Here is a 286494-nt window from a genome sequence, read left to right on the forward strand (position 1 = left end):
TTCCATCCTGGTCTTCAGTAATCTGACCTAGGTTCAACTTTCTACACACTTCTGGTGTTTGAGGTCAGCGAGGAGTTCATGATTTAGCTAAGGTGGTTTCTTACAACACTTCTAATCATTTTGCTGCTTGGGGATAATTTGCACTTGTGCCCTTAATAGAACTATTTTAAGGAACTGTCAACTACTCGGAGCTTGTTCCTCATGAGATATTGCTTACCAGTTCTCTTGAGTTTGTTTAAGATGGGTTTCTTCAAGTCTGTTGTTTGTATTTTGCTGTTCTTTTCCTCTTCCAGAGGCAGCGAGTTTTCTCATTCTATGATAACTATCACCCAAACTGCCTTCTATTTTCATATTTCTAAACCTCCTGACTCTTAAAATCAAGAGTAAGGAGCCTTCCCTTCAGTTGATTCTCCAGCCTCAGTAGGAAGACACTGGCAGCATGGAGTCTGTGTCCTGTGGTACCCTGTGTCCCAGCAGGTATCTCCATTAGCCTCCCTGCATGTGCATCCACCGTCTCCAAGCCCAGTGCACTCTATGTATGATTCATCTTGCTGCCCTCCAAAAGAAGTAGCTCCGTCCATCTGTTCCTTGTGGCTTTACTCTAGGCACCCTACACACCCCCATTGTGAGAGCACCTGCGTTCATTCCTCCTGTTATCATCAGCTAGGGATTTTCAACTAGTTCATCTCTTTCTACAGTTTACACTGTGGAGTGAACGTGTCTATGGACAGCACTTCATCATCCTTCTTCTCCCTGAACAAACTGTGATATCTATGTTAATATTCTAGGCATGTGAATTATCCCAACAAGTTTCTCATGCCAATTAATTCATAATTTTGAGCACGTATTAAAACTTCCAAGTCCTCCCCTCCTGTTTATTCCCTCTATTTCTTGCATAAGTTCTTGTTATTACTTTTTGTGATTGCACCCAGCATATATCAGGAGTAACTCTGTGAAGGCAGCAGGTCGTGTTGCGCTGTCATTTACATGAACGTCAATCCAAATGATTCTACTGATCGGCAAGAAGTTATTTCAGATTTACTTTCATGAGTGTAAAGGAAGAATTTGGCCCATTGAAATGAATTCTATGTGAAATAGGTCTAGGCCAGGAGGATTAAGCATGTTTGCCTAATTGCTAGATGTGTTATATTGTATGTAATCAGTGTAGTGGCAATAAAATATGATTGCCACACCCAGCATATTTCATCAGAGAGCTTTTTGGATCCTATAATTGTCCTTCCCTTGCTACTGTGCTGACATTAATAAGGTGGTGTTTTACATAATTGGGAAAATAAATTTTAAAAAATTTAAAACTCTAGCTGAGGTGTGCATGCGAGCAGACTATACCATGTAGTTTGTGCTACAGCAAAGCAGCAGAACGTGCGATAGAAAAAGTCGGCTTTTGAGGTTTTATTACTTTTTGCTTTGTGATGACTGGCTTCGAGCCCACACATTTCTTGAATACACAATAGGGAGTTGGGCAAGACTGCAGAAATAAATTTTATTAACACACAATCACTGCAGCACCAGACAGAATAATCTCCTTTAGTCTCCTCTAGCTGGCAGAGTCCTCTTTGTACCAGGTCAAGTCAATTAGCAGTATAATGTACGACAGGTTTTATTTAAAAAGGGTTTAATTAAAGTTTTGTTACAAAGCTCATACAAACTAACAATCTGTCTTTTAGGGATATGTATTATCTAGAAATTGATTTTAACTTAAACACTAATTTATTGACTGTCCCCTTTAATAAGTATAATTCCTTGGAAGATATTAAGGTCCTCCTGCCCCAAATAAATTCCGGTCCTGATTCAGCAAAACACATAATTACTAAGGACTTCAATGCGGCCACTCATGCACTAAAAGCTGAAGGTGTGCTTCAGCACTTCCCTGAATTGGGGCCTTACTGTACAACCACTGCCCTGATTACACACATTGTTCAATTCAGCCATGTCTTTACTGAGAAAGGGATTTGAAAGAATTAGTGATGTCTTTAAAATATCTCATACAGGCCATTAAAGATGGGAACGTGCTCTTCTGCTAGATACAGTTGGTTTTTCACTAGTCCTGGCATCTTCTCAGTTCTTACATCTAAATACAATGATTTACCTGTGTATATATTTTTCCCAAAAAATATTGACCCCACTAATGCTTTTTTCTTCTCTCTGCAAGAGAGCAAAGGCTGCCTCCCCAGCAGACGTAGGTAAGTATAGCTGCATTAACTTAAATGGAACTACGTCAGTTTACGCCAATTGAGGATTGCACCCCAAAAGTTTAAGTAGACTTTCTTAATGAAAACTGGCTATGTGATTCTACTGATTGCTTACTACAAACTTTCACCTTATTCTAATCCCTTAGAATAATAATACCCCCAAAAGCTGAAGAATGTATCACATTTCAGGGTACCTTATAATTCATCATTGTATATGGGGGTTTTTTTATTTATTCACAAGCTATATAATCTAGAATAAGAAATGGGTCGATAGAAAGGATTTCTGTGTAGAAAAGATCTCAGGTGTTTTCCTGGCTCTCTCCTGGGCAGTGTGGATATATTACATCAAAACCTCTGGATAATTAATTTGCTCAACGGCCAGCAAGAGAGGCAAACTGGGTTCTGTAATCAGCCTCGGAGACACCACAGAACTTGCTACACATTCGTAGCATGTGCAGGAGCCGGGAACGCTGGACCCTGCTGGGGCAGCCGAAATGGGTAGGTCAGATGCCCTCCCCGTGCTGTGAGCAGCGCTGGGAAAGACCCAGCAGCACCCGGTGTGTCAGCTTACAGCCGTGAATGCACAGCAGTGGCCGGAGACACCAAGAAACCTTAGAAGGCGTCTGTCTTCTCTTCACAGCATAACTGGGGAAGTTGTGCCTTTTTGTTGTAATGTTTATTACCAAAGCAAAGCCCCCTCATTTTTTATTTTTACTTTTTAAATCTTTGAGACACATGGAACAGTGGGCCAGAATTTGCTTTGATTAATCTCCAATCTGGTTCTACTGTGTTCTTCCCCATGGTATAAATCTAGACCGCAGCTGGTAAGGGGTTGTATGCTTCAAAAAAAAAAAGCCACAGCGCCAAAACATTCAAAGTAGCAAGCTTATGTTGGCTGCTTCTAAGTCTGAATAGTCTGAAAACCAAAATATAATTCAAATACTACTTTTTCTGCTGCCTTCTGCCTGAGCCCAACGAAGATGAGGCAGGGAAGGCAGGTATGTATTTGACATGTGTGACAAAAGAATAAAATGGTGGGCAAGCAGAGGGAGGGGGAAACAAGTGAATTCAGAAAACCTGGAGAAAGAACCAGAGAAAAACTTGAATACAGAAATAAATTCTGTGAGACAAGTCCTGCACTGATGGCTACTGTCACAGATCCCCTGATTTCAATGAGGCCTCTGACAGTACAAGCTGCTCAGGCTATTTTGTCTTGATGGCCTTACTTGTTTCAGCATAGATGTTGGGTGGGGATGCCTGGCCCTAATATACATCATAGGCTGCCTGCTAGCTAGAAGAACAGGCTTGCTCATTTAAAATTGAATCAGGCTTTGAGCTTATGCATGCAGCGAAGAAGCATAAGAAATTAAATAGTTTGCAAAAAAAAATCTTAAGCAATCTGATAGGTTCTCAAATGAAAATCTTCAATATTTGTCCAGGATTAATAGCCCAGTCATCTTGCAAGTTAAATGCATGCTGGCCATAGCATATTTTACAAAAACTGAAAACACCTATGAATTGTTCTGCGAGCCCTAGCGCACAACAGGGTGTGGGGCTCTGCTGGAATAGCCATCAGGCTCAGGTGTGCTGGGAGGCACAAGGCATAGCCTGTGCTCCGAACAGAGGTTATGAGGCTGAGGGAGGTCTGACCCATGCAATTAAAGAGAAATATTTTCACTGATTGGATTTCTTGTTGGCCAGTCAAGAAGCATGGGGTATTTTTACTTGCCATTTTACAAGTGTAAGTCTATGTATGACCACGTTGTTCACAGTATATGGGATTAAGGGAGAGACAAGTATTTAAGGACTCGAGTACTATTTTCCTGGCTCTGTGTACATACACACACAGGTGTGTGCTAGATGTGGTGGATTGGCTGTGTTTGAACGTGTGCACACCCTTACAAGTGTGAGCGCTGACGAAAGGCCGCGGCCGATGGTATGTGGCAGCGAGAGAGGCAGGGTGTCAGGGCTTAGCTGCTGTGTAAGCTACTGTCTGATGTTGCAAGATGCTGAACACTAGCCAGTGCCAGGTGACTAAGCTCTCAGGTACATGGTTAACTTTTAACGTCCTGCAGCAGGTTTAAAGTTAAGTGTGTTTTTAAAAGTGCAATTGGGTTTGGGGCCAAACTGATCAGCATTTTAAGAGTTCAAGCCCAAAACTGTAAAGCAGAATAAACGCAGGCCTCCATATGCAGGAGCCTAATGAGTTAGCCCACTCTTTCATCCACCCTTTCCTTCCCTCCCCTCCAGAAACAGTCTCACCCAATTTTACTGTACTGTAATGGAAAATAGGAACCAGAATGCAGCTGGGCCTCCTTTACCAATTTTTTTAATGTCCAAATAGGTCCCACAGAGCTTCTCTCCAAGGGATTTTGCCTCTCTTAGTCAAAGTACCCATGTGGGAGAAAATACGAACAGCATTAATCCTAACAGACACGGTACAGCAGAAGAAAGAGTTGCGATGAGAAATAAAATATCTGCAAATGACTTTAGCTACCACCCGCTGTCCTTTTAACGTTTAGAGTGATCTTCCTCTGAAGAAAAAATAAATTAAAGTCAACACACAAACTTCCTCTGCTTCCTGGAATTCTTACATATTTTCACTATGATAACATGATTTGTGTGTGTGTAAATGCAAGGAGAGAGGCAGCCGAAAGCTGGCGGAGAGCCCCCCTCCCCCTCCAGTCCTGGGAGAATGCCTGAAGCATGAGCTCAGCTGTTCAGGCTCCGTGCATGGTGTCATACACTTCCACAAGCAAATTCACAGTGACATTAAGAAAAGAAGATCTGGGGCCCTAGTCTCAAAAGTGTTCAGAGTGTCCATGAGACAGCTTCTACATAAAGGGCTGTTTATTTGTTGAATTATCAAATTGGTACCCGTGGAGGGGGTTGAAAATATCTGAGCAGTCCTGGGGTTTTCTTTGGTACGTTCACAAAAATGTGTTTTCTTCTATGTTAGTTTTCTCTGACAGAAACCCAGGTCTTTGTATTTTTGCTTCTCCCCCCTCCTTGCTCATATATAAATACCCTTGAAAAAAAAGGTAGCCCACAATTAGCCATTAATTAAGTCCTTCACAGGTTTAAAATAAATAGTTGATGAAAGCTTAGGAAGAGGATCTGAGCACAAAGCATATCTGTACGACATGGTGTGCTTCTGAGAGACAGAATTTAAATGATTTGCATATGGCCACCTAAATATTTAATGGTTTTGCCGTTTAGGAAAACAGGCTTAAAACTATGCTGTGCAGTCTATGATCTTATCTGGCTCTGCTGGCTATGTTGGGTCAAACGGGGTGTTGTTTTGGGGGCCTGATCCTGGAATTTCAGAAGCTGTCGGAGCACTTCCCACCATTTTAAACTGAGGCTCCTCTTTGGTGTTTTATCTGCACGCAGCTGAGGCTAGTACACGTTCAAGTTTCTAAAGCTGCTGGAGTGTTTGAGACCCTTTAAGCAAAAACCTGACAATGTTGTTCCCTTCACAAAGAAGTTTCACACCAGCATCGTATCAGTTCTCAAGCTGCCTTACAGCCCCTTCTTTCTTTCCCCTGTCCCCATCCCCCAGCCGTGGCCCACTATGTACATGCTCCCAAACTCAGCTAAGCATTTCATGAGTGTGCAGGGCTGAATGCACATTCACAGGAAACAAAACCGTGAGATACTTTCAAAAATGCAGACACACAAAACACTTCTAGACAGCTACGGGCAGGTGCGGAGTTCACACTTCAGATGACTGTCCAGTTTTAAAGCGCAGGACAGAGGTGTTCTGATGAGACTGCTCTTGAAGGCCACAGTAAAATATTAACCGAACAGAAAAGTTAAATAAAAAGAAACAGCTCTTCCCAGTGGAATTGTAGCATTCTCTCCTCTTCACATTCTTTTGAGCTCATTCATTCCTTTGAGCTGCAATAACAAGTCAGCTATTTGTATATGGTGAGACTTGTAATGGAGAAGAGAGAGAAATTCGCTCAGAAGCAAAATCCTGTCTTGCTGCACTTTTTGCAGTGATCACTACGCTTCTTCCCCAGCCACAGATAGACTTCTTCCCATTTACACTTCTAGGCAGCCTAACTCTTTGGCACAGTCCCCTGGTCCCTGTGATTTAGAGACCAGGTCTCCCGTCACAAACACACATCCAAATAACCAGTGTTTTTAAAGCCCTCACTTCAAGTACTCGATCAACTAAACACTGGGGCTGAGGAGGCCGATAGCCCTGGGGATTCTTAATATCATGCAGAGTCAGGTTTTACTGGCCCAAAATTTTCCTAGTTACCCAAAATTCCTGTTAAGACCGACGGGAGCTGCAGGTGCTTGGAAACCTCTCAGACACTTGAATCGCTTCATCATTCAGCTGCAGCCTCGTCTGGACAGGAAGACAGTAACCTTTAAAGAGCAACACTTCACAACCATTAAGCAACTAATATTTTATGCATTTGTATCAGTTGGCTCCAAAGCCAACCTTGGCAAGTGTCTGGGGCTTTCTCTTGAGAGTCATTTTTTCTGTTTATACTGCTGTTCTGTTTAAGGTGTTTAAGGGTTGTTTCCCTGATCCTTCTTCATTAGAGGTAATTGAATAGTTTAGAAGCCCGATCATTGTTTGGCTGAGTCTTCCAGTCAACAACCCACTGATTGAATAATCGCTCACAAGATACAGAGGCACAGAAAGATAAGTTTGTCACAATTTTCTAGCACTCAGAACATCTTCAAAGTGCTTGGCAGACCACTAATTATGTTTTTATAAACAGCTGCAGATTCAGATCTTGCTAAAATGCAGAAAGATTCCTGTAGCCCGTCATTTCAATTTCCCTACAACTTCACTGGTGACTTGGGCAACAACATCCTTCGCACAGGCTCCTCATCTGGGGAAAAAAAATTCCCTCCAGTTGCTTTGCAAGCAGGTTCTGTGCAACCCCAGGTGCCAGCCCTTCCTGCAAGCTTCTGAGCCGCTCCACGCTCTTTCTGTGCTAAGAAATTTCCTTTCACCACCCCCAGCGAGACAGAGTTTACCTTCTGCCTGAGGCAGAGCTGCAGCTCAGCCATGCCAATTATAAAAGATGCCTCCCAAACGTGTATTCCTGGTTTCCAGAGTGACTCTGAGGTGCTACCACACCTATCTTTAGAGTGGCTAAAAGTTACCAAGAGGCAATGTGGTCACAGGGAGTCACATACCATGGTGATGAGCATAACATGAATTGCTAACTAGACGGTCACAGACACTTGGATTCTCAACCCAGAATCCCTAACTGACAAAGTCAAATCTCTTTTTTTCCTCCATACTAAAAATATGTGAGTGAATTGCCGTTTGGCTGTCCTTGCACTGCTGGGACACACCGTGCCTTGCTTCCCTCGTATGCATTATGCCCAAAGTTGTGCTTGCCTGTTTCCCTCCCTCTTCAGACTGCATGGGCAGTCCCAACCTGGGGTGGAGGTAGTCAGAGGATCAGCTGGCCAAGTTGTACGGACAGGTTCAAAACGGCTGTCGTAACAGGGATCATTAACACTGACGATGTGAACCATCATATTCAAAGACAGAGCTTTCTGGAAAGAAATGTGATAATTGAACATTGTACCCACTGTGTTTGTATCACAGTTTAGCTGGCATCATTTCCGTATCAGAGGTGAGCCCCAGCTGAGAAAACTGCTCTTAGCTCCATGCTGCTCCATTTCGATGTCACTGACTTCAATTCAGCTGTCTTGAAAATGCTTTCCCATAGCCCCTACAGAAACCGTGATACGTGTTCATACTAGCATCTTACAAAAAGCCTTCAAAATAGTGTGAATCCTGGTGAATTCTGAATGCATGACTGCTTTCATCCTAGGACTGCTGACTCCCCAAAAGCCTCTGAATCATTGCACCAGAAATTGTGTCAAGATCTGTGATAAGTGTCCAGAGGGCAATGCAGCTAGAGCAGAGTGGTGTGACTGCTCCATACAGGGAAGGGAGTACAATAATTTGGCTAGCAGGCTAGGGTTAGGGTCACCTGTGCTATAGGTATTTCAAGTCCATCCAATTAAACAATGTTAATTAGTGGTGGTGCTTTTTTCTAGAATAGTCATAGCTGTTCTTCCCTGTCTAACAAGGGAAGAATGCCACCAACTTCAAATGTGATTTCTAAGGACTGATTAAGGAATATTTGTTCAAGTTGGAGGAGAATGAAGTCCTACATATATGTTAATACATCCCCACTAACACAGAATGGCTTTTTGTTGTTCTCCTCTGTCTGGAACGTGAGCAATTTATAGTCTGCTGCTGCATCTAATTAGTGGTTCTGATCCCTAAATTGAAGCGGTAGAGGCTTGTGATTTTTAAGTCCAACACTTCCAGGCATTATTATTGGAAAAAAAAAGGCTTAATCAAAGACTCAAGACATGGAGTATTATGATATTTAAATACCAAAGTCAGATACAGCCAGAAAATAAAAGCGTGATCTTAAGCAGTTGCATGGCTGTCTGTTAGTTCAGATTCACAACACAGAGAGAAGGTAAACTGCATTCAACATAGATAATGTGGGAAGAACTTGGCCTTCTATAGCTCCCTCCTTGGTACTAGCCAAGATAAAAATACATCAGGATTACCAGCATCTAGGAAACTAGCATATGGTGCTACCGCAGAGTGTAATACTAATATGTTTTAGAAAACCATTATTTTTCTCTTTTTGTGCAGTTCCTCATTAATCTAGGTGCTATTCATTCTCTGCCTGGATTTTTCCCGCATTTTTCCCATGAAAAGAGAGGATATGCTTGAATTAATTTAATTGCCAAATGTTTTGTTCAAATAGCTGTGGCAGAAATAACTTTTAGTGGCCAGGTTAAATAGCCCCCTTCACTGCAGCAGTTAACGCTTATTGTTGCTGTCAGCCCCTCTGCATTGATTCAGGATCATACCGCTATTAGGGCTGAAGTGGCTTGGGAAGTTGCAGTGCTTCCTTTTCTCTCTCTCTCTCTCTCCCCCCCCTTTCTTTTTCCTGCAAGAGCAAGAAGATCTCACCGTAATCTGGGAATAAATTGTTTTCAAATACTTTAGGAAGAGCCAGAGTGCTTAAAAGGAATTTAGAGGCTCATTTCCAAGCCGGCTGAAAATTGTCTTTGAATGAGCAGGCCTGATCCTTCACTGGTGTAAATCACCACGCTTCCGTGGGGCTGTACTGTTTACATGAAGTAGGCGTCAGCCAGGAGGCATCCACCCACCTTTTCCATCCTCCCATGGCAAAACACAACTTTCCTCGATTTAGTGCATAAGGTGCAGTTGATGCTGCTCCAAAAAGCAACGGGTGCCCAAGAGCTGCAGAGCAGAGCAGGGTGATCACCGGCACCTTTCTGACAGGGGAAATGCCTTCCTCGTCCCATCCCCAGCTGCACTAGCCATGGCGGAAGGTGGGGAGGGAAGCGGGTTCCTGTACCTCTCACAGTCTTTACCTGCAGAGGTTTGGCTGGTCGCATGAGGGCTGCGCCTTTTTCTGCTGCTCCCGAAGTTAATCTATTCTGCACTGCACAAAAACAAGCGAGGGTGAAGTGACAAGACAAAAGAAAATGCAATCCTGTTGATTCTGTTGTTTCTGCCACTGCTGTCAGCCCTGAAGGTTTTGTATTTTAGTAAACAGAGAACTCATTATGACATATAGGTGACTTGAGGAAAGCGATGGTAAAACAGAGATTTCTTTTTTGGAGAAAAACATAAAAACAAAAACATGCACTGAACACTGAGATGGGTATGCACCGGGGAGAGCACGCAGCAGAGTTGTCAGTATCTTTCACCAAATCCCACAAATGCCACTGAACTTTCATAAGCAGCGAATGACTGGACTATAAAGGTCCAAAACCTCATGGACTCTTTTGTTGGTCTGTAAAGTCCACCGTCAGCGGGCAGGTAGCCTGCTGCTGAGTCCACAGTGCGGTAGGGCACGTCCTGGCGGCAGCGGCGTTTAGCGAGCAGTAAGTCAGAGACAGACCCGTCTCCACCCAGGAGCGTTTCCCTTGGGGAAGGGAAGGCAGCGGAGTGGGTAGCTGCGATTAAAGGCGTGAGCGCAGCAGGAGGACCGAGAGAAAGTCTATAGGAGTAGTAGGGGCACATGAAAAAACCACTGTGCAGGAATGTGTCAGGTGACCAGGAGCAGAAGGTGGGCAGGAGAACAGCAGGACCCGGGGGGACAGCCTGAGCAATGCGTGTGCCCAAATTCCAACGGCTCATGGTCGTATTCCCCTTTCTTCTAATCTGTACGGCGCTGGCAAGTCAGCTATCACTCTTGGCCCTAATGAACAGTGGGTTGACATCCCCACCGTCCTTCTGCACTTGCATAACTTGCTTGTGACAGATCTGTACCTAAAATCAGTTAAATTCAAGCTGTTTCTTGAGCTATATGAGAAGTCTGAGGCTGTACCTGCCTCGTAACTTAAAGATGTTCTGTGAAACCTTTTGAGTCATTTCCTTGGGGAGGTGGGGGGAGAGAGTGGTGCAATTTCTCAGGACAGTGCCTTCTTATTATTAATTTTAATAGCAAAATGTATAATTCTGGATGGATGCCGTAGTTGTGCAAGTCGTTGCTGATGTTGTATTGAACATAGAAATGTATCGTAATAGCTGGTATTCATTCCTGCACTGAAGGGAAGTAGAGCGTTACTTTTTGGCTCAAGAAATCTGACACTAGTTGAGACAACACACATTTTTATACAAGGCTGCAGCCGCTAGCAAATGGATGCATATTTATATGACAGGATATGCTCAGTAGCCCTGGGAAACCAAGATTTGAAATCAATAATTTCTAGTAAATCACAAACTGACATTGGCAACATCCTAGTCTGGCTGAATATCTGTATCATCACAGACACTCTTCTTTAATAAACAGAACATACGATGTTTCACGCATCGGTTTTGCATTTTCTTGACAACTGCATAAAAGTATAATTTCTATGCTTGATCCAAGGGATCTCTGACAAAGGGAAGAGGGTAACATTTGTTTCTGTGGGCTTTATGGGTTTTAAATCTCAGGGCCAATTCTGCCATCAGGTAGTTTATGAATATTCATGCAAATTGTTTTGAGTTGAAGAATATGTAACTTTGCCATGTATCTGGCATGGAAAAAATAGTTTGACAGTCATGAAATAGAGAATGCTTTAAAAAATAGTGTCAGCTCTAGCAAGGACAGGACAACTCTAGGAACGAAAGGGAAAATTAAGGGAGAAAGGTGTATGTTTTCTGAGGGAAGCAAAATTATGTGACCCTGTCTTAAAAACGATGAATATAGAACTATTTTTGCAGACTTAGATATTTAAAGCAATTTGGAGTCTCTTGTATGAGGTATGGGCCAGAACCTGCCTTTCCATTGCCTTCTAGAGGAGTTGAGGCAGGTCCGTAAGTCCCTGATCACTGCATGTGTGCATGAACCGTCTGATCCAGCAGTGAGAAAACAGCAAAACTAGAATTATTACTAAGACTTTTTTTGCATTATTATATCTTCTGCATAGTGCCTTACTCGCAGCCAGGTACAGGAGACAAATAAGGGTGTCCTATTGCCCAGGCCTATTGTTAACTTGGAAATACGGCAAGTGACACCTGTCACTGTTTGCTCCTGATCCAATACCCTTCCATGGGCTGGAAGCTGCTTCTGTGCCCACTTGGCTGCGGGAGCTCTGCAGCGACTGACAAATGTGAGAACGCTACTGAATGTAACACTTGGAGAAAAGGCATCTCCTGGGTAGTGACAGGCACTGCAAACACAGGCTCATTTAAATGATGCCTGTGTATTTGCATGTACACTTTCGGTTGAGCATATGATGGCTTTTATTCTTCACCGAGGCTGCAGGTGAAATGCGCGGTGGCCTCAGCGCTGCCATCCCGCACCCCTACAGCCCAGCGCCTTCAGTGAGAAAGGCCAGCGGGCAGGCTGTGCTCACCGGGCAAAGCCAGCAGCAGCTGCGCGGGAGCACACGTCGTAAATCAAGGGGGAAAACGTTTTATGCACCAGTCAGAACTGGAGAAATGCCATTAATTAGCAAACTTTTTCAACGTATTGTTGCTAACAATACAGCTATTAAATGTGATATCATGTTCACTTGTATCATCTTCTGTATTTTTAATGGAAAATCTTATTAGCTGCAAGATGATCAGAATTTAAATGACCGTAAGTCCTGTACAAAGATAGTTAAACATGTTGGTCATAATTCAACCTTTCTACAGAATGTTTTGGCCTTGATGAAGGTGTATCAGGTACTCGATATTCTTCTGGCGCTGCTTCCTAGCCTCAGTCATGGTGGAGATCTGCACTCAGAGCGCTTTGCAGCTTTGTAAGGCCTGATTGCAAGTAGACATGAAGGGAGGTAAAATATTGCAGAGCTAAATCCTGCAGGCCAGAATTCACTCAAGTAAAAACGAAGTGCCTGGAGGAGGCGAACAGACTTTTGTTCACATGAAAAGATTCTGAGTAGTGGTCTTGAGTTCGGCATGTCAGTAGGGCAGGGATTTTGCCTCATGGAAGCAAGACTTGATCACACCAGTGCTGATGGTGCAGGTGTATATTTGTGCTTACAAAAGAGCTCAAGTAATCCCTTCAATTACTGAGAAAGTCACACATAATGTTAAGCATGTGCTGAAGTGTATCTCTGAGTTACGCAAATAATTGATTTCCGTATTTAAAATGTAAGTTCAAAGTAGATCAATTTGGAACAAGCATTTGGCAACCATGCAGCCATTAACATTTTAACCTATACATTAGTAGAAGCTACGTACTTTATGCTATGTACCTTTCTATAAAAATATGAAGAAATTACTAATAGCATTGTCATCTCTTAAATTCTGGTTAGATCTGTGTCTGGTTTTCTGTACAAAAGACAAAATCAACATTCACTTTGATTTATATAATTTCGTAAACTTGTTCATGTACCCACCACCTATACGCTCTTCCATGGAGCATAAATGTAATGACCTGCTGAAGGAAAAGTTGATCAACTGTGTTCTTCTTTCGTGTCCAAATCAATGAAGGCCATGCTGAAACCCTACAATTAACTGCTTACAAACAAAAGCTTTTTCCTTGAAGCTTCAGATTTTCCTAAAAGTAATGTTTCCTTGAAAAATTAGAATTGATACATTAACAATTATACATCTTTTTCTACATGACTTATAAAATTACTTGGTGTAGCAAGTATCTACTGAGGAAATTAAAAGTATTTATTGGAGCAATTTACCTATTTTCAGGTATTTCCCATGTACTTTTACTAGGGAAAAAAAGGACATCCAATTAAACGCATTCAGAATTACCTGAGATGCTGTTTTACTCAACACGTGATGTTACTGATGTTAATGGTACAATGGGTTTCAGAAACAAATTGAAATTTTGCATGCATTAGAAATCTCATTCCCAGTATATTATAGCATGCTATGGGGGAAGTACACAAAGGACATGAGTCCACCCCGGAGGAATAATCTCATCTTTTTGTATATTCTTCCTTATCACCCTGTTTACATTCGGCCTAATAATTACCTTTGCTGTGGGATGGAGTTACCAATATCCCAGTTTATACATCACTCCCCTGAATTTTGCACCTCATTCTCACATGATAAGGGTTTGTGCTTTGGGTAGAATTAGGACAAACTCTCCTGGTAGCTTATGAAGACTTGTGTATATCTGTAGCAGTTCACATGATTTTACTCCCCAGGAGCTTTTCTGTGCATTTTAGCTCCCAATAAACATACATTCAAAGTGTATTTCGGTCAAAGCCATTGATTTTACCTGATTTCAGGTCAAAAACATGCAAGCAGCAAGCATCGCATGAGTTCCATCCATCTGATTCTGGGTCACTGACAAATTTCTGAATCCTTCAGTGAATCTGTGGTGAATCCTTGCCCCGCTCAGTTGCTGCTTCCCTTCAGTGTATGATGTGCTGCGGAGCAGCCCTTGTCTGCTTGCACTTTTGTTGTCCTTACTGAAGTCAGGAACACCCAGAGGCCAGCCGGGAGTCGGGCACGGTTCTCCTGCGAGAACAGAGCCCCAGCATTAAGGTTACCTGGACGCTCAATTTTTAGCATGTTTAGTTCACACCAACCTGAAGGATGCAAATCTTTCCTCTGGCCCTTGGCTGCCTCGTATTGGCAGTGCTCGTGGCTCACACAACTCATCAAGATTGTCTCAAGTGCATGATCCTTTCACTTAGTGAACACAACACTGGGCAGTTATTTAGCACATAGCAGCTTTCCAACTAACAGTTCTCCTCAGATAGGTAAACAGATACCACTTTTTCAAAAACTGTGGAGTACAGGACAAGCATTAGTCCTGTTTGGGTTTTTTTTCTGAAAAGATACACTTCAGTGCACTCCTTTCATCAGTTTCTTCTTTTTTAGATACAGTTATAACTTCTCAGCTCTCAGACTCCATCTTTTGAACAAGACATCTCTATTTGGAAAGAAATTAAACTATTTTTATTAAGTGAACAAAGCAAATTATATTTTCTATGGGTGTTAAAGATGCTAAGTAAAATAAGGCAAACTACTGTGAAATGGATAAAGAACAGGAGTAATCCCAGCCAGTCAGGCCTGGGTTTGACACCCAGCCTTGAGGGAAGCATTTGAGCTACTAGGATACCTTCTGGCAAGCCTCAGCCATGGCCGTAACAACAGCCTTGATGCCCTTCGAATTCCTTCTCTTCTGCAGAATCCCCCAGCTCACCTTTTCAAAATAAGACAGAGGCATAAAAAGACAGCCTGCAATTTGCATAGGGTAGGCCTAACCTAGGAAGATAAAATGCTGCCCTGAAGAAGCCAGTGAAAGTTTTGTTATTGATTCCAGAGCAGCCAGGGATTCCCCCAGGTCAGCTATAGTAACTATGCCTAAAGAAAGGGCTCATAATTTAATCACCAAAGACCAAAGTTGCACCCCTGAAATCCCCTGCTTAGCTATTACCCATCACTGAAAATGAGTGATCTCTGCAAGGGTGTTACTTTTCTGCTAAATGCTCACGCTGCCTGCGCTTCTGCGCACACCCAAACCTGTCCTTGCTGTGACACTGTTGAGCATCCCAGCACTTACCTTACCGCTTCGCCTGATTAGTCCAGAGCATCACACTTGGCAGCATGGGGACACTTGGCAGCAGGCTGCCGGAGTGAAATCCAGACCTCCGGACCTGCTCCAGCCTGAGCCAGTAGGTTCAAAAAAAAGAAAATGTTGCCACAGTTCCGTTGCAGACTAACCAACCGATAGAAGTACTTGCTTCGATTTGATTTCCATCTGAGAGCGTATCCCACCTTACAGAGGAGAACACGAAGCACTCTCTGGCAAGCAGACCCCCTTGGCCACTAAAGACAACAGCATCGTTCCTGCTACACGAGCAGGTACAGGCAGGACTCCTATACACCCTACTCATGTTGTCTTCCATTTGGGGAAGTCTTTTGGTCTAGTTTTATGATGTGAAGAAAGCAAATGACAGTCCTTATGGCTTTCGCCATTTGTCATGAACTTTGGATGTCTGGCAAGAGTCATGAATGACATGATTTGTCCAAAACTTTGGGACGAATGACTAGTGTGCACTGTAGGTGCTGCACAGAAAAACTGACACGGACCTCCCATCATCTGCTGGTGGTGCTGGCAGGAGGTCCAGTGTATCCACAGAATGTGGGAATCCCTGTGTCCCCCACATGTTTCATACATGCATATTTTGGTCCAAAAGCTCAGGCAGATAGATGGGAGCCCTAACCTGCACACACATATACCTTCAGGGGAGGGTTCCAGACATTGCATACTGGGCAGACAGCAGCACCTCCTTGCAGGTGGAGCTTAATTCATGCATGATGAACGTGCGTCTCCACGGAGCTTGCTCATTTATGTGACTCCTGCTCAGCACAATGGCTCTTTTAGATCCTATGCTGATGCCCCAGTGCTGTGTTTGAGCCCTGGCACCTCAGGCAGGGTTGCAGTTTCGATCAGGGCAGCACAACAAACCCAAACCTGAGGTGTCAGTACGCCTCTTCTTAGACACCGAAACCTTTTGAGATCTGGCCCTCAGAGTCTGTAGAGTTCAGGGTGCTCACATCCACACTAGTTTATTATTTTGTGCTTCTTTTTTTTTAACAGGCAAAATACACTGATGTAATTTTGAATAATATAGAAGGAAATATCATTAGAAAAGCAAACCAACAAACTTCCAAACAACACAAACTGAAGAAACACAAGTGCTGCTCAGGGGAGCAGGCCCATTGTTGCAGCAGTCATGGGAAAGCTTGAGGCTTCAGTAAAGGCAAAACCCAATTTTTCTCTGTTGAACTGCTATTCATTATAATTATTAACTTGGTGTACACAGATGGCTTTGGTCTATAAGTTAACTGCAAGTTGAAGATGATTGCTGTATGGAAAACTTTCGGGAAAGTGAGGCCAGATTCTGTCTCTATTTGTATGTGTTTGGCCACCTTAATTGAGTTTTATTCAAATAACTTTCTTCTTAATTTTATAAAGCATAATTTACTAATATTACTATTTTAGGAACAATTAGGAAAAATTAGACATTTTATTGGAAATGGCACTATGTCCTCTGCATCTCATCCCCTGAGTCAGTGTACCGGGACAGGGCTTCTAGCATCTCCAATGTATGAGCCAGGAGTGACAGGCGTACTGATTTAGCAAGGTAATGAAATGAAATTATACCAGCAATTATTTGTGGACCCAGTGTGCTCTCGTAGCCGCCTGCCGCTTGCTCTTCCCAGTCCTTTCTGCACAATCCAAGAGGAGGTCTGAATAGGTTCTCAGCTTTCAGCCGATGGCCTGCCAGAATTAATATTCAGAGATTGCAGCTCGTAACAAGCACATTTATAGTCATATGAGAAGTGAGTGCTTTTATGGGAGCTCCCTATTCAGAATTGTACCTGTCTTCAAAAATACACGTACCTAGCACAAAGGGGGAAAACGAAACAACTCCACTGTTTCCTTCTTGGTAACCTGGGTTCACCTGTGTGAGATGAGTTTAACCCTTTTATGAGCGTTCTGAGTGCTGAATATCGGATCGTAATGGCATAAAGAGAGAGGAGACTACACTTTTTAAGAATAACTCAAACCTTTACACCTCATGCCTCAGGCTATCTTTTCAGTGCTCTGTACACTTTGATCGGGGGAAAAAGGAATCCGCTAATTGCCAGTATATTTCTGAGCTACCCTACTTCTGTACTAAACGAGCTTGAGGCTCTGCAAAGAAGGCGCTAAAGATGCTAAGCAGCTTTTTGCCCGTTCGAGTACTGTCCGTGGGCTGCGCGATTTTCGCCTTCATGCATAGAAGGAAAAAAAAAAAATAAAATCCTTGGATCCGTGAGGTTTCCAGTTTCTAAACGCAAGAAAGCGTGACTTCCCCTTTAAGCCTGGAGCCGTTCGTGTGTGTGCGAGCGTGTGTGTGTATGTGTGTGTGTGCGCGAGTGTGTGTGTCTCCTCCTCTTTGAGTGACACAGCACTTAGATATGCCTATCAGTAACTTAAACCCCACAAACTCCACCTTCTAAGTGAGGAAGCTGTGGGTTGATGGAAATGTAGTGAGCAGATTGAGACAGACAGTGAATCATTAGCAAACTGCAACGCCAGGATGAACTTGTCTGGAACCTAAAAGGAGAAAACAGTCTGAGAGTCCTTCGCGGTGCTGGGTTTTGCTAAATACAGCCGAAGTGGATCTAAAAGCCGGTTGATCCCCAGTCCAAGATGCTGCTGGTTTCCCAGCGGGTAGAAGCACCACGCATGGAGCCACATATTCCAGTAAGTAGCGTTTGAAATCGATATGGACTGGAAAAGTAGGAGTTGATTTGAAAGGACTTAAACGCCCGGCGAGCAGCTGCTCGCCCAGCCCCGGCGCGGCCGCAGCCGGGGCCGCTCTGGGAAAGTTTGCGGCGGCGGTTCGGGAGAGGCGGCCGCCGGGTGCCGGCGCCGGGCGGGCGGCTGCGCCCCGCAGGGCTGCGCCGGGCTCCGCGGGAGGAGCGACCCGAAACTCGGGGGGAAGGTTTCGCCCTCCTTTCTGGTGAGAGCTGGTGTCAGTCCAGGGGGAGGAGGGGGCGGTCGGTGGGCTTTAAAATGGTGGTGGACGAGGTGGTCTCCGGCGGGGCAGCCGGGGCGGGGGCGGCGGGGCCGGCCAGCCGCGGCCCGGCGGGACACGCTCCGTGGGTTTCCGTGTCATCGCTCCGTGTGGCGACGCGCGGGGGTCGGGGGAAGGGGGGGTGGGCGCTGCCGGTGGCGGCCCGGGGGCGAGCGGGCCGGGGGGCTGCCGGCGCGGCAAGCTCGGATATCCCCCTGTAAACACCGCCGTGCGGCCGGGCTCGCTCAGCCCGCGGGCTGCGGGATTTTCATTTAAACTTCGATCGAACAGGCAGGGCAGGCTAAACCCCCCCGCGCAAGGGGACTCCTCCGGGGAGGCGTCACGCGTGGAGAGCCTAGTGCTGGTCCGTAATATGATTTTTTTAATAACTCCCGGTACGTGCGTTGGCAGCGGCGTGCCCGGTTATTTTGGGAGTCTGAGGCGCACGTTATTTAGGCAGGATTTTGAACAAAAGGCTCCGCCGAGCCCAGGAGCCCCCGGGTATCCCTGCGAAGTGGGGAGCCCGGCGGCCAGCCTCCGTTTTGGGGAGCCTGGCTCTGGGGGCGGCGGGGCGTGTGTGCGCGGCTCGGCACGGGAGCAGCCCGAAAGTGAGGGAGACGGTGCGAGCGCGGCGTGTTCGCCGCTCTCTCCGAGGCTATCCGTGTATTCGAAATAAAATGCATGCTGACTCACGATTTAAACTGTTTTGGTTTCTCATCCTGTGATTAAGATCGGGGTTTAGACCAATTGCAGGGTAAACAAGGCGCTCGCTGACTCGGTCCCACGTCTCCCTCTGAGGCGGGGGCTGCCCCACTCCCCCGGTCAACGGGCGATCGCTCCTCCCGCTCCCTCCTCCGCCGCCTCCCGGCCTGTTGCTCGGCCCGGGGGAGCGCCGGGGCCGCGGGCACCGCGGCTTTTGTTCGGGGTTGGCTGGCGCGGGGTTGTCACCAGGGTGACTCGGAGGGATCCCGGGGAGGACGGCCGTTTCTTGGAAGAAAACGGGCTTCGGTTTCCGTTCACACCGCCGCCCCCCCGGAACAATAAATTAAAAGGCCGCTTTTGTTTTCCCCGGCGCTCCCGGCGGGGGGGGGCGGCGCTGGGCAGCGGGGCCGGGAGGGGCGCGATGGGCCGGGCAGCGTCCGCGGTGCGGGGCGCGATCGCCGCGCCCCTTCCCGCCGGGAGCGGAGGAGCCTCCGGGCAGCGGCCGCCTCCAGGGAGCCTCCCGGCACGGGCGCCGCACGAAGAGCCTGCCTCCTCCTCCTCCTCCTCCTCCTCCTCCTCCTCCTCCTCCTCCGGCACCGCGGGGGGGGGGACACCCCGCAGTCCCTCCCCCGACCCGCCAGCGGGGAGATTAACCGCGTCTGGCCCCTTCGCCGCGCCGGGGGCGGGGGCGCCGGGCTCCCCCCGCCGCCGTGCGGCCGCCCCGGCCTGGGTGGGAGGGGGGTGGGAGCGCCGGGAGGGGCGAAAGGCTCCCCCCCTCTTATATAATGTGAGTGTTCCCCTGCTTAGCCCTGTAATCCCCGAGTAATGCCTGATGTCCGTGCCCCGGGGGGCTGGGGCGGGGGGGGGCTCCCCCTCCCGGAGCTGCCCCTCCGGGCCGAGCCGATGGGGAAATAAAGCTGCCGCCGCCGCTGCTGTGCGAGCTGGACCGTAGGGTGCCTCCAGGAGAGAGGGAGCCCGAGCGGCCTTGAACCTGCCGGCCCCAGCAGCTGTGTGCTGCCCCCCACCCCGTAGGCGGCGCAAGGGTGTCCCCCCGGTAGCGGGGCCCCTGAGCCCCCTCCGGGCGGCCCCTCCCCGCCACCCCCAAACCGGGCTACCCGCCGGAGCGTGTTTTTGTGTATTGCCGTGCGAGAAGCCGACAGCAAGTCGAATCCGGGCGGGGGTGGGAGGCAGCAATCGTGCGGGGATGGGAGGGGGGCACACGCGTGCGTGAGGGGTGGGGGAGGCTCCCTCGCGCGGGGGCCGCCCGCCCACGGCCGCGCTTTCCAAGCGAAAGGCGGGCGAGAGCAGTTTGAGCAAGTTATACGCTAGCGCCTAAAAAAGCAGCGATCTGGTTCTGGCACTGACCATTTTCAGTTCTCTCTCCCTGCCATATGTTTGGGGGGGGGGGGGCACCAGCCAGGAAAAAAGCAATTTGTGAAAGATGCTCTCAGCTGAGGGGAGGAGGTGGGCTGAGGGAGCGAGATACAAGGAAATTCCATGTTAGGAAAGCATTAGCAAGGGGTGACTTCTAATGTTTTCCTGCCACTGACGTTGACAGTGACACACATGTGTGGGTTGAAATTGGAACGTCACTGAGTTTTTAAACTCAACCAGGAAATAGTCTGTTGCTCAGGGATAAAAAACAAATAGTATATGTACTGTAAGGCAGGTAACATGCAGTTAACAGCTCCTCTCGAGTGACTGAAAAGCTGTTTAATGTTTAGAATTGAGCAGCTCAAATTTAATTTAGCTTTTTATTTTCAGAGGTTGGTTTGTTTTTTTTTTAACTTGAGGTTTTTTCTCTCTATTTTTAATCCTTTTAACTAATACTTCAGAATCAGAAAAGCAAATATTGACAGGGCTTCACTTTTACTCCCTTGTAACCAAGTAGTTCAAACCTGCAAAATCAGGTTGGGGGGAATTAGTATTTTCAGGAGGCAGTTGTATTTTTTTGAATTCTTTTGTATGGCTTCCTGCTACACAGGTAAAAGTGTTTTATAAATACAGTGTGTTTGGTTTTGGCTTTTTACTGACCTTGTTTCAAATGTTACAATGTGGTAGCATTCAGAGATTTAGAGCGGGATTAGGGAGCTATTGTGCTAGATGCTTTCTGAACATACAGAAAGATTTACTGCGAGAGTTCGTGATCCAAGGTGTCAGGCTGACACTTGTCCCCTGACTTAAATGGTCGCTAACCTGCCTGGATGCGACTGTAGGACAAGGATCGACCTAGGAACCAGCTTTGTGAGAGAGACAAAAGTTAGGAGGGCAGAAGGTAACACAAGGGCAAGGACAGCAGTAAGGAAAATCACTGAGTCGTCCTGTGGGTTAAGTACAGTTCAACTCACTGGTTCCCAGTCACTTAATCAATAAATGTTCTATGTTACTTGCTACTCTGACGAAAGTCGTCTTAAAATAACTTTTATGAGTACGTAGCCATGGGAAAGTGAAGTAACTCTTGCAGAAGCTGTGACAAATGGATTTATCCAAAGTGGGGGACGGAGTAGGAGAAGGTTGTCTGAGCTCCTTAAGCTGGGGAAAAGGCAGGATCCCCACGTTTTCACTGTTCCCTCGTGCTGGCTGTTTCTGAGTGTCAGCGTTTTTCAACGTTTAGGCAAAGGTGACTATAAGTTATGATGCATTAGTAATTGGTACGGTCTCCAAATAAAGATAGCTATATCGGTTTAAATGATGCTGGCGCCTCTCCAAGGAACTCTCTTTATATCTGACACATTTGCCACTCACTTCTTTTAGGAACAATTAATATTGTACACTGCTATTTTTTCCGCTATGGGAAGAGCAGTAGTGTAACCGATTACGAAGGCGTTCTACCTGACGTTCCAGTTTGACTTGCCATGTTTAAAAAAAAAAAAAAAAAAGTATTTTGAAGGAAGCAGAAGAGACACCAAGGGTTTGCGTTGAACTGTTTTATATCAATATTGATTTTTTAAGGGGGTTTGTGTTATAAAGAGGGAGCTTTTATCCCCCTGAGCTCTTTGGCAATTATCTTCCTGCCATAAATGTTGATACGCACATAATGGATGTAACTAAAAAACCTCCTTATCCCAGCAGAAAAGGCTGACTGTTTGTTGGAGCAGAGAGAATGCTGAGAGTGTGAATAGACAAACCCATATGTCGCTGGTGAGAGAGATAAATGATGGACGAACAGGAGTTGGTTACTATGGATCAGCACAATAAACCAATTCCCATCATACACCTCTCTTAATAATATACCAGTTTCAATGCCATTGACGGGTAACCTAGGTAGCACCAGTCAACTGTAAGTTTTTCAACTGTTCTTTTATACATCTCAAAGAACAGTTGGGACTGTTCTAATTTTTTCAGATGTTGAGTGGTAAAATTATGCAGAACTTCCTTCCTTGCCAGTAATTTTGAAGGGGAACTTCAGAGCATTGCTGTAAAATGCCAAATGTGCATGATACCGTTGTGTACTCACAGGCAGTTTTGTTTTGTGCACCCGTGAAAGGGGTGCACTCAGAAAGGTGATTGCTTAACAAATATGTGGGGAAACTGTTTAGGTGTTCAGTACTGCCCTCATTAGTGTTGCTTCAGATTGGATCAGATATTGGAAGATATTGTTTTAATCAAAAATAGTGAAAGAACAATGCTGGTTTATTTAAAACCAAAACCAAAACAGCCCTGCAGAATAGGCAGTGATTGATAACAGTTTTAACTTTCTGTAACCCATTGCAGGGCAGCTGGCACCTGAAGGGAAACTTTGCAAAACAGTCTGTGCTTGCATCACGGTCTCCTTCCCATGTTCTCTATTATTGCTGCTTGCTCTTTGCACAGAAAACTGAAGTCTTTGTCAGTTAAAGGTTTCACTTTATGTCCTTGTCTTCTGGTAGACATTTTTTCATTGCAGTTGCTATGGACCGGCCTGATAGTCCTGTTCAAAATGAAAGTATATCTCAGGGTGACAGCGCAAGCAGGGCTGATGGCTCATGGGATATGACTCCATAATTTTCAGAGTCACTAGTTGCACTACCAGAGAGTGATGCAGTCAGAGAGGGATAACTAGCAAATGCAAATGAGCTATGAAGAGTCTTTATTCCTCTTGGGAAGCCTCCTCGTTGAGAATAATTTTTGTTTTTTAAATGGAAGAAAATGTATTACTAAGTCATTACTTTCCTGCAAGAGGAAAACACTTATTTTGCACAGCATTCACTTGCAAAGTTGCAGCAGCTTTTTAGAGCTGTTTACTTTGGTGTGCATCTCGGATGAACTGAAGGGCGTTTGTTAGGCTGGCGGTAGGAGCGTACACCAGTCTTTCTACAGTCAGGGCCCGGCCTAGCAGTTCTTTTTGATTTTATAGTAGACGAGACTCAGATTTGATCCTAGAGTTAAGGGCTCAAGGATCAGGCCCTTGAGTAGGGAACGGGGATCGTTACGTGCCCACCACCCAGCTCACTCTCGCCTGTTGGAGGAAGTGAAATGGAAACGAAGTAGGTTTAAGGATATTGTCTCTGCAGGCTGAATTTTAGCTGGCCCTTTGCTCCTGTGGGGGAACAGTTGTGCCCAAAGGGTAGAGCAGGGGAAAGAGCTATAGGTTTCCTTCCTCCCCCCCTACCATGCAGCCCAGCCAGCTGGACTGGCTGGGGGACGTAGGCTGTGCCCAGGTAGGGCACGGCCGGCGGCTGTTTCCGTGGGGCCGGTGAAGTGCCCGTGGGGCCCAGGCGTGGGAGATGCAGGGGGATGCAGGATTTCGCATGGCCCTTTACTCCGAGCGCAGCCTCATCGCTACAATGAGCCATTGGCGAGCGCTGACCTGATTAAAGGGCTGCTGCTCACGGGAGGCTGGGGTGCGCCCTGGGCTTCGAGCGGGGGCTGCCGGGCTGACCAGAACTGCTCTTTGGGAAGGGTGGCCGGGCTGAGGAGAGGGAAACCAGAATTCATTGTCGTACCCTGTCCAAAGGGAGGTGTTGTACTGTGACTTGTTGAGATCCGCTCTGCTTTTCCCTGCGAGGGACTTGGCAGTTTTATTGATAAAGAAGTGTTACATAAATACCCCATCAGGCATGTCCTAATTTGTTAATAATTAATGATCTGGGTAGTACAGAAGTACTGGTGATGTTAATGCACTCCCACACTGATCTGCAATCTCCGCAAGCCCCCTTTTGCTTTTACTTTAATTGTAATACAGGTTTTCCCTTTTTTTTCCTTCTTCTTTTGAATTTACCTGGGGATCCAACCACAGCTGCCTGTTGTGCTTTCCCGTTCAGGCGGGGACAGCTGGGGGCTCAGCCTGTCGCAGACATGATATAGATTACCTCTGCAGGGGAGGGTGTTAACTGCGTTATTTTTTCGCCCCATGTCAGGCAATCTACTGAGTGGCATCAGTGTTAGCCCAGGGGGAAGCCAGTTTTTTGCACCTTCCACCTTTGGAGGTAAGGTGTAAGTCGAGTGGGATGCACGCGGTGATGCGTCTGCAATTCCTGCGCCAGGATTTGTCCGCGCCGGGAAGCCAGGGCACTTTTTGCACAGCACAGAGCAAGCACCCTTCAGTTTCTGCCCTTCTGATAACAGGCTCTATTTTCCTGGATTTAAAAACCAGCTACTTTTGCCATGCCACAGCTAGAGAGATTGGAAAAAACATTTACTTCCGTTCACACACACAAACAAGAAATACTTAGTGGATATCATCAACGCGATGTGGCTGCCTCTTTTGTCTTACATTGTTCTTCTTTTGCATTTCTGCGGGAGTTTCTTTTTCTCTAGAATTAAGTGCCTCAGAACTCCAAGCAGGTTTGGGAGTTACACCTACTTGAGACACATCTATTTACTGTTTTCAGAGTAACACAGCACATTTATTCTGTTGTGGGCAATGAAATCCATTACCTGCATTGAAATCAGAAGCAGCAAGGTAACTTTCTAGTTATGTTGTGAAATATAATGCCATTGTTCGCTTTTATTAACGTCTCGAGGTTGATTATACAGTGGTTAGAAGCCTGTTCTGCTGTGCAAAAGGCTGTCTTTAATTCCAAGTGGTTGATCCTGATCAGGCAGTTAGAGCGGCTGCGGCAACAATTGCTTGGAGCCCTAAATCACATTTGTCACAAGATCTGCCTGGTAGTACTGGCTGCTCGAAGACTAGCTCCGACTTTTCAGCATTACCCTTCAGTTGGATTGCAGTGGTGAGGCACTTGCCAATCTTGCCTGTTCTTTGTGCCTAATTCTGAAAGACTGGCAAGCTTTATGCTATGTTTTCTGAAGAGGGCCCAGCTTTACTAAGCTGCCTGTCTGTCAGGGATTAATTTAACCTCTAATTACTACATTTTCTTCACAGTTTGCTGCACATGAGCGTGTTATAACAAAAGCACAAAGAAGTATGTCATTTTATTTAGCCACTACTCTGAAATTAATTTAGGGGGTATAGAGTCAGATCTGACACACTTGGTGTTAAAATAATTGTGCTGGCATTAGAATTAAAGTACATAATCTTGTTGTTTCTAATGATACAACAGTACTAGTGTAAATAGTGTTGTTAACTCGTTAGTCATAGCCACTGCAACAGAACTGATACCTAGTTACAGAGAAATACTCAATAAGCATGACAGCAAAAGTTTCCCCAAAATAATGCATGGTTTGTGCTTGATTCCCATCCACCATTTGGGTTTAGGATTACATGTCTAAGAGGAGTTCGTTGTTTTTTTCTAAAAAGGTCTTCCAAATTGCAATAAACAAACATTTACGATAGCTTGGCTTTCTTCCAGCCTGAATAATGATTTTTTAGTTTTGGTTTTGTTGTTTTGGGTTTTTTTAACATGCAGCATCTTGGGAACAGTACAAAAGGCCATATGTCCTCTTCTGCCTGCTCACACTGCCATCCGCGATGCCGCAGTTCACGTTGCACTGAGAGCAGCGTGTAGTCTTGAAGGAAGGGAGCAAGTCTGCTTCTTATGAAATAGAGGATGGATTTCTTCTTATCCAGTTCTCTGTTTTGTAATATTTACAACCCAGGGTTTGTTGTTGGGTTTTTTTTTTCCCCTTTGGGAAGGTTTGGGTTGGGAAATGCAGCCGATCTCCAGTTTAGGTGCATGTAGTTTACAGAACTGTTGCTGTTCCATAAGAAATTTGCAGTAGTTATCTCTTCGTCCTGCCCCGCGTTCACCACCTCTGAGCAGGCTTGTTGAAATGTCTTTGAGAATGTCATTTCTCACATAGGGTTGGATCTGCAACATCATTGGTTATGTACTGATGATTTTTCTAGTGGAAACAGACCATTGGTTGTATATTTTTGTGTCATGCATTCAAGTTATAAAGCATGGGGCCAACTCAGCAGTTCTCCTTCAGTAAAAACTGTAACTGCATTGGATGGGAAACTTCCCCCAAAGATTCCCCAAGGCCAGACAATACACAGTTACGGAGTCAAATCGTGTAGCCCCTTTCTCAAAAGGAGAATTAATGTGGCATCGTTTTCCAGGCTTGTGACAACAGTGACACAGGATTGCCAAAAATGGAAGGAGATGGGTGATTGATTCTCTTTACAGTAGTAGATCAGGTTATTTCTCTGAATTCTTTCTTCAATTCTCTCAATACCCAAACTGTAACCAGTTACTGTAATTATTTACTCTAATAACTTCCAATCTACAAGTAAATTGAACATAAATTAAGATCAACGGATGTAAGGGACAGGACGGCTGAGTGAGCAGACAGTAAGGTGTGGAGACGCTTTTGCTGATCAGAAGTTACAGGGGTTGGCTGTTCGATAGCTGTGTGGAGTGAGTGGTAAGTCCCTGCTCTAATTTTTGTGGATATGAGTTTTCATATAACAATTTGGAGATCACCTAAGGTAGAAACCAAGCCCAAATAATGCCTGCTCTAATTTCAAACTGTCAAGATTTTTTTTTTCAAAGGGTCTGAATATCCGCAGTAGCCCCACAGGCCTTGAGAGATGGAGGCAACTTTTGGAGTAAATAGTTCCCAGGTTCTTACTTGTCCAATGTAAAATGGGAATAATGTTGCTTTACCTTAACCTTCACCCTGAGCATCCCTAACTAGTTAAATATTTCGTAAATCGTAAGTGCTTGTTACTAGCCATGGTCTTTAGGGACTTTTCACATAGTTGGAATTTATATTAAAAATAAAGGCAGGTACATCTTACGCTAAGACCCCCTCAGCATGAATGATAGTTTTATTTCTTTGCTTTGGCTATAATGCCGACACAGGATGATTTTTTTTTCTTCCATGATATCACATCGCTGTATCTTCCTTTTTGCTGAACCTTCAGAATTTGATAAAGAGGGAAAGAAAATATTTAAATACAAAAATGGCATCTGCTCTTAGGCATGTGGTTTAATGTTTCGTTCTCCGTCACAAATCTTCATAGGTTAGGTTTTGGGCAACGGTAAGCAAATGAATATTTTACAAAGACGTTTGTCATACACAGTTCCACGCACACACAAGGAGCTTTTCCCCCATACATTATTATGTAACATTTAGTATGTAAACAATTTCATTAGTTTAAGAATAATTATGCAACCTCATTTCATGCGGTTATCAGAACTGGTACTGAGTTCAATTTCATTTTCCTTTGACTAGTTACTTTAAATCTTACTAGGATTTTCACAATTCCAAATTTCTATATGGAAATTATTTCTGAATTCATCTGAAATTTCAGTAATCCAATAGATCATGCTGATGGTCAGGTGCTTTTAAGGACTTCACTTTTCTTGTTCTTTTAACATACTTATTTTCTCAGTTAACTCTGTTGGTTTAAATAAAGTCACGCAGACTGAAAAAGCCCCAAGTATATACAATCTTGCAGTCAGAAATACAGGCAAAAGGTTTTGATCTCTGACTGCCAAATGGTGACTCATTAAAAAGGAATTTCTGTTCCTCCCTTTTCAAAGGGTTACTCACTACCAAGCAGTAAATATCTAGTTTTGATGCTGCTGCATTGAAATGCCTGACATTGTTGGTGTATTAAGTCCAAACTCTGTAAGATTTGATCACAGGCTCCATGAAGTTTTGTTTTGTTGTTTTTCTTGATTAAAAAAAAAAGATCTGTTGCGGGATTTTCTTCGAGCTTTACCCTGTCAGTTTGAGTACAGTCTGAAATGAAATATGTTTGGGTTTTAATAACAGAGGACCCTTTCCATACTTTAAGCAGTGGGTCATTCAAATTATTTTTAAACACACAGGACCATGCAAGCACTAATTTCTTTCTAGCATTAGACAAGGACATTGGAATTCATCTAAATAAAAAAAATTCTCTTTGTCTTCCACATCAAGGGTTGTGTGCTATGCATTTTCTAATATTGCACTGCATAGACCTGAAAATAAACTGTACTGAAGAGACACAGTCAAAATCCAACCAAAGACATGGCCTTTTTCTCAATTTCCATATTAATCTTGACACTCTGAGCCATCTCCTTTGTCTTCCTGTTCTTACCTATCCTACATATTTGATGGAAGGGCACAAAGGCATGCTTGAATCCTCCATCTCATCTCATCTTATTTATGGATTGGTTGGTTTGAACTCTGCATAGTGTTGGAAGGATGTTTTCTTGGTTGCAGCAACCCTTGTGTTTGACCTGAAGCAGCAGGAGAGTGCGTTTAGGCTTTTCAGTCTTCATGAGAAGTGAATCTTGGTCCCTGATACCAGAAGGTAGATCAGCCTTAATTTCAAGTGAAAGTCCTGCATCTTCAAATAAATTCCTATGTCAGTTAAAGTTCAATATTCTTGAATTCCAGAGATATAGATGAGTCAAATCTGAAGTTTAGGGCAAGTGTGAAGAATGTAAGAGAAAATGTAGATGTTTCTTCTGATGCCACTCTCCCCTCCCCTTCAGGGCTCCTACAGTCTGTCAGCTGTAACGGAGTGATTTGATTACTTTGTAGTGTTAAGCTAAAAGAATAAATCTAAGTGCCTTGGGAATGGGGAACCAATCCAACAGTCAAAACCAAACAAGTTAATAAATGTGAAGCATTTCTGCTCGGTGCTGCTGCAGAAATGCTACTTCCAGAAATGCTTGGGGCAGCCATGACTATTGGACCAGTCAATTAGTGTAAGTATGTTCACTGTACACACCACCATTAATTGAATGCTGGGGGGTGCGCTCTGTGTTTTGAAGAAGTGTGTGTCTTCTGTTGGATATAAATTATGAAAATCTTGAATGTTGCAGGCTGAATTGTTTATTGCTCACCCCCTTTCTTCCCTGCCACTCTAACATACCTGGAAAAAGCTTGACTGAGGCAGTCTTCATTGCCCTTTCTTTAAAATCATTCTGGCTCTACACATCATCCACAAATTATTCTTTTCCCCTTGACAGCTCTTCCGTCCCTCTACCCTGGCCCCCCAAAAATCTAGCCAGAAATAGAGCATTTGAGTGACTGTCCACAGAAGCAGTTTGAAATCCAAATTACCCACTCAGACTGGTTTCGGATACCCACGTGCCGGGCTGTGTAGGGCCTGGAGCAATTGGTAAGGACAGCGTGCGTGGAAATACTGTGAGCTACAGCAACAGTGTCAAGTGCTGTTGTGTAAGAAAACCCCTGCTACCTGCTTGCATGGAACTGCTTTTGGATGTCAGTACCGGTGCAGATAAGGCACAGATTAATTGCTGGAAGTCTTATGCCAGCCTGTAGCTTTAATTTTATCATGTCTAAGAATGGCAGTAATGGTGGACTAGTGGGTAAATGACCGATTCTGGCTGCCCACGTGTCCTCCCTTGGAGCATCTATATTGGTAACTATACATCTATTATTTCAGGATTTAAAATGGTCACCCACGTTGCAGCCTTCAGCTAGTCCAGTGAATGTCCCTTCGTTGGCATTCACACCCAGAACAGGAACAAGTATAGGCCTTTGTGTGAGGACTGCAGAGAATGTACCATTGAGTGCTTTGCCATCTGCTACCCAAAACGTAGTGAAGCAAACTGTTAAACTTCACGTGGAGCTTAGGGCTTGATTAATTTAAATTACCCTCCTGTTGTACATGTTTGCAATGCCGAGGGGATTAGGTGGCATATACTTTCAAGAAATACATGTTCATTATTAAGAAAGGTTAAGCAATAACATCCAGTGGTCATTTCCTTTTGGAGCATAGCTCTGTGTCTGTAGTGTAATTTGTTTGTTTTTGCATACTGCCGGATCCCGGCGAGGAGGTAGACCAGCACTACAGGAGTGAGCTGAGCTGCTCTGTGGCACTGGCTGGCCCGGCTGCACGGGCTGGTGGTGCCGAGCTGCTGATGGAGAGCCAGAGACCCCGGAGCGTAGAGGTGAAGAGGTCCAAAGTACGAGGAGGCAATGGTAGGGGAGAGAGAGCAGGGATGGGCTGGGACCGAAGGGAGGGAAAAGCCAAGGAGTCAGGAGAGCTGAGGAAGCCAGGCAGGTATTTGGGGGGAGGATGGAGGCACAGCAGGTCCAGGGCCACCTCAGGACTAGACTCGGGAGGGCTGTGATCCCTCATGTGCTTGGTCTGCCAGGTCCAGCATCTCCTGTTGCTTCTGCTCAAGCGGTCGGTGTTTCCTGTGTGCAAACTTGTTCTGTGCTCCTTCAACACTGACTTACAGACAGTGCTTTTCTTTATCTCCATTGTCTTTTTTAAGTTTGCGACTCTCATTTTTTCCTGGTACTCTTGCTTTCATACCTTTGTTGTGATTGCTGTGCCGGAGAAACTGGACTCTCTTAGCAGTGGTGAAGAGATGCTCCAGGGAGCTAACCCTGTGTCACCTCTTCAGAGGCTGGCAGAGCTGTAGCAGGGAGCAGTCACAGCGCCGGGGCTGCGCACCTTTGATTGCCCTGTGATCACAGGCATGTGTTGGTTTGGTTTATTTTGTTAGAAGGATTTTTCTTTGGATGAGAGCAGTGCTTAGGCAGCCCAGCTACTGAGCAGCTGACCAAAGCACGCAACTGCTCTACAGCGTGCAGCTGCGGTACGTGCCGGTTGGCTTTGGGCCGGTGCTAACACTGGGACAAAAGTCAAGGTATGTCTGCGCTGCTGTCCTTGTGTACATTCACTGGTTCACGCAGAAATAGCTTGAAGACCGCTTTCACCTGGCTAACCTGCTGGTTACTGCCGGCAGGACAGCTATGGTTGCATGAGCTAAGTTTGAGCTGTAGAAGTTTCTTAAGACATTAAGTAAATAATCTGGCACTTGACCCACATGGAACAGCAAAAGTGCCCAGAGCAGCGTCAGTAGCCTTCCCCGGGCCAGCCTCGCGGGCATGTCTGTGTGGGATCAGTGTGCCTCGCTGTGCCCGGGAAGCTGGTTCAGAAGATCAGCTGAGCTGCTAATGAACCATCTTCCCAAATCTGCTTCAGCAGAAATTTGGGATCTTAAGGTGGCCTTGGATTCTGTCAGCCTAAGATGGTAATGTTCTCTTTTACAGCTGGCTCTGAAGCATTGTAGCTTCTCTGAAGTAAGGAGACATAATTCAGTGTTTATAAAGGCAGATGGGAAAGTAAAAGATTCTTTGGTTCTCTCTGAGAGCTTTTTCACACGTAGAAAGAATGAGTCACTCGACATTTCATTATTGAATAGGAGCTGATTTACAAGTGTGTATGCTCTAAGATGAATGTCGGTGGATGAACTCCTATCGTTTCCTCCATGACCATGCTGTAAATGGGCTTCAGCCAGTTTGATGTAATCCATTCTGTGGCACTGTGCTGTCTTTTGAAATGAAAGCATCATCCTTCTTATGATCTTCTGAAGGCTAGAAGGCCGATTAACATGGGAATTCTTGATTAGCTTTAATTCAGCTCTACTACTCCAGGAAAGCATAGTTCCCGAATTGCACAAAGAAAGACTCTTCAAACACGGATCCAAATCAGCGTACTGGAGATCCTGTTGGTAGGTGTGGTGACTATGATTAATATTTACTTGATGCCTTTCATCTTCCAAGTACTTTACACAGAACAAGCATTTCATCTTCACAAAAGATGTATGAGTTAGGTGAAATAAGTTGTACTGTCTCTGCTTTATTAGTAAGGCAGGGAAACTGAAGCAGAGATTAAAGTAGTTTGTTCATGATTACAAAGGCCAGTGCTGAAACTGTGTAACTTCTGGTTTCTATTTCTGTGTCCGGACTATAGTCTCGTTTTTTGTAAGAAGAAGCAGCAGGACAAACTTTTGAGTAAGAACATCGTAAGAATTCAGTGAGGCAACTTAGCAGATGTTGCAGCTGCACCTGCGGCACTTGCGCTGGTGCCCTGCTGAGTGAGGCGCTGTTCTCCTGCCTCGGCGCTGCAGCCTCTCATCACCCTTGTGGAGGCATCACCACAGATTGCTGCTTGAGTTGCAAAGCATCCGTGGACGTTCTCTTAAGCTGATATAATGGCTCGGTTTAGTCACCAGTCCGGCTGGGCCATTGGAGGCCTAAGTATGTGTGGAGATTCCTGGGGTAAGGGTTTCTGCTGGAGTGAATATGGTGAGGTGCATACATGATTTTCTTCAACTCAGTGACTTCTTGAGATGTTCCTCTGGAGATGCACTAGGAAGTGCTTAAGATATATTGTTGGATTTTAAGCATACAAGCGGTCTCATTAATATGGAAAAAGTATTTGTTTGCCTTTAGCTTGGATAGGGCTACGCATAGAGCTCGATTTGAATATATGCTCAAGTGCATTGCTGAATCAGGCCCTAGTTAACAGCGAAGGCTGTGCCACCCTGAACTGCAGGCTGGCAGAGTTGTTGTTGAGGGCCCAAAGGTAGAAAACTACTACTGGTTTAAAGAGCTTCCTATCAAGATGAGTCAGTGGCCAAAGCTTAACATCTGAGAAACTTCTTATCTGAGAAGGCATCTGACCTTTTGAAAGAGAAACCTCCTTTGTAGATGCGTACGAGTGGTGTGCACCCTTTATCAAATTGTACAGCCGGTTGACTGTAATGGAAATCCTCACCTGGGGAGGCAGCGCTGGCCGAGCGGGGAGCCTCCCTCCCTCTGGGCGGGGAACAGCAGTTGCGTTTTAGTTCCTCCAGTCCCACCTTAATGAAGGAAGAGAAGATGCTCCTGCCTGCAACTGGAATCTGCTCAGAGATGGTAGCTGTAGAAGCCACTTCATTTAGTCTAGATTTGACTGTAAATTCAGTGTCCTGTTTCATGTGGAGTAACGATTTTTACGCTGCAGTGAGGAATCACTTGGTGAGAGGAGGGAGACAGGAGAGCAGAGCAATGCAGCCCTGCTCTCCTTGTAAGGCCATGGTTCAAAATGTTTAATTAGTTGTTTCGAAACGGTGGCTCTTCTCCTTTGAGGAAGGAATGATGTATCAGCAAAAGCTGACCAAATTGATGTAGCAAATCAATTCTATGGTAATCCGTTTATTTAAACTTTGGTACTTAATTTTATAAGCTCTTCTCAAGTGTTCCTGTGCTCCCGTTCATTAGCCGGTATTCTTTTATGCTATTGCTTGGAGGTTTGTGCTGCAGATAGCAAAACGGCCAGGACATGCCACTCAAAACTGCCTCTAAATGTAATTCAAGCAGGTCTGCAATAACAGTGCTAAAAGAAGAGCTATTTAGCGGCATTATTAATGGGCAAAGAGTTCAGGCAGGATTATGAAAAAGTAAATTTTTATTAAGAGTGGAGGAGCTAGAAGAATGGACTGATTGCCCTGAGTCCTCTGGGCCCTCAAGCAATCAATTTCCCTTTCTAGTATTCAGTTACTTGCTAATTGTATTGATTTTTATCAAATATGTGTACAAATCAATTTTATATTTTAGTGCTGTTAAAAGCTTCCTTCCTTCCTCGCAGGCAGTGCTGCTCTGATCATTCTCATTGTCTTCTTTTATTTTAATGCTTTTATCTTAATGCATATTTTCGTTAGGACACACATGTTTTTCTTTAGGACGTTTAACCGGGTAGGGACTTTACCTAGATGTCAGGGCTGGAGCAAATAGGCGTCACTCGGACCAAACCTCTGTGAGCTCAGTGGAACTGTCTGCCTAAGTAAAAATTGCAGGAAAGGGATGTGTTGTGTCGTAAAATGGGTGGGTGCAAGTGACCATATAGCGTGACCCCCTGAAGAGCAGGAAGCACTGCTAGTGCAGGAGGTGGATTGTGCTGCGGAAAGATTGTAACTAGAAACAAAGAAGGGGATAAATGCTGAACATGACGCACTCCTATTAAATAAACATGAAAATGAAGTCAGGGCGACAGAAATTAAACTCCTGAAATAACGTGAGCTGTTTTATCAGTACAGCCTCCATCGTTCTGAAAACCAAGTCACTCAGGCACTTCAAGTAAAGTGGATGCTGGAGACATCTCTAAGCAAAGTGAATGTATTGAGCTCTGAACAAAATAAAACAACATTCTCCATTTGTGTTTGTTTATGCCCATGGCGGTTTAAATTGTTCCTGTCAAACGTACCTATTTTCTGAGATAGCACAGGCTGGCGCTCTCTTTTTAATGTGAGCTACACATTTCGGAGTTGAGGTGAATCTCTGGCTGTGTGTGTAAGCCTGAGAAACTGACTCTCATAACTGAAATGATTGGGGTATGTACAGCGCTGCCGGAGATGGTGGGAGAGACTTTAACTTTTAATGGTGTGAGCAGTAGTCGTGAGCACAAGGAGAGTTAGAGCTCCGCTTTTCCACTTGCCTCTGACTTAATATTACACTGCAGAGTTTATGAGACTGTGTTTTCTGCTCTTACTGCCAAGGCACTTAAAAAAATAAATACTCATCCTTTTCTTCAGGAGGGAAGAGTTGCATTAGCAAGTGCCCAGGTATATACATGTATCCAGTAAAAATACACTTTACATTAAATAATCTAATACAGTGGTAGAAGCATAAAGCATTTTGTATTTTACATTGATGACTTCGCTCTTTCTGGTTTTTGTTCTCCTCCCTGGTTCCACTGATGTTTCTTCATTACACAGCGATCCCAGCTGCCAAAGCCAGCGGAAAGCACAGGGTTCTCGGCCTCTCTTGTCTGCCAGTAACTGCTCCCAAAGACAGTGGTGCTGTGGTACGAGAAGATACCCAGGCCCTCCTGCCACTTCCAACAGCACGTAGGAACCTGGGTGGTGGGTCACCAGGAGCCCCCAGCCAACAGCTCAGTAGGAAGCAGGTGTCTTTTGTGCCCCATAACACGCTTTTGCTGTGCTCCCCAGCTGCCACGGCGGCTTTTCTTGCTACGGTGCTTGGTATTTTCAGGTCCAGCGTAGGTACGTCAACCATAATCATGAGTATAATGTTTTAGAAGCTGGTTAGGAGAAACCAGTCTTATTCTCTTTTGATCTCTGCGTGCGGTGAGATTCCTCCCTGCATTCCCAGCTAGAGTGCGGGGGGACGTATTCTGCTTACGTGAATAGCTGCCTGCCCCTGGACGCTGGCAGGCTGCGTAACCCGAAGGGCAAGGGCTCAGCGGGAGGAGAGCCTCTGCTAGTGCTGCCTCTAGCTCGGCATCATCTCGCAAACCGTGAGTGTGTTTTTGTCGTTAGGTTTATGCAGCACCTCTTGTACGAGAAATCACAAACTGGATAAGCTGTATGAGGGGTCATTATAACACAGAGAAGATAAATGTACCGGTTCTGCTGGAGGCTGTCCTCAGGCTGTTTGTTATGTGTCTCTAACACTGTCACTACATCACACACTTCCTCGATCTCCGTATTACCCTACAAGCCTGTCTAATGGGATCCTCTGTTGCTGATTCCAGCTTACCCTGACCTACTTCTTTCTTGTGTCCCAGCAAGCTGTCAGGAGCTATCAGAGCACTGGGAGCTGAAATAAACACTCACTGAGGGGAAAAGCAAGGCTGTCTCTAGTGAATTTAATTAGCTTTGTTTAACTGGCTTGTTTGCTTTGTAAATCACATCATTTTTAGTCAAATTTAAGGGATAAAAAAATCTGTAATTAAAATCAAATGATGCACGACCTTATTAAAAGTCAAGGATTTTGGAAGTTCAGTACAAAAAGTCATTTAGTTTGTAACACATTTGCAGCACTCTGAGTATTTTAGGGGGAAGTGGGATGAATTTGAGATGCTTTTTGGCTTTGGGGTCTTTCTTCAGACAGGAGGGAGATTGTTGTTGTTGTTATAATTGAGTCGATACCTTTACCTTTCCTTGAATTTGAAAAAAAATCACAGTTGTTTTTTTTTTAATTCAGATTTGAGTCTTCTCATCAATATTGCAAGCCTGCTGGATAAAATTTTTGAATCCAAATAAAGATTCTTAGTGTTTCTTTCTGTCATGTGGCCTAAGCATTAGTTTATTATCCATAGTTTGGATCCCTGCTGTTGTGTGAAGCCATGGTTTAAATCACGGCTTCCCTTTGTACTTCTGTTGCATTTCTGAGCATTAGAACAGAAATCATTGTAATTTTGGCTCTGCCAGACAAATGAAGCATTGACTGGGCAAGTCATCACTGGGTTGAATTTGAAAGTGCTTAAAGTGTTTTTATCAGACAGTATGTTATGTCTTTCAGGTGCTTTACTGTATTTCAGTGTGGCACATATTTCTTTTAACAATTGATGTTCTTGCTCTTGTCAGCATAGGGTCTAATCCTCTTGCTGTTGAACATGATAAAAGCCCTATGAATTCCTAATATGTCTTATCAAAATCTGGCTAAAATATAAAGCGTCTGACCCCAACTTCTGATCCTTCTTCAGCAGAAATATGTTTCTTCCTTGCACCATGCATGCATATTGATAGAGCCTCCTGAGTACGTGGCTTATAGAAATATACCCGTCCTTGTGCTGAGCTGCAGCATGAACAGAAAAGGATTAAAGGACCACTGAGAAAGAAATGGGTATGGATGAACTTGCAGCGTGCAAAAACGTAAAATACAGGATCAAATGACTACCCGAGAGTATGAGAGGAATTCAAAATCTGTTTCACAAAGCTGCAGTACTTCTTCCAGTCCTTTGAAAGGGTTGCAAGGTAGGCCAACCTGTAGTACCGCACTGAGAATTACTCGTGGTAGTAATTTCATTGAGGAGTATAATGAGCAGCCCGATTGCTCAATGACTTCTGAGTAACTCGCTGACTTACTGATCGCCTGGAGATTTCAAGGGGAAAAAGAGGAACGTTCTTTCCTCAGCAGGAGTTTCGGAGGTGCCTTGGCTCCACCGGAGCGCGTGGGGCAGGAAGGTCTCTGCCGTGCCAGGGGTGGGGTCGTATGGAAGTCTTACTAAAAGAAACACACTGGGAGGCTTCAATGGTTTGACAAAATTGAATCAAAACGAGAATGGCCAGGCGAGTGGGGTAAACCAGCACTAAGCTGTTGAAGTCAAGTGAACGAAGTTTGCTGAGTTACGGCAGCAGGGAATGAGGCAAGGAAAGCTGAGACACCCCAGTTCGTATTGTCACATCCCACATATTGTCAATGACTCCACTGAATGGAGACCAGAAAATATGAAGTAATATAACTTCAGAAACTTTGCTTGCATTCTGCTGCTTTACCAGATCCTGTCTCTCCCTTGTGGATTTAGGTCTTAAGTATTTTTGGCATCTGTAGCTGCGATGTGTAGAGTGGGAGGAATACAAGTACTTTTCCTGGGTCATCGCTCCGCAGAAAGTGGGTGATGCTCTAATGTTACATGGCTTAGCAATCCTTCTGCTCCCCTTCTGTTTGTAATAAGTGACAAAAGTACGGCTTCTGGCTTGATAAATGGGTTCACAGTATTCACAAGTGGGTGAGGTGGATATCGTGGAGCTTTTATCATAGGCATGGAAGCAGACATGTTTTATAATCTGGTCCAGTGTGAATAGCGAGAAGAATTTTATGGTCTTAATACCCTAGCAGGAAGATGAGTGGTGGAGCAGTGACATAATGAGGGGGCTAAAGCTAAATGCCCTCTTGGACCCATTAGCTGCTGAGTGCAGCTCACTGCAGCTGAGAAACGGGCGTGAGGACAAGGAGGCTTCGGCACTGTGGGAAGTGGGAAGTTAGTGTGTTTAGCAACAAACGTGATTAATAGATGCGTGCCTGTCATCTCTGTGATAGCACCATAGACCCTCCATTCATCTCCTGGGCCACTGGGGGAGGGGAGTGGGAGACCAACTCCGGGCTCAGAGGGCATGTTTGCTCTTGGTGTAAATCAGGGGCTGAGAAAGGGATCTGTCCCGGCGCCTCCCTCTGCGCTTAAAAAAGTGCCTGGCATGTTTTGGGTACCGCTGTAATCTGAATAATAAACACTCAATTCCGAGCTCCTCATATTTGGCTGAGGTTGTTCTGTTAAATGATGCTTTGCTTAGAGGACACGGAAAGGGGCAAATGTTCAGTAAGACTTGAGTCGTTTAACTTAAATCAACCTCCTCCTACCCACTATTGACATATCAAGAGAACCAATGAGGCATGTTTAATTACACATGCACCGAGTTTACAATTAGTCTGCAGACAGTGATTTTTTTTTTTTCCTTCTGACGCAGCAAGGAAGGATTTGATCCTGCACGAGCTCTTATTAACTGTAATACGAGCAGCGCTGGTTTTTTTTTTTTCCATTTTAAATGTAAGTGGAATGTTTTTATCTTCTAGGTCAAATGATTTAATCTGATGCTCTAATGTTACATGGCTTAGCAATCCTTCTGCTCCCCTTCTGCTTGTAATAAGTGACAAAAGTATGGCTTCTTGCTTGATAAATGGGTTAACAGTATTCACAAGGCAGGTAATAGAAATCCATATTAATAGGTGGAAATTGGCTCTTGATGCCAGGCAGGAGAGTCTAATGAAAGTATTATTGTTTTAGCTTCCAGCTCCTTTGGAAGCTGAAAGCTAAATGCCTGTATTACATTCTTATTACCTATTTATCACACCATATAGCTGAGTGGATGTTTATTAAATTACATTCATGTTTAATGACTGTTTGTATACTTTTCACTGAACATGTTCTCAAAGGAAATTTTCTGGAAGCATTTCAGAAATGCACAACTATTTTCCCATTCTCTTTTTATAAAGTAAAACCATTGTTGCCAACTGTCAATATACAATTGGCTTGGAAATTAAATTGTTTCCTGCTAAGCTGTAAGAACCAGCTAAACCTGCTCTATTTAATTTAGGAAATAAATATTTAAAATTCTGAAAAACACATGGTGTTCTTGGGTAGTGTTAATTCTATTCTAGTCTTTGAAAATACTCAAGATCCCAAGAGTTGGGCTTACCTAGTTTCAGCTTTAATTTAGCATTAAATTGCTTCATCGGGGATTTTATATATGACCTGCTGTATGTTTGTGATTCTTTTGAGAATATTTAAAATAGTACTGAATACCATCAAAGATAAGAAATTAGGAGCCTGTTTTTTAATATACCTACTTATTGTGCTTCTCCAGTTTTGAATTCTTATTTTCTTATTAAGCAGCACTTTCAATTCATTCCACCTAGATTTTAAAAAAAAAAAAAAAAAAAGAAATGGGAAAAAAAACCCAACCCCAAAATCCAGCACAGCTCAAATATTCCCACGTAGCTTTGACCTGGAGAGTGCTGGGATCTCAAGGGCTTTCTGCAAGTTCTGGGAAGAAAAAAAGGGAAGGTGAACTTGCATTTTCTTCCACCTATATTAGCCACAGCTCATCCCCCTCGTCAGAGCACTGTGACCCAGCGGCATGGTGGGAGCGATGCAGCTTCGGTCACAGTGTGCGTCAGGTGAGGACCGTGGCTGGTAGCCAAGGGCTCCTGGCTGCGCCTCTACCTCGTCCGGCCGTGTCACAGCACATCCTTTCCTGACCCAGCGTCCTGCCGTTGTGCCTGTGTCCTGCGCTTACAAACCAGCCAAGGGGGACGCCCAGCTTTTCTGGAAGCTGCGTTTGCTAGTCCTGGGCTGCAGGCACCCATGGCTGCAAATCTGTGCCAGTTTATTTAAGCAATCCCAAACAGGAGGTTTGACTCCTGCTCTCACACTGAGAAATATCTGTAACATGTAGAAATCTGAAGTGTGTATTCTTTCACTTCACCAAGTTATTAGCAGATGCCTCAGAAATACCTAGGGCTTGGTGCAGGTGACTCTCTTGTGCTTGTAGAGAGCCTCAGTGGCTCTTGCAGGCACCCTGACCATGGGTGAAGGCAGCCTGAGTGCTGGTGAAATGCAGGGGCTCCTGCCTGTGACATCCTGCCTGGAGAATCAGGCTGTGAGATCTGGACTCAAGTGGCAAAGACCAAGGGGTTTTTAATCAAAGACTTTGATAGCTCTTGTCTGCTTGAAGTTTAAGTTTGGTGGAATATTGTATTGATCCAGCAATGCAATCTGTTAAATGCTGCAATCTGAACTGTGTTTATATTAAGAATAAATAAATCAGAGCTGCTACATGCATTTCAGCTCTCTGCTGTGCAGATAATAATGCACTCCCACTTCTGTAATGAGCAGGTTAATCACTTGATCACTTTGCCTAAAACTTTGCTGCCACTGCCCTTTGAAGAACTAATCTTTGCCACCAGTGGGTCCTAAAAATGGACAGTGAAGATACTTTCAAGTTGGAGAGACTGAAAAAGAATCTGTATAAAAGAATGTCATATTATGCTCCACTTAGTACTGATCCACGTTATTAATTTAACAGAACAATTCAAAACATAGTTGTAATCATGCTACCGAGTTTTTTAAATGGTGGGGAGAGAATAAATCAATCTCCTAGAGTATGTGCAGCATATGAGAAAATAATATTTTGAACAAATTTTAGTAGGTTTATTTGGTTTTCAAATTTCAGCTATCTCACAGCAGCAAATATTAACATTTTAACAGCCATTGCAAGTGCTCTTTAGATTTTGTATATATATATGTCAAAAATGTATATACACTAAGAAAAGTCAATATATATGTGTGTATGTATGTATATATAGAGAAACTCCATCTCTGTTAAGCATTTTAGATGTCATAGGAATAAGCTCTTTAAACTGTTATCCTTTCCATTTCAATAATCCTAAATTCCTTTTCAATACTTGCACCTCTGCTTTACCTTTGTGTTCACTCAGTTTGATAAAGGCTCTATGGACTAATTAGCTTCATTTCTGCTTATGGCTGGTCTCTAATAGTTTTCATTCTTCTGGCTTCTCAGATCTTGATCAATGCTTCAGTATGTTTGGTGTAAGCACTGCAGGGAATGATTGTTCTCTTTTCTGCACCTCAGTAAAACACATGGCAGCACTTTACTGGTTCCCCGATTTGTTACACCTTTAAAATATGGATCTGTTTGAGTCAAAATGCATACAGTGCTTTCTTAAATCATATTGATAGAAACATTGTGTAACAGTACAATAGAATTTGTAACATCGGAAGCCATCTGAAAGACATCCATAAAACCACTAATATTTTCTGACCTGCCTTAATTTCTTTTCTTTTTCCAGACATCTGTAATTGGCTGTGTTAATTTTTTTTGTTTAATGAAGTCGAGACTTCGCCAATTGGTGTTTGGGCAAGTCTTTTATAAGATTTCTTTTATTTTCTAAAGTTATTATCTTACTCTCCAACAGTCTGCGCATATTTGAGTTATGTGAGCTTGGATTCTGTCTTGGAAGTCAACATGAAGTGCTTAGGATGAGGTAGAGATCTCGTAGATCCTACACGTAACATGAAAGCAGTTTGTGGGACTGCAAACACCAGCAAAACCACTTACGGGTTTAGTGTGTTTGGATAGGGGATGCCCAAGGAAATGTACTTCCGGGCCCCGTGTCGTCTGCAAGCCACGCTGCCGCACGCCGAGGGCCTGCGGAAGAGTTCAGGAGCGGCAGAGCTTGGTGGTGTAGGGAGCAAGGGAGAAACTTGTCCGTGGAGCATTTCTGTTGAGATAGTTTGTTGGCTGCTTATTGACTGCGCAGGTCATTGGTGAAAGGTCAACAGCTCTGCTGTGTCGGCAGATAAAGATAGAGGAATGGCATGTTGGGGTCACATTGGAAAGGAATTCAGTCACGCTAAAGAAAGAACATTTTAAACCTTTATTTACTCAAAAAGGGTTGTGAGGTATTGAGCTCGCACATTTACAACCCTTCAGTGTAAGATTATGAAACCTTATTCTCAGCTTTCCCTACGAGTTTTCCCCTTTGCTTTACAATCTGTTTTTAGAGTTGAACAATTTTTAGCTTGTCACTGTAATTCCTTGTGCCTGCTTTTGTTTCTTGCAAACCATTAGAAGGATATTTTCTTATGCAAAGAAAGGCTGGTAATTTTTTCTGAACTACCATATTTTGAAGAGATGATGCTCTGAATTATTTAATTTTTTTCCTCAAAGTGCCTATAGAGCATGCAGCACTGTTTATGCAGTTTATTTCTATTTTGTTTTGCTTTCTTTTTTTTGCATGGCAGAGCTGAGATTTAACACATCTGAAAGGTAAACTGTTTATGTTCAGGAAAGAATTTAAATGAGGAGGACTTAGGTCTTTTTGGAACAAGGGGGTGACACAGATTATCAGCTGGTGTGTGCTGTGGTTTAGGCAGGCTGGGAAAACCCACTCCTTTTCACTTTATTTACCTCCATTACAAACCAATTTAAATGAAAGCTGATAGGCCATTATTATACTTTTAAAAAAGCGTTCTGATGCAAGCAACTTAAGTTCACACTTTTCACTAATCCAATGCAGATTTGTTGTGCAGGTAAGGTGTAAGTAGATGGCTAGCTATTTTCCAGAGCTGGGAGCCAAAACACCTTCCAATAAACATGGTACTTTCTCTAATGCAAAGTCCTGATCCAGACCTTCCCTGTCACCAAATTCCACTTAATCCCTAAAGTGGTGCGCAGTCCCTTCAGTAAGGGAGCTGCACCCAGACACAATGATAACCTTGTGGAGAGAAACCTCTGTCAGTCCCTTGGCGAAGTGGGTGGCAAAGAACATGCTTGTTTCCTATGTTGGGTTTGGCATAAAGGCAATATGAGAATAAGATTTGCCTTTATAGAAGATGTGAGAAAAGCTTTGTATGTTGGAGACAGTGTTGCTTTGACTGATGATTTCAATATTGCCACTTATTCGGGGCTTCTAAACTTAAAATTGCATTTTAAAAAAATCCATGTCTCTTTCTCCAGTGACTCGAAGCCCCTGAGTTTATGATCAGGGTAAATTTTTTAATATTTTAATATTAAAACTAATAAATTCTGCCTGTTAGATCTCAAGACTGCTCATGTAGTTTGCTTCCCCCTCCCCCAGCCTCTCTGCAAAGCACTGTGTAAAGACAAACACTTCTGCTTTCATGCAGTTCCATGAACACACTCAAAACTGCTCTAGAGAAGATGCTAAGGAGCACGTCCAGGCTCTGGGCGTGTCCCCGCCAGCATCCTTGTGCACCCTCTGCATCAGCGCTGCCAGCCGGGGCTTCTGCTTGCTCAACTTGATAGGTTGGTATTTTCAAGTGCAGCCAGTTACTTTCTGTACCAGGGAACACGGTAAAAAATAAATGTTTCACTTGTGTTTTGCAATCACCTTATCTCTGCTCTTCCCCAGCAGCCCATGTGTGTGGGTGGGAGATGATAGTATTCTTCCAAGCTCTGCCCATGGAGCAGGGTCCACTGGCCGGAGGCGGCTGATGCACCCTGCGCTGGCACGGTCGTAACAGGACAGAGCAACAGAGAGGCTGCTTCCAGCTATTGGTGTAAGACAGCTGTGGTGGGGGCTGCGTTTTTGGTGAAATTTTAATAGTATATAGAAGAAAGTCTTTCAGAGGCTAGGACTGATGTGATGCCAAGTGCAGGATTTATTTTGCGTTATTGATGTGTGGCAATGCTATGATTCCTCATAGGTCTTCTGAATACTGGAGGAGAGGGGTTAGAGGTGTGTATGATGTCAGATCAAGAGTGACTGTAATAAAAAAAAAGACCAAAGTAAAAATCACTAAACTAAATTTTAGTTTAATTTATTAAGAAAAAAGGAGTCTAGAGGGTGCAAGGGGTACACTGCTACTTGCCTGTAGTTGCTGAATCACATCCTGCTCCATCCAGAAGTAACTACATGTTGGCATCTAAATGCTGTTGAGTCACCTCTGCAATATGAACTGGTGATTTACATTCATACATCAGAAAAATATCTCTGTTTAACAGTAAAAAAAAAAAAAAATCATTAAAACCCCTCTTTTGCAAGGGGCCGCCCCAGAAGGAAAATCTCTGCAAGGGGTTAAGATTTCCATTGGCAACAGGCAGGGAAAACTTTGTGAGGAACCTGCCCCACGTAGCTGCTGGGAGAGGGTGCGGAGATCGCAGGTACCCAGCTGGAGTGTTGGCCAGAAACACATCCAGGCCGTCGGCGCTGAAAGCGCAGGAGCTTCAGCTCCCTCTTTTACTATTGCACGGTCCCGAAACCTGAAGCGGAGCCTGGGGAGCAGACTCCTACAACTACCAGCAGAGTAACTTGCCAGCACCATGCTCAAAACACCGTGACTGTGTTTTCTGGTGTACGTGCCCTCCTCTTGCAGAGAATCAGGCCTTTGTCTGAACAACTCCTTTCTCCTTTTCTTTCCAAAGTTTTCAGTTGGCGACTAGGAAGGCGGGGGGTTGGGGGCGCAGCCTGCAAAGATGAAGCAGCTCATGAAAAGAAAGCTGCTGAATAGGCAAATTGTTTTATCTGGATGGGTTTTGTGTTCCTGACTCTGCGTTGCAAGGGAAGGTACAGTAGGGACAGTGTTCTGGCTCCTGGGCTCCTGCTCCGGCCAGGAGATCGCTCTTCTCCTGCTGCTTCTGATGCTCAAAAGCTCTCAGCGTGTGTTATCTTTTTCCTCCTCCCCCTAAAGAAACCCACTCACTGCTGATGGCATTTCTATTTAGTAACGGCCATGTTTACACACTGTAAAAAATGTGAACTAGTCTCAAGGATTCTGCAGCTTTGTGCGCCCCCGCAAAGTGGTATTTCCTATGGCAGTTGACTCCAAAAAGGTCCTGTGTTTCCAACCTCGTTTGCTTAACAGTCTGGAAAGAAAACTGCAAAGTTAAGGATAAATCATCTGCTGAGCTTTAGGAGAGAATTTGAAAGCCCAGGCTCAGAGCGGGGATCCCAGCTTGCTCTGGCACTGGTTGAATCTTCTGCTTCTCTCTTCTTCCTTCAGAAAAACTTTAGGAACAGCTGATGCTCTGGTCAGCTGTTGGTCGCTTGGTAGCCTGTGTAATCCCGGGCTCCAGCATAAGATGTGTTGATAGTCTTTGAATCGGAGAGGCGGTGGCCTCTGTATTATTAAAGGTCATCAGGCATCTGGTACGAGCTGAAGGGATTTTGTGCTGTGAAGGCAGAAGAGCAAAAATGGTGTTTAAATTAAAAAAAAAAAAAGAAAAAAAAAAAGAAAAAAAGGCAAATTTAGTGCCTCAGCTTCAACACTGTGGGGAGGGACTCTAAGGTGGGATGCATGTGCCCAGGCAAAACAAAACCCTGATTAAGTAAATCCTGTTGATTCAGGGCCCTTGAAAAGAGAATCCCTCATCTGATGCAACTGGGTTTTTCTCCCATCCTGAACTGTGTCAGTGAGACACTGAGATCCTCATCAGCGGTGGGGAATGGAATGGAGCTGCTGGCTTCTTACATGCTGAAATTGTGATTTAAAAAGAAGGGGGGCTTTAGGGCTGCTGGAAGTTTTCTGGCTTTTCATCTGAGGATAAAGTGCTAAGGCATCCCCCCTGCTCAAAGGCAGAAAAACAGGGAGCAGGACTCTCCGCAAACACAATGGCTCTATCTTGCTCTATTATGCCACAAAGGAGTGGCTTGCTTAATCTCCGAAATTAATAGAGCAGAGAGGAAACGGCTCTTAAAGAGATGTGTGTCTGCTTCCTTCCTGTGCACAGCACGGGGAGCCTGGGGCTGTGAGGTAATGTCATTTCACATAACTAGAGGGCTCTTCTTATAAAGGACAATTACAGTAAGTGTAGCGAGTCTGGAATTTTTGACTTTTCAGTATTTTTTCTTGCTACGGTGGTGGGGATTTTTGTTTAAAATCTGACATATTATTTTGGTGAAAGCTGATGCTGTGAGAGTTTGTCCCACGTTTGATTTGTTTGATTTTCAAGAGGTTTGGGGGTTTTCTTGGTGGTTTTTTTTTTGTGTGTGTGTGTGTTTTTTTGTGTTGTTTTTTTTTTTTTTCTTTTTGGTCTGCCTCTTGTTTAGTGACACCAGAGAGAAACCAGCCTGCTGTTCCCTGCCACGCTTAGTACAATAGTCTAAACACGTTTTGAGCCGTTGTCCTAGGAGAATGTCAGTTCAACCAGAATTAACGGAGTGTATTCTAGTAGAACAGCTCCTTTTTCACACAGTGTTGGCCCTTTATAGCAGCGTGTTACTCTTGGTGGGAAGCCAAATCGACTGATAAGCAATGGACTAGATTTTCCTGCACGTGGTCAAGGCTGCTCACATCTATCCAAACGTTTTTAGCTTTAGGAAGAAGACCTAGTACTTAAAAAACTAAACCCCACCTAGCCATTGTCGCTTCGGAGGGAGTGAGAGAAGAGAAAAAAATGGCTTGCCAAGAAGCCTTCAGGATTTTTTAATTGCTTCAGGGAGAAGGATGGGAAGAGCAGGAAGAGATACCACAGGGACCAGGGCTCCTGGGTACCGTGCTGCCGCCAGCCCGTTTGACTTGGGAACAGGCGGATGATACTCAGCATGTTCCAGGAGCTGACTTTAGTTGGACAGATGAAGCTTTGCTCTGCTTTCATTCCTTAACTTTTGTTAATAATTGATGCGTGATACTGCACAGAAGAAATAGCCCTCCAACACTGCATTTTAAACCACTGTCTAGAGCAGCGTAACATAATCCAGCCATGTTGTGTATCCTGTGCATTTATTAAAAAGAAAGGATGCATGAAACGTTTGTTTTCTGAGTCACAATCAGGGGGAATCTGTAATAAAATGACTATCTATAAAATGCAGGACAGTTCATTCCCTACTAGCACCATGATGTATTTTGCATATGAACAGTAGGTTGCTTTGCAGAAAATGTGTTTTTGATATAAAGATTATCAGTGCTGCCACCCCTCTTCTCTTGTTTATTATTGGACTCACCACAGCAAAATTGCCAAGCTCCAAGTGCTTTTTCAGCTTTCATTCAGCTGCATGATTTGTAATGACTGTTGTGAGCTGGGGAAAGGAGGAAGTTTAAATTTGGGCAGTTGTGCATCTATCCACAGTTAACGAGGCATCTAATTTCTCTGCAAATTCAATACAGCTTTACCACAGTTCTGGCTGTAGCTGCAAGTATGCTGTAGTATTTTTCAATTTGATTGTGCACCTTTGCTGTTATCTGTGTGTGTTAAGCTCCATCTATTTTGGATTTTATTTATCTGAAAGATGAGATAAAGAACTGGCTTTGTATCAGTGCTGCTCACTAACGGCCATGGAGGCTCTGCAACCTTTCGGCTGCCTGCCTCCACACTGCCTATGGACGCTCCTAACCAGATACTGAAAAGGGCCAATGTTCCGTGGAGGTGGTATCGCTGCAGTGTCCTTTTCCTCTCAATGCGTTTTCGGGAGCACGGAGTAGCTACATCCATCTGCCTGAACCATCACTTTAACGCCCTGCACCAGATCTCACTTCCAAGTGTCAACAAAGCTTAGCTTCAGAGTTACTGCAAGCTCTTGGGTGCAGGGACCATCTTTTCTGGTTTTGGGCAGATGCGTAGTGCCGTACGGTTGTGACCCTGTCTGTCTTGCAAGGAATTACTGTGATTCACGTAATACTGACTAAGAACAGACAGCAGCACAGCACAAGGTGGGATGGCTACAGTTTAAAATAGAAGATGGCTTAATGAAGTTCTTAGGCTAAATGCCAACATAAAATTAGCATTTAGCCACCCCCGTAGTATTTGCCTATTAATTGGGTGTCACCATCTATATTGGCATAGGTTTTAGACATTGTTACAGCAATATTAACATGATTGAAGTGCATTGCATAAAATTATAATATCCATCAAAGTTTTGTCCTGGTGAGTGCTTGGATCATCCAGGCCACAGCTGGGAATGGTATTATTTTACTTGTTCTATTATAGACACCCAGACACATACGCAGCCCTCAGACTTACAAGAATGTGTCTGCAAGGTGAAATAATAAGCATATACTAGACAGTCCACAGGATTATCAGGCTATTTAAATGAGAAGAAAAAGTTGGGGGCAGAGATGAGAAAGGAGGGAATTATACCTCTTGTAATGACACCCTCTTTTACCTTCCAGCTGGGACTTCTGAAACCAGATCAAGGCACTGGGCTTTCTCTTCTTAAAGCCCGACCCATGCATCCTGGAGCAGGTTCAAGAGAGAGGATTTCCATCACATCCTCCTTTGGACTTTTTTTTTTTAAACTAAATCTTAAAGCAGTGCCTTTCATTAATTTTGATGTCAAGTTTTACCAACTTGCAAAAAGTTTCCCCTTCCGGCTGTCCTCCCAGAACAGGGGCCCTGAACTGCTGTTGTTGGGCTTCCCTCTGTGGCCAGGGCCTTTCTGAAATCCTGTGAAGCTCTGGGGTCCAGTGTGTGTGGGGCCACCTCTTCGTTATACATCGCAGTGCCTCCCGTTCCCATACAGTCACCATCTCTCTTTGGGGGTCCCCATGATGTGGGGGCCCACACGGCTGGCCTGTGATAGCTCTGCCCATTCGTTTTCCCCAGCTCCATTTTTCTCCCCACTCATAACCAGCATGGAGTTAGAAGGAGGCTGGGGCTAGATGCAGGCTCAGGGGTCCTGTGCCGTACACCACAGCAATACCAGAAGGCAGGCAATTTGCATTTTAATAACTCCCTCATTATGTATTTGTCTGATCTTGTCAATATTTTGCATTTTTAAAATTTTGCTGACTGCAGACGTTGTGGACGAGCAAGTCGATAATTAGATTGCCTGATTTTAAACACCTCAGTTATAAATCAGAGCAACCCATTTCTATAGCCCAGTGCTTTGGCTGGAAAGCAGCTGTCCTGTATGTGGAAGGCAAAAGATTTGAGGAAAGCATTGCATGGAGACGTTGTTAGGAATTCCTTGATGAGCATACTTCAAATATGGGGGGTTGATCCTTTTTCAGAAATAAAAAAGTTACAGGAATTAAGTCTTTATTACAGGATGTAGCATCACCTTGCCTGTCAAGTGAACGTGGTTCTTCCTGCACCGAGTAGGAGTGCCGCAGACTTCACCTTCAGTTTATTCCACCTGTCTAATGAGGTTTTTTTTTTGGTTTCACCTAAAGCTTGAGCTAACAGCAAAAAGATTAAATGCAAATTGCACCTTCAGGGCCCCCTTTGAATCGCACAGCACAGCTTGCACTGCAGCTGATGCTAGGTTTATCTCAATTGTTGTCTAAAGCTTTGGAATTATAAATGTTTGTGTTAGACGCATACTTTCTCTTCTGTGTAGTGCAGTTCTTTGTATTGCACACGGGGTTTGAAAACAGTCAAATATGGTGAGTGCAGAAGCGATAAAATCTCTTTATATGCACAGGTATGCAGAAGGTGAGAATAAGCGCTGGTATCATTATAAAAAATGTGGTGTGATCATTTCATTCTCAAAAGAGCTAACTGTAAGTAGATATACAGAGAAACACCCACTGGAACCAGCTGAAAAGTTTCCAGTTGTTTCAGCAGCCCAGGTCCAGTTATAAAACAGAATAGAGATTATTCTGCATATAGAATATCGCAAAGACACTTTTCCTCAGTGAGGAAAAGACCAAGTTTGGTTTTATTTAAAAAAATATTACTGGCAAGCACTGAGATGCCCAAACTGAAATGTGTTTGATGCATGAGGCAGTGGAGAGCCTGGACCCGATGAGACCTGCAGTTGGCAGAGGAATGTGGCAAGATGGGTCCTGGGAGGACATCTGCACAAGGGACATCCAGGAACAAGTGAGCATAGAAAAAGGCAACTTTTGGTTCTTTAAATTTGTGTCAGGAACCAAGGGAAAGTTGTGTTCAAATGTGTTGGAGAGGGAGGCAAAGACGCATTAGAGGTTGCATTATTTCTCTTACTGTAAATAGCTTTTTGTTCAGCATGGAAGGACAGCAGCTCTTCCTGGGGTTGTTTGCTGTTCTCACGTGACTATTTGATGGTTCAGCTCGTTAATGGACCAGGTTTCTGTTAAAAGTATTTTGTTGTTTGGCAGCAGTGTGCTTCAGAAGCCAGGACTGTATTACATGCTGGTGAAGGCGGCTGCTGCTTTCTCACATGGAGATAAACATAAATAGATTTTTAAGGGGTAACAAAAATTCCTCCTTGTTCTTGGATTACCCTTAGAGTTAAGCACAAACCATTCACAAGTGAAGCAAATGCACTTGAGGTTAATTCTCCTTCCCTCCCATTCAATCCAGGAGCTTCTACACATTTTAGGGGGGGAGGGGGGAAGCTTGACCTCTTTTAGAAACCCAAAATTAATATGTGGCAATGAGAGATCCAGGCCGTGGCAATGCGAGAGCTGTTTAGGAATCCCGTTGCAGCTCCATTTTGGCATAATTAAATGGACAGTCCCGATGAACCGGTGGTTTTCAGCGTTGTTGTGCAAGAGCTGCCAGAGGCGCCCTCCCGGCAGCGCCCCGTCCTGCCGGGCGCCGCGGCACCCACGCCGCCCTGGAAGCGGGAGGTACTTACTGACAAGCTAAATCTCATCTTGTGCAACCGCTTGGTGAACAACCGTGGTGACACCGTGTCTGATCAGCTCACACTGCCGTTCTTGCAGGGAATCGCAGTTTCTTCGCTGGGTTGAGGAATCGGGCCTTGCACTTTGCTGGTGCACCTCGCTTGCAGGCAGCCTGATAAGGTCCTTCCGTGCAGTTTGGTTTCATGTCACACATTAGAAACACTATATCGTAAATGAGCAAAGTTTATTTTCAGGGAGTTACTCATATTGACACTTCTGACAGTGTCTGTCTTGTTACAGAGCAGATTTGTCTTGCAAAAACCAGGAAACGCCGTGTAAGGGAGCACGCAGTGCGCTGCTGGAGAAGAAACTTGCTTAAATCAAAAGTCTACCCCAACATCACCCAATTTCTCCCATGCATTATTTTTGATGTCTTGTTATGTACTAACATCAAATACTTCAAATTGGGTTCAGTATTGTGAGTTAATTCTTAATTGGTCGTGACCAAATATAACACAGGCCTGATTTTTCAAAAATTATCAGGAATACAAATGGCACAATCCAGAAGATACTGGATGATGATCAGTTAGGGCCTGCAGATTCTCCAGCGATGTGATAAAGTGAATATAAAATGCTGCCAGGTTAGAAAAGTACTATTTTACATCCATTGTCCAAACGATTGTGCAAAGAAGCAAGGTGAAGGACTAGGTCTTCATTGGTTTTCTGCCTTGGATTTTTTAATGGAAGCAAAATTAAGATGACGGTAAAAGGTAGAGGGAGAAATATAACAGCTGAAACCTCCTAACTCATGTGCTTAATCATAGTACACCTTTTTGTGCATCAGCGCCTCTCACGTCTGTACAGAGCTCCAGGAATATCAGTTCTTTAACAGTCTTTATGTTGGTACCAGGAGTAAAAAATAAGTTGAATTTTTAAATTTTTGTTGATCTTACAAAATTAATGCAGTTTAAAGTGCGCCATTTGTTTTAGATTTGAGTACAGATAGGTATGATACACGGTGTCAGCCTTTTTCATTAAAAAAATTAGGCAATATGTTTGGCTTTTTATTTGTTTTTGGCTCTAGATCTGACTCAAACGTTTGTGTAAGACAGGCCGCACTAAAAAGTGCAAGGTCAGGTCTTGGTGTGCTGCTCAGACGTGACATGGAGGGAAGGGGAAGAATTGGTGTGATACGCAAGGCTGACGTTTCCTGCCCATTTCCTATATCATGTCTGGCAAATCTAGTGACTGAAGCACAGGAAACTAGGTGCAGTTTCTCTGCAGTCCCCGTAAGCAACTTCAAAGGCAAATAGGTGTTTTGTAGAACTGGAGCTCTTTTCCTCCAAAGCAACCACAGCGGTGGGATGAGGTGTACGGGGCTGGGTATGCACAGCGCCACGGTGTGGTACCAATGGCACTGGTGGGCACTGGAGGGGTCTCTTCTGAAAATTTGGTTCAGAAGAGAAGTTGGCTCTTGGTTAGGAGCTCAAGAGTGGGAGACTTGTGAAATGCATATCGATGCTCATGATGCGTGCTGGAAATACTGTCAAGGATCAATGCTAAGCTGGCAGGAGCTTTGCATAGCAGTAATTATGGAGGTGAGGGGTTGCAGCCATGGTAAGCACTTGGAAGTCCTCAAGTTATTCCATTTGAAGAACTTGCACTCCTACAAAGTAGTATCTCTGTGCCACTATGAAATAAAATGGTTACCCTCAACGACTTTTTAGGGGCCAACCTGCTCCAATCTCCATTGCATTTGCAATCAGTCAGTGCTTCTCAGATCGAGTTCAGCAACTTCCACCTGGGGGGCTGTCATTTCATAATATAGAGGACAGTCATCTTACCATGTCTAAGACATCCCTGTTCACCAGCAGCTACTAAGCTAAGGAGAGTTTCTCTCGGTGCAGTTCAGCTTGAGATTGCTGGGGCTACCTGGGCGCAGCACATGCAATGTCCTGCGAAGGTCCAGCGTGACCCAGTGCGGTGGGTCGCATTCATGCAGTGCTCGCCTGCGCTAACTAGTCCCAGAGCTAGCTCAGTACAGCCTTGGCTTCAGGATGTCTGAGCCCCAGGGAGGGAAGATGGTCTAAAGTGACGAAGTGACCTCAAGCAGCTCTGTTGAAGCAAAGTGACCTCACCTCTTTGGGCTAGGGTTAAACTGGAGCTCCTTCAATAACCTTAATGCCCTGAAACTTGAAGGTGGACACAACACTGTGTTTAGAGACAGATCAGAGCATTCCCAGCAAATCCAGACTTTTGTCCCCACTTCACAAGGTCCTTGCAGCTCCCCAGTAATGCTCCATAGTGCCATCCGACATGATAGTTGTTTCCTGATCGTTACAGCAGTTATATCCTCACTAGACTGTACAACTGTAATTGAAAGAGGAAGTTCCTCCCCTTCTTTCAGAAAAAATGAAGAGCTACCCACCCTCCCACTCTGCATTTTAGGAGATTTCATAGTTCTTTCAGGTTTGCAAAGTTTGGTGCGAATGCTCGCGTGTGGCTCGCCTGGGCAGCGGCTGGCCACCAGCTGCTGTCTAGGCAAGTTGGGTTCTTCCAGCCCCTTCTCCTCCAAGGCAGACAGGGCTTCCCCACGCACATATCTGCTGGCAGCTGAAGCCCTCTGGAGAAGAATGGCTGTGTTCTTGACAAATCACTGGATTTGGTGATGGCTGTGATAAGTTACTACAGAAAAAAGTTTTACCTTCACTTCCCAACACTGGGAGAGAAGCATATTCTTGGGCTTGAAAACTTTTAGGGGAAGTAGTGTAATTCTTGTGGGTAAACTGAAATGTCATAACTAAAAGGCAACAACAGCTTTTTTCATCCTAAACTAGGTACATACAGTTTAAGTGTTCTGACCTTTCAAGAATGTGTTTGCTCAACTCCAGACATCGTGTCTGTATTAGAAAATGGAAGGTTGGTGTTCAAAAGTATGCAGTGAGTTTTCCTGTAATATCATTGTTTCTTAGTAAAGGGCAAGTCTTGCAACCCACGGTTTTCAATTGAGGAGCCCTTAGTAGGATGAGGACCGTACCCCAGGATGCCAACCTCATATCCTGGGTGGAGGGGAAGCCTCTACTCATTTAAAAATTAAGCCCTATAAGAAAGGGCTCAGAAAAACAGAAGTACTTCTAGGTTTTTCTTCTTTTCTCCTTAACCTGATGCTCGTGATACATAATGCAAATATTTCAAATTAATAACTCTGATATTCTTGATTGAATACATGCTATGCTTAAAAGGAAAAAATAACAAAAAAAAAAACCCAACCAAAAAAAAAAACCAAAAAACCTGCCAGTTTATTGTAGACCTAGAGCACAGTATGTGCTGCTGCTTGCTCCGGTGCTGCTGGAGAGCCAAGGGACACCCTCCTAGACCTGATGCCGTTTCCCCAGTTCTCACGCCTCCCAGACATCCAGCCATACCTGTGGTAGGGTAGAGGAAGCTAATGAGCACAGTTTGTTTGGAAAGTCCCATTATCATTTAAAGAATTTTAATAACAGAGTGTTTGATAGCATGTAGTAATGGGAGAGAAGATAAATGTAAATGGGGAAATGAGGAGCCCATTTGTGAAGCACTCACAAGGTCTAAGGTTTTCTAAGGGTTTTCAGGTTATCTTGTCCCCTTGAAATTAAATTGGAGCCAAGTGTCTCGGCTCATCTGCAAACCTCAGCTAAGGCACTTAATGAAAAAAATAGTTCCTTTACATAATTCCCTTCCCTTCACCATTAACAGGATATATGGGTTTCCATCAGTACTTCCTCTGTAAATCAAGATATCGGAGGCTATTGTCTCCATATGCAGCTCCAGCTCGGTGTGGAAAGCATTTCAGATTTGAAGCTTCAAAGGTCAATCATCTGGTTAATACTGCTATTCCCATGATGAGTTTTTTTCTCTCTTTGTGGTAAACGTGTAGTTTTGAAATGCCTGATAGAGATGACTCTAAAATGTTTCCTATGCACTCAGACTTGACCCAGCTGCCATAGTTGCATGTTGGAACTGGTGGTGCTGCAGCCATTTTCAGAAGTTCCTCTAGGGAATGAAGGAGCAAGCTTGGGGCCGTGCCCCAGCCCCCCAGGAGGCTTCTGCGAGATAGTCCCACTACAGTCAGCAGTAACTTTCAAGCTCTTTTTTTCACCCTGCAGTTCATCTTCTTCCTAGAGTTTTACAAAGAGACCAAGACCATGTAAAGTATTCCCGAACCGAGCAGCATGCTTCGTTCTGTGTATTCAAAACTACCTCCTCTGTTATGACAGATAACTGCAGTCTGGCTACAAAATCTGTAACAGGGATTGGTAACCCTCCAGGATGATACTTGGCACTCAAGAGCTAACACATGTTTTTGTTACATGAGCATGAGTCTAATAAAATGGCTCACTGGTTTAATATGCCTCTTCGTAAAAACAAGACGCAGTCGGATTTAGAAATTGTGATGATTTGGCAAGTTCAATTATTAACTTCTCTTGCAGGGTTAAGCTTTGACCAGAAGTTTGCCATGAACCCATGGGCACATCCTGCTAGGAAACAACGTGCAGAAATCCTCCACTGTCCTCCTTGATTTATCTACACAGTGCAAACTCGGAATGTAGAGCTGTATTTTCCCTGGAGGAAGTCACGGCAACCTCCATCCCCACTCCAGAGCAGAATGCTCTCATATTTTAATATTTTAGTGCTTTGATACAGTTCTCCTCTGCTCAAGATGTTGCATCTAAGGAGACTTTGGCAGGCCCTGAACTGGCCTGTTATATAGTCTGCTTTCACCATGTTTTGGGAGAAAAACTGAATGTGGTGAAGAGCCCAGGCTATGTTAGCTATGCAGTGTCCTGTGGGATTGATTGTGAACACAGCAGCTAAAGATAGAAATGCACCATAGAGATGCTAAAAATACTGTCCAACTCTACGGTGGTTGTTTAGCATTTGGAGCGCTATAGTTGGCCTTACACAAAGGGAAGATGGAGTTTTGCAATTTGAATATGCAAATGAAATCCTGATCTTGCAAATGTGCAATCATATGCTTGAATCTAAAAAGACCGCTTGTATTCCTGAAGTTAAGCATTGGCAAGATTAAGAGTTTAATCAGTCAAATACAGTGTCATCAGAAGTTAGTGTAATTGCATGGCAATGTGGAGACCTTGCTTCAAAAAACAACAAAAAAAATTATGTTGCGTGATTAAGATCAGATGTTTACATTCCACGTGTTGATACTTGGAACCGTGTTGTCTGATAAATCATCTCTTATTAACGCAGTAGGTTACAAACAGTTTCTTCTTTACATTTATATGCATGATTCAGTAAACAGTATTTTAATATCAGTGGGAACACATGCTATGCTTCATAGCTTTCAACTGTGTGACCTTTAAAGGCAGAACAAAGGCTTAGAAATTAGAGTTTACATAAAACTGAGAAGTGCCGAAAGCTTGAAAGGCTGTGTAATTTACTTCTGCAGCAAGAACACCATTTTCTCTAACATTGTTTGCACAAGTCAGCATTTATGTTGTCAATTTGCAGTGATGAATGTGTGATTAACATTGCTTCTAGGACAGAGGGGAACCGGTATCTATAGCAAGTCGAGAGGTTCTCTGGTTAAAAACCAAGTAACTTAAGCATCACATTTTCTGCTGGAGAGAATTTCTCCAAATCCTCTGTATTTTTAATTCACTCCTTTAGTTAATAATATTGAAAGAGCAAAGAGTGAAATCCCATCCTCGCTGAAGTCAGTGTCCCAAAATATTTATTTCACTGAGGCCAGGATTCCCATGGCTTTATACAGGATGAGGGCTTCAGGGCTGGGCGGTGGTCTGGGATTGGTTTGGGGTTTTTAGTACCACTATTTTGCAGAATCCCTTTAAAGGTCCCTGGGCAAGTAACAGGTACTGTTTAAAGAGTGTTGTAGGAGCCAGAGCTGCATGCTGGTCACCTCGCTGGGCCAGGAGGAAGGAAGCCTACAAATAACATGTTCATGCCAATGAACTCTGTTCCTATTCCAGTTAGTGCAGGCTGAAAAGAGTGGAGTGTAGGTAAAGATGAAAGTGGTAGGACAAATGAAGTAGTGAGAAACAAATTAAATATTCACTACCAGACTCTTCTGCTTTACTAAACATTTCTGCTTCTGGCTCTACAAAGAGTTCTCTTACACCCAAGTTCAGTGGGAGACTCACTAGATTCGCGATCTTTTTACTCTAAGGGAGGCTTGGTTTTATGGCTCTGTATTAATCAATAAACTGTTTATTGCTTAATTTTTTGAAAGGCAGAGGAACATCCAGGAGGCCTGGAACATCCAAAGGCCCTGGAGGAATGGGTGGGAGAGGAGCCATTCGGGGTGTTTCCTTTCCTTGCCCGTTTGTTCCATCCTCCTTAGAGTTGTGCTCCAGTTTCTGATACCACTTAGGAGAAACTTCAAACTGCTCTTTTAAATGTTTTGTCCCCCACCAAGCCTAGAGAGGAGCTCTGGATGCAGTCATGCCTTGCCTTCCGATACAGAAAGTAAGCGGAAGGCCACTCAGCAGTCAGACGTAAGGCTGCACAGGGTTAGCGTTCAGGCGCAGCCACAGAGTTGAGGCTGGAGCTATTATTCTTTGGGGGAGTAAGTGTGAGTACTTCAGCTGTTGAAACAAAAATGCTTTTTTTCCAGACTGAAATCCCATTGTTTCTTATTTTTCTGAGAATTTGAGAGCTTTTTGGCCCCAGGTTTGACCTAATTGAAGGCTTTGCCTCCAGGCTCTTAATTCCCCAACCATACCTTCTGACAAAACGGAACCTGTAGTTTAATAAAACCGCAGGAGTAGGTCTTCTGGGATTTTAAAAAATAATGCAATATGTAGCATAAAAGAAGTGTCAGACTGGGTTTTACCTGGTTGTCTAGTAAATGGTAAACCTATCTCATAAATTAGGAACGCCTGTTTCTTACACTTAGCTCCTCTTAGCTTGTGGTCATTGCATAACCGTGCCAATGTTAGGGGCTAAAAAGGAAGAGAGAAAAGTGTCTTTCAAATCCCAGTAGACCGAAGTAGCAAAAACATCGCTTTTTGCTCAGTGGAGAGGATCTGCAATTCTCCAGCCTAGCTATTGCCATGAGAAATTAATGTAGTCTACAAAATTACTGCAAAGTGTTCCATAGGACTTTGAAATTAATGGACTATAAAAAAAGATATAAAACAATACTGCTGGTATTAAAACTGAGGTAAGATGAGGTAATAGTGATGGAAAGGCGTTGAGTCTAAGATTGATCTTGATTTACAGCCAGATATGAAAGAAATGCTCTTGTATTACAGCTTAAAAACCGAGAGACAGAGAACTTGTTCTGTCCTCAGCTGTCTAGTTAATAACACTTGTCATTAAATGGAATGTGGAAGTTACAGCCAAACAATATGCGTGACGTGATTGCTGTGAGTCTTCAGATGACTAATTAAGAGGCATCTGTACAGGGATCTCCTGCTACCAGTACAACACAGGAGCAAGCAGTAGTCCTGTTCATCCAGATCCATTTGTCAACAGCAATTTTTCTCCTGGAAAAATTTCCATTTTAACAGTGCCATTAATATCAAAAGCAGATGAATTGCTAAGGAAAGACAAGATGGGGAGGCTCTGAACATTTGTTTTGATAGGGCAGATCTCTGTTGGTGCCTTTTAAATGAGATTGGTAATTCTGTCTGACCTGAAAAGGAGCAAAGCTATGGTTTGGGTTTCTTCCTTTTTCCTTTTATTTACAGTGAATGTTACTTGGTCTCTTGCATGTGGCTGGCTTGTGTGGGATGGCAAAATAGGTATCGTCTTGGCTATGTTTTTTTCCTCCTTGGAACTGATCCTACACTGATATCTTCACACAGATATTAGTGATGTTTCCTGTAATTTTACACAAGGGTAGTCAGAAGAACGTTGCTCACAAACTTGCTGCTGTGTAGGCTGTAAGGTGTTCCAGTTTAAAGCAGGATATACATCAGACAGATTTCTGTCATTATGAGCATAACTGCATTCACACAAACCGATACAAGAAAATCGTAATTGCATTTCCTTCCCTTTAACTTTTGGTTAATATTTAGGAAAAAAACCTAATACCTTAGGCTCTTGGTAGTCCAGGTTGAATTTCCTGTTAGTTTCTGTGGTTTAAGCTTATGATAAGATCACATCTTTCCGGTTTTGTATAGTCATGATGATTTGGATTTTTGTGCTTACCAGCAAAACGATGCAATTCTGAGTATTTGCAGCCAGGATTACTTCCTATGCTGCATGGTGACTTGGGGAAGAAGGCCACATAGAAGAAAGAAAGTGCCAGGTCGGCACTCACCATCTAAAAGTTCACATCTATTCAACAGTCAAACAAGAGACCTGAGTGCTGCAGCAATGTAACAGGGGAAGCTCCTGTATTTTTGAACTCACAACAGGGAGTGTTGCCACCTTTATTAAAGGAAAGCACGCACCTTGTTTTCTTCTTTCTGTTTTAACACAGCTTGAGGTTCAAGCTTCACTGAGGGAATAACTGGAGAAGATCACAATGAGTGGTGACAGTAATGGGGCAAAGGATCACAGCATGCTCCTGTCAAGTCAACTGATGTTTGCTCTACTGATGGGAGATCAAATTCTACATATGTAGCAGTGGTGTTTAGGAGGTGTTTTACACATGCATAGCCTAAGTAGCAACTTCCAATCTATGTTAATATGCTTATTTTAAAGATGGCAAATTTCAAATTGCCACTGTAAATTATAAATTGGGAGAAGCTGTAGTTCCACGTAAAAGTAATCCACATAATGCATACAAGCCAGCTAATAACCAGTGTCCTTTCATGGTTAGAATGACTGCTTACATCCTCGGTTCCTCTTCCTACATCCTCCCTTCCAGTTGCCTATTTCCATGACCGTGATGAATAGAAGGAAATCCACCCTGTGAATTTTCCCTATTCATAATCCTTTCTCCACTACCACACCTCATTACAAACAGATCTGCCACCTTTCCAGCCTGTAAATACCCAACAGACCCCAAAGCAGGCTTTACCCTGGTACCCCTTAGCTGGGGAGTTGGGGTATTGCTGTTTTTAAGCATAGTGAAGCACATCTCTGGTAGCTTGGAATCGCAATGTGATCTCTTCCCTGACAATGTGAAATGACAACTTTATGTCCATCCATGCTGAAATGGCTTAAAATCAGAAGGGTCAAACAGCCTAAAGCAGTAGGAAGAATGTGATTTTAGCTTATGTTTAATCTTAGTATGGAGAAAGTGAATGGTAGTTTTAATTGCTTAGGCCTCCTTGAGTTCTCCTTGTAGCCTAAGATGTGACTTTGATAAAGCATACTTCATGTTCCTCGCAGTCGTGGACTGCTTTGGCTACTCACTGGTCAGCAGGAGGCATTTTTTCTTGGATTCCAATATATAATGGAATTTCTGTTACCAAACTGCAGTTGGCATGCATGAATGGAAACTTGCAGATGTGCTAAATGCACTTAATGCAGTGCCAGGTTCTGCTGTAGTTAAATGGGATCTTTGCCCATGAGCACTTGGGTTTTGTTGCTCATGTGCAAGCCAGCCTGCTACCGAAAGCAGCGCGTCTGATAGCTCAAGCAGGGCTGTAAGTAACTGCTGCCATTTAAAAGGTAATATTATATCAGATCCACTTTCCAGACCCCAATCACACAGTCAAATTCTCACCTCTTGTTCATGAACTGACCTCAGAGATTAGCAGGACATTGAAATCTATCTAGAGTGTGGATAAATGAGCAACAGAGAGCACAAACCTTTCCAAATTGTGTATTTAAGGCACAGGAGAAAAAAATTGTGATGTTTGCTTGTTTTATGTGGAAAATTGCCAGTTTCATTTTCTCATTACATGACTGTTTTTGTCAGAACAGATAGAAACATTTTGGGCTGATGGGCAGATAGCTCTCGCTGAAGCTTGTTGAAGCCACAGAGACTGAAGTCTTGATCGCTGAATGCTGCAAACAGTTTGCTTCTGGCAATACATACTTTTAATTTTGGCAGTGTTTAGTGTTTGAAAGAGACAGGGAGTGATAGATTCTCTGGTCAGCTCTGTTGAGCAAACCTTAGACTCAGGTCCTACACTTTGCAGAGGGAAAAAACAGTTTGCAATATACCTTGAAAATAATACTGGAAAAAGACTTCTCATCTCAGGCTGCTGCGGGGCTCAGCCCTTCCACCAAAAATTAAACAAGCTCTCTCTGTCAAAATAATTCAGATATGCCACATTTTAGCAGCCTGTTGATGACCTGGAGTCCCCAGGTTTCTGAGGCACCAGTGTCTTGCTCTGAAAGGCTTTGTGCAAAGCTGCCCCAACAGTAGCAAACCCCAGTATCTGTGGTGGGATGGAAATTTTCCCCACCTGCCCTGTATCTTTTTACCTCTCTCTTTTCCTCAATCAAGCAAACAGAAAAGCCAACTCCTGGGATTTCCCAACAATTACAAGGGTCTTGAGATTCCCAGTGAAAGAAGGTTATCTGGCTCCCATTCTGGAAAACCCAGTCATGGATCCATAGATTTCATGCTATTAAACCAAGAGAGTCTCCAGCAACGATGGTGCATGCTGGAGACAGGGGGAGGTGGACTAGCTGCTGAAGGAGGACGCAGTGCAGACTCTACAGACATCGGTTCAAAATGGCAGCATCCCATCAGGCTCAGCTGTAGCTTGAAGAAGCTGCGTAGGTGTGGGAATCACTGCTGTAGGTTGGATCTCTCAATGGCAGTGAGTGGGGTGCGGTGGTTGCAGATCAATAATCAGTAACCTGCGGTTGCTGTAAATCAAGGTTTGAATCTCTGACAGGCTGCAGAAGCCAGGAAGAGGCACAGAAATACCTCACCTAACGTTTTAACTATCATTTCTGCATTACGTTGACCTAAGTAGGAATCTCTGGTTAGGCTTGGCTTCTTTCTGGCAGAAGGGGGATCATTGGAAAGCTGGAGAAGTGAGGCTCTCCCGAGCGGGCCATGGTGGCTCTTTCCTCCCAGATACCGTGCGGGCGAAGGAACAAGTGATGGGTGGAGAATTAACAGGAGCTGGCAGCAGGGCCATGGGGCAGCCAGGCTCACGTGGAGAGCTGGAGTGGCAACTGAGGACAGCTGATGTATTAAAGAAAGGAGGAAAGCTGAGCGAGAGCGAGGCAGGGAGCCAGTCCAGAGATGCCCATTCGGTTGGTTATTAAAATCCAATGGAACCACCACAGTGTGTATTTATTAACAGTTTGATCTCTCTGCTTCAGTTTTTGCTACTTCCAGCCCTCCTTTCTCCCTTTGTTGAGAAATAGTAAGTTATGCAAGGCCAGCACCACCTCCCGAGTTTGGAAAGTGCCTGACGCCAAAAGTCACCCGAGCGGGCAACTTCAGAGAGCTCAGTCTAGGAGAGGGTGCAGCCGAGGACTAGTTTTGCATGCCAAGTCTGCCTTTTCTTCCTTGCACAAGAGAAGCCTGCGGAGCACTCTGCCCACACATAGGGAATCAATTCTGTGTAACAAGGTACCGTGTGACAAATTAGATGTTTGTAACCACAGCTGTATAGCTTCCTTGGATGGAGCAAGGTAAAGAGTTATTATTTATTCTTGTTATACTGCCATTGCGAGCTAGCAGCGCTACTCACTTGTGACTTGGGTCTTTCCCAGAAAGACAGCCCGTTGGTTTTGAGGGGATAGTAGTGCTGGGATCACAGAATCACAGAATGGTAGGGGTTGGAAGGGACCTCACTCTCACTTCTAAAAGCAAATCTGAGATAGTGGAGACCTCATAACCGGATATTCCCCAAATCAAAGGGCCTGACTTTGTTTCCCAGGTATTCCCGAACAGAAGTTAGCCTGTGCATGCTAATGCATTTTAATGAATTTTGACAAGGTCACAGGAGCCTATTTGCTGTTTGTCTGCTTTGTCCTTGCTTGCACATATGAATGAAGCTTTTCCCATACTTAGCCATATACAACCTCCAGTCAGCTTAAGTGTGTGTGTGTGTTTATATTTTAAAATATTTCTGTTCATTTGTCAGGTATTCAGTTTGAAACAGCTGCGCAATATACTAATCAGCAGAGAAAGGGGAAGAACATATTTTGGTGCTCCTCTTATTTCTGCTGATTTTGTCAAATAGCACAAGCCCTCTTGAAGGTGAGAAAGAGTTGGAATAAATCAGCTGCTTCCTGGTGAAGCCAGGGCCAGATGAAGGGAATGGGCAGTGAAAATGTTTTTAGTATGGGAAGAGTCTAGCACAGGATAGATAGGCTTTAAAGAGATGGTCTTGAGACATCTGAGAGCACAGGAAGATCTGCAACAAGCAGCTTCTTGAGTAAGTTAGATCAGGAGCTCCTGGTCCTAAAAGTTGCAATGCCGCGGTGATGATGATCTCCCACCGTTGCTGTTAGCACGTCTGAGCCAGCCAGCATCCCTGTAATAAGAAACTGCACCGGTCCCCTGCACTGGTCAGGGCTGCCATGTGGCACGTCCATGGAGAGCAGTCGCTGGGAGCTGGGGAGAAAATGCTGCTCCTCACAGACAGCCCCAGCGCAGAGCATGCTGCTCGGGAGTAACCACCACGTGCACTTCAGTGGGGAACACTGACGCAAACCTCTCAGCTAGCCAGTCCAGCCCAAGAAGGGATTTCTGTATGTAGTTGATACTTCATACTTAAGTGCCTGGTTAAATACTGTAGTCTGTTTTTTTTTCATTTGTGATATACTTGAAGCAGAGGGCTGATGATACCTGGACCTCCCTTCTAATCAAAACCATTCTATGATTAGTTGCTTTAACGATGGTATCCTTCTCTCTCACATTTGGGGCTGTGGTCAAATCTATCTTAAGCAAAAGCAATGCTACTAAATTGTGTGAAGTTATACCTGCCTGCACTGGGGGAAATTGGTCTTCTGGATTTTATGGTCCCTGTGTATATATTCACCTGGGAAATAGGAGCCTTGCTTTTCAAGACAACATAACACCCAGCTAATTTCACTGCCTCTCTTACAGCCAGGCTTGTCACAAGGGCTAAGCAACAGCATCCTATTTAAAAATCCTGTCCCAGTTTTGGAATGCCCATGCTATCTGAAAGCTATGGCCTGTTTATATCTAGTAATAGTCTTGGGGAAATGGAGTTTTGTTTTCCCATCGCATTTACTCCCCAGTGCAATAGTTAAAAAACCTATTTTTTCAAAGTGTTTAGAAAGCCCAAATTTTTCCCCAATAACTCAGAGCATAGGAATGTCTTATGGCAAAAGAAGCACTGGCAAGGACATGCATGCCAGCATGTCAGCTGGCCAAGTATGGGAGATCCCCCACCACTTTCTGCCCGAAGGTTCCCAGGGTGCAACTTGGGAACACACTGTGTTTATTTTGGATGTGTGAAGCCTCTGTAAAGATTCTCTGTACATGTCTGGGTTTAAATATATGAAGTTATGCTCTACTAACATGTTTCAGCCTACACGGGGCGACATCTGTTGAAACATGCAACTCTGGCTTAGTTTTAGCAAAGAAAATGTAGGAAAACAATTTCATCCATCATTAGACCAACACTTGGGAGAAGATTTAGGCCTTGTTCCATTTCCTAAAGCTAAGCAAAGTTTGGCCTCATCAGCCCAGAGAAATAATCAAATCGCTGATGCTGTAGCTGTCTCCGGCTGTGATGTACAGGCAGCTCTCGCAGAGCAACGATTCAAACCACGCATAGCACTGCTGACCGAAGAGGGCTGTCGGGCAACCAGCGAACGGCACTCTGAAAGCAGCTCTCCCCGTTCAGCGTTGATTCGCACTTGGCAGTGGTTTTTGAGTGCAACCCATGTTAAAGCAATGCAACTGTATGTCGCAGGAGAGAAGCACTGATTGCTCTAGTAAGGGATAACTCTTAGAGGGTATGGGGAAAATATCTGTGTAGAAAGGTCTCTTTGCCACAACGCCGTTCAAAACTGCTGTGTCTGCTGATGGAAGGTAGGCGAACTCCTCCTAAAACCTGATGGGTAGCTGTCTGTAGTACACAGACCTGATGGAGAGATGATCACGTCCAATTAACTTGTATCCTCTTACTCTCCTCCAAATGTCTAAGGTGGACACTAGCATGGCAATGTCTGATACTAATCCTAAACTGCATCTATAGCCTAAGCAGCTGTGGGCACAAATCTGCCATCTTCTCTCAGCCCACCAATTTAGAAATAAGTGATGAGCAAGCACTTGTGTGAGTCCAGCTGAGCGAGGCACTGGGCAACTCTCCCATGTTCCCAGGTCAGAACAGTGCACGTTTGTGGTCAGTTGCCTGAACATAGGCTGAATTTAGGGGTGGACACCGGCCGTTTGCACAGTGACCTCGACGTGCACATTGCAGAAGGAGCCACACACAGTGTGCCCACCTTGTGCCCTGAAGCGCCTGCAGACCCTACAATGATCATCCTCTGACACTGTTGTCTGAGAGCACCAAAGTTGCTGGCCATTGCGTAGTGACTCTTAGGCAGAACTGTGATGTGCTTAATTAGTGTAAAATTTAGAAGTTAGTCATACCCACCACAGCCCTAGAGTCGATCTGGTTACACTGGGGTTAGGTGGTGGGGCTTTTCTGGTGGTATGAGCTGTTATTAGATGTGAATTTTTTTTGTGGTTCTAGATGACTGGCAGCACTTGCAACTGTAGGCCAGGGCTGGGAGAGGCTTTACTGTGAGCTGGCTGAGAGGAACAGTGACTTTCTATGGTTTTCCCATTGCTGATTAGATACTTTTCTAAATGCTACCTCCCTCTATTGATAAACAAGGACATAATCATTATTTCCCTTAACTTGAAGCATCAATGTTAATGTCTGATTAATCCTATGACATACAGGTGATGCTTGTTAAAATTGAAAGCCACAGTTGATTATATTTGGAGGAGATTGCTATATCACACTGAATTAGTATTAAAAGCATTGTTTTCAGTTTCACTTTCTGTATGTGTATAAGGCAGGTTTTTTCCCTAAGATTTATGGATTTAGGACTCTACCATTTCTTGTAGATCAAGATATTTATATAACTGTATTTTGAAAACACTTCCATTTTTATGAATGAGCTGAAATCCTTCAAAAGAACAAAGCCCATACTGCCTTAGACTTATTTACTGGTTTCTGAAATCTAAAACATCTGTGATTAGGAAGCTTGAAAGTCTGTTTAGATAGACAGTTGAGAATTCGTTTTGTTTTGGTTTGTTTAGAAAGTATGCCAGTTATTTCAGATGTTCTGCCTATAAAGAATGTAAAACAATTTAGTTGTCTCAGGTCTGAATTTAATCCGAGTCCCTGGCAGAAGGTCACTAAATTCAGTCCAGGGTTTCATTCAGATCTGCTATTGTTTAGACCTAAAAAATGTAACCATAAAAATGTTGGCATGTTTGCTATTCAGGGAGTATAATATCTTAATTGAAATGGTACCAGAAACTATTTAAAAAACTTCTATTACAGTTCACATGACAGATAGTATTTTATAGCTTTAACATCTGTTTTAAGGCCAACATGTGAGATTTAGCCCGTCTGACTATAACTCTTTTGATTTCAGTGAAGTTGCACCCACTTAAATCCTGATTGAATTTTTCTCACATGATTGGTTTTTTAATTGTATGATTTAATTTTCTTTATCTCTAACCCAGTGTTATATTATGGAGCTTCAGAGCATGTTAGAATAAGGTCAATAACAGATCCTTTCTTCTTCCTTTTTTTCTTCCCAGTTACAGGGATCCATTAAAAGAAAACTGGAAGATGATAGCTCTCCTGCCTCCAGTGGCGTGCCTGATGTCATTTTCCCAAATGACAGTAAAAGACTTTGTCTTGATGATGTAAACCTTGCCATGGGCCAAGGTGCCAATCCCAATGTGGCGTGTCCAGAGATGCAAAGTTCTCCATTCTCCACCAGTCACAGCGCTTCTTCCCTGGGAGTCGCAGGTCATTCGGTGCTCCTGGAAAACAATCACATGAATGGCGGTGGCATTGGTTCCCCGTTTTCAGTGCCACCCAACACGGAAATAAATCAAAAGGCGTCAATAGGAGGGCAGAACAATAACATTGCCCACTATGATGAGAAAGGAAACAGCTTACAGTCTGTGGACCAAGAGCTGCAAGATCTGTTGGAAGAGCTGACAAAAATGCCTGATCCTTCTCCCAACGACCTGGATCTGGAGAAGATTTTGTGCAGCAAGGCTGAAGAGCCACTTGGGCTCAGTCATCCTCAGCCAAGCATAAGTACCACTCCAAAGTCCTCGCCACAGAATTCCCACTTGGAGAACCATGTTGCTAACAAAGATTTTTCTCCAGGCTGCAATCCAGCCAGTGGAGGATCTCCTCAGATGAGACCATCATCTGCTGGAGCTAACTTCCAGGTTCCACCCTCAAACAAACCTGCTGCATCGCCCATCTCTACAGCAGCTCAGAGCAAGAACCAGCCACCAGCTATGCTTCCAGTACCCTTACCCAACATACCTGGCTCCAACTGGCACGCTCAGCAGCTAAAGCAGTTGGCAGCTAGCAAGCAGGTGTCTAATACTAAGCAACAAGTACAGGCTCCCAGCTGGCCAACTATGTCTCCTCCTGGTCTCTCTCCACCTTACAGGGCAGGATCATCCCCACACCATCAGCCTTTCAGTCCTCAAAATGTTATGGTGTCTGGCATGCCTGCAAATAATTTACCAGGAAACAACATTCAGAGTCCTCAAAACACTCTGCTTTCAAGCATGACTTCCAACAACACCCCATCCAATGGCCCCTCTCCTCCTTATGGGTCTGAGAAGCTCTCCAGTCCGGCTCTGAACCAGCAGCCCTTCAGCCCACAGAGCTCCATGCTGCCCACCCTGACGGCAGCCAGCTTACCAGCCAACAACATTAAAAGTCCACAGAACAACTTGGTTGCCAGCATGGCCTCCACAAACACTGGACCTTCTCCACCATACAGGCCAGAAAAGCTGTCAAGCCCAGCTCTGCATCAGCAGCCCTTCAGTCCTCAAGGTACATTAATCTCTAACATCACTCCCACCAGCAACCCCACAAGTATGCAGAGCTCGCTTTTTAAATCGATGACTACAAACCAGTCCAAAAATATGAACATAATTATGCAACAGTCATCCAGTAGCTTACAGCCAGGTCTGGTGAATGAAAGCCCTGTTAGCCAAGACCAGTTTTCTTTCAATAACACCAAACCACTGTCTCACTTTGCCTCAGAGTCAGCTACTCAAAAGATGTCACCTCTGACAGCAGGACAAGGGCAGCAGTCTCTCATTCACTATCTCCAGCAGCAGCAGCAGCAGCCGCAGCAGCAGCCGCAGCCGCAGCCGTCTCCAGCCACGCAGCAGTCCCAGCAGGCTAACAGTAGCCAGTTTCTCCAGCAGCAGTTTCGACAGCTGATACAGCCACATCGTATGCAGAGACACATGCAGCCTGCCACATTGCCATCTCAAAGCAGACAGGTGAGAACGTCTCTCCTGTCTTATAGGGCTTACGTGAAAATACCGAGTCATTTATTTTCTTATTTTTACTTTCCTTTGTGGTTCAAAAGCAATGTCACTAAACTTCTGGGGTGTGCGCAGTGTATACAAGGATAAGGCGGTAACAACATCCTGGTGTTACTAGAAGTAACTATTTATTTCAAGTGAAGTGTACTGTAATTTCACCATGCATTGTCTTCTTCTAGCCCAGTGGAGAACTTGATGCTGTAAGGCAAAACACATTTTGTACCACCAAAAGAAATTATTTTTATGTGTATAGGTGGTATTCTTACTTAGCTTATATTGTAAGATGTTGAGATGTTCCCATACTATGTTTCCCATCATCTCTTTAGTGGGAATATATTTTTCCTTCTTAGTGCCCTTCAATAACTTCATCTCTGTGTTATGCTTCTGAGGCTAGAAAAGACCAGGTGGGGTGAGAAGTGAAGTTAAAATATGACTCCTTCATGGACAGCAGGTCAAACAGTACAAAGAGGCAGACTTGAAATACCTGTTACCAGCATTCGCCAGAAGCAATGCCCTGCTTTGGATGAGGGCCATTCCCCACCCTTTGTTGATCTGCGATACCAACCCAGCTGGTAAATGCAAAATGCAGCTGGCAGGAGAGACACAGCCCTGATTTCTCTCCAGCAGCCTTCTTCCTGAGACTCAAGGAGCAGTGCGAAGCACTATCTGCTACTAACCTGGATAAGAGAGGTTTACTGTGAACAGGGACTTCAGAGCAAGGAAGGGCTCGGGGACTCAGTCTGGGAGCAGCTGGGGTGTGAGGAATAGCCATCTTTTTGTTACAAACAATACTAGGAAACAGATTGAACCTCACCACCGAAGCCATGTACCTTGTTAGGCTGAACCAGTACTTTGGAAGTAGAATCCTTCAAGCTGCTTAGCTGTGCACACAGGCAATCCATCAGCCCCTCGTGAAGGACTGAAACACTTCTCACCCCGCAAACCAGAGGCTGATCTCTGAAGCTCTGCTAGGATCCGCTCGAGAGAGTGGTGCTTAGCTGGGGAATACACTCCAGAGCCTGGGTTTCTTTGCTCTCCTTCCCTGCTAAGTGACTGATTCTTACAGAGGTGGATTTCTTCAATGTAGGTGACTTGGTGTAACCTTGCCCTATGATATCAATGAGAAATAAGGGGATAGTTACTAAATGTCAGCTTCTTAGTGGTAAATCAATGAGGTGCATTTCCACTGTGCCACTTTACGATCAACTCACTCTTTTCCATGTTGTGCACGCTCAGTACTCCCTTGCTTCAATACAGCAGCTTAAAACAGCTGTGAAGGACTGGTGACTTGCTGAATTTGCTTATCCAAATAAATAACATGTAATGCTATGCCATATATAGTTCACTTTAAAGGGTTATCAGTAGAAGGCCCCTAATTCAACAAAGGCCTGAAGAAGTTCTGTTGCTTTAAGGATGGGAGGACCCTGTTTGTGTTCAGTGGGACCCAAATTAAACACATAGCAGGGGGTCTTGCTGGCTTGGGATCTAGAAGTATGGATAGACACATGATTGAAAGTGAGTAAGTTCCTGCAGCTTCATGAGTTACTACTGCCCATCAGATGTTTTACTCTGGAGGCAGTGTGGGTGAAGAATACATTCACGGTGTTTTACTGCTCCTCAGATGATGGCTGGTAAGTTGTTAACCGCAGTAACATGACCAGTTTTGGTCGTATGTCCATAATCTTTGAGCGCTTTTTTTTTTCTGGCTCCCCCACTGGGTGTGTGGAATTGCCACATCCCTGCTGGATTCCTGAGGTTTCCTGCGCCCTAGTTCTCCTTGCTTTGCATTTTTATCTTACACCTCCAAACACCCTACATCAATGATTAGCCAAAAAAAAAAAGGGGGGGGGGGGGGGGGTTGGAGAAAAATACCTGCAGTGAGTCTCTCTAATTGGCCAAAATGTCCCTTCTTCCAGCGACTTTCCTAGTGCTCTGCCCGTGCTGCATTTTTAGCTGATTCTCACCATCAGAGAGACAGTTGTTATACTTTTGTGGCTATCAGTAAGGATCAAGGACAGTTAAGACAACGATTACAGGTGATGAGCATTTTACATTTTCAGACTAGTTAGGTAAGCTTATGGTGCCTCCCTCATTTTACAAGTAAGACTTATTACTATAATTATACACCAGATGACAGTGCTTCAGTTTTACAGTCTGTTGAGCTGCCGAAGAAAGATGGTGGATGTTCAGGAGTGGAACATTTTGTTAGGTTTTGAAAACTTTGCTGCAAATCTCATAGAAGAAAATGGATCCTGAGTGCTGATTTAAAATAAAAATTACATGGAAAAAATATTCTAGGTAGGAAACCTTAAAATTCTGGGATACTTGCTACGTTTCTTTGTATCTAGCATGTAGATCTGTTATTTGTCTGCAATAGATTTCTTATTTACATTGAGACGTTGATACTGAAATTTTGGACCCAACCTGCTGTGTACCAATTTTACTCCATTATAGCAAAGTAGCTTCAGTGACTGTGGTTTTGATTTCCAGCAGTGTACCCGGAGCTGAATTTGAGATTTGCAGAATCTCCGTGCCAATTCTCCCCTGAGGCAGGTGATGAATAGGACTTTTCAAGCAGAGAGCAGTTGTTTCGTTAAAAGGCAAAATATTAAAGATTCAGAAGACAGGGGAGACAACTTCTGTATCTTCAAAAATTGGTAACCTTCTGGTGGCAAATTGCCTTTTTTAGCCTCATTCACAGAAATTTGCTCAAAGGAAAATAACAGCATTCTCTGGAATGTTGTTTAGTGTTTAAAAGTCATCCCCTTACTCTGTGTGTGTGTTTGCAAATGTGACTAAAATTTATAAAAAGAAGGCATAGTACTCTCTTCTTTTGAACAAGAGGTGCAGCTTTGTACAGAAGAAGAATGTGGATGGTGGCCAGTTGGAGGGAGAACAATAAACCATGAAATTTGATCCTTGTAGCAGGCAGAGCAACATGGGGAAGAGAGCAGCGGCCGGGACACAGACCCAGAGTGAGCTTTTTGCTGTTGTTTTAATGCGTATTAAAGCAAAGACTCCATACTCCAAAAGCTGGGTTACTAGTGGCACCTCACAGCTCTACCATTTTTGTACTTAATGATATATCTCTTAAGTGTAATCAGTCTCCATCCCAGATCCTGGATTGCCTGGACAACTGGTAAATCTGATAAGGGCTAATATTTCCCATCTGAAGCGCTATGTCTTTATTGTCGAGCATTGACAGATATTGATTGAGGCACTGACAGTTTGCATTGTGCGATATTGCAAAGCCTGCTGGTGCTAACATTGCTCTTGTGGATATGTGCAGGTTTTCATTTTACTCTTGTAGGACTGATACTCTCTGAGTTAAATTATACTCCAAGGTCTGGGCTCATAAATCCACAATATAAAGATGGTAGTAAATGCCAGAGAGTCAAAGATAGTCTCCAAAACTATCACACACTGTTTTCTGGGCTTAAGCTTAGCCATTTGACTTTATTGGCAGTTCCCAAGCGTATGAAAAGCTGCATTTGCCCAGGCAGGTTGGATAGTTGGGCATCTCCCTGATTTTCATGTCTAAATACAGTTTGTACTTGCAGATCTCCTATTCTGGCATGTCAGATATATTGGGCCTAATTCTGCCTTCAGCAATGCTGATACAACATCACCACTCCCAGAAGAGCTCTTCTTTTACTCCCACCAATGTAACAGACACAGATCTTTGCGAACGGAAAGGAGGTTTCCCCTGCAGGCAGGAGAATGAGCCGGTGATCTCTGCGGTTTAAGTCAGGCTGGAATAAAAGAAAACCCTTGGGTGGCCATTACTTTTCCAAACCAGGTTTGTCTGGGTTACAATTTGAGAGCCTCAGAGAGGAGGGCAGTATTGCCCACTGCTCTGCAACATGGTGAAAACCAAAACACAGCTTAGAAGGTTGTTTTTTTGGGGGATGTAGCTAATAAATAGCCATTGTTTGGGTGGGACACACTGTGCATTTCTGAGCTCCGCTTGCGCTGTAGGAACCAAATGTGCTATTCTTAGAGCTCTCCACATTCCTGCTGACATCCAGATAGTTGTATACTGGATTGGCAGTGAAGGGTATGTTTGTTTCAGCTCCATTGCCAAAAATGATGGTAGAGGAAAAATTATAGGAGAAGAGACAGGGAGAAAAATAATACTATTTGCAGTAAAGATGGCTATATTTTACTACACGTGGACTGCATATGAGATAGTGAGGAAGATGCTGAAGACTTAAAAAACCTTTGAAAATGACTTGTCAGTGTTTCTTTAACTGTGATAAAAGCAGCAATACAGTATCTGAGTTGGCAGAGTAAATTATAGGTTGCAGAGAAACACCAAAACCCCTGAGCTAGATTAAATATACTAGGGGGAAAAAAATTAAACAAAAAAAATCTTATATCTGAGCACGAGTTCTCTAAATATAGAAACAAAACTGAAGAAGAAATGCACTGTTATAAAGAGCAAACTGACCCAGAGATTAGATGTCAAAGGTTAAATAAATATAATGGAATACAAAATACGGCTTTTATTAATATAAACAGAAATTTTAATACCACAGACTGATTCCTGGGTGTCCTATGTTATGTGAAGTTATTTCTGCCCATGAAAAGTCAGCGCACCATGACTGTTAGATGAGACTGTTCTGATTCAGCAGCACTTTATGTTTATAAGCTCTGATGCAGATTGATTAAGAGTTTGAAAAAGCAGATAACACAGCCCACAGCATTTGAGTACCTACAGTCCTTTTGTAAGTACAGGGAAAAAACATGTCTTATTTGGAATTTCTGAGATGCCACAAAGAGTCTTCCTAACACATAAAACAACTACAGTTTCATGTATTATTAATAAGACCAAAAGTACAGGCCAGATTTCATCTGCAGTTTCAACCCCCTCCCCTTTTTCTTTAAGCATCATTCTCTTTAAAGCCACTTTGAATGAAGTTCCACTGGTATTTCCCCATCATCCTTCTCCTTTTCCTTCTTCTTTTCCTTCTTTTCTTTCTTCTTTTCTGTTTCCTTTTTTCTTTGTCTTTTTTCTTTTCGTCTTTTTCTTTTCGTCTTTTTCTTTCTTTTTCTTTTCGTCTTTTTCTTTTTCTTTTTCTTTTTCCTTTTTTCCCTCTTTTCCTCTGGAAAAAGTTTTAAAAATATTACTTCTTTTTTTTTTAAACTAATGCTGTGGAGAAGAAAAACAGATTTGATTTCAAAGGGCAATGGTAGCACAATACCGAAGCAAAGCCTTTGAGGGAGTGGAGAGCTTTTGAAGGCAAAGCAACAAGCCCTTCAGCTAATTAAGTGCCTCTGAATAGGCGAATAAAGGAAGCTGGTGATGAATCTGGAGTACAGGGAGCAATGAGGCTGAGCCTGGAGTTTGACCTCTCCCCAGATGTAAAAACATCTTCTTGAATGGTCATTTCTGAATTTATATTTATCCGTGTACTTGCAACTGAGTTGATTTTTTTTTCCAAACTTGGAGATTCTCCCCTCCCTTCTTTCAATCTAGTCTGAAAGGAGCTTGACTGAAAGTACTGGACTGCCGTCTTCTCCCTTCCCCTCCCTCCCCTGCAAATAAATAATGTAAGATAAGTTTTGGAAAGTAAGGAGTAAACTTGTGGAAAGAAATGGTGTGTTTGGCCTCAACAATTTGGCCTACAACATTTTCAGAAGTGCAGTAATCAAGATAAACAACTTAGTGCACATCTGATCTTAGCCCATTGCTCTTTTGCAGTGTTTTTTACATCATGTATGTTGTCTTCTTTTGTTAGACTACAGGTATTTCAAAGCGTTCCCCTGTTGTAGTGGAGCTCTTGTAGCCATGCCTTAACTTTCCCAGTTCTTTGGCTTGTATTTTAAGATGTTTACAGGCATTGATATTTCTAGCAGCTCTGCCTAATGCACTCATCATTCCTTCCAGTTTAGCTATCTGTTGTGCTGAAAGCACTTTTGGACACCACATAGCACATCATTAGGGGAAGCAGTCTGCAGAGAAGCTTGTAAATAGACCAAGTCCTTCTGAACACTGCGTCGGGAGCATCCTCCCCCACCCTCACTATCAGGCCTTTTGGACCTGAAATTAATGTGGACACTGCATCAAAGCTGCAGCACTTTCCTCAGTCCAGCCAGGTCTTTCCCTTAGTTATGACCTGTTTAATAAAATGGGTGGTGCTCTGCCAGCAATTTAGCACTTAAGACACAGGCAACTCTATGGGAATCCCACGCTGGATAAATTAAAATCCTCTTGGAAAGAAAAAAGAGGCTGGAGAGGTACTATAAACACCAGTGAGGGGTGCTGGGAGGTATTCAGGGAAGTCCTTCTTTTGTTACCTGCAGGACGATGAAGTGACGTGCGTGCGGGCTGACAGGGTATTTTCCGGGTTTTCAGTGGAGAAAGACAAGAGGAAGTAGTACTTACGTACTGTGAACATGTAGATGGAAGTGTGACTTATCCCAGAGAAATTTAGGACAAGGCGCTGAATTTCAGCCTGACGCTGCTTTTAATGAGCTTCCCGGTGCCCAGGACACATGTCAGTGCTGTGTCCCCCCACGCCGTGCCCGGCAGGGCCGGGCGGCCACGGGGTGAGCAGAGGAGAGTGTGCCATCGCACAGAGGCTCTGCATTAACTCTAAAAAAAAAAAACAACTTGCTTTTGTGGTTTTGAGCTTTATGCAACAGGCAGTTGTTTCCTTCTGCTCTGCAGTGGGGGGTGGGAAAGAACCTCTTCTCTCAAAGGTGTAGGGAAAGTGGTGGTATCACGCTAAAAAGTGTCTGATTCATTTGATGTGGAACCGTATTCTGACACCCATTTGTACCAAAACCACTCTGATCCTGCCAGCCTAGGTGGGCAGTTTCTTTCAGGTTTTCTAGGCAGCTTGGTAGCAGTACTCGCAGGTTTTCCTGGACTAAACATCGGCTGAATCAGGCCCCAGCTGCAGATTTTCTTGCTTGCTTTTTTTTTTCAAGTAACCCACTTTGCTTTCTTTATTACCACAAAAAAAAAATAATCCATATGCAGGAATCTTTAATTTACAAGCAGTTGAGCAAAAGGTTTTGAACATCTATCTTTTCTCAACTGTGCTCTTAGATGCAATGAAGTTATAAGCATCCTAGGAATCTAGGGAAAGACTCAGGGACCTTCTCAGTGTGTGGCTTCATAATGAATGCCATAACTTCCTTGTATCGTTCTTGAAAATAACAATGTGAATAGTGGTTAGTGATGGGTAAGACACTGCTTGCATCCTTACTTCCAAGCCAGTGCACTCATAATTCTTATACTGGAAAAGTGTGTTCATGGCACGGCGTGCTGATGAATAGCAATGAGGAAATGGTTTCCATGACCCTATTGTACACCCAACTCATTTAATCGGCGCTGTAAATTCCCATTAAAATCAGAACATCTTAATTCCATTTTTCCCCACATTTGTGGACGGTAGGTGTGTTCGTTGTCTGTATTTTCTCTATCTTTCTTAGTAAATGGCAGTTTGGGGAGCTTATTTTGAGCTAAAAGCAGCCTGGCTTTCAGAAAATGTGCTCACTTCCCTAAAACCATGCCCTTCTTACTACCTCAGATTTGATGCTGAAATTAATAATTAGTTTTAATACCTTTTGCAGCGATACTGTGAAAGCACAGTCTGTACCCTTGATTTTGGGGTGGTTTCTACCTAGTATTGTCTTGTAGTAGTCTAAAATTACATCTGTATTCCAGAAGGCAGAAATACAGAACCAAAGTCTAATTTAACAATTAGAATAAAAAGCAAACAAAGAGCTAAGAGAGTCCCTCAGATGCTGTTAAATCATGTGCCTGGCGCCGGACGGTGGTTCGGCAGGGTGGGGTGACTGGAGCAGCCGACTTTGTCCTTCTGCTCTGCTCCTCTGTCATTTCTGCCTGGCTGCAGTAAACACTGCACACAAAATAAAAGTACAAACATGTTTTGTTTCAGATGCAATACCTAGAAATAACTTTCCTGGTAAAATGAACTCAGTCTCTTATTTCTTTTTCTCTGGGCATTTTGGAGAAATTTCAGCGTGTGGGTGGGGGAAAACAAAGCCGTGGCTGTAAACAGGAACTGATATTGTCTCCGTGTCTGAATGGGGAGAGAAACTGAACTGGCCTCGGTGGTTCTCTCGTACATCTGCGAGTCTGGAAACACTGGGATGATTCACAGTTTGCTGATTAATACAGGAGCAAGCAAAATGGTGTGAATTAACGGCCATTACAGAGCTGTGCTGGATGGCAAATACCCCCCTAGAACAAATGATGTTTCATGAAGATTGCTTAGAGGAAGAGGTAATGGGTCTTAAATACAAATTAGAAGCAGTCCCATCAAAGCTGTTAACATTAAGGTTTGAAAGCCAAACACTATTACGAGCTGTCTTCAAAAACTGTACGTTTAGGAAGCATATCAGTCTGCCGTGTGGGCTGTGTAGTATTTCTGTCTCGAGCACTTTGGACTATTTCAAGCAGCCGGCACTAATAATTGATAGAAATCCACAGTCAGAATGTAGCAGCCCTTCCTCAGGCTTTGAAGGCTAATCACTCTATTATGTGTATGTTTTAAAGTTAATTTTTATAGCATATTTAAAGGCAAATATTATCATTATCAGCATGTAATTCTTAAAAGCACTACTGTTAACAAAAAGTAATCCTATATTACATTCCCTTTGCATATGGGAATGTTAAAAGAAGGAGATAGGAAATACATTACTTTAGCACAAATAATATTCTCTTTTTATCCAGCAAAATTATTTAACATTTCTCATTGAAGTAATGAAAACGCAGTAACCTTAGATCGGTGTCAGACAAATGCAGATGTGAATACAGGTTATGGACAAGCTGAGCCAAGCTCTTTTCCCCATTACAGAATTGATAAGAGACCCACAAGGAGGGTAAGCCCTGTAATGTAGACAAAGTAGTGTGATATCCTGGTCTAAGACATTACATTAACAGCTTGATCTTGTAGAGATTCAAACACACACACCTAAATTTACACAGTGGGAGGTCATCCCAGGACGACTACAGGATTATTTCTGAGAGCGCAGTGAATCATGTACGTACGTCTTTGTATGCTCAAGAAAGACCAAAAGTGGACAAGGACGCAGCAAAGGGCGCAGCAGTCGTGGGCAATGGCATATTAGTGCTGCGACAAAAAAGAGAGAGTTGGAAGCTTTGATGCACCGTTCCTACCTTTGCTCAAATTTACATTTGAATTATTTTGGGCTTTTCTGTTTTTCTTTTTTGGGGGTTCCTACCAGCATGTTGTAAACGTGCCAAACTTTGAATAAGTTTATGTTTTAATCAGTTAGGTTTAGCCAGTGATTATTTGCAGTCCTCTGGGGTTTGTTTTTTACAGTCATGAGTTGCAGAAGCAAAATTTGCCCCGCGCAGGAAGAAAAGCTGCCCCTCCTCTCGGGCACAGCAATAACAAAAGCAAATGGAGAAGAAAAAAAATTCTTACCAAAGACTTTTCCCTCTCTTTTTCTCTTGTGATTGCAGGCTGCTTATCTTAATGTGTTTCTTCCTTTTCCAGAAAGATGAGGACATACTATCCTGGGATACCAGTAGTATGTATCCCAGTCATAAACAAATCCGTTTCTCTCAGTACTTAAATACTCAGGGCTTTTGGAAGCTTCTCTTTGCATAATAAATGTGTTTAATATTTCCTTTACTCTCCAGCATTATTAAATATAAACTGTTACTGTTCTGGATTGACGGGTAGTTTACACAGCACTTGTATTTGGATAGTCTGTTTTCTTTTACCATTGCTCCGAAGGGCGTGTTTAAGCAGTGAATGAATGATCGTATGAGCGTTATTTTTTTGTTTTGTACAACCCCCTTTTTCTCCTCCTTTCCAGCTCAGTCAGCACGCTTTCTGCAGCAGCATCTTAGTTTTCTACGTGGAAATGAGGCGTTTAGCAGAATAGATGCATAACAAGGATGAGATACTTTTTTCTCCTTTCCCCCTTCTCCCAAGAGATACCCTGTGACTTCCTCTATTAGTCCATTAATCGCCGTAGCTCAAAATTCAGTCTGATCAAAGGAGCAGAACGAGGTTGAAAAGTGCAGATTCTGGCAATTGACTTGACTGTTTAGATTCCCTGCTGAGCTCATTTAGGGCTGGAATTAAGCTATTCCTGCTGTATTTTTCGTCTTTGGCTCAGCAATAGCGCTGTGCCTAGCACCGCACCGGGGGAGTGCTGAAGGCAGCGTGGCCGTTCCCACAGCCCGGACCCAGCCCGCGCCAGAGAGCAGCCTCCAGGATCTAAAGAGCTGAATCTCCCGGTGCCAGGAGAAAGCTGAGTAATCTTGTCTTAGTTTGATAAGAAGGTCTGTGTTTAGATTGCATTAGCTATTTGACTGCAGAAAAAGTGGAGAACCTGTTAACTGAAGGTGTCGGAGTCAATATTGATGATTCTGTGTTTTTTAATTTAAGCATCAGGTTTCTGTCTCTTGCAGCTCTCTTTACTGAGGTTGGTGCGTGTTATGAGTGGGAAGGAAAGAATTAAAAACCTATGTAAATGGGAAATGTGTAAACAACGTGAAGATTCTTGTAGAAGTTTTCTTTACGATGTAATGACTCACTTAAGGAATACAGTTCTTTCCAATGCCTGTTTATACGCGCAGTTAGAAACGTGCTGTTTTCTTTCATTAATACTCTTGTTGGTTCTTGTTTGCTTAAGGCAAAAATGCAGACTGGCCATACCTCTGTTGTTCGCTGCAGATTAACATCTGATTTTGCAATCCTTACACATCTCAAATCCGTGTTGACGTAACCAGGAGTTACAAGTTCTCCAGGAATAGTGTTGGACTCTTGATTCATGATTCTACAGTTCCCCAAACTGTGCTAATATCTCTCAAACAGAGATAGAGTAATTTGATGTGTAAGTTCTTATCTCATTAAAGTGAATTATTGTTACAGAAATGTGAATGGCGTTCTATTTTCAGAAAATATTATTTATTTAATGGTGTAAGAGTGCTTAAGGTCAGCAAGAACAGAGAAATGCTGATAACATCACCATAGACTGTGTGATGGTCCTGAAATGTGAGTAAATCTTTAACTTAGAAAAGTTTAGTGAGACATATTGGCGTTTTCCCACAGTTCAGGACTTTGTCTAAAATCCCCAACATTTATGTATGTTGTATCGTACTTTAAAAAAAAAAGAAGAAAATAAAAACCGATCATTTAATAAGAACTTTTTAAATTAAGAAAAAATATTGGCAGTGAGGGGGGAACGGACAAATCATTTCATGCCCAGTCCAGAGTCTGAGCTTTTTCCTACATAGGTGGCATAGATCTATATGTCTATAAATATTAATTTTAAAAAGAACTGTGACCTTCCTCAGGGACCTTATGTGCAGTAAGATTAGAAAGGGACTCCTGACTTGGTTGTGCTGCTCCATTCTAGGTTTACACACTATATAAAACTACTGTGCTTTAGCTTATTGAGGTTTCCTCAAATTTCATAGTTTATAAAGCATTTAGCAGTATGGTGAGCTAAAATCTTGCGCTCTCTCTGATTTCTTGTTTTTTCTGCTTACAGTGACTTTTCATAAGATGAAATGCTGTCTAGCTGCATTTAAAATACACATTTTTGCCTATTTCTGTCTTGATTAGCTAGAGGGAGGGTACATACCTGCTGTCTAGATTACTGTCAAACTTAACTGAAAGTAAAGTTGAATTGTACTCTCTTCTCCTAACAGAACCTATTTTCTCCTTCTGACTGGGTACTAAAAGGCTTTTACTGCTGCACTAACATTTTCCAAATAAAACGTTTTTGCCAATTTCTGAAGAAATATCAGAACAAGTACCACTTTAGACATGCTGGGAGGAGCCCTGCGCCATAGATTATAAACTGAAACAGTTGGCCAGAATAAGGAATTAAAGTAATCCCTGATATTAGGAGCATGAAAATGAGATGACCTTCTGCATATGCCCTGTGTTGAATTTCTAACGCAGTTGCACTATAGGCTCCCCTTTATCGCTGTTCCTCCATACCTATGCTGTGCAGAAAACAAAAGACCAGGCATTCATCTGGGAAACCGGAGCACATGCTTGCAAATATTACAGATTTTAAATGCATTGTATTTTTAACAGTAGTTCGTGATTGGAATGACAGGAAGGAAATGAGCAGAAAACATCCTATTCTATCTCTATATAAAATCTTGCTTGTGAAAGATACAGTTACCACAATAATGATCGGACGCTAATTGATTCATTGTGCTGGGAGACAAGTGCTGAGCGGAGGAGCCAGCGGGGTCATTTTCTTGCTCCAGCTCCACTTTGGTTGTTTGCTGAGGAAGGGCAGGAGAGGGTTATAAAGCTGCTGCCACTACATTCAGTGCATGTTTTTCTCAGAAAAGAAGAGACACCGCCAGCCAAGATCTCTTTCCTTTGGAAATTGTGGCTGGGAAGGGCCCCTTTGGCTCGGGAGACAAAGTGGGCAGTCAGACAGCCCCTTTCCTGAATCCCAGGCAGGCACCAGACGGCTGAAGGAAGAGAGGCACCAGGCTGAATTAGATTGCCTGCCTGCTTTGGACAGTGAGGCAGAGGCAGGCTTAATTGCTTTGCAGCTGTTCATTTTTTCCCCTTCTCCCTCCCCTGCCCTCCTCTCCCTCCTCCCAGCTGACCCCAGCAGCAGCCGCAGCGCTAAGCCCCAAGGAAACCTCGCCAACTTGGGGAGAAGTATCAAAGGTTTCTGGGCTCGTTTTTATCAGCCTTTAAACCCTTCCCTCAAGTCCAGCAGCAAATGGGGGGAGAAGGGAAAGTATTAAGGAAAAAAAGACTCTTCGGCATAACCTAGTAATTTGTCGCTTTTTTCTGGGTTAGTTTGTACAGTGGTTTCTGATCGCTGCCGGGGCTGGACAGGCAGACGTCTCGGTGGCATCCTTTCGGGAGAGGCAGCTGGGTGTCATCGCTGGCAGGTCCTGGCATCCTGTCCGAGCGGACAAACCAGGAGAGCCTTCGAACGAGCCCCCTGCAATGTGGCACTCCCCGCAGAAGGATTTATGAGACGTGAGATTTCCTCTCCGGAGCTGCGATACCGTTTACAGAGATCTCCCAGGCTGGTGCCTGGCAGCGTGAATGTCAGCTGGGGCTGATTTGGTGGTGCTCTCGCCGGTAAAAGAGCCTGGACACTGAAATGTTCTTGACCTGACTGTTAACGGAAAAGCTTTTTTGAACCTCAGAGAACTTGCAGGGGTCTCCAGCCCTCGAAAACTGGCTCAGACTAGACTTGCAGATTTGCATGTATTTCATAATCCCAAACTGTCCGAACCTCATGTTTGTGCAGGAAACAGAGTTTGTTTTAATTGCTCTCACTCCACTCCCGGATTTAAGCATTTAAAAACGTGCTTCCATGCCTTAGCAATGAGACTGCAGTCAGCTTTCAGCTCACCTGGTTTGCAGAGAGGGGCTTTGCTCAGCTGCTGCTCAGCCAGCCTTCCTGGGTCTATTCACCTCCAGCAGCAATGTCAAGCTAACCCAGTTTTGCAGCTGGTATCGAGCGCCAGAGGCAGGCTTTGTAGACGTCTCTTTAATTCCTGCACTTGTAGAATTTAGTGTATATTTTCCCTCCAGTTCCACTGACTCACACAGTCCTTGGGGGCAGAGGCAGGGGGAGAACAAGAAGGCTGTAACACAGGTCTAATTTACTCATCTGGTAAAGCCAGTCATCGAGGAGCCTTTACCCTCTCTGTCCACAAAGATAGTCCTTCTCGGGAGCCTGTTTGCCCTCACAGTTATATTTATGGCATCAGTAGTTTTGTACTTGACTGTTCTCCTAGGCCAACTGCATCTCCTCAGCCAGGGTGTTGAGTCTGGGCGATAGCATTAAAACGTGAAATGCCCCGGTGAGCCGACAGTACGACGCAGGGCGCGCAGCCCCACGCTGCTCGGGAGCACGGGCTGCCGTGGCATGCTGTCTTTTTATACGGGACGTATTTGCTGCTTGTTTTTTATGATACCTGTAACAGCATAAGCCAGGACTTGAGGTGGTCACCAGTGCAGGTTTTTGGTATGTTTCTTTTAAGGCACAAAACCATGATGGGGATCTTTGCTCAGGGCCACTGGAGAGATGGAGGGTGTCGTTCCTGGGAAGATAGCACAGCTACCAGATGCTTTGGTGGTCAGAGGGATTTGTGTCTGTAAGAAATGGATTTGGAAATAAGGTACAGTAGCATGTAAGTGACTTTTTTTAATCTGTTCAACATGTAGCCTACAATAGCTCTGCCAGCTAGATTTGAATTAAAACCGGCTCCGCAAGCTACAAAGGCTCTTGAGCCTCATTGCCGAGACCGGAAATCCATTGTGGCGTCCTGATTAGTGCTGGTGAAATCGGAAACCTTTCTCGGGGCAGATAACAATCTCACAAATGAAAATATAACCTGTTAATCCTGAATTTTAGCAAGGATGGTTATGCAACTCCAGGCCAAATCCAGGATGTGTCCTATCCGTGTGCCCCTTGCTCAGAACGGATTTGCTGATAGGGAAGGGTGGGATTGCACCCCTGCAGTACCCTCTCCCACAAGCACCCCTGCTTTCCGCCAGAGGCAGGAGGAGGGGTCCTGGGGCGTGAGGCTCAGGTCAGGAATTAGGGTTCACATGTTGGAACCAACCCCTCTGAAGCTCTTGGCTGAAGTATCTTAAGACAGGGCGTCTATTTAATGTTCCTCCCCATGCCAGTTGCTGCGGCCAAAGGAGGGGTGGTCTGGCTGGGGCCATCCATGCTTTTGCAGTCCCATAATAGTCCCTTTAATTATGGGTAACAATGGGTTTTGTTTTTTCCTATGTTAATAACAAGTTCCAGGGTATAAATAACTCTGCAATTAAAACAAAACACCTAACGATTTACTATTTGACACCTATGCAGTCTGTTGGAGCCTTGGGTGTGCAAGGAATTTTTCCTCCTGCCCTGAATATTTTTTAATTGTTTTACAAAGACCACATGGATGTTCCAGTCATTAAGAAATGCCAACCAAGGTATATTTTGGCACCAGGGAGCAGAGAACAGATAGCTACCCCTCTGCTGAGACCGTAGAGAGCTCTCCTTTTGGAGGTGTAGCCATGGTTTGTTTGACTACTTCTGTATATTGACCTTTGTTTTTTAAGAAAAACACAAGCGATCAGGATTGCTTTATTGTAGGAGTCATTAGCTCCTTCAGAGACTTTGCAGTGTCTGTTGATAAGAGCAGCACATGTGTGGCCATGTACTGCAGTCCGTGAAACACCTCTGCCGCTCTGCTGCGTTTGGATGTTTGCAGGCAGATGCTGCACATCCCTTGCTTTCTGCATTTGGAAGAGCCAGGCTATATGTAAAAATGTGTGGAAATAGGCCTGGGGACCCTAATCACATTGGCCAAGGAGATACAGGCCATGGGGAGAGGGGAATTCACCTCTGCTTTCAGTGGGGAGGCATGGAGCGCCGTCTTTCATTTGCGAGACTGGCTGTGATGTGTTTGATGTGAAGCCTACAAATGGCGTTGCTTAAATATACAAACGTGCCTAAAAATGTAAAAATAAAAGCAGTGCTATTTTAAGACTCTAGAATCAGGGATTATAAATAGCCCAACTGGTGTGTTACTCCTGGCTGGGTGTGCCGGTCCTAAAACATCACCACAACTGTCACTTCCCTTTGAAGCAGTTTGTCGGCTAATCACTGCGGCAGCGGAGCCTCCTTTGCATTTCCATGTTCCCTCGATAAGCACAGGTCAATGATAAGATGCTCTCCAGGCTGACGTGTCCATCACACAAACCCTCGCTTTGCCAGCCTGGGCCCACGAGCACACACAAACGGAAGCATGGGTGCGTGCTGGCGGGGAGCGCTGGGGATCAGTGTGGGAGGTGGCGTTAGCGGGGTGAAGCAGAGCTCACTCAAGCCGTGGAGCCGGGGCTGCTGAACCCCAGACAACAGGCAAAATAGTTGCGTGGTTAAGTGCTGGTTTGAGACTTGTGAGATGCGGGTTTAGCGCTGTCCGTTTTCAGCCTTCCTCTGCAGCTGGCTGGGATTCATCTTCCTGCTCCCATCATTTAGGCTCCTCCTGTAGCCCGTGGAGGAAAAGGTCTTTAGAGGGTTTTCACCTCACCCTAACGTGCACCTCCGAGATGTGATGGATGGTCTGTGGTGAGGGAAGCCTGGACGGCACGCTTAGGCTTGAGCCTTGTCTGCTGGAGGTACCTTTATTCTCCATCTTTGGAAGCAGCAGCAGCTGTGGTGATCCAGTATAGAAAAGTCTGTGAAGTTGGAAGTCATATAGGTACCTTAAATAGCTGACTTCTCCCTCAGGAAGCATTTTCATTTCTGGCGGGAAAGAAGTACCTTTGATGGTGGGCCTCAATACCATGGGCGAGCAGCTCAGGGACAGACTCTTCTCTGGCGGCCGTTTTCGAGAGGAATTCTGGCCGACTCCTCCACTGAGTAATGATATGTTTATTTGCAATATATGGAGCCAGGAGACGTCTCTGGATGATAGGGATCTGGAGACTAGTAAACAAAAGAAGGCAAGGTTGGAACTCAAACTGTAAGAAGGTTTGTTTGGGTCTAAAGAAAACAACTATAAAACCAAATAATGACAGTGTTCAAAAAGGTCTGCAGTGGTGTATCTCAGGACAAGGTGCAAATGTATCTGCCAAGCCCCTGCACTGGTAGGATGCCAAAATCTGCATTATTCTTACAGGGAGCTCTAAGTAGCCTGTATCCAGAAGGTGAAGAAAAGGGAGCTCGTTGGCCACTCCTTCTTTTTGTAATATATAGAAAAGGGCCAGGAATCTCTCCTGGTGTAGCTGAGTCTTCCCCAGAAAGGGGGAGCTTATTTCATGTTCTCTCAGTGGAGGAAAGCCTGCAAATAGGCTGTGTCTAGCATCTCTAAAAGAAGCAAAACACCCTGATGTCTGCAGGTTTCCAAGAGTTCATGCTGAATTCTTTCTCTGTAGCCTGCTTGATGCAGAGGAGCTGTGTCCTGACGTGATGCTCCCCTGGTGCAGAACAAGCCACTTGTATTTTATGGTGATAGAGAAGATTATTTCCATCAAGAAATGGGGATGGCAGCAGTGACAAATAAAGATCTTATGGGTTCAAATCCGATAAGCTGACAGCTCCATTTTCAAACCTGGTTGTCTTGAACTAACCACCTAGAATTTTGGCAATCTGCTGACTGCCGTGGGCACCTGCGTTCTCTGCACTGCTGACAATCAGGGAGCTTCTGCGGGGGGGGGGGGGCTGGATGTGGATATGAAAAGTTGCAGTAAGTGCCAGGTCAAAAATTAAAGCGTTTGTCTGAAAGCGAAGTTGTTACTTCAGTCTGAAAGCCGGGATGTCTCCCATTGCTCTCAGTGGTCAGAGTTGCTCCTGGAGGGCAATAGGAGGACTGATTTAATGCTCCGTGTCTTTTTTCTGTTATGCTGAACTCTTAATTATGCCTGCATTTCACTGCAGATTAGCAGTGAGTGCGGTGCGGAGCCCAAGACCCCTGGGGTGCAGCGAGTGCCCAGATCTACTCTGCCCTGGCCCTAGGGTGTGTTTACAGACGAGATCTGTGGCTCTGCGAGGGTGCACGCACACACGCACACTGTTACGGTATGAAGAAGCTCAGTTTGCTTTTTATTCCTCCCCCCCCCTTCTTTTTTCTATAATCATTGCAAAACAGGAACAAATGAGTGTGTCACTTTAAACCATGAAACCACTTAGTCCGTAAAGACAGATTTGGCGTCTTTGTGCTGGCAGTGACAGGCGCTCCATAGTGATCCCACTGTTCTCCCTCTGCCCCGCACCCCGCTGCCGCTCCCCACCCCCTCCGAGATTCGCTCCGTGTTTGCCTGCCTCTGTTTTTGTGGTTGGTAACCAGCAAAAGAATGGAATGGATTTAATGATTTGTTGGCTGCGGTGCCGGCATGATTAAGTCAATAAAGCTGCAAGCTGAAAACAGACAGTGTAGTTACAGTATATGACTTTAACCTTGTTAATGCATGTTTATGTCCTCCTGCCCACTGTATAGCTGTACATTGCATAAAGAAGATCTAACCAATCTTTAACCCATTAAATAATTCATAAAGTGAGAGCAGACATCAGCTACTTGCAGAGCGGATCAGTAACCATGGGGTCAGCAATAACTTTGGCTCCCTGGACCATATCCAGCATGTTTAAACTCTGGTGATGTCACCAGGCAAGCTTCTAACCTTAATCATTTGGATGGGAACAAAGGGAAGTTAACTGTTGACATGCAGTGTCTCCACGGAAGAAACGCTTGCGAGTGCTCTGCAACACCTCTGCCTTGCAGGGAACGTGGACTAGCTCCAGCCTCCTCGCTTCTGTTATATGCTTCCCTCTTTCCTTACGGCAAAAGCGCGGCTGGCCAGATGTTCAAAAGCGCATGTTTCCTAGACTGCTATTGTCTTAAGTGACAGAGGCACCAAAATCCCACGGAATTTCAGGGATACATTGGCTGACTTGAGAAGATGGTATTTGGAGGCGCTTGGATAGTTTTTTCATTGTGGATAAATTTTGAATGAAAAGTATCTCCTGCCTTGGAAATGAAAGAGAAGGATATATAATGGGGATGGAAGGAGGCAAAAGCCAGGGATGCAGGAGAGGATGCGGAGTGAAGCAGGACCGTTCTCACTGCAGTAAAATCTCTCGCAATAAGGTATCAGGCAGGACTTGTAGGAAAATCCTCGGATTCTCACCCATAACTCTCTCAGGCAGCCTCTTCTCCTTTTTCTTGCCAGTCAAAACATAGGGCTGACTTCTCCTAGCACGCAGCCCTCTTTACACAGCTGGGCATCGAGGGATTCTTGAGGTGTGGTGATGTCCGTAGTTGCTGCAGCTGCTTCTTTTGCTGGCACGTAAGGGGTGAGTCATGGGATCACGGGGCGTGTGGCCGGGACATGCTGCGCTCCACTGGTCTGTGCAGCCAGGTTAGAGGCCCTAGGGGACGATTACGAGTTAGCGTAGTTTAGTGCTGTTCTGAGACGCAACCAGCTGTGGCCGGACCCGGAGGAGAGATGCAGAGAGGAGGACACGACAAAATCTTGTACGCAGAGTGAAGTAGAAAAAGCCCTTCCACCTCTCCCCGCTGAGCAGCATGGGGCACGGTTCTGCTGCAGGACTCTGGGGTCATAACCCAAGGGCAGCGTTTAAGGGGGCTGCAGATTTGACCTCCATGCTGTCCCAGGAGCTGACCCTCATCCTCCTATTCAGCGAGTAACTTTCATTCCTTTTGGGGGGAAACTGAGACAGAGGGAGAAATGAAGTGACTTGTCCGTAGTCACCTGAAGAACCTATGTATGATGGAACTGGAAACTGAACCTGGTCACGTGAGCCCGAGTCCATACGACTGGCTTTTATCCTGTGACTCAGTCACGAAACGAACTCACCGTGCAAGATCATCTCCTTTAGAGGTGGCTTGGGAGTTCACCTTTAATGATCCCATTTTCTACATCTCCTTCTGACAAATTGCATGCTCACAGTCTCATGAGCTAACCTTCCACTGTGTGTCCAAAGGGACACTTGCCTGTGCAAGGAAACTCGTGGGAGGCTCGTGTGCCTATCTGCACAGCGTACATGCAGGTGCGTTTGCAGACAGACCTCTATGACGTGCACGTCTTTATGTCTAGGACTACTGGAGCTATTAAAGGCACATAGGTAAAAACTCTCGCACCGCTATTTGTGAGCCAGATGGCTGAGTACAGCAGAGCATACCTCAGAATCCACTACATCAGCCCAGTAGTGAATTTTCCAGGTGCCAAACGATACGCACCTTGAGTTGGAGATTAGAGCCGGGACCTTCAGTCTGCTGTTGGCAGCATCTGCAGCCAGAGACCAGGATGGAGACTGACCCCTAGAGCTAGGGCTGATTGTTCTCAATCACTCATTTATTTCCTGTTGCTTTATGATTGTGCTAACGAACACACTCAAATTATTTTACCCTGCTTTTTTTGTTTGTTTGTGTTGGTTGGTTTGGTTTTGCCATAATCCAGAGCAACAGTCTCTGCTATGGAGAAGATGCTCCAGAATTTATGGCAAGTCAGATCTGATCCGAGTTGAAATTCCATGTTCCGTTTTCTTTGTTTTAGCTTGGAACATTGTGTGACGCGTCTGAAAATCTTTCCTCACCGGTCTATTGATTTCAGTGAATGAACCCACATACACCTAGTGATGTTTTATTATCACTCACCCACCACAGGGTATATAGCAGCTGGTAATTTTGTGCATTGACTGCATTTTTTTTTCTGCTTGATGGAAAACAGAGCCACTCCAAGCGTATGCTAATGCTGAATGGGGGGTCCCAACTTCTGACCCACAGCTAATATCCTACAAGTCACATGAAGCTACCAAGGATTCTTGAGCTGGAGTTTGAAATGCCTATGGTATCAGCAAATAAACACCATTAATTGCTTCTAATATGTCGTGCAGTGGTTAAATGACAAGATCCTTATTAATATGCGTGTATATCAGCCTTTTCAGTGTGTGTGAAGGGGAGTATGAAGTGGTAAAATTATTTAAAATTAGTGGGGAATATTTACAGGAAGGCATAAAGAACTGTCAGTTGAGGAAAGCAGCATTTTATGTTCTTGTCCCGGATGACCTTGCTCCAAGGACAAATCGGAGCTTGATGAAATGAAGCTGCAGATGGCTAGTGATCTCAACTCTGTAATAATGAAATGACACAAGAAAAAAATGAGACATCTACAGTTTGTAAATACAATCTGAATGGAAGGGGAAAAAAGGAATTTTTAAGGGGAGATTGACTTGACTTGGTTACAGCAGTTCAGCTTCGGGTGTTTTAATAATAATTTCCATTTAAAAAAATAATGGAATCACTCCTTCTTCCCCATGCTCAAGGTCACCTTAATGCATTTTTCTTTTTTAACATGTCAATATCTTGGTTTTAAAAACTTGATCATGAGGACTACCTAGTCACAGCCTACTTTGTATCCATTATTTTAGCATATTATTTATCACTGCATTTTGTTTTGTAAGTCATGGTGGTGATTTTTGGCACCTGGTTGGGGAGACGATGTGATACAACCATTTTAGGTGTTTGAATAGTTTCATCTGTTAGGAAAGAGTAAGCTTGTGAGAGGTTTAATACTGAAAAAGTGATGTGATACTTGGTGCCCGAGCATGCTCTGTTTCTGCACTTACATGAGAAATCAGAAGTATATACTGTTGAGTTTTGCATGTGGGCAGGTTTTCACGCAAAGAGCTTCTCCGTAGCAGTTAAGCAGCCAAGTGCTAATGGAAGTTAACAAGACTTGGGCATCTGCCTCTGCAAATTGAACCTTTGCATGAAAAAGGAAAAGAAATTCATGGAAACATTAACTTAGAGAAATCAAGGGATCCGCAAGTCTCTGTGATCCAGACCACCTCACTGCATTTCACAGAGCATTTCAGAAATGGGCAGGTAAAGAACTGATTTCCCCCACTAGCTTGAGATTTCCTGACTTTCACTTTGTTAGAGTGAAATCCCCACTCTTTTTTTTATCAGGTCTTTTATGCTCTCCCTAATACATAAATTCACCAGCCAGTCATTGCATTTCTCTGTAGCAGCTTCTGCTGGGTGTTGAGCTAACCCAGCTCCTTTTGAATCTCATCGACACCTCTGAGAGCATGCCTTGACATAACACAAGGATTACTTGAGTCAAACCACTTTATAGATACGAGATGTTGTAGTTTGTCATCACAGTTAGCGCAACCTTGTAGAGACAGGCAGAAGGACTACCAGCCGAAATTGGGTGAGATAAATACAGTTTTAGATGATCTCATTGAATTTATAGGCAGGCTGCCCTCCATGGGAACGAGAGCGTGGTGTCAAGGGTTGGAGAATCATGATAGCTGTACAAGCCAAATATAAATATTTTGTTCTTTGCAGAGAATTCAATTTTGGATCTTGACTATATGTTATATAGACAGGTACAAAACACCCATCTCTGCAGCTTCGGGTCTATACAAATAAAACCAGTAACAGATACAGTTTATGTTGAAGTGTGGTGATACAAAGACTGGTGGGGATGAGTCCAGCCCTAGAGCACTGCTCTCAGGTGGAAGAAAAGTATGTTAATACTGCAGGTACCCATTGCCATCAGGGGTCTGGCAGAGCCTCTGTGGGTCTCTAGTCCTCCTGAAAGGTTTGCCTTTCACTCAGGATGGTGGAGCAAAGCTGTTCTTTGGGCTGCCTTCACCCATGGCCTGGGAATTCATCTGGGCCAAAGGATCTATTTGCAGGGCAGCTGCTGTTGCTGGAGTCTTTATCGTGCCTCCTTACAAACACTGCAGCCCCTGGGAGGTTGTGAGTGTCTGTGATACACCAGTTCTCCCATCCGTGTTGTGCCTCAGGCTCTTGGCTGCTCCCAAAGCTGCTTCCCATGTTCTTTCTAACAACGTGGTGCTGGTAACAGCATCGCAGCTTGATTTCAACTTGCCCGCTAAAGGATGCATTTTCATCTAAGAGAAAAATCACTCTTGCAATAATTCACTCTGGATTTTCTGTCTTTCTGTTGCTCTGATTGCTGCTGCTCTTCAACGGCATGTTTTGATGGATGAAACCAGCTCTGAAAATATTGGTAGAGTCTTTGCACAAAAGCTTTAACTAAGTAGATTAATTTTTTTAAGGGGGAAGTGGACTCAGTTTCTATCTTATTAAAATTCTGGGTGCATTTTTAAAACCACTTTGGATACTTTGATGGGATTTTGTTTTGTTTTGAACAGCATGCAGCATAAGAGCAGCTATAGGGAAATTAGCGTTTCATCTGCTTTGCTTGAAGGGAGGAGATGCTGGTACATTTGCCAGGTGTGGTGATCTTGTCACTGCTCTTAGCAAAGAAGGAGGGCTACCTTTGAAGGAAACTGTGCATGCTCATGCTGTATGAAAAGAAAGAAAAACTTAAAATAACTTTTTAAAAAAAAACCAAAACCGTATACACAAGGATCACTTACGGTCTTCAAACAAAGCCTTTTCCTGACTGACAGCCCCCAAGATAAGCTTAGAAACTTGAGTCTGGTAGTATTTCACATGCTTGTATATCAAGTAAATGGGCGTAAGATGGGTAAAAAAAAAGATGCACTGAGCTGCACAGTTTGTTTTATCAATGTTCATACATTGTGTTAAAACAAACATGGAAACAAACGAAAAGCTTTGGAGCGTTTCTGAACTGAAAGGCTGTTTTATCTTGAAGAGCATCTCTGAATTGTGAGCAGAATACAGAGGAAATGACAGAAAACTTCCAAAAAGCAAATGGAGAGTTTTGTTAAAGGCAAGAAGCAGATGCGAGAGGCATACGTAACCCCTGACTTCTGTATGGCACCACACTCTTGAGGGGGCTGACACGATCATCCTGCCAAACCACAACCCTGCATTTTGTTTGCTTCATTTGTATACACTGGCCAAACAGATTCACCGTCTTAATATCTATTTGGCTTAACAGTTGTGGAGGCAATGATCCTCCTTTGTAAAGGTGGCATCATGGTGTTCTATGGGGCCACACAAGGTTACTAGACACCAGGAGCCTATGTCTGGCTTCTCTGTAGATCTAAACGTGAAACACTTACAACCATGGAATTCTATGGGTGAGGCAGCTTTAATACTATTAGTGTTTTAATTGCTTTGTACTGTTGGTGGAGTCACTGTGCCTAGGAGCCTTAGTCCTGGACTTCAGAGCGAAGTGCTGCTGCCTGGGCATGACGGCCCCACCAAGGAGATGCAGCACACCTACTAGATGGGAGATGATGCACTGGCAGGCAGGCGGGAGCACAGGGGAACGCGGAGGCATTAGTTTGAAACTAGTATTTGCATTTCCTCCACAGAGTACAGAACTCCCCATACGTAACAGATGTTCTTAAAATACAGAACACAACTCGGTTAATGAAACTTCACCCCACCCCTAGAGAATCGCTGTACCTGCTGTGAATACAGTTCCACCGAGAGTCCCGGGCCAAGCAGCCGGAGCGGATCGGTGGCACAGGCTCCTGTCAACTCCTGTAGCCATGTTTTTCCTCCCTGGTTTTTTCTTGGGGTTGTTTTGTTGTTTTTTTTTTTAATTGTGTGATATCTCAGTAAATACTTCAAGCTAAGTTATCTTTGGTTACCAAAAAAGAACTAGTGGAAAGAGCAGTTTGTCCCTTTCTCATATTTACAGCAAACATCTACCCTGAGCAACCCATTTCCTTTTATGCTGGGGTGCTGTGGTTCATCTCCACAACCCTTCTGTTTTAAGCTCTGTAATTACTGGATTCAGCTGGATGCCCCATTGAAAGTGGAGGGAATATTTCTCAAATCAGCAGTGCCTTTTGAAATGGAAGAAACTTTTTAAATGCAGATACTAGATGCATTTTTAATTGGACACGTTTCCATTCTTCCACTGCTGCTAACGCTTTCAGTTAGGAAATGCAGTTCTTCCCCGACTCTGCAAATATCTACCGAAATTTGCAAAGCTGCCTGTCTCTCTCTCAGTAACCTTGCTGTGACCTGGTTATCTGTTAGAACCACAAAGAATTCAGTCTCTAATTAGTCCATCTGTTAACTATTGAAATTCATGGCTTAGTTTTATTGTCTGGGTCTGTAACATAATGCTGAATGGTCTCACCTGGCAGCTTATTTCTTATAAAGCAAATGTGCCTTTCCAAGAGCCATTTTGGTGCAGATAACTGTCTTTTCAGCATTGGACAAATGACTCTGTCTAGCAGCCTGCAGTCCCCTTCATGCCCTCACTGAAATAAATTGTACATCTCCAATAGCTCTGGGCTTAAGTCAATACAATTTAACATGTACATTTCTTTGTTATATTCTTTGGAGTTACACCATAAGAGCAGATGGGAAAGTTTAATAATGATAAATGAGTTTAGTGTTTTCACATAGTCCTAAAAAACAATGAATGCTCTTTATTAAAGATTAGAGGGATTTTTACATATTTACCAAAGAGCGATTAAGGCTCTAGCTCAGATCCTCAGAAAGTCTTGCTTTTAAATTCTTTCTGGACTGTTTGTTAATGAGGATTCAGAGGAATTAGGGACCATAAATTTCTTCATTCTCGCTTAAGTGATGCCACAAAGTGATTACTGGATGTATAACTAAGTGCTGAGGACTGGAGTTTATCAACCATGTTCACACAGAACAGTCCATCTCCACGCTTATTTACTGCAGTTGTGCATCTCGTATGTAATCAGATGATGGGGCTGGGCAGGTCAAGCTCGTCAGTGGGTTTTTAGAAGGATGTAGATTCATCAATATACGTGGTAGGTCTCAGTGGGACTGCTCGCACACGTTGCACTGAGTGTGTGCCCGAATGTTTTGCTGGACCAGACCCGCGCTCAGTGCAGTTGGACGCAGTAATCTGCAGATGCGTTTGCCCAGCCTGAGCAGCCTCCGCTGTGCACCGCCTGGGAGGGACTGGTTTCACGGGGCTGTGCGGCAGCTTTTGCAGTTACAGTCAGCGGCTGAATATGGACACAAACAGTACACATACCTGCAAACCTGGAACCTGGATCTTTCCTCCCTGCTCTTGAAACTAGTGCATGAGATGCTAAGGCAAAACTGTGAAGCTAGCCCCAGTGCCTTTCTGAACAGAGACTGCCACATTGGAAAGCCCAGGGAGTGCTGCAGGAGCTCCGGACCTGCTGCGTGACAGTTTGCCTAGCAACAGAAACACGTGCTCTCCAATTCCAGGTCTGCACGGCATGCCGTTTGGTCAGGGATTCTGCCCGTTTGATGTTTTAATATGAGTTTTTGGAGGGAAAAATGGCAAAGCCCCTGATACCTACATGCAAATACATTTTTTTTAAAGCTGAAGAGTAAGAATCGTCTGTAGCCATCTGTATCCTCCAGTGTAGCTTACAGCTGGCTCAGCCGCCCGACCCTTTGGGTGTGAACACCCACTTCCATCGTTCCCGACTTCGACACTGGGATCCTCCTCTCTTTGCTGTCTTCCTGGATTTTAAAATGGGATAGTCCAAACTATAGACAAGTTAAGGTTATGGCTCTTTTGGCTTGGCCTTACTGTGGGAAGGAAAGTGATTTTTCTTGGGGAGTGATGAAAAGGAAAAATGGTTAAAGTTCCTTAACCTTTGGTACAGATACCGGTGTCCTTTAGACTACACCAGAGCTATTCTTAGTCATGACGTTTAAGTGGTTATTTTTTATTGTAAGGGAATACAGTAGTTCCCACTAGTGGTGAAAAGAGAGAACTTTTTCCTTTTTCTTTTTTTTTTTTTCTTTTTTTGGCTTAACCTAAATGTGAACTGTAGAACGCAAGATTTTGAATTCATCCCTTGTCTTCCCATCTGTGCTATTTTGTCCAATTACCCCAAAAGAAAAATTTATATCTATAGATTGTTTCTTCACTGGCTAATTAAGTGTTATACAATTTTGCTCTGAAAAACTCAGCAACCCATTCTGTGTATTTGCAGATGAACTTCACTGATTGTCAATATTGCTATAGGATGCCTGCAGAAAGTCCCATATAATTAAGCTGTTGTACTGCCATAGCACAAGAGCTGCAATTAGTAATGTGATTTATACTTCTTTACCATTAATAATATGGAAAAATCAACATTATTTTCTTGATGATGCTTGGGAGAAATTAGAATGAGGTGGACATGATTAGGAAAAGAGACTTTAATGTTATGACTTGTTAATGCAATAGCCCTGAGCGAGACATCAGAATGATTGTCCTTGCACTAAACTCATTTGCTTCAGTAAGCACAGACCCTCTGCACGCAAGAAGACAAGTTTGGAGGAAATTGGATAGATGGCAGGGATTTTGGTGGTATGAGCATTTCAGTGTCTTTCATGTGCAGAGTACACAAACTGAATCCCTGCACTTTCAAATATTCCCCTAGAGGCAATCTGCATTATTCAAAGCTTAACTATGGCTGCAGAATCCTGTCTGACATGAAAGCACAGTGCTAGCTTTACATGAACTTTCATATTTACATCTGTAGTACATCGTATTTACTTTTTTCCTCCCCTCCCTCTTTTTCTGTGGGAGACAGGGAGTAAAACAGGTAGGAGGGAAGGGGGAGGAGGATGGATGTCCAGCAGAATTGTTAGCAAAGCACCAGTAATAAAGTCTAGTCTTATGAGACTGCCCATGAATAGGAATGATAATGAGAGCAGTGATGAGCTGCAGGTTTGTGTCTTTTAGTAAATTATCTAGCAGGCATTTACATTTCATCAACTGTGCTTTTGCATAATAGACCGAAGTGCTACAACAAAAGGAGGTACCATAAAAATGAGTAATTTCAGTGACCTTCTTGGTAATGGCTTTTGCAAAGAATATCTTGGAAGGAGTTGGGTGATTCCTCATGGTGAAGCTGCTGTGGAAGGGTGCCCCAGGCCCGAGAAGCTTGCCTGGTGACAGATGCCTTCCAAGGCTTTCTTCTGGTCACTCTGAAATATGGCTCGTATCCTGTTTTCTCCATCTGAGCATGCTTCTAATTGTCAGATGTCAAAAGGCAACAACCATTTTCTTCTTGCTTATCTCCTGATAACATTGATTCTTAAACAAAGGATGTGGGCTTCCATTCTGAAAACAAAGGAAGCATGGCGCAGCTAAGGACGCTGGATATAATATACATACCTTTCCCTGCCAATAATAACAAAACATCATAAATAATGTAGAAGCTGGATGTGAAAATGGAGAAAGGAGAATACACTGGTACTGCTGTTCCTGGGTACAGCACTTACAGAATCTTGTCCTCTGTGAGGCCTTGACTTCTCCCCTCGTTTTTCTCTTGTATTTCCCTGACTACCTGCCAGCTCCTGAGATGTTTAGATGTATTTTTTTAATTTCATCGTGTTCTTGTGACTTTTTTTCACAATGCTCTGTCTTTGGAGGCAAGCCCTCAGCTGCTGAAATCTTTCACTGAGGACTTACAGCGAGGCCAGTTGGCACCAGCCAGGAATCAGGCCCACTGCATTACTGATTGGTGCCTGGCCATGACCTGACCCTGTGTTTTTGCATGTTCTCCTCTCCTTTCACGATTACGTCTTCTTGTTTGTCGTGGAACCCATGAGAACCACTTCAATCCCAGGCCCACGTCTTTCCCATCTTTCCAGATCCCTGGTCTGATGGCACCTTTCCCCCCTTCTGCCTTTAGTTTTCTGTTTTCTTTTACTGTACGCTTCTCCTTTATATCCAATTGCCAAATCCTCCCCTAATGCAACTTTTCTTTCCTTATCTCTTTCAGTGTAACAGTTGGGGAACTGGTGGGAAATGTGATGCTTTACTCACATCCCTTCTGCCAGCCAGGCAGCCATGTGACTCCAGTAATGGTAGTGAATCAGTCCTGTAGCCTTGGGCTAGTCACAAAGAATTTTGGATTAACGTTTTGCTTCTCTCACATCTTCTTGTGCTGATCCTCAAAAATCAGAGCAGTCCCTTGCCCCTCACTGTCCTCACTGTGACATGCAGGTCCTTGTGAATCCACAAGGTGTTTTGGCCTTGGGACAGCCAAAGGCTGGAGAAAGGGCATCAGCAGAGAGGATGAGGGCTTCTGTTGTTATCTCCCTGATGAGATTAATTTTCTTTTTTCATCTTTCTTGGCAGGATCAAAATGCTGGCATTGTTGCTAGACTTCAGGAGCCGGGCTCCATCCCAAGCGGAGGCTCTGTGCCGGCACCAGCCACGGTGAATGGATACACAATGAGGAACCATTTACTGAAGCAGCAAATAATGAAACGACAGCTGATGCAGGTATGATGCCGAGAGCCTCTGTGGGTTCCTGTGCTGTCCACCTCACTGGGAAGGACAGGACTAACTGGAATGGGGAAATCACCAGTCAGCAAACACTAAGGAGTGACCCTGGAATTGCTGGGTTGAGTCAGACTAGGGCTGTGGTGAGTCCAGGATGTCATGCCCAGGAGAGGCCTGGGCCAAGTGCTGCTCAGCAAGTCCAAGTGCAGATCTGCCCACTCGTATGCAAGGGAAGGATTCAGTCACCACTGTATCATTGCCGTCATCCTTGGTCAGCCGCAGAGTTGGGACGGAAGATGCAGAGAAGGGAGGCTTGGAGAGTGAGTCAGCCCCAGGAGCGATGTTCTCCATGCTTGCCTTTCTCTCTGGTTCTCTGGGGATTTATCAGAGCAGATGTTAGCCTTCAGTTTGTCCTGGACTTTGCTGGTGTCTCTAGCAACAGAAGTCCCTGTACGAGGTTTGTAACATGCTGAGGGAAGGGGCAGGGATGGGGGAATCCCACAGACGAGTTGGGTGGGGCAGCACTGAACATGTGCCTCTGACTTTCTGACTGTGCTGCTGGATTTGGGTCAAGTAGGCTCATTTCTTTGAATGGGAAATGAGAAGTAGCTCAATAAAACCCTCAGCCAAGTGCTGTCCTGCTCATTGATCAAACTCCCTTTTAAAACCAACTCTGCCTCTTTGTCATCAGTTGGCTTCAAGCTTATCTGTGATGCTCTAGCACAGCAGGAGTTCAGCCAGGCCTCAGCTTCCTCCATCCATGGAGAGGTCCCAGGTCGCAGCTGCTGTCCACAGCAGGGACCAGAGTACAGTGGCGGGATCTGGGGTTAAATGGTGGGAGACGCAAATCAGGTCACTTGGAGAAACCCAGCAATGCCTTGCTCAGGGCGCGCCTGCTAAGGGTCCCTGGCTTCCTGTGGCTCACTGCTGTGTCCTGGTTAGGAGTGGCAACCAGCACAAAAGGTGATGGTACGCACAAGCAGAGCCATCCTTCAGACAGGATAATGGCCACCAGCAGTCTCCTGTTTGTCAGTGTGTCCCTGCAATGCTGCCACAGATCCTGTTCACCAAAAGACTTTTGGGCATCTTTTGTCCCTGGATCTGGTACTTCAGAGAACGCATCCAGATAGTCAGCACTAAAGGTGCCGGGGAGACGCCAGGATTCCTGCAGCCTCTGGCTGTGCTGTGCTTCACTCATAAGCTGGTGAACACGAGGGTCTCCATGTTCATCCAGCTCCCCTTGGGCCTTGGGCCACCTGCACAGCATCTGCTGAAGGCTGCGCTTCCTAGTGCTGGGCTGTTGTCAGGACACCTGTGCAAGAAGGGGCATGGCAGCAATTAAGATCCGGTCTGAAATGAACCGTCTGTGTGAGCCTCGTCAGAGGTGTGTGTGTGTGGTTACGGGAGAGGTTGTTAATGATGATGGTGGCTACACTTCAAGTGTCTGCTGCTATTCTTATTTGTCAAGAGACTGAAACTTGACTATTATGCCCCTTGTTTTCCAGGAAAAACAGAGACAAAACATGCTGGGAGTAGCATCTGAGCAGAGGAGTTTGTTTGCAGCTCAGCAGATAAATCAGTTTCAAGGTAAGGAGGGAAATGGCGTGCTATGAAAAGCCTCAAGGAGCCAGGGCCTGGGGTCTGATTAAATACAGGGCGCTTAATGGTTCTCTGCCCTGAAATAAAAGCATTTCACATTTCATCACATACCATGAGATTCACCCATTTCCTTATTGCTCCAGTAGGAACTGTGTTACAAAGAACACAGAGGAGAGGCCCTTGTAATGAAAAATAAAAACGGAGCAGCAGCCTTTTAAGGCTCTGCCATGTTTCCAGGGTGAACGTGTGCTCAGCGGCTAACGTGTCTCTTTGTACGCAGCCGTGCAGCAGCCCATTCCCGCTGACTGCAGCCAGGTGATGCCAGCTCCTCCACCCAACCACCGCATGCTGCCGTCTAATCCAGCCATGCTCCAGAGCACCTTGGGCTCTGGCATGGCCCCAGCCACCGCCAGCCAGAGCAGCGGGACGATGGTGATGATTCCACACAACCCTGGCAAGCAGCAGGGGATTTTTCCACCTAATTCTGACTTTAACATCCCGCTGCGGCCAAGCCAGAACTCGCTGGGCATGAACTCTGGGTGCCAAACAGTACATAGCCACTCAGCTGTGCGGCCGGGAATGCCGATGGCAGGCTTCAGTTCTGGTTCTTTAGCAAATCACTCTGCAACTCAGCAACACTTGAGGCAGCCAAGTATGCCAAGGATCCCTAACGTCTACCCCAACTCATCTGCCCAGATGTGGACGCCGACCGCTGTGCCAAGAATGCCAAATCAAAGCCAAATGGATACCAGCATGCAGCAGTTCTCCGGTAACGCTCTCTTCTCCAAACAGAGCGTGAGACCAAGTACACCGGGTCAGCAGTTCTCCCAGCAGGCTGTAGTGCCGCCTAATCAGATCGCTCCCGGCGTCCAGGTCAGACAGATGCAAAAACTGAGCATGGGGCAGCCTGGCCAGGGCTTAAGCTCAATGAGTAATCAGAACTTGAGACACAATTTAACCAGAGGACCGTTGCCAGCTATGAATGTTATGAAATCAATGCCACAAGGAGTGTCCAGTTTTAACCAGCTCAATCCTGCCTCGGGCCTTGGCCCGCCAAGCTACCCTTCCACGGGCCAGCCGCCCGACGCCTTCAACAGGATGAGCGCCGCCGCCGAGCTGCCGCAGTATGACTTTGTGCCCCAGCACAGCAACTCGATCATGCCCGCAAACTGCAGTGACACTGACTTCCTCGACTCCCTCATGAAGAACAGCAGCAGCAACGACGAAGAGTGGTTGAACAATCTGACAATGATAGACGACATTTTGGGACAGCACGCTCAAAGCTCCGGACATGTTTAGCTCGGAGAGAAGTAGTCTCGTTGTAAATAACATATGTATGGCTTTTGAACATAACAGACAACCCATGAAAGCCGCCACCTCTTTCAATACAGAATGAATAGACTCAGCCAATTCTTTGCCTGCATCAAAGTTTAATATTGGCAGTTTTTCAGATGACTGTATATATTTGAATATTTTGTAAATTATGTTTTCCTAAACCTTAAATGTAGAAGTATTTATACTTCTTTGCTGGACTGTTTGTAAATAAGTCTATAGGATAACTTTTGGTTTTATTATAGGGATTTCATTATACCTTGTTATAAATATGCAAATAATATTGTTAGTTTCAGTAATACTGTGTATTACAGCATAAAATACTTATGTTTTTGACATAACTTAACACATGAACTAGGGGTGTCATTGCAACCAGACTAAGCAGCAATCAGCTGTGGCATCTGTTCTCCCATATCAAGAGGAAGGATTGACACGTTGCATTAAAAAAAAAAAAAAAAAAATCCATAAAAGGAGCTGCTGATGCCCTCGTAGCTCAGTCTCGCAGCCCGATTCCGGTTTGTAGGTCCTACCCGGGCTCCCAGTGCATTCAGGAATCTGCCCGCAGAGATCCATTTGCAAGATCCCGGGCACGTTCTCAGCGCGATACACTCCAGTAGGTCGCTCCGACGCTGGCAGCGCGCCGCCCCGGTCCTGCAGCGGGCGTGTGCTGGTGGCGTCAGGGCTGCCGGCGGGCGCGGGCGGGCGCGGGCGGGCGCGGGCGGGCGAGGCTCTGCGCTGCCGAAGCGGGCTGCGCTGGCGGGGAGGCGCGGGGCCGAGGCTGCCCGGCGACGGTACCCTTCAGCGGAAAGGTAGCTCTGGTTTGCGCACCTCTGCCATGTATATTTGTAGTGTACAGGTGATTTGTTCCTGGTTTTAAGGCTTTTCATAATTTCTGTTTTAATGTGAGACTTTTTTCAGGGGAAAAGTCTATAAACATTAATAGTTAATTTTTGATGTTTTTCTGTCAGCTACTATTGTCCTATGTATATTTAAGAGTCTGTTTATAAAAGATTCACTGTACTGTAAACTTCTTAAAATGTTCATACTTTGTGTAATCATATTTTAATAGTCACGTCATACTTCGCAATACATTTGTAATATAACGTCAGCTTCAAGCACAGAATGTTTTTTTTCTTCATACCATAATAAACTGCCGGGGGAAAATTGCATATATTTTATGTGCTCGTTTCTCAGCTAACATTTCGTACCTGCAGATATTTGAATTAATTTGATTTGTCCAGGATGCTACAACGTCAATCTAATAACATGTACAAATGTGCGTGTGCCATTAGTAGAAAAAAATGGATGAGACAAAGAGTTGGAGCAGGCTTTAATTTTATTTTAAGAAGGGATATCTTAGGCCCGCTCTCCTTTTCCAGTGTAATTATAGGTGAACGTGCAGTTAATCTCTGTTGTTTTTTATTTTTACATAGCACCATGTTTATTGAAGTCACAGTTCTTATTTCTAAATGCCCAGATCAATTGGCCCATCAGAAAATAAAGCCGTGCCCGGGGTGAGGTGGTGAGGAGGCTGGGGGCTGCGGCGCAGTCCCACCTTGCGCGTTCAGCGACGCCCACGAGGGCAGCGGTGGGTACGGCACGTCCCCCCTTCAACACAGAAACCGTCTGACGGGAGAGCTGGTGCCTGCCCTGGGGGAGGCGAGGCTGGGAGGAGGGGTAGGAAGCAACAGGAAGATTTTAGCAATCTTAAATAAATGCACAAATAGGATCTGTAGGTAAAGCTGCCTCATTTAAACAGAGCCAGACGCTGCCCCAGCTTCCTAGGGCTGGTGGAGACGCGTCAGTGCTGCCCTTTGTCCTGGGCACGCTGTGGGCTCAGCAAGCCTGAGGAAATCTCCTGGGAGGGATCTCCCTGGAATTGGTCTGTGCTAGAGGGAGGGATTTGGCAAGGTTGTTCCCAGCCTGGAGTGGGTCCTTCTAGAAGGCTTTTCTCCAGAGCTGGATGGCAGAAAACAGCTCCTGAGGTCAAAATGAGAGTGGACAGTCAGGGTTTAAAGCAGTCGGGCACAAGCTCTGCTGCCAGTGCTCAGGTGGGCAGGAGATGCCTCCCGAGCACAACCACCCCAGGCCTTGTCAGAGACCCGAGCGGCTTCGTGATGGCAAAGGCAGGTCCCCGCAGAGCAAGAGGCTCCACGGGAATGGCCCCTAACCGGCTTGGTCTCGAGAGTGGCACGTACTCGCGTGCAACCAGGGCGAGGAGGAAAGAAGCCAGTTTTTCCAGCAGAGGAAATCAGCCCCACCAAACAATTGCCCGAAACAGGCTGTAAAACTCGGCGAGTGTCTGAATGAGACAGAAATGCCCACTCGCCTCCAGACAGCAGAGAGGGGGAGAAATGCCTGTGGGTAGGTCTGTGGCGAGGACAAAGGTGAGTTTGTTTGCCTGCGAAACCTGGCAGCGTTTCAGCAGCTTTTCTGTCGTGAGCTGTGTCCTGCCAGGGAGCAGCGCTGGCTGCGGCCGGGCCTTCAGCGGGGCTGACCACAGGTCTGGAGCCAGCAGCGCCTGGCCCCCTCCGGGTTAGCAGCACGGCAGTCACAGATGGCAGGGAAGGCTGCTGCTCACACGCTCGTCTTTAGGATATTAATAAACATAATGAAATACCCTCTTTTCATTCTTCATTTTGTTTGTGTCAACGCACCTTTCAGCTTTTCAGTTCTGCAGGATTTGGGTTAAAACACAGAGGGGATGTCTTCAAAAGCCAACTGCTTCCCCCAGAATTTACGGAACAGAGTTTATCTTGTACCTGAGTTGTGTACCCACTTGTTTTCGCTGTTCTTTTTGTCTAGCTTTTGAGCTGGTAGAGCTTTTCACCCCTCCGCATCCTAGTTCCTCATGTCTCAAGAGGGAATGATGATCCTTCCTTGGCACAGAGGTGTTGTGAGGAGTCAGGATTGTATCAGGTTTGGAAGGAGAACAGGACTAAGCAGTATTGTTATCGTGCTCTCTCTGGTTGTACTTGTAACTGCTGGTTCTTAAACATATCTTCTGGGAGGTTGGCGCGTAACCGCGATGGCCAGTGCTCTGCTTGGGTTGCAGCCCAAGAGCTGGGCTGCTGCCTCTCCCCTAGGTCAGCGGGCAGCTCGGGCTGGAGCACAGAGCGCAGGGGCATGCAGGGTGAAGGCATGATGACCATGGGGCAATGTTTCAGCAACTGGAGCTCTAGCACTGCAGTTCTGGTTGGTGTCGGGCTGTAACAGGTAATACCTCTATCACAATAAATTGTCTGTTTCATTCTGCAAAAACTACTGTGCTTTGCCTTCCCCTTTTCTTCTCTGAGTTTAAAGTGTGAAAATGCCCGAAGTCTGATCCTGCCTTTGCTTTCATGGTCTGTATTACTAAGGTGAATAGTTACGACTAGTGAGGGAGTAAGGCTAAATACGTCTGCACAGTTCTCCCATTGCGTTCACCAGACGAGCAGATCACACCACGAGGCATACGTAGACTTATGCCACGAGCCAAATTCTGCTGCCTTGCAAGTAGTGTAAACATGGAATAGGTCTCCTGAAGGCAGTGGTGTAGCACGGGACTTATACAAGCATAAATAAGAGCAGCATCTGGTGCGGTGGAAGTGCAAAATGAATTTGGATTTCTAAAATAGTTACAAGGAATGAAGTGTCTGACAGCACTCGCTGTTGAAAGCTATCATTTATTTCCCAAACAAGTTACGTCACCAGACTGCCCTCATAATTATGGCCATGAAAACAGAGGCAAGGCAGTAAGCTTTTTCCTCTTGGATTCTAAAATAACATCAAATGCCTATAAAAGCCAGAATTTCCAAAGACCTGAGCTCACTAAAAGTCTGTCTAAAAGGTTAGTAGCATAGGTGAGTCGTACTTCTTATGGAAAAATTCTCTTTGTGGATTTTATTAATCTAAAGCAGCCCATTTTTGACAAAGACAAAACAGAAAAACACGCTCATTCCTGTCAGAAAGCATGCAGGGAGCGCCTAGGATAGATGTCGTGGGAGCCTGGATCAGGCAGTTTCCCCGGGAAGCCTAGCCCTGACTTATGCAGAACCTGAGCTCTGCTGCTCGGTGGCTCTCCAGGATTGATTACATGTCTTGCTTAAGAAGCGTTCAACAAAGGAAGCTGCACTGATGTTGAAGTGTAAGGTCAAGTTCCCCTCTTGTGTAGGATGTTGTAAATCAGGAGCTATTCCACCGCCTGCAGCAGGGTAACCCCTGATTTACACCAGTCTGGGAGCAGAAGCGAGCATCTGGCGAGAGACTGGCACTTGCCTCGTGGTCCTGCCGTGGCGGCCCCGCGCTGTGGGAGGGGTGCCGCAGATGTGCAGGGTGACCCCAGGAGAGGACCCGCTCGGCGCTGGCACCTGGCTGCAGGGCAGGCAAGGACGAGGGAAGGCGTGAGGGCGAGCGGCCGGCCGCTGCGCCGGCTCTGCCTCCTCTCCTGCCTCCTGTCTGCACTGAAGCGCAGGTGGCACGTGCTCCCGGGGGGACACTTGGCCCTGGCACATCTGTCCAGCCATCTCTTCAGGCTAAGCTCAGGTTTTGGTGCTTAATGCCAAATTAGTGCCTGTTTCACCTTCTATTCTTTGCTGTATACATAGCAAATTAAAAAAAAAAAAAAGAGTCTGGAAGAGAATGAGGTGTTTTAAATACCAATAAGGGTCTCTCCTGGGCAAGCTAAAACACAAGTACTGGTTGGCAGCTGCAGGAGCTACTGAGAACTTAAGACTCCGGCTGGTCAAGAGGTCTCCTGTGTACAATCCTGCATAAAACCGGGGAAAGGCGCCTTATTAAAGCAGCCAGGCTGAGACCAGTAGAGCTGTAGTTAATCACAGCCATTTTCTTTGCTCCGTCCCCGCTCACTCCATGGGTTTGTAGCACTGCGCAGAATAAATACACTGTTTTATACACGTCTTGATCCATTTCCCGTTCCGCAGCAAGTCTGAGACTTGGCTTTCATCCTCGCTCTGCCCGAGGCAGCCATTTGCCTGACGCGGGCGCGCGCTGCCTGCGCTGGGCTGTGCGTGGTGCCGCTGGGCTGTGCGCGCTGGGCTGTTCGCCCTCTTTGTCGCCAAGCACACATGGCCATGCACATGGTGGGGACACGGAGCCTGAGTTCTTTGCTTTCCTGAGTTCAGGAGGTAGAGATGGTTGGAGTTCAATATTTTCTTTTTCTTGAGGTTGGCATGACAGTGGTCTGGGTCACACCATGGCTATGCACGAATTAAAGCAACCCACAGCTACAGCAATGATTTGTCCCCACAGCCCAAAGGGCCCTTTGCTGCACAGCTGAACCCTGCTGCTGGTCTCACGTGTCTCAGAGCCAGAAACCAGTGAGAAGCGCCTGGCTTTTGTGCATCACATTGTTTTTGTCCTTATCAAGGCTTATGACGCTGCAATTTAATGTCTGAGATTTAAACACTTTGGTTGGATTAGAAAAAAAGAAATGCCATTTTAAGTCGGATTTGTATAAAAAAAAGACATTTTAATGGTTCTGATGTTGTCTTAATCCCTCTTCAAGGAGCAAAATGACCCAAGTACTGACCCTGCTTGGTTTCACATCCTGGAGCTGTGCTGTGTTTGATGAATGGCTGGGACAGGCAAGACCTGGGGCAGTGGCAGGAGGTGGTGAGACTGGCCTATTTTCACTCCCTGAGGGGAAACCAGCCCGAAGCTATAAAGTTGTGAAATCTCTTTTTTTTCCCTTGCTAATATAGAGCTGTGCTTGACTCCATCCAGCTGCAGAAACATGCTTTGTTTCAAGTTTACAGACTGCTCCTTGTCAGCCCCGCTGGCTTTGTACAGCAGCTGAGGGGAACAGAATTACCTGGCAGACCAGGACCTGTGTTCCTTTCCTCTTCTCAGCCCATAAATTATTATTCTCTTTCACCTATTAGGTGGCTACACTATTTGCCTAAGCAGTTCCCATTAATCCCCTGTTTGAGCCTCACAATCTTTAATAAATATATATATTTTCCTGTGCCCTTTCAGGATAGTTGATGATGTCCATTAGCAGCGGGGGACTCTGAGGCACAAAAGGCTCAGGACTTGAATCCCAAAGATATTTAAGTGCCTAATGAGGCAGTCAGACACCGGTAGGATATTTCAAGTGTAGTTAAGCAGGACTGGCAGCCACGTCTCGCCACCGGTAGGGTTGTATTACTGTTGGTTGCTGTGCACAAGTTTGGACTTTGTTTTACAGATCTGGGAGGATAAGCTGGTTGTTTCTGTATGGCCTGTTGTGGGCAAAATGGGACCGTGACTCAGGCCCCTTGGTGTCTTAATTTTCCAACCTCAAGAACCAGTCAGCTCATCCCAGCCGGGGGAGAGCATGCAGCTGGGCAGGTAGGCAGTGGAGGGTGAGCCATCGATTTCACTTCTCTTCTGTGCAAGCTCTTCACTTTACTCAGCACCTCGTTCCCAGCTCTGGGACACAGCACACCTTGCCCTGCCAGAGGGGCTGGGCTCGTGGTGAAAAAGTGAGTGGTTCATTCTTCTTGGTGAACATCCCTGCCAAGAAACTCGTTGAAAGTGCCACTTGTGTATCCTGAAGAGGAGGTGGAGTCCTGCTTCTGCTTCAAACCTACAGACCTCTACTCCGCTAAGGTTTTTGGCTTATGACCTGTGGCTGAAATAACATACTAGTATCCCACGGTATACCGCACTAATGCAGCAAGTACCCAGGCAGCTAGCAGGGGACAGAGGACCTGTGGGGATCAAGCTCAAGAAAAGGGTCAGATCAGAGTTCTGATCTGTCTCCAGAGGAAGCAGAAGGTGCCTGTTCGCAGCAGGGATGATGGACACACGGTCAGATGGGGAGCAGCCTGCCTTCAGCCTCAGTGCAGCACAGCTCCTCCCGCGTGCGCCGGGGACTCTTGCTGCTCTGGGTAGCTGGGTGCAGCGTTACCACGCTAATGCCGGCCTGGATGTGGCCACGTTGCCAAAGTGGGACTGCTGTGAATGTAACATCGCTTGGGGTGAACCTGAAATGAAGGAAGGAGGGAGAGGGAGGGAGAGGGAGGGAGAGAGGGTGAACAAGTGTGCTGGAGACATTTCATGGCTAAGACTTCACTTACAGCCTCAAGTGGCCCTTCTGCACAGGGATGACCTTTCCCCAGATCCCACGGTCACCTCCCCCAGAGCCTGCGCACGGACCAGAACACGCAGAAATGTAATCATGTCTCTATGTTAGTGTACATCTGGGAGAGTGGTTGGGTAGGTTTGCACAGCCGATTTGCCATGGGATACTCCTTTGCTGCTCTGCAGAGTCCTTTCCTCTGTTTGGGGAGGCTTTCCAGCCAAGTGGTGGCTCGTCACTGGAAATCAGAAGCTGCTAGAGTCCCAGCCGAGCTCTGCACCTCAGTTTACCTACCCATAAAATTGAGATACTCCCTCTTCCACAGAGATACTTTGAGGGGTAATTGGTTAACACTGATAAAGTGTTTTGAGCAGGTAGGACTGTAAAAGTGCCAAGTATTATTATTAGCCCCATGTCTTTGCTTTACTGTGTCAACCAGATCAAAGAGCCTCCTGGTATTGTAGCAGCCTCCTGCAGCATGCACTCCCCACGCAGCACAGACCACACAAACCAGCTCAGCCTACAGCTGGCCTGTTCGGGCCAAAAGCAGCAGTTCCCGCTGCCTGCAGTGGGTGACTGAGTATCCAAAGAAAAATTTAAACTAAATACTTGTAAATACTTGGCTGCAACGGGCTGAGTTTTGCTGCATGAGTGACTGAGAACGCAATCCCTTCTTGAAAAGGGAGATGACGTTTTACACCAATGAATTTCAGGCCCCACTCTGAACCTACTTGGAAAATTAGTGTTTTGTTGGTGTTTCACAGTTTTTGTGGGCAACTGTGCATTTGTAGTTATTTGCAGGCACTCAGGGAATGAGTTTATGCTGTTCAGCTACAGGAGTACTCCAAGAGGGTATCTGCTCTTAGATTCGCCATTCAGCTTTAATGTGTTACTTGACCAGTTTTTCCCCAAACAGTGGAAGTGATTTCTTACAGATCTGGCATTTATAGCTGTTCTGACTTTTTAACTAAGGCATGCTTTTTCGGTTTGTGCTTGGGTTTTTTGTATCTCCTCACATACCTATACAGTTCCTTTATTTTCTTCACATAGTCAGTCCTTTGCACATATGGCGATAGCCTCGGACTGCCACATCTGGCTGTAAAGAATCGTTGACGGGAATCCAAGGCTGTAAGAGGTGAACCTGTATTTGGAAGTGACCCCCTTCTCCCTGGCTGTCTACTCTGTGAAACTTAATTATCTTGAGTCCCCTAGTGTATTTAGAGTTTGATACAATTAACCAACAGTTCAAAATCATCTAGTGAGGGGTGTGTGCCTAGACACACAGAGAAATGATTGCATCAGACTCATTCTCAGAGGAAACTGGCTAGAAGTGAGTTATGAATGCAGCATTCAACACAGAGGAGCCAAACGTTATTTACTAGAGATAGCAAAAAAAGGTCATTGCATCCTGGAATAGTTACCAGCATGTAAGCCAAAAAACATGCCCACATCTCCAGCTGCTGTGCCAAAAGCTAACATGCTAAGCCATGTGTAGATCTGCCATCACAGACGCACTCTTTTCCAGCGCTCCCTAACTCACAGGGATGTGTAACTGCTTCACCATTTTATCCACAGTTTCAGCTTGTGGACCTCTCCATGACTGACTGTTTTAGAAGCTCAAATGCCTGACACCTCTTGAGCTTCTTATGGATGGCTAATGCGCCCAAGAGTGTAGCAAGACGCTATCTGCAACCGTGCTTGGCCTGGCATGAAATCAGACAGGGAGGCTCTTTTTATCTTCTTGTACCTTGAGGTCTGATCCCAGTATAATATTTTCATTTTAATTGTCTGTCAGTAGGTAATTTTATCCCTGGTGTCAGCACCCACAACAAGCATGAAAAGAGTTTTGCCTCTGGCCGTGGCAGTAATGATAGCTGCAGTACCTCTTGACCACATCCTCAAACTTAAACTGTGAGCTGTTCTACAGAGCAAATGTATTCTTTGTGTATTTTATCCAGTACCCAACACAATGAGACCCTGGTCTCTAGATGCTACCATAATACTACTAATAAATAATAACTCAACACTGAGATTAACACTGCCACACAGAGACTTTCTGATTTGGTACATTAACTTCTTATTCTTTTCATGCTGTGAATGTAAGCTGTAGCTGGAGATACAAAGTGCTGTGAAGATTACTGTAAGTACTCTGATCTTCTGAACCCTGAATGGAGGTCGCTGTTGTATAATAAATTGCATTAAAATATAAATGAAAAGAAATCATGTACAATTTTTCCAGCAAGAATTATTCACAAGAAGCTTCATGGAAGAAATGACTGCATTAGCTCCAATAAAAGCCATTATTTCTTTCAGGTGGCTGCTTGAAGCTTTGCTAATTGTCTGAAGAAACCCATATGAGCATCTGATGTGATATTCAGGGTTTCTGAAGACCCCACTTGACTCAGTGATTTTGCAGAACTAAGAGGGGTTTTGTTTCACTCATTAGATCAACTAAAGAAATTCTGCTTCATAATAAAATTATTTTCTCTTATTCACTAGAGTGCAAAGATGAGTCAGGCTAGCTGATCCACAGCAGCATGGCTCTTTCAGTCCCACGGGAATGATCTTTGGTCCCATGGGAGTTAAGAGAAAAACCTTCATTGACTGCTGCAGCAGAGATTCCTGCTAACACCATGAATGTCAGTTGTTTTTAATCCTGCCAATAAATGGCAATTTACCCTAACAATGGGAAGAAACTTGTACCTGAAACCCAGTTTCTCTTCTCCCCACCATGACATAATTAGGCAAACAGACTATGGTGGTGGGTTTTCTTTTTTGTTCTAAAGAATAACATCTTAGAGTAAAAAATATTAGATCAATTTTCCCTACAAAACATAGTCAGGGGAACTTTGAATTAAACAAAATCAATAAAGCATGAGCTTTGGGGAACCCAAAAGAAACTATATTCTCAATTCCTCTAGCTATGCACTGGTAGCCTCTGCTGACACAGGCTTGAATCCAACCTGAAGTTCATCACCAACACCTGAGAGTGTAGAGTTTCTTCTGAATTAATGGATCAACTGGGCTTTAGAGAGAGAAATCAGTAAAGCTTTGGTGGGTAGTGGTGCCTGGAACAGCTTGCCAGCTCATTGATTTCCTATCCTGCATAAGCAGCCACTTCTGTTGACAATATGACACCAAATACTACCATGGAAATCAAGCAAAAAATGTTCTGGTCTAAACAGATGCATGTTTCTAAAGAGGAAAGAGCTTTCCCGGTGCTGATCTTTCTGCAGGCTCTCTGGCTGGTCCTGTGACCTCGGGATTCTGCAGTGTTCGGCAACTGCAGCCTGCTGCCCAGAGCTTGTCCGAATTTCAAAGCTAACTCCTCTTTGCTGAGGGGGAGCTGTGCTGTGTTTTCAGAATGCACAAATATTCCACTGTGAGTAGTTAATGCTGGTGAAAATGTTTCCCTTCCTGCCCTATCAGCTGCCGTGACTCAGAGAATCATAGAATGTCCTGAGTTGGAAGGGACCCCCAAGGGTCATCGAGTCCAACTCCTGTCCCTGCAGAGGACAGCCCCGAATCTTGTACTATAAACCAGAGTATTTCTGCATAGAGCATGTACTAACTCTGTTCTGTCAGCCCATCTCTGTTGTGCTCATTAGCATATTTAAAATAATGCTTAAAATAACTCTTACATGCTGAATTCAGACACTACTGTACTTTAAGTTGTACGTGTGTGGACCTTGACAATAGAAGGAGGGTGTTGGGGGATCATCTTACACAGATTTTTATGCTGATAAAACTGATGGCAACACACCATGCTTTTACAAGGTATTTTGACTTTAACCCCTTCACTACTGCCATCTCAGCTGCCCTCTGTCACTGGAGTTCTTTTGGGATTTGAATGAAACCTCAGAATTTCAGAGAACTTCAGAGCACAGAGCAAAAGCAAAGCACTTAGGTATTAGTCTAAAAGGTCCTTCTGTTTTATGAGCTATATTCACACATTTAACAGGTAACTTTCCATTGCAATTTACATTTAAGTGTACTGGAAGCTTATTCCTTTGTGTGCTATTTAATTTAAAAATATTTTCTTCTATTTATCTTAATTTGGGGCACTGTTCTGGCAGTATTAAAATTAATTCAACTAACAGTTCTGGTAATTCAGTGGATATTACTAACTTCCATTTGTTTGGTTCTTTTCATCCAAATTCATTCCAGTTCTCTTAAAACCTTTTGCTCACTATGCAAATTAGGTATGATACATGTGAGAATGAATTTGCCTTCCTCTGAAATGCAGCAATTTCTCAAATAAAACGTACTACCTGCTTCTAATATTTGCATGGAGCAAATAATGCGGGTTTTTTTCTAACTAAATATAGAATCATCAAGCACCCGATATTAATTGTGTCTGTCTTTGAAGACAAAGAGTTAGCATCTAATAGGAGGTATCTGTCTACTAGTCACAGCAGATGTGTGTATATATACACACACACATATATGTGTATATGTGTGCTTCACTTGCCAGGTTTTGGTGACAGCAGTACCGTGCATGCAAAACCTAGGTATCCGAAAGCTAGCATCTGCCTGATTTCACAATAACAAGTATGTACATTCAGTCAGTGTTTCTGAAAACGGTTCCCAAAATACAATTGCTATTTCCAGCCCCTGGGAGCTGCAGGATCCAGAAATACAACTAGCATCTTATATAACTCACCTTATTGCTATCATGAGTCAAGCAGCAAGGGGCAGATTCTTTTTTTTTCGGGTGCTATAGGTGTTTTATTTGGTAACACGTTACTTGATAAAGAAATGATTAGGCTAATTGAGGGAAAAGCTAGCTAGAAATAGGTTAAAGAGGTCTTAAAGTAGAGCTTAAAAGAATTAAATCTGGCAGTCTTTATTTAGCAGAGACAAAAATAAACATTGAATTAGCAAACAAAGGACAATAACAGGAAACAAAGGGTGTGAGTGGCACAGTGTTAGAAAAGCAAAAGAATGACTGATATACCGTATCTTCTCTAATATCTAACTCATAAAAGGAAAAAAATGTACACATGTGAACATACAGACATACCTAGGCATGTATGATATGTTTAACACTACATTGTCTTTTCCATTTTATCTGTCACAACATCAGCTATAACCAAGCGAAAATTGTTGCGAGGTAGATGGAAATAAATCATCTTTAACTTGACCTATGGGCTTGATTTAAAGACGCAGACTCCCCATCTCCACTTACTTTTGTCCCCCTACTCTCCAGAATAGTAGGAAAACAAGTTAATACTATTATCAGGTATGATTACACTCCCAAACTGCACTTTGTTGTCATCCAGTTCATAATACCTAGGTTCTCCCTGGCACCTCAGTTCCACATGTGTTTTTATCAATTGCATGACCATAGTGCTACAAGACCCTGTTATAGATCAAAATCAACACAAAGGATGGTCCTGCCTGAGAGCTTTTCAAAGTATGAAATGGGAGAACTGAGGAATACAGGCAGGAGAGGCAGCGTAAAGAAATGTGAAACTGTATTGCAGACATTACATGAAAGAAAAGTTTTAAGGAGCGTTTTGAAGAAAAATTATCAGTACTTTTGGGCTGTTTATAGGATCCTTGGAAATAAAAGGCAGCCAAAAGAACGCACTGAAGTACCTGTTTAAACATATTATGAGTGGGCTGCGAGAACTGGCGTAATGAGCTGACTGGAGCTGCAGTTAGATCTCAGCAGTGATTGGTAATGGCAAGTAAGGTGGAGACAGGCTACTGAGGCCTTCCAAAGTAAAGACACTTAGGCATGATAGACATGATAGAGTAGGCTGAGCCAGCACAGGGATGAAAAGAGGAATAATACGGTGAAAATGACAGACTAAGAAAAATTGTCTTTGTAGCAGCGTTCTCAATAAGTATGAACAAGACAAGGTTATATTTTCCAAGGCCAAAGGAAAGGATGTTGCAGTAATTGAGATTCAAGAAAATGGGAGCTTTAGCTATATGGACAGATTTAGACATAGTCTGAACATAAAGGGCTAGGGAAAGGTCTGAGTCAAAGATGATTACATACAGGCAGATAATAGTGTAATAGATAAAGTAGAGAGTACTTGTGGGAGAAGACTTGACACTATTTTAACCGTACTGAGCTTAAAATGACATTAGGATTGTCAATTAACCAGTTTTTATCCAGATGGTCCAGGGATTGGAGGCTGGAGTATTTGTGTGCCGTCTGGGCTGATTACAACCCAGGCACCATATGCTGCAATACAAAAGAATGAGGACCAGGCTCAGAAACACAGAGGCAGCCTAAACATCCCAGAACCCCAACCATACATAAAACTTCAATAACACATGCTCTCCCAGATCCAAATAGCCATCAGGCGAGTCATCGGTCAGGTGACTCAAAGCACATTTCTTCCAGTTCACATCGCCTTCGGGCATCTGGCCATGCAGGTGTGGGCCTCGCGGGGCGTTTGCAGCTGCGTGCAGCAGAAGGTGAAGTCCCACTGCACAGTCATAAGAAGGTAATGGAGACCCAAGTGAAGAGCTTAGTTAGCAAAGCATGCCAATCTGCAGTGAAGCGGCATAGCTGCGAAAAATCTGAGTTGAGATTGTTGTTTGAACTGTGGTTGTTGTACACCTTATCTGGGCATAAAACACAGAGTGACTAGAGGAGTGACCAAGGGGAAAGGCCTGGTTAGTATCTACTGGAAGCTGGAAGGCACCTAAGAAAAAGCCCCTCAGAAATGTGCTAGTAGGTGGGTTAGAAATGTAGGAGGAAAAAAGGGAGAGGACAGTCATTGAACAAGGGTGGAGAGTATTTCACTTGACAATTTGGGGTGGGATAATAGTTGTGATCATTAAAGGTCATATGAACAAGAGGCTGCTTGAGACTTTGTCTTTTTGAAGAAATGCAAGGGGTATAAGCCTGGTTGGAAAAGACCCAGGACAAAATTGATGGAAAGAAATTTGTGGAGAGCACTTTTAGTGATCTGAGCTGTGAAGGGTCAGAAATGAGTAAGGCAAAAAAAAATCTTTCTAGATTTTCTGACATCAGAGAAAAGCTTTAAAATGTGATCTGAATGAAACCTTGAATGAATGATCAAATAAGAAGGCTCCTCTGTGTGTATACATGTACATATATGTAGACCAATAAATGTATACCTGTACATATAAATGTATACATATGTATATCTTTAAAAAATACATTGATTTATGATTTACAGTTGGAAATACCACACTGGAATCAATCAAAGCAAGACTTCAAAATTGCATCAGTGAATTTTCTAGCTAGTCTTTACTGCAAGGATGATACCAGAAGCAAAGGCATATCATACTAGAAGACAACAGACAAGATGGCCTATGTGAGGGAGGTGAACTAACTCTTCCTCACTTCTTGCTTCTGCGGTAAGACACGCAGTTCCATGCTTACTGTAGAAAAATATTTTTTTATGCCAGAAACGTTTTTTCCATTGTAAGAGGCACCAGCCCAATTCGCCTGTGGTTTTTTTTGGTTTTGATTTTCTAAAGTTTTTGGAATTCCAGATGTAAATTGTTGATAGTGAAGGAGACACCTAGAAGTAAAGAATAAAATTAATTTTAAAACAATTGTCCTGTGGCTCCTTCTGAAGTACATCTTGCCTGGTACAAATGCACGGCACACAGGTGGTGTAACTATTTGTTCATAGACAACAATTGGCTGGCAAAATTAAATTGGAGAAAGGCTTTTTCAGGAAGATACAGAAAACCAGAGGCAATGGTTGTTGGTATGAGGCTTGCAAACTGGCAAGTGACAGTGTTCCTCCCAAAGGAGATGGTGCCTGCACCGTGCTGGTGTGAGGCGGGCACTGTGGGATCTTGGTTAACTGTGAAGTACTAGGACAAGTATGAAGCTCCTAATTGCTTGGGATCATGAAGGAACCCAAGGCTACTTTTGTTTTATATTCTTTTTTTTTTGTTGTTTGATCAGGTATTCTGTGGTATCCAGCCCTGAAAGCAGGGAGGGGCATTGTCCCTCTCTGGCAGGGGAGCAGGTTAGGGTTGGCCATGCCACTGGAGAAGCTGGACACAACCGTTTTGTAACTCAAAGGCATGTTTTATAACATCAAAAACGTTTTATAATATCACAAATCCCCTTTCTCTGAAAGCACGTAGCATCAGATGGCAAATGGTCCCTGAATCACTGCCTTGCCCTCCAGATCATAGAATTATAGAATCACAGAATGGTTTGGGTTGGAAGGGACCTTCCGAGGCCGTCTAGTCCAACCCCCTGCAGTGAGCAGGGACATCTTCAACTAGACCAGGTTGCTCAGAGCCCCGTCCAAACGGACCTTCAATATTGATGTAGACAGCTGCTCTTTGTACAGCAGCAACAGGCCATTTTATAAACTTTTTTCTTTTTAATCTTACATGAATAATCCTCTGGCATCTGCATCGCCAGTTCTTTTACTTTTGACCAGTGGTCATGTGAGGTCCGGGAGCATCCAGAAGGCTTGGGGGCCACTGGGGTGCCTCTGCCCATTAACACCCATCGATTGACCGACTTGACCAGCTCCATGATGGGGCACACCCCATCCTTCCTCTTCCTCTTCCTCTTCCTCTTCCTCTTCCTCTTCCTCTTCCTCTTCCTCTTCCTCTTCCTCTTCCCTTTCCCTTTCCCTTCCTCTTCTTTCCCTTTCCCTTCCTCTTCTTTCCCTTTCCCTTCCTCTTTCCCTTCCTTTTCCCGTTCCCCTTCCCCTTCCCCTTCCTCTTTCCCTTCGTCTTCCCCTTCCCTTTCCCCTTCCCCTCCTTTTCCCCCGGCCGTTTCCTTCGGGAGCGCCCTGCCCGCCAAGGGGCTGTGCTGGGGGCGCCCCCCCACCCCGGGACTACGGCTCCCGGCAGCCCCCGCGGCACCGCGGCCTACAGCTCCCAGCAGCCCCCGCGGCACCGCGGCCTACAGCTCCCAGCAGCCCCCGCGGCCTACAGCTCCCGGCAGGCAGCGGGGCCCGCCCGGCGGGGCGGGGCGGGGCGGAGCGGGCCCGGGCGGGGCGGGGAGCGCTCGGCGCCGCACTCGGGCCCGCCACGGCCACGGTGAGGGCGGCCGCGTCGCGGTGAGTCTTCGTGGGGCCCCGCGTTGGGCGGCGGGGCCGCCCCGGCGCCTGTTCCCGCTCCTCCGGCCCCTCCTTCCCTTCCCTCCCCGCCCCGTCCCCCCGGCAGCGCGGCCGGGCGGGGGCTGCCGCCGGCCCGGGCCTTCCCTCCGGCCCGGCCCCTCGCCTCGCCCTCCCGCAGGGTGCGGCCCGCCTCGCCCCCCCGCCGCCTCCCGGGTGCTGGTCTGGGGGCTGCCGCAGGCTTCTGGGAGGGCGCCCCTCGCCCCCCGGGAGCGCCGCCCGCCGCCGTGCCGCCCCGCCTGCCGGCAGCCGGCGGCGGGGCCCGGCGGCCCCGGGTGTTTGTTGCTGTTTGTTGGTGCGTCCGGCGCCGCCTGACTCACGCCCCGACGTGCTGAATCCCTGTGGAAGCGAGACGCTGCTGAAGTGCACGGCCCGGCGCCGCGGCTTAGCGGGGACGGCTCCGAACTGTAATTTTTACCTTTCCTGTAAGAAGAAACGCTCTCCCGCGATGTGACAGTGTTCCGAGCGCTCGTGATGCGCTTGCGGGCTTTTAAGCCACTCCAGTATTCATTTCTGACTGGCTTAAATTCTGCTCTGAAGCATGTGACTTATCTCAGTGTTCACGGCTGGAAAGCTGAAACTTGCCATCTCGGAGCAAACTTCTTAGTTAATACAAAGCAAAAAATTACTCTTGAAGACGACAGGCTGTCTCTGCTTGATGGTCTTTGTGCTATGGCAGTGAAAAAGCATAATTCCTACTTTGTGTGATTGATGTTTTTTGGTTGGTTTGGTTTTGGTTGGTTTCTTTCAGACGTACATGTAAAGAGCATAAGAACAGTATTAGCTTTTTTCTTTTCACAGAAAGCCCTGTTTTTCCTGGTGCTACAGAAAGCAACAAAGGCAAATTCAGTTTTAAAATTGTGTAGATGTTAAGTGTTTTGTAGCTGGCCTGTAGATTGACTTGTTGTGATAGGTACTAGTCAAAACTATATAGGTTTAAAAAGTACGTTGGTGCTACTGCATAATATCTGTTTTGGGGCAGTACTGCACTCGTTGCTTGCTAGTAGTCGTGTGTTTATCATTAACCAGATTTGAAAGGCAGATATCTCATGCTGCAGGATTAGCACTCTGCAAAACCAGCACGTCTTTGCTGCTATAGCTGTTTTTTTTAATGTTGAGATTTAGGTGGTTAAAAAAGTTCGGCCGTACAGTTATTAAAGCTGGTAAGCATGACAAGCCTTAACGCACAGAACCTTCGGGGCTGCCGGCAGCTTCGTTGTGTGGCAAGCGTCACAAGAGATGAGATGGGTGTTTTCAATAAAATGCAGAATTCTCCCTTTTTGCACAGTTTATCATTCTATGCTGGGTCAGAAGGAAACTGCCAAAACAGGCGCTTGCCAAAGAGATGGGCTTGTAGCATCACGGAGGTTGAGAAAACTCTGGTATTTATGTATTCCTCATATGTAGAGTTACAGTGTTAACTAACAATAGTTAATTTATAATGCAAGTCTAATTTAATGAGGAGAAACTGTAAATCTTTAATATTGTGTGTGTTCTTTTAAAGGAGACATCATACTAATTTTTCTAATAACTTGAATCGGGTAAAAATAAGTTTTGTTTCATGTTCTGTTCCTTCTGATTTCGCCAAGTTACATAGCAGCTTTCATATGAAAGTCATTCCTGAATGTTTGGGAAAAGAAACAAATAAATGGCAGTATTCTTTGGGAGGGGATGAGAGAGGAAATGCCTGACTGTGTGCAGAAGGATGCCCAAATATATATGGGGAACGTAAGCATGGTTAAAAGTCTGCGTAAGATTTATACATTGGAAACATTTAAAAACCATATCTTAAAGTTTTAGAAGATAAAATTATTCTCATTTCCAACTACTTGATGACAAACCTCCCGGCACAAGATAAAACATAAAAAACCCTAGTACTGTTTGTTTCCTTTCTCCAGTATGGTTTTAGTAGCAAATATTCTGGGGTCCTTTCTGAAGTTTTTTAAAAAGTAATGTCAATTGAAATATTCTGGCAGTGCTAACAATGTCTTTCTACCTGTTCCATTCCTGTCAGGGGCCGGCTACAGCACAAAAGGCAAATGTTGCTTGAAAGTTGAAGGAATGAACACTCCCTTGTCCTCTCATCTCACACTGAAGTGGGCGTCTCTGTATTTTCTACAACTGAAATGACTTATTAAACCTGGAGGCTCCTGAGCAAGAGAAAACAAAAGTAAGTGTTTTCAAGTAGACTGGGTTTACTCTTTTTGTGAGATGAGGTGTGTGTTTCTCCACAAAATGTAAGTAACTGGTGTGCAGCCTCTTTGCTGTGTTATTGCATGCAATGAATGGAAAGGCTGTATGCCAGAGACTCTGTGATGTGACTGGACCCATTAATGCATAACGTACATAGGCAGGCGTGGAATACCGAAGTATCAAACGTTCTGTGCCCGGCAAAGCGCCTGCCTGTTACCTGAAAGAGAGCACACCCAGAAGTATGGTGCTGCTCCATGAATGGTTTAGGCAGGATAGTCCCAATCTCCCCTTTCTTTGGCATTGAAGCAAAGAAAGTTTTGTGGGTGACTTCATCATAGTCCTTAGTGCCATCTTTTAAGCAGAGGCAAACTCAGAATGGACCTTTCTCTATGGTAGTATGTGTATTCAGAGTAGTAGTTCGTGTAGTGGAAGAAGGAACTAAAGAGCAGATGAAGGAGGATGAGTCTGATGCATTGATTTTACATGTCCTCAGAGGAAAGTTGGAGGGAAGTCTGAGTAGGGGATGTCATTTTAACTGTTACAGTGTCATTTTTTAAATAAAGTAGATTATTATATAACAGATACAATTTCCATTTCTCTTGTGGAATCATCAGTTAGATCTTCAGCAATAGAACTACAGTGGCTTAAGGGGATATCTTTCAAGAAGAATGAGCAGGGAGGAACTGAAGGCTTTCTTAACAGAAAACTTTGAAGCTGTATTTGCTATCCCATAGGCTTTCCTGTCAACCACATCAGCTTTTGACAATGCGGGAGGTATATGTTCCCTGCTGGGGATGCAGAGTACAGAAAATAGACTGGGTAGGTTTAGAAAGCCACAGATCAGCCTTCAGGCGTAGGTTTCCTACAGATGTAATGCTGATTCTAGAGGTAATGTGACAAATGGTTCCTAAAAAAACCCCACTCACTTCTGTCATGCCACTTAATCTAGCTAGATTTAACAGCTACTTGCTGCACAGGGCTACATGCATAGAGGGAAAACTACTACTTTCTTTGATCCACTCACATGACTGAAGTTCTGCTTCAGAACTCAGCAGAGTAAATGTTAAGAAAAAGTCAGGAAAAAAGAAAATCATGGCAAGAGGAAGCTATTACGCATAGAACAAATACAGGAGAAACAATAAGTGAGTACAAGTGAACAGAAATAATTTAGCATGAATGACAAGGAATAGACCTCTGACAACTGCTAGAAAGCAGGCCAGATAATTATATCTATTACCACTGAAGTAGGTGCTGCTTTTCCTTGTTACTGTGATATAAAGCATGACAAATATCTAACTACCAGATCAGAGTCCCTCAGCAGGTGTCCATGCTAGCATGTGTCCAGCTGTATCATCTCTCTTTGTGAGAGAGCTTGTAATTCTCTTACCAGAAAGCTTGCCAGGATAAAAGCCAGGGATATCACCCTAAGCTACATTTTCAATATAATTTGAACGGAGGAAGCAATTGGGTTGATAATTAGAAAAAGTAGTGTTACAAACTTCTGCGTTAGGTCTTGTTGGAAGTTGTGATTTACTTTGAAAATAGGGTGGGAGTCAAATTCCATGAGAAGTTAAAACAGTAAAAGAAAACCTTCAAATGGAGACAGGAGAAATATCCACCAAAACAGAAATGAAGACTTTTTTTTACTCCCTCCAGCTATTATTTATTCAATACCTGCCTTCCATGTACAAGCTACAAGTGGTTTTCTTTTTTTTTTTAAAGAAACATATACACAGAAGTGCATAGGATCTGGTGACACTGAGAAAATATTTGCCAAACTTTCTGCCAAGCTGTTGCTACTTGCTGCCATTTCTAGAACTTCGTTGTCGGAATGCTATTTCTTGTTAATAAAAGGTCTTCCTTCTAGTATCTTCAAAACTACCTGGTACAGTGAGCCCAAAAACAGGAGCAGGCAGGCAACTGGAGCACTTCCAATTTGTTTGCTGAATTAGCAGTCACTTGACTGCTGCAAACTTCTGTTTGTTTGCACTTGTTCGTATTGAGTCCTCTGGGGACAATGACTTGCCCTTTTCAAATACAGGGCACATTAGGGAACAAGAGAATGCTTTTTCTGGGAGAGGGAGCATTTCTGATTCTTTGCAAACAAATTCAGCAGCGTGCATGGAGCGGTATGGCTTGCCCTTCACAGTGTAGCAGGGAACTGGCAACATGGGGGATTCTAAGTGCATTTTTCTTAAAGACAGGAAGCCTTGTGGAGAATTGTGTTTAGCAAACAGGTAGCTCCAGATTGCAAGTTTTTTTGTAAGTGATACTTTTTTTTGTAGAATTCAGAAATTTTTTATAATTCATAACTGATGAATTTGATTAACTGATGTAGAAACTTCAGTGCAGAAGTGCAAATACTAGCATACATTCTGCGTGTACAGCATCCCACAGAGATTTGTACTGCTGGTATGCTTTTTGTGTTGTAGTTCTGGCTTGAATTAAGAAGGCTTTCAAAGAGACTTGAAAGCTCATATGGTATCCCTGGAAAATGTAGATTTAGTAAATAGATGGGTGGGGAATGTCATTTAGACATTAAGGGAGAAGACCTACTAGTGGTGTAGTCCAGTCTCAGGTCGGTAGAATCGTGAGGATCCACTTGAGGAAAGGTAAGGGCTGCAGACTGTTACTAAGAGGCTACATGTGGAAGGATTTTACACCCTCTAACTGTGGTGGTGAAGAAGAAATAAGAGATTCTGTGATCTACCAATCCATGTTGACTCTAAAGATCCACTCTGGAATAAGTGCAGGTAGAAGCTTGTGACTTGATAAGCAAAGGTGGTTTGTTGGTGTACATCATATGTGTGACTTGCCCTTGAATTCTGATGGTAAGAAATAAGTGCGCTCATAAGTGGTTTACTAGAACATCTTCCTTTTCCTGTTTAAATGATACTTATATCTCACAGGTAAGTCACTTTTCCTTTCTTTCTGTTTGCTGTCAGTTGCATAACAAGTGACAGGTGATTGCTACTGGCCGCAGGTAAATACATATAACTATGATGTCTGAATTGGCATTGCTCTGGGCATGTTTTTGATGTCAGTACTGTATGACTTTTAAATGTTAAAATCTGTTTTTTAGTTAAGTAGTCTAAATGTATCAGGTCAGAGGGTGTGAGTGACATTGTTATGATTGATGATCAGAGGGATGGAACTCCTCTGCTGTGAAGACAGGCTGAGAGAGCTGGGGTTGTTCAGCCTGGAGAAGAGAAGGCTGCGGAGAGACCTTATTGCAGCCTTTCAGTATTTAAAGGGAGCCTACAAGAAAGCTGGAGAGGAACTTTTTACAAGGGCATGTAGTGATAGGATAAGGGGTAATGGCTTTAAACTGAAAGAGGGTAGAGATAGACTAGATATAAGGAAGAAGGCTTTTACAATGAGGGTGGGGAAACACTGGCCCAGGGTGCCCAGAGAGGTGGGGGATGCCCCATCCCTGGAAACATTCAAGGCCAGGCTAGACGGGGCTCTGAGCAACCTCATCTAGTTGAAGATGTCCCTGCTCACTAGATGGTCTCTAAAGGTTGCTTCCAACCCAAACCATTTTGTGATTATTTTTTAAAAATAGAGTTTTGCTTCTAAAAACACCCTGCATTAGTATCTTTCACTGTTGCAGGAAGTTTAAATTTTTTTTTAATGTCCTTTGGAAATAAATATAAGAAAGTATTTGAGGTGTGGATTTTCTGTGGGGTTTTTTGTGGTTTGTTTTTAACTTTGAAACTGGAATGCTCTGCCATATCCTACGTATTTTTTGTAGATTTGTTAAACTGTGGAGACTTCTGCTACCTTATTTTTGTTTCCATTATTGAGTATAGTTCCTTTGTGCTAAAATATAAGTGGTTAAGTGGATGTGGAAGAGATGTGTTTATTTCTATGGACTTGATTGGTTGGTTATGGCACTTTGGTTCTCTCTGTGTTTCTTTTTGGTTGATTGGTGCTATTTGGCTGGGGACAGCTGGTGCCTGGAAAACAGCCTTCATTGCTGTGGATCTTTCTTGTGACTTGTTTTGTATCCCTGTATATCTTTATATCTGATTCTAAAATTTTATTAACCTTTAATGAGATGAATCACTGCTCTTTACTTCATTCGATTAAATGCTCATTTACTAGTGTTAAAGATGCTGATGCTTATTTTGGTGAGGCTCTGATATGGTGACTTAGATGCTGTGGTTAGCTTCGCCCTTCAGGGCTGTTGGTTTTCCATATGTTTGGTTTTTTTAAAAGGATTTTTGTTCCTTTCTCCTTCGTTGGTTGTCTTAGCTTCATTTTGGTACTGTCTTAGAAATTCCTGGAGTTCTGCTCTATTCTATATGTTATTTCTAAAAGCCTATGTATTATGTGTTATCTCTTCTGTACAGCTGTGGTGCTGACAGATGTGGTTTTGTTTTTAGGACTTTGTATTTTATGCTTTTAATTTTATTATGGGAAACACAAGGCAGTATATTCATACTGGCTCTGTAGTTTGTTACTGTACCAAATAAAACTCTACAATCTTGGTGTAACACCAGCATACCTTGTCATTATAAACCTGCTTTTTTCATTTTTTGCACCTTCTGTTTAAATGAGGGTGCAAGCAGCTTTTTCTATATACCGGCACTAACGTACACTTAACTCTCAAACACAGTGAAAAATTATTTACTAATACAATACTATTTTTCTTCTCTTTGAAGAAGTTTCTTATTTGGAATTGAGTCTATCTCAGAAAATAACTTCGTTTTTATCTAGACTAGCAGATGCCTTGCAGATCTTAAATGATTAACCCAGTGCACTGATCGCTTTCAAGTGTTGTATGATTGTCCCATTGTAACTCTAACTCTTTAGAAGTGCTCTGTTTTCTGAATTACTATGACAGCAAATGAAGGGGTTTAGTAAATTTTGTAACTATATTTTTAGGAGAGGCCTTGGAGATACACAGACTTTTTTCATTCTTGCACAAATCATTATCTGGAGCAGGATTATGGGAACTTTGGCGTTATCCTGTGTCATGGTTATTGATGTGTGATAGAAACCGGAATGCCTCTAGAACATGTTCAGTCAACCTTTGTTTTGTTAATTTTTACTGTATTGATAAATATGATTCTGGTAAAAGCAAATACTTTTCATGCTTATCCAGTTGCCCTTATTTTTTTTAATATATATACATACACACACAAAAAAAACCCCTATTTCAATTCTTATAATGTGTCAATAATGGTTTTTTATCTTACTCAGTACATTCTGTAAATGTCTTCTCTGTATGGTAATTTAGCAGTTTAATTTCCTTAATCTTTCCAGATTAACATATTGAACTTTATAGACTAAACAAAGTTAAAAACTTCATTTTGCATTAAGTGTTGTCAAAATTGTTGTTGCTCCAAATGATTGATATAGGTACAAATTTTAACATATTTTTTCCAGAGTTTTAATCCAGTGATGGAGGGTCAAAAATATTTAATCTCTGGAAAGTGTTGCTCACAATTTACTTGATCCAGTTTACCTGATCTCAGATGTTTGCGGTAATAATCCTTTGGCAGATGCAGATTATGTTGTGGTGGGGCACTAACTAGTTCTTTATACTGTAAAGATTTTAGGTTGACACAAGCATGGCTCAGCTATACGATAGTTACGAATTATTTGGTGTGAAGATGAAGCCTTAAAAGGACAAGCAAAATGTCAAGTGAGCTTTAATTTGTTCCTGGATTGTAAACAATGAGAACTAGTTTCACCAGGCTGTTGTCAATCTAAACATGATTAATAAGTCTCAGTGGTCTTTCCAAGCTGCACTGCACACATCCTCTAACCTGTTGGCAGTGAAGAACCTTAAGGAAAGTAACTGGTCATTTCAGGTTCCTTAACCCTCAAAAGCTTATTTACATGTTTTAAAGTTTCTTTAGATTTTCTGTGTGGGCATATGCTTCTGTCTGTCAGCATTTAGAATCATAGAATCGTTAAGGTTGGGAAAGACCTCTAGTATCATCAAGTCCAACGACCAACCCAACACTACCATGTCTCTTAAACCATGCCCTGAAGTGCCACATCTACACACCTTTTAAATACCTCCAGGGATGGTGACTCTACCACCCCTCTGGGCAGCCTGTTCCAATGCCTGACCACTCTTTCAGTAAAGACATTTTTCCTAATATCCAATCTAAACCTCCCCTGATGCAGCTTGAAGCGGCTTCCTCTTATTCTATAGCTAGTGACCTGGAAGAAGAGACCAACCCCCACCTTGCTACAAGCTCCTTTTAGGTAGCTGCAGAGAGCAATAAGGCTCCCCTCAGCCTCCTCCAGATTAAACAACCCCAGTTCCCTCAGCTGCTCCTCATCAGACTTGTTCTCCAGACCCCAGACCCTTGACCCTTCACCAACTTCATTGCCCTTCTCTGGACATGCTCCAGCACCTCAATGTCCTTCTTGTACTGAGGGGCCCAAAACTGAACCCAGGATTTGAGGTGGGGCCTCACCAGGGCCGAGCACAGGGGCACCATCCCTGCCCTACTCCTGCTGGCCACACCACTGCTGACACAATCCAGGATGCTGTTGGCCTCCTTGGCCACCTGGGCACACTGCTGCCTCATGTTCAGATGGCTGTCAACCAACACCCCCAGGGCCTTCTCCCCCAGGCAGCTTTCCAGCCATTCTTCCCCAAGCCTGTAGCATTTCATTGGTGGTGTTGTGACCTGACACTTGGCCTTGTTAAACCTCATACATTTGACCTTGGTCCATTGATCCAGCCTGTCCAGATCCCTCTGCAGAGCCTTCCTACCCTTGAGCAGATCGACACTCCCACCCAACTTGGTGTCACCTGCAAACTTACTGAGGGTGCACTTGATCCCCTTATACAGGTCATTGATAGAGACATTAAACAGAGCTGGTCCCAACACAGCCCTGGGGAACACCGCTTGTGACCAGCCACCAACTGGATTTAGCTCTGTTGACCACAACTCTCTGGGCTCAGCCGTCCAGCCAGTTTTTTACCCAGCAAAGAGTACACCTGTCCAAGCCATGAGCTGCCAGCTTCTCTAGGAGGATTCTGTGGGAGACAGTATCAAAGGCTTTGCTAAAGTCCAGGTAGACAACATCCACAGCCATCTTTATTCATAAAGTGCAGATAGGGTCCTTGAACTGAATTATTAAAATCTGGCCTTCAGTGCCTACCCTTTCAGATGTTGTTGTGCCTCCATTGCCATGAATCCTAGGAAGCACAAATATAAATATCACCTTTAATGAAAATACAGATCCCAAGTAGTTTGTTATTGTAAGATTATTGGAGCCTTTGTTTCTTGGTAGTGTTACTATATTAAGTTCTTGTAACTTTAACAAAGCTTTGTTTATTAGTTCAAGTTAAATCCAGTAAAATTCCTTTGTTTCCTTGCTATTCTAATTCAGGGAAGAATGTTCAACTGTTTGTAACTGCAGAATTTCATAAACAAAGTTGTCTGATTTGTTTTAAATCTGCAGAGTAATTGTACTTCTGGTCAGCTGCAGACAAATGTGAGTTTTGTATGGGTTTCAATTTTTCTGCAAGTATGGAAGTACATATGGGTGATGCTGGGGAATAGTATGTGTTTGCAGTGGAAAACTACTTGCAAGGCTTTTCCCTGTGTGGAAGGACTACTGCTGCTCCGTGATAATGAGAACGCTGTAGCTATTTTAAGACTATGATGGAGTATGGTTTTGAATTGTTCATGGCAATATTACTTTGGGAGGTTGCCAGAAGTTGCTTCTACAGTTTGACAGAAAAAGAAATATTATAAAAGGAAATATTTTGTGTTCAAGTGTTTTTCAAAATGTGTTTGCTCTTTTGATATAGAGGAGTCCACTTCTTTAAGGGGTGTGTCCTTGTTTGATGGGTACTTTTGAATGAGAACATAATCTTGACTGTTGCCTGAAGATCACAGAAGTGTAGAGTAATTCAGGGTCAAAGGGACTTCAGGAGGTCTCTAGTTCAACCCCTTGCTCAAAGAAGGATCAGATCCAATCGCTCAAAGCTATATTCAGTCTTAAAAACCTCTGAAGAGGGAAACTGCAACCTCCCTGGGCCCTGTTTTCACTGCCTGACTGTCCTTGCGGTGGAGAAGTATGGGGTTTTTTACTTAAATCAAGCTGGAATCGAGTTTGCTTCTGTTGTGCCTTGTCCTGCCATCACTCATCTCTGTGAGGACCCTGGCTCTGTCTTCTCAGTAACCACTTCAAAGGTACCAGTGGGCAGCTGTGAGGTCCTACTGAAGCTGTCTCTTCTGCAGGCTGAACGATTCCCAGCTCCCTCAGCCTCTCTTTATGGGGCAGGAGCTCCAGGTCCTGGTTCTCTTGGTGACGCTCTGCTGAACTCGCTGCAGGTTATCAATGCATGTCTTGTCCAAAAGTCGATACTGTTCCAAATGCTGTCTGATGGGTGCTCTATAATGTAAAGTTTAATTACTTGACCATAGTTTACTTATAGAAATCAGGGAAATGTGGGTGGTTATAAAAACCCAAATACTAATAAGGACATTTAAAGTGTGGCTGGATTTCAAAGCAAAATTTAGGTAGCGTAAAAAAAATTCTTCCACGTCTATACTGATGAAATAACTTGCATTAATTTTAGTGAAAATGTTTGGATTTAAAAAAAAAATTGTTGGATAACACCTTACATATTTATTCAACTTATTTAGCTCTGAGTAAGTAATTAGCATCATTAAAGTGTTGGAAATGAAACAGAGTAGTCGGTTGTAATTCTATAATGAAATATTCTATAGATATTGAAGTCAGTGAGTGAATTTGTTCTCACTGTAAAGTATGTTTGAAGAAATCAGTCTCAGGGAGGGTTGGGGGAATTTGACAAAAAGTCAAGCTTACACAGAAACACCCACACGAAGGTCTGCTGCAGGAGCTGTACAGACTTCTTGCTTGTTTGAAGTGGCCTGGTGGGGTGGCAGCGTGGAGGGGAGGCAAGCTCTGTCCCACTGTATGGTCTGGCTCTGCAAAGAGGAGGTTTTCTGAGAATCTGAAAGGGTTCTGCGTATTCCTTTTAATTTACACTGAGGTTTGGAAAACTTATAGTTGGTGTTTTGGAGTCGGATGATGATTTCAGAACTGTAACTCACCTCATGTAATGCCACAGTTCAGGTAAGAATCGGTGAATGTGCAGTAAGGGAGGAAATAATATAGAAAGCAAAGGAGGAAGCAGAAGGCTTTTAAAACACTTCAGCTGCTCTCAGAGGGAACAGTATGAAGTACGCTATGATTGGAGGTAGTATTGAACAGCAAACGAGCTTTTGTCCTTATGAGCTTAGGCGCAGTGGATTGGCACTGGGGTGAGTGGCCAGGATCCCCGGTGGGCTTGTGTGACCTCTGCTGAAGGTTTTCTTTCTGTGGCTTTGCTGGCAGAGTAGCTGTGGTTGCAAGATCAACAGCTAGCTTGGGTGTGCCTGTACCTGCTGCAGTCAAAATTTCCATTTGGAGTGCAGATCTATTCAGGTTGCCACATCTTCTAAAAGTCACTTTTCTAGGGCTTGTTTATGCTCACTTGTCTCTCATGGTTGGTGCAGCCTTAATTTAAATTTATGTGAGCTGTAGTTAAAACCACTTTCCCTGCTGACATAGAAAACCTGGGGCTGCTGTGCTTTTGTCTCTTTGTCTCACCTGGTATTTCTCACCTTAAATATGAACAAAAACCACTTCATATAGAAAACATTTTAAAACAAGCTTCTGAATAAATATACCTTTTATAAGTATCTGGTTATTAGAAAACTTAAGCTTCTGTAAATTAAGAAAAGTAATCTCAACAGATACTGGATGTTCACAAGTTAAGATAGTAATATAGAAAAAAGTTAAATCTGCCTTAAGTTTTATAGTATGTAAGATACTGAAAGGAAGGAAAAACAGTGAAAATATCCTCTCTTAATGTTCTAAATTTTATAGTCAAAACATTAGTCTCCAGTGTTGTAATAGTTTTTCTGTGGAGGGTAGTTTGAAAGAACAGTGATTTAATGTTGATTGCTTATAGCTTTTCATTTAAATGGTTGGTGTTGCACTAAAATTAGTTCAGGACACGTCTGTTTCAGTGTTTGGAGAAAGCGGAGACTGCTGGAGACCCAGAAAGGAAGTAATACCTCCGTGTGACAGGGTCACACAGGCTCCGCAGCGTTCCACAGTGTTTTTTCTTCATTTTTCAATGTAATGAGTTCCTTTTTTTTTTTTGTGGAGGGGTGTGATTTTTATACTGATAAGCTCTATCACTGAATATTATGGTTCTAAACACGATGTCAGGTTTCGTGCGCCTGCGATGTGGAAGCCTTGCGCACTGTAAGGAGGTAACAAGCCTGTAGAACTTCAGGTCGTGGTTTTGCACCTTCTTCCTGCACAGACACATTCCTGTATTGTTATAGTTACTTCAAAGCTTTTAGATCTTGCGGTTTAATCTGTCACTGTTGCTGGTGTGGGACTGCTGCAGTGTCACTGTGAGCCCACTGTTAGGCAGGAGCATGGGCTGATTCGTCATGGTGCAGAGATCTGTGCAAATGTCTCTCAGTGTTAAGAGGGGAGCAAGAGTGCTTATTTAAGGCTACAGTGTTTCATTTATGTAATAGAGAGAAAGATTGTGTGGTCTGTAATCATCTCCCCCCTCTACAAACACACAAAAACTCTTCAAGATAGCTGTAGGATGTCACATCGGCTTGGTGGAGGGCATGTAACTAGTGAAAGGGAAGTATAGTTTGGGACGAAGTTACTGTTGAGAGTGACTTCAAGTATGAGCGTTTTCAGTGTTCTAGACACCTTTGTGTAATGTCAGGAAATGATTAAGAAGATGAATCCTGTATCATGTGATTCTGTCTTTAATCAATACCATTTAAAAAAAAACATATCAAGGCTATTCAGATCAGAAGGGTGGACACTCCCCCTTCTGGTGTGCTGAGGCTGCAGTTTAGGAAATGGGGGATTGTTTTTAAATGTAGAAGTATTGTGGAACTCCTGCTTTTTCCTTCTCTTATTTTTTTTTTTTAGACTTGAAACACTTGAGTCTATTGACATGCTTGTGATTTCAAGAGCTGTGCAATAACTTTGCAGTTTGTTCCTGTTTTCGTAAATGAAAAGTCCTAACACAAATGCTCCAAGTAGGTTGCATTTCATAGAGTGTGTATCCTGTTTCTTAAAACAAGGACTCTAACGTCTGTTGACGGAACTAATAATAGTATTCAAAGAACTGAATTCCAAAATACAGCTTGAGTCAGAATATTCCTTATACTAAGGACCAATCCCAGAGCTAGTAATGAAATTCTTGTTAAATTTGGATGCTTTTAAATAGTGACCTTCAATTACAAGACGTTGTGTAATTTTAAAAATCGGTAGTAACTTGCAAAACATTCTTGGAAGTTCTTGACTTGGAACTTCTGTGGACCTCCAAAGTCTAAAATCTCTCCTGTCCAGGGGGAAGTTTAAGTCTCCAGTTTGTGCTTTCTCATCAGATACCCGGTATGGCCTCATCATCAACACCTAAATATAATTCAAACTCGTTGGAGAGTTCCTCAAATAAAAGGGTGAGTGTAACTTTTTTCATGTTTTTACATCAGAGGTCCAAGAGATCATTATCTTCCGTATTTGGGTAGAAAAACATGTATTTGAATGACCTTTTTCTTGAATGTATGTATTTATTGCTAAAATTCTAATGCAGTTAACTGAGTTGATTTAAATATCTTTCAGAGTGGGTGGACAAAATACTCTCCGTATCACAAGTTATGAAAGCCTCCTTAAAATCAATTCTAATATACTTACTCTTATCCTTGCTTTCAACATTGAAATATTCTGTGGCATTCTTAAAAATTTTTGGCACTTTGCTGTAGAAAGATTCTGTGCTGCAATTGCTAAGTTCTACCTGGTTGTGTTTGGCTGTCTCAGTTTTAAAATGTTCACCTGTAGTGGGAAATGCATTAAAGCAATCTAAATGGCATTCCCCTCTGCTTTTTGATGCTGCGTGGCTGAAGAAAACATAACCTGTGTGCAAGAAAACAGAAACTAAGGTTTTATTTAGCTTTTTAAGCATTTCTTCAAAAAGAAAGATTATTTTCTATTAATCATTCTTAAAAACTACTGAATGTGGGAAAGTCACAAGTGAGTAGATAGTGTGTAGTAGTTGTGAGTACGTTGCCTAGGTGATTTCAGTTGATTTGTTCTTCCAATCCCAGCATACTTGGAAAATTAAATGCATAAAACTTTCAGAGAACTTACAGTATAGATATTTCATTCTGATTTAATGCAAATGTAGTTAACTCTTCTTTTAGAAGGAGAAAGGCTGAAACATGCTTATGTTTTAGATCTGTTCAACCTTTAAATGTTTAACAGCTGCAGTTTAGGATAGTGGTGTGTGTTCCTGTTTTGGTTCAGTCTGTCAATTCCTACTGTGGAAAAACCTGTTCTTTCCCATGCAGACATTACCTTGAAGATTATTTTTTTAATCTGGAACTTCAATGATTCGTAAATAAAATACAATGTGCCGTTGTACTTCTCTTTCTTTAGACTTTAAAGGATGGAACTAACTGGGAACAAAATGAAGAAATACCTCGTCTTCCAGGAGAGACTAGAGTTACAGGTATGAAGCTCTACAGCTACCTAATGCAGTGTATATTTAGGATTGTGGCATATACATATATCTTACTGGATTGTTTCATAATTGGGACTGGTTTGTGCTGGGGGTGGGGGTAAGTCGTGCTAAAATGTCATGAATTTTTTTAAGTAATTGCGATAGGGACTTTTTATAGCTTATTACAAATAATGCTTTAAGTCTTTAAAATCTTGGTTTCCACACATGGCAGATCCTCCAATACAAAGAAATTGCAAGTCAAGACGTATCATAATTGTATCTACAGACTAAGTAGTTCGTGTCTAGTGATGAGCCCCTTCAAAGTCTAGAGAGTTCTACATGGCACCCACTGCGTATTGATATCTTGTTCAGTAGTGTGGAACCTTAGCCCAAACTGTGACTGCCCTAACTACATTCTTACGCTTCCTTGACACAACATGGCATGCATGTAGTTACTACACACTTGTTATCCTTTACATACAGTATTGTTGTAGCATAAGGAAGATTAATGAATTGTGTACAGTGGTTTCTTACTTGATGGAGGCTCTTCTTGGAATGTAGCCTCCACTCATGGGAGTTTGTACTGAGGTATCAGAATGCAACTGAAAGTGGTCTGCTTTCATTTGTGAAGCTGCTTCTCCCCTGCCCAAGGATTTGTTAGGTGGGCTTGTAAACAAGATTGGCTGAGGTGAAACTAGAGTGGTGATTCAGAGGAAGTACTTAAGTTTTTAATGAGGAAAGTTGTGCAGAAGGCATGAGGGAGAGGGTGTGGGACTAAGATGAATGTTTGATATGATCCTTATGAAAATTGTCTGTGCTTTGGGGTAGCACGCTGGAAGGAGGGTGCCTGTTATAGAAGGCAGATAAATAGATTGGTCTAAAGAAATGAGTGGACAGGGAGAAATAGGTGGTTTCTAAAGCTCCACTTCAGTCCTTAATGCCACTGCTTGAGTTAAATATTTCTTTTTTGAGTAGTATATGTTAGTACTCGTTCTGTTACTGTCCTTGCTGAAATGCTGCTGCTGACCCTGCTGTATTTGATTGCCTCAAATTGAAATGTAATGTTTCTCTTCAGGATAGTGAGTTCCCTAAGCACTTTATGACTTGAACTACATACTTGTATGCAGAATTGGTTACAGAGCACTGAAAGATGTAATAGTATCAACAAAAGCACGTATTTGTTCTGGGATAGTGAATAGACTGGCTCAGTAATCACAGGGAGGACTTAAATCTACTCACTGTTCTATGCCCTGCCCTCTCCCACTTAGTGCCGAGAAAGAGAAGAACACAAATGTAACTACAGAAGACTACTCAAATATGCGGATTTAATTTGGACAAGTTCAGTGTATGAAACTTTCACATTTTCTTAATACAAGTGGACAAAATTCAGATTTATTAGTTTTTAAGTTCATTCCTCTCTGAGTGGCTCTTATGAGTGCAGCTCTCTATTTTACTGCTGCTTAACTGATGCTGTCCTTAGATCTGATTGTTTTTCTTTTCACAATCTTTAAGAAATGCTGCATTTCTTACAGACAAGGATGTTATTTATATGTGTCCATTTAATGGCCCCGTTAAAGGAAGAGTGTACATCACAAACTACAGGCTGTACCTAAGAAGTGTGGAAAATGTGAGTAATATGTCAGTTACTTCCATGGGATGAGTTGGCTTTAAACCCCCTTCCCTTTGCACCCACTCACTTTGATTTGTTTTGTGGCCAGTTCGTTTGTTTTAGTGTTGGCACATGTATGGTTATGGAATTGCATGGGAGGCTTTTTACTTGAAATGATCTGTAATGTTTGTAATAGTCATTACACAATTAAGATATGGTTAAATAGTAATTGCCTTTATGCCACTGAGAAATCTGTATAAAGATGGAAGGTCTTTAAAGTTAAATGTGTTGTAAAAGTGTGATTTCCTGCCTCTTCCCCCCCCCCCCCCATAAATTTACATTTTAATCACTTACACTGAACTGATACATTTTTCTTTTGTCTGTTGGAGCTTTTTTGATAGCTGTTCCCTTTACACTTAGTCTGTGATAGATCAGCGGCAGCCACTAATGCTGTGCAATAGTTCTTAAAATGGCTATCTGTAAACCGAGATTTTGATTGTCGGGAAAGAAAAATGCTTTGATCAGTAGAACCTCACGTGGGTGGGGGTTCGATAAGCAGCAACTTGAAAGAACAAAATGTGCTTATTATCTGTTTCATAATTTATTTTTTTTTAAATAAGGTTTTAGGACTATTGAACAGAGGTCTTTCTGGTTGCAGCTAACTCTACTAGTAATCTCTTTTTCACTTTGTTCTACTTTATTCTGTGTATCAATAAAGCAGTTTTAGCAAGCAGAAGTATGTAGCAGAAGGCATCTTTTTAGGGTGTTGCCACCTTTTCCCGCTGCATACTGTATTAGGCATGAAGTATTTTTGTTGTGTGTTAAATTGGATGGTGTTCAAGGCTGTAGAGTGATTGTACAGACTTCATAACATGTTGAGGAGATATGCAATCAAACGCAGAAACACACTTTTGCTTCCTGTATGTATTTTATGTCTGCTTTCTGTTCTAGAATGCATAAGAACGTTTTGCTTGAGTCTTTTTTCAGATTAATCTTTTCCGTATTCAAACTTTCCTTGCAGGATCCAGTTGTGGTATTGAATGTTCCATTGGGCGTAATTTCAAGGATTGAAAAAATGGGAGGAGCTTCAAGCAGAGGAGAGAACTCTTACGGATTAGATATAACCTGTAAAGTAAGACTTTCCAATAATTCATTAGGAAATGAAATCTAGGCGTTCCTTTTCTCACTGCTTACCTATTTATAGGAATGAAAAAACACGTTCCTTACAGCCGAATTTAAAACGCGTTTTTTTTGAACTGGACAAGGAAATACCTTTTGTATAAAGGGGCTATTTAACCGTCCTCTCTGTGTGCGAGGAGAGAGATTGATCTTCCTTTCTGAATCACTAATTGACAAGAGGGTTTTTTTGCCCAGCAGTCCTGTTTTAGGGCATTATTCCTGCATTACTTCATAATTTCATTTGTTCTAAAAGTAACTTTTTATAGTCCTAAAATCTTTGAAGAACACCTCAAATGGGGTTGTTGTAAGGTGTAAAGGCAGTGAAAAGCTTATGTAACATCTCTGTTTCCTTAGTCTCACAAAAAAAATTATGTGGCCATGAAAAATGATTGTAGGGGAGTTCCCAGTGGATAATTCAGGATCCTTTGACTCATTGATTCTTAGTAGTTAATGCACAGATTGCTTATTTTTGACATTAGTGATGAGCAAATAGCTAGGGATGATGTAGTCTAGACAGATTATTGGCAAATTTTCATTTTGAAAACAGAGTAACTCCATCCTGCAAATGTTCAATAGCCCGTGAGACTTTTTAGTGAATCACATACAGTCATTTCTGATGGCTTTATGCCAAAGCAGCATTTGCAACACACAGAATGTGGTACCGCTTTATTTGTAGAATTCTAATGTTCTGAACATTCACCATGGTTTGAGGTGTGTTGCAAGCAGCTTCTAAATCATGTTTAGTGTATAATATAGCATTTGTACATCAGATAAAAGTATCTTACTGCTTTGGTTCACTTAAAAGATAATGCCTTTGTTTTAGGATATGAGAAATTTACGATTTGCATTAAAACAAGAAGGGCACAGTAGAAGAGATATATTTGAAGTCCTCACAAAATATGCTTTTCCCCAGTCACATAACTTGGTAAGTTACATCATTTATACTACTGAGTTGTCTTAATGCAGAGTTCTTGCCAATTAACTGTTTGACCTACTAATGGACATCGTGGCTGCTTAAAAAGAACCACCACAGAATCTGGTGTCAGCATAAACTGAAGAGAATCAATGTTTTTATTTTGTACACCTAAAACATTTACATCTATGTATTTGTAAAATTATGGATGCTATATGCTGTGCTTCAGGTAGACTCCTGAGTGCCTCTGATCCATACAGATTTCATTGCTTAGAGACTGCAAGTTATCCTCCCTAATGTAGTAGTACATGCCTTAACTGATTTCTTCGGAATATTAAACTATTGGGCAGTCTCCAAGGCAATGATAAGTATGAATCACCAAGAGTTTTACTTCAGGAAAAGAAGACATGGTAAGACAACATTTGTTCTATTGATTAAACTGATGAAAAATATAACAGGCAGCCTATATAATAATGAATTTACACAGATTTATTTCAGGTAAAAAATAAATCTATCTTATGGAAGGAATTGAGCAACAATGATGTTAAACATAATCTTCTGTTTCTTTGCTAAAATCTGTGTACTGTGCTTGGTGGCTCATTTTGACATACCTTTAGTAAATGCATTATTTTGTAGTTTGTAAAATTAAGTTTACATTTTATAGCAGTGTTTTTAGGATCATTGTATAACAGCTGTCTTCAGAATTCATAGGGTTCTGCTATAAATTTTTAGAGAACTTTGTTCAGAGAATTGTCAAATATATGAGGCTGCAGCAAGAATCTTATTTCCTTCTCTGAAGATACATGTCAATCAATGGGCTATACTCTAAAAATTTAATTCTTTAAAACTTTTTTGCAGAAATAATGTTCTGTGTGCAAACAGTCTGTGAAATGAAAGCATAAGGAAAAATAAATGCTTTTGCTTAGAATGTTGTGTAGTGTTGACGAATAGGTCTTAAATGAAACAGATTTCTACATATGGGTAGGTGTGAGGAGCTGTACTCATAGAAAACTGCTCTAGAAGTGACTTTAACTGTACTGTTGGCATTTTATGAGTCTTACAACAGAGAATGATTGAAAGCATAACACGATATATGGACTTTGAAAGGATCATGGAAAAGAGAAAGCTATATGTAGAAATATCAAATTATAGAGAAGTTTAGGTCAAAAGGGGCTTCTGGACATTGTCTGGTCCAGGCTTCTGTTGCAAGTAGGGTCTTAGATTAGGTTATCCAGGGCACAGGCAAGCCTAGTCCTGAATTTTTTCTGCAAGAGAGATTCCATCATGCCTCTGGGCAATCTCATCCAATATTAATTGTTCTCATGGTAAAGAATTTTTTGTTTGTTTCCTTACATTGAGGACCTGTGTGGATTTGTATGTAGTGAATGTGGACAAATTGATTTGTAACTGGCTTAGGAGAGTCCCATGTGGGATTTTTTTTAATGGTGTCCAGTCCAACTATGGGACTTGAATAACATTGTGATGGGATGTGGACTTGTATAAGGTTTTGCCATGCAAAAAGACCGGCGTTCCTGTCTAGCGATGGTAGTAACGTGTGGAGTAGTACACTTCCCACTTTAGTTGTTGTACCTGTTGAACCGAGCAAAGCTCATGATTACGTGGCCTGGCCCATTTTGAATGTAACCTGCCAATAAATGTTATGCTCCATAACAAAAGGCTCAGTCAAGGCAGAAGTAATTTTGCCTTCACATTCAGTAAAGCACAAAACTTGGAGTAGTAACAATGTGGAGAATGGCTGTTCTTCGTATCTCTTGGCTACATCTGGAGCAGGGTATAACCATTAGAAATCAGGATTACTTTGGAGTGCAATAAAGTGAGCCTATGTTATATCATAAAGTTGCACCTGTCCTTATTTTCCTCATATCGCAATGTGGATGAGCCCTTAACTTTAAAATTTGCTAAGCAAGTGTGTGATATTTTTGGTGTGCTTTCACTGTACTTCAGGAAGCAGTTTAAATTCATCCTGCCAAGGGTGGGTGTTTCTGCCTGGTTGTTCATTCTTGCCTTGGTTTTCCCTGCATGAGTTTGAGGCTGCATGATGAACCAGATAGGGAACTGAAAGGGACTAAAGCTAAAAATGGAGAGAAGAATAAAAGCTTTACCCTGAGTCATTTCCTCAATCATGTTAGCCCAATGTGACGATGGGGTTGGGGCTTCTATGGGTGGATGTGAATGAAGAGGAATGACGGGACTGCCTCTGTCAGTGACTGGTTTAGAACAAGGGTTCACTGTCTGAATATGACAGTATGTCTGGGCTGAGCATGCCTGCCTTCTCCTTGGAACATATGCTAACGCTCTGGCCATGCAGCCAGCTCAGTCAGGGGGATGTTTTATAAAGAATGTGCTGGGACTTCTCATGGCAGCTGGGTGAAGATGGCAGCCGTCTCCCTACTCAAATGTTGAGCTCTTGCTTTTGTCTGGTCTCCTCTCTACCTTCCACCCATGTGGTTGATTATTCCTCTTATACCAAACTTAGAGTTGTATATCACCAAGTAAACCAATGTAGCTCACTTACTCGGCACAAAATTTTCTGAGTTAGCCTTGTGCCATTTTTAATAGGTGGAGACCTGGTCTGGAATCAGTACGTGCCAGAACCAGTGCAAGAGGGGGCATGTGAGTGGAACAGGGAGCAGGCAGGAGAGAAGAGAGAGGGATGTCTTATTTTTAGCAGTGTTAAACTGGTAATTTTGCTCAGGCCACCTTGTGGAACTGCATCCTTGATCTTCAGCTGGTTCAGCAGCACTGATGCTTGTGCAGCTCCGCAGTGGGAAGAAGGCATTGTCAGGACAAATAGGGTCTAAACCTTTAATGTCCTGATTTTTATCTGTGTCTTTATATTTTATGTCAGATTTTTATCTGACTGATTTTTATCTGTAGTAGAACCGTATCCTTAGAGCTGATCTTAAATAAGAACTTTCAAAGATGCTTTGCTTCTGTTCTCTTCATGCTATACCACTCTTGGACAAATACAGCCCAAAACATTATTTCTGAGTGGAGTGTACTTATTGTTATCAAGATTTTTCTCCATCACCATCCCAAGAGCAGTGTTTGAGAACCTATAATAAATCACAGGTCTGTTTGCGCAACCGTTTGTCAGTGTCTCAGTGTTGTCCCGTGTGCTTATTTCCAGAAGCTAATTCTTGTCTCTCTCCAGTTTGAGCATAGGCTGGGTTCAGATCTCCTTGAATCAATAACATAATGTAAAATCTGATAGCTCATCTGACTGACAACTTAGTTAATATGGAACAAACAGCTGCTATCCATAATACTCTGTTGCATTTGTATACTTGTGCTAATTGGAAGAATATTGTTGCTTAAAGTGCTTTTTAAAAAGTTTTTTTAAAAAAATCCCCAAACCCAAACCCCACTAAGTTAAATGTTTGTAGTAACCCACAAAAGAGGAGGTATTTCGTCTCTGTTCTTTGGTGTCTGCTTGGCAGCTGCTTCACTTCCTGATCTTATCTTGAAACTATACATCATCATTTTGATAAGATTATTTGCCACTGTAATACCTGCATGATACATATTTATTTCTAACCATAATAGCTCTGTGGGAAAGCCAGTTTTGATGAGGGACACTGGTAGTCATGCTGTCTGACTCTGACCTCTCCCACTCCTGATGTCGCTAGTTATCCTGGTAGTGAAAAATGTCTGAGAGTCAGATCATGCCAATGTTGCTGCTGGATCCACAAAGATGATTTTAGGTGGCAGTGAGGCCTGGCATAGGTGCCCGTCAGATGGAGCACTTGGTTTTGCATCTTGACTTGAGGCTTCAGTCTGAATGACTCATGCCAGTCTCAGTGCAATAACGGTGTAAGGTTACTGCAAATGATCAGAAGTTAATTATGTAAATACTGCGATGTCTGGTCTTACTTTTTAGATGAACAGGTAAGATGTAACTGGCTCATTTGTAGTAATGGCATATTAAAGGCCAGGCTAGTGTTATCTTTATTTTTAAACACAGTGAGAAACGGACAGCCTTTTCACTGAGTAAAAGCTTAGTGTTTTATAATACATGAAAAGCATGAACCAGTAAGTTAGAATCAAAAACAGAATTGAATTTCTTTGTAACACCTCCTTGTTCTAGTTTTGCTGCTTTCTTCTTTTGTAATGCATGAAAATTAATCAAACATTTTATAAATTGTGCATGACCATTTAACATATGTATACAAGTAGAACATATATTTATGTACTACGATTCCATAAATAAATATATAGCTATTTGTAAATAGGCTGCCTGTGAAACTGTGTTGTCAGATTGTAGCCGCTCTCTCCTTTATCTCACAGAAGTACATTATGTTGTGAGCAACCAGTGTATCGTGTATTATTTGTGTGTGCAAAATAGTAATAATAAATTGAACGTTGAAGGCAAGCACTTAATCTGTAGGAGGACTGAAAAAGATACTGTGTATTGAAATTGCAGGTTAGCACCTGCAAGGAAGTAAACAGAATTATTTGTCTAGTGAAGCATAGAAAGTAGCTTACCAAAACTGTTACAAGATTTGAAAGCCTTTTTTAAAGTGAAGTGGAAGTCTTCTGCTTCAAGTGAAGTGGTGGTCTTTTGCTTTTAGACTGTGGATCTGCAATGAAATCCCTACTTCCATTCCTCAACCTCAAACCACACTTTTATTTTACTGCAATATTGTTCTGAACTTGAATGTCTCTTATGTGGTTTTTTGAAATTTCCAACCATTTTTGTTGAATTTACGGTTTAGTCTGTTCTCCTGGCTTCTCTGCCATGTCGTGTTGGAATACATAGAGGGATACAAATTTTACTTTCATCTAATGAGCTGCCTAAGCGGACATGAATGTATGAAAATCTTAGGTTGAGAAATTGCTTTAAACTGTATATTGTTGAATGGAACCTCACTATGATTGTTAGGGTTGAAAAGGAAGCACTTTCACGCTTTGAAACTCCTTTATATATTGCCTTGTATATTTTGTGGTGGGAGGAGGGCCTTAAGGTAGGGTGGGGACGTTGCTGTATTTCAGACGCTAGCATTTAGCCTGGACTAAAGTTCAGGTCACCTTCACAGAATATTTCAAGACTTGAAATACCAAGTGTTAAGTGAAAGGTCGTTGGGTGTGGTGGGGGCGGGATTCAGACCTTTAATCTCTTTTGTACAGTAAGACATTCAGTAGTAATCAGATTAACTGTACAGTCTGTACACAGACTGTATATGTGCACATATAAATATGTGATGTAGATTTTTGCTGTAATTTAGTCAACTCTTGCAGAAGACAAATAACTTCTAGTCTTCAGGTTTTTAGTTACTCTTCATTTTTAAATACTGTTCTTGTTGGAGTATACTTCAAAAGTTTTCTCTGAAGTGCTCATATAAAATCTGAGTCCAAACTTTGCTCCGTACACCTCTGCATTCATTGTAGTGTTCTGTTATTTGTTAGTCTTCAGATTTATGCTGGTTGATCCATGTTACTAATGATTTTTTTTTTCTTGGGCAATTTAGGAAGAATTTGCACTACCTGGAATGTCAACAGAATTCATGAAGCTTAATTGTCTACTGTAATAGTTGTGGGTTGTGTGACTGAAAGCTTCTGCAGCAGATGTTGTAAAGTGTTTTAAATGAAACATGCTGTACATAGTAGGACCTTGTTCTTTCAGAGAGGATCCTGTCCATCCCCTCTTCATGCACAGTAAATTTAACCCTGTTTTTTAAAAGGTGAAAACAAAATGCACTTTTCTGACTGATTTCTTGTGGATTTCTGTGGCTAATGTAAACAGCTTATCTGCCATTTGTTTATTTCTAGTTTGGAGCTGCACCTTCTTAATTTTTATCAGTAAAATCTCCTATGTAACAGTTCTCACGGTGCACTGTAATAAATTCATATATTTTACTTATCAGGGTAATTTACTTAAGCTGGGTAATTTTTAGGTTCTCACCAGGAAACTTGCAACATGTAGCAGCTTAAATAAGTAACATATTCCTGCCTTTGAGATGTCTTTTAAGTGATCTGTTAGGATTCCAGTGTTTGTTTCCTACTGTTATAAGATTCTCCTTTGTCTCTGGCTCCTTGGTGAATTCTTAGCATAGTTGCTCTTTGGGATATGGCACATTCCTTTGGGGAGGAGGGGATGGTTCTTGTAGCTGTTTATTAATAGTTCAGCAAATCAGTTGCATCTACTGGCTTAGATAGTGATATTCCTGTTCTGCTGTATTTCTAGTTTGCAGCTGAAACAGCCAACCAACCATTTACAGTTTTTTCTGCTTAACTTCTGATACTTGCATCTACTTTTAATGGAATGGGTTTTTTTTCTAATACAGTTGATGTCCATCTCTTTCCTGTTCCTTTCTTCATCTCCCCCTCCATCCCACTTTGCTTAGTCAAGAGAGTCCATAATGTTGACTTACACTGAAGGCATATCTCTTTAAAAACAGTGAAGACATTCAGAAAACACAACTTGAGAATGCATTTTTTGCTTCTACAAACTAGCCAATGAGTGTACTTGCTCTAAAATACTGATTTAATTTAGAATTCCAGTTTCTAAAACTAGTGAGATAAATTATCTTGTGTGAGCAATAACATCCTTTTTAAAATACTCGTTGATTTGAAATACATGGGAAAAAGCTCCTCCTTTTGGAGGGATTCAGTTTTGTGTTTTGATTAGAGCTGTTTACTGTTTAAATGATTGACATATTAGGCTAGACAGAATTGCCTTGAGCCATTAGGGTCTGCCTTCATAAGGTCTAAAGAAACCTCCACCTGGGCCTGTGAGCACTTATGAAGCATCGCCGTACCTCTGTAGATGTAATCATGGCACCTTAGAACCATGGTTATTTTTTTCTTGCTTGCCAGGTTTTCTGCATTTCTGCTTAGTTCAGGTCTATGCCTGTGAAAATTGTGTTGATTTGGGATGTTTGGTGTAGCATTGAATTTATTCTTTTAGTGTCTTTTGAATAGCTAGGAGACTTTTGGCTTTTTTGTTACAAAAGAGCTATGACGGGCTCTTGAACGCTTTCGGCTCTGGCTGCTGTTGCTCATTTAGCTCAGGATAACACATTCTTTTCTGCGTTTTTTTTTTAACAACTTAGTTTCATGCTCCAGTTGGCATCTGAAGAATTCATAAGTCACCAAAATCAATCTTCTCAGTGAAGGAGATTCTTAAAATATATATTACTTTTGCCTTTATCATAACCTGTGAAAACAAAGCAAGGAAAAAGGGGTTAGTTAGGTAATACAGCATACTTGGAATTGTTTGAAGGAAGGAAGTTAAAAGGTATGAGGAAGTTGTCAGAATGCTGGGTGAGGATGCTGTGTTGTATAAATGAGTCTTGAGAGTGAGCAACAAAGCAAGAGAAAAGTAGAGCGTGTAACCTGCTAACAGCGTATTTAGTTTCATTTTCAGGGGCAACTTGTTAATTTTCATGGAGTTTTACAGTAAACTGGATTTCTGTTAGTAAGAATCAGTTGGGGAGGGAAGGCAGAAAGAAGGCTACAAGAAAAGAACAATGAATAGCAATTAAGACTTTTTACACTTTCAATTTGGTATCTAATGTTTTATGTAGTAACTACACCTGTACCTATTGGAGCAATTTTGGTGAGAAGACAGTAGTTGGTGAGGATGTGAAATATGGGGAATAAACGGATATAAACTATTTTAAAACATTTCAACCTCCTTGCAGTAAAAAAATCCAACAGTTTAAGCTTTGTAATTTTTATTATTTTGTCACTTCTTGTTTTAACTATTGTCACGTTTTCATTATATCATCGGCAAATCTGTATTTTTTTCTTACTTCTTGCTCTTTGCTTTACAGTCTTATAAACATCACATTTAAATGGAGAGAATGGGGCTGGGAGAAAGCATCAATCCTATTTTGTGGCAGGCATTAGGGTATAACTGATGAGCCCTCATATTTGCCGCGCTCAGTCAGAATTTGATGTAATAAGCTTGTTTTACATCCTACAGCTTTTTTTTGCATTTGTAAATGAAGAAAAGTTTTCTGAAAATGGATGGATGGTGTACAATCCAATGTCCGAATACAGGAGACAAGTGAGTTATTAAAGTTCCAGTTGCCTGGAGCTTTCATATCTGACAACTTGCATAGAGGAATTATTGTTTGTACATTTCTTTTCTCAGCTGTTTTATGGGGGGAGATGAGGATGGGAGAAGATGGAAATACAGCCTGAAAAATAAAGAACAGAAGTAAACCACTGCAACCTTCAAAAAAATTAGAATGTCACAGGAAGGTAGTCTTTGCTCTTTGAAGGAAGTTATTGATACCTCTTACAATATGCCACTGTTAAGTGAGCAGGGGAGAGTGTGCCAAATATGTTACTACAGTGTCCTAAATATAGATTTGATTTGGTCTTTGATTTGGTCTACTTCTTCCTGAAGTGAAGGGGGGGGGGGGGGAGGAAAAAGCAGCTTATTTTAGAAACAGCATTGCTTTACAGAAGTTACTTCTATGTCTATCAGCGTTCTACCTGGCTCTTTAGGTGATTGTGGAAAAATGTCAGCGAAAGAAGATGATATACTTAATTTTAAAATATCTTTTAGACAATCTATTTTTGCTTTAAATATGACATTTTGTAAAAGAAAATTAAGTAGCAAACAATAAGGACTTCCTTAGATTGCCCCGCCCCCCCCCGCCCCTCCGTCATTTTTTGGTTCAAGGTTTAGAGGCCTAAGACCCAAAAAAGGTAAAATACAGACACCCACACAAACCCCACTCTGTGTGTGTGTGTGGAGGGCTTATCAGTCTTTCTCAACTTCCTGGCTGCTGTTTGTGAAATGCCTTACTGAGCAGACTGCAACTAGTTGTTTCAGTAAGAAAGCTGCCCTGAATCTTATTTTTAACCTGAAGGTAGTACCAGGCTACAGGGAGGAAAGGTTGAGATGAGAATTCCTCCCCATCTTCACAGGACCATAGTCTCTTTTCAGCAGGCAAAATGGAAAGGCAGAGTTTTGAGAGAGGAGAGAAGGCAATTTTCTTTCCCCAGTCTCAGTTAAAGAAATACCTCCACTAGTTTCACTCATTGCTTTGAAGCTTGTTGTGAGGATAGAACTGTGTATGAGTATATGAGATAGCTATGCAGTTGTTTAAGGCTGTGAATCCATCAGCAATGAGTAGGTTTTTTGTGGTCTCGTAATCTTTTTTTTTATTGTTTTGAAACAGTACTGTAATTAGGTTAAATTGGTAGGTTGTTGCCACCATGTGGCCATAATGTCATGTAAAATTCAAGAGCAGAATTATTTGTGCAGCCAAAAATACATCGAAAAACTTTGTTACATTTTTAGGGACTACCTAATGAACGGTGGCGAGTGACTTTTATTAATGAACATTACGGACTCTGTGACACGTATCCATCGCTCTTAGTAGTGCCATATAATGCAACGGATGACGATCTCAAGAAGGTTGCTGCCTTTAGGTCCCGAAATAGAATCCCGGTGAGTATTACCTGATGAAAGTTACCTTATAGTGTAGCTCGTTTTAAGTATGCATCCAAACAGCTTCTTGCTGAACACAACACAGAGGATGCTTTTTTTGGAAATAGTTACAGCAAAATAGTTTTGATTGGCTGGTGTTTTTTTCTGCTTGAAACTAGTTTCTTGGCCAAGCCACATTTCCGTTGTTTTCCCCCACGACAATCACCCATTCCAGCTTTGTTGGTTTTAACTTGACTTTTCTAGTAACAACTGCCAGCATTGCAGATTCCTTTTCCTTAATGAAGTATGAGCCTTAGACTGCCATCTGTACTAGTTTGTTGACTGTTGTTGGATGCACATCAAAAGTGATAGCAAATGTTATCATCCTATAGGCAAACCGCATGGCATTTAAACATAATTCCAATGGTCAGTCCTAAAATAAGACCTCACGCATAGTCTCTGTAGTGAATTCCTGGGCTTTTTAGTCCTTTAAATCGGGCTGTGGAATTTAAGATAAACCCATTTGACTTTTTTATTTCTGTAACTGGAATTCTCTGAGGTAAGAGAATTTTTATGTATTGGCTTTTTACAGCACTACAGAAAATATTTTCTCTTTTAACTAGTATTTCAGTTTGGCAAACTCAGAAGAGGTGCCTAGATTCTTAGTGAGTACCAGAAAGCTGTCCTGAATCTCAGTTAATTTCAAACAGATGCGAAACTTAATATGATAAATATTTATTAGATGTGCTATTTACTGACATGCTAAGCCTATAGTTATAAATTTGCTATATATACACACACATATATGTATATGTATAATATATAATCTGTATAACATATATATGTTAAATATAGCATGTGTGCTTATAGTTTTTGCAACCTAGCTGTATCTTCTCTGTTATCGCAGAATTCATGACAGGGCTTTTATATGCCTGTACAGTGAGAGTTATTTCCTTGGTAATAGTAATTTGATTCTTGTCAGGAAATAACCAGTAATACTCACTCGCACACACACTGACAGGTCTCATTTCTAGATATACAGCTACGGGTTGTATTTCAGGAGTGAATGCTGCCTGAGGATTTTTTTTTTAACTCCGTTTTTCACTCTAACTCATGATTTTCAGACTGGGTGAGAATGCTGTTTCTTAATATTCTTCAACAATGACATTGGAGTTTTTTGCCTGCTTCTTGGGGTGCTTATCTTTAATCACTTGCACTGCAATCTGTTCCCTGGGCAGCTCACTATCTCTTGTCTGTGGTAAGTCCCCTTTTGCTCAGAAGAACAGCAAAGGCAGCATGCTCTGCTCCAATGTCTCCTCTTTGTAAAGAGGGCTGAGGAACAAAGTGTACTTTAAAAAGAGGAGGAAACATTCAAGATACTGCAAAAGGTTCAACTTTTCCCTTTTTTGGATAAGGAAGGAAAGTTGTTATTGTAGAATTGGAGCATCTTAGTCACTGTTTCTACAATGAGTTAATTCTTCTGACTTGTTTCTGACTTTCAGCAGGCATTGCTATGTTTGTTTCCAGTTTGCTTTTCAGAATTATTTGTGCAACCTAAGACTTGTAGGATAATATTAAAATACACTTGATTATATAGGTAAGTATAATTTCAACAAGAGAATGAACTCCTTTAGCAATTATCATTATTAAACTTTATGAGACTAAAATGGAAGCAGTTGAGATGCCTGGGGATTATCTTTTGAAGAAATAAAATCAAAAGTTAATTTTCATATTATCAATTTTAAGGAACATAACTTCAAAATTTAAGTTACGATTTTTAAAAAAAATGTATTTCTTCTAATGTGTTTTTGACATGTGACCAGGTTCTGTCATGGATTCATCCAGAGACTCAAGCTGTTATTATGCGCTGCAGTCAACCCCTTGTTGGAATGAGTGGCAAGCGGAATAAAGATGATGAAAGATATCTTGATATCATCAGGGAGGCTAATGGGCAAATATCAAAACTGACCATCTATGATGCTAGGCCCAGTGTCAATGCAGTTGCGAACAAGGTAAAGAGATGTTTAATAGTCTTACTTGTGAAGGGGAGTGAGGAGGGGACTTATTTTGAAGTTTTCTGTGAGGAGTTTTTTTGGGAACAGTAGTAATCTTAATGTAGATAAACTTATATATACATTTTTATATAATACAGTATATTTGTATAAACAAATACTGAGGCTCAAGGCCATGAAAGGACATGAGTGACTAAAGCAGGCCATAAGCAGGGTTTCAGGACCGTATGTGGATTTCCAGACACGCTTTACCCTGTCCCTTAGCAGTCAAGCACAGATCTTGGCATGGGATTGAAATCAGATACAACAATACTCTGTGCTGTGAGGTAGATGTAGGCTGAGCTGTAGAGTATGTCCTCTGTTGGAATGATGTGCCACCTCTGTGCAAGCCACGGCTCTGCTTCATGTCCTCTGGGAAAATTCTCTCCTGGAAAGGCTGTGCGCATAAAGCCAAGCCCACTGATAGGCGTCCTTCGGTTGCTTCTTCCTAACCATTACGCGGTCCACTTCAGACCTATCCAGGCATCCGGCAATAAAGTGATGAATAAGTTAATCTGGGGGGTTGTACTCTAAACAGCAGTATGGGTATGATCTTGGATACCTGTTCTTCCCTAGGTGCCTGTAGTTGGTAAGTGCACTAACAGAAGTAGTGTTTCCATCTGACAAAGTGACCATTTCTTTGCTGATCTGCGATCAAAGCCTAAATGGGATCAGAATCATAGAACAGCCCAGCTTGGAAGCGGCCTCGAAAGATCATCTTCCAACCTTTCAAGAAGAAAAGGTGTCCCTGTGCCTTAATTTTTTTTCCCTTATGCCCCCCCTCAGCTCTGAGGACCAGATTGTTCAGGCATACTCAGATAATGCCAGTCACAGTGCGTCAGGGTGTGTTTAGCGCAGAGCACAGCAGACATGGATGTGCTCCATGTTTATATGAAAAGCCTAGTTGGCGAGAGATAGTGAAGGACACAGGTTTAATGCTTTCTTCATACAAGAATGTACCAACTTCACTCCCTCCACGTCAGTGTGTCCCTTACCTACTGAACTTCAAGCACAGATGAAGTGGACGTGCTCTTCAGTGCTTACCAGTGAAGCTGAGTGACCTGCACAGCAAAGAGCATGAGAGAGATGAGCTCAAGAGGGTTTGAGATCTTAGTGAAATGATGAATAAGCTTATCTGTGAGAGAAGGAATTCTAGCTTCTGAATAGTTTTTTGGCACAAAATGTGAACACTAGTTTAGTGGAATGAGTCCTCATCAATGTTTGTGCTGAATGTGAAGTGGTAAAACTTGTTTGCCTCTAGGTGGTTTATATATGACAAATGTTAAGTGGCTTCAGAATTCAATAGGGACAATAATGTTAGTGTTTTGCTCTGTGCAACTTAAATGCACGCATCTGTACCTTTACAGCCCTCTTTTCTGTGATGGAGAATATAATTTATTAAGCAAGAAATAAGACTTTTTTTTTGTATAGCACACATTCTTTCAAAGACTTTATCCTAGGGGCTGTTTAGCTAGGTTTTAATCTGATGGCTTGTATTTTGAGGGTCTGCCTCTATTGCTTACATTTTACCCTACAAATTGCATTATCTTCTGCACACTGAATTTTTATGGGTGAACAGAACATGTAACCCTTCTGTTTGCCTTGTGGAAGGAAAGTCGGTTCTTACAATAACTTAAATTTTTCCTCAGTTCTTAGACAAACTCCAGTTTTATACCCCATTTGATTCAAGGATGTATTATGGCCAAACTTTATACACACATAATTACTGAAGTATGAAGCACAGTTTTCAGCTTTTTAAAATGGTCTATGTATTTCACCCATGTGTTTTAATTAACTCCTGACATGTCTAAATATGAAATCGTTAATCACAGCAGTAAAAGCAATAGGGTGCATTTCTGGGTCTGAGGGACAGTGACATACAGAGTGCAAGCCACTGTTGATGAGCACTGAAAAAAGTTTTCTTGAACAGCTGTAAAGATTAGTATAAGCAAAATCTTGGGCTACCCTACACATGCATTCCTGTGCTCTTTGTAGATAGGTCAAGACCACACAGTCAGTAGGAGCTGCCGCAGCCCTGATGCTAAAATTACAATCATTCCTTACCAGGACTTAATAATATTCAAAGGCAAGAGAAAAATACAATCATTACTACTTTCAGCATGGAGCCTGGCAGCCCTGAGAATACCTCACATCTGAGGAAGGAGATAGAGGGTGTAGAATAGAGATACTGGGCTACTCTACAGAAAAGTAGGTGGTACTAATGGGTAAAGGCTAGACAGTATTTTAGGTTGCTGTCGGAAGTGTAGCTGGTGGCTGTAAGGGCTTATAAAGGCAAAATTTATTTATCACAGTTTATGGCATGGCGTGTTTTTGCTGTCTGCAGGAAATGCTGTGATTTTGCAGCTATCTTCGGAAAACCTCATCAGTGGTAGTGTGTCCTAAAATATGTGTGGTTTTTCCACTTCCTTTTGTGACCAGGCACATCCTCTGCTGTGGTGGTGATTAAACGTTTTGAGAGAGCAGCAGTAGAACAGACTTTCCACTTATGTGGCTCTTTAATTTCTTAACAATCTAAATACATGTTTAGTCTTCAGCAATAAAATTGAATGTCAGAAAGTTACTTTAAAGTAAACTTTAATGTTGTTACTAATTTACTTCTTAGAGGCAGAATCCAAGACTCTTGACCTTAATTCTTGAATGAAACGTAACTTATTCTTTACTGAACTCTTAAATTTAATTTTACTTTGCCAAATGTTTTATTATTTTTATCTATTGCAATATCACTTTGATTTTTAGTAGTAAATGGCCAGGCAGTTTAAACATAGGAAAGAAAATATTTTTTTTTTTGGTACCAAGTTTGCACTGGTAAACCTGAGATTTGCTTTCTTTTGAATTAGTGGTATAAAGGAAGAAACAGACAAATCCAAATTTCTTTAATTGGTACAGAAACCAAGAAATGAGCAATTTTATTCCCTGGAAGTGTTATGATAATTGCTGTTTTGCGTGAGGTACTTTACACTATAATTTAACCTTCATAATCTGTCTGGCAAGTAAGTTGATTTCTTTTGTATTCAGAATCATGAGTTTGTTTAATCCTTGGTGGGAAAAGTGAACGTAAATGAAGAAAAAATATTGACATTGTAATGTCAGTTGGTCAAGGAAAAGCTGTTTCCACCATGAATCTCAAAACTAATGAGGAAGGTACAAATGTCTTTTTATTCTCAAAGCAGTCTGAGTCCTGACCGATGTGATGCTGGCCCACATCTCATTCAGTCTCATTCAGTCCTGTTCAAAGGTCTCCAGGCCCAACAGTATAAAATATCTTTTAGTGCTGATCTAAAATAATCAGTTTTCCCTTTTAGGGTTACTCCCTTGAGATTTTGAAAGGAACTGGGCTAGCTGGAGCAACTTCAACTTTCTGACCATGCGCTATACTTAACATACTTTGTCCTTTTGGACAGAGGAAAGCCCCCAAGTATTTTTCTCCAGCATTTGCCCCTCCAAAGCTTGTATCTGAGACTGATGTTTTAAACAAGTACCTGAAATTATATACTGCCCAACTACAAAATAAAGTATAAATAAAATTCAGTCCCTTCTTGCTCTGTTGAAAAGCTGCTACAATGGTGTATATGTGACTAAAGTTAATTTTAGATCTCTTGTTTGTAGGCAACTGGGGGAGGATATGAAAGTGAAGATGCATATCCCAATGCAGAACTCTTCTTCTTGGACATTCATAATATCCATGTCATGCGGGAATCTTTGAAGAAGTTGAAGGACATTGTTTATCCTAATGTGGAAGAATCACACTGGTTGTCGAGTCTGGAGTCAACCCATTGGTTGGAACATATAAAGGTAACTTTTTGCCCTTTGTTTGAAATACGGTTTGTCCAAACCTGTTGTATCAGCCTTGCTTTCTTTGCTAGACTTTGAGATAGTCGTGATATGGAATGCATCAACTACTTGGACTACAAAAGTGGCATCACTGAGTGTTGGCTTTTTGCCAGCTAGCCTTAGCGTATGTTATGAGCTCATTACTAAGCAACAGTAGGTGAAATTCAACGTTTATTGTCTGCCTCAGGTCAAATGTCAGTCTAACAGAGGAATGCATTGTTAGTTTGATTTTTACGTATGTGATAACTGATTTATTTTGGTCTCTAGCAATGCAGGACTACAGATAACTGTTGTTACAAAGGATTAGTAGAAATTGCCTTAGTTGTCAGTATGTATGTGGCTTTATTTTGTGAATTATGGTTTTGTATATAAATCTTGCAGCACAAATAAAATACTTAAACTGGTAATTCACAAGTGTTCTTACTAGTTGACCCTTGAACCTTTTGCCTCAAGTACAGCTGTGCAAAAGTATTTAGAGTGTTACTTAATGAATCCTACTTAATAAAATTTTCATTTTAAGTTAATATTTGGAAAATAACCATATTAGAAGGGTACAAGTTCCTCCTTCTAACAACTGAGATTTCGGTAATTTTGTTCAAAGGAAGGAGCCAAATGAAACACAGAATTTTTAGAGAGTATATCTTATGGTAGATCCTCTTTTTCTTTTTAAAAGAAGCTTATGTTCTTTGGTTTATCAAGGTTACTGTTTCCTGCCCCAGTTTTAAAGAATTTGCTGTGAGATTAATTAGATCTTACTAAGGGATTAGGGAACCAATCTGTTTCTTTGTTTTTATACAAGAAACTTACCTGATCTCCTGGAAAATTCTTTTCCAATTAACTATGTCATGATCTTTAGGTCTTTTAATGGAAACAGTATCAATTTGGATACTGTGCAGATATGAAGAAATCAATTTATTTTTGTTAGAATGATAACAATCTGTGGTGTTTGGTGTCTGTTCCTCTTTGCTAGCTCGTCTTGACAGGAGCTATTCAAGTGGCAGACAAGGTGTCCTCAGAAAGGAGCTCTGTGTTGGTTCACTGCAGCGATGGCTGGGACCGGACAGCACAGCTAACGTCGCTGGCCATGTTGATGCTAGACAGCTACTACAGAACTATTGAAGGCTTTGAAGTTCTGGTGCAAAAAGAGTGGATAAGCTTTGGACACAAATTTGCATCGGTAAGAATTAGATGATCATTGCAAGAGTCATGCAACATTAAAATTCTGAAAAACTTTTAGAGATTTTAGTGTGAAACTACTCATTGTGTCAAGGTTTCATAACCCTTATCATTATTTTGGAAATCCAATTTAAAATATTTCAGGTGAATCTGAGCAGAGCTTCTGGGTCTGGACCCGTTTGGTTAATATTTTTTTGCTGTTCTTTCTCTAAGAACTTGTATTTTGTCCTTTATACCCTTTTAAAGACACAGGATTGCTGGGATTACTGTGGTTATTGAGCAAAGAAAGTGAGAAGGCAGAAAAATGGTGTCCTGCAAACTTTTCAGAAGATCAAATCAGTGTGGGACATGAGGCTTCTCCCTCTCCTTCACTTTAGACTATTTTGAATGTCATGAGAGGCAGGTGAATGGGTCTGCCCAATGTCTTTTAAGTGATTTTTTTGAATGCTTCCCAATTCTTCTAAACTTGTCATAATAGCTCTCAAGAGGCTGTTACTGGTAATACCAGCTCTAATTCCATTCCATTGTCTTATGGATGCTTAGAAGGTTAAGTAGAAACTGTCTATAGCAAGTCCTTAATATTCTACCCATGTATAATGCCAAGTCCAAGGGTGCTTTTGTTAGGAAACTTTTTGGAGTCTTAGAGGAACCTCTTTTAAATTTGGCAGCTAACCATTTAACGAGGAAATCTATATGTGGAACCTGGAGAAGCAGAACAGGTTGTCAGGGAAAGCGTGCTGGGATATGTAAACATAAAACGTGAGTTGGGAGCCTTACAACAGTCTTACTTGTTGATGCTGAGCCTTGTAATTCGCAGTAAGAAGTTTCCACACCTTCAGTAGAAGTTATTTGCACAGGCAATTTTTCCCTAGTGGAATACTCTAAAGATACTACTTACTATTGCTAAAATTGAGAAAATAGGCAATCTGGAAAAAATCAAGAAATGCGAAAATACACCTATGTGTGTATTTCATGCCCATTTTACATTTGCAGGGCTGTCTCAGTCATTCGGAAGTTCATGTATAGCTGCTCAGCGTGAATCACCTTACCATTTAAGTGTGCTTGTAGGCTGCAGGAGTCTTTGATCTGACATTCTAAAGGTGCTTTGAGGCTTAGGAGATTTGCATTTTGATTAGGAGTGATATCTGCTGTTGTCCAGTTTGTGGTGTACTTACCTGTAGTCTTCTAGTAGTGATGTGTTCTATAAACCTTGGAAGTATTCTGTATCAGTACAGCCACAGGAAAACACTGGCTTGCCTTCTTGTTCTCGTATCTTATTTTGTATTTTTTAAAAATGTTATAGTCATGATGCAGATAAAATTTGATTGGATTACTGGCAGACTTGTAGCCTAGCTCATATGTTATGGTTTAACACAAAACTTGAAAAGAGAGATCTGTGTGTTCTCCACCATTATGAATAAATTCAAATAATCTATGACCCTTTGTTAAACCATTAATTTTAGTTTGAGTAATCAAAGAAGTTTGTTCTCTCTCAACAGATGTTTCCCCTGCTAGTGAGGTAGGACTTATGCACCCTTTCCAGATGGCTAGCTCAGTCCACTGATTCATCTCTGACAAAGTGACAATAAGGGTGACTTAAATAGCTTGCTTTTGCTTAAACTACTATTCTATTTTTCCAGCTTGCTTGCTCAAGGAGTAATCTTTGGAAATGGTTTAAGCCACTCTCCTTTAGCCATCTGCTGTTTTCTGAGAGTACTGTATATTTTGATTTGATGGGTTGTTTAGTTAAAAGTGAAGGTAGTATTCTTCTGGTGTGTTCTGTAGAATAAAAACTGATAATGCAAGCAGAAAATACTGTGATCGTACATGCTCTGTTTTAGTTTGGTAGTAATTTGTTAGACCTGTGAGCTTCAACACTGAGGACTAGGCACTTCAGTGCAGTTAGAATTTCCTGAACCTCATCTCTGAAACTGTTGGAGAAGAGTAGGGTATTTCTTACATTCTCTGGGTTAGAGCAAGCCTTGTGTTTTCATGTTACTGGGGTTGCAATTTGGATATTTTAATAACAAATAACTAAATAGTAGACTACATAATAGTCCCTCTCTGTATTTTCTATCTAATGAAGCACACAATAAGTTTCTTTGTTGAAAAGGAATTCTTTACCCAGCTTTTATATGCATAGTAAACTTAGTGCACTATCCAGATGATAAAATTGCTTGCTCTGCGGAGCATCATTCTAATAATGCTTTCTAATATGAGACATAGATGTAATTACAGATGGAAAATACTCAGACATCAAAGAACTGCTAACCATAGTGAAAGTGGAAGGACTTCCACTCCTTACTGAAGTAAACACTGTAAACAGATACCATGTATTTTAAACCATGAAAACTGGAGAGCAAGGATGCCAATTTGTCTTCCCTATAGTGCTTTCCTCATCATTTGCTACTGTTGACTGAGTTCAGCTACAATCTCTCATCTCCCTCTATTTCCTGCCATTCAATTCTATTATTTTAAACTATCTTGCAAATCATCGTACAGAGCAGTGTACTGCTTTTATCATTTTTTTCACATCCTTAAGACATTAAGCCTGCTATCTTACAGGCAGATAGACAGCATCTTAGTTCAACATACATGCTGCTCTTTCGTCTCCTCAGGCAAGTATATTCAAGCAGAGTTATGGACTTAATAGAATCTCTTTTCCCTGAATCTCTTATCTGTTCTCAGCTATCAGATGTGAAAGGGAAGGAAACAGCTTTTACCAAACCTACTTTTTGTCTGCGGGGAGAATTCCTTTGTTACTTTGGACTCCTCAGAATAAGCGTCTCACCCAAACTTTAAAAATGTGCATTAATTTTCTATCAAGAACATGAATATTTCTTTGCATTCGCTCACGTTCACTGTCTACGTCCTGCGTGAATCTTTAGGTTCCAGCGTGGAGGGGGAAGAGGAGAATCTGTGTGGATAGTTTGATCTAGGTTCTCCTGTGGCTTAAATTAGAAAAGAAGACTAAGTATATAACTTGGCTGTGGATAAACTTGTTATGTAAATATAGTTCAAAATATGTCTTGATTAAAGCATCCTTTACCTTGCAAATAACAGTTCTGCTTGTCCCACAGTTAGCAGGTTTTTATAACGGGAACAATTATGACGTTTGGGATTTTTTCTCAGACATCTTTGGAACAGCTTTGCAGTTGGAGTATTTCTGTGTATCCAAATCTCTCCTTGGTGCAATAGCCAATTTTGAAATCACAAGAACAGATTGCTCTATTACATTAATAATCTAGGGCAAAATAAGAAACAATGTCTACTGGCCATAAAATACTGTTTCAGCTAACAGGAGGCTGTATTACTTCATTTCAGAGAATAGGCCACGGCGATAAAAACCATGCTGATGCAGACAGATCGCCCATCTTTCTCCAGTTTATTGATTGTGTGTGGCAGATGTCTAAACAGGTATGTTAGCTCTTTCTTCAGAAGGTAATGTTAAGAGATTACTGGATTAAAACCCTAGATCTTTATTTTAAAATAAAAAGTATTTGAAGAGGACAGCATACCCCTCTGCTCTGCCACTATAGTAAAAAAGAGTATATTTACTTTTAAACCATACCATCTCTCTACCCCGCTTCTAAAAGCGGTATACAAGCTGTACTTATATTGCTTAATATGGCATTGGCTGTGCGCACAAGGCTGGTTTGTCTTGGATGGGGGCTTCTCTGAAACACCTTGAGACATGACCCAGCAGAATGCTGTTGGGCCTGTTGTTCCTTTTTGCCATTTTTGTGGAGCTGTCCCTGAAACTACAGAGAGAAATGTTGTGTTGTCAAAGCTTGAAAAGGAATCTTGGGAGCTGTTGGGTGCTGTGATTTAAATGATGTGCTTTCAATAAGCAATGAAACAAAGCAGCAAACCTAGTCTGCTTAGGGCCAAGGATTAGGAACTAAACCCTCATTTTCCTGTATGGTGCTGCACTGTAAAGAGCACACTATGGATATCTTACTCTGTCTTGCTAGCAAAAATGTAACTGTAACCATTCTGAACTTTATTCTTCTTTTTAGACATTAAAGGCAGTCAGAACATTTTGTGAAGAGTTCTTTTCAGTGACTAGTTTGAGAAAGTTGAACACCTCATGTCATCTGAATGCTTACTCTGCTATAAAGTATATGAAAGTATTATCTTTATTATTTGTAGATGTATTCAGGCTTCTAAATGCCACTTTTAGCCTCTTAACCAGGGCATGTGCATCTCTGCCTGCTTTTATGATGTCAAGAATGAATTTCTTGTCTGGTTTTAGTTTCCTACAGCGTTTGAATTCAACGAGCAGTTCTTGATTACAATCCTGGATCACTTGTACAGCTGCCGCTTTGGTACTTTCTTGTATAACAGTGAGTCTCTTAGAGAAAAAGAGGTTAGTCAAACCACCGATTGTTGAATTGTTTTGCCGTCTTGACTCTAGATGATTACAAGAATTTTTGGTTGTATTGTATTTGGTTATATTCCTTGTAAGGCAGTGGTTCTGAAACAGCTTTATTCTTGTTATAGTCCCTAAAATACTTGTCAAAGCACTGGTTTTGGAAAAATTTTAATACAGTAACTTATGCAATGAAGTAAATCAGAAGTGCATTAATTTTAGAATGCAACCATGGCTTCTACAATGGATTTCCTGATTTTGTGCAAATATTTACTGTTCTTATTTCATTTTCATTTTAGAAAGTGACTGAGAAAACGTTGTCATTATGGTCTTTGATAAACAGTGAAAAATCTAAATACACCAATCCTTTTTATACTAAAGAGCTAAATCGAGCTCTCTATCCGGTAGCCAGTATGCGTCATTTAGAGCTCTGGGTCAATTACTACATCAGGTGGAACCCAAGAATTCGGCAACAAGTAAGTAAATTCTCTATAACGTATGAAATGCATTTCAGCTTAGAATTTTCTGTCATAACTGATTTGTAGAATAATACCTGTAAACTGTTTATGTTTTTAATATTATACTTGTAAAGACAGAAAAAAGGGTGAAAATGATTATTATGTATTCTCTTTTTTGATGCACTCAGCTCTTCCCAGAACACTGAGTTTATCTCACTGCTTAGTATCAAGTCATCCTCAAGCTTTTTTTAGCCCTTTCTTGCGGACAGAGCTTGGGGGAGCATTTTTTAAGGGAAGTTGATGCTGCTAAAGGGTGAATGACAACGCTTAGAAACCGGGCTTACTGGTCCCTGAAGAGTCAGGGCATTAGCATCACAAATACCCTTAGCTGCATTTGCATTTCTTCTGAGAGATTGTATGAAGTCTCTTACAAATTAAGATGATCTGTTTGGTCCTTTCTCTTTCAAAACTGCTATCTGTGTTGATGGCTTATGGTAAGATATTTTTATGTAACTTTGACCCAGCATGGTTTATACCATGTAACTGTTCAATGAAGGCTGTTATTGAAAATTATACAAGTGGATCACACTGAAAGCCCAGAAAAGCTTTTTATCCAACTACATTGTTCAGTTCTGTGCTTTTTATGTTTAATATATGGGCACTCGATGTTTGTTGCAATCTTGCTAGGAATCTCAGCAATGTGTCATGTAAAGATAGTGTACAGAGACTTACTTGTCCTTCTTAACAAGTTGTGGAGTTTTGAATAGAAGAAGATAGAGAAGCAATTTCTTTGACAGAAGCGGTCTTCACAGTCCAGCCCCTGGAATGAATCAGGAGTTTTCGAGCAATACACTTTCTGCAGCTGATCTCCTGTATTATTTACAACACTTCAGAGGCTGCAAGAAAGCCAGACAGTTTGCTATATTTTCTTGCGAGTATGTTGCCAGTTTAAATTTGAAGTTTGAGTTTTAAAGCTTTTGTTGCTTGCTGTGAAAGATGGGGGCTTTTTGCAAAAGGTGAACCCAAAGATTTATTTTAGAAAGTGAAGGATTACAGGGCATGCAAATTAGCTGTAAATCTACTTAAAAATGTGCTTTGCCATTATTCAGGAGAGCTTTTTGGCAGGATTTTCCTATTAGCAATGCAAGCCCATGTGATAATCTTCTATGCTGCCTCTACTGGTCCCTCATTTTCATAATTTTTATATACAAAATGCAACAATTTTTTTTTTGCTGCACACAAATTTATGCTTCGTCTTCACTTAAGCAACTGAGTAGTGGATGTAAGGCCTGAAGCAGTTTTTTGATGACCTTTTTTAGTGCCATTATTTAGAAGCACGTTCCACATCAGATTTTGGTCTAATGATGAGTTTGGCCTGTCACTAGCAACATCATTAACCCAGCGTCTCTAATCACCTTAGTAACTACATTCAGTCATTGATCCAACTTCCACAGTTGCTTCAACATTCGTCGCCATCCTCATCCGGGGCGCATAGTGAGTGGTGCGCCTAAGCGTGCTGGTTCAGCTAGTTTTGAACTGGTGAGGCCTTTACATTTGCTCCTGACACTGTGCTGCTAATAGCTTTTAATTACAGGCAGTTAACTGAAGCAGCACCAGCAGCTCCTTGACAGGTGTGTACAGCTGAAGGTAACTTTAGGCTCTGTATCTGCCTTGGACAGTTTTAATACTTTTCCATTTGTTTCATTACTCTATCTGAAAAGAGGAAGCTAAGCTTAAAATGTAAACAGGTAAAATGCTCTTTCTGTGAGTGATCTCCTGAAAGCTAGGGCAGTTGATCTTAAACACATTCAGGTTTACTTACAGAAGTCACTAATAAGCTTCTGCATTTATTTAATTTGTTCATTTACACAAAGTTGCAAATTCACTATTAAAAACTGAAGTAAATTTCATCAGAAACGGAAGTTACTTAATCCAAAGACATGGGTTTCATCTTCATCTGATCAGTGTAGCTACAGTAGTCAGTCTGGCTAAACACTTGCTCTTAGGGAAGATGAGGAGACATCTGACCTCTAGAATCTAAAACCTTTTAATAAGTCAAGAAGAGAAAAGCTTGGGACAAGGTGTTCACACCTATCTTCCACACAATATTAGATAATAAGAAAACAAAATCCATGTGCTCCAGGAAGTGCTGGCTGATTTTATTGAGGTAGGAAGACCTGCTTCATGTGAAGATTTTCTTTGGGTGAGAAAAACTGGGAGGCAGAGGGCTCTGGCCTTACAGAAAGAAATATTTCTGTTCAGCTACAATGTGTTACATATGTTGGAAACTATGAACACTGAGTAATGCCAGGAAAACACAAATACCACAGCAGCCTACCTGTGTAGAAGTAGTTCGACTGAAGTGATAAGACTAATATAGATCTCTTTCTAGCAGCCAAATCCAGTGGAGCAGCGTTACATGGAGCTCCTTGCGTTACGTGATGATTATATAAGGAGACTTGAAGAACTACAGATCACAAATAATTCTAAGATATCCAATTCGTCAGCCTCATCAGCATCTCCCTCACAAATGATGTCCCAAGTACAAACACATTTTTGAAGAAAGTGTTGGCTTTGTTCTATGCTGTAATAGCAAGTGGTGCTTAACATAGATCTGTAGCGTAAAGGGGAATATTTTAATGCCTTACATTAGACTGTCCTAAAACAAATTATTTTAGACTGTCTTCATTTGAAGAGGACTTCAGACAAACAAAACCAACTCTTCAATCACGTGCCTTTCGGAACCTGTGGACTGGGAACATTATTAATCAACTTTTAGTTATGGAGGGCTTTAAGAGTTACTTTGGAAAGTCTGGTACAATTGAAATTAAAATGATTTATTGTTTTCATGAGAACGCTTTAATTTATTACATTGTAGGTTGTGTTCCTGTAAGGACATTCATGCTTGGTCTTACATGTCATGAATAAACACGTTAACGGCAATAGGAATATTCACATTGTGTAAAATTAGGTATGTGTGTGTTCCTGTGAGGAATACATTTGTGGAGTTAATGAGACAAAAATAAATTCTATTGTGAGATTTCAGAGGAAGTGTTGAAATTTTCTGAGGATTCAAAATGTTCCTTTTTCAAAATAAGCAAAAATGTGGAACGGATTTCACTGATACGGTTCTAATTAAAAACTTCAAATACGCCAGTAGATATCAAAACAAAAGAAAAATCTATTTTTTTAATTGAAAATTGATTTTTTTAAAACAAATGACAATTGTACTAGATTCTGAGAAGTCCTTTTTTGGCTAACTGTTCAGCACTAAAGTATATTACAAATTACTGCTGTTGGCAATATTGCTTCCTTAGATTAATACAGAATAAAACAGCTCTAAAGAAGTTTTATATCATTAAAAACAGGCCCACAGAGACATTGCTTAAATATCCAGCAATAGCTGTAGTATTAAAGCTTGTGTTTGTCTCCTAAAAGTAAATGTGCCTGTTTAAAGGAGCTTTTATACCAAAGTAGACATTCAGTTATAAATAGTGTTGAAAACTTGTATATTTATAGCTTACATATTAACTTTTGTACAATAAATTTATTAAGTATTTAAGGGACTTCAGTATACAAGATTTGCATATAGTGTGTGCACTTATGTTGAACCTTCCAGTGAATTCTAGTTTCAAAGGCTTCCAGTAAACTTACAATTTGTTCCTTTTCAGGTATTTTTTTAAAATAGTTGCAAGCATTTCTTATGACAGCACAAACCTTGCTACTTGATATTTAATTAAATTTTGCGTATTCTTTGCCTGAATATCATTAAAATGCTATCCAGGAAATATTGCAATTCAGAATCTGTAGAGGTCTTTTATCTAATGTTGTTATTTTGAAGGAGATATTTTGATGCTTGAGGCTTCTGTCATTGTAAATTATTGTACATGTGGTGAGTTTGGGTCTGCAAGATATAATAGGATTATATATAAATTAAGTTTTGTCTAAGTAAATATAATATAGTTTATTAGAAATCCTGTAAGTTTATAAAGTGTAAATATTTTGCATATGAAAACTAAATTTAAAGCTATAGTTCCATAAAATAAATCAAAGTTTAGAGGACATCTGAATATTTTTAGAACCATATTTTTCCAAAGGAATAAAAGTATACCGCCTCTTGATTTAATTCAGTATATACACCGAATTGCACTATTTTATTTTGTTTTCAGGGAAGCTCAGAGCATATGGCATGTGTGTTCTAAATACACGTGATTTATATTACTTATTTTTTGTCCTCTAAATTTCATTCTCCTGTCAATGTTCTTCAGTATGTGTTTCCACAATAACATTGTCCCCAAAATCTTGACTTGTTAAGGTAAATAAGATGGATTACATCAGATAAATGAAGAAGGATACTCAGTTGTTCATGATATACTTTACATTTTGAAAGCCATGCATACTCTGGTATAATTGCCTTTTACTTACTTGTGGTTTGTAAAAAAAAAAAAAAAAAAAAAAGCTGTTTTTGTTAGAATATGTAAAGTTTCTGTACTTGAGTTGAACATATTGGTGACATCTGAGCGGTGTGGAGAAGTTCAGAAAATCTAATAGGTTTTACTGTGTAAACACTACATGATAACCTATTGCATTTGGGAGAGTGTAATATAACGGGAAGGATCTTTTTGCACTTACTTCATTACATATATATCATTCTTCATATTACTGGTTCAGTCGAATTTCAGTTTTTGAAGCTCTCTAACATAGCTCTGTGTGGGCTTGGATTTTTTTCAAGTCAACAGATCAGATACTTGTTTTAATTCTGTTTTTACATGGCAATGTTAGGCAAACATAGGAGTGTTCTTAATCCAACTTTTTCTGAAAAGTACTAATTTAAAGGTGTGAATGTAGGCATACACACTGATCCATGTTAACAGAAACCTTTTCCCCTTTCCACTGAACGGGGAGCTGTGGGCCGTCGTTGGCAGCACGTGGGCCGTATCCGTAGGGCACCCCCGGCCGCTGTGGGTGCCCGGCGGCGGGAGCGCCGCTCTCCTTCGCCTAGCTCCGCTCCCTTCTGCTGTGGCTGTCGCAGCCAGGAGAAACCTGGGGAAGCGTTTGAGGTGGTGAAAGAGAGGGGTCCAGGCGCTGAGTGCCTTTTCCAGGAGGGGTGAAAAAAGCAGGGCCAGGATGTGAACATCAACAGCTATTAAATGTCCAGTATCTGATATGAAATACCCACCTAGGAAAAAACTAAAATAGTGTTCCGTTCTGTATTATTACTTCTACGGACCTAAGAACATAACCTGTTTTTTGTGCTGGGCTTCAGTTACTCATTGAGAAAGTGTGTGTGTTGAATGCCTTCTTTATTTACTTATGCCTTTTCCACACACCTCCTCCTTATGGGCATACCCTAGACATTATTTGTGTACTACCTCCTCTTGAAGTATTTTTAAACTCTGCCTTGAGTTCAGTTGTTTTTTATTCTTTTTTTCTTTCACGATGAGCATTTTGTCATGCGTGAGAAAAACAGGTTCATATAACTGACCAGGCCTCTCCTCGTGTACTCCTTGCCGCTCCTTCACTAACAGCGTTAGTGTTTGTGGACACGGCAGGGCCGCTCTGGAGCGGGGTGTTGTGTCAGGCGACCTCGGGGAGGGGGGAGCTTAACGCCCGTCTGCCGTGTATGTGTGTGGGGAAAAAAAAATAAAGATGTCAATTTTAAACCCTTCGCCTCTGACAGACATTTTAATGGGACGCTAGTGGCGTTCGCGTCTTTCCGTGACAGCTGGTCTCTCCCGGCAGCGGGGCTGAGGGGGCTGCCGAAGGTGGCGGGGGTCCCGCCGGCCCGGCCCTCCCCTCCGCGGCCGGGGTCCTGCCGGCCCGGCCTGCCCCTCCCCTTCACTCCCCTCCGCGGCCGGGGTCCTGCCGGCCCTCCCCTCCCCTCCGCGGCCGGGGTCCTACGGCCCAGCCCTGCCCTCCCTTCAGCAGCAGGGCACGGCCTTCCCCCGCCGCGCGGGGCCGCTCCCCGCCCTCACGGCGGCGCGGAGGCCTGTGGGTAAGCCCCGCCGCCAGGTGACAGCTCTCGGCCGCCGCCGCCGGGGCCCGAGCGGGCCGGGCTGAGGCGGCAGGGCCGGGCGGGCCGCGGAGGGGCGGGATCCCGCCATCCCGGCGGGGCAGTGAGTCCCGCCGGCGGCCGGAAACATGGAGCGGGCGGCGGCTGGGCCGGCGGTGGAGGGCGGCGGCGTGAGCCGGCGAACCGTGCGGGTGGCGGGCGCCGCGGCGGCGGGGGCAGCGTCGCGGCAGGCCAGCACGGAGACACTGGACAGGTGAGCTGGGGCGGCGGCGGGGGCTCGGGTGCCCGCCCCGGGCGGGGGGCGGCGCGGCCTGCCTTGCCCTGCTCTGCCCTGCCGTGCTCTCCCCGCGGGGCCGGGCGGCGGGCCCCCCTCGGGGCCCCCCCGGCCCGGGGCGGCCTCCTCTCGGGGGCGACCTCCCCGCTCATCCCCCAGCCCCGGGCCCGCCTCCCCGCTCTCCCCGCGCCGCGGGGCCGGGGAAGAGGCGGAAGCGAAGCGGCGCCCAGCCGGCCCGCCCGGCTCCAGTCTGGGGGCTCGTGGCAGCCCTGCGACCGCCGGGGCCGGCGGCGGTTTTTCCTCGGCGAGGGGACGCGCTGTCGTCAGAGTTTTCTGCTCGCGGTTGTGTCTTTTTCGTCATTAACGTCACCGTTTTCGCGAGGGCTGAGGCTGCCTGCGGGGTTTTGGCCCGGGGGTTCTGGGGACGGCGCGTAGCTCCTCATCTTCGCACGCTCGAGTGAGACCGTTCCCAGATTTTCAGTCTTTGTTGCCGTTTTTCTTCTTTGTGCAAGCGCGTATTTCACCTGCAGAGGTGTCACTGTCCCAAAGCAGCAGTGCGCGTCTGTCTGTCCCCCCCAGGTGTGTCCGTCTGTGGGTGGGTGCGTGCGGTGGCTTACTGCCTCAGTGGCCGGTGCTGGGGCTGGGTCAGGCTGGGACCCCAGGGGCCAACATCCTTAAACAAGGAGTAGAAACTAACAGGAATTTCACCCAGAAGAAAAATCAATTTTAAAAAGACTGAATTTAAAGATCAGGGCCAGGTTCCAGACTCCATACTCTCTTTTCTCTTAAGAGAAACTTGGAGTTTTATGTTGTTCTAGTGAAGGTGGAAATCAAATGTCTGTTTTCTGTCACCAGAACTTAATATGTTTGTATTCCTTATTAATGCACTTTCTTACCTTAATTTTCATCTTTCTTTCTTCTCCTAATCTTGTTCCACCCTGGAAAAGGGTGGAATGCTCTCAGAGGCATGGTGTGAATTTGGGGCTGTCCTGTGCAGGGACAGGAGTTGGACTCAATGATCCGGGTGGGTCCCTTCCAGCTCAGGACATTCTGTGATTCTATGAAAAGTTATCATGTCCGTTTGCCATATAATTTATGTATTTGCCAGTATGGTTGCACCAAGCACATGCGTTGGTCTGTGTCCCACCCTGACAGGCGGTGGTGAGTCCCATGGGTACGGCCAGCATCCTGCGGTGCACTGACATATCCTGAGCCGCTGATCGCAGGAGATGGACGCCCATTCACATTCATTTTCCTGCTGCTATTAACTTTGTTGGTGTGGTGATTCCTGGTGAAGATAAGCCATAGAAAAATAAATCATTTTCTTAATTAACAAGTAAATGCTTATTTGGAAATAACCCTGGGCAAACCCTAAAGGGATGCAACAGAAATTAAGCGATGTGAGAGAAGGAGACATAAATGAGATCAGTAAGAGGATTACTGTAGAGTTTATAGCTCTCACACTCTTTTGCAAAACTTCAGTGAAAAGTTTCTCTAAGTGAATCTGGACTCGAGTTCAGCACTGACCCGAGAGTTATCTTTGTTGTTTAAGCAGGAATATCATAGAAACATTTTAGTTGCAAAACATTTTGTGATCTAGTGCTGTGTAGAACCTTGCAGGTGGGGAGAAAGCTACTAAAATTTTTCAGAAAAGTGCTGAAAGAACTTTCATTTCAGGTATGAAGTTGGTGCATGCATCTTCACCTTATATATACCTATCCTAGCAGAGTTAATGTAAGAAAAGACCTGTAGTTAAGTAGTAGGTGGTTCTCTTATGCCGTTATCCCACCCTCTTAATCTCCAAGTTGTGGTGCGCCTCTCAAGTGCTGGGTATGTGTACATGGTTATTCACTCCAGTGTCACGGGACACTCATGGAATCCAAAGCTAGCTTATGAATGGATTCTAAAAAAGAATTAAAGTTTTCTTTCTGTATTTGACTTGCAAATAAGCATAAAATATGTAGAAAAGCCCAACTAAACTGAAGAAATGGCAGGTACCTAGGGCATCAGCCGAGGCTGCTGTGACACACAGGGAACAGATCCCTCCGGCATTCCCAGTTTTTCACCAGGTACCGGTCTGTTCTGAAGCAGGCCTAGCGCACCTCAAAGCAGCTGGCAACAAACTGTGTAATTGCTTCCCGCTTTCACTACTACGTTATTTGTAAGCAGCGCTACTTCAGGAGACTCTTCTCAAAACGCAACATCTGGGATTTAGTGCAATTCTGCTGTACTGATGCTTTGTCTTTAGGGTTCTTATAAACACCCTACACTGCAGAATTCCTTGCTGTGGCATGGGAGAGCCCGTCCTGAAAATTATTCAGAGATTATTTTATGAATAGGAAAAAATATGGCTAACTAGAAGTGACGCTTTAGAAAACCTGTATTTTCTACATTGAATGTTAATATAGAATACAACACTAGCATAGTTTAAAATTTTAAATACTAGCATAGAGTAATTTAATTTTGAGGATATACTGAATAATCAGGAAATAATAAGGAAAGTGTAAGGAGTTTCCTATTTCTTGACCAAATTCATTCCATGGATGTCTTTAAGAAAAATGTGAATGATGAAAAAAAATCACACTGGATAAGGAAACCAACATTTTTATAAGTTCCTAGGACCCTGACCTCACTTTTAACCTTATCCTTAACATAAGGTCTAGTAAAATTCTTTTCCTTAATTTAATCAGTGGACTAGTTCCATTCTGCCCACAAAGCAAGCTAATTTTTACAATGTTAGTGATCATTTATGGACTTGTTTTCCGGAAGTGCTCAGCTGCCCTGCTATTCCCCGCATACATTTTGAATTACTGCTAAATAATTTGAAATATTCTGTTTTTGTAGCCCGACTGGATCCCACGTGGAGTGGTGTAAACAGCTGATAGCTGCAACCATTTCTAGTCAGATTTCAGGGTCTGTCCCATCAGAAAGTGTGTCCAGAGACTACCGGGTAAGTGAATTGAGGAATGTATTGATTTGTTTAAGATAAAAGAGTGAATGATCAGGAAAGCCCTTGCTACCTTGATTATCAGGTGGTAAGTACTGAAGTGCTGAATGTTTCAGAACTGGAAACATCTCATTATGTGTAGGAGTCTTTTGAATCTGCTTGTGTTTTCCTCCCGATTTAGAACAGTGGTGTTGAAGTCTACAGAATAAAAATTGAGAGAGGTGTGAAAGGAAAGTTAAAAGACAATGTTTTGAGTAAGATGCCAAAAATGAGTTGTCTTTTCTTTTGATTACTACATAAAAAAATTTTGGTAAATTAATAGTTACAGGTTGAAATTGTTTCTAGTGTGCGTCATTCAGAGTACAGAATCGAGCTCTCCAGATTTCACAAAAAGTGAATGCAGATGTCTCTGTTACTGTGCAAACAACATAAATTACTGTCATTTTTCATGGGGTTTCACCAGAGACAGAGAATTTAACATCAAACAAACAAACAAAAAATCACCTTCTTCATTTCCTCCCAGCAACGCTTTTGTCATGTCATGTCCTATGGTTTACCTGATAGTTTACCCCTATTCTTCCATGCTCGTTTGCCGTTTCCTGTTTGCAGCCAGTCAACTGAACTACCAAGAGTGGAGCATATGCAGTTTTCCTTCTGTTACAAACTGACGAAAGTCACCTGTGTTTCAAGTCCCTTTAAGAGGCCCAAGCTGCTGCTATCTGCATCCTTTTTCTTCCTAGATTTGAAACAGTTTCACAATCTTCATGCAAAATAGCCAAATGAAGATTTTATCTTTTTTTTGTTTTATCCATATTTTAAATTATTTTCTAATATGCTCTGTGATTAAAAAGTTTGTTGTCCAGAAACAGCATATTGTAGGTTCTGTGACAGCAGGTCAGATTCAGCCCAAACCTGAAGATGAATCCGCAAAATGTTTTTGACCGTAGTCTGCTTAAAAATTCACCTCACAGAGTTCCTCACTATTAGCACAGTCAGCAGCTTTTACTCATAAAAGAAAGTGTAGCTCTTCCGTACTATGGCAGCTGAATTGCAAATGCTTACTTCAGGTTAAGGCTAACATCTTTGATAAAACATTGTGGGAAACCTTGCATTACAGCTGTCGATGCTGTATTTGCCCTGTAGATCAAGGACTTCATTTCAGTAAAAAACAAGTTCTTCTGGAACAAAGAGCATGTTCTAGTTCCAAATAACCTCCTCTATACCAAACTTGTCTTGGATATTATTTAACAGGAATAAGTATTTTAAGGCCTAATTAAAATTCTGCCTCATTCTCTGTTTCTTAGAAATGAAAGAAAAAAATTAACCCTGGTGGTATTCAGAATTTTAATGTGTAATTTGTATTTAGCATCACTGCATTGCTGTGATTTGGAATCCCATCTTTTTGTACAGTATCATGGAATTTTTTTATCCTAGAATATCTTTAGTTACATTGAGGACTAGTATCTTGTGAAGTGGGGTCTATGCTTTAGGCGAGGGTTTCCTTTGCACTTCTCAGAAGTTCAGCGGTACGATTAGTTGCCTAGTCAGTACCACTGCCAGGGTGGGTTTATCCATTGTTGTTATGGAATTCACATGTAAAAAGATAATGCCCATTTATAACTCAGTTTCCCTTTTGATGCACGCTGATCAATTTTCTGGGTCTTCGTTACTTTTGGTTACCTTGAATTGCTGCATTTAGAAACTATCTTACAACAGCTCAGAAGCTTCAGGTCAGACCAGATGGGTGTGTTTGCCTCTGGGACTGGTTAGGCAGTTCTGTTGCTTTCTGCTGGATTTTCTAGGAGCTCACTGCTTTGTTCTTTCTTTCATCCTTTTTTAAATGTTTCAATCAATATGTTTCCAAAAATGGGTAAATACATCGATTCTTGTATCTAATGGTGTTATTCATGTTACTCTCTGTAACATACCCTACCAGAATGTAATTTAGGGGAGGGAGGAATCAAATGGAAGCAAAAGGGCTGCAAATGAAATAGTCAAAACTAGAGAGCACCGAGTGAGCTCTTGCTAAACCCTACAGCAACACGATCTCACTCTGCGTTTGAACTCTGCTCTGTGTGTCTTCTCTGACACACTCTCTGCCTGGCGAGCATTCTTGAATGAGGGGTTCGTATAAATGAAAATTGCTTAGATTATAGTAGCTAATATAGACACCTTCAGAAATAAGTTGAGAAGAGCTGTTGCTATCCTTGTTTTGCCATTTGAGTCTAAAAGATACCGTGGCTATACTTCATGGCTGTTATTGCAGGCTTATTGTCTTCCACCTAGAAGGATTACCAGGCTCTTTCTTCTCGTTTCACAATGGCACATTGTAACTGGATAAAAGCGTGATTAGGAATGAATGTTTCAAAGGAGCTTGGCATTTGTTACATGGCTAAAATGAAGTGGCTAGATTGTTTTTAGACCAAAACAATTCTGCAAATGAGAGCTACTAGATCTGCATAATTTTCTTTTTTTTCTTTCAAAATCCAGCTATAATTAAAATGTTTGAAAGTAGAGTTCTTCTGAAAATCTGATGAATTAAGATATAATATCTATAACAAACCAAATCTGTGTGTTTTGTTGGATAACATTTTATATTTTAACTAACAGGTGTGCAGGAGGCCTGTTATACGGGTAAGATTACCTTTGGCTAGCGGTAAAACGGCCTCCTACCTGTTTGTCTTTTGTGCTGTGTGAGATCTTGGTGTGTCAAGCGTTCTTCTTTACCTCATTAATGGTTTTTATGAACCAGTCAGACCATTTTGCTATGCAGTGCAACAGCTTCTTTGCCATAGAAATGCTTTATATACATTACAATGTTTTCATAAGCAATAAAAGTCAATGTGTAAGAGAGCAGTATTTTTAAATTATGTTATGAATGTGCAATACTAACTTCAGTTTTATTACATTAATTTTGACAAAATGGATGCTTGCAACTGGGGCTTACATGTGTCAGACTACAGAGTACTGTATTAGCAGCTCTAACGTGTGATCTACGCTAAAGAATATTAGCGGTAAAAGCGTTACGTCTTTGTATATCCTATATCAGTAAGACACCAATTCATGCTTGTCTTTGTACATATTTTACCTTAATTGTTACCACCCTGTGTAGGGCTGAAAGTTAGGTTTGAAGTTAGACACTAGTGCAATGACCTGCATCTTTTTAATGATAATTTTGAGACTAGGTCTTGCCCATTGTTCGTTGGAGATATGAAAAGGGCATGCCTTGTTTTCTTGTCCCTCTCTCTCTTAGTAACATTTATGGAGTGAGAAATGATCTGGACAGTGTTCTGACATTGTTCATGAAATGTGTCTAACACTTTTATTCAAACAAAGACCTCTTGTTCAGTCTCAAACCAAGAGATGAAGTCTGAATGATTTCTTTTTCTCATCCATGGTTTACATATTTGAAAATTATGTCTTTGGTCCAATCATACAAATCCACAAGTTGATTTTTTATATATTTTTTTTTAAACAGATAGCTCTTGAAATAATTGGTCTGGGTCGAGTAACAAAAATTGATTGGTTTTGTTCAGTTTTTCATAGTTCTTTGCAAAGTCTTTGGTCTTTGAGTGATCTGCTGTGCTTCTCTGTTTCATTTATTTAAAATCTTTCGGTGTATTTGCTGGTTGTCCTTCTGGTTTTCTTCCAGAGATCACAGTATCTACTTCGCTTTCATTTCAGAAACAACTTCTTTATGGTCTGAAATTTAAGCATTTTCTGTTTAACGGAATTCCACCAATACATAGATGTTAGGAGTCCTTTATAATTTGGAAGGTTTTTTTAATTAATTGTAACTTTTTAAACCCTTGTAGAGTTCAAATTATCTGAAGATATCTGAAGTCCTTCTTCTAAGTTTTTCTTTTTTGAGGGTATCCTAGAAGTACTTTAAAAATGAAAAACTGACTTTAGCAAACCTTTGTAAATTTAGAGTGAAGCTGGTTTTACAGTCTATCAAGTGAGAAGTTCTTTGCATGTGAACTGGGGATAACAGACTGTCGTGAGCACAACTTCTCTCCAGTTAGTAAAGAAAGAAAAAGAAAGAACAATTTTGGCTGAACATGTTAAAACGATTACTTCATATGACCCTGTGACATTTGTGCTTCTCTCTGGAGTGCATAGGGACCTTACGTTTATTAAAGAGATTTAATTAACATTCAGGATTTGCTGTCAATATGATGCAAAAATAAATTAACATAAAAATGTAAATTGTTTGCATATTTTGCTATGAGGAGTAATTTTAGGGTCTGTAAAGTTACTGACTAGGTTTCCAGTAACAACACAGAAGTCGCTGGAAAAATATGTGAAACCATAAAACTGAAAGTTCAATTAAGACATGTTTTACACAGTAAAGCATTTTTTAAATTGTCTCGATACTTCTATTTGATGTTGACCTATTTTTCCCTTGAAAGACTGCATGAGTTTTCCCCTAATGCTACCATTGCAAGCTGTACTCAATTTCTTCTATTGATAAGCATGTGGCATACTTTGAATTCATTTTCTTCACTGTAAGGTTGTTTCTCTTAAAAAGACAGTACATACTTTTATGTTCTTATCTACCAGCACTGACTCTTTTGTGAAAAAGGGATTAAGTTTTTCATTTTGTGTTGTGCCAAATAACATTAAAAGCATCTTGCTAATAGCTTGGATTTCTTTCTGTGGAAAGTAGTTTGTGCCAGGAGTGGAAGATTTTCAATAGCTAAACTTGAGTTTAAAGTATATGCTGTCTTTTAAAGGGAAATAAAAAAGAAAAGATTCTGTCCTTTCACTTGTTGTCTGCATGTTTTTCCCTGTTACTTCTCTCTTGCCCTACTGCTGCCTCGTGCAATGCAGGAGATTCAGGATGGACACAATGGCTATCATTCTGAAGCAGAACCTGATCAGGTGGCAAGTTTTACTCATCTTTCATTCATTAACTGTGTAGCAAGGTACTATATATTAGTACTTATACAGTACGTACAGATGTTATACTTCTCATGCAAGAGAATCGGTAGAAAGCATTTAGTGTGTCAACTGGCTATGTGCGGAGTGGGGTTTTTGTGTAATGTTGTGTAGTCTAAAATGTAACGCTGCACATAGCCCCATCTGACAGCACATCAGTCCTTCTAAGTTTGTAAGTATTGGCTAATTCTATACACCTCAGCTTTTGTAATTGGTGCTGAATATAAAATTCAGTTATTTTCCAAGAAAAATCTAAAGCCAGGGATCAATTTGAATGTCTGTAGAAATTCTGTATTAATGAGGACTTGGGTAGTTCCTTTGGAGGCAGACATATCCTACCAATTATTTGTATGTGTTTCAGAGTTATTTGTTTACTGTAACATAGTCCATGATATTTATTCTCACTTCAAGATGTAAAAGATTGAAAGCATAATACCTCATCATGTTGACCTGAGAGAGGTCACTTTCTCACGTGATCCTGAAAAGTCCCAGACTTTAGTACGTTGTAAATCCTAGCCGCCAGCAAAGGACCCAAAGGATCAATCTTGTATCATTCAGAAATGAAGCCCATCTACCTAAATGAAAATTTATGGAATTAGCCTTTTTTGGAAAAAAAAAAAAAAAGCTAATTGTTCTTCTGTATTTCATTATTACTTCATTCTTAATCTGACCTTCTGGATCCAGAATGCCTATAATGGACCTCTCCCATAACCTGTGGCACCTTCAGTGGGGTATTGATTGAACTAGAGCATCATGGGGTGCTTCTGACTTCTTGCTATCAAAAATACAAAGTTAAAATGTTAAATAAATAAAGCTTCTGCCATGTCATTCTCTCAGATGAAAATATTCAAATATTAAATAAGCAACATTAAGAATAGAAAAAAAATATGAGCTTTAAAATGTTCTCAAGTAGGTAAAATACCAAAACCAATACCTGCATTTAGCAAAAGACTAACAAATTATTAATTACAAACTTGGGCTGATCTTGTCGTTCATATTTTGTATGCTATATGTAGCTAGCATGTGAAACTAATTGTTGCATAAATGCTTTATTACTAATATGTTACTAACAACATGTATGTCTGTGTAATATTTATAATACCAAGATTTATGTTTGGTTTGTTTTGTTGTTTTTGTTGGTTTTTTTTAATATGGTACTGTTTAATACAATTGTGCCTTGTGAAAAAAAGATACACTTCTTGTGTTCCTGTAGTCTGGGAGTAAAAGCACTTTGCATCAAAATGTATCAGCGTAGTACAGATGGAAAGTGAGATTTACTCATGGTTTTGGATTTCTGCCAGGCACTGCGGGATGGAAACAAACTAGCACAGATGGAAGAGGCTCCACTTTTTCCTGGAGAATCAATCAAAGTTATTGGTAAGCATGCTATTGAGCACTACACTGAATACTATTAAATCACTAGTTTATTTATTTTAAAAAAAGAATATTATTTCCTTTTGACTTTTGTTATTTTAATTTAATGCTACTTTATATTACCTGATTTGGTGTGGATTTCTTCTTGTCTTTTAAACCCAAATGTAGCAAGGAGAAATCAGTTCCAGGGGGTGACTTGCTCCGTATGGATGAGTCATTTTTTTCCAAGGGTTAGTTTGTTCCACATAGGTGTAAGGGTCGCATTTCTGCTTGGGGATGCCAAGGATACTTCATAGATTCAAAAGCTTCAAAATTTTGATAGCAAAGATGTCAAATTCTTAATGAAATGTATATAACTTTGGCCTGTGATGGCAAGCTCTGTGTTAGCAGTACAGTACTTGGCTAGGAAAGAATACTAGCTCTTTCAAATGAAAGTGAAAATGAAGATATGGGCGTATAACTGAATTAGTTGGAGGTCAGTTGCTTACAAACTAGTTATTGCTGGTTTGGATGCTCTCTCTCTGAGGTGAGTGTGCTTTACACCTCCGGGCAGGGACCAGAGCCACCTGCAGCTAAGAATACAGCAGGGTGCTTTGTTACCTGCCTGCCCCTACTGCAGCCCCTGCTAGATGAGCCTAGCCCCAGTTGCGCCCTAGTTGCTGAGCAGCAATGGGACTGAGGAATTTCATTGTTTTCATCGTTGAGAAAAAGACAGCTCTTTCAGTCCTGACAGCACCTGAAGAGTAGGCTTTCCTATAGAGGTCAAGCATCAAAACCTTATGGAACTGCAAAAATCTTGCTATTTTTAAATGGAAATAAATTTTTATGGAACAAATGTCTATAATGGTAAAACTAAGCTTTAATTGGTCTGTTTTCCAGCTAAAGATGTTATGTATATCTGTCCATTTATGGGAGCAGTCAGTGGTACGCTAACAGTGACGGACTTCAGAATGTATATCAAGAGTGTTGAAAGGGTAAGACTTTCGCTGTCTGTTGGCATATTGTTTCAGATAGGAATGTTGCTGAAGTAGATTTCAGAAAGTAACAAATTTGGTGTAAGTGAAGTAATCTATTAAACGAGTTATAGTTGACTCTAATGAAACATGCATGAATAATATTAGTTTGTGTTCCCCCTAATGTGACAAAATTCATTTGTTTTATATACAAATTTCAGGATCCACCTTTTGTTGTTGATGTTCCTCTTGGAGTCATAAGTAGAGTTGAAAAAATTGGAGTACAGAGCCATGGAGACAACTCGTGTGGTATAGAAATAGTTTGCAAGGTATGGCATGGTAGAGATTTATTCATATTAAGGTATTTTCATTTCACTTTTCTGTAAAAGGAATCTGCATGCGCATGTGCTGTTTTTCTGTCTGATCAGTTCCCTATATTTGGACGCTGGTTCATTTAGATAATAGATTTCAATTCCTCTTACGATTCTTGCAGTCTTGAACACTTCTGCCTTTCATTTCAGGAGTGAATTCAGCGGAAAAAAATGCTATTTTTACGATACCTAGCAACTTTAATGACGATCCTAGTCATCTGATACAAACACTTACAGAACTCTGTTCTAATGTGGGTTAGATGATGTCAGTGACTTAGTGCTACATATGCCTTCCTTCAGTCAAATTTCTTATAAATGCTTTTTTGAAATTTATCATAGAGTAAAATAGTGTAACTTATTTTTGACAGGATATGAGAAATTTGCGGCTGGCCTATAAGCAGGAAGAGCAGAACAGATTGGAGATCTTTGAAAACCTTGTAACACGCGCATTTCCTGTTTCTAATGGGCTGGTAAGTCTTAACATGTAGATAAGGCTGTCATTGGCGCTCCTCTTTTTGGAAAGTGTAGGTGGGGAAATACAAGGGCTGTCTAACAAACACTGAACTGTTGATTCATAAAATCTGTTACAGAGCAGGCAAGCTACTCTGACCCTGTTTCCATTTTGCATTAATTCGTAACACATTATGCTATGTCCTGCTGTCGGTGAAGTTTGTTAATTTGTACAAAACCCTTGAGATCTAGATTTGCCTAATGTTGCTGATTAAAGATATGTATGTATTGACTCTTATTTTCTGCTGTGTCTAATTCAGCCTAGAAGTTCTGTCTGAAGCAACAAATATGTACAATTAGTCTTATTATTAGTTAGCTGCAGAATGCTATACTATGCTTGCATGGGTAAGGAACTGGTTGGGAGGGACGACCAATTTCCTTATCCAGGCTTTGCCACTGATGCGTTATATGATCACAGGCAAATGACCTCAACTCTCTCTGACTGTTTCCCATCTTGATTTTGTTAATTATATAGCATGTACTTGAAGGAGGAAACTGTCCTTCATTTTCCTTCTAGCACAGTGTTGTCCAGTCTTGACTGAAGGTTTTATGTCTGCTGTAAAAGAGTTTTAGAAATGTTACGTTTGAAATATTAGAAGGTTCACTGTTTTGGAGCTTATTGTGCATACAGCCCATGAGACAGTAATTTATGCCTCTTCTTTTTTTTTGTCTTTAGTCTCTTTTTGCATTCAGCTATAAAGAAAAGTTTGCTTTTAATGGCTGGAAAGTGTATGATCCAATGGCAGAATATAAGAGGCAGGTAAGTTACATTAAGTACTTGGTGTATTATTTTTCTCTGCATCTCCCCCAGAGCCATTTAAACAAGAAAAAAATATTAAAGAAAACTCAAAATTTTCAGCTCTTGCTACATACAGAGACTGCCTGGATCTTATGTTTAGATAACAAAATGCAAGCAGCCTGACTTTGAGAGTGTTGAGCACCCGCTAAAGTTGATGGAGAGAACAGGTGCTGAGTACTTGAGCAAATTGGTCTATCTTGACACACATTCTTAAATCCACATTTTCCAAGAGCTGTTTGTAGAAAATATAGGCTTTATAAAAACTTGGTTTTGAATAAGCAGCATTAAACGGAAGAGTGACTGTGGTTTGTCATTGTAAATCTACAGTTTCCTAGTTGCAAAAGTATTTTTATTTTACTATATGATCACTTTTTACCTGAGTGTGCAGCCTATTCAAATAATTATTTTTCATATCAGTTTTAAAGACAATAAATAGTAAAGACTTTCAGTGTTTCGGTTTATGCTTCAGTATGAAGACCTAAAGTTTATAGCTTATTTAAAAGAAAAACGTAGGCACACTTTTTAAAAATGTGTGTAGCATTTAAAAATTTTCGCCACCCCAAACTCAGATACGTAAAGGTCTAACCTGAAAAATACGAAAATGTTTTGCTTTCATACAGGGCTTGCCCAATGAAAGTTGGAAAATATCCAAAATTAACAGCACCTATGAGCTTTGTGATACGTATCCCGCTATTCTTGTTGTGCCAACCAGCGTAAAGGATGATGACCTCTCAAAAGTGGCAGCATTTAGAGCAAAAGGCAGAGTTCCAGTAAGTGAACATTTTACAAGGAGATATAAGTGCTGTGCAAATTTGTAGCTTATAAGAAATTATCAGAGTTATTTTAGGCTTTTTCTTTTCTTTTTTTTTTTTTTGTTAAAATAACAGTGGGCCGGCTTCCTTTCTGGAAGTTGGGGGGGGAGGGCAAAGAAAGAAGCATTAGACTTGATGGGTTTAGAACTGAAGAGGGCCACTCAAATGTGAGTATAATTGCTTGGTTATTGTGCCGTGTAATACATTTTTGTTTGTAGTTAACGCTTCTATGCCACAATAGTTTCTGATGCTAATTCACATACTAGCTTGTGTTCTTATTTGGTGTGGAATATGTTAAAGCCATAGCAGTTTTCTTGAGAATAGACAGTTTTGCAGGGAGCATAAGAATCCCTTTAAATATGTTAGACAGTGACAGTTTTCATGCTGTAGATCTGCTTAGCAAGGCAGTGTACAGGTCCATAGACTTCCATGTGGAAGCAGTTTTTCTTCCTCCATTGTTCTTTTTTTCAAATTAGTAAGATGCAGTAACACGCTTTGTTTTTATTAAACTAAAAGCTAAGATGTTTAGAATCACTTTGTATTTCAAGCTCGGATTTGGGATGAGCAGTGCTAGTGTGCTGTCAGTATGGTTTTGCATCAGCTTGTCCTTAAGTTTGCGTTTATTGATTTGCCAGGAAATAATGCCATGTAGGTAGTGTGATTGTCTAAATGCACTCTGGCCTGCTGCTTTTATAGTAGTATAGTAAACTAAAATGATTTTATTTCAGGTGTTATCCTGGATTCATCCTGAGAGCCAAGCAACAATAACACGATGCAGTCAGCCATCAGTAGGCCCAAATGATAAGCGTTGCAAAGAAGATGAAAAATACTTGCAGACAATAATGGATGCCAATGCTCAGTCACATAAACTTATCATCTTTGATGCCAGACAGAATAGTGTTGCAGATACAAACAAGGTAGGTTGGTATCATAATGAGCATTAGTCGTTCTATCTTTATGACACGGCTGGTGACTGAGTAAGAGATGAGGATGAGAAGATCTTGGTGTTGAAGAGAGATTTAAAAACGGTCTCTGAAGAGGGCATGGGAAGGAAGGTAAGTTGCTTGTAGCATTTTGGAGAGGTGGGCAGGAATTGAAGGCAGCATGAAGACACAGCTGAGAAATGGTGTGGAAAAGCCCACAGGAAACCAAAGGTTTCAGTAGCAAAAAGGGGAAGGTATATGAATGTAGTATCAAATATAGCCTATTACAATTAGAATTTCTTTCACCTAAAAAAAAAAATAACCTCGTGCTTCTTAGAAAAACAAAAGCCAAAAATATGTTTTTATTAGTGCTGAAATAATCCTTTCTCTCAGAAAATCCTGAAACCTGACCAAAATAATTCTCTCTACCTTATACTGAAGTCCTCTACATGTTCTTTTCTTTGTCTGTTTTTACTTTTTGAATGACAGGCAAAAGGTGGAGGATACGAAAGTGAAAGTGCCTACCCAAATGCAGAGCTGGTCTTTCTGGAAATTCATAATATACATGTAATGAGAGAATCCCTGCGTAAACTTAAAGAAATAGTTTATCCTACTATTGATGAGACTCGGTGGTTATCAAATGTGGACTCCACACATTGGCTGGAATATATAAGGGTAAAATACTTTTGATGTGAAAAGTCAATTGTTTTTTTTTAAACCATGTTTTAACTTGCATTTCTGAAAATATTACTAAAATAATGTCTAGATTTAAGCCCATTGCTTCCATCAGGATAATCTTGTGATTTTTTAAAAGGTCACTTAGAACATAGCATTTTAAGCACTCCATAATAACTTTGTATTTCCAGTTTTATGTATTGGTAGGTAATGAGTTAATTCCTGATAGCACGGAGTCGTATTTAGTGTTGGACAATGTTTTATTTTCTTGAGAGGGAATGTTTGTGAACAGTCCAGGGTTATCCCTGCTTTTTGGAAGAATGCCCTGGGAACTTCAGATTATATTTGAACAACTGCCAAAAGGAGCTGACTGTAAATTCTGCAGTCTTTCTCATCCCTCCCTCCTTCAAGGCGATGTTGGTGTTCATGTGTTGGGCACCTACATTTTCATGGGCTGTTTATAGTCAGTGCTCTACTGGGTTATGATCTGCTCTATTATTCAACATAATATTAAAATAAATCACGACCATACTGGGTTTTACAGTCTGTTTCACTAACCTCTGAAATGCTTTTAGAATAGATTATTTCATTACCACATTCACCCCCCTGTATATGATGAATATGGATGGAGTGGATTTTGTTTTATTAGCAACTGACTCAAATGTCACTCGTGCAAAACATGTTTGGGATTGTTCATTAGTTTTACTTTTCTGTTAGCTAGTGCTTGCTGACTGCTGCAGGCGAACCAGTAGAGGGAGCAAACACTTAAATTAAGAATTAAACAAATGTCATGATCTTTTGGGAACAATTTAATTTTCTTGTTCTTTTGGACTATTTCAGACAGCTTTGGGAACCTGAGTATCTGGAAGCCTTTTGTTATCAACCTGGCCTTAAATACAGTAGTCTGTTTTAAAAGTGGAGTTGTTTGGGCCAGTTGTCACCTTTCACTGACATTGACTTCAGTGGGGTTCCTGGGCTTAGACAGGGTCAGAACTGGACCTTGATACCACTGTTGCACAGATGACAATGGCGTAGCGATTTGAAGTTTCATTTAAATTATTTTACAGAGTTCACGCACATGTAACATTCTTCATGAATCTGTCCCTTATGTGATGCTTCACGTTACGGTATTGACAGCACAAACTGTGGCCTGATTTCTTAAAAGCTACTGTTACTGAGTTAACAGTGTTGATGGTATCTCCCTGTGCTTTTATCCAAGAATTGCTTGCCTTCCTTGCCTTTTTTTTTTTTTTTTGGCTGATAATAGCAATTAACAAATCCACAGCTTTACTCTAATGCATCTTCTGTTTTCCGGGCTCAGACTGGAGTGACAGTGTCCCAGTTCGATGCGGTGCATTACTGGAAATTCAGCTTCCTAGCACTGGACGCCCACAGCATTTTGAAGATGGTCAGAGTGTCTGGGGAGGCACCAGTAATGTTCTGTATGTGTGAAGACAGTAGTAATATGAGGGAGAGAGTCACTTGGTGCTTTGTGCACACCCAGGATGCTTCCTCATCCCCTCCAGGGTATTTTCTGTCTTTCAGGGTAGAACTCATACTATTAATTATTTTTAAACCAATTCTCATTTTCTAAACTAGTCCAAAGCCAGTTATTTATTAGGAGCTCTGACTAAAATACTGTTGTGGTTGCTAAGTTTTGAAACATCTTTAAAGAATAATAATAGTTTGTGGAGGAAGCTGTTTTCTAAAGGCATTTGTCCAAAGTGGAATAAAATGCTTCACCTACTCCACAGATATTTACTGAATTAATGGTAACACTTCTCTGTCTCCCGTTCTCTGCTTGCGGCCTGTATCTATTCTATTCTTTTATTTTCGGCTCTAGTCCTTCAGAGGCATCTGTGCTCTCTTTAGGAAAATTTAGAGCAAGCTATTGCATACCTGTATGTTACATAGATTATTTTTCTGCTTTTATTGAAGACCAAACTGTTTTAATATTTGCAGTTTTTTAGTGCAGTAGAACTTTGTAACTGAAGTAGTTGGCAATTAAGTAGTTCGGACCACAAGCTCTATTCTCCTATAGAACCTTTTGTATTGTATCCTGATATTTCCATCCTGGCATCCTTCAGTTTTACATAAAAAATACGATCAGTGAAAGATATAATCAATGAAAATGGTCTCTGAAGCATGATTCTTGAAATAGCTGTGAACGCTGGTCTTGCACACAGCTTCTCCAGTGGATGCTGGCTTTCCTACTTCCCAGATGATGTTTTTACATGCTTGGGAAGGGAAAAATGCAAGCATTTTGTAAGATTCCGTTTTCTGATGTTGGAGTGCAGAATGGGAGTTTCTCCTGTGGTCCTGTTCTAGTCGTTGTTTTCTTTCACATATTTGTCAGTGCCATGGTAGGTCATGATGCAGAGACAGATATTCACAGGAGACAGATTATTCAAGTTTTGAAAAAGCTATGGAGTGACATGAGAGAACAAGAAGGTTTTTTTGTGGGGGGAGAAGAATAACAAGTTCACACAGGTGGTCTCAGTCCTGTGCCATTTCTGTTCTTCGCTCTGCAGCATGCTCCCAAATCCACGCTATTAAGGGTCTGCTCATGGGCTGAATACAATGTATACTTCATGCACCAACAAATCAGCACAGGCTCCCAGCCAGGGGCTTCTGGGTTTGTTGGGTTGTGTTTTGATTTAGATTAACTGGGTAGTTTGTCCCTTTCTCTAAACTTAGTAGTTGAGAACTGACCGCTGAGGAAGAAAGAGGGACTGATTACTGGGAAAAAGAACTTTGGAAAAGGTGAACCTTCAGCCTTTGGAATAGGTTACAGTATTTGTGTCTTTTCATCATGATTCAGAATTTCAGATTTAATTTAGAGAAGTGATTCCCAGGTTCTTTTGCTATGTGCTACTGATAATGGAGGGATGGTAAGAACTCTGTCCTGGACAACAGAGTGCACGCAGGTTTTGTACCTCTAGGAGTATACATTCCACCATTTGGAAATCTCTAATTTAAAGCAGTGTCATCCAGATGATTATGTAATTAATCTGAAATGTTAAAATATATTCACCTTAAGAGTATAAATTTCTAACTTGTTTTTTTTTGTAGAGTTCTGGTTGGTATTTCATATGCTTGGTTTTTTATCTTTCTTTGTTTAAGATGCTTCTGGCGGGAGCAGTAAGAATTGCGGATAAAATTGAATCTGGTAAAACATCTGTAGTGGTACATTGCAGTGATGGCTGGGATCGAACTGCACAGCTTACTGCACTAGCTATGCTTATGCTGGACAGCTATTACAGAACTATCAAGGGGTTTGAAGTTCTTATAGAGAAAGAATGGATAAGCTTTGGACACCGATTTGCAATGGTAAGCTGAAAGATTTAGTGTGCACTTTGTCACCTTCAAGGCTTTTATTTTGAATAGCATGTTTTGTCACAGTACTCTGCTGCATTTTGGTTATTATCTCAGGTGTCCTTCTTTTAACGGTGTGAGTGTGTCAGAGAATCATGACCTGTTCATTTTTAACAGTAAATCTGTGTGTGAGGTATAATATAAAGTAAATAAGAATTAAGTGGCTTGAACATAATGGTTAAAAAAAAAAATTATCACATGGCTTTTTTATGAGAAAGAGGGATTGTAACACATTGTTTGATCTTTTACAATCTTGTGAATGGAGAAACAAGGAAAACAATTAAGGTGTCTAGAAGGTAAAATTGCTGGAACCATTACTCTGATTTAAGGTTGAAGTGTTTATTTAACATGTGGGCTAGTGGGGAATTAGGACATAAATTATTAGGACATTTTGTGGGCTCTGATACTTAAGGTCGTTTAGGAGAAATGACATGTAGTTATGGCAGGTAGATATGGAATAATTGTTGTTTCAGTACAGTCTTAGTAAATACCTACCAGTTTGACTCACCGGTAGAAATAAATGGCTGTGCAGTGAAAGATGGGGAAACTACTGGCACAGTTTTGACCAAGTGTCTTTCCAGCTCTGCTCAACAGCAAAGGTGTGTCTGTAAGTGAATACTGGGATGCATTTTTAGTAGTTGAAAAATACAGGTTATCATTATGGGAGATTTGCTTGTCTTGTTTGCCATTGGAACATATTTGAGAGTTACTCTTTAAAAAGCATTGGGATGGTACTGTAAATACACAAGACTGAAATGAAAAGTTTGTTTTGACCTCCAGCGAGTAGGACATGGAGATGACGATCATGCTGATGCAGACAGATCTCCCATTTTCCTTCAGTTCATCGACTGTGTTTGGCAAATGACAAAGCAGGTAAGATGCTTAAGACTATATTTTTATGAGGTCTCAGTCTTTATCTTGGAAAAGTAATTCATGTAGGAGAACACATTCCTTTGCAGAGCAGTAGCATGTTGTCCTGAAGCTGGTCATGCTATGGCTGCACCGCGCACACGTAGGGAAACCTTTTCCTCAAAGCGAGGTACAAGGAGCTAGAGTAGAAGTTTTGACTTGAAACCAAAATACCAGGAATCCTTTTTTGTTTAAAATAAGCTTTCAGAGGATTCTCTGATTACATAAATGAGGGTTATTGATGAGATAAATGTTTGCATTGTATGTTCGCTGGTGGAGTAAATGTTTGTGTGGATTTATATCGTCCTTAAGATCAGCAAAAATCCAGGTTGATTGTGAACTGAGGGGAGGAGAAGGTTGTTCTTATGTATGTCTCAAATGTGAAACCTAAGTTAATGTTGACATCATTACAGGACAGCGTTTCTAACGTACAAGCCTATTGTCAGATAAGTTTTCTTACCTCCAACGCTGCTTTTACCTCTGTATCAGTGGAGATCTTTGAAATTAATGATATTTAAGGTACCAAAATATTAAAAGTCTCCATTTTTTTGCTGAATATGTTAAATTTTAGAATGGCTTTAGCCTTCATTTCCCTTATTTGTACCTCTGTGAGCATGAACTTTAGATTTTTCTGAGCTTTCATATCGCTGTTCTGTAACAGGGCTAGTGAAATAGGTTGTCCTCTTGAAGGCTTTATTTCCAAGTAAACTAAAAGTGCTTGACTCTTCTTCTTTTTTCTGTTTCCTCTTTTTCCTCCTTTTTTTTTTTCTTTGAAGCCTAACAGATCTGTGCTCTTATGATAAAAGCTATTATACTGAAGTCTGAATTGTATGTGATTTGTTCTAAAGAGAGGAGAGTAACAGCCTGGTTCCATATGATGCTAGGACTCCCAGACCTCTTACCTTAGTCTTCTTGTTCTGAACATGGTTCTTAAAAACTTACATCATAGTTTCCAAAACCTGTATTCAGAACAGTCGTCTTTGTTGCTTTATGAAAGTTCCCTGCTGTAATACTGGGCCCTTGTCCAGAGTCTCTTGAAGACTTTCTCTTTCTGTGTATAAATATTTCAGCATTAATGTACTGCTTGGTATGGCTGGAGAAAATAAATGAAAATTTCTGCGCCTGTCTCAGAGGAAAGCTAATAACAATAGCAAAGAGAAACAGTTCTAAACACCTGGTAGGAACAAAAGGCCTCTGGGGAGATCCTTAATCGAGAGCAGCCTCTTCTATTTTTGTGATCTCACTTGCTGCCTCCTATTTCTTGCTATAAACAGTTTAGTTCCCTTTAGTTTTCTCAAAAAAAAGAAAAAAGGGAAGGGGGGTAGGGAGGAGGAAATCTGTGAAACATTTTGCCAGTAACACATCTGTTCAAAACCTGGATCCAGAAACTGTTCTGAAATTCATGAACAGCAGTGGCATTGAAAAATCATTAATGTTACAGCAGCCAAAAAATAGAAAATGTCATTCTTGGAGAGTTCTTGCCCACTTGTTTTTATATTTTTAGTTGACTACAACACCTAGAGAATAGATGTCAAGGCTGTGATTACCTTGAAATGGACCTATGAAAACCAGGATTCTGTTTTATCCTTGTGTATATCACTTGTTTGTAAAACAGTGCTAGTTTCGTGCCTTAGAATCCACGGTAAACATATGTGAAATGTTCCAAAGTCCAAATAAGTGTTAATGACTGCGGGGGTGGGGCGCGGGGGGGTGTGTTTGGGCATGGGCTTGGGTTTGGGCATGGGCTCAAAACAAGCCAGTTTTCTCTTTCAGGTTCTGAGAACTACGTTCTTATAACAGTCCATACAGTGAGAGACTCTCTAACTTCCCACTAAGATACAAATTTCCGGATAGCTTCAGCCAATGAAACTTAATCCTTGACAGCCTTATATTTTCCCTTGTTTTTTATGGCCTTCATGATGCACAAATACAGTAATAGAGAACGTGAGAGAAAAGTACACTGATATCAGTTTTTAATAAAAAATATATGTTGATTTCCCTCCTCTGTTAGTAAATTCTGGTGATTTTGAATAGCAGATGTCAAATTGGGAAGGCCACATTTGATCTGATGAAATACTGATGCCCTGTTAAAAATGAAACAGAACTGTAAAATATGCATGTAGCATTGCAGCTCAAGTAGTAACTTTCTACCTTTCATGCACAGTACCCGCATAGGAGGAAGATATGTTTAAAGTTGGTAGGGGGTTGCATCCTGTTCGTTACTGTATGTCATCTGTTGCGAGATGCATTTTTCACTAGTTTCAGTAGTGTACTGATATATCTAGTGTTCACTTAACCTGATTCAGTCCAATTCCACAGTCATAAGAACTGTTCTCAAAGTGTTTCAACTTCAGATGTTACTGTAGTACAGAGCAAGTTCATTGATTAAAAAGCAAGTTTATTTTGCATGTCTCTGAATGAGATGGCACTTGGCGTCATCAGAGTTGTTTAAACAAGAGCATTCTTCTTTTAAATACTTCCTTTACAAAACCCCCCAACAACTCCAGCAGCATCAAGTGGGAGATTTTAATGACCCATGTGTTCTCTCACAATTAGTGGATTTGACAAGTAAATTTTCATTTGGGGAATTTTTCCACCTGAATCTTCAAACAGACACTAATGGGCTTGGAACTACAGAGGAAAGCATTTTTAGGTCAGTGATTTTTCAGGAGTGGTAATAGAAGCTTTACAGTCTTGATACATCAGCTCCAACAGTACAACTCTTGTATCCAAAGACAGGGTTTCAATAAAGTGCTATCACTTATTAATAAAATAGCTGGAGTGCAACCACTGATGTATGGAATTTTGAATATGCTTCACTGGATTGGAATAGTGGCCATGTCGGCATCCATCTGATTAGTATGGACCTGTCACAACACAGAACCCTAATGTGACAAGGCTCATTAAGTGCTTTCAGTTAAAGAGTCCCTTTAGGAGAGGCTTTGTCTTCAAAGTTGTTTCCAAATATAATTTTGATCCTTTGCAAATTATTTTTGCTCTCTGTATCTGATTGCTGCTTTGGGCTGGAGGAGATTTTTTGCAGGAGATTGAGGTACGAGACCCACTGAGTTTTCTCCCGACTTTTTTCGGCACACATGCTTTTGAAGTTCTGTTCATACGTCTTTAAAATCATAGCTGTGTTGTTAGCATCGTTGTATTGTAGTTGAGTATTGGCATGTTTTCCTAGAGAGAAGGTAATGCTGTAAGTGATAACTTTTGAACATGACTGAGAAAGAGAATTTGATAATCTTAGGTTCCTTTGTTTTATGAAAACAAATGTCTGGGTGATTGAAAACAAAGCAGTGATTTGAGAGAGAAGCCCCAGTGTGAGCACACCATGCTGTTGAACAGTGCGTAATCTGCAGCAGAGTCAGAAGAAGGAAGGCTCCCATTCATTTTGTGAGCCATGATATTGATAATTTCCTTACTCAAAATTTTCAACTGAAAGTTGTTATACCTTAGCTTGAGAAGACTTGGAAAGAGAATGTTTCTGCAATGTTTGACTTAAACTTCTTTTAAAAGAACGTTGCTTAAAACTTAGATTTTTCTGGGTTTAATACAAGCATGCCCGTTGTGTGTTATTCAGCTCTTTACTTTCAACATGAATAAACATTTGCCCTTCATAAACCACAGATGACACTGAAGAGGAATTTCTGGATCAGCTAATTCATCCGCAGTCCCAATTGCTGCATTATTCCTCCTAGCTATACTTGTCTTTTATTTAAAGTAGCTCTTGAGTCACTCGTGCCAAGGTGTTCAGTATTCTTCAGTGGCACATAACAGAAACCAGTCCGCTGCTTCCTTCAGACCTGAAATATTGACTTGAGATTTCTCCATATAGCAGGAAATTCTTCCTTATGAATCTGTAACTTCGCATTTTAGACTTCTGCAAAGACTTACTCCTTTAGTGGGAGTGAACAAAATTTGTTTCGTCTGTCCTGAAAATTGGTTTCTTATAACATTCTCTTTCGTGGTAATGAGAGAAATGCTACTTCTTACATTTTCCTTTAGTCTTCTAAATTTTTTTTTTCTCCTGAATGTTTATCATGTTGTGTCTGTGTTTGAGACCCTTGTCATACTGAATGCAAAGTTATTTTGACACATCAAGCAGTTGCCATATGTAGTCCTATCATAAAATTTGATTGAAGGAGGACCTTTTCCATCTGAATAGGTAGCAGCCCATGCAGTTTGCATTAATTTCTTCCTTTATGATATTTAGAGCACTGCAGAATAAGATTTTGAGTGTTTTCAGATTTATAACTCTTTTTCCTATAATGTGTCAGGTAACCTCTGCTTGTGAATAAAATGCCTAGTGGTGCTCAGTGGAATAACAGTTCCTTCATTTCAGATGTACAGGATTTACTTTCCAATATAAAAGAGGAGGGATTAAAGGCTTATTGTACATAGCTGATGGTAAACTTGAGGTGAAATGGAGAAAAGTGACTTACTTGGGTAGAAAGTAAAAGAAACATTTTAAATATTTGTTAAGCACATTGTACGTGCAGTAGTCTTTATTATCAAATTAATTCCATGTTAGAATAGGAAAAAAACCTCTTAAATGTCATATTCATCTTCTCTCTAACAAGAGAAATAAAGCATATGTTGAAGGCAGTTTGGGGTGGGTTAGAACAGAATACTGTTACAGCACCTTAAAATGGATTGTTTTGTGTCACAAGCTTCATGTTAGCTAATGTTTCTATGTTTGTATTCTGGTATACTTGCATAATGAATGTAAGGTTTGTCTCTGGGGAGTATTTATACAGAAGTGTGTCGGTGAAATGTATTATTGCAATGGCAGTTACTGAAATTGCTGAGTTTTCCTGAAAATAAGCACTAAATAAGAAAAAAAATAATCATATCCGAATCTTTTGGTTATTTCTTATGCCTGAGATTCTTCCTTTCTACACTGCTTAAAATAAAGTTTAAAGTAATTTTACCAATTTTTTATTTCAGTTTCCTGCAGCCTTTGAATTCAACGAGTTGTTTTTGATCACCATTCTGGATCACCTTTACAGTTGTCTCTTTGGGACCTTCTTATGCAACTGTGAAAAAGAGAGATTAAAAGAGGTACATAATTAGTGTAATACATATTTTTTGTTGATTTTTCTATGAAAATGCTTAGAATGCAAAACCTAAGAACATCTGAGGTGTGTTTTGGGATACATTTGTCACATAGTCTTAAAAGACAATGAGGACATGAAATTTCATGGCATGCGAAATACATACTGAATGCCCAGCTATTAAATGAGATGGCACATTTTTCTTTAGTTATTATCTGTTCAGGGGTTTGAGGGTTTTAGAAAGTCCTTTTTCAGATATTTCTAGCCAACACATACAATTTTAAATAATCATTATCAAATTATATTAGCATTTCTTTTGCTGTTTCCAAAGGAACTCCTATGGATGACTTTGCAGGTCACTTTAGGACATAATTAGATGGAACTTATGGCTGAAGACTGTGGAAATTTAAAATATCTAAATGAATTAAGTTAGGACTCAATGAAATACTTTGAGTTTGGAAAAAAAAATTAAAAACTGTTAACATTCCAAGTACACTTTTGCTTACTTTTGGCTTTGTTGGTTTTAATACTTCATTTTTTTCAAAGCAAGTAACAATTCCTTGCCATATTTAGCTTTGCTATTTTTTTTTGTTTGTCTCTCCTAGATCTGTAGGGAAAAAGTTGCATGTAAATACCACAAGATGGAGCTGAATAACACGTTCTCAGCAAATGCAGGGTTTCCAGACAGCTTTCTTTCATAAATGGTCAGATGCAATTCTCAATAAAGTAGTGCAATTTAAAACACAGCAGTACTAGAAACACACGCTTTACAACACTGAAGGAATGTAAAATTGCAAAATGAATCTGATCTAAGTTCAGATTTCCAATCTTTGATCTAACCGTGATTATGCTGATTGCATTTAGAATAATACAACTTTCAGAAGTGCAAATAAAGCTAGAATAGACATTTTAAAGCATAATATCAAATGATAGGAGCAAACAGTGTGAGTGGGAGAACTGAATAATTATTTTTCATACACGCTGTTTTGGATCTTCCAAACTACATCTCTCTTCACTGATTTACTTGACAAAGCTAATTTAATATTTGGGGTTTTCTTTTTTTTGTTGGTTATTGTATAACCATATATTTAGGTAGCTGTAAACATTGCTGTAGATTACGAGCAGTACAGCTCTCTTTTGCTCAACTAGACTTCAGTGTCTCTGAAAATAATATTGCTCAATCTCCTTTCTCAGTTAGCCTTGGACCAGAATAAGCATTCAAATGTTTTGCTAAAGCTTTGAGGCTGTTTAATGATCAGCTATGGAAGTGTTCTCAGAATGCTTGCAATTTTCTAGTAGATAAGGCAAATTTCACAGCTAAAATTACTGATACATAGATATTAACCTCATATTTTAAGGCTTTGCAATCCATATAATTAAATTTTATTTTTTTCCAATCAGGAGGTAAGCACAAAGACTGTGTCGCTGTGGTCCTATATAAACAGCCAGTTAGATGAGTTCACAAATCCTTTCTACGTCAACTATGAAAACCATGTTCTGTATCCTGTTGCCAGTCTGAACCATTTGGAGCTATGGCTGAACTACTACGTCAGATGGAACCCAAGGATGCGGCCTCAGGTATGAGTTTTCACATGAGTTTTATGTTTTAAAGAAGAGCACAGAGATGAAAAACAGAATTACATTTCATAGTGTTGAATGCAGCATTTAATTTTAAAAGTGCTCATCTGTCAGCTGATAGGGAAAAAGGTGATTTTCTCAAAGATGATGTGGGATGTGTTCAAACTTGGTGAAATGATGTTTTCACTAAAGTTACCAGTAGAATAGGGAGTTACAGTATCGCTTTATTGGCTTGTGAAAGGTAACAGATTAACAGTCTTTGTTGTCAGAAGATTACTTCTATAGCATTTCTATAATACTTTGTAACACTTTTTAATACTTTTATTGCCTTAACCTTCTTGTAGAGTTCAGTGTGCCTTTGGTTTTAGTCATGTTTTGCCCTTTACCGATGATGGTATAAAATATAGCAGCAATTTCTGAAAGAATTGGACTAAGTACCAACTCATTTTGTAGGCTCTCTAAACTTAGCATCACATAGTTGCTTGTTTTCAATTCACCTTTACAGTTTCAAGCCGACATGCTAAAGATTAAACCCTCCCTATCCATGCTCCTTTATTCATCCAGTATTTGTTCCTATAAGTAATGTCTGCTATTCAGAGAAATCTCTAAATCTCGTCAGACAAATACTCCATATGCTCTCATGCTTAGAAGTCTGAAGAAAGAACATTCAGTTTGTGTCACAATAATATATCTGAGGGTGCTATACCATCTCTTTATTAAGGTAACATTCCAAAGTACCCCCAAGCGTATTATGATAAAGTATCTGTATTAAGTGACTGCTCAAAAACTGCTTTCATCTTCTAGCAGTTAGAATGAGACATGAGTTTTAAATTTATTAGACACCCACAAGTCAGAGGCTGTTGTAAAAGACAGTGTTCCAAGGTAAGTTTCAAGGACAGTACACTGGTAGAAGTCCAGGCATCTGAGAAATACCGGTTAAGGTCCTGGAAAAGTCTGGATTGCTTTCTTACTGAGGTGCTTCCTCTGAGCTGCTTTGTTTCCCTTATTCTATTTTGGTTGATGTAGTCCTATGACTGTTAGGCACCTCTTAGCTGTTAGCATGTGTTGAAACTTGAAAGACAGTGTATTTTAATCTTTAGGGTTTTAAAATAAAATTGTCAACTGTTTTTTCACTAAATGTCATCTTTCCCTTAGACTATTTGCTGAAAAACATTTGCGTGGTTTATGCGCATTTTAGTATAATCGACCTGCAGCAGTGTCACTTTGTAACTGTATTTAATGACATCTATAAGATATTGAAAGCGAGCGGCCTTTGTAAACACACACGAAAGCTAGTCCCGGTCCAAACGAGGTGAGGGTGGGGAGGACGTAACAGAATGAGAAAATATCAGAACCATTGTATACTTAGTGGCAAGCTCTGCTCACCGCCTCCCTGTTGGAGAGCGCTCTGCCCACTTCTGTTGGAGAGCACTCGGGAGCTCTAGCGTGTGTGGTTCAGTGATCTTCACTGGTCTTTGGGAACTGGTCCCTCAAATCAGCGGGTTCAGGGTAACAAAATTTGATGATCCTGGTAACTGCCTTAACTTTACGACCACCTTCTTTTCTTGAAGAACTAATACAGCTGTTTTGACTTTTTGGATCTACCACATTAGCTTTGTCTTGGGAAGATACATCATTCCTTTCCTCTTGTCTCTGCCCTGAATTGATGTGGTGTTTGTGACAAATATTCCAAAGTGTTTCACTTCTACTTGGATAAATTTGCTGCAGAAATTACAGTTTTTTGTTGCAGAATTTTGTTCTCCAATCTAATTATGAAAGCACAAACTCATGCAAACAAGTAAATAAGTCTTTGTAATCACAGTATACGGAGTTTGCTTCCTTCTGTATTTGCATTGACTAGTTTCACACCCTGTTCGCTGATTCACTAACGTTCAGACCCATTCAGTAACAGCAGAAAAGACAATCATCATTGCAACGCCCAGCAGGTCTTCACTTATCTTCAGTAAAAAGCTTTCTTAAACAATCAGTGGATTTATTAAAAGAATGGGCATCTCTACCTACTGAGAAAAGGTTTTTGTTGAATAACTTTAAATGTGATTCTTTTGTTTTTCAACTGGAATAAGAGAAATTTAAATACTTAATGAAGAGCGCTCTGATGAATAGCAATTCAAGGCAACCTCACGTACTGTTTTATCAGCGGCAAAAACTTCTATAGGAATCTGGAAAATGTTTATTGTTTTCTAGGAGCTCACCAAAGAGGAAGACATGCCTAATTACATGAGTTTAAGGGAAGATGAAGAAATCAGAATGGATGTTTGATACCCATTATCAACCATCTTTATATTATGGGAGAGGAAACTCTCAAGAGCAAAAGGGCAGTTTTTGGTTTGGGGCAATATTTTAGTTTTTCCAATTTCAGTTTTATTAGTGAGTGAGGCTCGATTTTTAAAATGGACTGAGAGAAGTTAATCATTGTGCTTCGTTGACTTTTCTGTTGGAAATGAGCATGTATTACCTTCAATTTTTTTAATTTGAAAATTACGGAATGCTAAATAGATATAAGCATTTATTTTTGCTTTATTGTACTCTGTCTTCAAATATCTGTGACTCATCAGCCCTCTAACAGTACAGTAAGGTCTGATCATATTCGTCATTGTGCTAGGACATACAGAGTTCAGAGTTATTCTTATGTTCTGTAAAGAAAAAATTGCTTATAATGATGTGTCTTCAGTTCTATCTGAGTTCTGTGGAAGGCTGAATTGGTGGATTTGGTGGTGTTTATTTGCATCAAGAGCCTCATTTTAGGATTACAGCTGTAATGCAATAGGTGCTGTGCAATTAGGTGACACATGGTCTCCTTCCATAGGGTCCAAAGGTCAAGTGTATGAGAAGTGAAGGATGTGGAAAACTCTAGGTTAAATGTGGACATCTCTTCTAGATTCCCTTTTTGCTAAACTATGCTTCAACAAGGTCATTCTAATTCTTAAGTGAAAGAAAATGTTCCTTGGTTTCAGTCTGGAGGTGTTAATTCATTATTGACTTCTTGCCCCAAGAAAATTAGATAGGTTTTAGTCCTGTCTTATTTGAGTTCATTGACTGAGGGCGTTTTTCAGATTTGCCCTTTCCTTGGGTTGGAGAAATGTGTATTTGTATGTGACGTGGGGAAGATAAGTTCTTTCATACTCTCATACAGAGGTGTGTGCTCTGTGAGTACCTGCTACTGGACTTACAGATGACCCTGCTAGTCTGGAATGGATAAGACTGATGCTTTTTGAATTTTTGAGTTGGTATCACATATTTCTCTTTCCTACGTAGTCATTCAGACCTCTTCTTTACACTGGTTTGAGGAGTTCTGGCTGCCAGGTGCCAGTTAGCTATCTGCTTGGGCAACTCTGGAAGGTGGGGAGAATGTAACAAATTATTTTCCTGAATATGACTTCTGCAGGGGCAGTGTTTTTGAACTAATATACTCTTATTGTTCATATATGCAGAGCATGAGTAAAAGTCTGGTCCTTTTAATTCAAGCTGTGCCTGCTATGTGAGAAGCAAGGAAACAAGTGTATTTTAGTCACAAAATTTACATAGTCCATTAGGATATGTTTAGTTGTTTTTATGCCTTCTGGGAAATGGCTTTTTAATCCTTGGAGTACAGGGCTTAAACTTGTTTTAATTGTTTTTTTTTTAAATTTTTCTATCCCTGCTCATTTTTCTTCAAGCTCTGTTCCAGAAATGTGGCCACTGTGCTAGAAAGAGTATCATAGGAATATCTGTAAGTTTTAAAATTCATTCTTTTCTTTGTGCATGCAGACCTTCACCCACAATATAAGGCTAGCACCATCTATAACCTAGAAATTCAGTTCAGCTGCTGGAATGGTATCATCTGCTAAAGGCAGTCTTTGGAGCTTCCATGAAAAGCCAGGGCAAGTCTGTTCATAGGTTAGCAGCTGGCTTAAAAAAAGGGAAGGAAAAGGTAGCAATAAATAACTGTTCGTTCAATATACACAGAAATGATCTGGAACGCATATAAATAGGTTACAAAGCTGCTTTTTTTTGTGCTGAGTATAGAATTGTAGAAGGTTTTGATGTGTTGAAGAGTTGAGTGATTAGATGTCAGCTGAACTTCAGTGTCACTAAACACAAAATACTGCATATTTAAAAGAACAAATAAGGTGATAAGCGTCACTGGAAAAATTTTTGAGAATAAACTGGAAAACATGAGATGCTTTATCCTGCACATAACAGTATAGGACTTACTGCCTGGCACGTGGGGTGTTCAAATTATTTACACCTGCCTTCAGTCAAGTTGCCCAGTATTTTTCTCTCTGAGCATGTTGACATCGGTTATAATATTTTTAATGTTCATGAATATGATATAACACAATTTTGTGGCAGGATGAAGCCATCATACAGCTCTGGAGATGCTTGGCATTGCTGCTCTGTGATCCATGGCCTGGAGCGCATCATTTTCCATGAAAGAATGAGGCAGGAGATGTCAGGAGAAGGAATCTTCATGTGGGTTATTTAGTTGGAGTGTTGCCCTAGCTAAGGAGATTTCATCCCTGTGTTTACTGCAGGGTTTCTTGTGAGACAAGGCAAGTTTCCTGCAGTACATGATAGTTTCTCTAAGTCAAGATAGATTTCCAGGGTCTGATTTACTGCAGGTAACTTACATCTGCAGATAAAGCTCTCAGCATTCAATTGATATGGAATAAAATAAAGACTAACTGCTTATCCTGTGTGCTGAAAGGGTCTGCAGTTATTTAAGAAAAAAAAAGCTTGGTATCCTGTATTAAGCACAGCATCAGAACATGCACAGAAAGGGAGAAACTATCACTGTACAAATAATCTTCATTTTGGGGACTTTCTAACAAAGCATTGCTCTAATCTATCAGATGTCTAAATCTAAACAGGCTGTAGGTTTTAACAAGCAATGGCATTAGCTCATAATCTGTAGAGTTTCCCGATTCTGGAAATCTATGCAGTTGTTTGCAAAAATCTCTGTTCCACTTCCCACATGGTAGGATTCATAATTTCTGTTTGCCAGTCATTGCTTTTCCAGAGGCTAGGGGGTTTTGCTTGGTTTCCCAGGAGCATACCTCCACAATAAGTGTGGAAATATTGATTATTATTGAAAACTGCAGTTTTCATCATTTGAGATTGCCTTTTTCTATAAGTATACTGTTAACTAGTTTTTAAAGGCAAGCCTGTCAGCATTCCAGCTCTTCATGAAGAGGAACAAAAAGCTCAAGTGAAAGATATTGTTGTCTTTCCAATGCACAGAGTGGCTTTTTGAAAAACCAACAGTCTTAAGTCGAGCAATGAATTTAAAATAACCATTTTCCTCTGCAGCCTTTCTTCCCTGTTGCTAAAATAGATAAAGTATACTCACTGAACAAGACAAAATGCATTCACTGTTGAACAATTTTCATGTGAATGACTGTCCTTGAGCTAGTACAGTAATACACAGTAGATATCCATCCAATTAAGACTTGGTGGTACTATAAGTTGAGTAGCTATTATAATTTCTTTTAAACCTATCCTTGTGTTGACAAATTTTGCTATCCAAAAGCACTCCAGGATCCTGAAGGATTACTTGGGAATGAAAACCTGAAAATCAATACTGAAAGTGAACTGTAATAATTCTGTGAAGAGGAAGGTTTGAATTTTTTAGGAAATTAAGCTGTCTTACATCAAGGTGTTTTTTATATGTTGTAGTATATATATTGCATAGCATAATTGTAGTTTCTGTGTGGGAATAATTAAAAAAAATCCACCTTTATATTTCTTCAAGTCCTCACCCAGCATTAATAATTTATTATAACTGTAAAGTCGTGTGTTCTGAGAGTTACAGTACACCAGGTCCTGCTTTCAGTATACACGTGGATAATTCAGTTTAAAAAATGGTTTCATATCAATGGTATTTTAAGCAATGAAGAACGTTTCTTTAGCAGTGTTCTAAGTATTTTTCAGCTCATTATAGGCACCAGCTACCTTACCTTTAAAGTGTAGGAAAAGTATCTGCTTTTGAATGAAACAGGCAGCAAAGCTAGCAAATCAGGAAAATAAAACCCCACCCATTTTAACTGGTGGATTTGCAGGAACCTACAATTGGTTCTTTCTGAGTGAAGAATGGTACTTGGCTCACTTGATTTTGCAGCATTTTGCTGGTTTTTACTGGTTGGGTGTGGGATTTCAAATATTGAAGTATCACTAGCAGTGGGAGAATCGTATTAAGTCTTACAGGGGAAAGAGGCTGTTTGTACCAGAGAGAAGAAACTCTGGAAAGGCAGGGCAACTGGCAATATCACAGATAAGGAGGGGAAGGGAGAATCGGCACATAGCAGGGAAGAAGTGCAAGAGTAGAGGGGAGATATGGGTGAATAGATTGTATGAGGAGGGGGATCAGGTCCTAAGTTTAATCATGGCTTGATGCAGAAAAGTTGGACTGGAAACTTAAAAGAATGTTGAAATGGGCAAAAATGTGAATTGTTAAAAGGCTAGAGAAACCTAAGAATTTGTCTAAATAAAATCTTCCAGAGAAGTTGATATTTTTTTATTTATTTACAAAGAATTAGTCCCTTAAGATAACTCAATAAGAGAGGGGTAATGGAATAAAAATAGGGATTTGAATGGGAAAGGACTACAAAACCTGGTGAGAGCTTAAAACCAAATAGAAAGATGCTAGAATCATGGGCAACTGGGATGAGTCTTTAAAGCTTATATTTAGTGCTGAGGGTATTGCTCAGGATGGGTAAAAGGACTAGGGATGCAGGGTTTGGGTAAGTGGCTGGAAAAAGTTGATTATGAGTTAGAGAGGAGAGCAACATGCAGTCTCAGTCATATTCTTCTTAGTTTCTGAGTCAATATTATGGCAGCAATTAAAAGAAAAAAGACTGAAAAATCATCTCAGGAGGTTGCAGGTGAATTCTTCTCCAGCTTTTACAGAGCCAGCTTTTTGGTTAATGCCTGGAGCAAGGTCAGGCTTCCCAAGTATCCCCACTACTTAGTGCTGCTGGCAAACTCCTTACTCGTGTCCCTGCTTGGATTGTACTGCTAGATCTATTAGATATAAATGCCAGTTTTGATTTGGATTGATCAACTTCTAATCTGTTTTTAGTAAATTTCATGTGATCTGAGAAATCTAATTTTATTTCATATAAATAGTCAAATGACAGAATTTTTTTATGAGGTTAACCCACCAAATTCTGTTAAAATGTGGTACGGTCAACTTTATGTTTCTACTTTATTTTTTACTGGAATATTTTGTTAAATAACAGAAATGAAATTAATTGTATTTCAGCACATTGAGGTAATAATTAAACATGTGACAAAGATCCTGAAGATCTAATGAGCAATGGCCCAGCCAATTTTCCAGCCCAACAAAACTGCAGATGCACTGCTGCATTACATTTCATCTGTGTAGGCTCCGCTTGTGCAGCAGAAATAGGTCTTTGCTTTTGCCTGGAGCATGGACAGAAATGATGGGGACCTGGCTGTAGTGGCTGGGCGTTGCCTAGCAGCATTACTGCGGCAACACGCTGGGAAGCAGGTGTTACAAAGGAAAGGATGCACGCTCTTCTGAAGATCCAGTATTGATACAGTGGAGTAGAGCAGCAAAAAATAACTTGAATGCGACTGGGTGGTGAGCCCAGAGTCATCTTTTTGAGCTTCCACTCCTAGTTTGAGAGGTGGGATGAGAGAGTAGAAAACAGTATATCTGCCTTCAAACTCCCAACAAATTCATCTCAGTCAGATCAATTCTATGATTTCTTAACAAGACAGTAATAAAAGCTTGCCATGGAGACACTACTTGTGCCGTGCAAGTATTCACTTCTAGGGTTAAGGTGGTAACAAGATCTTTTAATAAACAATCTTCTCCAAACTTCTTGTTCCTTACAGAATCTGTCACTCTTCCACTTCCTTTCATTCTAAACAGTGGCAAAGTAAAGGAGAACCTCGTTCACAGTAAGCCGTTACAGGTGTTATTGTGAAGGTTGTTGGACCCATTTCCTTCTGAAGAAGGCTTTGTTTGAGAGAGGAATCGCACACTGAAATATAATGGTGTGAAGGGACAGAAATAGAGTTATCTGGAAGAATTTGCACACGATGGTATGAGGAAATGCTGGCAGCAACAGGTCTGCCTGGGAATGAGTCTTTAGGAAGTGTGGAAATGAATTAAACTTCTTTTTTATTATTATTATTTAATGAGTTTTGTGACAGAATTCATTTGAAGATGCTTCATCCTCTTACTCTTCTTCCTCCTGTGAAGATGGAAGGAAGCTCCCAGAAAGCTGCATGATCCCAGTTTTGTTTGGTTCTCTTAATGGTTTCATTAAAAGAAAAATACACGTGACTTCAGGTTGAGGCTTTGTTTTAGGCATTTCCCCCCCTTTTCCCTCTATCACCACTGACTATCTTTTCATTCTTTCACATTTGAATTTGCTGCTTTTTTCACAAAAGGGAAGTTACAGTAGCAGAATTGAAGACATCTCGGGGGAAACATGGCTCCTCATGCCAGGCTGAGGTCTGTTTTATAAGAACTTCTAAAATATTATCTCTCAGCTGCCTGTGCCACCTTTTTCTTATCCCCTGAGTATGTAACTCTAACATGGACTTTTAACACTAATAAATCAGTTATTGTCAGCTGCTTGAAAATACTCTGAATGTGCTAAAGATTTCTCTAGACTGAATTTGACATGTTATTTTGCGAAATTAAAGTATGTACCGGAAGTGTACGAAATCTATTGTTTGAATTTTATTGTTTTACATGAATGTGCATCTACATCATGCTGTGTTAAATGGCAAGCAACGAGAGTCTTTTCCTGGGAAAGACTTGACATTAGAAAACCATTTGTGCTTACACTACCATGTGAAATGGCATGATGATACTTATGTAGAACTGTCTTGCAGTGTTCACAGCTAATGTGCACTTATTAAAAGATGGCCAATATTTTAAAGATGACCCTTCCCCCCCCCATTTACAAGACCCTACTCTGCCTTGCTTATACCTTTGCTGCCCCTTAATGATTTGGGTTAGGTCACCAAGTATGTGTGCCTGACTGAATTGTTTTGTAAAACTTCATCCAAGAAAGCTCAGTTGCTTACGAGAATGTGACTAAGAAGAACTGTTTTCCCATATGAAAATATTGGTATTGTAGACTTCTTTTGGGGTGAGGGGCTGTTTTTCTGCAAATAAGCCATGTCTAGGGCAAACACGAGATTTTAGCAAGAGAGATTACGTTTCAGAAATGTGCCTGGTCATATGCCATATCCTGGAAGAAATTCATCCAGTTTGGAGGTCTGAGGCTGGTACAATCTCAGTGAATTCTCAAGGACTGAGAATAAATGAGAGTAAAAGGACAGAGGGATGGATTTGATACAGAGTCTATGAGAGTTGTGACGAACTGGGAACGGGCAGTAGGAGTGAATAATGGTCCAAGTGTTGGATGTCTTTGCTTTTTGTTCAACCCACGGAATACCATCTGAGAAAGTAGGCTGGAGGGGACGCGGCTGCAGACAAAGAAAAACTGTCCCGTGGGTGAGGGAGCAGGATGTTGCTCTGGAGAAATAAGGTTTCTCCCTGCCTTTGCCACAGGATTCCTCTGTTGTGAGGGAGATACCTGGAGCAGAGTGGTCACCGTGTGTGCGCTCCGTATTTACTGGGTGTCCTGCTTGATACCCACACACTGAACTGCAGATTCCTAAATTCTCTGTTAAACCAAATTGAGATCCAAGCTATGCAAAATTAGGAGGTGCTTGCTTCAGATCCTTGTCTGCAAAATGGAGTGTTAGTACTCCCGTATGTCGTTAGCATGCTGCAGAAGTACATTTTTTTCTTGACATGACATGAAAGTACAGGAAAGGAAACCTAAGAATTTTAAGCTCAGAGGAATAAATAAAGGATGGGGTCAGACACTGCAAAGAAAACTCAATATTGAGTAGCTGCTCACTAATTGAGTAGCATCAAACTGCACTGAATACAGGAGGAATACAAGGGGGAAGCTAGTATTTTAACGTTTATTTAACCAATTATTTTATACAGAGGTACAGGAAGGCTGATTTGATTTTGGAGAAGTAATCTTCATTCTGACACCTCCTAATCTTTTGAGGGCATATTTTTGCAACCTTAATGTTGAAGAGTTTTTTGTGTGACTTGAATACACGTAGACTTTTAAAATGTCATTATTGTTATTTAGCTAATTTATTTAAAGACAGTCCTGTTCTTTGAGATGGACACATGGGGAGAGCAGCACTTGTGTCAAAGTTTGAGCATGTGTCTTGTTGAATTAGGTTCTGGGGGAATGCAGAGGAAGGATCGATATGTGCAGCCACGCTTTTCCTCCTTGAGGCATTTAACTCAGTGTGCCAAGTTCTGCAGTGGCTTTTGTGTAGTGTATCCTGAAAGGATTTGTAGTGGGTTCCCCAAAAGCCAGTTGTATGGAACTGCTTTTTATGAGTGAGCATTGTGCAGTGGAACACACCAGCCAGCGCCCATGTGAAAGGGGTCTAAGAGAAATGGGCCTGTTATGCTGAATCATGATTAAGCTGTGCAGAAATCAGGTGTGCAAATGTCCCGTGACCCAGGGCTTGCGTGACTAATGATACCAATGGTAAATCACTCTGCTACAGACCTAAGTGGTTAAGGAAAATGTCTTCATAAAGAAGAAATCTGAAGTGGGAGTATATGAGAAAGGGATCTTTTACTTGAGGAAAAGGGGAAAAAAAATAGGGAAGGGGAATGCTAATTCCAGAAAGTCTTGGTCTTCAGTGAAATTTGAATTTGCCATAGTGTGTATTACAGCATCTTGGAGAAACTTCATCACCAGGACTCAGTTTTGCCATGTTTTTAGGTGTATACGTTTTCTGTAGACCTCCTCAGAAAAATGAGGTTGGCTTTCTGGAGGGTGTGCTTTTTGTTTGATCAGTGGAGGAGGCTGTTGTCTGTAGACTTGCAGCCTCTCTTGCTAAAGAGTTTGTACGGCGGATGCAGAAGACTGCGAGAAGAGGAGGAGTTCATCGCATAGCAAAGGCAGGACTGCAGGGTCATGGGGAGCTTCAGCAATTGTTCTGCTGAAGACTCAAAAAGTTATGCTTTTTAAATTGCTGTAGATGGCATGCTGGATGAATTGATGATTCCCAGGGTACTGGGAACAGCACTTTGTGAATACGCTAAAGTTTCTGTTCATGGGCTCAGCCACAAACAAGAAAAATGCATATGGCCAAAAAGAGGTTGACCCAACCAGACGGTTTGATGCTATTTTATTCTTTTAAGTTAGAAATGAAATTGTATTTTCCTGTTTCAGAAACATGAATGTTAGATTTTGAAAATGTCAAAATCAAAGGCGTGGGTTTTTGATGAACTTTCTTTAAAAAGCCTGAATTCACAAAAACATAAATTCTGACTGAGCTGTGTGGTGATGGCAAGAAGAAACCCTTTCTAGTTTTTGATACCTCCTTCACAGAGCACCGTGTGAGAATTTCATGCTCAGGTGCGCATCCCAGCCCTGTAATCACTTTTAAGCAGTAGGAAGTGATTGTGGGTGAATGCCATTCGCAGGAGCTTGGCGTTCCAGAATCCCAGGGTATAAATTACTTAAAATGTCTAGCAATCCGTAGGTTTCTCATTGCTGGATTTCACCATGATTGTCTCGTCAGCCCAATTAAATTATTTTCCCATCTTGCTCTTTCCAAAAGCTGTAAACAATTAAAGTTTATATAGGATAGATAAATTAAAAGCAATTTACAGTCAAACTTTTTTGGCCTTTCTGTGGCATTTGGAAGAGAGGGAGGTCTCTTTGTGCTGTCTGAGATAACACATCCAGCCGCAAAAACCAGCGTGGCTTGCATCATCCTTTGGCCATGATTTGGTTGAGTGTTCCGGGAGAGCGTGAAAAATGCCTAGAAGTCTGATGCAGAGTGGTGCATATCTGGTGGTTTTTGGGCACTGTCAGAAGCAGAGGCAGAAACCGGATCCACTTCTATGAGAGGTTTATCAGGGCGTGACTCCAGGAGGTCCACCATAGCACAATTCACTTGGCTGCTGCACTTCTCTCACTGACAAGCTGGAAGGGATCAGACTCTTGGAAAGATGCCTGGCTAGAAGAGTAACAAGATGCTCCGTATGGAGCCAGCTTTGTGAACTCTGCTCTCTTTACAGAGTAAGTTCTGTCCCAACAGGCAGGGGAAGTAGCTCCTGGGAAAGGCATTTTAAGTTCAGCTGAAAGTGGTATTGATAAGGGGCAGGGATATCTTTATTGGAACATGTTTGGTACCCATCAAGACCATTTGCAAACAGGCTTTTGAATAGGTTTCCTGCCAGCTGTGGTGTTAGAAAGCGGCAGTTTGCTGAAATGTTTCATTTTGAATGACTAAACGCTTTCCCTAAATACTGATACACTGAAATTCATAGGTGTTGGATTCATTGTGTTACTGAAAGAAACAGCGGAAGCATTGCTTGAGAAGATAACGCCCTGTGAGAGTCAAAGTAAGCCTTTTCTTTCTTCGCTCGGCAGGTTCCAATCCATCAAAATCTTAAAGAGCTCCTCGCCATCCGGACAGAGCTTCAGAAGAAGGTTGAAGATCTGCAGCGGGAAGCTGCTACACGATCCATTTCTTCCTCCTCTGATAGAGGTTCATCTCCTTCCCATTCAGCCACACCGGTGCACACCTCTGTGTGATGTGTAACAAAAGCCATGTGAAAAAATTTGTGTCAGGTAATTCAGAGAGGAGGGTGAAATTCTTTTCCCATCACAAAAGGATTGTGAGTGACTTGTAATTGCTATGATCTACATGCCTTACTCTGTGTCTGATATTATCATGATGAGGCCAAAAAGAGCTTCAATAGATGGGATGTATTTTCTTGCTGGCAGCTCCCACATGTGTTTTGACATCTCTAGCTAAATCACCCATTGTGAAATTAAACTTTGTTTTGAGCAACTAACAATTTAACCATCCTAAAAGGGAATCCATCTGCCAAGCAGACAGAAGAATGCCTCTCACGCTGCCTAGGGTACCATGCCTGGTTGAGAGAATTGGATTAAATGCCATGTGATGCTTACACAGAACACACAACGTCTTTCTGAATGGGAGCTCCTTATTTCACCTAGTAATATATATCTATTTTTTTTTTGGCTAAAGCAATTTATATTTTTTAGGTAATTAATGCACTTGGAAATTGATTTTAAAATAAATGTTTTCCAGTGTAGTCAGTTTTACATTTCGACTAAATATGCCATTAAAAGTGGATGAAGTTAAGCTGGATTTATCAAGTATACCACACTGACTTGTATGATGTAATATATTTGGTAAAGCATGTATTTTAGGTTTTTTAATGCCTTTTGTACAAGTTGAAATAAAGTCTTTTGACTGTTTAGCTGATTGTTCAGTTTCAGCCTCCTGAGCAGGAGGTAAACTTACGTCAAAGTCTTGTAAAAAGTGAAAGTTTGTTTTCTAGCAAATGGTAATATTTGGGGTGGGAATGACGCCCAGCTGTGTAAATTGTATAGTCTGTATAGCTCCACATTTTGTTAAGCGTGTTTTGTTTTAAAGTGTACACACAAAACGCAAAGCTGTGTCCATTTATACACATGTGTATGTGATGTTGAGCATATGCACACTCCCGTGGTTTTAAGCTGCAAGCTCAGAAAATGGATCCTGCCTGTCCAAACTCTTTTGAAGACCTTAACTTGTAATGACTTTGTTGGACAAAGTTTTTAAATAATGTGATCGTAATTGGTTTTCTTGAAATAAAGCCTCTTGGCTTTTTGTTTTTTAAATTGCTGCTAGCATTTTTGTCTGCAAAGTGAATAATATAATGGTGTTTTCATATAAAATATGCATTCCCAACTTTCTTTCGTATCCCCCCCCCCCCCAACCCGCCCCAATTCATTTCAAAGAGATCTGATCACTATAACACCCAACCTTTCAAAAAATTGATCAGTGGCCTTCTTGGAAGGCCCAGAAAAATGGCGCATGCTGAAAGTCTTTCCTGGATTGTTTTCCTCGCTGGGTTTCATGAGAATCTGGTTCTTCTCCATAGGGCACTTAAATACTGCAGCTCTGCTTTTTGACTCGTGCTTGTGTTGCTCCAAGTTCTGCTGGTGGGAATTAATCCCCGTTCTTAAGAGCCAGTTGATTCTATGTGCGGATTGTGGTTTTTACTGTCTGTGAGTATTCGTTTATTACCGCACATTTGTTCTTAATACGCGGTGGCGCTTTCCTGGTTCTCTGCATTCACACGTCGCGTATAGTTAATGAGTAAGGTGAGCTGCTGGGCGCTTTTGCAACTTCAGCTGGAAAGGCTAATGTGCTGTAGCCAGCCTTACAAGTCCGCTGTGCAGTGCAGGGTATTTCAGCATGTCCTTTTTATTCTAGTGAATGCTTTTTATAGTAGGTACTCACCTACAAGAACAAAGTTTAGGAAGGCTTGCGATGTTGCATCTCGTAATCAACGTCAGGCTTTTTATAAATAGATGAAAGATGTTTTCCTGTAAAAATGGTTCTGCTGAACAGTTACGCAAGCAGTGAATTCTACATTGCCAAAATATGTTGAGCTGGTACTGAATTAAACTCTTCCATACTTTGGATTTCCTTGACATTTTAACTGTATATTAAAGCAAAGCACATTATCTCTAAAATGCAGCGCTAAAGAAAATCTTTTGAAGTTTTCCTCTTTATTGCTCCTAATAATCACAACATTTTCTCTATAATTATTGTAAAAGTGACGACTGGATTAGCTTGGGCATTCTGAGATTTTTAAAGCTTAGATTCCTAGAGCTAAACTCTGAGAATTCATTTTTACATAGAAGAATACCAGTTACTTCAACTGACTGGCTGTTTATCCACAAGTTTCAACATAGCTCAGTGCGTCGTCTTTGATCTGAAGGGGGAGCGCTGGGGGAGGGGTCCCGCCGTAATCTTTGTGAGCACAAGGGATGGTTTTCTATGGACTTAGCATGGAAATTTCCAAAGGTATTATATAGCTCATATGTGCTAGCTAAAGCATAGTTTCATATTGAAGAGGTGGCTGTCTTTGTGCTCAGTCTGACTCCTGATAATCAGATTTTTTCCTATTGATGTAACAACTAATTCTATCATTATTTTTTAATAAGACTGCATTGAGCTGGTTGAGCAGAAGCCTGTTCCCTGTCTGATGCACCTTGGACAGAACTATTAACTTCTGATTCAAATGCTGGATCTGCTTTTGCTTTGGTTTTTGGTTTTGACTCTGCTAAGTATAAAGACAATGTGCAAAGACAGCAAGCAGTTAAATTTGACCTGTAGGATTTTCCTGCTGTCCCAGAATGGGCTGAAGCCTTGGTAACCAACTCAAATATTTTTTGATTTTAAAGGAAGTTAAGTCAATCATCAGCATCAGGCACTTTGCCATTTTAGTCCTGTTTCAGAGCTGAATTATACTTTTTCCTTCCTTGTAAATAAAAGTAATTTTTTTGTTGTTTCATTAAAATGGAAGAAGGCTTTTAGAGCTGGTACACACTCCTATCTGCCTGGTTTTGTTCCGCACAGAGGCAGCCTTCCTCCCAAGGAGTCAAAGCTTTAAACAAGAAGTGTTTGATTTTTCTCTTATTTTCCAGAAAAGGTGTATTAATTCATATACTGTGTGCAGTGACACCAGCAATGGCTGGTTCTCTAAAAGCTGGAAATAAGGGATCAACAATGCCCAGTCACTGAGTCCCACAGCAGAGTAAAATGGGCAATTTAGAGTGTTCCCCACGTGAAATATTTATGTTAAAAAGCAAAAAGGAATGTCCATTTGCTGAGAGTTCACATCTGCTGAACTACGCGGGTGCCACATTAATCTTTTCACTGCTGGGTCTCGTGCAGTTGGGAAGAAAGAACTTTATTTCTACAAGATGTATGAGTCAGAATTAGCTAGTCTGAAGTATAAACCACCTTTTTTGACTGTGAGGCTATGCACCATCATTACACATTATACAAAGGTCAAAAGCTTAGTCTGCACGCACGGGAGAGTCACCTACTGGATGTGAAAATCTGAAGAGAAGTGCAGGAAACCTAGGGCAGCGAAAAGGCCCAAACCCAGCCGGGCCGAGGGCAGCCAGGGGCGCGGGCGCTGCCTGGGGCCTAGCTGCCGAGTGACTTGCGGAGGGTGCGCGGGTGGGCAAATACTGCATTTTTACCCTAAAATTAAAGTGTTCATAATGATATTGTTTTCTCACAGAGTCCAGTTTGTTTTGTTTTTCAAAATAAAGTCTTCAGTGCAGTTACAGGAGAGGGGATGTACCATAAGGATATAGCCCACCCTTCGCAGTTTACTTTCAACGTGAACAAAACCCACAAAAACTCAAGTCTAAAATGTCTAACTAGTCGACTTGTTTTATTTGGTGTTTTCCAATGTTAGCCAGATTCTGATGTTTACCCCGCGATCCTTACATACACATCAGCAAAATGGACCTTGTTTTCTTACAACAAAACATTCAGCATTTGGTACAAATCGCTTCTGCATCGGCAAACACTACGCCATGCTTTTAAGTAAGGACTTCACTCGAAAGGATTCTCTAATTTCACAGTACTGTTGTTTCTAACTTCATTTGTCCCTGAACCTCCTTTGTTGCAGAAGCAGATTTTTAAAGCCTTAGCCTCTCGACTCATCTTACTTTTTCAGAAGTTGAAATGGTATTATGGGCTAATTCCACTTTTGTCACAACAAATGAGTAGTTAAGAATGACAATATAGCACTTGTAAGGGTTCATTAGTGGGGCTGCGTGAAAATGACGGAGTTTATAAGCCAAAATATCTGAAATTCATGTCAGAGTATTCTCAACTGAAGAATCAAAAACAAAGAAACAGCTACAGTATTGCCAAATCTCAAAACAAGAAACTGCTACAGTATTGCCAAAGTAATTGATAGAATAAACAGCAGGAAAACAGCTAGTTAAATTCTTTTAAGTCTCTGTTTTCTCTGTAATTGAGAAACCTTTTCTGAATCATTTTATTAAAAATAGCTTAAGTTAAGCTGAAGAAGTGAGGTGTGATAAGAGCTCACGGCACAGGTACTACGTACACTCTCAGGGCAGTTGTATATATAGTTTTTGGACTCATTAAAAAAAATCCTAGTTTTCCAGTGTTTTATGGCCTTTTTTAATAAAGGATGAGAAAGTTCATACCACATATACGGAACCTAAAGTGCAGGATTTTTAAAAATTCCGTATCCAGATTTAAAGAGAACAGATACTAATCAAATGGTAGTAGAGAGCGCTGGGTCAGTTGTGCCAGAACTTGGATCACTGCTAAGGCAATGCACAGGAATCCTCGCGGTTTCTACAAATCCTAAAGGATAGCTGATGTATAAACGCCCTGTTTCTCAGAGACTGGTCTGACAGTTCGGATGGAGGAGACAGACGGCAATAAAAAGCTATCTGAGCCTTTACTGCCATTTAGCACATTAAGACTTTGACTTTTGTCCAGTTTTGAAGAGAAAACCAAGTTTCACTTCCTTGCTGTGGTATTTGTCAATATTTTCCTATTTGAAATCCTAGAGAACGAGATCTTGAGTTCCGTTACTGCAAATTTTTGAAAAAGTGCTCCCTTTCACGGTGCATTTATGGTTTTCCACATACCTAGAAATTACACAAAGGTGTAAGTATTCACCAAAGTCATAGAAAACGCCTTGGGGAAAGGAGCAACTCCTGACATCTAAAAAATGGGTGGTTTTTTTTCAGTGAAACAGCTTTTTTTTAAACTGCAGTAAATTCAAATTAAACACATGTTTCTCATATGTTCTAGTGTAAGAGTTTCCCAAAGCAGAGGTAGGTGCTATATTCTTCAAGCAATGCTGGACACGCCATTGCACTGTCCACAAGACAACAGGGAGGGCACGGCAACAGAAACGCAATAAACCCAATGATCTGCATCTACAGGAAACGTGGTCGTCGGCAAAAGGAGAAATGGAACCACGGCCACTTGATCTAAGCGAGGAAAACGGCCCCTAGTTATCATCAATGCCGTGTTGCAACACTTCAGCTACAATAACTTTCTAAACAATTTCTCACGCTACGGCTTACAAATGGGTTTGGCTAAGAAAGAAAAACAGGCGACGGTGTTTGGGGATGGAGATGCACAGACTCAGCCGCGTGGCTTCGTCGGCATCTGAGCTGCTGCACGTGATGGTCCGAATCCCGCAGCCCACGCTGCCGCCGTGAAAAGCCTTCGCCAGCAGCAAGCAAACACAGAGCGCCCCCCGCCCCGCTGTCCTCTGCTTCCACTCTCCGAGCAGCCAATAATTAAATACTGTTTTCTAATCCAAACACATTCATAAAACAAGGCAGCAGTAGTTCGTAGCAGTATCGGTGTAGCATAAATGTTCTTAATACACGTGAGGCACCACATCGCCCTAGAACTTGCCTCCCATTATAAAATGCTGTAGCTGTTCTGCTAGAGCTAGCATAAGGCTTTAAAAATGCAAGTGTTAAAAGGAGCATAAAGAATTGTGCAGCTATTGCAAAATACTTAACCATGTTACTAGGCAATTCCCTTCCAAATGGAGCTGTTAGGCAGCAATGCTCCTAGGCTGATTCACCTCCTGGCAAGGCCTCCTCTAAGTCGAGTCTACCTGAAAGCCGTGAATTTGTACATCAAACTAAAAAAGGTGCTTTTTTAATATACATTCACAAAATACGGGATTTGCAAAACAGTACAAAATGCACACATCTCGTGTTTATAAATAAATAGTGAGTACCTCTTACACCACATAAAGTGAATTTCCCCTCATCTGAGAGCGTGCCTTTTAAACAATCATTAATCTGGATAAATGTATCAGAAAGTGGTAGTATCCACATTTTAGCAGTGATAAAAAAGGGTTGGGGAGGGATTAGAAATATAAATACAAATTCTTGGAACATAGCGAAGGTCAGGTCTTGACGCCAGTGCCACAACAATGACGGGGGTTGCGTGGGGTCAGGGCGCTGTCGTGGCGCTGGCCCAGTGTCCTGCTGAGCACTGCTCCCAGCCCGATGCTGCCCGGGAAGCTGCAGGAGCCCCGTGCAGGACCCCTCCTCTCAGGAGATTCTGCCTTTTTTAAAGGTTAGTTGGTGACATAACGGACAAAGCTTTAGATCCTTTTTCTCCCTCGGGTGCCAGGGAGTGCTCCCAATAGTTGCGTTAATGATTGGAGGAGAAGGTGGGGGACCACATCTTGCCAAGCTCGATGGCTGCTGTGGCAGTGAACGTTACAGGTTTCAACGGATGCCTACTTTGTTTATTTTCTTTTGGGTTAAATCTGTAATTTGTTCTAGTGTGAATGAGAGCTGAATCTGTCCTTGGAAGCACCCAAACACACAGTTTTCTTTTCAGTGACAATGTAGGTATCTCCTGTCACAGACAAACTATCGCTTGGCAGCTTCAGCTCCATTCTGGTCGCTAGCATAGCCGAGCATTCAAATGCTATGTGCTAAAAGTGAACACTGCACACACTGCTATTACCTGTATTTATGACTTGGCATGAAAATCAGGTCCTTTTTTATGTGGTTAGAAGCCCAGCGCTGTGTGGCGGTGACAACCCAACTCTTCGGAGCAGGGAGTCACCTGCCTCAGCCTGAGGCCCCACCTGAGGACCTACCCATAGGCACTTTAGTTGTAGGTGTAGCTACGCGAAGGACCGCAATCTACCCTCAGGAAACGTGCAGTTTTCATCGCCGCCGTTGGAAGTGATGTGCCCACAGCTGATGGCAGAAGTTGGCTGGAGGTGCTTTACCAAGGGCTTTGAATGGTTTGCTTTGGATTGCTATTTACAGGCACTTCGCTTCCTCGTACCTGAAAGCTCTTCTGCTCCTTGAAAAAGACCTTGTCCCTTAATTGAAAACTGACCACTACTGAAGCACCTTCTGTTGGTTTGCATACAACTGGACGTCAAACCTATAATATTACTTTGATGTAAACATATACCTCTTTTTACAAAAAAATAAAACACATACTACCACTCTAACCCTAAAGCCTAGAGCAATAAGAAGCCAGTTCAAGCCAAAGTACACATTACATAGCTTTGGAATCAAATTAAATAAAAAGTTAAATTACAAGCATGTAAGATCTCCATTTGCTGCTGACTGATTCTTTTCCAGACCCCGGTCATGCTTTACATCTTTGCACTGTCTTGTTTTGGTGGTTCTGCTGACTGTGTTTCCAGTACTGAATATTTAACTAGGGAGAAAGAAAAAAAAACTCATGAGTCCCACAGCACACAATGACCAGAGCGCAAGCAATGGGTGCCCAGTACTGGCTGGCTGTATGTGACATTGGAACAGCCTTTGCAGCAGCCTTGATTATCTGTCACTGAAATAAGGATCATGCTTTTCTTGTGTAAGACGCTCTCGACGGCTGAAAACATGAAAGGTAAATATTAACTACCACCATTTCCAGCACGAGCTCCTTGGTCTCTTACTGTGGCTTTCTTTTGTGTGCAACAAAGGGGGAAAAACACTCTGGTGGGTGTTCTACAAAAAGCTGCAGCATCACCTAAGTGGCGTCTTCATCAAAGAGACACGGCAGCTCAGTACAGCACGAGGGACTTTCTTGAAGTCCCTCAGTAAAGCTGCTTTTTGTGGCGAGACGCAGACAGAGTAAGGAATGCAAGGTTCTCACCTTGGGGTTCCTCGCTTACGACAGCTTCCATGTTTTCTCCTTTCACATATTCTGCGTTAAGTCCCTCTGAGAAGTAACAATAAAGACAGTGAGATGGGAGGGTAGAAAGTAAAAATCATTTGCTTTGATGCATTAAAAACTCTGGTGATGGGCCCATCTGCTGAAAAAGCTACGGTGCCTTTTTGCAACCTCCTCTGCATTAACAGCAGTATAGAAACAGCAGTAAACCATAAATAGTGCGGAGAAAGCGTTGCTGGATTTTGAAGTGACAACAGAGGCTTGCCTAGAAGGCACAGCTTCTAGCAGCAGCCCTTTTTTCTGAGTCTCTTGCTTCATCTTTATCATGCGAGGCAGCAAGGCTAATTACTGTGCTAAGGCGCTCAGCTAGGAGAAGTGCATGGAGCAGGCACGGCTTCCGGACAGGACCGCTGTGCAGCAGGGCTGCGGTAAGCGTAGATAGATGGTATCGGGCTTATTAAAAGCTAAGTTATGCAGAGCTGCAAGAAGCAGTTTAGAGCAGGGCTGTGTTGATGAAGCAGCATCCCAGTGGGGTGTCAAATCCCGAATAAGTCCCTTATTTAAATGCAAAGAAGTTTCCAATGTTTGCAACAAGTGCAGCCCAGGCCAAGGGGCGAGGCTGGGCGCTGCCAGGCCGGCGGGTGGCTGCGAGGTGCAGCAAGAGGGTGTGCAAGGGAAGGGGGTGGCACCACTTGCCGTGGTCCAGCTCTGAGCTGCAGAAGATTAAGACTGGCTGGGGTGTGCCAAGGTCCTCAGTTGTCCTCTACAGCTCTTCCAAAGGACCTCTTTGAAGGGCAGAGACAGGAGTGCTGCGCTAACTGCCGTGCCCGCCTGGGAGGGACCAGGGAAGGGGAGGGGGCCGTGCCGGTTTGCAAAGGAAGGCTGAGGCAATCCACACTGCGGCCATGCAACACACAATTTTTAGGCATCTAGACTTTATATGCACCTAAATGCAGCACGAAGTGTGGCAGGAACCCACTGTGCCTCACCACCAGGTTTGATGGGGCTCATTTGTACCTCACGGGGAAGGAGGGAGGCAGGGAGCAGAGCCAGGGCCGAGGCAAAGCAGCGCGGTGGGAGCCCTCATGCAGCAGTGGGGCAGCCGCAGCCTCCAAGGTGTACGAGAGAAGAAAAGTTCCTACAACTGGCTGAAAAAACCCCATAAAACCCTGTTGCAGCACAGACACTGCAGTCTGTGGCTGGTCAAGCCATGGAGAGGAGCTGCCGAGCAGTGCCGGCAGCCCCCGTCCCGCCCAGGCTCAGGGCAGAGGGACACAGAGAGCGCGAGCACTAGCCCAGGGCATAGCTAGCGAGTGGAGACGCAGTGTAAGAAAACAAAGTGCAATACAGAATATTAGGCAGCGTTGTACGCATCCTTTAGCAGAATCAGCAAATGCTCATCAGAAGGGGCTCAAAACCGAGAAACAGAGCTGCAGCCTCACCACCACAGGACAGCTGGGCAAGGAAGAAAGCCGAGCCTCTAACCTCCGTTCTTCAAGCAAGTGGTCATTACGCACCACCGCTGCCTCCCCCAAGACATGTGTTTTGCTGGGATAACACCAAATGCAATTTATGTTTTTCAATAAAAAGCCACTTTTGCAGTAGCTGACAGCTCTTAGATTTCTGTCATGCATTGCAATGCATCTAAGGCCTGACATTAGCCCAGCATGCCATGTCTGATGGCTTAAATTAATCCTCCTTTACAATTAACTTTAATTTCCTGCTGCCTTTCTGGGGCTTTGTGTCTCTCAGCTTCCCCCTCATCAAAGCCTTTACTCTTTCTTTTTTTAATTATTTATTCTTGCCAAAATATCATTTAAGTGGGGGGAATATACAAGGGTGTTTCATTCCATCACATTCATTTGACTTTTCCTGCTGATCTAATTTATAAAAATGCTCCTGTTTGTTTCAGGCACAACTGGGAAAATAGATGGATTCCAGCAGAAATTTCCAACCCCGAACACCCTTCCCCCAGAGCAAGGGAGACTCAGAGGAAATTTCATTTGATTAATTTAAAAAGAGCTTTTTCCAGCTGTTTGCAGCCTCCCCATAACAGGTTGCAGGAGCCCACCACAGCCAGGCCGGTGCCGTGGGGCGAGGCTGCTGGAACACCTCCTGCAATGCTTACGCCAAGCAACTTTATGGGGCAGCTCATGCAAAAGGCACTTTCTGGGAATAGGAAGCTTCGCTGCTTAAGTTGCAATTAATTGCAGTGATTGCTGCACACCTGTGGGAGGGCAGGGTGGGCTGTTATCGCCCATAGCTGTGGCTGCTCGTGGCCCCACAGCCACTGTTGCAGATGTTCGCTGTGCCTCCCTCGCTGCTGCCTGGTGAGGCTTTACCTCTTGCTGAGATTTGGGTGGGGTTTTGGTTCGTTTGTTTTGGGGTGTGGTGGCTTTTTTTCCATATTTACCCTGTTTGGTGTCTGTGTTTTGGTCTTGGCTGTGACTGTCAGCGGGTGCATGCGAGGGGCTATGCGCATCCCCCAGGACGGCAGCAGGTCCTGGGGCTCTCGTTGCCAGGGTGTTCCTGCCTGTGCAATGCCTTGTCGGGCCGGGGGAGCCTCAATAACCCATAGCTGGGGCTGGGGGAAGGAAGGGCTCTGCTCTGCCAGCTCCGGGTCACTGGATGTCTGATACCCCCTCCTGTCTCCAGGCTGGAAAACAGCAGCAGGGTTCAGGGAGCAAAGAGGGGGGTGCTTGCTCTGCACCCCCGAGGTGGCTGGGGGAGACTTACGCTGGATGCTGAAGCAGAACTTTTTCTGCTGGTAGGAGATGTAGCTGGAGACAGCCCCGATGAGCGCCATGGCCAGGGCGCTGGCGATGCCGGCGATCGTCCCCGTCTCTGCCACGGTGCCTGTGGGGCCCAAAGAGAGTGGGGTGCTGTCTGGTGGGGGCACATGCACCACCCATCCCACCCCATCTCACCCCAACCCATCCCATCCCACTATCCCACTGCCGGCCCCACGGCCCCATCAGTACCTACCTCCACCGTAGTTGTTGTCATTGCTGCCCCCGGCACCTGCAAGAGACACGAGCCCCTCAGCCGCCCCGCACCCTCTGCTCTCCCCCGCTGCCGTACCGGGCAGCCTGGGAGGGCGCAGGCATGCAGGGGAGGGGCGGCAGCGCAGCCCCAGGGGCCCCCCTGGGCCAGGGGCGAGTGTATGCCCCGTGGGGTGCAGGGTCTCTGCTGCCCCACACCTCCGCCCTGGCTGCCCAGGGCGGCTCGTCATTGCTTCTCAGCGGGGTCTGAAGCTGCTCGTGTCTCCCACTGTGCGTGCTTGGGGGCAGCTCTGGGGAGCGCCGCGGTGGGGACTCCTCTGCCTGCGCAACAGTTAACCTCACCTCTGCCCCACGCTGCTCTCGGTGTAAAGTGTGGATAAATCAAATGTCGTCAGATAGTCGCCCAGCACACTTGTGCCGTCTCAGGGGGGTGACTGACTAAGCTCCATAACGTCGGGGAATCTTCACTTGGCTTGAAGTCTATTTTAACATCACCTTCCCTGGAGAAACTGGGCTGGGAGGAGAAGCCGCCCCTGCTGGAAGCTGCAGCCCTTACCAAGCCACTTGCATCCTGAATTTATGGAAGCAGGTCAGTATTGTATTAATGCCTCTTATGTGGTTTGTCCTTGGCACAGGGATTCATTAAATGTTGATTGGGCTTGTGGTGTTCATCTCTTTACTCAACTGCTTTTAATATTTAATGCTGTGGATCCTTGCAAATGTGCAGGCTTATCCGATTGTTGCTGGTTTTCCTCCTTGTTTCAACCATTGGTGGTCACATAGTGGAAGGCAAATGAAGGCTTGTGCCCTCTCACAGCACAGGGGCAGGTGTCTGCTTTCAAAGTGGGAGGGGAGATGTGGGTCCCATCTGCTGTGGTGGCAGCTGGAGCTGCAGAGTCTCCACGGGATCAAAAATAAGCAGCTCCAACAGCTGGCACAAGGTGTGACCATGGAGGCCAAAAATTATGTGTTCCCCTGAGACACCCCATTTCCCAGCATGCGCACCCCCGTCGAGAAGGCAAGAGCTCCTCTGCACAAGGCAGTTTCTAGGAGGTTGGCTGATAGGGTGGTTATCACCCAAGATGCGACTGCTAAGGCAAATGAACGTACGTGGGTCACCGCTTACCAGTCTTTTCCGGGCTGTAGCCATCATCCATGATGCTGGCCAGGTCATCGTCTGAAAGTGCTTTCAAAATAATAAGAACAAATGGTGGTTGGCACCCGAAGGGAGACATGGCCCCACCAAGAGGTTGTGGCCACAGGCTTCCCGTGGAGAGCTGGCACGGGATTCACGTGTGCTCCGTGGCAGCGGGGGACCTCATCCTCTCAACCTGCAAAAGCCAAATTCACCCAGCAAAACACCAAAGCCGCCTTCCTGGGAGGGCGAACGCAGCCAGAGCTGCCTAGAAAACAAAGTAACGGGAAGGAAAACTAGCGCGTGTCTTGCTTGGGATGAGAGGGATCCCAAAAACTGAGTGCAGGGCCTGGAAATGGGACTTTTGGGGGACTCTAGGCCAGGGTCACCTGTGACCATCACGCACCCAGGGTAGGACTCCGCCTCCTCCAAACCCCTGCTCCTTGGGAAATGTTTCTCTGCCAGGCAGATGGAGGCTGCTCTATTAATTTGAATATTTTCTGTAAAACTGTCTATTTTGAAGAGCCGTGTGGGGCCTTCTGTGCAGCAGGGCCCAGAGCAGGGCTTTGCACACCCATTTAAACCAGCGACTCCCAGTCAGCCGGCTACTCCACCCCCAGCGAGAACATGGACCAGTTAATAAGCAGTTCTGCTTCTCTTGCAATTACCAAACGTCAACAAAACGTTTAACCCCATTTATTTTAAGCTCATAAAAGAGGTAATAATTGACTTTAAGTCTAGCTTGAAAGAAATACCCCTGAATCAAAGTTTAAATACGACTATATTTTTTTTAACCAAAATGACTGACATATTTACAAGTTCATGAAACGTTTTGGCTGCTCAGCCTCAGCTGGCAGAGGAGAAGGGAGGAAGAGGCAGTGTGTGCAGTGGCCGTGCTGCCGGGGACCAGGGTGCCCTTGCCCTGCCTCCAGCGGGCCCCTGGCAGCACCAGCCTGGCCCAGGCTGCGGGCAGGGAGCCGACTCTCCTCCTTGCCGGAGGGACAGAGCAGCTCCGGCGGAAGAACTGAGCACCGGCACGGCTTGGTACAGGTGAAAAGTTATCTTGGGCGCAGTTCTAGTGGGACTGTTTAATTCGTGCAGGATAGGCGCAGAGAAACACGGTCTGGGAATCAGCAGCTGAATGAGTGGAGCTGTTGAACCCTTCAGCTCTGGTCCCAGAGGGAGCCTTGGGGCACACCAAGGTGCGTGATGGGAGAAGAGACCCAAAGCCGAGCCAGCAAAAGGCTCCTTCTCCAACGCTGCACCTTGGGAATGGTTACCTTTGCCTTAACATCCTTGAAGAGACTGCCTCATTCACCAGCTTACCACAGAAACCAGATTTATGGGCTTAGTAATGAGTGTAAAAAGAAAAAAACCCTGACTAAGCCAGAACCCAGGCAGTCAGGGTGCAGCAATGCCGGGGGAACACATGTGCTGGTTTGTGACTGGTGCCACGTTCCAGCAGTTCAACACCTCAACCTTTCCTGCAGGAGTCTGAAAACCTCAACAAGCCCAGAATATCAAAGTGCAGACAAGTCACCTAGTTAATACAATCTAATAAAATATCTGACTATTAATTACACATGTGAGCAGGGTATACGGCCATCTCGACATCAATAAACTAGCCGTGCAAAGTCTGTTTTCTAGCTCAAGTGCTCAAGGGAACAATCCTTGTAGACAAATGATTCATTCACCAGAGTATTTTAGAGATGGAAAAAAAGTCTCCCAGCCCATAGCGTATGTTATGCCAGGACTTAAGCCTGCTCTAGATTTATGTCTTGGCAATGAGTGCGAACCCCAACAGCACATGCCCTCAGTTAAAGAGCTGTCAGGTACGGGGACGAGGAGGAACTTAACACAATCACCACAATTTAATGGGTCAGAAGAGACCCTGGGAAAGAAACCTGCAGACAGGCAACAGGTCATTAGGCAGAGCCCCTCTCTGCCAAGGACCACCGAGGCGGGGGCTCCTTACCTCCCCACGGCCCCGGAGGCAGGGGCTGCGCTGCCTGTGGAAACATCCCCCTCCTCTGCTCAGGCAGGGCAGGGGTGGCGGGGTGCTGGCTGCCGGCAGGAGCCTCGGACAAGGCAGCGCCTCTGTTTCTCCTTACCCCATCTCTTGGTAGGGATGGTGTCGGGCAGTGAGAGCCTGTTCTCGGGAGGGGCTGGGCAGGACCTCCCGCAGGTCCCAGGGGACAGCATGGCTGGTGGCAAGAAAGACAGGGAGGGGAAGTCAACGTACCTCCTCCTGGCTTTATGGTGGGCATCCCAGCATGTTTCCCATCGTTAGTATTATCAATGGCATCGGCCAAGTCCAACTCCATAGGATCCTTTGCTAGAAAACAACACAGGAGTTAGCAGTGCTGCCCACAGGCTGGGGAACTCTGCAATTAATTAAGTAATCAAGAAAATGCTCAGCTTTGCCAGGGAAAAGTGCCAGTGAAAGAGATGAAGACGCTGACACAAGCATCTCTGGTTTTGCTACGCAGTGTCGTGGCAGATCTTCCAAACCCATCCTGTTTCATGCCCCTGCGCACTGTGGTGAGACATGTCATGTTCTTCCTGCAGAATCAGTCTCGGGCCGTCCTTGAGCACCAGGCAATTGGATAAATCAAGCCAGGTAGAAAAGGTCAGAGCCAAACAGGCGCTCACGAGGGCCCAGCCAGTGGGGGGGAAGGAGGCGGCTGCGCCGCGCTGGCGTGCCCGCTGGAGCAGCCTGCGACTTGATTGCTTGGTGTTATTTTCCTCTGTGAATCACCCAGTTGGAACCCTGAGCAGCCCAGGTCTGACAGAGCAGCTATTGCCTTTGCTAAACAGCAGCTAAAACCACGGCACAGAGCCAACCTGAGCTCCTCACCCCCCCACCAGCTCACACCTTAGTTTATTCTGATTTATTAGTTGGTTTGATTTGGGTTTCTTTTTTAAGCCCGGGAGCACCTTTTGCCCAAACTCTGCCTGAGCAGGCAGCAAAGCGCCCAGCTGACAGGGTGCCCTGAGCTTGTGGGATGGGAGGGCTGGTGGAGCCTGGCATGGCCCTGCTGCGCCGTGCCGCGCCGTGCCGCGCCGGGGAGGACAGCAAGCCCACAGCCTTAAAACAGGTGGAGGAGCCACTGAGGTCCCCAGGGAAGTGCAGGGTAATGCCATGATACCCTGCCTGCCATGTGGGTTTTTTTGGTTTTTGCCTAGGTGTCTCATGTGAACAAACAGACTGAGGGCTGGAAATACCGGGGCAAGGGGCAGTGCCGCTGTCGTGGCACATCCCAAAGCCTCTGCCTGCACCAATAGCGGAGCCGGGGTGAAGCCATGGGTGCTGGGGAGCTTGTGCTCACCTGGGTTATGCTTGGGGGGGGCCTTTGTGACTTTTGGCTGCTTGGTTGTGGTGGTGTGGATGACATCCCAAAAGCTGTTGTCTGAAGGGAGGGGAGAAAAAGAGACCAAAATTATATTACTCCCCAAAACATGCATTCAGACAAGCACTGGGGGAGAACCCCCTCCCTGCAGGGAGACTGGGGCTGCACTGGGGCAGTTGAGTGCTCTGGTCTCTCCACAGCCTCAGCTGCCCCTGACACTGGGGGACCCCCACACACATCAGTGCCCCGGGGATGCTCGATCCCTCGGTGTGGGTGGCGGGCACCTTTGCGGGGATCCCCTGTGCCAGTGCATGTGTCAGCAGGGCTTGAATTTGAGAAGGGGACGGGCAGGAGTGCCAGGATAATCCCCCCAAACACACTGCTGGTGGGACGCACGCTGCCGCCCGCTCACGGGAGCTCTGCCACCGCAAGGGCCGCCCCACGCCACCCCGACAGCTACCCACCGCACGCAGGAGCAGGACCAGGCGCCACCGAAAAGAGACTTCAGGATGTGCTACTTCGTTGATGAAATCTCCCACCTACAACAGCTAACGGCTCCATCCTGGTTAAAAACTTTTACAAATGCTGTTTGGCGAAGCCTGCTAATACTGCTTGGGCAGGGGTGCATGGGCAGCGAGGGAGGGAGGACGATGAAATGCTGGTGCCCATCCTCCTGGCGCATCAGCAAGAGCCTGGAGCATCCCCCCTGCTGTCTGCGCTACGACAGCGGAGCAGGCAGAGGTGGTCATGTTTTAAAGTCACCTGTTGGTGGTCACCAAAACTTGCCAGAGCTTATCTGTCAACACCCATTCTCAGCCTCCTGACTACCTCGCAGCATTTTCCCCTTTGGAGCCCCAAAGGCAAGCATGGATGCGGTGAGCTCCACAGTACCTGGCTTCCCCGGCCTGGGGAAGGGCTTCGGAGTCGGCTTGGCTGGTTTGGTGGTAGTCTCCAGAGGGGTGTCAAAGTAATCAGCCACATCAAAGTCTTTTGCAGAAGAGAAGGGATTGTTAAAACCCCCATCGTTTGTGGGGATGGTGCAAGGCTTTCGGCATGCGTGCCCCGTGTGGCAGCTCGCACTGGAGGCCACCAGCGCCTGCGTCAGCGTGGAGCTGAAAAGCGTGTCCAGCTGCTCTGCTGCTCAATTGCAACTGTATTGCAGAGCCTTCAGATCAGCGTGGCCATCGTTTAACTCCCCTCACCCAAGCTGTGGCTGCTGCCCACCCCTAGGCTGAGCAACCCCAAAATAATGTGGTTTTTGGGGAGACCCGCCAGTATGAGGTATGTCCCGAGAGATGGTGCAGATGAGAAGGTGCTGTGGGGATCGAGCTGGTGGCTGGGACCTGCTCTGCTCCCTGCACTGCTGCCCGTGAGTGACCCTTGGCTGAGCAGAGCATGCACAGGAGAGGGGCCAGGGCACAGGAACCCTCCAGGGAGCCCCTTGGTGCCATCACTCATCCAAAAAGCACTCCCTGAGGAATAAGAAACTCACTGAGACAAAGCCTCAGCCTCAGCATGCATCCATTGCCCGGGGAGAGTTTATTGGATCAAACAGCCTCTTGTTCGGGCTGCGATCCAAACACTGAAACCCTGCAAGTGCTTCTGGCACTTGGCTTCTCTTGTCCCTAGCAAAGGCCATGGTGGTCAAGGAGCTGGACAGCCAGCTTTGCTTAAATCTGTGCCAAGGTCCTCACGCAGGGGGCAGCAGGTTCACTTCTGAGCGCTCCCCAGCTGCAGTTTATTTCAGGCTCCTCTGGCGGGGTTGAGCAACCCTTGGCTCTTGTGACCACACTATATTTAAGTAGGTATGTCTGGCCAGAGGAACTGCCAGCAATGAAACTCGGGTAAATTTAAGGGAGCTTCCTCAACCAGGGCAGATGCTGTGGAGCCAGCCAGCCAGCACATCTGATGGGCATAAACAGCCAGAGAGACATTTTACCCTGAATGGGGAAATATCACCAGGCTGGACCTTTCTGTCCAAGGGATATCTTGGAGTAAAAAAAGGAAGGAAAATATCCTCTGGCCTCCCTCTGGAAGGAAAGCTAGCAGGGACCACACAGCCAGAAACAAAAGCCCTTGTGTAGCTGAGCAGTGATTTGTGTCTTTTCCATTAGGATACTGCAAAGTGTGCGAAATTCAGCCTTGGCCGTAAATGCTCCACTGCCACTTGCCTTCAGCATGGACAGAAATATCAATATTGCATTTACTTCGGCCATATGGGACCCATGCACACATGCACGCTGGCACCAGCTTTCTTAACGGGCAAGCGGAGGGGTCCCAAAGCCTCTGCTGAGGCAGCAGCACCCAGCCACACACATGCAGCCCATGGTGGGACTCACACGGTTCAAACCTCCACGGAAAGCAAACCCCACGCTGTGCTTAAATGATATGCACGCAAGAAAGTCTCACCTCTCCCACCTGCCGGCTTTCGGGGGCCCTTGGGAGTGGCTGTGACAAAACAGACAGGGAGGAAAAGTTAGACATGGGCATCACTGAAAATATGTCACTTCTGGTTTGAGAATAAATGGCAGAGATTTCACCACGCGCTTTCCAGCTGGCTATCGTGGGTCTGCATTTGTGAACTCGGAGCCCAGAGCCACGACACCCCCACGCACATGGCGCGTGGCCACAGGGAGCGGGACTGCCTGTGGGCGAGCGCGAGCGGCTGCAGCCCCGTGCAGGATCGAGCCCAGAGCTCTGCATCGCACAGCTGCGTCTGGGGCTGAGCGCTGCCTCCGTGCAGGCCAGCCTCCCGCCAAGCGGAAAGCAGAGAGCTGTAATAAACTGCTCCAAATTAAGACTCCCCGAGACAGCAGCAAACAGAACAAGGACAGACACTGTACAGAACAGCGTGGAGAACAAGAGTAAGCTGCCAATGTTGTGTTGTCTCCTGCCTGGTCGGTTAGTTAAATGACAGATAATTTCCAGTGCTGCATTATGTACGGGAGGTTCCCTGTCAGCTGGAGGAATTTTTGTGACACCCTGATGCTCAGATCCCAGCTCCCCTGGACACTCCTGGGCTAAAACAAGCTACAGTCAGCCTTCAGGGGGGGTTGATTATTTTGTTCACCCCCTGTAAACCACCATTTATTAGTAGTGGCTAGCATTACCAAGTATATGAATAAATTATGAGCAGGAGTTGTGGCTGCTTTATTCCCATTAATTTCCATTTCCACCTCTGAATACCAAAGTGCTTCTGCTGGGCTCCATTTACAGTGCGCTGGTATGATATGATGTAGCCCAACTCCAGATCCTTCATTCGCTTTTATTCCGGGGCTGATGCGATGAAGTCCAGAGTGGGATGCAGCAGCTGGGGGAGGCTGTGGGGACAGCACTGCCTCTCCCCCCCTACTGACAGCTGGGGCTCCAGCCTGGGGAAAGGCTGCTTTCCCTCTGCATGAGGTGGCCGTTAAGCATTTCTAACCAGGGCTCCCCACATAAAGGGCTTGCAAAATCCTAAACAAGATCCCTCAGACCCATGACCACATCTGATACCCCACAGTCTGTCCTATGCCCCTCCTGCTGAACCCCACACACCGCAGGAGAGATGCAAGACGCATCCTGATCCTTATTCCACATAAACTCCAACATAACACAGCACAAGTGTCTGTGTGTTGTTAGACTATAAAGGAAGAGGTTTCAAAGTCTGTTATAACTTTCACTTAAAAACCTGTAGCTGTATTTTGTGTGATCACTGGGTGCTGGGTCTCGGGCCGGTCATTATGAACCACGTGGGGAGGGACGGGCAGCGAGGGGTCCAGGGTGCTGGCGGTTACAACTCCGCCACGACACCTCCACAGCTGGGCAGTGAAGGGGAGCCAGCGACGTGTCCAGGTGCTGACCCCCCTTGGGCTCAGCCCTCAGTGCTGGGGGAAGGTGTGCAACATGCCTCTGGGAGGGAGACGAGCATCCTCCCATCAGCTGCTGTGTTGGCAGCTAGGTTATCTCTTTTGGGTGTAAAATGAGAGCTGCTCCACTGAATTTCCTCCCCACAGGGTGTTGCACCCCTCCCAACAGCCCCCTGACCTTGCCACTGTTCTGCCAGGCACCGCTGTCCCCTCAGTGACACAGCCTGGCCCTGACTTACATAAAAATTATATATTTCAAAGCCAAATATTAAATATCAGCACGCCAGCAGCAAGGCACCCCCTTCAGAAATGAGTTACAGTCATTGTACTGATGTGCTCATTTTAGTCATTACTCATTTTACTGGGTTACTGATAGGTTACACTTGAAATTAAGTGAAGCAAAGCAACAACCCAACGCTGTTTGCTTTCCATGGGCGCTGTGTGCAGCGGGACCAGGGAAGGACCCGGCGCTGCTCCTGCCTGGCCAGGCTCAGCAGGTTGCCCTCACCGGCTGGAGGAGGAGAGCAGCTAAAGCATTATCTTCCAGGCAAACAAGGGCATATTTGATGGTAGGCATTACTAACGCAGGCAAGGAAGCCAAAAAGATGTGGTCAGTGCTGTTGCTACATCAAAGCACTGGTGTGCCTCTGCAGTTTGCTCATGGGAATCAGAAAGCGAAGGGCACAAGGTCAGCAAAGAGTTTCTCCACGACTATCCCCAGTCCCACCTCTTAGCAAGCCTGGACACGGCATCTCCCTGGGCAGACGATGTATCCTCCACCACCGTCCCACCAGCATCAGATCCCAAAGAACAAATTGCATCTATTAACATCTGCTTGTTTTCTCCTCTTTAAAAGAATAAAGAAATGTGACTTACGTCGCTTGGTGCTGAGGTCGTACAGGGCATCTTCTAGGCTGAAGTCACTTGGGTCATCCCCGTGGCCTGGAGACAAAAAATCAGCACCGGTTGCATTCGCTCCACACAACATAAATGAACTTTAAATACAGCACAGCTAGACTCGTTTGGTCAAATTGCTTTGGTTTTTAGAGGGCTTTCTGCTTTTTTCTGAACCTGACCCATCATCAGTGATGAGGAAGACATCAGCCTTCTCCGAATGCTGTGACTGTTAAATTGCAGAGCAGTCATCTCTGGATTTTCCATTTGTCTGCCCTAATGGATGCAGTATAAAAACACATGCTATGCTTAAATTTGTCAAGGAGAGCCTACCAATTCATCTCTGGAGCTGCCACTCATCTGTGGCTGTGCTCACGATTATATGTTTGCTAAACACCGTGAAAACATTGGGACAGCACAGACAAATTCGGTCAAAAACAAAAAAAAGCCCTATGCACCTCTTCTTTGCAAGTGCCTTCCAACATCAAAGGCTTCATATGAAAATGCTGCTGCTGGCTGCCAAGCACAACCTAGCATTTCCGAGACCGCCCGCATCATTCTGCCTTGGTAATGCAAACCGGGACCAAATCCCATCCCAGGGATACACCTGACAGGCACAGGCAGATTTTTCTGTTAGAGGCGCCTCACCACAACTCCAGTCACTTTATAATATCCCGGGGATAACTCAGCGCTACGCTGTGTTCTCCTGTGATAGGGCCAGCTAATCCTTCCTTTCTCCGACTCTTTTTTTTTTGCATCGTGTTAATTACTGTTGACTTACCCTAGTTCTGAATGTATTTGTCTTGATAAATTCATGCTTTTACATCTCAGAGCATGCTGAGTAATTAATATCCTTTGGGTTTGCTAAGTACTGCAGCACTGCAAGAGAACATTAAAATGGCTTTCCTCTTATTCCTACTGCTAAATGGATTTAGCTATTGCCACCTGAGCTCCAGTGTGCTTCATGAATAAATTTAAAGCTTTACTGACAAGGACAATAACAACGGGAAGGCACCAGTCCATCAGAAAGCAGGTATCAGCATTTCGGTGAAAAACTTCTACCAAGAGTGGTCACTAAGTACTGCAACACCTCCAGCTCCGGTTTCACTTACTCACACATCACACCTCATTTCATTTGCCATATATTTAAACGTACACTCAGCAAACCTAAGGGTGATTTAAATGCAGGGTCTATGGCTGGAAAGTTACTATGGGCTTCTCTCCGCCAGCAAAGCGCTTGGCGTTAAGCTGCTGCTGGGGCGTGTGTGTAATACATGTCCCAGCCCACAGCTACGTTTCTCATCAAGACGAAGGATGCCGACGCTTCCCCTGTGAACCCAGAGGAACGGCCAGGAGCAGGCGATGCCCCGTTGCAGGTGGAGCCCAGCTACCACCATGTGAAATCCGCAGAGCGAGGCCCGCGGACAAGCCCCTTGCTCAGCGCAGCAGCGCAGCAGGGCTGTGCTTGGCAACCTCAGCCTCTCCACAAGCCCCTCCACTCCCTTGCCAAAATATTTGCCTCTTGGGTCCTCTTGTTGATGAAATATTGGCACTGTGAGACAGGCAACACTTTCTTGCTCTGACACCCTGGATGAAGCCACAGGGTTATCAAGTGGTCTGTCAGTGCAAAGAAGCAAAGTAAGGAACATGCAAGACCATCCGTGGTGCCGAAAAAACACCAGCCCAGCTCTAGTGCCTGCATGGGGTGCTGCCGAACCACCAGCATGTCCCTGCTGAGACCCCACAGGCGCGTTACTGCTGTGGCCGACTGCCCCAACCTCGCTACTCCAGCAATTTCAAGCAGGCTCCCTTTCCCAGCACAGCTTTTTCCCTAGCCTGTATTGGATTTTCAGGAACCGGTGGGGCTCTGTCATTCTTGTATTTCTATTTTAAACTGTGTTTAAAAAAAGATGGAAGGGGAAAACTGTAGTGCACCTCTGTCAGGATGAGAAGTGCTACAAACCCGACTGGGGGAAATGCGCCGTCACCGTGTTTCATTTCAGTTCCCCCTGCCTCTGCAGCAGGCAGGGCGAGCTGGCAGGAGGGATGCGGTGGCAGCACTGAGACTCGCATTGTTATGCTAGGAGCAGTCCCTTCCCTCTCGCCCTGCTCCCTCTGCTCTCCATGATTAAGTAAATGTTAAGGGCGCTGAGTTGCTGCACGCCCAGCCCTGCTGCCAGCGCATCCTCCCCATGCTTCGCCTTTGATGTAGGAGCCCAAATACAAAGTGAGGGAGGGCGGCCGTAGAGGTGCGTGCAGGTCGCCCGCTCTTCTGCTGAAGGGCTACAGGGCTCCTGGGGCTGCATGGAGATGTCCCCCCAGCAGGGTCGCGAATGTGAGTGCCCCAAAAAACAAGCTCCCCCTGCCTGGCTTTGGGGGTGCTCACTGGACCCACCAGCTGAGCAGCAATTACACCTCCCTGGATTTAGTGACAGCTCCCCTTGGCATCTCTCACCTCAGGACAAGAGGAGGGTGCTGCTCCCAAAATCACCCTCCAAAGAGCCAGCTGGCACACCAGTGGGTCCTGGGTGGTGAAGAGTGCTAGGAGCCCTCCATCCTCACAGGGCTGATATAAAACAGCAACCGCTAACATGTCCTGGGCTGCAGCTGCATCCCCAGGGAATCCCCCCTGGCTGGGGAGAGGCATGCATGCAGCCCACGTGAAGGTTAGGAAAAGTGTCAACACACTGAATCACCTGGTAAAACCTTCCCTAGGAGCTGTGGCACTTGGCACAGCCCGTCTCCCAGGGCTTTCCCACCATTGCCCATGGCAAACCGACATAATTTTCCAGGGCAATTTAAACCCAGGAATCCCCTAGGCATTGGCAAGGATTAATAATAGATTGCCAGTTACCTGAAGCAGACAACATATTTATTTCATGCAAAGGGTGTTATAGAGACGTATTACCTTTTATGGATCAATAACTGAGCACTGCCATCAAAGGCATGCAAACTTGCCTGCTCACTCTGACAGATAGAACTGAACACCCTCCTCCTTATTCTTTTATTCAGTTATCAAGCGGTAACGAACCCAGCACTTCACAGCCAGATGCTTAAAACCCAACCAGCACTTGGTATGCATGTTCTCTTTGCACACGCATTTTTTCAGGAGGCAGCACTACTGCTGCCTGCACTGCCTCATGCAAATCCCTTTGCTCCCAGGGCCTTGGTCCTGCTCTGCAATCGCTGGAGGAGCGGGTCTCCTGGGCTCCCAAAACCCATCCTCTGATGGGAACCCAAGCACGCACAGAGTATATTTATATTAAGGGTTTATACTCTCCAGGAGAAGCTGGGGCACGTTCCTGTGTGCTCCAGCTCACAACCTGCCTGCTGCTGAGTTGCGGAGGTGTGTGTCTGTAACACACACTCAGTGGTTCAGGTCCCGCACACCCTGACGTTTCACCTCCGCTGTAGGATGTACCTGTGCTGCCTGCAACCTGTTGCAGGGCTAGAAAACCACTGATAGGCAAAATCATGCTCCGCTGGTTGCTCGGTGTCAGGGAGCAGCGCGGGATCTTTGCCAGGGCTGACGACTAGACTAGTTTGGCTTTTTCTTTTTCCCCACCCTTGCACTGGGCCCTCAGCAGGACTCATCTCTGGCTGCTGGGACCAAACGCACATCCCCAGGGCAGCTGGGAGGCAAAGCGAGCCCCACGCACCGGCTGGCCAAGGAGCGGTTGCGCACCGATGCTGCATGGCATTGGAGCATCTGGAAGACTGCAGCTCTATGGCAGGGAGGAAAACGGACAAAAAAGACACATTTTCCATATTTTTCTTTAAGACGGCAATAAACAGAAGCTGAGCTGGGACATCTCATGGTTCCTAACAGGCATGCCCCAATGCCAGAGTGGGGAGGTGGGGGGACCCCAAAGCTGTAGCTGTGCCGAGTGGAGGCTATAAAACATAATTGAGAGTTATGGCCAAGGTGGTGCCACAGGCTCCCCCACCTCTTGCTGAGTCCCCTCACCTTGCCAGGGGTATTTTTAATCAGAGCTAGCTGCTCTTTGAAGGTAGAAGTGTTTTGTACCTTAATATATTCTCTCCTCATTATTTTCTGCAGCAGGCAGCTCAAACGCGCAATTGTACTCGTCAGCTTTTTGGTTTTTACAATTATATATATATTCTAATTAAGCCCCACTGTTTGACAAAGCTTGAATTACAGTATCACAATTCACACCCGGTATATTGCTAGGCCGTCTGCAGCACTCGGAGTGAGGTGTGTTCCATTTTTAGCGCCAGCCCACGGATCTCTTTGTGCGATATATATGTGTTTAGCTTCCCTGGGAATTGAGACCCCGCGACAGTACGAGATTGACAGCCCGGGAGATTACGGGAGAATGCAAAGCAGGTACAAGGGCAGCGGAAAGTAATTCAAACTGCCTCAGTTTTATGCATCTACCTTAGGAGCGACACAGCAGGCAGCAGGTGAGAGAGCCGGAGGAAAGCACGTGCCAAGGTAACTGAAAGCACCAGGGTCTCCCCAGCAACCCACCTTGTCTTCTTGGCTCTGAGTTATGGTGTCGGCACATGCAGGTGCTTCCCTGCGCAGGGCACCCAAGGCTGCGCTGGCACCTCTGGCCGGACACTGGGGATGGAGGGTTTTTGGGTGCAGGGCCATGTCGTGCTGCTGGTGTGGGATGGCATCCTCGCAGCGGCATTTTCTGCTGTCTCAGCAAAGATACAGCCCCAAAGGTCTGCCAAACACGTGGGAAACTTACTTGCAAGTGCCAAGTTGCTTGCAAATGTCGAGTTCTTGCTGACTACTAAGACAGCACAGATCTATGCGTGTGGGGAGAGCAGAGCTCCTTGGAACTGGGGCATTTTGTATGGTCTCTGGGGGCTGCGCTCGTGGGCCAGGCAGGTAAGGTTAGCTTTACTGCGGCTGCACTTCTCTCCAGAGACATGCCCAGGCTGTCTCCTGAACACAGACCTCCTCCTGAAGTTAGTTCTGCCTTGAAAAGCAGACTCCGAACTTCCTCCAGCTCCTCGGCCGCTACCAGGGACGACAGACTGCCCAGGGACGTGCCCCTGCACAAACATCCCTGTCAGCAGCCCGCGGGGGCGAGAGGAGGCAGGCCTCTGCCAGGAAGCAAAGTGGGGGAGAAACTCAGCCCCCTGCAACCCTGGCAGCAGGGGGACCGATGGCTGACGCTGGGGGTACATCGCCGCGCTGCAGGGCACGGCCAGCTGAGAGCGGTGGGACACAGCCCCCCGGCTGGGACGGGCCCTGCTCCTCGTGGGGGACGAGGTAACGCTGCCGTCCTCGTTCTCCATTCCCAGAGAAACATTCTGATTTCCAGAAGTACTAATCAAAATCACTCTTGATTATGGCAGAAGCAACCTCTGCTGATTTTTTTTTTTAATGCAATTAACAAGGGTATATGGTAATTCCAAGCAATCTTGCTCTTGAGATTAAAGGAAAGCCTGCCAGGAAGCACATGAATAAAGCTCTAAGATGAGAATTTGCATAATGAAGACTTTCTCTTTGTGGAGGGACTAATGGTGGTTATGTTTGAAACCTATTAACGGAAATGCCTAGCAGCCTCCGCTACAGCCAGCTCGCTGCCACCGTGACCCACGCAGGCTCCGTCGCCCCGCTGCCCTCCGCACTGCCCGGTCCCTGCCGGCAACCTCAGCGCCGCAACACCCCGGTTTTGCCCTCTCCTTGGGCTGCTTGAGCAGCGGGGTGAGCCGGGCCGGCCACGCCGATGGGGCAGGACGGGCAGCACGGTGCCCACACAAGCACTGCTGTCTGCAGCTCGGGGCAACACGCCTCATTTGGGGTTTTAAGCCACAGGGTAATTCTGCGTTTCTGTGTGCTGGGGCAGCCGGATGAGAAGCAGCTGTCTGTTGCAATTTTATTTCAAAGCTTACTAGGAATAACTTAAATTATTTGGCAGCAGCACCTGATATGCTCCACGCCCAGCAAAAGTGATGGAGGTGGTGAGGAAAATGCGACCAGCAAAACCAGCCTGCTTCTGGTGGGCTCCGGGTTCCTTCCCAGCAGACACCGTTAGCACCATGGTGCGGTGCCAGGCCAGAAATGCCACCCTCCTGGTGAGCAGAAGGCAAGCCCTCGCTGGGAGCTGCCCTGCCAGGCACTGAACGCTTGAGGGATGGCAGTACCCATCCACCCTGCGCCATGCCGAGGGCTGCCCGAAGGTCTGAATGCATCTTGTCCCCACCTCGGGTGGAAGGAAAGATCTCCAGGTTGCTCCCAAAGCACCCGAAGAAGCAGTGCTGCCCCACACACCCTGCAGTGCCCCACAGCCCCAGGGAGCAGCCGGCGACTCAGCCTCCAGCACCGCGCCAGGAGCTGCCGCCAGGTCACTCTGCAGAGACCAGAGAAAAAACACATCAGGCAGGAGTTTCTCATCTGCTACCATCTCATGCAGCCCTTCTCACTCTTCCACAGCAAGACTTAAAAACCCCGGAGAGAAGCGCCCTTGCCTCCTCTTTCCCAACAGCTGCATCTGGTAACTGGCTTACAGAAAGCCCACGGAATTTACCAGGTGAGGCTGCAAGGAAACCTCAAAAGCTGAGGGCTAAGGACAGGTGCCGGCCTCTTCCTCCTGAATTTTGGCGCGTGAGAAGAGCCCCTGCTCCAGACCTGTCTGCAGGAGGATGAGCTTTGCCACCAGGCGGCTCTTCCCCCAGCGCTGTCCTTGGAGCAATGGCAGCTCCCACCACCACCCAGCCTCCACTGCCAAACCCTCCAGCCTCCATGACCACCCAGCCGGCTCCCAAAGGGGCAGAAAGCATCCTCAAATCCAGAGGCGTTTCTTCTTGCTAACCTCTCATCCCAACTTTCTCCTTCTCCCCAACATTTCTCTTTCACTTGCTCTCACTCTCACTGATGCAAACCAGTGGTGATAACTGTATTTCCACGTTTTATTAAAAAAATGAGATGAGAAGGGATATTAGCAGCGCGGCTCAGTTGCTGCCAGTTGATCTTGCTTTTCAGAAAAGCGCAGGGCTGCCAGCTTGGAGGCTGTAGGAGCACCGCAAAGGGGTCTTTCTCCACATGCTTAGGGACTGAGATGCAAAGGAGGAAATTTGCTGTTGGAGGGAAACAAGTGTTTCCACACATTTCACTGCTCTGCCGGTATCAGTGTCGGCACATCGCCATGTTAAAGCAGCGAGTGGGAGGGGGCTAAAGTGCCAGCTGGCCCCGAGACGCCACGGCTCTGCTAGAGACAGCCTAAATCTGGGGGTGACACACCAAGCACCTGTGGGCAGCCACACAGCATCTTTGGGGGGGGAAGGACTCAGCACAGAGCCACGCGCAAGGCTGGGTGGGGAGCGAGGGGCCCACGCCATGCGTCACATCGCATCGGCCGCTGCCACACAATGACAGAAGTTGGTGTAGCAGCAGCGAGGCCATGGAGGAGCCCTGGTGCCCGGGGGACCATGCTGTCCCTGCAGGCTGGCAGGGCACCGGCCACAGCCCCGGTGCTTGCAGCACAGCGAAGGGCCCCTGCGCCTCCCACCCCGCTCTTTGGAGACAACCCTGAGGAGCGGCTTGGCTGCACAGCGCCATCACCCCAGCAGCAAGCTCGGTGCATGGACCACCAAGGGTTTGATCTGCTGAATGAAAGCATCTGGCTCCTGGGAGGCTGCAGAGCCTCAGGCTGGGCTGGAGCCCTCAGCTCTGCAGGACACCTGCAACTCCCCAAACCACTCGTGCACCCCAGCCTCCCCAAAAGCACCGGCCAGACCAGTACCCCCACCATGGACAGATGAACACCTCCAGGTGCCAGCAGCAACCCTCGACAGCTCGGAATGAAAAGCAAAGCCCCGTCAAGGGCAGCGCTACCAGAGCTAGGAAAGGCTTCAAGTTGGGCTTTCCCATGGGATGCCTTGGACCTACAGCCACTGACCAGGTCTGCCCCATCTCTGGCTCCACAGCATCAGCCTCTTTCTGACCCCATGTGAAACAAATACTTCACCATGTCTTCTTCCACCCCAGTGTGGTCAGAAAGCAGGTAGCCCTGTTCTGGTAATACAAGATGCCAATGAAAACAGTTTTCTTCAGTATCAGTCTTGAAGTTTTCAAGGTTTCCAAGGCGCTCTGACATCTGTGCACATAGACCAGGTAATGTTTCCTAAGCAACTTTAATAAGATAATCATTCTTTGAGGTTTGTGTCAAAGAGGTCTCTGCTGCAGCATTGCCAAAACCTGCTTTCAATTAGTCCCAGATCAACTGCACCAGGAGCAAAAGGCTGCAAGGTTTTGAGAACAAGTATTTAAGGTTCCTCCCTTTCTGGGGGTGCCTGAGCCCAGCTGTACCTGAGATGGGGATGGGAACATGCATAGCTTTCCATGCCTGGGCTGGGTACAGGGACATTATGGCCCAGGGCTAACGAGGTCGGGGGTGCTCAGCCTGTCCCAGCTCTCCTCTGCCACCGAGCCTAGAAAGCAAATCTCTGGCCCTCCCTGGCACTCTGGGAAAATGCCCCAGGTAACCTTCAGTAATTCAAAGGTGCACCTGATGGGAAAGGGAGTTGTTTCTTCTTTCCACTCTTTTGCTGTTTGTTTGTGCATTTTTTAGGGAAGAAAGATTTATTATACCTAAAGGGAGAAAGGATGGGGATGGCATCATTTTTTTATTCCCAGACCACAATCACTTTGCAAGTGGCAGAGGGGAAATTAGCATTGACCCTGCTCCACAGGTTAGGGAATGGTTAAAGGTGACTTTCTCAGGTCACAGAAGAAGCACCAGTGTCATCCAGGACTTGGGTTTGTCCCCCTCCAGATGCAATGTGCAGGGGTCTGTTGGAGAGCTGGATCACTGCTCCTGCAGCAAGGGAAGGGAAGATGTGGGGTGCCGTGACCCCACTCCTGAGCAGGGGCCAGCCTGGTTTCCCCGCAGCGGAGGGCAGAAGGCCATGGCCCGGTGCCACAGCGATGCTGAGAGCCAGCCCTGCCAGGGAAAGGCAGGCTGGGAGCAGGAGGCAGGATCTGATCTGACACCCCTTTGGGGGCAGCCTTGGCACCACTAGTGTCCAGGTGCACCGCCCTTGGCCTTCACCCACCCCAGCCTCACCAGGTGTAGGGTGGTGAGACACGGATCCCAACTCACTCGGTTCGTGATCCCTAGTGAAGTTCAGAAAACACTGCAAATTCCTTTTCCTCCTATGACTGTGGGTGCAGGGCTGAAAATTGAGGTGCTTTACTCTTTTCCTGCATGCTGTCCACCCTGAAACATTACAAGATATGGTCACATTAGTCACCTGATTTCTGTTTACACATGAGGTAATGACTATGAATTTGCCTAGGGCCAAAAACGCCTGTTTATCCACCAGACAACATGGCATGAAAGCATTTTGTTCATAACCCAGCACGGAACAACTGATGACAAAACCAACTGTGCAGAAGCCCAGAGAAAACTGAAGTGGGAGATGAAATGCTTATCACCTGATTCCTGATGGAAAGAAATTGCCCTCATCAGACAAAGATCAAGAGAAGATGCTGTAGTTAAAAGTAGGTAAATAGGGAATTACATAGTAAAAATGCTGGCTCATCACTTGGGATGTGCTGCTCCTGTCATACTGTGCTATTTAAAATCAGAACCGGAGTGGTAGTGGAAATGAAGACTTGGGCAATGCTGACAGATGGAGTGAGGCCCTGGAAGAGCGTGGGGGGTTACAGCCCTCTCCTCTGGCTGAAGGCATTTGTCTGCCCCTGTCACCGCAGCCTGCAATGCAGGGCTCCTGCCTGGCTGCTGCTGCGGCGCAGCACCTGCTACAGCCTGCTTGCCTTTCCACGGCACCTCACTGAGCAAATATTGGGTATTTGATCAGGGTGGGAAGTTGTTTAGGATCCAGCCTCTGCTGCCCACTGTGTGCACCCTCCCTGCATCAGGGGCGCTGGGACACACAGCGCTTGCCTGGCCGTGCTCCTGCTGCCCACTGCTTTGGGTGAGGCAGCTCTGCTGCTCCTCAGAGCATCGCAGACCCAGGCGGTGCTGCCAAGGGACCGCTCTGTCCAGCTGTCGGAAGGGTCTTCCAGCACGGAGAGACAAGAAGGTGAGGGCTGCACCCCCCAAGTAGGACGCAGCAGCAGAGATCTGCTGGAGGCAATTTTGAGCAGGTGGTGCAGGAACAGGCAGTGATTTTTAACCACTGGCTGTGGCCAGATGGGCCAGGGCACCCCCACCCAGCTTGGCAGCTGCAAGACCACCCCCTTGGCTCTCAGCAAGGGAAGCTGCTGGTCAAGCCTGTGGCAGGAAGCCGTGCCACATCCCTCAGCCTTTTGCCCCAGCTCTTTTTCAATAAGGTGGGTTTAGCCCCTTGCTTTCAAAGGAGTTTGGAGAAGCCCCCTGGGAAGCAGAGTGTGGGGTGTGCATCCACAACCTGCTGCTTCCCGCACCCAGCACAGATTGTATCTGCAACCAGGGAGGTAAAGCCAGCTTCACCCAGAGCCTGCTCCTTCATCCCACCGGTGAGCACCCGCTGTGCTCCCATCACCTACGAAATGCTCTACTAAGAGGCAAAAGCAGAGTCCTGTTATGCAGGTAGGAAAGGTCTGCCGAAATACTTCTGCCAGGGAAAAAAAAGTGCTTCGTTAAGTCAATGGCAACTTATCAGGACAAATTCTGAATGTTTTTGTTACAGAATTTCATGGGTTTGTTTTAAAAAACTATTTCATGACTGTAATTTAAAATGCAATTTTTTTTAAGTCATGAAAGACAGCTGTTTGATCCTGAGATAAAACACTTCTCTAGATGAAGGAGGTGCATAGCTACCTGGTTTTGCCTCCCATCACCAGGGGAACAGGTGCCTTATAACCAGAGCACCATTTGCTATTGATGTGGCACGAAATAATTTAAACGTAAAAACAGGAGCTCTCTGGGTTCAAAGAGAAGCCCACCAACAGGTCTCTTGGTCTCTCTGACCCTACCTGTGGAGGAAATATCACCAACATTTACAAAACCAACAGTTTGTAAACAGTTATTTTAATTCAAGTGTTACAGCTCTGAGATTTCCTCTGCAAAAGTATCTAAATCATTCACTCAGTTAAGACCATCATTACAAAAGAGAAAGAACATACTTTTTTTAAAAAAAAAACATATGCTGTAACCTCACTGAAAGGTGCTCTATTTTCTGCATGAGGCCAAAGACGTGTATTGGGTTCTGTGCGCAGTTTTAAAAACACGCATAGGCTCAAAGCTTACTGCTGTCCTATGGATTTTTAGAAGTAACAAATTCTGGTTTCCTGGCAAATAATTGCACGCAAACTGCACGGCATCCGCTCAGTGTCTCTGACAGTGCGTGAGACAGTCTGTCACCAGGAGCAGTAGCTGATGCCCGGCGAGCAAGGCGAGGCTGAACACCTGCCCCAGCGAAGCACCTCGGTTAGAAACCAGCCTGTTTCTGGGTCAGAAAGCAGGGCTTTGCCCTGGAGGCCAGGGGGTTGCTCAGGGCAGGCTTACACCAGCCGGAAGATTTGCTCTGGTTAGTTTGGCTTTGAGGGGCTGCAACCTTTTCAGCCCGGTATTGCGTTGCCATCAACTTGCATGGGGATTTCTCTGGCCAAAAGAACTGCCAGGGTGGGAAAACGTGCTGTGCAAGGGGGAAGTTTTGCCAAGTCTTGGTCTTTCTTCTTTGTCACGGCATGAGAGCGTACCCCGGGAGCAAATCTCTGAGAGGAACCAGATGGCAGGTTTCCATCTGGTTTTTACTCCAAATGAGGTAGACAGGGTTGACATTAGCTTTGCTCAGATAACATTGTCTGGAAAGATGACCCAAGTCCTGCAGTAGCGGGGACACCTGAATGGAGGTGGCTAGTCATCATGGAGACACGTGCTCCACCAAGCTGCTTGCTTTCATCCCATGCGGGTCATATACAGATATGATACAGACTTTTCCCTAAGCTCCTACTCCTAAAAGCACGTTTGTCAGCAGACAATGTTCTATGGTCACAGATTAATGCGCTGTTCAAAATCTCATCACACACCTAATACCCCTTCTGCACCACAAGCACCTCCTTTGTCACCCACAGCTGGGACTGGAAACCCCTTCTGCTTGTTTAGCTTTTGCCTCCTACCCTCCTGGAGCCCATGCTGCAGTTACCCCTAAACACCCAACCGGGAGCACGTCCTTCTGAAGTGGGATTTCAGTAAGATTCTTCCAACTCTGACAAGTTCCTTCTATCCAGATTTCTTTCTGCATGGGCAAAGAGTGTGTTTCAAAGGGCAAGCAAAATGCTGAGCAATTCTCTTTTCCGAGCACCTTCTTTGCGGGAGACAACCGCGTGCCAGCCTGCGGAGCCTTCCAACAGCAGAATGATGCGGTTCACAGCATCCCTTCTCCCTGTCTGAGCCGCTGCCTCCAAAATCCTACCAATGCCTCTGGTTTTGCTTTCTTTGGCTCTTCTGCACATATACGCCGTGCCAGCACTGAATCCCTACAGCAGAGCTGGCCCCTCCTTCCCTGAAGGTGCTGCTCAAGAGGAGCCTGCACTCAGCACCAGCTTTCTGCCTGTGGCCCCAGTACTCCTACTGCAATAATTTGCTGTGTTTCCTAGACAAGGTTGAAAAGCAATTAAAAAGGACTCTGGAGTGACAGGAAGGCAGTTTTGTAAACATGTATTAGCATTAACTTTATCCACGTCGCCCCAGTAGGCTGAGATTCAGAAAATCAAAACCAAACCTGTCCCTGTGCGGCTCCCCTGAAACCCCTGCAAGCGTACAGAAAGTGTTCGCCTCTCGCTTTGCGACAGCAAACGGGCTTGTATTAGGGCTCTCTGTTTTCTTCTCAAAAGCATCATTCACTCAGTAGACGTGCTTTTGTGCTCGCATCCCAAATCACAGCTAGTGACTCCAGCATCTGGACCCCCAACTTTGAAGTTTCCTTTTCAAAAAAAGTCCTTTCATTTTCTGCATTTCGATATGCCACCTTCATCTTCTCCCATTTTCCTCTGTTCAAATTCTTCCACCGGTTATGAACTATATCAGTCAACCAGATTACAAAGGAATTATTGCAAAGGTTTTCCCTTTGCCATCAGTGTTATGTAGTTTATTAAACATATGTTTTGTTATGAGTGGCTTCAGAAGCACTGTCTAAAAAAGCCCCAGTTTTTTCCTTTAGTTAATTGTAAAGTCAATGCCTTAAACCTCCAGGAGATATTTTTCCAAGGAGAAACAGATTTGTTTTTAAACTGAGCAGTCCTAAAAGTTTATTCTAGTCAACACTGGAGATCAATAGACTCTTCTGTTTTATGTGCTTTAAGGGCTGAAACAGTTGCAACAGATGTACGGGAAAAATTACATTTTTGTAGACGGGAAAAAAACCCAAGAGATGAACGGCCATTTCCAAGCAGAGATATCACTAGGCTGGTAGGAGAAAACTCAAATTAGGAGATACAAGCAGAATTATGGAAATAAATTCTTTCCAAAGCTATGTACATAAATATCTGGACATGGCACACTTAATTAATGCATACTTGTTTAAAGATCAGAGATAACTTGTAAGAAAACTGATTTAGTTTCTCCCGCTTTGTCATACGTGCTAAAGGCACTATCAAAGTAAAAATTATTCCTTAAACATATTATGTTGACTCACTGCTGATACCTAGTAATTATGAATTTAATAGCATAATAATGTATTATAACTAAGATTCTTAGCACAGGTAAACACTTTGCGCAACTCCACTATCTACTTCAGTTTCGACAGCAGTGCCAAACCAAGGCTTTCACTTCTACTCCAAATAATTCCTCCCAGCAACAATCCCAGCACAACCGTGGCAAGCAACCCTGCCAAGCGATGGACGCAGAGCCGGCGGGTCACCTGCCACCGGCACCCCCTTTTCTGCCAGCTGCATCCACCGCTGCCCGCCGCAAAGCGGAGCCCAGGCACCTGGAAAAACATCTGGAAACGAGCTGGCTCCTTTCTGCTTTCTCTGCGCTCTCGGTTGGGCACTGTTGTGCAGAGGCTGTGCAGAGGAGCCGCCTGCAGTGACTGCAGCCATCTGTGCAACAGTTATAAATAGCTAATTACACCGTCTAATATTACTTTCACATTTAAGTAATTATTGTAATTGCTGGTGGGATATTGTAGTCACACTTGAGAGGAGAGGTGCTCTGTGAGACGCTGTCTATTAAGACACGGGATGACAACAAGAAGAGTCGCCCATCGCTGTTGATATTGCAGCTTTGGAGGGCATGCCCAACTATTCCTATTGCCCGTTTGTAGCCGTGAAATTTTTCTTCAAGCTTTTCTTACACAACATAAAGCAGAAAACCTAGACATGCTCCTTCTGCCTGGCCTGTAAGAGGTAACTGTGCACTCCCTGAAGAACACTGACCTCATATGTCAAATTTGCCATCCTGCCATGAAAACTCACCAGTTCATTTCTGTACTGGCTTACCATGAGAGCAGGGACAGGAGAGGGGAGTGGGAAAATGACTGTGGAAAGTTCCTTGTTGGACTGTTTTCCTTACTATTTTGCACAAACATGTGGCCAACCCTGGATGACTCAAACATTACTCTCTGGAAAAGCCACAGATCTGTACATTTAAACCATCATGCAACATGCTAGCATAGGGAACACTCGCCTCTGGCTGCTGCTCCGAAAAGGCTTTGCAGGGTGTTTGGTTTCCTCCACCACCTCAAAATACGGTAACGCTTCTGCCCTCGACTGCACTGTGGGAACACGCTGGAGTTTAGCAGCACTGGAAAACGGCTTGGTGCCCTGTGAGCAATTCCTATTTCCAGCATTGCACCCGCGGCCAGACGGGTGCTGAGGGAGGGGGAGCACAGCAGCTCGGATGCACGGACGGACGTGGCACGGCTGTGTCCGATAGCCCACTGGACACTGAAGCACACAGTCACATACGAAGGGAACCACGGTGGAAGTTGACCAAAGAGAAATCCAAAACCTACCGTATTTTTTCAATTAAAAAGTGGGGGTTTGTTCCTGCTTTACTGGACAGCCACAGCCAAGACACATGTTATCCTTGTGTCCATGGCGGATCTGGACTCCAGCTGCAGGAATCATGCTAAGTACCAATTTCGTTGTCTAGTTTGCTATCCTTGGTTCTCAGTAGTTTGTAAATCTCCGAGTTTGCAAGACATTGGGCTGTCTGCGACCTGCTGCCGGCAGTGCTGGAAAGACTGTTTCAGAGCAAGAAGCCAAAAGAAAGAAGCCAGCAAATAGAGGCAATGAAGACATTTTATTTCTATTGCTGCTGTACTGAGGAGCTGGGGTAGAAAGCCCTGCCTCGGAAACCCTCTTCATTGCCACCACCTGATATTTTCTTGCGGGCACAGGATGATGGTGGGCAGGCTGTCCTGGTACCGGAAAGGTCAGCCCAGGGCTCAGGTGGGGAAGGGCTCTCCGAGCCTCTCTCAGGGTGCTCCAAAAGCTCCAAAGCTGCTCCAAAACATTTGGGAGAGAGACAGAGGGAGGGGCAGGCACCCACCCATGGGCCAGGAGAGCCACTACCTAAATACTGAAACACCCGGGGAGGAACCGGAGGCCACGGGGAAAGGCTGAAGCTGTGCACCAGTACCTCATCCCTACACATCCAGTGTCGGCGGGGCTCTGCGCAGAAGGGGTTGCAAGTGCAGAGCCCGCTTACCTTTATATAGTTATTTCCACAGAGAGGCAATTTAAAGCAGCTCAGATAGGAGCTGAACTTAATGTTGTTCAATTACCTGTGAAGCCTCGTGCTGGCAGGAGTGATTTATGATTCATTGTGATACAAACACAGCCAAGGATATTTAAGAGCTGGACCCTGCAGCCCAGTGCTCCAAAATGAAACAGAACAGCATTTTTCTTTGCCCACATTGCAAACAACACAGAATGCAAATAGCTTTACTGCTGACTAATCACATTTTTAAAAATTTTAATCTAAAATCAGGACTTTATGCAGTCTCTTAGCTCAGCCTGTCAAACCGTTATCCGGCAATTAAAAACGTAGCCGCCAAACTGGTGAGCGGAAGCAACTCTGTACCATGCAGTCACCCTTCCAGGTGCACAAGCAGGTAAGTACATAAAGCAAACGGGGACTAATTCCAGGCTGACTCATGATAAACCTAATCTCTTGCAACAGCAAAAGCTGCTCGGGGCCCAGTTCACTCTTTGTTTTGATGATAATATCCTCTAACCGATCTGTGTTTGATGGGTGCCTCCTAGCTCAGAGCAGATTTTTTTTTTAGAAAAACTTTCCCAAGGCCTTTTACATAATTGTTATTTTCTCCATACAACCTTTAAGAGGACTTTTTCTTCTATTCAAACAAACACACAGCTTTTTAAGAGCACTTTTTTTTAAAGAAATAAGGAGTTGTGGTAATGTTTGCATTGATTTCAGTTCCGCCCCTCCCCCCCCCCCCCCCAAAAAAAAAAAAAGTACGTCTGTTTTCCCTCCCTTCCTCACTACTGTCCTGCTGGGACTGATTTCTGGGTTAGACTATACTCATCTGCAAATATAGCAGCAGGACTAAAAAAGAGCGAGGATACAACCAGCAGCCAGAGAAATTTGGGTCATACAGAGAATCCACTAATCCAACAGCTCAGTAAGCAGAGAGACAAAACGAAACTCCCTTCTTGACCACTCGGTGACTCCCGATTCATTTATCCGAGACCCGGGCCGCAACGGAGCTTTATACCTGCAGCATCGCGCATTTTGTTTAAACACCGTTGTGACACTTTCCCACAAAGAGGCATCCGCTGCATGCCGAGATGCTTTAATCACCCGTATTCCCATCCAATGACGGGTATAGAGCCATCATATCTGCCAGGCGCCTGTGCAGGAGCATCCCCAGCCGCCGAGCCGGGGGGGGTGGGGGGCAGGGAGAGGAGGGAGAGGCGCTACCGGGGGACCGTGGGGGACCGTGGGGGCAGAGGGGGCGACTCGCGGGTGGCTTTGGCCGTGCCGTGCCCTGGTGCACAGGCTGGCGTCCCGCCATCCGCTGCAGTGGCAGGGTGCTCTGCGCAGGGTGGGGCCCCGGGGGGTGCCGCCTCCCCCCCCCCCCCCCAAGCGGTGCATCCTCCTGAGGGTCCCTGCTAGGGACCGCCCTCGGGGGTGCCCCTCCCCGGCCCCGTGAGTCCCCCCGGGGAAGGCTGCACGCTACCGCGGGCCGCGTCCAACCCGGGGAGGCACCACAGCAACGGCGGCCGCTGCAACCTCCGCGGGATCTCCCCGGGGGTGCCTCCCGCGGGGTGACCCCGGCCGGACGGGGAGGGGGTTTCCGCCGTGCCTGGGCCGGGCCCGCCGCCGCGATCATGCGCAAAACCGCGCCGCGCCCCCCGCCGGACCCCCCCCAACCCCCCCCCCCCCCACCGCCGGGCCGCCCCCTCCCGCTGCCGCCCCGCGGTGCCGCGGCCGGGCCGCCCTACCTGCGCCCAGCAGCGCGGCGAGGGCGAGGAGCAGCCCCGGGAGGCGGCGGCCGTCCATGTCGCGGCCGGGCTGCGCCTCTGCGGCGGGCGCGGCCGCCGCCTGCGCCGGGGCGGGACGGGGCGGGACGGGGCGGGGGCACGCCGCCACACCGCCACACCGCCCCCCGCCCTCGGCCGGCCCCCGGCGGGGCGGGGGGCCCGGGCAGCGCTGAGCCCCGGCACCGGAGGCTGCCGCGCTGGGCGGCTCCGTGCTCTGCCCCCCGCCTCGGCGAAAACGCCTCCCGGCAACGGCGCGCATCCTCCCGCCGGGCTGGTCGGCCCCGTGTTTGCTCACCCGAGCGGGGAAAACCCGCGTTGCGAACAGCGATGAGGAGATGCGCAGGAAACCTGTGCGGGGGCTTGGGTTGCTGCTGCTGCCTGGATGTGATGAGCTGTAGCGGCGGGAGGGGTGCGGGGGGGCCCAGCGGGCAGGACCCCCGGGGGGCTGTGGGACCCGCGTGTGGTGGCGGGCAGGACCCTCGGAGGCTATGAGACCCCTGGGGGCTGTGGGACTCGCATGTGGCCGCGGACAGGACCCCCGGGGGCTGTGGGACCCCCGGGGCTGTGGGACCCGGGTGTGGCGGCGTGGGGGCAGCTGTGGATGGAGCCATGGTGCAGGCGTGGGTGCTCGGCCCCGCTCCTGGGAAAGGGCTCCGCACAAGGGCAGGGGAGGGAGCTGCTGCAATTTCACCCGTTAATGCCAAGTCGTTAATGTGGAGGTTATGGAGCTATAGATATGTTGGCTGGAAGCGACCTCTGGAGGTCTCTAGCCCAAACGCCCCCTCGGAGCGGGACCCACGGACAGCAGGTCACCTCAGCCGTGGCTTTGTCTGATGGGGAGTTGAAAATCTGCAGGGATGGAGGCTCCCTCGCCTCCCTGGGTGACCTGCAGCAGTGCTGCCCTGCTGCCTAGTGAAGGAGACTCTCCTGGGTCCAGTCTGACCCTCCCACTGACCCTGACCATATCTTTGGCCATCGCTCTCTGTTGCATCGCCTGCCGCTGCCAAGCGGAGTTTGGCTCTGTCATCTTAATAACTGCCCTCAAGTAGCTGTAAACTGCGATTATATCTGCTCTCAGCCATCTCCTTGACAAAGCAAACAACCTGCCCCTCATCGTTCATGTGCACCAGGTGCTGGACCCTCTTCTCCACGTCTTTTAAATAGGGGGAGGGAATTATTCATAATACAATAAATATCTTCTTCGTTGATATGATATTTATAGTTTTTCTTCGCTACAGAAAAGGGGGAGAGGGTGCAGCCTATATTTAGGAGGAATTCCTAAAGCCTTAGTGGCGATTGGAAGCCTGAAGAAGCGTCTGGGTTGTCCTAGTCCCAGCCCACCTTACAGCCGTTGGGAGATACCGCTGCCCCCGGCTGCTCCAGCCGAGTGTCGGGGCTGCCTCGGGTACAGACGGTGCTTTTTGTCGTTGGTGGGAACCTCACTCGGAAAGAGTGAGCAAACATTCCGTGGAGGAGCTGCAGTCCTCTAAAAGTGCCGGGGTTGGAGGACGTGGTGGGATAGGAGGGGAAGGGACGCTCTATTGATGATTTTCATCCATGGCCACGCAGAAGATTGCAGCCTCGGCGGCTCCCAGCGCCTCGCCTTCCACAAACCTTCGGGGGAAGGTCTCTCAAACCCACACCCGAGCGGGTTTCACTAAGCGTGGTTCAGCCTGCTTGTATCACGCCATCGGGGCTGCAGGCGCTTCTGTACTGTGCAATTCTCTCTGCTGCTGCAGCAACTAATGGGAGTGACAGGGGTCCCAGATTACAGAGAAGCTGAGGTGGAAAAGATGCAGTTCAGCCGCTATACAAGGCCATCCGTGCATTCACAATAGTGCCTCTCTTCGTATTTATACAAAGAGAAATTCAGGATTACAGTCCTGTTCTAGTCAAACTAAAGGAAACCAGCAGGACAACGTTTGTACCTTCCCAGCCCGGTTCCCCAGTAACCTCTCCACCAGCTATCTGCATTTCAATGGTTTTCCAAGCCTCTGGTAATTGTTGGGGGAGGAGGCGGGTAAAAGGGCTATTATATTAGAGTTAGATCAGCTTTAGCAAGCCTGAAGGCATGAGAGAGCATCGCAGCAGCTGATGCAACCCGTGACAGTATATTGTTTGCTGTTCTGTGCGAGCCTGGGGTGCGCACCAATGCTTGTGAGCTGATTCATAATTGCAAAGAAATGTATGAATGTAGCGTTTAATTGGCAGGAAGGCAGCAGCAGCGGTGGGAACTCATGTTGGAAACACTGGTCTGGCTAAACCCCCGCCGTCCAAGGGTGTCGTCCCTGGCCGGTCATGCCCAGCCAGAGCTGGGGCTGTGCGCGGCCGGCACAAGTTGTGTCTTTAAGGGAGGCCGAGCCCAAGGCAGCTGGAGAGCCTGGGGTCTGGCCAGCAAGTGACTCAGCATCGCCTGACCTGTGCCCAGGAGTCCAGGCTATTCTTGGCTTGGAGCGTGCTTAAGGCAGGCAGCCCAGGCGTAAACGCTTCCCGTTGCTCCGCGGAGGCTGGAGCCGCGCACACGGTACGCTGCCCCCGAGGGCGGTGCTGCCTGCCCGTCGGATCGCCTTCCTCCGAGCTCGGGGCGCCTACGACCTTTTCGTTTTCTTCTCTTGAGCTAGATCAAAGCTGTAATCTTTAAAAAGCGGAATCAGCAGCCATCGGAGAAACTTCCAGTGGGAAAATATACTTGCTTCCTGTTATGTTTTAACAGGTATCATGCTTAAGTCTTCTTGCTGCCTTTGAAAATCTGCTCCCTGGGCTTAGCATGCTTTTGTCTCTCTGAGCAAAACTGTGTTTAAAGGGAAGGAGAAACACTGATCAGGAAAGGTAATGCTGGGTCAGACAAAAATCTGATTTAGTATCTTTTTCGTCCTAAATCTATTCAAATAATTTAGCAGGCTCAGAACATGTAATCTGTTAGATCTCAGAGCCCCTCGCAGGCACTAATCAATTACCCTTGATAAGTGATGGACACATAAAAAGCATCAATTTAGCCGCTACTGAAGTGCTGCTGTTTTAAAATCAGAATGAGCTGTCATGTAGCAATGCGTAGCCTTGCCACACAGTTGTCTGTGATGGAAAGTGAAAATACTATACACAATTTAAAATGAGCAATTTCAGAGGCTGAATTACATTTCCACCTATGTCCATCTCCTGCCTGAGGTATTGTTGTTTTACGGCCCTGTTTCCAAACACAACAATTCTTTTCTTAAGTAAAAAATTTGCTAATTTGGGGGTCTCTTAAATTCTGTTATGAAGCTGGAACATATCTGGTCAAATTTTCTAAATGCCTTGTTTTCTAAAGTCTTGATTAAGGTTATGATCTAAGTGGTTCCTTTAAAAAAAAAAAAAACCAAGCGGTAGTACGAGGTGGCAAGGCTACAAGCAGCCCTTAGCCTGCGCCACCCCAGCAGCGCTGTGGTTAGGCTCAGGGATATTCCAAGTCTCTTCCGTCACAGCTGCATCACCGTGGGGAAGGAAGGAGTACATTTCCCTGGGCAATGGGCCGGCGGGTCGCCAGCTCTGGTCCTGTGCCAGAGCTGAGATCCAACAGACTTTCCTCCTTCAGCGCCCGCAGCTGAGCTGAGGGAAGCAGCTGGGGGTCTTCGGGCTGGGTTCCCCCCCGGCCCGTGGCGTGCTGTAGCTGGCTGCAGTGGCTGGCCTGCTGGAAGTCACGGCTGAGTAGAGCTCCCTGTAAACAGGCTTTGCTTCCCAGCGCTTGCCAAGTGCCGAGTACTACTCGCTGTAACCACCTTCCCAGAGAGCCTCCAGCCTGGTTCCTTGCAAAACCGATGCACTGGGGGTATTTGTACAAGCTAATTTTAAGTATGTCATTTCTGTCTAAATTAGATGTCTAGACTCCTGCCATAATCAAAGGTGAGAGGTAGATTCCTAATTACAGTGCGCTGAATCACATCCTAAAAGATCCCTTGTCTGTACAGGGAGCATGGGTACCTTACATAGGTGCTTAAAATGGGTCTGAATATTCCCTGTTGTGTGCTGGGTCTGCTACTGCAAACAAACACAGAACCTCCTCACCTTGTGTAAATCAAATGCTTTAGCTGCACTCTTAAAGGAGAAATGTTAGTAGTGCTCAGATGGAAATTAACTGGAGAGTGCATTTATTTTTGGCCAGCCCCCTGGGAGCACCTGCCAAGCATTACCTCCCATTTCAAGCCTGGCTGTTCCTGCTGAGAAAGTCTGATGGAGCTTCGAGTCTGGGTCAAGGTGAGTGCCTGGCTCTCCATCAGCTGTCTGTGCCATTTAAAAGGGGAAGAGGAAAGTAAGTTAAGCAGCAGATAGGGTGTGAGGAATGATGTGCTTGTGCTAGAGAGTGCAGGAATGAGAAGAAACAGGACTGCTTGGGTATGGTTTATGTACTGATTAAATGCACCTGCTGGTCCCCAAGCACCAGTGTGCAGTTTTACAATAAAAACGTTGAATCATAAATTAAGTAGAGAAAATTAATTCTGGCCTTGTCTACTCTGGGACGATAGCCAATTGCTTAAAACAAGGCTTACGTACACCTGCTTGAAACTGGAGTAACTGCCACAAGCCATGGTGCCTATGTAAAAGGTTTCCGAGAGTCATTAAAGCTGTCATGTGGACACGCTCAAGTGTCGGCAATGAGGACTTCGGCATCAGGTGGACCATGCTCTCTGCTTCCGTGGAAGCACGACTGGAGCGTGCACGGGGATGTGCCTTGCAGGGTGCCTGGAGGTCCCCAGTGCTGAGCAGGAGCCGGTGCAGCCAGGCTGCCTGCGCTCCCGCTTCCCAGCATCGTGCTGCTGGGAGCGCGCTAGTCCAGCACTGGGCACTGGGCTGCTCTTCTGACGGCAGGACTTGCAGGCAGAGGAGTTCAGGACTTCATTTTCTCAGAATAACTGTGATCTCAAATGGAAGGACACTGGGGCATCGGGGTCAATCCACATCTTTCACAAAGGCATTAGAAACTCATGTTTGTTCTTTAGATTCCTGAAAAGCAGAAAAACTTGGCGGTTTCTTTTTTTTTTTTTAAATTTTCCACCAGGGACAGAAATCGCTGGCTGAGAATCTGAGGCTTGAACCCAAAGAAAACATGTCTCAAGAAGCAGCATAACTGCTCTGGCCAGGGTTTTTATTTTTTTCTCAGCCTACTCCAGAAGTCTGCAGAATCCAAAAGGGGCTACAGAGTGTGAGGTGACATTCAGTGGATCAATGAACAGCTGTAAAAGAGCTTTCCTGCCTTTCCCAGCAGTTAATAACTTTGTTGCACAGAACTTAGTTTTTCAGAAAGACCTCATGTGTTTTTTGGCTGACTGAGGACTGGTGAGGAATGTTCGTAGTTACAAATGGGAAGAATTTATTATTTTTTAACAGAAAAAAACCCCCAAACTCTCAAACAAACAAACTTGCTTTCACCAAAATCTTTGTTCCTATTGCTGAGAGTGTGCATTATTACCTGCAGTAATAAAATGGTGCATAAAGCAGCCTTATTCAGACTGAATGGAAACTTGAGTGCAGAACAGGTAGTGTCAGGCAATCAAGGTGTCTGCTTGCCTTTTTTTCCCTTCGCACTGGACAGGCGTGATCTATGTGGCTGGGTTAGTGTAATGGTGGGGTGGGCATTGGCAAAGAGCAGGTGAGACTCAGGGCTGATGCTGCCTGCGAGGAAAGTGGTTCTGTGGCCAAATCCTGGATGCTGGCCCTTGGAGAAGAGAGGTGACTCTATCTTCTTGGCTCCTGAACTGAAGGAGACTTTGAGCACAGCTAAATTGTACATGTCCCTTGGGAAAGGTTTTGAGGCCAAAACCACTAAAAAACCCAGACTCTTTCATCTAAATACAGTCCTAGGAAATTACTGTGGTCTCAATCTAATATGCACTCTGTCTTGTACCATGTTAGCCTTTTTCTGTAAATAAGGTTTTGCCTGTTTACTCATCATTCGACCTGTAATGGAAAAGTTCCAAGTGTAACAGAAGTTGTGTACAAAAAACGAAACTAATGCTTATAAAATCCAAAAATATTGGGATTGTTCTTAAGTTATTGTGTGTGGGTTGTTTGTTTTTTTTTAACCATGCCATAAAATTTTGTAACTGGGCAGTGATTTTATATTAAATTTTGTTACAGGTTCAAAACCCTATCAAAAAGGGCTCATGTGTCTGGTACTTTCTCTGTGACTCTCCTGGAAATGTGGGAGAGAGTTAGAAACCCTAGATGTTGGAGACGGACAAGTTCTTCTCAGACAGTTGTTCCCCTGTTGGGAACCAGCTTGTAATCTCTACCACATTAGCTGGATAGATATGAATTTGATGTTTTTAACTTAGTATTATGGGGGTAATTTTCTTTTTATCAAACCCCGGGGACATATATTAAGTGCTATTATGTGTGGCTTAAAAACAGTAAAATCTATACTATTCAGGCCCCTTTTCCATGGTTTTTGTTGTGCCCTGATTGTGGCTCTTGGGCTGGTCTCCACCGAATGGAGTATGTGACCTGACCCCTACTGGTGGACCTCATGATAACATGAGTCAGTCTGGAAGAGTTCGCTCAACGTGCTCTTAAATGAGCCTATTTGCCTACAAACCCAGTTGTTTCTACTGCTGATGCCATAGAATGGATCTCTAGGTGTAGCAAAACTCCAGGGCTAGCAAGAAGCAGAGCTTGTGGGTGTTTAACTGCTGACTTAATGAACAGAAAAAGATCTGACACTATTTTGACATATGCCTGAAGTAATTCCATCTTACGCTCATATGACTTTGAATTTTTTTCCTGTCTTAATTTTAATTCTTTTCCTTTCCCTCTTACTGCTGCTGTGATCATAATGCTTTCCTCCCCCTATTCCTTCCCTCCTCACCTCTTATATCCTTTAACATCTTGCTGAGTTTGGGGGAATTTAACAGGCTTGTTTTGCCCAGTCCTGGCCTGCTCGGATGCAAGGAGCAAACGCTACCCAGCAGAGAGGGCTGACATGGCGGGCAGGCTTCTGGCTGCCGGCAGGTGATTGCAAAGTATAAACCCTGCCCGTAGCAAAGACAGAACTGAGTCTCTGCTAGCACGGGCATTGGCAGAAAGCATGTGTGTGCATGGATGTGTGCAGGTCTAATGCAATTTGAGCAAAGTTCTTTCCTCTGCTTGCCAGTCCAGGTGCTCTGGGGAGGCATAGAGAGGAACTATATTTGTGCTAAAGATCCTGCCATCAAAAGAGACCCTTGTTGCTAGACAGTAATGTAACAACCAACTTCCATGCCCGATCAGAATTCCCACTGATGTCAAAGGTTTTGTTTCCACTGAGAAATTAGTAAGCACTGCAGATTTTGGAATATTATCAACATTAAAACAACAGTCTGGACTGTGTTTTCCCTGCTGTTGTCATGTGAAACACTTAGGGGTGACTATAAGTGTAAGTCTCTGTTATTCTTTCGTTTTGTTCATTTGATGGCAGAATTGGTGTCTGCTCAGTTAATTAATTTCTCCTGCTGTGCTCTGGTCTTTCACACAACACGGGAAAAAAAACCAAGTCTTTGAGAGTGAGACAGTGTAGCACGAACCCACAAAAGTCGTTAGAGGGACCCAGGGGAGGTGAGAGGTTCTGAAAGTTGGTTTTGTTGTTTAGAAATGGTTTTCTGTAGAACACAAGTGCATGTGCCCCTGCAGAGCCAGTGGCAGAGCAGCTGAACAGGAAGGAGTTTGGTTGACCCCCTTGAAAACCCGTGATGAAATTCTGTGATAACTCACCGAAAGCAAGTTCATAAGTTATGGGGAAGCTGTTTCTTTCCCATTCAAAGCTGTCAGACCTTTTTGCTGCTGGGGTGAGGTTTTTGCTATCTCCTGCAGCTCTGCTCTGGGAGCTCAGCCTGCTCTTTGGACTCCGTTGCTGTTCCTGCCACAGACAGGCCATGAGCCGTTCCTCGGTGAGCAGCACTGATGATAATTAAGTTTTCATTCCCCCATCCTGAGCCAACTGCAGAACTGTAAATACTGTTACTGCTGTTTTACAGGTGAGGGGAAGAAGGGTGGGGAGAAGTGTGATTTGCCCAGAGAGCTCAGCCCCGTGGCCGGGCTGTGAACTGAGCAGCTTGCACTGATGGGGCAGCCTGGGAGAGGCTGGAGAAGGAGACCCCGTGCATTGTTGCAGCTCCGGGAAAAGCCCAGGGACCCCAAAATGCCACCTGCCTGGGTCTGTGCAGAACAACACCAGCTTTGACTCAGGTGGCTTTAAGCAGTTGCATTGCTGGTGGTAGGAGCGGCTGTGGTCTGCCTTGAGCTGAGGCACACAGGCTGTGTGCGTCTGGAGCCCAGCCTGGTGGGGCTCTCACGCTGCTCTTGCCAGGTGTTAGAGCCAACGCTCACCATGCTTCTTCCCTTCTTAGCGTCTCTCTGTGGCCTGGGACAGTGCTTGGCCCCTTGCTGCTGATTGCATAAAGGCTATAAAATGGTACATGGCATCTGGCGTGTTTCTGCGTGTTGTGACTCCTTGGGAGAGCTCGCTGCTGTGAGCCTACTGTCTTCCAGATGCAACGTCTACCATCCCTACTCCTCCCGGCGGAGCCAGTGCTGTCCCTGGTGGGAGTGTTTGCTACATCAAAGCCCTGGTTTGTGCTGCAAGCGGATGATTTCTCTGGTATATTTACACTTGTAAGGGAAGATTTTTTTTCCCCCCCCTTGTAAATATCACGGCACTTCTGTTGTTTCTGTGCTGGCCCATCTGTGCACCATTTTCACTTGTACTGACTCATGTTCACAGAGTAGTAAGAACTGTCTCTAAGTGTTTCAATTTCTGTGTTAGAGTGGGCCCATTTTGCTTCTCCAGTTAGCTCCGAGGCAGTTGAGCACTGGGTTTTCTTTTTTCTTAATGACATCTCTGAACTCTATAGGGCTGGTATAGATTTTAGTAAAGTAGTTTGCGTTTTTTCATTCTGGTTTTTGAAGACTACCCTTCCTGTGTTTCTGGGGTTTGTTCTCTGTTGAGATGTGCTTTCTGCTTGTTTTCTGCATGACCAGAAGTCATTGGGAGTATACCCCTTCTGAAAGTGGGTACATTATCTTTAGTCTGTCATAAGGCTTTGAGTTCAGATATTCCAGAAGCAGGAAATGTTAGGTTAAGGCTGTTCACACAGATTGCATTCAGGCCTGTTGAGTTGAGTTGTGCTGTGTTCTTTTTAATGAGTGATCACGTACTCATTTTCTCCACCTGTGCCTCTTTGGGTACCCAGAGTAGACAGGAGCTGTTTACTGAACAACTCCTGTAGATTTTGCCTTGTCTTCACTGCTCCAAGTGCACCCAGGGTCATCTTCGTTGTCTACAGGTCAGACTTGCTCTGGAGGTAGGCTGATCACAGGCTCTTTTTAGTAGGTACTTCCCCAATGTTCACTGAGATGTCATGTCCGTATCCTCGCTCAACTTGGACTGTCTCCCAGCTCTCTTCTAGCCTGGTACCACAGAGGCCCTGCAACCAAAGGGCACATTTGCGATGGAAGCCCTACCAAACCCTGCAGCCACAGGAGCGTCCTTGGTCACGGCTGGATGCTGCATGTGTTGTCTGGCACAGTAGAGCACTGAGGATAGTGAAACTAGCTGCTGAATCTCTGCTGCACTTGTGTAAACAGCAGATATATATATGTGTGTGTGTGTGTGTGCATACATACATACATACACACATATATAAAACCTGAGGCTGAAAACAGCCAAATTATGATTCTTTTCCCCCTGAGAATGTGAAAAGACATGTATTTCACAGCAGTCAAGTCTGCCAGTATTTCAAGGAACTGCTTTTAGAAGCATGGAGATGTGAGAGCATTTCAGTAAATGATAAAATGATCATTTTAACAGGGGCAAAGCAAAAGAGAGTCTTTTTCCTTAAACATATTATTGGGAAAGACTTGAGCCATTTCAGCTGAAATGAAAGAGTTTAGCCTGAGGCCAAACCCAGCTGGAGAAATTTTCAGCCCAAACAATTAATTATAGATGAAGGTATGGGCAACCAAAACTGGAGTTATACAATAGTCAACTGTAATTATAGAGGTGCTTTCAACTCTGCCTGTAACATTGGCATGTGTCAATGTAAGTCCTTGGGTCACTCTCTCAGGAAGAGCCTTCTTGCAGAGCTGTATATAAACCCCAGCTTGCTGATTTGAGGGGATGGGAGCAAGAGTTTTGCATGAGAAATAATCTGCTTCTGAAAGACAAATTAACTGGTGACTTTCAAAGCAGTGTCTCCTCTGTGTTCAGTGGTTACCCAGGGTCACATTTCGCAGGGCTATTATGTTTCTGTTGCACGTGGGAGGAAGGGTGTAATGAAGAGGGAGCCTCCTATGATGGAGAACAGCTCAGGCATGAGGAAGATGGGATGGCAGAGATTAATGGGGCTGCATCCTGTCTGCAGTATCTCCATTTTAGCAAGGCTTTCCTGGGAAACTGGAAGGTAACCTCCTGATGATGGAGTGGTCTGTTGTAAAAGCAGTTCCTTGCTTAGCAGGGAGAACGCACCAACACTGCAGTGTGTCCCGAACGAACAGTTCCTCCTGGAGATGTTCATGCCACACACAATCACAGAGGAGCATTTTAGAAGCTTGCACATGGGGGAATATTCCCACCTCCATCAGCTGCTAAATTGAGCTGCTTGTGAACTCTCTCAGCAGTAGAGGTAGTGCTGACAAACAGTCATCTTCAGTGATGAAATGAGTGCAGGTGTGAGGGAATTTTGTGGGAGGAGATCCTGCTCTGAATTTCTTGTGGAAATCGTAATTGTGTGATTCAGTGTAGAGAGGTATGAGGGTTTCAAGTGTAAGCTATATAAAATGCTTAGGGAAGCAGCCTACGGATGAGGCTGCTCATTCAGACCTTATCTACTCATGTGGGCGCATGGAAATCTTAGCACTCCACCTTATCTCTTCTCCCTCAGGAGATCAGTGTTGAGAGAGTTTGACCTCTCGCTTACCGTTTCAAATCAAACCCAGTGTAATAGTGGCTTTGGGCATGCAGTGCCTCAATCACTTAATGAAATAATCTTGTTCCCTGCCCTTGTGGGTAGAAATATGTCTTGCCAAAATACCACTTAAGTGATACCTGGAGGATAGTTGTAACGGAGCAGAGCAATGGCAGAAACATCTTCCCTTCCTCCAGGCTTTCCCTGCAGATGCAGAAGTTAGGATGTTCGAGGTAGTGGAATTTTGTCCCTCTGCTTTGGGGCAGCTGCTATTTTGTATATGCAGAGGATCCCTGTTTCTGTGCTTGGTCCTGGGCTTTTGCAGTTCCCTGCAGATTTAAATGCTTTGATTCAAAGCATTCAGATCATGGAGATCCCAGATCTGGAATGGATGTTCTCCAAAAGCACAGGAGTATCCACAGAAAGAGCTCCCAGCCAGAGCGGACGCAGAATCTGTTTTGCTTTCTCACACTTGGAGCTGGTATACTTTAAAGGATATCAAGCGGCAAATGTGGCAAAGGGGAAAAATTGTTACAGACTGTATTTGGCAGAAAACCAGCGAAGATAAAATACCATACGTTCTGTGCAATGAGCTCCTACATAAATGATTCATTCACTAGAACACAGCTGGGGTCAACACCTTCTATCTGAATAGCCCAAAGTTATGCAAATATTTTTATGTGGATTTTCTTAAAAAAAAAAATCCCCAATATATTCTGTTCCAATAAAAAAAAGCTTTTTATTTATGTAACTTTTAAGAATCAAAATCCCACAAGACTGGTGTCACCGTGTTATACACATATATACAGCAGCTGAATAGCTAGAAAATGACAAGATATGCCCTAGAGATGCAAACTCTGAAAAGATTGCTTGTTTTCCTCTGTATTGCCAGCCGAGTCTGTTCTACAAATTGTGTGTGGTGGAGATCACACTATTTCAAAATATCAAATTGCTAATTAAAGAAACTACTCAAGGAAACTTTCCAGTAGAACAATATATGCAGTGGGATAATAGTAGTCACTATTTCTTTAATGAGTTTCTTTCCTAACCAGAATTTCTTACAGTACATTCAGTGCAGCCATTCAGTTAGATTATTATGAATCACATGTGTATTATTTCTGATTCGGTATTAACATAAAAACTTCTGATGAACCATAGTATTACAAAAACAGGTCTAGTGTACAGAACGGCAATATCATTCCTGCAGATAAAAGCCTGGAAATGAAGGCCCTTATGCAGCAATACAATTTAATGTGTTAGTTTCTAGGCTTAATTTGAAAAGGTGCTGAGAAACTACAGGTCCAGCTGAAGCCAAGAAGGGCAGGGCATCTCTGGACAGTCAGGTATGTTGATCCACAGCATGAGCATTGCTCTGCAGTGCAGCATTGCATTCTGTAGGATCCGAGTCACCAAAAGGTAATGGGAGGGAGAAATCTTTCTTGGTGGGTGTTCTCATAACATGGTTGGTTGGAGATTTTCCTAAATACTTATGTTTTGTTGTAGCGGAGTAATTTAGCAATGTCATCCCAGGGACAGTGTGTACAAGCCCCCATGAAACGATGCAGGTAGATCAAGTCAAGCAAAAAGTAGTTTAGACATGTAGCAGAGAGAAGAGCAGAGAACTCAAGAGATCTCTTAAATCCTTTCTTCCCTGTTCTGTGGGAGGATGGTGGTGAAAATATTCCCTTCAGGTTCTGAATAGAAGTTGACATAATGAGGTGGATTTTCAAAAATATTCCAAGAAGGTGGACAGCTTTCTCGGTGGCTTGGTGGTGGCAACTAGGTGCCTCATTTGGTATTCTTGAAGATCCTTCATTCCTACTAAAGAGGTTAATGTCTATTTAGCTTTCTCTGGTGAACAAGAATGACTTCTTGATCTTAGGTTTTGCATTCCCAAATAGCCATTCTTCATATTCCCCTCAAGTAAAGAGAGCAAACAACCATTTAAAGCAAAGAATGAAAGAGCTTCCTAAGTATGAAGGTAAGGCTTTTCCTTCTTGTATGTTTGGATTTGTTACTGGGCTTTAGATAAGTAGTCCTTGATGAGTCCTTGGTTTGAATCATATTATCTCACTACACAGTTAGACAGAGACCTGTGGAATGACTGTTCTTCAGCTGCCTTAAAAATCTCTCTTGGTGCCTCTTGTGCTCTGAATGACTTAGCCTCTTCTTTATCTTTGGACTCGATGATAATGGTAGTGTTGGGATAATGGCTTTGGATGGGTCTTCCATAGCTGCTCCTCACTCTGGCTGTGGTTGCCTTGACTCTTCTGCATTTCCTTGCACTGATTGGCTCCCATTCCTTCCCAAATAAGAGCTGAAACAAACCCCATGGGAACGAATCTCTTGGAGGCAGACAGCAGCTTGGTTTGGCCATTATTTGAAGACAGTGGAGCCAAAGCCTTCAGGTGGGAGCTCAGCACTTCACTGTGCTGTGTTCTACACTAACTCATAATAGAAAGATTAGAGAACTTAAATACATGTCTTAATGTAGTTCTCTGCCCATTTTGGCCAGCAGAACTGGTCCAGGGTGCTTTCCTTTGTGTTGGTTGCAGATGGGCCAGTCTGTTAAGAAATTAATTTGTGGCTAAACATCAGTAGGACGGCACTGTGGTCAGGCTATGTGTGCCATTGTTTTCTTGGCATCTAAGCTTCACTTGGATGTTTGCCATGAGAGTTAGTGACTCACCAGGTCACTATTTCCAAATACGACCTGTGGCATATGACTGAGGTCAGGGAATATGGATAAGCTTAATTCCCATGTGTCCGAAGCACCCTCTCAAATACTGAGAAAAATATTGGAGGATCTAACAGGTCAGACTTCTCTCATCAGGTCCAGACTTGGCTCTTTTGTCTCTAATGTCTAATAGGCAAGCCAAAATCTCAGTCCAATCACTACTCTCCTCAGCATCTCCAAAACGTGGGTTGGATGTGGATTCTGTCTACTGGGCAAATCATTAGTCAGTGTTTTAAGAAGCAAATAAATGTTGATGGTGGGAGTCCTTCAGCTCAGGAAGAAGTCAGAAAAGAAAAGAAATATGCAAAGGATCAAAGGCCAGTGTACTTGTCTGCCCTCATCAGAGCAATCTTCGGGTGACTTCTTTCCTCTCAGTCCAGAAGGCATCATATTGGATCTGAGAGTTACTGGTCCGGGAAGCTGTTGACACCTGAAAGGTGGAAAACAGAGAGAAAGAGAAGTTGATGAAGGGCACCAAGTGACCACATAATCCCTCACCATTGACCATGGACCCTTTGTTTTTCGTTGTTTGGTGATGGCTTTTCCCACACCACCTCAGATGCTCTCCCCTTTCCTGCCTTGCCCTACATTGCTCTTTGCATCTCAGTGGATTTTTTCTCCTCCTTATCTAATTTTAAGTGAAGCTCTTTTATCCCCTCCCCCCTCCCCCCCACATAATCAACTGAAGAAAAATGAGCTGGTAAGTCATTGTTTTTACCACTTTGGCAGCAAACGAATGTTATGTCTGGCACGCTGGGCACCAAGTCAGAAAATGAATCAGCAGCTGTTGTGACAGAAGCTTTTTCCTGAATGGGGAAACAGAGACAAAAAGAAAACAGGCCAAGGAGAGGTTTCTGCAGTGGGCATTGCCAGCCCCCCACCACCATGAGGAACATCTTTGCCCTTCACAGGGGAAGGCAGCCCGGCTGCCAGCAGGGCCGCCTCTCTCGCCCCCCGGCATGGCGGCGGGGCCAGGAGGCACCGTTTTGTGGCTGGTGTCAGCCAGGGGCTGCTGCCCGTGGCCGCGCGTGGGAGGGGCGCAGCAGGATGAGGTGCCCCGGCGCCTTGGCGCGGAGCTGGCGGTTTAGGCAAAGCAAGAGCGACCCAAATCCCTGCAGGTCTTCCTGAAAGCCCCATCTTGGCCAGGCGGTCGGTGGGGTGTTTATGCAGATGCATCAATCAGGGAACACTTATTTGTCCCAGGACTGCACTATGGTGTGGTTTGCTTTGTGCCCATCCATGGGAAAACAATGAATTATTTCTTTGTGTCTTGATGGACTTGGACCCGTATTTAGTTTTTTAAGGGGTAACTGCATGTATTATACACAGCATGCTGTGAGCTGCAAGGTCCTGGAGGAAAGAGTGGTTTATGGTACCCCCAGACCATCCTTATCCTTTTTCGTTATCTAACGGTTAACTTCTCATAAGGACTCAATTTGCTTTGTGACCTTTGGCAACTCTGCTTCTTTTATGCCAAACATTTGAGGGCATACGGGAAATGCTTTTGACTAATATTATGGCGGTCTTATTATATTGCAAACTATTTCTACAGGAGCAGCATCAAAGTTTTATCTGCTAAATAAATATTGCTGGGCTAAGCTAATATGCAGAGTAGGTGTGGAGGCGTTACCACGCTGGAGCAGGCACAACGTCAAGCTGGAGAACAGCACTGTACAACTGGGCAATGAGTGAAACAGGAGCTTCGGCAGGTTTGTGTGAGACAGAGAACCAGCCTCTGTATCTCTTTGGAAAAGGCTGCTTTTGCTAGAGTAGTTTTAATGGGGAGAACAGACAATTGAGTCAGCTGAGCTGGTGACTTGCAACCTGAATAGCTTCAGTAAAGTCCAAAGGGACAGTGTGTGGTTGCGAGTCAGGGCAGAGGTTGTCCTGGGTTCCTGGAGACAATTATCACAATATTTATAGCTCCTTTCATGCCAAATGGACAAGCAACATGTTTGTCCTTTCCCTGTCCTGTAAATTCTTTCCTCACCTCTACAAAACAGTGTGTGCTTTAACGCCTGCCCTGTCAGGACAACACAGATTGGAGCAGGGGTTTCTTCTGTGGCACGGCTGGAGGGACTCTCTCTCCCCCTGGTTTTCTCTTGCTGAGCATGCAGTGGTGTTCACAGGCCAGCCCATGGCCTCGCCGTGCCAGAAATCCCTCTTGGTTTTGTTTGGGTTTTGTGCGGGGTGGGATGGGTTGTTTTGAGTTAGTAGGACAGTGTACGACAATTATGGGAAGAAGAAAGCTGGGGGTCAGGTGCATTTGACATTTTGTGTATCGACTGACAAGTTTTTTGGTGAAGTTGCGTGCTCCGTATTTCCCTTTCAGCTCCTTTTGCTCCAGTGCCAGCACCCTCATTCCAATCCAATAAAATGCTGGTTCGTCTGAGCCATAAAAACCTGCAGTCCTGTGGAAATGCTGGGCACAAAGCACCTGCGACTCCACATGGCTGCCCAGCTGGAGGAGGTGAACGTGGTACTGACAGCCTGGCCCCCCCCCGAAAGGTGTCTTGATAGAGATTTGCTATTCGCTGACCAAAGCACTGATGTGACAAACAGTCACAACCTCAGACATATTAGTCCTCTGAGTCCTCAATTAACTGGTTTATATAGGAAAAAAACTTGAGGAAGAGAAAGATTGCTCTAATAGGTGTGTGGTTACTTTATCTTTTAGTTGGTTTTTTTACGACTTGTATGACTGGTGGGTTTAAAATCCATCAAGAAGAACTCATTCAACATCACTTTCTAGGAACAGTGCTTTTTATTATCTTATTGCATCATTTATTTTCTCGTCCTGACCCTGATCCTGCAAAGCCTTTCCATTGCGTGTAGATGAAGTGGTGCTCTTGTCGCTTGTGTGGTGGCAGCTCAAGGGACCTCAGCCCTTCTGGAGCCTGGACAAGGCCCAGCAACAGCCCAACGTTGCTGCAGAGGCTTCTTTAGCTCCGGCGTAGCTTCATCCTGAGCTGCTGAAGTCAATGGGAGATAGGCCAGTCCTTCGAAGTAACTTCATGTGAATCATTCCTGAGTGGACTTTAAGTTAATTGATTCTGTTTGCAAACGTGAAAAGGAGGAAATGGTGTGCTATTGGTGAGCACATGCCATGCCTGTTGAGGCGGCATGGAGGGACCTTTTCCAACCAGCCTCAGGTATGTAAAAGGTATTGCTAAGGTATGCATGCAGCTTGCTTTGCGGGATTTACTGCAGTTGCTCCTGATTTGCTCCAGGCTGCGGTTATGCGACAGGAAAACAAAGTTAATTGATTGTCTGAAGAATCAAAATCAAAGCTGGAGGAGGGAAAGGCGCAGTGGAATTTCAGGACCGACTGGCCATCTGTGCAAGGATCAGCGATCTCCTAACCAACAGGCAGAGCCCATCTCCTTCAAACACTTACTGCCAAGCTTGTCGGCTGTGCTGACAGAACCAGCTTCTCTGCAGCAGCACCCGGAGGCACAGCTCTGCTGTTTTGAAGGCTTTCAGGATTAGGCCAGGGCTTGTGCACAGCCGAGGTGCCTTGCCCCTATATTACATCCACTGAAAAGATTTTTGAATGGGCTTCAGAAGCCATTAGGAACCCAAATGTCAACTTGTGCTTGCAAAATGTCTCTGGTTAGTGTTTTCCTACTGACGCTCTGCTTTGCTTCCCGCCTGCCAGAGTTTCCTGTGACCTATTTGAAATATCACTCTCCTAAGTGAAAATGTGCCTCTCTTTTTCAAACTTGCAAAACTCACAAAAATAAATAGCCTAATTTGGCCAGTTAATAGCCCTCTCCTGGGGCTCCTCTCAGCAACTAAGAGGCCTTTTAAATACAACATTTGTGACTGCGTCATTAAAGCTCTGCATGATCCAAGCAGACTAAACCAAAAAGAAAGAAATGCCTTATTTGATCTAAGTTTTCTTTTCTTTTAAATAGTGACACTAGAGACCCATTTATTTTTAATTACACAATTGCTTTATTAAAAGCCTAAATCCTGCAGTCCCTAGTCATTGCTCAGGCAAAACTGCTATCATTGAAGGAAGGACCTGTAGGAGTCAATCCTAAAAATAGGGCAGCTGACAAAGTCTGCCTTTCAAAATGGGTTTGCTTTATTTTTGAAGGATTTCCCAAGTCAAAGAGAGCTTGCCTCTGCTTTGCTTTTCAGATTTGCAGCAATTTGAAAGCTGAATGTACGAAAGCAGTTGCTCCAGAAAGAAAGACCAACCTCAGTTTTCCTTTCAGGTTGGCTGTGCTGCACTTTCCACCCTTAGATGCCACCCTCTACGTAGCCACGTTAGTATTTACTGGCACAACGAGGTATGCATGAGAGTTAGCTCTGGCTCTGTCCAAACATATCTCTAAGCCTGAGCCAGTGTTACCCTGGGGGCCCTGAGCAGAGGTGTCCCTCACACCCACCCATGGGATGACTTGCACTGTCCCCAAATGAGCTGTGTGAAGCCCCAAAGCTATCGGCCAGGTTGCCAGCCCCTAAACACCCGCCCTGTGCTCCCACCAAGCACAGAGACTCCTGGAAAACCTCCCTGGGATGGGGTTTGTTCTGCTGTGCAGAGTTATGTGTACTGCTGGAACAGCAGGCAAGCCCACCTCGGGTCCTGCAGCACCTCTCTGCAGCCTGCCTCGCACATGGGGAACAAAACCAGCTGCTGGGAGACTGACAGAGGGCAGGACCGATCCTGCACCTCTGATCCTGTGCTAGTACTCGGGCTGTGCTACCCCAGTGTATTTTTGTCTTTGGACCCGTCGTGAAGGGCTTGCTAGGTTAAGATGGTGCTGTAGCAGTGGGAGAGAGAGCAGGCTAGCCAGCCACATCTACTGGATTATATTCCTGGGCTAAACTCCAGAGCCTTCAATTTTATTATCTAATTACCCAACCAAACTCATTTATCTTTATTTTTCAGTCTTACCCACAGACCCCAGTTTAAATGCAGCTCTGCTATGTGAAGTGCTGCCCAGGCACTCTTCATTTGGAAAAGTTCAGTTTCTCAGCTTTATTTGCTTAAACTGTGTTTTCTTAGTGTAAAGGATGCATGGCAGGAATCCCAGCCCCAGTCAGTGGCAGAGGTCTACATTAGGCTGTGCTGAGATGGAGATGGCTGCATTATCACAGGCAACTGTACCAGGGGAACAAGAGAAAGAAAAATAAACCTCTAATTTTATATGAAGGTTGTGTAGCTAGATGTAGTCTTCATCACCAGTGTGACGTGTCATTAGATTGCCTACAGGGCTTTGTGGTGTGGCTCACTGAGATATATGGCTTTATTACCAAGTATAAACGCCAAGAGTTAATAAATAAAAACCACAAGGGGAAAAAACTCCCGCCGCCCCCCCAAGAGTTAATGAGACATCAGGAATATATCCCTGGAAACTCTGGAAACTGAAGCTCATGGGGGCACCAATCCTGGTGTCCCATCCTTTTCCTCTTCAGGTCAAAGCAGGAGCTTGGCCTTGCCCCTCTGTTCTTTAGTGCCCGTGGCTAACATGTGGCATGAGACCCTCCAGCCGTGCGTGCCGAACGTGACCCCTCCTCTCCATATGTTGCTATCATGTATATGTAAGCCATGTATCATGCTGGGAGAGAGGCTCCGTGATTAGCATAACCCTGCCCCTGGGAGGGGCTTAACTTATAAATATGCTGCTTTTTCTATGCTTCTTGCCTTTATTTCCTAAGGGAATGCAGATACTGGCAGGTTCAGTGGGCATCCAGAGCACGTAAATGGCTTTAAAAGAGCTAAAGTAGAAAACTTTCCTCCAGATCTAGCAGTGTTCATGTTTGCTTTCCAGTTCAAAGGGGCTGGGAAGGGGAGGAGGGAAGGGAGAGGTGGCAGATGCTGCAGAGCATGAGGCTGCTGTCTTGCCAGCTTGCTTTCATCTTAGAGAGGGGAGAGGCATGGGAGAGAAGCCCTCATGCAGTCTTTCTCCCTTAGAGGCCTCTTGCAGAAGGAGCCCTTCTGGTGCTGCTTTCCCAGCCCCACCGTGTAGCCTGCTGGAGTTGAGGGGCTCTGTTTAGTAGGAGGCTGGGCCAGAAACACAGATGATTTGGGGAGTTGTTTGCCCTCCAGGCAATCAACTGCTCCCACTTCTCCACGGACAGTGCAGCCGGGACAAGCGCGCAGCAGGAGCAGCCAGGGAGATGATGTGTGCCGTGCCGCGCGAGGAGCCTGACAGCACGAGCTGCCCAGCAGGGCAATGAAGTCGTGTTGCAAGAGGTAGGTATGTGACAGGGAGGGTGCTCCGTCCTGGCCTGCTCCGGTGCAGGAAATGCTCTGCAGAGAGGTGGGGGCACCTTCTGCAGGACAGGCCTCAAGTCACGCTGAATAGCACGTGGGAAGGAGCCTCCCGGAGCACAGCACACGGAAACCCCAGGACACGGAGCAGATGGGGAAACGGAGGCAGGTCTAGTCGGGAGGAAGGAAAGGCTGCTGCATCTGGTGGTGGAGGTGCTGAACTCTGAGCGTGCCTGGTAAAAACCTGTCAGGCTCCCAGAAGTCTGTTGTGCTCTCAGAGGCTTCACTCAGGGATGCTTTCACACGTGGCCACATTTCAGTTCATTCTGCTCCTCTGGTGGCAGTGTTATTTCTCCTTGTCTTGTCTCTCTACTTGCTGTTGTCTAGGCTTTCTCCAAGCAGAGACCAGCTGACTTTATCTTCCCAGATGTTTCTCATGATCTTTCCCATTCTAGCTTTTATCCCTGACCACAAGCAGCACTTGGAACAATTAACACCTTGTGCTCCTAACATCTTACGGTTTACAAGGCAGCTGGTTACTAGGGCAACAACTGCACTATTTTCTTTCAGTGTATTGACTGAAAATCAACATTTTATATTAAAGGAAAAGAAAAATAATATTCTCTCTAGCCACAGTGAGTTACAACACCATCTCTCCTGTAATCAAGATATTGCTGAATTATGGTGCTATAAACAAACACTTCTGATATAACCACAAACACTGTGGGACATGTAACACATTGGCAGTATATTTCAAGTGACAAACTCATTTATTGTGGGGAATGGAGGGAGGAAAAACACCTTTCCAGAAGCTGCTGCAAGGAATTACAGCAAAGAATGACCGGAGCTTAAGGATACAGAAGCAAAGTAATTCTACCAATCTGACCAGAATAAAGCACTTCAAAGTCTGAAGATCAGAGCAGTACCAGTAGCTCAGAAGGTGAGGACACAGGACTTGATTATTCTCTCCCTCCCACTGGCATAAATCAAGATGAATCCATAGCACTTAATAGAATCACCATGCTGTGAGACTGGTGTAACGAAGTAGCTCCCAGGAGGTTGGGGAATTGAGCCCACAGCTATCCCGTAACGTTAGCAGGCTGGTGTGGAGGCTTCCTTGCTTGCAGGTGGGACTTGAGTAACAATCATGAATCATTAAGGTACATAACTATCTGAGAGATCAAAGTGATTAAGAGCTCTAGATGTGAAACTAGCTTGTGCCAGATGCTGTGGAGGCAGAGAACAGGCTGGGAGTGGCTTGCCAAAGGGGTTTTATCTCTTGCTGTGTTCCAGGTGGCTGCTGGGTCGCTTTGGTCAGCAAGATTGGAATAGAGCCATCATCTGCTTCCTTGATGGTCTGCTAGCCCTTGTGTTTGGTGAGTTTCAGGTCATGAGACTTCCTTGCCTAAACAGAGTGATTTTGTATGTGGTTTTATTATGCCACGATGTGCTAGTCTGTCTTGGTAGTGATCTGCTGCCCAAGTTGTTAAATACATGCGAGCTGTCAGTAGTCACTCTCAGCTGTAAACAGGACCATGGATGGAGCAGTGGAAGCAAGATGGGCTGGGCAGCTGTTCAGTAGTTCCCCAGCCACATACAAAAGGACATCCATGCCATGTAGTGGTAATGAGAGAAAGGACAGAGGGATATTGCCTCCCTACATCCCCTAAGTAAACCTTCCCCTGGAAAAGATAATGTATATAACCATCTACATGCATACATGAATTTGATGATTGAGTACTTGTGATCAGGAAGTACCTGTGCTTAAAGTTCATTGACTGTGTCTCATAACTTATGTATTTATATCAACACATAGAGTATGAAGAGGTTGTCCAAAGCTTGCATGGGGTTTGCAGGGCTGACTTTGAAGTAAAAAACCCAAGTGTATGATATGTAAGGTGACCTAGCCAACATTGTGGCTGAGGATGATTAGGGTGTCATTGCTTCTGGAAGGCTGAGTTTCCAAACATGCCATTACAACAACATTGGGGTTATCTGCCTTTAGTTTTAAGTGTTTGGGGTTGAGGGGCATAAAGATCCAAGCAATCCCACCGTACAGTTTGCAAACGAGCACAAAAGTGCATTGAATGGGGGCTGTTCAGCTTACAGACTTCTGATAGTTTTGACAGTGGAGCTCAAAAGTTCCTTGAATAATAAGTCTGTGATTTCTGGCAGCCTCTAAGCAGTGAACTTGTTCGGATTTCAAAGCAAACAGATACATCTTAATAAAGACCACCTTGTGTCAGCTATCCTTAAAATTATAACACACAGATTAAAATAAAACCTGTGTAGTTGTCCCTCCTGGGACACTGGGGAAGGGAAAAGCATTATCAGAATCCTTTAAACTCATCTTAACAGTATTGAACCAATTATTTTGTTAAATCTGGGTTTGTTTTCTGCCTCTCAATGAGAACATTTGAAGTCTATCATCTCCACCATTTACCAGTTACCAGTATGCAAGTGTGAAATTTCCAATTGGAACATATGGTATCAGAGGGAACGAGGGGGAAATATCTGATTGCTCGTGCTCCCCAAACTCCAAATCTACTGCATTTAGTATTTTGCTCACAGTTCCTGCAGGGGGAAATAAAAGAAATCATCTCTGAGCTGAGACCAAGCACTGAACATTTCACCCTGAATAGGAATCTGTTTGGGAAACTTATAAGTAGCTGAAAAGGGAATAGAATAGAAACTACATTTGTTTCTTCACGGGGGTTGCAGCTACGGGCAGAACTTCCCACCAGTAACAAAAACCCTCTGAACCTTCTTCTCTAAGTTCTGACACCTGGTTTGGGGATGTGCCTGAAGCCCATGAAAGACCAATTTTCCCTATGAAAGGAGGGACTCTCAGTGATGGCACTAATAAAGGAACCGACCACTTCACCTGCATTAACTCAAGTAGTTTGTGACCATCTGCACCATTTGTTCAGAGGCTTGCCACAGATATGGAGCAGCCTTGGGCACGTGCATGTGGTGCGCCTGGTGAATGAGAACATGTTGGCAATTGATACTCAGCCCATGGGGATGGTGGAGCTGAGGTGTCAAGGGAGCCGTTGCTGGCACGATGGTGGATGTATAGCGTGGGCTTGCAGTCCTCCCTCTGCCTAGGAGCAGAGGATCTCTAGGTGAAGTGTGACCGGAGACCCCTGACAGCTCCAGTTGCTGCCTCTGCTGAGTGACACCAAATGTTTTGGAGAAAGACAGACGGACCCAAGGATTAGAATGTCATTTTCTACCCTGAGGTTTTACACAGAACTAGATTTTGGGTTTCTGTCTGTTTGTGCATGGAGACAAAATAACGCTGCTGAGGCATGTTGCTCCTGCACAATGGCCTTGCCTCCAGCCAGTGCGTGGGGACAGAGCAAGAAGGAGGCCAGAGACCAGTTGTTCTTCCCCCCATGATTGCTCCCCCACCTCTCCATGGTGTCGGTGAGGCTGGGCAGTTCAAGGGCTGCTAGCAGATCTGGGCATGCAGGCAGTAGGGCTGCTGTGGCCTGCTGCAGAGACCTGGAAACACACTCTGCCTCCGAGCCCTGAGATGCTCGCAGACTGTGCAGGACATCTTGCTGGGCACACAGCCTGGGTTAACCCCTACGTCTGTATTCAGCATTGGCCTGAGTCTTGCCGTGCAATGGTGCAAGCCCTTTGAGACCATTGGGCAGCGCTAGCTATTAGGCGCTGGGTAGTGACTTTGCTCCTGTAAATGTTTGGCTTCTTGCTGGCATTGTGAAGTGCATGGCCTCCCTGTGCCACCACTGCGTTGAGTCATTCTTGCAGGGGCATCCATTTACCCTGTTACAGAAAACAATCATGCAGACCTTCCTTCTTTGGGGGGTAGCAAGTATCCCTCTCCTTTGCTTCCCTGCACAGTAGAGGTTGTTGGATACAAGAAACAGGCTTCTCACTTTTCATGCTGGCAGAATAAGGAGGAACTGAGCCTGTAGCCCTGGGAATTGATGTGACCAGATCGTGGAAAAGGAGCCTTTCACTCGGCGGCACGGATGGTTGTGTAGCACCAAATGTACAACCAAATCTATTCTTCCTGCCATTCAGACAGAAAGCAGCATGTTTTGGAGTAACTTCCCGGGGAGGGGAAGGAACAGATGTTTGAACCAGAAGCGTATGTGACAGTTGGGAGAGACAGCGTGGAAACGCACAGTTGAAAGGAGAAGTCTGATGGGAGTGTGATGACAGCAGCAGGACTCCAGTGACAAGGAGTGGGAAGGAGAACAAGCAGGGAGGAGTGTTACTTCGAAAGCTGAGCAAAGTGCACAAGAAGATGTGTCAGGAAAGTGTCAGGGAAAGGAAGAGAGGAAACGTGAGAGTAGAGGCAGGCTTTGGGATCTGTCTGCAAGCATGTGTGACCTGTTGCCTGACAAACAAAGGAAGGTCTTTTATTCCTCTGCCTTCTTCCACCAAGTTAACTCTTCTTGCGGCCAAGCTAGCTGGCCATCTCTGGTGGAGCTCTTCAAGCATCCAGTCAGCACTTGTGAAAGGTAAAGCTGCCTATGCTGCTCCAAAGCACTGAGGTCTGGGAGAACCCTGTGGCAGGGACTGTAGCAGGGAAGCCTGGGCCTTTCTTCTGCCTGGTGCTTTCTCAGGGTAGCACAGTAGCCACACGCCTTGGGATTTCTGGATGCTGCAAAAGGAGGAGGAATTGTGACAATCTCATAACAGGCTTCCCCTCTGCAACTGTGCAATGATCGCAAGGACAGGGTGTGTGAGGAGAGAAAGAGAAGTGAGTGCATATTCCTCCTGCAGCAGGGAGGGACTTCTCCAGCAGCGCCTTACCCTGGTGATATAAATCACAGCTCTGCAGTGTCCGGTTTTACCTTAGTTCAGCAGATGTGCAAGGCACACTGGGAGCGTGCCACTGGAGTGTAAAGCCCCTGGCGCTAGAGATCCAGTAAGCAGGGGGAGGGGGGACTATAACTTCTCCCACTGAGGAATTTACAAATGCAGTTTTGCAGACCCCTTCCTGCACTCAGATTCACCGCTGATCCCCCCAGGATGCCTTGAGAGATGCAAACTGGCCGATTCTACTTTGTGCCCTCTTGTAGGGAGGGGAGAATTTCTCTAAGTGTGGGGTGAGTCTTGAAACACATTAACAAAGTGATTGTCAGGTAGACAGCAGCCATGGCTGGCTACGCCAGGAGATGGGATCTGTCACTGGATGTTGCGTGGCTGGTGACTCTCTTCCCCCTTCATACAAACACTGGCATCCATTTCCTGCTGTGAAATCCCAACAAATGAGGGGACAGGCAGTATCCCCTTTGTGGGTGTGCAAGGGGAAAGGCTGCACCAGGGCTAGAGAGGCAGGAATGATTCACCCCACACCAATGTAATGGGATCCAGTTGTGTGCACTCATTGTGCCAGCTGCCATGGGAGGGCTGCAGCAGAACCTGGGGGGTGCTCCAGTAACCCTGCTGCCCTGGAGAGAGTGGCCCCTGGGTGGATGATGGTTCTTAGTCCTCTTGGTTGCACCACGTCAGAGAGGTGGTGAGGGGAGGAAGGAGAGGCCGGCATCTCCCTTGACCTGCCATGGTCAGGAACAGCTTCAGACAAAAACAAGGGGTTTGGGACCTATTGCAGTTGCTAGGAAAAACTAGTGGAAAACTGAGCTTCCTGGGACCAAAGACACTGATTCTCTCTCCCAGCCAGTACTTATGGACTCCTCAACTCGCCTCTGGCTCCTTGTCACTGAGCCAGTCCTTGTTGGCCCACATGCCGCTCCATAACATCACAGGATGTCTTGGGAGAGAGAATTGTCTTCCCCACCATCTGCTGACCTGCTCCTGAGCTCTCACATGAGCTGGGGGCTCTGCTGAGTGGATCCTGGTGGCCAGGCTCCATGTAGGGGCAGTTTCCAAGACATCCCATCCAGCAGCTGTAGCCAGTCTGGGTGGTGGACCCCTTTGGGAAGTGCCCCTGGTCAAGACACTGTAACAGTGCAAAGGTGTTGAGAGCCATTGGAGAAACAGCTTGATGAAGGTGTGAAAAACTGAAGGGTCTGCCCTCCTTCCTCACCAGTAGCAGAGATGGCAGGCTCATGGCAAGGGAGGAAGGTCTGGGCAGCATAAAGGCAATGCAGGCAATGTAAAGGTGATGTAAGGGGTGTAAAGATGATGTAGACTTCTCTGGTGCCTGTACTGATTGGCTCAGCTGCAGAACGTTTCTCGGACCTGGTCTGGGGGGAGTAGCCATGGGCGGTTCTCACCGATCAGTACTTCCAAAGCCTTCCACATATGCAATGAATTGCAGAGGGTGTGGCTTGTACTGGCTGTTCTTCCCCCTGAGGCTGTGGTGTGGAGTCTCATGGTGAGGGGCAGAAGGGGCCTGTGGGCTGCCAGGGTGGCTTCAGCATGGAGGAGCAGGCACCTTGGTGTTTTAGCCCAGGGGTTATGAACCTCACAGCAGGATAGGGCTGAGCATCCCCCAGGCACTTGGCTTTGTGTAGCAGAATCACACCTTTCTTCCCATTAACTTGCACTCAATCTTGGCCCTTGACTTCAGTAAGAGTCAGGATCAGAACCAAGGTGTATTTTCTAAAGTAACTTGTGCAGCTACTGAAATTAAAATCTCATGAGTGAAGACCTGTCCTCCCTGCAGTCTAAATTAAGAACAACATAGAGGCCTTTAGTCTCTGGAGATAGTTTAAAAACCTTCTCAAGGTCTGTACTACTTGTGGAAAAAAATAATTCAGACGATACTCACCACATCTGACAGAGTTGCAAGCCTTTGTTCAATACGGTAAGGGCACTGTGTATCGAATTAATCAGGATTCAACTCCACGCTGCCATGTACCTGGGAAATGGTGCATTGCTAAACCCTGAAAAGATGCTGGCATGTACTGGGAAAGCAGGCTGCGGGAGAGCATGGGTGATTTCTGCCCTGGCCCTTCCAGCCCAGATTCATGGAGAAGGTTTCCTTAGGACCAGCAGCCTGAGTTCCTCTGGCTTTTGCTGCAGCTGCGCTCCTCGCAGAGCAGAGCCGTATATCACCCGGCATTTTATGCATGCCTAGGAAAGGGAGCCTGAATCCCCTTCCTGCCCAGAAGGCTGACAGACTGGGGGCCAACACAGAGCCCTCAGCATTTTTTATTTACTATAAACCTCTTGAATGAAGGCTGGGGGATTTTTTCATTTACCATGTTACTGTATGGAACCAATCACTATAAATTTAAATGGAGAGCTGGTAGGAGCATACTTACCTTTTATATAATAATTGCGCAAGTACCACTGCCGAACTGCTATTAGGATTATTCAGACCTTCTCAAATTTCATTGTAAAACATTAGGCTGCAAGAGGTACTGTAAGGGTGTGATTATCCGACGAGGCTAAGTAGTACTGAGTGTTGTTGGCCAGAATTACTACAACAGGGGAGAAATGCTGAGTAGCTGGGAGCAGAGGAAGCTGAGGAGCATAATCGACTATTCAGAAATACAGTGGTTGGTGCATGGAGAAATCCCACCTGATTTCTATCTGGATTGCACGGGCTTGACAAGTTTGTCCTTAAATTGTCATCGGATGCGATCTGAATCCTCAGCTGAGTGTAGGCGTTAGCCCCCACGTTCCTCTCTGGAAACCATAATGCGGCATACAAGTCATGCTGGCACTCAAGCCGTGCTGCAAAATACTGCCAGTGTGGCCACACTGCCTTGAGGCATCAGGAAGTTGTGCCCTTCCTTTGATGGGATTGACTGGTAAGCCGTGTCACAGGTCCGGCTCTGCTGGCAGAGGAGGTCTTCTGTGAGCTTGAGGCTGGAAGGCGCTGCTGGCTGCCGCCCTGGTGGAAGGGGTGACCGCTTCTGCTCGCTGCCCTGCTGCAGGTGCAGTCCGAGCTCCTTCCGAGTGGTGACAAACAGTTTGTCAGGTGGGCGATAGCCAGCCTAGATTTGCAGACCTGACAGGACCAGGGACACAGGCCGGTGGAGCACAGGCAGGTCTCGGTGCAGTGGAGCTAACTGGTGACTGGAGAGTCACTGCTCTCCTGGCCTAAACAGAGCCCAAAGCTACCCTGCGCTGAGAACGGCTGCGGCGCTGGGAGGGTGCTTACCTACTCTGCTTTAGGCATTGGCCATCTTACAGTATCACCTCAGTAAGGACAAGGCATTTGCAACTTTTTCTAGGAGGCAGGGAGAAAAGAGCAATGCTGTATATACACCCCTCTGCTGCCTTGATTTTTCACCTGTGACTGAGATTTTAATTTTGCATCCCATATGATTTTCCTGTTGTAACACACGCCTCTTGACTGTCACTGAAACAATGCCTTTCTTTGGCAGGGAAGGCAAATCTGAAAGGAAGCTCTTGAGCACTCTACTGTGTGAGTTCCTCAAAGCATGGCTGTGTTTCTCCCCCTCGTTCCACCCGTTTTCAAATAATTTTAATGAAAATAAGAAAAGGGAATAAATCTGAGCACGTAACAATCATGTTCAGCATATGATAACCAGAGACAATTGTATATACACAAGCAGCCACATGGAAAACAAATGAGCTGATGGAAAGACGGAAAGAGCACAAGATGACCCAGAGACCGCAGTTACCATGTTCACAGTAAGACTAAATAACTTTGCCATTTCCATATAATTACACTTTTTTTTTTTCCCCAGGAAAATGGGATTCTGAAAAACATTTTTAGTTACTAAATTTTTATCTCATCAGTGTATGCAGTGGTGGGAAAAAACCATCTCCCACCACCCAATATACTATAGGCCAATTATACTTAAGCAGTTCAAAGCTGAATTCTGTCCTGAATTTCATCTATGAAATTCCAGTGAATTCAGTGGGGTTTTGTAACTGGAGGTCAGGGTTTGGACATTAGTTTATAAATCAAAGAACAGCAAAGGCTGTGCAGGGTCTAAGCTATTTGGGTATTTTTAGATGCCAGATACACTGGGCTGCTGCTGACATCCTGTAAATGTGCTGTCTCTAATGATACAGGTAAGGAAGTTTGGCAGGTTTTTTATTTTTATTTTGTTTTAATCTTTTCAGAACATTTGTCTTTTGTGATTGAAGCTGTTTTTCTTTGAAAGGCGTCTACTTTTAGTTGGGGAAAAGCACAAAGCTGAGACATTTTGGAAGAATTTTGTCAAACAACTTTGTCTTGATATGGAAGCTGTATTAAAAAGAAAGTTAATTGACTTCATTGGGATATCTGATGATAGGTATACAACACACACCCTGATCTCAATAGACAATGTCTTTTAAACTTGGAATGGGTTAACAAACCTAAAAGAAAATTGAAACAGTTACAAATTTTTCTAAGGGGAAGTTCACCTTCCTTTAACTGTAAAGTGATTCTTAATGTACGTACGTATACATATGTGTGTATAAAGAATATGTGCATACATAAATTACACAATTTTAAAAACAATTTCAAAAACAATTTCACTGTAAATATATTTGCTATTCACTCATTGTAATGTCCCTACACCCCTATGCAAAACAGGGATAAAAAATGTTAACAAAGCAGATGTTCAACGAATGTAAAGCAAGAAGGTGACTTCAGGAGCACTTGGCAGAAATCTGTACCCTTTATTATTAAATTTTCCCCAAAATAGGTTGTTCCTTCCACATCATCAAGGATAGATGTAAGCGCCTCGTGGTCGCAGCCTGAGCTGGATACCTTGCCACAGCCTATGCTCCTATGTTTTTCAGTAATGTAAAGATATTTGCATAAGTCCCAACTGTGCGTTGCAGCACTCCCCTTCCTCTCTTTCATTGCTTCATCTTCCTGTTGGCTTCTTTATCGCGCTGCTGTCCTGCTGAGTGTAACACCTCCATGGTCTAGCAGCAGGACTGAGCCTCACCTGCTTCGGTTTGTGCTCTGGTGTCTTAGCTCAGATCAGTCCTCCCTGCTGGGCATTGCTTGGGGGTGACCTGGACTTTTGGTCTTTCACAAAACCTCTCCCCAGGCTCTGGTAGCTCAGGCACCGCTGGCAGATTGCCCGTGCCAGCACAGAGGTGTATCCAGGGGAACTGCCTGGGGTGGACCCAGCTGCCCTGGTGGGGTCTGTGGTCCGTGTCTGTCTCCAGGACTTGAAGTATTTACTTTAAAAGTAGCTTGGTGTGTCTTCAGGAGCTGCTGTCATGCCTTGATTACAGTGTAGCTGCATACAAAGTGCTGTGACTGAAAATATTCCTGCCTTTTTTATAGTTTAATTGGTGGCATTTAGTTAATAGTGTATATTCTCTTTTAGTGGAATTAAATCTAGAATTATGCAACTAATCATTTTTCCAAAAGCAGAGAGTCACTCAAGCCTGATGCTGCAGGAGAGCCTACCTGAGTCAGCCAACAACTTCCAGTTGTTTGAGCTGCTGTTTGCTGTCTGTTGCTATGGTGAAGTGATAGCACCAAACTGGTACCAGAAAGGAAATGATATTTTCTGAACAGATTTATGAGCAGAAAAAGTGTATAGGGGACAGAGAGGTCACGGGGGAGAGTGGGGGAAGCTTAAGGGAGTTTGAGGGCTTTCCTGAGCCAGTGTTGCTTGCTCCCTTTTTAACTGAAGGCCCACCTAACCCTCTGAAGGCAATCCAAGAATCATCCTGTGCATTGTCACCCTGGTAGGGTTTTTTTCACAACCAAATAAATGTTCTCCTAAACTGTAAATGCTTATATCTTCAATTTGCATTTTTCCCTGGCTTTTTGGGAGTCTGTGTGCATATGGGCAATGTATTAATTTCCTAGCTTTACAGTCAGTTTTGGAGACCTTACGTCCCAGCAGTGTAGCACAGGTCACAGATCAAAAAAACCTGCTTTAGTCTCTGCCTTTGCGAGACCTATATAATTCATGTCTTTTCTGACAATTAGATTTCTACCCCCCTTAAAGCCCTGTTGTGCTAGCAGCGTGTTTCCCCACCAGGCTGGAATCACCCAATGCTCTCCTTGTTTTCTTACACACAGACCTTCAACCTACTTAAGATGCCAGCTGGAACAGCTGGTCTGTGCAATGCACTCCCGCAGCTGATCGCCCCGGCAGCATGACCAGGCAGGGAAGGGACCGAGCACTTGGTTCGCAGTTCCTGCAGAGAAAACTTGTTTCTTCTTCTCTCTAGCCAAGGACTTTGTACGTCACTCCCCATCTCAGCAGTGACGCAGGCATCTGGAGACAGGCAGCCTGTCTTTAAAAGTTACAAAACATGGCCAGATCCAAAGCTTCATTCAGAAACCTGCTGTGAGTTAGTGTAGCACCAGGGTTATGCTTCTTGCAGAACATTTTCCTCTTTCATTAATTCATTTCAACATGAGTGGCTTTAAAGTATCACCTTGTCTTTGCCGTGTGCTGCCCTAGTCCTGTTTTGAAGTGTGGACAGTGGCTGGATGGCCAAAGAGAAAAGGATACACACTTGTGTTTAGATATTGCTGAGTGAGGAGGGGTATTGATGGTCTTGGAAACAGTTGTCTGATGATCTGAAAGCGACTCTGACCATAGCAACGTTTCAGGACTGTGAAATAAGTATCCAGTGGCAGCTTTCTTGTTGCAGCGCCAGCCTTTCTGATTGCTTCCGTTAGTGTCACTTCAGCGGTGTCTGAACTGCACCTTAGCCATATCATCACCAGCTTCTTTCTAATGTGAGGTCATGCCTCCCTTTATATCTAGTCCTTTGCTGGACTGCTGTTGGGTTGTAATTGCATTGGATTCCTAATAGAGTTTCTTGGTCTGCTGTCACAGCGTGATTGCAAGAACTTGTGTTGCATTGAATGTGGTCTTGATTACTTGCCAATTAAAGTGCAAGAAAAACACTTACAATCTTCTCCTTTAAAATTACATCTAGATTCCATCTCCTCTGAAGGCTATGGGAAACTTGCAGAGATTTTTTCCAGTTGTCCTGTCTTCCTGCTTTTAGTATTTGGCTTGGTGGGATAGGTAGATAAATGTGGGGGTGGTTTTTTTTTTTTCAGTGTCTCTAATTTTTTTTAGTGTGGTCCTTTGCACGAAAAATGGAAGGAGAAACGCCCTTCTGAGGTTGAATTTTGCCATTGCTTATATGCCAGGTCGCTTGGGGTTTACAGGGTTTGGGACAGTGCCTCTTTAGAAAGAAGATACGTGAAAGCAGATGGTCCTGTGGTAGCTGAGCATGGAAGGAGATGCCTGATTAAAGTGTGTTGCGGCAGGAAGGATGTGTTAGATGAGGGAACAGAGATGAGCCGGGAATGTAAGGAGGCAGTATGCAGGGGGCACGCGATTTCCAGGAGTCTGGTAGCGTGGGAGGTGCTATACTGCGGTGGCAAATCTTTTGGAGCAGGTGTGCAGGGGCAAACTGCCTGCCTGCCCCCCCTGGGCAGCTTGGCAGTGTGTGCTGGGAAAGAGCCAGGGCCGAGGTGTGAAGGGAAGCAAAAAGAGGAGGGGGAGAAGGGAGAGAAAAGAAGAAAAAAGCCAACAGGAGCGGGGACAACGTGACAAGAAGCGGGGGGAGCCCACCTGTGAAGGTAACCATGAGTTTCTGTTTATCTTGCCTGTGGTTATGCTGCGAGGAGGTTTTGAACTGCTGCCTAATATGACTGTCAATTATTTTAACTTGCATTTCTCACCTCAGTCCCCATGAAGTGCATTTGACAATAATTAATTTTGTGTGTGCAACTGGGAGTGTATCCTACTCCTGCAGAGGTGTCAGCTTAATGGGATATGGCTACAGGGGATAACAGGCTGTGCCACCCCATCAGGGGATTAGGGGGGGGTCACCTGTTCATCTGGACTAATATTTTAATTGTTGGAACATTAGGTTTCCCGTAGTTGAATTGGGATCAGATTAACCTCTGTCTCTCTGAACTTGCATGCTGGCAAGCTGCTTAAACACCATTGCTAATTTTATTTTCTATTTTCAGCACGTATTTAAGATAACTCTTTTTGTTTCATAGGTTAAAGAGGAAATATTCTCACTGGCTGAGATCCCAGCGAGCAATTACAAATATTTTACTATAGTTACAGGACTTGGAATTCAGCCTCAGGCCGTGGGCATCAGAAAATCCATGCATGGAAATCCCACGTGTTGTAAGACTGGGAGGGTTTCATATGGAGGGATTCCTCCTCATCTTTACTGAAGTCAAACTCTTGATTTAAAAAATAAAATAAATAAATGCTCTTGTTCTTGTAAAGCAAATCTCTGCAGACAGCTTTCGACTGTACGAGTTAGAGAAGGGTTAATTGAGCCTCTTCGTCTCTATTGCATGTTAACACAGAAGGTCAGTGATGGGAGAAGCTAGGTCCAAACTGAAGGCTTTTGAAACAGCCCCCTAACTAGCCTAATGAATATGCTGTTGAGATGAACAGGTCATTTAACACTTTTCATGTCGCTATTGTCCATCCAACCTTAAATGTCAACTCTGCCACTCTGATAGGCTGGTTCTGCTTAAAAAGGTTTCCTGGCTTTGTTAGATTCCTAGGAGGGATTTCCCCCCGCCCTTATTCCTAATTGCTGGCAGAACCCTACTGATGTATTTATATCAGCCTTTTCATTCGGGTCAAGTCTTCACTAGAGAATTTTGCCAGTGGGTAAGGACTGTGGAGAGATGCGATCCAGACAGAAGTGGAAGCGGCAAATGCAGTTGTAATTATACTGCTTAAACTGCAGCTTGCCGACCACAATGGAATAACTGGCTTTGCTAAGGGCATGATGGTTTGATACGCCGCTGTGAGGAACGCATGACGAAGTGCTGGGATTGCTGTGTCTACACTAGGACCGTTTCACAGAGGTGGTGTGCTGGAGTTCAGCTGCCTGCGGATTGTCCAAGCCCGGTGCGGTCCCAGCCTCGGGGAAGGGCTGTGAATGGGGCTGGTGGAAGGGACCCTGCTGCTGATACCTGCCTTGTAGCTAACCCCTCGCGACAGAGGTGGGTAGCTTCCTCTCCGGGGTTTCTACCGGGGCCTTGAACACATCTTCAGCATGCTGACATTGGATGTCCAGGTGGCTTGAAAAACCTTTCATGGGAAGCGAGTGCCATATCTGATAGAACTGAATGTTTATCAGAAATGTTTTCCTGAGCTTACTCACCCTGTGAACAGCAAGCGTGTTTATTCTTGGGAGACTTCTATTTTTCCTGTGACCCATGGCATTCTGTGGCCTAGGAGGCTTCAGAAAATTATTTCTTAGCTCAGAAGGATAGCAGGCAGATGGTCCCAAGCTTTCCAGTGAGATTTCTCAATGCCTCCTGTACTCCTGCCTCAAATAGACTCCCCAGTGTAGTGGTCAGGAGCACAACAATGTGGGTGCTCCTGATTTAACTACACAGTCATGGGCTCAACATATTCCAAAGCTGGGTAAAGGGCAAAAGGACCAATGCTGTATCCATATCCAGCACCTCATTGCAGTTATTTGCCCCGCAGACTTTCTTGGCTTTCTGATACCTGCATCAGCTGGCAGATAGAAAGGTGGCAACTCAGGTATCAGCACTGGAAAATAAAGACTGATGGGGTGAAATAGCACATCTCCAAGCGTGTATGCTGCAGACCAGAAGAACCTTTGTGGTTATTCCCAGTGATGCTGCTGAACCTGAGCCGAAGCAGCTCCTCAGTAAGGAAACTGCTTTAACAGTGCACTGTGTATTCAAGCTGCCCCTACAAAATGGGTAACTTTTTTATCCCCCCTGGAAATGATCATGCGTGTTTGGAAAGCTCATTTTGAGGATATCATTGCATCGAGGGCCCTAGTCCTGTGACTGGTGTGTTTCTAATTCACCAAGATGCTTTGAAATTTCAATGTGTGAATTCATACCAGCGTCTCCCTGGCTATTAGTAGGTGATGCTACCCATGATCAAGACAGCCAACACAGCAAGCACAATGCACTCTAACCAATATTGGACAAACACAGTAAGGACACGACATCAGTTCAAATCAGCTGTTTGGCTGAAATCCTGCCAAGTGCTGAGCAAACGCCTAGTGAAACTAGCAAGAGGTCAGGTACAAGTTAATGTCAGGCCAACTTTATACATCAAGACAATCTGGATTCAGACTGGGAAGCTTGTTAAAGTTCTTGAGGACTAATCTTATACACACAGTAGTTGTCCTCCAGGATCCCTCTGGGGCTTTCACAGTCTCACCGATGGGAGCAAGGTGGCCGAGGTACACTGTGAGAATGGCTGGATGAGCTGTAGAGCTGATCAGTGGTGGTGAGGAGGCAGCTTCCTTGCTACACCCGTTGTACGGTGTTCTACAAAGATCAGTTATCACTCTGGTCCTTTTCAGCACTTCTGATCTCTGAACAGCTTAAATACATGGTGGGCCTTATATGCTAGGCTTATAGCCTTAGGGCTTGCTAGCCATCTGACAACTGGAGCAGGACAGAGCTGTGACAAGGCCGACCCCATCAAGCTGTTGCTAGAGTTCAGATGAACTCTGGCTGTTGGCTGAAGAATAGGTGAACTTATTCTAGATCTCAGGTAATTCTAGGAAGCAGAAGGCGGCTTTTCATTTGTAACCATGGATGACTTTCCTGAATTTAAAGTGCATTTATGTAGTCTGTTGATTTGTTGGAGGACTCCTTGGTGACTCCAGATTTTTTCACAGCAGCCTCCCTGTTCTATCACCTCTAGCTTTAGTGGAGTTCATTCCATCTTGGCAGGTAATGATGTGGCTTCAGCTGTTTGTATCTCTGAACTTTCCTGGACAGCACCAACATGATCTACATGGGCTAGAAGCTTTCAGTGTCTGGCAGCTGCAGCTGGGACAGGGCTTTGCGGTCAATCCCTTCAGCAACAAGCTACTGCAAGTATTGGAAGCTGTCTGTTTGCTATAGGACCTTGAACCAAATTTTATGCCTTGGTCCTTATATTCAAGATATTGCCTGGCCTGGGTCGCTGCTGTGGGATGCAGGGTATGGCTGACAATTGCTTAAAAACGTAGCATGTGTTCACACAATAAATCCTGCCTGTAGCAATCGTGGCGGGCATCAGGTCAGAACTTCGTGAAGGGAAGGTACAAGGCTGTGCACTGAGCTCTCCTAGCATCATTGCAAACCTTGCTGCCTTCTGTGCCCAAGAGCCAGGCATCCTGAAATTTCTTTTGGTTTTGGTTCTCTTCTCATGCTTCCTATAGCATAAATACATGATAATCTGTAATATTAAAACAAAAAAAAACCCTGAAATTTGCCAAACCCACACTTCTTAGGAGTGTGTCCCTATTCCTGGATATACCCTTCTGCACCCCCCTTTGCCTCAGCTCTGGTACTCACCTGACTGACAAACCACTAATCGAGCAGAAAACAGGGAAAAAAAAAGAAGGTTGAATTTTGGGCTTTGGTTGTTTGTTTTTTGTTAGGTTAGTGAGCTGCCTGGGCTCCCAGAGGGATCAGGTGAAGGCCAGAGCTGGGGTGTGGGAGGAAGTGGGATTGCATGGCCTGGAAGAGGTTGCAGCAAAAGGTTAGATTTGTTCAGCCAACTTTTCTAGGCTGTTTTCTTGGTGCACCACAGGAAAGTGCTCAGACGCAGGGGCCAAGTGCAACGTGCAGGGCAGAGGGCGCTGCAGGAGAATTTCTTTCAGCAGTGGCAGTTCTGGGGGTGAGTAGAAGCTTTCCCTGTGGGGGTTATGTTCACCCATTTGCTACTCAGCCCTCTGCTGCTTTCAAAACCATGCTGCGAGTGCTAGGTCAAAACCTTCAACCCAGCTGTCTTTCAGCTACCAAAATATCTCCTTTGCCCCTTGACCAGCTGTCAAAACTTTCCTGGCCTTCCTGGAACAAGAGTCTTAGGGAATGTTTCCCTTGGCCTATGAGAAATGGGAGGGATGCTCCTGAGATGACTAGCAGGACTGGGCATTCAATGCCAGGTGCCTGTCCTAAACAAGCTCCTAAGCAAGCCTGTCCATTGGGGCTGCCACTCCCCGCCTTTGCAATGCTCCCAGCTTGGTGTGCTCTGTAGGATGAGACTGTGGTTTGAGGAAAAAAGTACTTCAGATAAAAAAATTGTGCATTTGAGCCAAGAAAAAAAGCCTTAATTATTCAACTAGTTTGAAACACTTTAAAGTATCCCTAAAAATAGGTGAGAGGGATGTTTGTCAGCTACAAAGAGATTATCCTGCAGTAGTATTGCTTGCTTATTTTATGATGATGCTACAGAATACAGTCCCTCAGGTAGCCTCATTAATGTTTATGAATGAACCCCTTGTTTTATGCTTTTGGTTTAAAAGGTAGAAGTAGGGCGAGAGGCTAGTAAGACTGGTTTTACCATATATTCCTTGGAAAGCCCAAGGACATGGGTGTAAAGTCTCTGTAAGCCTCAGTGGTTCTGTATATGGATGGCAGTTGGATTTGGGTGCTCACTGGACCGGCTGAGGAGGTGTACCCTGAGGGAGAAATGCAGGCAGGACTTTGGCTAAAAACCTGGGTGAAATTCTGCACGCTTCCTAGTGGATCTGTCAGCAGGAGGTTGGCACTCGTCTATGTCTCATCAGTTGTTTTGTTTTCATCTCTTCCAGCGAAGGCAACCTGTGACCATATGTTGTTATAGCCACAAGCGCTTCCACAGGGCAGTATCTGGTAAACCCCACTGCCTGCCAGCATCTCAGCCCAGGGTGGAGGCTTCTTTTCACTATCTAATCCTAAAAGAGGGCAACTGTTTCTTCTGGCTATCATAAAAGAAGGGTGGCAGTTACACCCAGCCCATAACAGTACGCGGTGGTTTTTCAGTCTTACCGCTCCAGCCTTAAAATAACAGCTTTTTTTTTCCCAAGCCAACCAACAATTGTGGTCAGCCACTAATACCAGTTTAACCATTTGGCAGCTGCACTATAGGAAATAGCTCTTTCAAGAGAGCCAGAGGAGCCCTCGTCCCCAGAGCCACGCCAGGCTGGTTTCAGGCAGAAGGGCGTGTTTACAGACTTCCTCATACACAACCAGCCTCTATAAAAACCAAATCCTAGAAAGTTAATAAACAAATTGTGGAAGTAGGCTAGCAGTAGTAACACAAGTTAATTGTTTTGGTGTTTTATTTGATGAATGAGTGGGTAAAACTCCCTCGTTTCCCCTCCAGCAAACACGCAGTTTCTTGCTCTGTAGTTCCCTTTCCACCCATCGTGTGTTATGACCGGCAGCGGAGTTTTTTGGGGGCTCGGTTCCCTCCGTTACGCACCGTAGTAACCGGCTCTGCAAACGGTGCCATCGCCATCGGAAGCGGGCCCTTACGGCTTTAGGGCAGAAGCTAGCGGTAACGGGCTGTGGCGGGCCGGGGCTCCCCCCCTCTCCCCGGGGCTCCCCCCCGCCGTAGCTGTCCCGCGTCCCCTCTGCCCCGCTCCCCGCGGGGGCGGCTCCCCTCGTCCGTGTCGTACCCCCCGCTCTCACAGCGGATCTCATCTTCAACGGGGCAATACGCGGGCGGCGTGCGGAGCCGCCGGCCGCCCTTTGCCGCCGGGCCCGGCGCTGCCCGTGAGCGCCCCGGGGAGCCGAGCACCGCACGCCGCCCCGATCCGGTCTGCCGTGAGCGGGGCAACCGGCTCCCCCGAGCAGCGACAACCACGTGGCGAGGACAGCTTCTCATCCAGCGGCCGCGGCTCTCCCGCACTCCTTCCTTCCCACCCACACCCCCCCGGTGCGGGGGGTTACGCGGGGCGCGCAACAACGCGCACCCCCCCCCCCCCGCAGCAACTTTCCGCCCCCCCCCGCCCCCGGGCACACCACCGCCGAGCTCCCCTTTTCCCCGGCGGGCGCTCGTTTTGAATGAATGACCTCACCCGCGCCGGCCAACCGCCGCGCGGCCTCTCTTAATATTCATGAGGCGCCGCGCCAATGAGGGGGCGAGGAGGTTGTTTTAAACGGCAGAGCCCCGCAGCCAATCAGGCCGCTCTCGTAGGCAGCCAACGCGAGGCTGAGCCGCGCCGAGCCCCGCGTCGTGCCCTGCGCTCCAGCTCCTGTCCACACTACCGCGAACAATACAGGTACGTGCAGCCCCGCCGCAACTTTTCGGGGGGCGGCTGCCCCCTGCCCGCCCCGCCGCCGCCCCGCCCTGCCTCCGCGCCTTCGCCCCTCTGCTCTGCCTGCCCCAGCTTTTATTTTTATTTATTTTATTTTTTTTTTGTTTTCCCTTCCTTCCTTCGAGTTTTTTTTCCCCCCCTAATTAAAAAAAAAATCGGAAAAAATCACCCAAAACTTTCTACCCCCACCCCCTCCTCGCGGGGGAGATCGGCAGTGCCGGGGCAGATGCTGCGCGCAGCTGGCGGGGCGCAGCGTTTGCCCCTCGTCCCCCTCCCCTGCCCCGCCGGGACTCTCCCCCCCCGCCCCAGCGCGGAGGGGGCTACCTGTCCCCGGTGCAGCCCGGTTTCTCCGCGCCGGGCTCCCGTGCTGCCGAGAGTAATATGGCTGGTGCAGCAAGTACACCAGGACTAACTCCTCTTCTCCCCCGCATGGGCAGGGATTTTTCTCTGCCGCCTCCTAATGTCGCACGGCAAAACGCGCGGCGCCCTCGGCTTTTATTTGCCCCCTTCCCTCGGGTGGGCTCGGTGGGGCTGGCGGCGGTGGGAAAGTTGTTGGCCGTGCGCAATGCCGCGCTCGCTGTTTATTCTGCATTAATATGGCTGTCGCTTTAGCATCTGACAGGGATAAACCCTGCGCGCTGCGCCCGTCTGTCCCGGCGAAGCAGTTTTTTTCTCGCCGCCACCGCCTCCAAACTCCCCCAATCCCTTCGCCTCTGCCTCCGCCACTCTTCCCCTACCCGGGAAGGTGTCTCCGGCGGGGCTGCGCCCGCGGCGGGACCCCGCATCGCCTCTTCCCCGCGCCGAGCCGCCCGTGCTGTGGGCATTAATATGGCTGGCGCTGGAGAGCCCCGGCGAAGGGAAGAAAGACGTGTAAGCGGCATAGGGATGGGGAGGGGGGTCGCGGCGGGGGAAATCTCCTTCCCGGCGCCCCGCGGGGGGCTCAAACCTTTCGCTTTCGCCCCGGCTCCTTTCTCCCCACCGCCCCGCGCCCTCGGCCGGGCGCCGGGGGGCCGCCCCGGGGCTCTCCGCACTCTTTTTCTGGCGGCGCGGAGGAGCGTAGCGGCGGCGATAATGGCTGCACGGGAGCCTTTGTTAGAGAGCGCTGCGCTAGGCAGCGGCCGCGGGGGGGGGGGGGGGCGCCTCCCGCCCAGCGCCCCGGCCCCGCCGCCCCCGCCGCCCGGCGGGGGGCCGAGCGGGGAGCCCCTTCTCGGCGGGGGCGGCGTTTTGGCGGGGCCGGGGGCGGCGGGCGCGGGGGGCCGAGCGCGGCGGAGGGGGGGAGCGCGGCTTTGTTCGGCGGCGCGGCGGCGGCGGCGCCGGGAGAAGCCATCTTAGCGAGCGGGGCCGGCCCTGGGCGCGGAGCGCGGCCGCCGCCGCCGCCGCTCCCGCTGCCGCTCGCACCGGCCGCCCGGGGCCGGGCCGGCGCCCCGCGCCCCCGGCCGCCGCCCGGCCCCCCGGCGCCCCCCGCCCGGCGCCCCGCCGCATTTGAGGGGCACTTTCTTTCATCAGGAGGCATTTCACAAAATGGAAGATGAATTATTGGCGTCTGGCGGAGGAGCCGCCGCTGCCCCCTCCGCCCGCCGGCCCCGGCCCCGCCGCAGGTGCCCGCGCCCCGCGCCGCGGAGCCCGGCCGCCGCGGTGACCTTGGGCGGGGGGGGGGGGGGAGAGAAGATGGCGGGAGGGGAGCGAGGCCGGGCCGGCCGCGGCGGGCCGCTCGCCCCCAACTTCGGGAGCAGGCGGCGGCCCCGGCCCGGCGCCGCGCTCCTGCCCCGCCGCCTCGGCCGCGCTCGGCGCGGGCTCTCCCCTCCCCGCGCGGGAGCCCCGCCGAGCCCGGCCGGGGCGGGAGGGGGCGGCTTCGGGCCGCTTCTGCTGCGCGCCGAGGGGGCTCATAGGCGCAATTAAATATTAACGTCCTGCTAATAAAAATTAAATTTTCAAACGCTCGCGAAGCTGCGAATAGGAAATATTGCTGCGGGATTTCTTTTCTTGTTAATGGGGTGTGTTTGGAAACCATGTGAAACAATACGAAAAAAAAACACAGCCCAAAAGTTAGCATCATCCTCTCGGTGACTTGCTAATAACATCTTTGCGCTGACCACTACGCCTCCAAACATGTGTCACTTGGTGGAGCAAGAGCAAGTGCTGCTCACCTCGCAGAGCTCCACGGGTCCCATTGTGTTTAAAACTAGCCTTTATTTGCGCACCTTCTTTTTATATAAAAGGTTGTTGCGCTTTTACGGAGTGAATAATCTGTTCTGTCTTTCTACCTGGACAGCAGCTGCTAATATGTGAACTCTGGCTACTAATGGGATAAGTCGTAGCCTGGCACTCTGTGTGTGCCACTCAAGCCCCAGTGTGGCAACCAGCTAAAACGTATTTTTTATATCGCTTCATATATAACTTGTAATGGGCAGGAGTGTGTGCGTTTTAATAGCCTGTCTCTAGTCTTTGGACACAATGTAAATACACATCAGTGTAAAACTTAAATCTAGTGACCAGTTTCACTGGGCTCAAGTCTGCAACCCAAGTGCCAAGGAGGAATAACTTCAGTGTCTGTGTTGCGGGGGGGGAAAAGATGATGTGTTACTGATGGGACATTGCTTCTGCGGATGGTGGTGTGCATATACATAAATATATACATGCCATGTATGTATACACATGCATCCGTACATGCATTCACTTCTTATTTTTTCCCATTTTCCCCTCTTTCCTACAGAGTCAAGATGGCTAAAGGCGATCCGAAGAAGCCCAAGGGCAAGATGTCTGCCTATGCCTTCTTTGTGCAGACGTGCCGTGAGGAACATAAGAAAAAGAACCCAGAGGTTCCAGTCAACTTTGCAGAGTTTTCCAAGAAATGCTCAGAGAGGTGGAAGGTACCTTAATTTGTGACTTCCTGAAGGGAAGGGATAACTACTTATGGTACCTGCTAAGATGATGCGTGTGTGTGCCTGAGCTTGCAGGGAGCTGGTGCTGATTTAGTCTGTGAGCTGTTCTTGGCGAGGTGTCCCGGACACTGATTGGGTGCTGCCGACTCCCGTAACGACTGTGAGGGCGTCAGCCCCAGTGTATCTGCCTGGTTAGGTGCTTGCATTACAGCCTGGCCTCTTCTCCTGTTCCCAGGCAGTGCTCCTCAGCAGCTCCCTCCCTCCAGGCCCGTGTCCTTGAGGAGGACTGTGGCTGTACATGTCCCATTCCCGTTGCTTCCCTCTCGCTGAGTGTGCCAGCTGTGGCTGTGGTCCCCGGTACAGGACCTTCGTCCCCAAGGTGGTCCAGTTAGAAAACAAACAAATTCTGAAACTCCCCTATTGAGTTGGTGTGTGTTGGCTTGTTTACTTAAAGTTTGCCAGCTATTGAACAGTTGGGTAATCACAAGTTCGGTGTCTTGTTTTTTGTGTTTTTGCTTTTTTTAGACCATGTCAAGCAAGGAGAAGGCTAAATTTGATGAAATGGCAAAGGCTGATAAGGTACGATATGATAGAGAAATGAAGGACTATGGACCAGCTAAGGGTGGCAAGAAGAAGAAGGACCCCAATGCCCCGAAACGACCACCGTAAGTAACTTTGAGGCATTAAAGGCAGAAGTATTTTGGTTTGTTTTCCCACCCTGTAATGTGGCTGGTAGGCTTCCATAAAGGAAGTAGATGGGACGTACTGTTGGCATGGCAGTATTGGTAACGTTCATGGCTTACTGATACCGTCTTGTAAATCTTCTGGGCAGCTTGTAGTCTCGAGTATGTAGTGCACTAATGGGAATTGTCAGTGCTTGGTATACTTAAACTCATAGTGGTGGAAGACATGGAAATGACCGGGTCACAGTGAGACTTGTGTATCTAAGATGAAATGGTGGGGGGAAGGGGAGGGATAGAAAACACAGGTCTGGGCCTCAGTAAAACAAAAACGTGTTTGGGACTGTGCTTTTCTTGGGTGTTTTTTTTCTTGTTTGGTTGTGTGTTTGCTTTTGTTTTTATTTAAAAAAGTTTCTGCTCTGTGTGAGTGCATGTGCGAATGTTGTGGGTGAGGGACGGAGGAAGGGGCTGCTCCCTGGGCATGCTGCTGCGGTGCTGACTGTTCTCTGGTGCTTCTCTCCAAGGTCTGGCTTCTTCCTCTTCTGTTCAGAGTTCCGCCCCAAGATCAAGTCCACAAACCCTGGCATATCCATCGGGGACGTAGCAAAGAAACTGGGTGAAATGTGGAACAACCTCAGTGATAGTGAAAAGCAGCCTTATAACAATAAGGCAGCTAAACTGAAGGAGAAGTACGAGAAGGTAAGGCTAGTTTTCACTTGTGCCTCTTCCATACTGGCTCTTGTGTTGGTGTGTTTCTGTAACATAGACCCAGCTCAGGCGGCTCCAGCGTAGTGAGCATCTCCAGCTTCTCATTGCGCTGCGTGCTACATAGCCGAACTTTGCATATGTTGGGACAGAGCAGGTTAGAGAGCCGTGGGCGGATTCCGGCGAGCAGGGAGAGCTTTCCCCCAGCGAAGTGCGGCAGCGGCTGCGTGTGTTGCTCCAGCAAAGGGTTTGCTGTGCTGTTAAAGGAGCTTTGTCCCGTTAGCAGGAAACTCCTAAGAGAGGCTGGGTTCTCTTCTCCTCCTCAAAGAAATAACCACGAACGCAGGGTTTGAGGCCTCCATCGCCTGGAGGTGGTTGAGTACGCTTAGGTGTCTGCATACCTGTGTCCTAACGCTGGCCGTCTCCCCTCTTGGGGGTGCAGCTGTGGAAGGCCAGTCCCTTTACATTAACGCCTGCTGCTGTACAAATGCTGTGTGTGTTTGCTGCTTAGAGCAAATTAAGACATCCCCTTGACTTTGCAGGATGTTGCAGACTACAAGTCTAAAGGAAAGTTTGATGGCGCAAAGGGAGCAGCAACCAAAGCTGCTCGGAAAAAGGTAGAGGAAGAAGACGAAGAGGAGGAGGAGGATGAAGAAGAGGAGGATGAAGATGATGATGATGAATAAAACTGTACAATACTTGTCTCCATGTGAATACCATAGAGTAGGGGAAACACCATAAATGAAGCACCTCTTATTTGAGATGGTGTCTCTTGCCCTTATTAGGCTTAATTAAAAAAAAAAATTTGGATTCCGATCGCGTTGTAGTTTCTAAAAGTGCTCTAGAAATTGTAACTGGTTTACATGAAGTGGCCATGGGTGTAGTGAGCACCCTGAAACTGTATCAAAGTTGTACATATTTCCAAACATTTTTAAAATGAAAAGGCGCTCTAGTGTTCTCCTAACTCTGTGCACTTTGCTGTTGGTGTAACAAAGCATTTAAAAATGTTTCAAGCATTTTTTTAATTTGTAAGGTGGTGTTACTATATGGTTATTGGCTAGAAAATCCTGGGTTATAAACTGTACATATCTATAGTTTGTAAAAACTAGACAGATTCTTGTGGTACATGCTTAGGGTTATGATGCCTTAGAGGAGCAGTGATTACTTGGAAAGGCTGTACGTTCCCCGGGGTGCCATGGCCCAAAGCATGCACTGTGAGGGTAGATCTATTTACACTACAGTGGGCGTCCATTTAGCTTAAAGTTGTCTTTCTGTATATAGTGAAATAGCATTCTGCTGCCATTCTTAGTTGTGGAAGGGGGTTCAGCTGGCATGAGAAGTGTATGGATTTTTTTAGTTAAGTGCGGTAGTTTTTAAACTGAAACTGTAGACATCTCTTCATCGTCAACTAAGTGAAGAGCCAGTGCAGCAACTGAAGTTCAAAAACACTCTGTACTTAAACGAATTTGCAACGTTCTGTTTTTTTTGTATGTTTAGAATGCTGAAATGTTTTTGAAGCAAAATAAACAGTATTACATTTTTAAAACTGTTCTTGACAACACTCTAAATTTCTGGTTTAAAAGGATCTTAACAACAGCAAGAGGTTCATTTTGAAGTCTGTGGCATCCCTCAGGGCTGGTGACTTAGGAAACATTCTGACTCAAGGATTTAAAAAATAAAAAAAAATAAAAAAATAAATGGTGGCCAGCCAAAACTGGCTGAATTGAAAGAGATGGCTGCTCCAGCTAATATGCAATCGTAACTGTTTATGGCTGAGTGGCATAAGATGCTATGCAAGTTTGAACTTTATTACTTGAACTTGGGAGCCTAAATGAACATTCATGACGTAATTGTTTGTTTGTGTGTGTATATAGCAGCATTCAGAGATGCAGAGAAAGGTAGGTGGCTAGGAATGAGGCTGACACCATGGAATAAGTATAAAAGCATAGTTTGGATTTTTTTTTCAGTTGTGTTGGGTAAATTTATAGCCCAAATGCATTGCTGTACATATTAAAATGTGCCTTTTTTGTCCTGTGTTAAACTGTTTCAGACTTGTGGTTTTTTCTAGCATCTTAATTCGTGGCAGGAGCCAGGCGCCTAGTCTAATTCCTTGCTGAAGTAGGAGTGTGGCACAGGTACTTAGTCTGTGTCCTTTCTCTCATGACAAGAGTTTTAAGAGGAATTGGGTGCTGTGAGGTGGGTTGGGGGAGCAACGCAGGTCTCTCTTCCCCCTTTGGTGACCAGCTGGCTGTGTTGCAGCCTTGCCATCTTCCCAAATCTAGGCTGGGGATGTCTTGCAGCCCTTGGAAGGGAAAGGTAATGCCTGGTCTCTAGCTGGTGACTCTGACCTCATTTTTCCTTAGCATGGAAACTGCATAAACTGGGAAAACTATAGCACCCTTTTGCTACCCTTGAATTCCTTCCTTGTGCTGGCTGTAGTTAGCAGTCAGTGTGTGCCTGGCAGCGAGGAAATGGGGGTGTGAGGTACTTGCATTAATAGCAGGTCAAAGTTGTGGGCTGCCGTGTATAGGTGACTTGAGGATAGCGTAACTCATCTCTGTAAGCTGTGGGTATGGCTTCGTTTGAGCCAAACTGCAGATTAATGAGGACTGGGCTTACGGGCAGTAACTACTTCTAATGTGGATAAAACTGCTCTGTTGCCTAATGGGGTAGCACATCTGGCTTCCTGTGACTTCTCAACAACTGTAGTATCTTGGCAAAACAGCCTGATCCAGTGTTGAGATGGGCTGGAACCTGAAAGCAAAACCAATCAAAACTTAGTATTGGATGAAGCAAGCTAACAAAGTTTTATGAAACTTAGCAACATCTAGCAACTTTTAAGGCTAAGTTGCTGTTGGATCACTTAGAAATACTAATATAATTGCTTAATTATGTCAATTATTAGTGTCTTTAATGCACAAAAAAAGTGAAATTGGCCCATGTTTTATAGGAAGTTGCATTTTTAAAAGCCTTGGTAAAGCTGCATCTGGAAAAGAAATAGGTACTTTGTATTTGCTACCCTTTCCACATGTCTTCTGATGTAAGGGAGAAGATGACTGGAGATTCCAGCACGTGGGAACTTGATGGGGAAGTGGTGGAGCCGAAAAGAAAAGAGATGGCATCATTTCAGGAGCTGTAATACTGTTTCTATTGTCTAGTTGGCAAAATCTCCCCTTAGCCACATATGGGAATTAGTGTAGATCACTGCTGTGCAAATCGAGCTTGGCTTTGAATTAACTGCTAGTGAGTTGAGCCCCTATTGATAGTATTAACAAATAAGAACTAGAGCTGACACCTCTTTGTCTTTGTTATATTGGAAATCTATTGAATTGCAGGGCTTGATTAAGGTCTTGGACCTTACGGTGCACTACCTATTTCTGCTCTGCAAATTTCTAAAATATGGCATGCCTCAGGGGTGCTGTTCAATATGATGCTACTGCAGGACTCCAGGGACTCAAATCTAGATATTGCAGATGTGGTGATGATGTTTCTTCCCCTAATACTCTGCCATTGATAAATATTGTAGTGTGAATGTATATAAGTAACACACGATTTCCCCCACCACTGTTTTTTGTGTTCTGAGATGTCATCTCAAATATGGGAACTGTTTAATTTCACCCAGCTCCAATTTTATTTTTTTTTATAGAACACCCTCCAAATGCTTGCTCTTTCTGCTTTGAAATGCTTGTGGTGTTTCAGAGCAGACATTTCTGCTTTGGGCTGCTGTACAGCTAAGACTTCTTTAACTTTAGTCCCAAGCCAAGCAGAGTAAATGTGTCTCTTATTAACTCCATTATATGTAGAGAAGGGTAATTATGAAATAGATTTGGGGAAAGGGCGGGGAGGGATGAAGAGAGACTCTTCCTTGCATGAATTTGACAGAGCTGACTGGGAGACTGCTTGTGTTCCCAAAACTGGATTTGCTGCATCCCCGCCATGCTTGCTGCATGCAGGCTGAGGTGGGCTGTGAGGGTGAGGGTCTCGGTTAAGAAAAAGGGATGGTGCTGGTACTGTAGCGGTTAAAACCTGCTTGCTTCTCTGGGGAGGCAGAGGATGGCTTGATTGGGTGGGGTGGTCCCTCCAGATGCCTACAACAGTGGCAGAGGTGTGAGAGCTTTTGTTCAAGGGAAAGCATCTGCCGGTGCTCTTGTGGGGCAGAGATGGGCAGAGGCAGGCAGGGTGCTGCTTGCCAGTGCTGACCCATGTCGTGCAGGTCATTTCCCATGGTTGTACTGTTTGATTTGTACTTGGGACTACACGTAGTCCTGAGAGCACAAGTACTGCCAAAATGCACCATATCCCTCTGAAATCAAACCAACTATGGGGCGATGGGATGAACGGGGCTGCCAAGCTGCTCTCTGCAGGCCAGAGCCTGCCTCTGCCAAAAATGAGCCCAGCAGCCTGTTGGCACGATATGGGGAGGCAGAGGGATGATGCTCTCCTGCTGTTCTGTAGCCTATACATTTCTGAATTCAGTTGAAATGTGGTGAATATTTGGTGTGAGCTGGCCGTGAGCCCTTAGACGAAGGGGAGGGCTCCAGGGGAGGGACTACATCGGAGAAGCCCCACCGCTGGTGTGGGGTTAGCTCCCCGCAAGCACTCACAACGAAAACCCTGCTGCAGGACGGTTTCCTACTGCTCGTGTCAGTATCCTAATGCATCTGTGGGGAAGCAGTGCATTAATTTTTCGGTTATAAAATTAATTAAAAATCCTAGTCCAAATGCATATTCAATCAATTAGCAGCAAACGGCTGCAGCTCTAACGGAGGTCCATAGGAAGGTGAGAGTCTGCTTTGGGGATCGTACTGGGGATACAGGCAGAGTTGAAACATTTCTCTTATCTGCTCCCTTTGAATGTCTGATTTTTATATAATTTTATTCACTCCTAATAAACCCTGCAGGAACAGCAGCGAGGTGCAAGGGCATCTGTTGGCTCAGGCTCGGGCGGTGGCAGGTGAATGGCTTTTTGCTTCCAGCCTCCAGCACAATTCTGGCAGCCACCTCGAGTTTATGTTTTCCCTCTGCTCACTCAGGCTGTTGTTCCATTGGCAGAGAAACATTCCCCAAGTAAGCGCTCTTCTGCTGAGGGTTTTGGGAAGCAGGGCTTGGACCAGGAGAAGGGGCTGGGATGGGACCTCCCCGCTGGCTTTGCTGCAGGGAGAGCAGGATGCTGCGGTTTATGGCCACGCTGCTGTTCACTTTCCAACAAGCCCCATGCTCCCCTCTATGAATGTTAGCCTGAGCTCGCTCTCCTCTAAAAGATAATGGGAGGAACTGTGATAAGTGACATTTATTTCTTTCTGCTATGGCTGCACCCCATATTAATGCAATAGACTGAATTTCAAATTCAGCTGTGCTGAATTTTGAAAACAAAGTGTGAACTTTGAAAACAAAGTGTGCTGGAGACCCCATTGCCAAACGGTTGCTCTCTAAACATGTTTCAGCTCGCAGTGGAGAAGGGACTGAATAACCAGTATGCCTGACAGGGGGTTTCATGCCCTATGAGGTGTCTTTATCCCTCTTCAGCAGACTGGACTCCAGTGGGAGCACTGTGTGTGCCTGCCCCTGCTTGGGCAGTGTTTGGCAACCTGTGTTCAAAGCAGTCTGCAAACATCTCATCCTTCTAACAGGTCTGGTATGTACATGCTAAAGCGGGACGTGGATGAGGGGTGGCTCAGTGCCTGTGCTAACCATCTTGATTGGAGTTGTCTGCTGCCAAGAGCTCTTCCCTGAGCACTCTTCTGCACCTGGATCCCTAAATTAGGCAGGAGGAAGCAGCCACAGCCCTGCTAGAGGTGGCAGCTATGTCTCCTGGCTGGTAACTACCTCCTCCTCTTGTTCCTGGATGTTGTATGGCCTTACAGAAATGCCTATGAAGTAGCTAAACCAGGGTTAGTCTTTCTGTTAAGCCAGAGCAGAGATTGCAAGTGACCTCCCCAGGACTGGGGAACCTGGGCATTGTGTGGAGCAGCAAACTGCTGCTGTGGTGGGTTAAGACCTTTGGAGGCTAGGTTGTATAAAAGCAAATCTTTGTCTTGTTGATGTTGAGAGATGAAAATGCATTAATTGTGGTAGGGGGATGCCTGTCCTGCAACCGTTTCCCCTGACACGGTTGACTTCATGTCCCTGGCTGAATCCAGCAGACAGGAAAATCTCAGCTGGCAACTGAGCCTTGCTGTGGGACTGGGTGTTTGGTGGTGTTTGCGGTTGACTTTTGAGTCCCTCAAGTGCAGAGTACCGCTGCTCTGCCCCCGTACCTGCCACCTTGTCTTGTTTCTGGCTGGGTGCACCCTGCTGAGGCACACGAGGAAGAGGAGCAGCCCCTCTGCATGGGTGTTGCACACCTGTGCACGCTGCTGTAGCCAAGCCTGTGTAAGGAGAGAGGCAGGTGGGATGCTATGAGTGATAGTTGCTTTTTCTTCCCAGCCCCTCCCCTTGTTAAGCTCCCTCAGGTATTTCAAGTCAGAAAAATGCTCTTTTTTAAATTATTAATCA

General features: G+C 44.3%; 5 protein-coding genes across 13 annotated transcripts; 4 read left to right on the top strand and 1 right to left on the bottom strand.

Annotated features, from left to right (window-relative positions):
• The first annotated feature begins 17705 nt into the window (after positions 1 to 17705).
• MAMLD1 (mastermind like domain containing 1) lies at positions 17706 to 100511 on the top strand. 3 transcript variants are annotated; one of them, XM_064463189.1, is made up of 6 exons: positions 17706 to 17920; positions 65987 to 67256; positions 67470 to 67714; positions 96265 to 96411; positions 97917 to 97998; positions 98291 to 100511. In XM_064463189.1, the coding sequence occupies exons 1-6, from the start codon at positions 17867 to 17869 to the stop codon at positions 99307 to 99309; spliced, it is 2817 nt and encodes a 938-aa protein (XP_064319259.1). In that variant the 5' UTR covers positions 17706 to 17866; the 3' UTR covers positions 99310 to 100511. The 3 variants fall into 3 exon arrangements, with proteins under 3 accessions (XP_064319259.1, XP_064319257.1, XP_064319258.1); XM_064463187.1 differs by having other exon boundaries at positions 65987 to 67714; XM_064463188.1 differs by lacking the exon at positions 17706 to 17920 and adding an exon at positions 43105 to 43156 and having other exon boundaries at positions 65987 to 67714.
• Positions 100512 to 115327: 14816 nt separating this feature from the next.
• Positions 115328 to 158283, top strand: MTM1 (myotubularin 1). Of its 5 annotated transcripts, none has more exons than XM_064463193.1 (16): positions 115328 to 115434; positions 117506 to 117661; positions 129108 to 129179; positions 130156 to 130228; positions 131752 to 131846; positions 132850 to 132960; positions 133831 to 133932; positions 141869 to 141952; positions 143201 to 143350; positions 145153 to 145341; positions 149008 to 149193; positions 150203 to 150409; positions 153733 to 153825; positions 154664 to 154777; positions 155080 to 155256; positions 157631 to 158283. In XM_064463193.1, exons 3-16 carry the CDS (start codon positions 129117 to 129119, stop codon positions 157796 to 157798), a joined length of 1812 nt encoding a protein of 603 aa, XP_064319263.1. In that variant the 5' UTR covers positions 115328 to 115434; positions 117506 to 117661; positions 129108 to 129116; the 3' UTR covers positions 157799 to 158283. The 5 variants fall into 5 exon arrangements, with proteins under 5 accessions (XP_064319263.1, XP_064319266.1, XP_064319265.1 ...); XM_064463196.1 differs by having other exon boundaries at positions 157634 to 158283; XM_064463195.1 differs by having other exon boundaries at positions 115363 to 115414.
• A 2880-nt stretch (positions 158284 to 161163) lies between these two features.
• Positions 161164 to 200488, top strand: MTMR1 (myotubularin related protein 1). Of its 3 annotated transcripts, XM_064463191.1 has the most exons (16): positions 161164 to 161504; positions 164370 to 164475; positions 167083 to 167106; positions 170715 to 170790; positions 171667 to 171761; positions 171962 to 172069; positions 172480 to 172581; positions 173298 to 173381; positions 174041 to 174190; positions 174961 to 175149; positions 175645 to 175830; positions 178954 to 179160; positions 179986 to 180078; positions 185068 to 185181; positions 186576 to 186752; positions 199226 to 200488. In XM_064463191.1, the coding sequence occupies exons 1-16, from the start codon at positions 161380 to 161382 to the stop codon at positions 199388 to 199390; spliced, it is 2001 nt and encodes a 666-aa protein (XP_064319261.1). In that variant the 5' UTR covers positions 161164 to 161379; the 3' UTR covers positions 199391 to 200488. The 3 variants fall into 3 exon arrangements, with proteins under 3 accessions (XP_064319261.1, XP_064319262.1, XP_009502286.1); XM_064463192.1 differs by lacking the exon at positions 167083 to 167106 and having other exon boundaries at positions 161165 to 161504; XM_009503991.2 differs by lacking the exons at positions 161164 to 161504; positions 164370 to 164475; positions 167083 to 167106 and adding an exon at positions 169335 to 169356.
• Positions 200489 to 203041: 2553 nt separating this feature from the next.
• Positions 203042 to 237034, bottom strand: CD99L2 (CD99 molecule like 2). The gene is made up of 11 exons (XM_064463198.1): positions 236918 to 237034; positions 219556 to 219621; positions 217241 to 217279; positions 215723 to 215818; positions 214811 to 214891; positions 213724 to 213816; positions 211473 to 211532; positions 210330 to 210365; positions 210081 to 210200; positions 207327 to 207392; positions 203042 to 206885 (listed from the first exon to the last, which is right to left on the bottom strand). The coding sequence occupies exons 1-11, from the start codon at positions 236973 to 236975 to the stop codon at positions 206821 to 206823; spliced, it is 780 nt and encodes a 259-aa protein (XP_064319268.1). The 5' UTR covers positions 236976 to 237034; the 3' UTR covers positions 203042 to 206820.
• Positions 237035 to 275562: 38528 nt separating this feature from the next.
• HMGB3 (high mobility group box 3) lies at positions 275563 to 282040 on the top strand. The gene is made up of 5 exons (XM_064463200.1): positions 275563 to 275696; positions 278446 to 278602; positions 279140 to 279279; positions 279819 to 279993; positions 280542 to 282040. Exons 2-5 carry the CDS (start codon positions 278453 to 278455, stop codon positions 280683 to 280685), a joined length of 609 nt encoding a protein of 202 aa, XP_064319270.1. The 5' UTR covers positions 275563 to 275696; positions 278446 to 278452; the 3' UTR covers positions 280686 to 282040.
• The last annotated feature ends 4454 nt before the right edge of the window (positions 282041 to 286494 follow it).

Source organism: Phalacrocorax carbo, chromosome 11 (genome assembly GCF_963921805.1).
Source record: "Phalacrocorax carbo chromosome 11, bPhaCar2.1, whole genome shotgun sequence".
Classification (NCBI taxonomy): Eukaryota; Metazoa; Chordata; class Aves; order Suliformes; family Phalacrocoracidae; genus Phalacrocorax; species Phalacrocorax carbo.

Coding starts and splice junctions, on each gene's coding strand:
- HMGB3 (XM_064463200.1), top strand. CDS start 278,453: ATGGCTAAAGGCGATCCGAAGAAGCCCAAGGGCAAGATGTCTGCCTAT. Junction 279,280..279,818: donor AATGCCCCGAAACGACCACC/GTAAGTAACTTT, acceptor CTTCTCTCCAAG/GTCTGGCTTCTTCCTCTTCT. Junction 279,994..280,541: donor TGAAGGAGAAGTACGAGAAG/GTAAGGCTAGTT, acceptor TTGACTTTGCAG/GATGTTGCAGACTACAAGTC.
- MTMR1 (XM_064463191.1), top strand. CDS start 161,380: ATGGAGCGGGCGGCGGCTGGGCCGGCGGTGGAGGGCGGCGGCGTGAGC. Junction 175,150..175,644: donor GTGTTGCAGATACAAACAAG/GTAGGTTGGTAT, acceptor TTTGAATGACAG/GCAAAAGGTGGAGGATACGA. Junction 175,831..178,953: donor ATTGGCTGGAATATATAAGG/GTAAAATACTTT, acceptor TCTTTGTTTAAG/ATGCTTCTGGCGGGAGCAGT.
- MAMLD1 (XM_064463187.1), top strand. CDS start 17,867: ATGCTGCTGGTTTCCCAGCGGGTAGAAGCACCACGCATGGAGCCACAT. Junction 17,921..65,986: donor GCATGGAGCCACATATTCCA/GTAAGTAGCGTT, acceptor TTTTCTTCCCAG/TTACAGGGATCCATTAAAAG. Junction 96,412..97,916: donor TGAAACGACAGCTGATGCAG/GTATGATGCCGA, acceptor CTTGTTTTCCAG/GAAAAACAGAGACAAAACAT.
- CD99L2 (XM_064463198.1), bottom strand. CDS start 236,975: ATGGACGGCCGCCGCCTCCCGGGGCTGCTCCTCGCCCTCGCCGCGCTG. Junction 217,280..219,555: donor CGACCTCAGCACCAAGCGAC/GTAAGTCACATT, acceptor GTTTTGTCACAG/CCACTCCCAAGGGCCCCCGA. Junction 211,533..213,723: donor CACCATAAAGCCAGGAGGAG/GTACGTTGACTT, acceptor TTATTTTGAAAG/CACTTTCAGACGATGACCTG.
- MTM1 (XM_064463193.1), top strand. CDS start 129,117: ATGGCCTCATCATCAACACCTAAATATAATTCAAACTCGTTGGAGAGT. Junction 129,180..130,155: donor AGAGTTCCTCAAATAAAAGG/GTGAGTGTAACT, acceptor CTCTTTCTTTAG/ACTTTAAAGGATGGAACTAA. Junction 131,847..132,849: donor ACCTAAGAAGTGTGGAAAAT/GTGAGTAATATG, acceptor CTTTCCTTGCAG/GATCCAGTTGTGGTATTGAA.